General features: G+C 37.2%; 13 protein-coding genes and 2 long non-coding RNA genes across 28 annotated transcripts; 6 read left to right on the forward strand and 9 right to left on the reverse strand.

Annotated features, from left to right (window-relative positions):
• Nucleotides 1-1,197: 1,197 nt before the first annotated feature.
• LOC113109064 (gastrula zinc finger protein XlCGF8.2DB) lies at nt 1,198-3,750 on the reverse strand. Its single transcript, XM_026272594.1, has 2 exons — nt 3,451-3,750; nt 1,198-2,304 (listed from the first exon to the last, which is right to left on the reverse strand). Exon 2 carries the CDS (start codon nt 2,266-2,268, stop codon nt 1,309-1,311), a length of 960 nt encoding a protein of 319 aa, XP_026128379.1. The 5' UTR covers nt 2,269-2,304; nt 3,451-3,750; the 3' UTR covers nt 1,198-1,308.
• Nucleotides 3,751-9,810: 6,060 nt separating this feature from the next.
• LOC113108090 (sacsin-like) lies at nt 9,811-31,136 on the forward strand. Its single transcript, XM_026270907.1, has 7 exons — nt 9,811-9,845; nt 10,024-10,111; nt 16,064-16,175; nt 16,702-16,848; nt 18,102-19,536; nt 19,638-19,726; nt 19,816-31,136. Exons 1-7 carry the CDS (start codon nt 9,811-9,813, stop codon nt 30,654-30,656), a joined length of 12,747 nt encoding a protein of 4,248 aa, XP_026126692.1. The 3' UTR covers nt 30,657-31,136.
• A 1-nt stretch (nt 31,137) lies between these two features.
• Nucleotides 31,138-140,041, reverse strand: dip2a (disco-interacting protein 2 homolog A). Of its 6 annotated transcripts, none has more exons than XM_026272595.1 (39): nt 139,548-140,041; nt 72,879-72,950; nt 68,211-68,330; nt 66,722-66,841; nt 61,500-61,745; nt 58,855-58,986; nt 57,366-57,398; nt 54,580-54,699; nt 52,469-52,666; nt 51,700-51,791; nt 51,362-51,472; nt 49,887-50,010; nt 49,689-49,798; nt 49,420-49,522; nt 48,963-49,027; nt 48,726-48,819; nt 47,172-47,291; nt 46,944-47,058; nt 46,569-46,708; nt 46,275-46,411; nt 45,581-45,661; nt 45,333-45,460; nt 45,134-45,248; nt 44,734-44,941; nt 44,547-44,647; nt 42,272-42,352; nt 42,066-42,189; nt 41,849-41,970; nt 40,352-40,463; nt 40,152-40,261; nt 39,936-40,066; nt 39,681-39,849; nt 38,949-39,119; nt 37,210-37,271; nt 36,988-37,045; nt 34,848-34,922; nt 34,547-34,721; nt 34,180-34,303; nt 31,138-32,987 (listed from the first exon to the last, which is right to left on the reverse strand). In XM_026272595.1, the coding sequence occupies exons 1-39, from the start codon at nt 139,669-139,671 to the stop codon at nt 32,735-32,737; spliced, it is 4,776 nt and encodes a 1,591-aa protein (XP_026128380.1). In that variant the 5' UTR covers nt 139,672-140,041; the 3' UTR covers nt 31,138-32,734. The 6 variants fall into 6 exon arrangements, with proteins under 6 accessions (XP_026128380.1, XP_026128384.1, XP_026128382.1 ...); XM_026272599.1 differs by lacking the exon at nt 139,548-140,041 and adding an exon at nt 81,280-81,716; XM_026272597.1 differs by lacking the exon at nt 68,211-68,330.
• Nucleotides 140,042-140,194: 153 nt separating this feature from the next.
• On the reverse strand, nt 140,195-146,162 carry cflarb (CASP8 and FADD-like apoptosis regulator b). Of its 3 annotated transcripts, none has more exons than XM_026272603.1 (10): nt 146,108-146,162; nt 145,140-145,424; nt 144,947-145,052; nt 144,712-144,847; nt 144,269-144,330; nt 144,115-144,178; nt 143,626-143,678; nt 143,178-143,253; nt 142,141-142,657; nt 140,195-141,470 (listed from the first exon to the last, which is right to left on the reverse strand). In XM_026272603.1, the coding sequence occupies exons 2-10, from the start codon at nt 145,421-145,423 to the stop codon at nt 141,341-141,343; spliced, it is 1,428 nt and encodes a 475-aa protein (XP_026128388.1). In that variant the 5' UTR covers nt 145,424; nt 146,108-146,162; the 3' UTR covers nt 140,195-141,340. The 3 variants fall into 3 exon arrangements, with proteins under 3 accessions (XP_026128388.1, XP_026128386.1, XP_026128387.1); XM_026272601.1 differs by having other exon boundaries at nt 143,178-143,256; XM_026272602.1 differs by having other exon boundaries at nt 143,178-143,256; nt 145,140-145,440; nt 146,108-146,146.
• A 1,106-nt stretch (nt 146,163-147,268) lies between these two features.
• LOC113109071 (NADH dehydrogenase [ubiquinone] 1 beta subcomplex subunit 3-like) lies at nt 147,269-151,819 on the reverse strand. 3 transcript variants are annotated; one of them, XM_026272611.1, is made up of 4 exons: nt 151,734-151,819; nt 149,326-149,401; nt 148,727-148,859; nt 147,269-147,598 (listed from the first exon to the last, which is right to left on the reverse strand). In XM_026272611.1, the coding sequence occupies exons 1-4, from the start codon at nt 151,788-151,790 to the stop codon at nt 147,448-147,450; spliced, it is 417 nt and encodes a 138-aa protein (XP_026128396.1). In that variant the 5' UTR covers nt 151,791-151,819; the 3' UTR covers nt 147,269-147,447. The 3 variants fall into 3 exon arrangements, with proteins under 3 accessions (XP_026128396.1, XP_026128395.1, XP_026128397.1); XM_026272610.1 differs by having other exon boundaries at nt 148,727-148,862; XM_026272612.1 differs by lacking the exon at nt 151,734-151,819 and having other exon boundaries at nt 149,326-149,417.
• Nucleotides 149,611-153,479, forward strand: ybey (ybeY metalloendoribonuclease). 2 transcript variants are annotated; one of them, XM_026272608.1, is made up of 4 exons: nt 149,619-150,046; nt 152,198-152,329; nt 152,424-152,492; nt 153,307-153,479. In XM_026272608.1, the coding sequence occupies exons 1-4, from the start codon at nt 149,837-149,839 to the stop codon at nt 153,391-153,393; spliced, it is 498 nt and encodes a 165-aa protein (XP_026128393.1). In that variant the 5' UTR covers nt 149,619-149,836; the 3' UTR covers nt 153,394-153,479. The 2 variants fall into 2 exon arrangements, with proteins under 2 accessions (XP_026128394.1, XP_026128393.1); XM_026272609.1 differs by lacking the exon at nt 152,198-152,329 and having other exon boundaries at nt 149,611-150,046.
• Nucleotides 153,480-153,541: 62 nt separating this feature from the next.
• On the reverse strand, nt 153,542-164,886 carry LOC113109068 (ubiquitin carboxyl-terminal hydrolase 37-like). Its single transcript, XM_026272604.1, has 24 exons — nt 164,743-164,886; nt 163,622-163,867; nt 162,704-162,869; nt 162,525-162,619; nt 162,330-162,445; nt 162,094-162,171; nt 161,694-161,782; nt 161,520-161,613; nt 160,984-161,139; nt 160,562-160,693; nt 160,301-160,424; nt 159,555-159,760; nt 159,352-159,469; nt 158,790-158,869; nt 158,528-158,692; nt 158,409-158,456; nt 158,213-158,327; nt 157,117-157,333; nt 155,962-156,122; nt 155,341-155,401; nt 155,143-155,258; nt 154,998-155,067; nt 154,767-154,905; nt 153,542-154,687 (listed from the first exon to the last, which is right to left on the reverse strand). The coding sequence occupies exons 2-24, from the start codon at nt 163,793-163,795 to the stop codon at nt 154,606-154,608; spliced, it is 2,802 nt and encodes a 933-aa protein (XP_026128389.1). The 5' UTR covers nt 163,796-163,867; nt 164,743-164,886; the 3' UTR covers nt 153,542-154,605.
• A 79-nt stretch (nt 164,887-164,965) lies between these two features.
• LOC113109069 (insulin-induced gene 2 protein-like) lies at nt 164,966-171,344 on the forward strand. 2 transcript variants are annotated; one of them, XM_026272606.1, is made up of 6 exons: nt 164,966-165,226; nt 166,427-166,731; nt 166,857-166,981; nt 168,451-168,617; nt 168,805-168,904; nt 169,950-171,344. In XM_026272606.1, the coding sequence occupies exons 2-6, from the start codon at nt 166,485-166,487 to the stop codon at nt 169,989-169,991; spliced, it is 681 nt and encodes a 226-aa protein (XP_026128391.1). In that variant the 5' UTR covers nt 164,966-165,226; nt 166,427-166,484; the 3' UTR covers nt 169,992-171,344. The 2 variants fall into 2 exon arrangements, with proteins under 2 accessions (XP_026128391.1, XP_026128392.1); XM_026272607.1 differs by lacking the exon at nt 164,966-165,226 and adding an exon at nt 165,230-165,356.
• Nucleotides 171,345-182,532: 11,188 nt separating this feature from the next.
• LOC113109076 (uncharacterized) lies at nt 182,533-209,415 on the forward strand. The gene is made up of 3 exons (XR_003292841.1): nt 182,533-182,874; nt 198,819-198,868; nt 208,761-209,415. It is a non-coding gene; the product is annotated as an uncharacterized LOC113109076 (long non-coding RNA).
• LOC113109072 (uncharacterized) lies at nt 184,907-196,025 on the forward strand. Its single transcript, XM_026272613.1, has 10 exons — nt 184,907-185,904; nt 186,106-186,318; nt 186,419-186,557; nt 189,514-189,648; nt 189,732-190,285; nt 190,816-191,135; nt 191,255-191,436; nt 191,627-191,799; nt 191,987-192,201; nt 195,750-196,025. Exons 1-10 carry the CDS (start codon nt 185,615-185,617, stop codon nt 195,992-195,994), a joined length of 2,466 nt encoding a protein of 821 aa, XP_026128398.1. The 5' UTR covers nt 184,907-185,614; the 3' UTR covers nt 195,995-196,025.
• LOC113109073 (uncharacterized) lies at nt 196,014-197,988 on the reverse strand. The gene is made up of 2 exons (XM_026272615.1): nt 197,239-197,988; nt 196,014-197,023 (listed from the first exon to the last, which is right to left on the reverse strand). Exons 1-2 carry the CDS (start codon nt 197,973-197,975, stop codon nt 196,237-196,239), a joined length of 1,524 nt encoding a protein of 507 aa, XP_026128400.1. The 5' UTR covers nt 197,976-197,988; the 3' UTR covers nt 196,014-196,236.
• On the reverse strand, nt 200,528-206,218 carry en1a (engrailed homeobox 1a). Of its 2 annotated transcripts, none has more exons than XM_026272617.1 (2): nt 202,533-206,218; nt 200,528-201,322 (listed from the first exon to the last, which is right to left on the reverse strand). In XM_026272617.1, the coding sequence occupies exons 1-2, from the start codon at nt 202,945-202,947 to the stop codon at nt 201,009-201,011; spliced, it is 729 nt and encodes a 242-aa protein (XP_026128402.1). In that variant the 5' UTR covers nt 202,948-206,218; the 3' UTR covers nt 200,528-201,008. The 2 variants fall into 2 exon arrangements, with proteins under 2 accessions (XP_026128402.1, XP_026128401.1); XM_026272616.1 differs by having other exon boundaries at nt 200,528-201,334.
• Nucleotides 209,416-214,831: 5,416 nt separating the features above from the next.
• Nucleotides 214,832-220,526, reverse strand: LOC113109077 (macrophage receptor MARCO). Its single transcript, XM_026272619.1, has 17 exons — nt 220,351-220,526; nt 219,899-220,000; nt 219,073-219,182; nt 218,876-218,963; nt 218,678-218,731; nt 217,967-218,020; nt 217,697-217,795; nt 217,560-217,604; nt 217,321-217,401; nt 216,817-216,879; nt 216,302-216,397; nt 216,172-216,216; nt 216,033-216,086; nt 215,924-215,941; nt 215,762-215,809; nt 215,458-215,622; nt 214,832-215,351 (listed from the first exon to the last, which is right to left on the reverse strand). Exons 1-17 carry the CDS (start codon nt 220,466-220,468, stop codon nt 215,221-215,223), a joined length of 1,371 nt encoding a protein of 456 aa, XP_026128404.1. The 5' UTR covers nt 220,469-220,526; the 3' UTR covers nt 214,832-215,220.
• A 25,444-nt stretch (nt 220,527-245,970) lies between these two features.
• Nucleotides 245,971-248,329, forward strand: LOC113109394 (uncharacterized). Of its 2 annotated transcripts, none has more exons than XR_003292961.1 (5): nt 245,971-246,032; nt 246,964-247,072; nt 247,422-247,485; nt 247,836-248,020; nt 248,088-248,329. It is a non-coding gene; the product is annotated as an uncharacterized LOC113109394 (long non-coding RNA). The 2 variants fall into 2 exon arrangements; XR_003292960.1 differs by having other exon boundaries at nt 247,783-248,020; nt 248,088-248,328.
• A 9,117-nt stretch (nt 248,330-257,446) lies between these two features.
• LOC113109078 (complement C1q-like protein 2) lies at nt 257,447-260,334 on the reverse strand. Its single transcript, XM_026272620.1, has 2 exons — nt 259,489-260,334; nt 257,447-258,633 (listed from the first exon to the last, which is right to left on the reverse strand). Exons 1-2 carry the CDS (start codon nt 260,056-260,058, stop codon nt 258,454-258,456), a joined length of 750 nt encoding a protein of 249 aa, XP_026128405.1. The 5' UTR covers nt 260,059-260,334; the 3' UTR covers nt 257,447-258,453.
• Between the last annotated feature and the right edge of the window lie 28,024 nt (nt 260,335-288,358).

Here is a 288,358-nt window from a genome sequence, read left to right on the forward strand (position 1 = left end):
ATAAAATAATGTCCCAGGCCTGGTCCTCTCACGCCTCTCGGCCCCGCCCCACTCGCCACAACCACCTACTTGTAAAACAACATTTTGTTTGTTTGTTTGTTTTTTGTTGTTTTCCAGAACAAACTTGTGGAAAATAACAAAATAAATGCCATGCATTATATGCTCATGCCCTAAGATTAGACAACATGTTTAAAATTATGCCACTGAAAATGAAACAGGTCACAGTTCAAAAGTTTGAGTTAGTTTTTTTTGTATTCAACTGGCTAAAAAAAGTGTTTACATAAAACTGTGTGTAGAGTTGAAAATTAATTGTTTCTTCTATGTTTTCTCTGTCAAAAGAACCAGAAAACTGGTTGTGATTCTGTCACAGATAACACATTCTGCTTGGATATGATGACACCCAGGCAGATGCAGTCACAGATGCTGCCTTGTGTGGCTCTCTAACAGCATACACATAATAATAAACATCAAGTTCCACTGAAAAACGGAAACAACCACAGAAATCCATTTAAACAATATATATATATTTTTTTTATTTTAAATAAATGTTAAACATCTATTCTGTGCGAACAGTATAATCAAACATTTTTACTGCAGAATACATTGTGGATTATGATAACCCTGCATGGATTGTCCAAGCATCTATGTATTGTCGATTTATATGCAAGCATTTATATATTCTCTATATTTGTCAGTTGCATGTAGCTGATTGCACACCTATATTATTACTCTATTACTTAAACATAAATGTTATAAATTGTGCATTATGACATTATGAAATGATTTGTGCATAAGGCTTGGCCCGGTCTGAATGTTTTTCCACATTTTCTGTGCTGATATCTGCTGAATGGCTATTACATTCTTAGAAGCAAAAGCCTTTCATCACCGTGAAGTTTCTGAGGGTTCACATTTTGTGTTTGTCTCAATTCTCTTACAGTTTCAGATATAATATGTGTAGTAGTAAGTTTTAGTATTTTTGATGGGGTTTAACAACTAAAGAATTTGTTCCAAGTAAGGTAACTGTATGTAGTATAATGATGCATCCCCTGTATCTTCAAAGCTGATAAGATATAGATTTACACCACTTTTTGATAAGATATAAAAAAAAAATCATTAAATTAAGTTAAATGTAAAAAAATGTGCAAAGGCATGATTTTGTACAACTGTGCATGGTCTATAAGACTGTATTGCATGCATGCAGAGAATTATCTTTATTATTTTACAAAACTAAGAGCAGATGAAAGCGTATTTTATGTCATACATCACAAATACAGAAAGACATTACGTGAATGTTATACCTTTCAATTCTTAAGAGCTTTCGGCTGTACTCTTAATTTTGGCTCTTGTTTTGGAGCGTGTGTTGACTTCTGACGTCGAAGGCGTTGGGGACACAGCAGTATGCAGCTCAAATGGGGGATCGTCTTCCTCTTTTACTTCCCTGTCCTCACATCCGTCCATCTCTGTCTGATGTTTTCTGCAGTGTTTCTCAAAAGTGGACATCTTCACAAAGATTTTGTTGCACACCTTGCAATGGAAAAGCTGCTCTCCGTTTTGCAAGTGCAGTTTGAGCTGCAGATAGGAGGAATGAGCGAAGGCCCCCGAGCACACGCTACAACACAGCATCCCGCTGCCCTGGTGGCTTTTCTCGTGTTGTTTTAGCATGGACACAGACCTGAAGCCCTTGTTGCACGTGGCACAGGTGTATCTTCCCTCTCCCAGCTCCAGAGCCTGATGGTTAAGCAGGTGGGCTGACGTGCGGAAGGCCTTGCCACATTTCTCACACTTAAAAGGGCGCTCACCTGTGTGCAAGCGCAAGTGTATAATAAGTCCGGCCTTTTGCGTAAAAGCCCTTTCACACTGTGTGCATTTGAAGGGTTTTTCACCAGTGTGGAGCCTACGGTGGGTTTTCAGGTGTGAGGCACGGCCGAAGCACTTATTGCAATCTGGGCATTTGAAGGGTTTCTCGCCAGTGTGGATGGTCTTGTGGCGCATAAGCTGGGACGATTGCATGAACATTTTGGAACATACACTGCATTTGTACTTCCTCTCTCCGCTGTGCGAGCGCAGGTGCAAGGCAAGGTGAGCCGACGAGATGAAGGTCTTGGAGCAAAGCCGGCAGGTATGAGGCTTCTCCGCAGCATGGGAGCGTTTATGTAGAACCAGGCGAGAGGTGTGCAGCTGCTGGTGTCTGGTCAGCATGGATATCTGGGCAAAAGATTTGTCGCAAAGGCCACAAGGATGGGATCGAGGCTTGGAAGAGTGAGACATGTCGGATGACTCAGAGCTGAACAAAAGCCATCACACCTAATCCAAAAAAACATTAATAAAACTTATAGTTTAGTCTGATTATATGCTGTCAAAAAAAAAGTAATACAAAAAAAAAAACTGCATAGGAGAATTTTATTTTATGCCAAATAAATCTATTTTAGTAATTCAATATATCACTTGCTAATTCTTTATAATTATTTGTGCAATTGATTCAATTTCTAAAAGAAATATATTTTTACATCCATTTTTATTTTTCAGTGTACAATGAATGACTCAGCATTTATTACAGGTGCAATTAAAGGGCAATAATAATAAATAAATAAAACATAAAAATAAAAAATGCCTCGTGTATAACTAATTACAGCTAAATATGAACTGACAAATCCTTTCAATCGGCTCTTGGTTAAAGTAAGGACTTGTACAGTATAACATTTTTGAAAGCAGTATTTAAATATCAAATACATTATCATATGGCCTAGCTAGAAGATATTTACCAGAGCCTACACTTTATGCAGGGCTCTTAAAAGGGTGAAATGTATTTTTCCTGGCATTTGATGTCTCAGCTCAAGGTTGGGGAGTGTGTGTACTGTACTGTTGTAGTGATAATGGCTTAACATCCTCCAGAAATTATTCAACATTACTTTTTAGCCTAGGCCTCCTTATTTCAAAATTAGCCATGATGATTGTGTTTAAATTGATAAAGGAAGGGAGGGTATATTAGCTTATCAATCATTTAAATACTTGAATTGGCCAGTCTAGCTATAACTTAAAGTTGTGTCATACTCTATAACGCCTTGATTATATGTGTATGTTCATCTAGCAAAAACAAATCATTAATAACTTACAAAAACCTATTATATATTGTTAAGCACAGCCGGTTAAATTTATATTTTACACATCCCTTTCCTGGAAATAGTTTGAGGACGGCCACTATCATCAGACACCCCAAACATGCTCAAACAAAGCAAACAATCCCAGCTGAGGATGTTCTCGTCGCTGTCTAACTGGGCGTGGTGTACATGTTCCCCGTTGACTTCTTCACGAGAGACAAGCAGAATGACGCAAGGCTGAATTGAAAAGGGGATATATTTTTTTTTAGGATAGAACTGATTTGATAGACAGATTTCACTCCGTTCGTGATTATGCAACATCCAAGAGCAACTGCAAAAACATGCAACTTACCCGTTTCTGCACCTTTTCAGCCAAAAAACATAAGTGAAGCTTCTGTTAATATCTCTTAGTTCGCTACATTATTTACTCCATACGGTTCGCGTCAAATTGTCAATTTGGTTCTATAGTATACGCTCAGTCAGCACGGATGAACGGTCATTACTGCAGAATGGCGACATGTAATGCAAGAAGCATTTTCAGGTTTTTAGCGAAAATCACACGAACTGACAGCGATGTTATCATTGGTGCTGTAAACAAAGGAAAATCAGTTTCTGGCTTTGGTGGGAGCCATAGAGTAGCCTAAGCAGCCTGTCGTTCTATCAAAATAAAAGTTTGTCTAATGGCAAGAACATTACTTGGTTATATTTACTTATGTAATTATAATTGCCTTAATATATGCCAAACACGAATTTAAGAGAAAAAAATACCTTTATTTTTTACGATTTTTTTTTTTTTTGCCTCCATAAATACTAATAAATTAAAATGGAATGGCCTAAGAAATTAAAGGCTTTCATCCTTTCATCCTTTTTTTTTATATAATGAGTGACAGGTATGTAGGCCTATAAACTATTACTATTATTATTATTATTAAATATATCTAAATTAAGGACTACGCTCTCAATGTCAAATGCAGAAATTAATCCATGCAATTATGACCTTGAGGTTAGATTATTGTAATGCTTTATTGGGTGGTTGTTCTGCACAGCTGGTAAACAAACTACAGCTAGTCCAAAATGCAGCAGCTAGAGTTCTTACTAGAACCAGGAAGTCCATATTAGCCCGGTTCTGTCAACACTGCACTCCCTATCAAACATCGTCTAGATTTTAAAAGATTGCTTATTACTTATAAAGCCCTGGTTTAACACCTCAGTATTTGAATGAGCTCTTTTTACATTATAATCCTCCACGTCCGCTGATGGCGGATCAGCACCTAGAAAGGACCTCTACAGATGTAAAAAACAGCGGAGACCAGGACAACTAGAGCCCCAGATACAGATCCCCTTTAAAGACCCTGTCTTAGACGACCACCAGGACAAGACCACAGGAAACAGATGATTCTTCTGCACAAACTGACTTTGCTGCAACCTGGAAACTGCTGGTTTCATCTGGTCAGAGGAGAACTGGCCCCCCAACTGAGCCTGGTTTCTCCCAATGTTTTTTCTCCATTCAGAATTCAATGATGAACTGCCTTTAACTGTCACTTTGCATTGTTGACTCACTGTTTTCCTAATGAATGTTGTTCAGTTGCTTTGATGCACTCCTTTTGTGTAAAGCGCTATATAAATAAAGGTGACTTGACTTGACTATTATTATTTCTGTCATTGTGTGTACAAGTTATTTTTTTTCTATTCTAATCATTTAGATATCATCACCCTCCCTTGTCATATTGTTCTGCTCAGGTTTAATATTAACAAAAACAACAAAAGGTTATTCATATTATTTTTTATTATTAGCCTATTCATTTTATTTATTTATTTTAAACAGAGCCGAACTTGCGAATGACTGACACTGTTTTTTTTTTTTTTTTAACTTTGTTTGTTTTGCATTCATCTGCATACTTGTAATTGCAGTTCTGAGTACACTTCTGTGGCCAGTTTTATTACATCGGATATGGACAGTTAGTTCTTCAGGACCTGAAAGTGTCTGGAAAACAATCAGCTGAATTCTCTCTGGGGTTCAGGTCTGGTGAGTTTGCTGGCAAATTAAGCACACCAATACTATGGTCATTTAACCAACTTTTGGTGCTTTTGGCAGTTTGGGCAGGTGCCAAATCCTGCTGGAAAATTAAATCAACATCTTCAAAAAAACTGATCAGCAGAAGGAAGCATGAAGCGCTACAAAATTTATTGGTAAACGGGTGCAGTTACACTAGCAGACATTGCACCCCAAAACATTACAGACTGTGGAAACTTAACACTAGACTTCAGGTAACTTGGGCTATGAGCTTGGTTTCCAAATAAAATAAAAAAAAAATATATTCTCATCTGAAAAGAGGACTTTGGACCACTGGGCAACATTCCAGTTCTTCTTCTCCTTAGCCCAGGTAAGACACCTCAGGAGTGGCTTAACAAGAGGAATACGACAACTGTATCCAAAATTCCTTGAACCCTGCCTCAGTCCATTCCTTGTGAAGTTCACTCAAATTCTTGAATTGATTTTGCTTGACAATTCTCATAAGGCTGCTGTTCTCTCAGTTGGTTGTGCATCTTTTTCTTCACACTTTTTCCTTCCACTCAACTTTCTGTTAACATGCTTGGATACAGCACTCTGCGAGCAGCCAGCTTCTTTGGCAATGAATGTTTGTGGCTCTTTGTGAAGAGTGTCAATGATTGTTTTCTGGACAACTGTCAGATCAGCAGTCTTCCCCATGACTGTGTAGCCTAGTGAACCAAACTGAGAGACCATTTTGAAGGCTCAGGAAACATTTGCAGGTGTTTTGAATTTATAAGCTTATTGGCAGATCACCATATTCTAACTTGTTGATATTAGTGGGTTTTCTGTTAAATGTGAGCCAAAATCTAAAAAACTAAAATAACCAAAGACTTAAACTACTTCAGTATGTGTGCGTTGAATTCATTTAAAACCAGAGTTTCACAATTTGAGTTGAATTACTGAAATAAACTTTTTCACAACGATATAATTTATTGAGAAGCACCTGATTTTCTATTTAAATACATTCATGGTGTTGTTGCTATGGCACACCAAAGACAAGTGTCAATTTGCTGTTAAAAATGAAATGATTTAATCTGAAATTACCTATGTTGTTTTCTTTTTATATTAGCCCATTTAACAGAATTGTATGCCATGGCTCAAGAAGGTACCTACTGATATTCTAACTTTCAGAATTTTAAAACAATTATACTTTTTTTACATTTAAAATATATAAATTTATTTAAGAGACCCATGCTATTTTATAAAAATATCATTAGATATCATGCATTGATTATTTGATGGTTGTTTAAGTACCAAAAGGTGGCTCATTTGATAACACAAAGTGCCCTAAAGCCGCACGCATTATTTTTGGTTTGCATCATCCGAGTAAAAGACATTTGTTTCCTGGCAAGGTCATTAATTGAAATTCCAGTAAATGGGTAGGTTTCATCTTTGCAGAACAGGCTCCTAGAGGATTTGACACACAACAGAAACCTAGAGGATTTGTGTGCACTGGGAGGGTTTAACAGTCTCATCCTAACGGCTTTGCTTTCATTCTGCAGATGCGAGAGGAAGCATCATCATGACCACACACGGACCAATAAAGGTAGGATATATTTATAATATTTACTTTTGTAATATTATCCATTATTTAAGATCACAATTTAAAATATTCAGAGTTATTTTCTATTTCATCGCTTGAATGGCTTCACTAAACTTTTGGCTGCTGCAAGGTATAATGTGTTTTTGTTTCTATTTAATTGTATTATTTAATTTTATTTATTGATTCTTATTTATTTATTTGCACACAATAAGCTTTAGGTAACATACATATGCTTACATATAGCATATTACATAAATATATAACTATAAATGCCAGAACTGCAAATGAAGATATTCTGAAGAATCTTGGTGCAGAAAGTTGATGGCAGCCATTTACTTCCATATATGGGGGAAAGAACATATGTAATGTAACATTAAACAGAGAAAAACAGAAAAAAAGCTTTTTTAGCTAGAAACTCATAGCTAAATTTTAAACAATAAGACAAGAAGAAATATTGTCCCGGATCTGCAAGTGATGGTGTACACAGGGCACAGCAAGGAGAGTGAGATGTGAAACACAGTGCAAACAGTAGATGACACAATGACAGGCCTAACCATTCCTCAGTGACAATAGGCTTGAGGGCTATGGAAGAAGAGGAAGCACCAAGCAGGTTAATGGTGAGGAAGAAGAGAAAACCAGAAGCCTTGATTTCTCAGATGTACAGTAGCACCAGTCTTATTTCTAGGACGAAGGCTCACAGAGCCAGAGGTTAAATACTTAAGTACAGTATATCAGATAGATACACCAGCCTTGCTGCCAGCCAGTGAGAGTCAGTGCAGGAAACCTCAGGATACAGGGTGGGGCAGGAGTGAAGAACATGAACAAGACAATATGCAAGGTAACATAGCATGGCACAGAAGATAATATAATAAATGAAACAAGAGTTTACAGAAATAAAACTAATGAAAAATAAAACTCGGAATAAAAATAAATCAATTTAAACGAAAGAACAAACTTGAAGGGAATAGTGATACCTGATTCTTGAATGAATAATTATTTTGAGATGTTTCTCAGGAACATCATTCTGATTTTAAATGCAGGTTGTACAACACAAGGCAGGGAACAAATTAATTTAACTTTTTTTTCCGAGTTGTGAAGGAAGATGCAATGCTGAAATAGCGTGTCTGACTCAAAAATAACCAAATGAGCCAGTTCAACCAATTGTCAAAGTTTGCCAAGGATAACTAAGGAGTCTGATAACTGACTTGACAATTACATGCAAGCCTGAGGCATATACTGAACAATTACAGTTGTTTTTATGACTGTAAGTCATTCTCCTCGATTGCTATGGACGTTAGAAAAGTGTAGCCGATACCAATATTGTACCTGAATATCTTTTCAGGAGCATAGATGTCCATCCATCAGTTATGATCATTTGCATTAATCTCAGCCGCGAACATGAGGTGTGATTGGTCGCAAGCAAGAATGAGGAACAGCGCTTTTTTTTTCTTCTAATGAGCAACTGGCATGGTGCCCCCCTGGGATTCGATGCCCTATGAAAACAGCATACTCTGCGTATGCTAAAGGAACCGGCGGTACTGTACATGTAAACTTATTGTAAAACATTTTTTATTTTTTTTGCGCAATAACTTAATTGCTTATTCTGGACAGTACAAAATATAAAATAAAATGCTGCTTTTATATTCACTTTTGCTTTTTTACAATTATTCATATTTTCCTGATTCTGCAATGAGTATTTAAACTCATGAACTGTCGCTTAGCGCTAGAGACATGACACGGAGTAATGCGAGTTCCCTTTCAGTCAGTCACACTGAACGTCACGATGGTGACCGACGAATTGGGATATCTCTTCAATAGACCAATCTACTTTGATTGTGAACTAAATGAGCCAATGCACATTAGCATTCAATTATTGCATCCAGCTGCCACTGATCACAGCATGAGTATAATAAGGCAGCAGATACAATGCATACCAGCTTTTCACTTAGGAGCCAATTCTCCTGTGTGCCACAGCACTAAAAGAGCATTTCCCACAGAGCAAATTTCTCTGAAAGAGCTTCACAGGTGTGTCTTTTTAAAGACGTCCTTATAAGGATGCCATTTCACCCATTTGTTTCTGGGTGCAGTTGTTACCTGGAACAGGAGATGATCAGGAACGATGCCTTACGTGTCTGGGCATCAAGCACGCTGAGGTGGCCTTATCGGCACCAATGTAACGCATTAAAAACTTCATAATCTTGGGAAGAAGGAGGCAAGAACTGGCAGACAATCAAACTGAATCTTTAATCATCAAAATAAACACAAAACAAAATCAAACCACAAACTAAAATCCAGGCCTGGTTCTCTCTCTTCCGTCACTGTCGTCGCTCCTGTTTTATATCCTTCCATCTCCTCCGTGGGACTCGAGACCGGTGGGTCGAGCAGGTGTCACTCATTTCCAATCACTCCACCGGCCTCGCTTCGTTCCCATGGCTCTCGGCCCCACCCCACTCGTCACAACATTGCATTTTTTTTTCAGTTGGAGTATTAAGCTCACATCAATTAATTAGCCTTATCTCCACAGAAACACTCAAATAACACTTTGATGTTTTATTAACAAGATTCGGAAGGAGCGCATGAGATACTTAGCCTAATCAACACAGGTGTACCATATTCAAGTAATCAATCCCATAGTATAAATATCGCTGACTTACCTCTATCCATTGGAGGTTTATCAGCATCCCTCCTCCACCCCATCTCCTCACTTTAAGTTCACTTTATAAATAGACCGGGAGGTTCTAGGTTCGGGCTATTCCCGAGCTCGGAGCCCTTCCCCGGACAGCATGCCAAATAAGCAAACCATACCTCAGCTAATTGTATGTAAGCGTGAACTCGTGAATACCCTTATAATGTATTATAAATACAGGCTTCATGGAAAGTGTTACTAAAATGACTTCTTATGTTAAAAACAATGAAGTCCTTCTTATATTTAAAAAGTATCACAAAAGTAACACAATTAGTTACTTTTTTAGGGAGTAACACAATCTTGCAATGCATTACTTTTAAAAGTAACTTTCCCCAACACTGACAATGGAATAAGAATTGTTCAAAATAATGCTTTGTAAGTTATTATTATTACTATTTTTCACCACACAGGAGATTGTAAAAGAAAGACAATGAGTTCAGCATCAAGGCAAAATAAGAAAAAGAAGTAAGTTTTTCACTGAATGTTTTTATGTTTATGATTAAAAGTGAACTGTAAGTTAAGTATTTACGAGTTTATGAAAAAAAGCTAGTAATAAGGCTTATGTTTCACAAATAATCCCAAGCATACTAACACTTGTTTTTTGCATTTTGTGATAAACTTTTTTTTTTTTTTTTCAATGTAGAAATAAATTTGGTGCTACATCTCCACCATTTATTGACTACTTGAAGGAAATTTTGAGAAGGTACCCAGATGGTGGACAAATATTGAAGGTAGGTAAAAAAAAAAAAAATACCTGTACATATTGCATGAATAATTGACCTAAAAAACTTGATTAACAGGCGATCTGACCAATCAACCATCTTGTCTGGCACAAATTAGACAGGAGAGTAGATTAACTTTGGTGGACTTAAACTTGAAAAATTTTGTGTATTGACATCTTTTAGATAAGTTTTAATCTCATCAATGCTGTTTTTAAATGGTAAATGGACTGCATTTATATAGCGCTTTCAACAGACCCTATGGCCATCCAAAGCACTTTACAAGTTGCCTCACATTCACCCATTCACACACCAACGGTGACATGTCAGCCATGCAAGGCGCCATCCAGCTCGTAGGGAGCAGCTGGGATTAGGTGTCTTGCTCAAGTACACCTCAACACTTGGTCAGGTGGAGCCAGGGATTAAACCACCAACCTTCCGGATTGTAGACAACCTACATCAACCATTGAGGCACTGCTGCCCTTTCTGATAATTTGATCAAAAAAAAAAAAAAAAAAAAAAAAAACAGTAATATTGTTAAATATTATTGCAATTATATAGAATATAGAATATTAGTTTAAATTTAATTAAAAAATTGTATGAATAAAAACTGTTCTATTTAATTTTTTATTTATCAAAGAATCCTTAAAAATCACAGGTGCCAAACAATAATAGGCAGCAAATAAATCAACATATTATAATGTTCCCTTTCGAAACTACACTCATATTGGAAAAGCTATGCGAAAAAGTTTTTTTTCTCCTGAACCGAAGACTTTTTTCAATCAAGCAGTGAAACTGCATGGCCATTGGTCTGTCCAGTGCATTAAAAATGAAACAATGGCTCGGCAGCAGAGCTGCATGAGCCTATGGTGACAAAACCCGCAAAAGCACTCCAGAATGGACAAGGCATTCTAGCAACTTTGTTGCAAATGTCTCGCTACTAGTGTGGCTTGTGCAGGGAATCATGCACAATGCAGAAGAGCAATCGGTGCATCACCTGTCTGTGCATCCCCAACAAAAGCTCTCTCTCCCTGTAGCACTCAGATCTGCCGCAGAAGGGCAGTGAGCTGCAAGCTTACTGAGATAGAATGCTCATTCGAGCATGAGTCTTCTCCACTCCACTTGATCTTTTTAGGTAGATTAAAAGAGAATGCTGTCACTAATGACTATTATTACTGACAGCTTCAAATTGGACGTGTCTGGGACACGCCCACACTAAGGCAGCACGCACAGGGACTGACTCCTCTGCTATGAGAGCATTAAGTCTAGAGAATATTTTTTTTTAAAAAGCAATTTTCAGGGAAAACATATTTCCTCTTCTGAGTGTGGGGTCCCCATATGGCAACCTGCCTCTGAATTTAATCCAACCCCTTGTCACACTGGCTAAGGCTTGGCAGGTCATTCCTGTAGTGCCAAACTGGGTGTTGGGGACAATAAAACTCAAATATCCCGAGATTCAGCTGTGTGGTTCCCACCTCAGTTTAGAGCAAAGATGCAAATGTCCTGTGTTTAGAGGTGATGAATTTGCTGGCGATAGGAGCTGTAGAAACAGTTCCTCCAGCTCAGAGTGAGTCAGGCTTCCACAGACACTATTTTCTCGTCTCCAAAAAGGATGGTGGTCTCCGGCCGATGCTCGATGTCAGACACCTGAATCGTGCCCTCATGGAAAGATCATTCAGGATGACTACGCTGAAACAGATCCTTGCGCAGATTTGCTCTGGAGACTGGTTCTTTGCATCTGGCTGCATACTTTTTGGCCTACCGCACTTTTATGAAGTGCATAGAGATGGCTCTCTTCCCTCGGAGACAGATGGGAATCTGCATTCTCAACTACCTTGATGACTGGCTTGATCTGCCCCAGATGGAGGTAGAACTAGTATCATACGGGACCCTCCTCTTCAGCCATCTGGAGTGCCTGGGACTCAGGGTCAGAACTCTGGCCATACGGAGGCTGGCGACCTCCTTCAAACCCTCTCAAAACATTTCAGATAATTCTGGGTCTTTTAAGGAATCCGCTTAAGGGAGAAATATGAATAATGAATCATAACTAGGTATGAGTAATTATGAATATTTAGATCCACTGTAGGCATTTAGTTGACCTCTCAGTGTCAACTGTCTGTCAATTCTATGAACGTTAATTTCCTGGTTAAGGTATGCTACTCCTTGTAGCAAAAATCTGCATGATTAGGGACTTCAGTTATGAGCAAACAATGAACAACTTCGAGTGTGATACAAATAAGACTTTATTAACTATATAATCACTTAAACTAGTCTAACACACACACACACATACAGTGGGCATAAGAAAAAGGGTTCAAGCTTATGCAGTAAAGAGATGAGAAAAAAAGACATGAAGCTTTGATACCATTTGATATTCAGCAGATCTACAGCCTGAAGGAAACATCAGTTTTTTAGTTCAAACACACCTTTGAGGAACCAGGGTTACATACGTAACCTTAGACATTCCTCTTCAGGAACTCGAGCTGCGTCGAGAACGATTGGGGAATGAGAATGTCCACAGCGCCAGACTTTCAAATCTCTGCCTAGTGTGGAAGAGCACAGACAAAAATCGGGCACAACCCGTCCAATGGCCAAACTTCAGAAGGAATGAGTCTTGATCCCCAGGAGAGGGGAGATCAGAGGACTAGGAACTAGGACTAGGAAAGCATCCTGATCACCGCTTAACATAAGCTTCTTCTGGCCGGAGGCCTCAGCCACAGCGCACCATGGAGGAAACATGTAACCAGAGGGTTTCTGCCCACTGACTGGCCACCAAGAGGGGCGCGGTAGGCCATCATGGCCCCACGTAGACCTTCAGGGTGGAATGGGTCAACCCTGCCGAGAGCCTGCAGGAACTCCAGCACTGTATCAACAGGGCATTTATCTAGGTCGAGCTGGCGGTCTCCGCACCAAAGTCGTGGGGGAAGTCGTGGGGAAGTCGTGGCCTAATGGTTAGAGAGTCGGACTCCCAATCGAAGGGTTGTGGGTTCTAGTCTCGGGCCGGACGGAATTGTGGGTGGGGGGAGTGCATGTACAGTTCTCTCTCCACCTTCAATACCACGACTTAGGTGCCCTTGAGCAAGGCATCGAACCCCTAACTGCTCCCCGGGCGCCGCAGCATAAATGGCTGCCCACTGCTCCGGGTGTGTGCTCACAGTGTGTGTGTGTTCACTGCTCTGTGTGTGTGCATTTCGGATGGGTTAAATGCAGAGCACAAATTCTGAGTATGGGTCACCATACTTGGCTGAATGTCACTTCACTTCACTTCACTTCACCAAGAGGTGAAAAGCTTCCACTTCAAGGCATACAGTTTCCTCATTGAGGGAGCTCTGGATTGGAGATCGGACTTAACAACCTCGGTTGAGAGACCAGAAGCCAAGAGTTGTGCCTCCTCAGAGACCACAACTACAGCCTCTAAGCTTCATGCGGGGGCGCACCCTCCACCTGCGAGAGATCTCTCCTGACGGTAACCTCCCATGGAGTGCCGTCAAAAAGAGAAATCAGGCCGAGGCACTCTCGCGACTGCAGTGAGGATCAACTCGATCCAAACAGGTGACATATGGGCCTGCATCGTGGTCGAATCCCACACCACGCCCAAATAGGTGGTTCCCTGTACTGGAGAAAGCACACTTTTCTTGACGTTAAGTCTAAACCCCAGCTCTTTCATGTGAGCGAGAATGAAACCTCGATGCCGAACAGTCATCTGCTCTGTTTGAGCTAATATCAACCAATATCAACCAATCGTCAATGTGGTTGAGTCGTGAAAGTGTGGGGTGAGAGTGCAGGCCGCAAGATCGGTATTGGTAAGCTTTTGCCCCCCAAAAGCAAACCTCAGGAACTTCCGATGAAGAAGTATGGAGATAAGTGCATCTTTTTGATAGATCTTGACACACCAGTCCTCAGACTTGGCCTGTGCAAGCGTGTTGAACTTCAGTCCCCTGACTGATCGGTTCAAGAAGCACAGATCTAAAAAAGGACATAACACCTCATCCTTCCTCGGAACAGTGAAGTAGCGGCTGTAGGACCTGGACTCTGCAACCCAAGGAGGGACCACCTCAATGGCCTCCATCCTCAGAGAGAGTCTACTTCTGTTCCATTACCCGAGCCTGCTTGGGACCCACCAGAACTGGATTCTGTGGCCTCTCACTACAGTGTGCAGGACCCACTGTGACCTAAAGCGGCGCACCGGCAGGAGATGGCCGAACTGATGGCTCCCAGAAGGTTCCAAGCCTCTTAGCACCACAATGTTTCTGGGCAGTAACTGAGAGAAGTGCTCGCCGGAGATCGCTAAGCCCTGGAACACCGGCTGAGTTGGCAGAACGATCTCCTGAGAGCACTGAAGAGAGACGGGCACCGTGTAATGCGGTGTACACCACTCTTCTCCAGAGGGAGCTGGCTCTCAAAACGTCCTAGGCCTTAGACGTCAGGACATTATGATGAAGGCTATCCAGCGAAAACAATGGTCTGCAGAACTGCTTTCCACTAGAAGCCTTCGGCCTGGGAGCGCCACTCTGACTCTAGCGTCTGCCGAGTACAAAAGTGACACCCCCGGCATGAGGGGCTGGAATATGGTTGGGACTGCTCCGCCCAGCAGCCCCTGACCGCCTCAACCTCCTCAGAGGAAGAGAGGTAAACACATGTTCTCACACAAGAAATTACATCCCTAGAGCCCCTGTACATCTAACTTCACATAGTCAGATAAATATGTAATTTTGTTCCTCAGAATAAAAAGCGAGCTCTGCCTCAGAGGACAAAGAAACCGCAGAAGAAGCTCAAGAACAAGCTCTAGATCTAGTGAACACGGGTGGAGATAAGACGAGCCGTCTCCACCCCGTTCGCCAGATCATGTGAGATTCCCGTGATCGCGGTCGCCGCCGTGCCTCAGCAGCAGCACGGCCGCAACAACACTCCTCGGAGCGTGCCCAGCAAGAGAGCATGCAGCAGCAGCGAGCTGTCTGAGAGGGTGAAGAAACCGCGGCGCTGGTTTCCAAGCCTCGAGAACGACCAATAGATCTAGTGAACACGGACGGAGATAGGACGAGCCATCTCCAACCCATTTGCCAGATCATGTGCGATTCCCGCTATCGCGGTCGCCGCCGTGCCTCAGCAGCAGCGCGACAGCAACTGCAAGATCGCATGCACGGACACACTCCTCAGAGCGCACTAACTTAACAACAATAATAATAACAAATTATAAATAAATAAAGATCACATGACCACTATCAGTCCCCCCCTTCTGTGCCCAACCTGTCAGAGTTGAGTTGGTCCACAACAAGTACGTGAAAATGTGTAATTTTTTTAACAGCTACAGAAAATTAATCAAAATGGACAGACGTCAATTTAGTGGTTTTGCAAAAAGAAAGTTAAAGAAAGACAAGGAATGCTAGTCATTTAGCTACAATTTGCCCTCTCGCGGCTTTAGACTGTAATGTTTTCTCTTGGTTCTTGGTTCCAAATAAATGCGATTTATAGTCCAGTGCAACTTATATATGTTTTTTTCCTTTTCATGACGTATTTTTGGACTGATGGGACTTATAGTTAGGTGCGACTTATAGCCCCGAAAAATACGTTAGTTGGACAAGTTAATAAATTACATTTGAGAAATCACCTTAATGATGTCTGAAGGGGGCAGGGGCACCACACTGTCTTAATGTGGCCCTGCACTGATGAAGTCATATGTCAAGTCAATATTGATGCGCAAGCATCATTTTTATACTCTGTCATTATTGGTATTAAAATGCCGCCATACCAAAGCCTGGCACAAGCATAGCGTGGTTTTTAAGGCTCTTAGATCAGAATCTTCTCCTGGAATTCCTAAATCTAAAAGAACCGCCTGATCTGGTGATCAGTGATCTGTATAGGGGGATGATGTCACACCCTCAGGATCTGAGGTCTTGCATATGAAATTGGATTGGTGGGTTAAAGAGAAGAATCTTTAATAATAATTATTCTATAAAATATCAGGAGCTGATACAGAATGCAGAAGATGCCGGAGCTTCAAAAGTAGTGTTTATTCACGATGAGAGACATTATGGGACCCACAGCTTGTGGACTGAAGAGCTTGGAAAGTATCAAGGTATTTACAAACACTGGGAGGAGATTCAAGTCACACTAGACTCAAAATTATTTTATAGCCTGCAACAAAGGGTTTTAACGTGTAGGTCTATTCATGTGTTTGCATAACCATCCTTTGTTGTTGTATCATATGGCACAACTATGAAGATTTCTGGAGTTTTGCAGCTTATCTTCTGTTTTGTAAACGGGAAGCAGTTTTGAGTTCTGAAGTACTTTTTATTTAGACATTTTTCGCCATTAATGACTGATATCTGTGCTCTAACCCCTTTTGAAAAGCTCCAGTCTCCATGATTGTATCACAAGCTGTATCTCAGATATCCAGAACTAGGTCAAAATCAATGTTTAGTCCTAAAAAATAGGCTTCAAATAAGTGTAAATGTACACATGTATGGGAGACACGTTTAATTTTTTTGTCTGCTAGGACTAGTACTGAAATATTTTATTATTCTATTCAAAAGACTAAATTTTAAAGTTTTATATTTGTTAATTTTTTGTATGATCAGTCATTTGTAACTTTGATCTGGCAGGACCCACTCTCTATGCTTTCAATGATGCAGCCTTTACAGACGAAGACTGGGAGGGTATTCAGAGAGTTGGCAGAAGCATCAAACAGGATGACCCAACGAAAGTTGGAAGATTTGGGATCGGTTTTAACTCTGTTTATCATATTACAGGTAAAATATGTTACATTTCCAGACTGGATCATATTTTTTTGCATATTCTACTGGCTGCTATTTAGAAATCCTACAATATTGCTTGTTGATTTATGTAGTGTCAACATTTTAAATGTCAGTCAATGTCTTTTTAACTATATATCACATTATGCAATCTAAGATAATGATTAAACCAATTTTTTTTTTTTTTTTTTGTATCTTCAGCTTTGTGATGGTTAGCATACTAACAAATTAGCTTAACAGAATGATGTATAATATTTTAACAATGATTTTTCTTTTTGAATGCTGATATGCTGTTAAATTGTATTGTAGGGATCACAATAAAAATAAAACTATGTTACAGATTACAGTTAACGTTTTTGAAGGTCAGTCTACTGTTAATAGTAAAATGCGATATTGGACCTTTAATTGTGCATTGTCCCTTTTTTTCCATCAGCTAACACTCATCATCCAAGTTAATCATTAAATACGTAACTTTTTTATTTTACATTAGTACTAATAAAGAAAATGCAGCAGTCACAAGCGAGCAACAACCTCAACATTTCTTTCTCTTTTATTTCTCACTTCTTTCACCTCCAGGTTATTAGTGATACCTAGTAGCAGCATGTTAACATAACAGAACATTTTAAGATGCAACAGTAACTCTAAAAATAACACATTTAATAACAATTTTAAATTTAGTATTTAGCCAATCCCTAAACTGTTAACTGTTGCACTGATTTAGAGATAAAAACTAATGTAATATTGCCTTATTACATTTGCATTAACATAATGTTTTAGATGTGCTAAATTTAAATCTAAACTCAAAACTCATCTATTTAGTTGTGCATTTATTGAATGAGCACTGTGCGATGTCTGAACTGATTGCACTGTATTTTACGTATTCACTGTATTTAATGTAAAACCATTTTCTATTTTTAACTGTTTTAAATTTATTTTAAGTAAGTCATTTTTTAAATAATTTCCAAAGATTTAAAATAGCTTGTTTTATTTTTGTTCATGGTTATTTTACTTTCTTTTATGTAAAGCACTTTGAATTACCATTGTGTACGAAATGTGCTATATAAATAAACTTGCCTTGCCTTGCCTTATTGTATTGACTAGTATTGGTGTATTCCTAATTATAGTGTATTATAACAATCAACAATCTGGTTGCATTGACTTGATCAGCAGCAACATCAAATTTGACAAACAAAGGCACAACACTAGTGATGTTAACAATATATATAAAAAAAAATCTTTTTTTTTTTCAGACTTGCCATGTGTCTTCAGTTCTGAACACCTAGCCATTTTTGATCCACAAAAGATGATGTTTGGAGAGGATGAAGAAGGCTATCGATGGTCTTTGAATGACAAAGAGGACAGAGAGAGCCTTTTGAACTTGAGAGATCAGTTTCAGCCCTTTCAAAATATTGTCAGTCAAGTCAACAGTTGTTCCTGGGAGAAGGTCATCAGCGAGGAGCAATACTTCAAAGGAACACTCTTCCGTTTCCCTCTGCGTAATGAGGCTTCTGAGATCTCCGATAACCTATATGACTCCGCAAAAGTTACCCATCTATTTGACAGTTTCACTGCTGATGCAGACATCAGTCTCCTTTTCCTGAGAAATGTGTCATCGATTACTTTGCTGCATATTGATGCCAATGGCCTCTGCAACAATAGGCTGAAGCTGAAAGTTTCAGTGACAAATAACTTTATTACTGACCATTCTCATATCAAGCAGGAATTGTTTGACAGAAAAACATGTTTTAAAACTGTATCACAGATTTCCCAGCAAATGGAAGAAACAAAGTTCCAGTGGCTTGTGACAACTTGTATTCTGAAACAGGGATATTTACCAGGGATTGACTCTCTAGCTAATAAGCTGAGCTTCTACCCTCAAGCTGACATGGCGTTTCAATTAGATGAAGGCAGATCACTTTGCAATGGGCGGCTAAGTTGCTTTCTGCCACTTCCAAATAATGAACCAAACAAAACTGAACTTCCCATTCACATCAATGCTTGCTTTGGCCTGACAGACAATCGGAGGTTCATCAAGTGGCAAGAGGAGGATCAGAAGAATGATGAGTCTGCGATCTGGAATGAGCTGCTCACAAAAGAGTTTCTTCCACATGTATATCTCATGATGATTCTAGATGCTATTCAGTTATCAGTAGACTCAGCCCTGCCTTCCCACACTGTGTACAATCTTTGGCCTGACCTATCGAAGACTGTACATAAAGAGAGATGGCATGAAGTTGCAATAAATACTCTGAAAGGTCTATTTAAATACAAGATCTTTCACTCTGCTGATGATGAGCAAATCTGGGTATCTGTCTCAGATGCAGTTTTTCAAGGAAACAATATACAAAGTGACACAATGTCTGCAGTGTCAAAATTGTTGATTGCTGAAAGAGAAAACCTGGTCACAGTCCCAGAACATGTTTTGAAAGATGTTCAAGAAATCTTCCCTGAAAGTGACACCTTGACATGGGTGACTCCATCTTATGTTAGAGATGTCCTACACAGGAGGGAGGCTGAAAATCTCACTAAAGATGACAAATACGCTCTTCTTGAATTTGCTCTCAGTGATGAAAAGTACACAGAGTTACAAGGACTGAAGCTTCTGCCTTTCAGCGATGGAACCTTTACTTCATTTGGCAATGGAGTGCAGAACACTGTTCTGATTGACAATGAGAGGTTTCCAAGGTAAGGTTTTACATAATCTCTTTCCTACTTGCATTCCTTAGTGTCTTTATATTGTGTTGTTAAAGTAGTAATAATCTGTTTTCTTCTCCTTCTTTGTTTAGAACATTGCTGCCATTTTGTAAAGAATGGTTTTTACCCAACGATCTGAGCCATTTTTGCACTATGCAACTAAGGGAACTGGCAACAAGGAGTAAGAAAATTGTTTAATATATTTCATCAGGAATGCTTATAATAATGTAAAATTCATGTTTAAAATTAATGTGTGTGTGTGTGTTCCAGGCATATACAACATAATCGAATTGGATGCACAACATGTTGTTGCACTCATGAGGAAGCACTTACCAATGGACTGGAAAGTTATCCAAGGTCACGTGACATGGAAAACAGCCGAAGTTCATCATCCTCCAAAGAGCTGGCTGGTTGAATTCTGGAAGTTTCTAAGCACTGAATGGAATGACTTAAGCAGCTTTATTGACATGCCTTTGATACCAACAGAGCCACTGAGGAGTTCAGGCAATTCTGTATTGTTAGCAAGGTTGCAGAGTAAAACAACTTTGATCTTTCAGAGTACCACAGGGTCCAACTTGCCAGATAATGTTCAGAAAGTGTTAAGGATGGTGGGATGTACAGTCATAAAAAGAGATGAATGTCTTAGACATAATTGCATTGAAAGTTATGTTTTACCAGCTTCACCAAGAAATGTTCTACAAGTCTTTGTAAACTCAAACAGAGACCAGGTCATCAAAGCCATTGCCTCTGCTTCATCAAATGAAATAGATGAGTTGAACGTTTACCTCTCTTCCTTGGATTCTCTCTCAATTGCTGAACAGGACCTACTTTCCATGTTGCCTATCTTCAGAATGATGTCTGGGAAATATGTTGCTGTTAAATCAAAACAAGCAGTTTTTTCATCCACCACTCCAGCCATTCCAGATGATCTCCCAATACCTGACACAATTGTACAGTGTGCAAATGTACCTGATCGCAGACTTTTGACTCTACTGGAAATTAAAATTTTGGATTCAGCTGAGGTGGCTGTTCATTTGGTTGACTGCATTAGGACAGGCTCTTGCAAAAATGGTGAGGAACAGACAATAATAACCTGGATACTGAATAATGGTAGCATTCTATTCTCACACAGTGAGCAGCTGCTCACAAAAACAAAAAGTTTGAGTTTTATTGAGACAACTCAGGGAGAATGCAAACAAGCCTCAAATGTTTTTGATCCAAGAAACAAGACATTCCAGGACCTTTTCGAAACAGATTTCTTTCCCCCACCTATTTACACACAGACCCAGGAAATGTTTCAGAGTTTGCAACGTCTTGGCTTAAAGATGGACCAAAAAGAAATATCACCAACAAACATACTCCAAGTCATAAATCATATTGATAAGATTTGTGTTTGCTCACCAGATAAGGCATTCACAAAAGCGCATACACTTGTTCAAGTGCTGAATCAGAATGATTTATTTTCAAAATTTACCAATATGCAGATGGAAGAGCTAATGCAAAGGCAGTGGGTGCCCTGTGAAAATCCCACGTTTTTGAATGAAAGCATGTGCAGAAATCTAAATAGAGGTTTCTATAAGCCTCCTGAAGTAAGAGATTCAATGTATTCTTCAATTGTTGGATATGTAATGCCACTTACTGCTGAGCTGACAAGACATGTCTGTAACCATCTCGGACTTTATGACCCCCCTCCTGCTGAAAAAGTCCTGGAGAACCTCTCTGCACTGAGGTCAATGGTCAACGCAAATTCAGACTTTCAGTTTAAAACCGAGCTGCACAGTATCTATAAATTCATGCAGGACAACATGACAAGTTTCAGAGTTTTAATGGAAACAAAATGTTTCCCCTGGATCTGGAATAACAGTGAGTTTGTCTGCCCAGGAGATATAGTTTTAACCTATCCTCTTGGATTGGATCTAAGCCCTTACATCAAGAAAGTGCCTGAAGAGTTTTTGCAATATGAAAACCTGCTAACAAAATTTGGTTTGAAGCAAACAATGTCTGATGAGGAGATTGAAGACATACTTCATGACATAAAACACAGAATTGACTGCAGGTGTCCTCCTCATGGAGACTCGACAGAACTTAAAGTGACACTTGCCATTCTTGAATGGATGCGAAAAAATGAGAAACATTTAAAGGACGGCACACCTGTGCCTGTCATGGCACAAAACCAAAACTTTACTCTGAAATCTTTGTCCAAAACAGTCTTCTGTGACATCAGTGCTGAAGGACTTGAAGACCTGAAACAAGACAATGAGGAAATCTATGTAATTCATGAGGAAGTTCTTCTCCTCACTGCAAGATGGTTGAAAGTCCCATTCTTAAGTACTCACATCTTAAAACCACAGTCCATACAAGCAGAGCAAGAGTTCTTTGGTATAAAACAATATGGACAATCTGAACCAATAACTCAAAGAATTAAGAACATTCTTAAAGAGTATGATGAAGAAAGTGACATTTTTAAAGAACTCCTACAAAATGCTGAGGATGCTGGGGCAACTTCGTGTAAATTCCTTATTGACTTCCGAAAACACAGAGACCCCCCCGAAACCCTCTTTGATGATGGAATGGCCCTCTGCAATGGACCATGCCTTTGGATCTATAACAATGAGCTCTTTTCACAAGAAGACTGGGAAAACATTGTCAAAGTGGGGTCAGCATCAAAGGAAAACACAGTTAAGATGATTGGAAAGTTTGGTCTTGGATTTAATGCTGTTTACCATGTGAGTGATATTCCCTCAATTTTGAGTGGGGACAGCCTTCTCATACTTGATCCAAATGTCACCCATTTGAAAAAGCACATAATCAGCAAAGGAAACCCAGGAATTAAACTCAACCCATTCCAGGAGCGGCTGTACAAAAGGTTTCCTGGACAGTTTAAATCGTATAAAAGCATTTTTGATTGTGATCTCTCATTGCAAAACAGCAAGAAATCTTATAATGGCACCTTGATTAAATTACCATTTCGCACTCTGGAGGAGGCAAACAAGTCAGAAATAAGTTCAAAGGTATATGACGAAGAACGCATTCAGAGTTTGAAAAATAATTTGACTGAAAACTCAGAAACTCACCTACTATTTCTGAAGAGAATTAAATCTTTGTCCCTTCAAATTGTCCCTGAAATGGCATCGACTCCTCCACAGGATGATCAGATTCAGACTCCTCTCAAAATATCCAGAGAAGTCATTACTTCATTTGCTGTCTCTGACACATTTCCCCAAGAGTTCAAGAGCACTTTCAGAAATACTGATATCACATACAACAACATTATTGATGTCAACAGAGCACAAATTGTTAAAATAATTCAAGAGCACTCAGAGAGATCCCTCACACAGTACTGGCTTTTGCATTCATGTTTTGGAACACAGGATTCTTTGCAAATATTCCAGGAAAAAACTGATCAAGAGCATGTGTTTTCATTTCCAATTGGAGGTGTAGCTGTACCTTTGCATAGAGAGGCAAACACTAAAGCATGGTACCCTGATGAAAGCCTCATTGGCCAGGCTTTTTGTTTTCTTCCTCTCTCAATTGAGACCGGTCTGCCAGTCCATATAAATGGGAGTTTTGCAGTCACATCAAATAGGAAAGGCCTATGGGAAAAAGGAGTGAAGTCTGAGTGGAACAAAGCTTTGCTTAAAGATGCTGTAATTTCTGCTTACCTCACTACACTGCTTGAGCTGAAGAAAATGGCCCAAAATGGACATGTCCAGAACTATTTTTTCTACACATTCTGGCCTAACATAGAGAGAGTAAGCAAAACATTTTTACCCCTGGTTGAGGCTTTCTACTCAGCAGTTGCACTGATTGGCAATGGTAAATCTCTGGATCTTTTTAGCAATGGACATAATTGGTGTTCTATGGACAAGGCAAGATTTCTGAATCCAAAAATTGAGAAGAACCTAGCAGTTGGAGACATAGCCATGAAAGTGGTCTTGAGCTTGGGAGCTTCTTGTGTTGTTTCTCTCCCAAAAGGGGTAAGAGACAGTTTCTATTATTGTGGCTTTAAGGAAATGATCAAACAGAAAACAGTCAACTGGCCTGAGTTTTACAGCATTGTGTTAAAGAACTTGAGTGCTGTGGACACACATAACAGTAATTTGCTTGTTCTGAATGCCATTGACTTGAATGATCCTGATGTTGATGACCTGTTAAAAAGGTACCCTTGCATTCCAACACAGAAATGTCAGAAGCTTCAATATATCAAGCGTCTTGTGAATCCATCTGGCAAAGTGGCTTTTTTGTATGAACTTGAAGAGGGGCGCTTTCTTGAAGGAACTGCAGATAACTTTCTCTCACCAAAAAGGATTCAACGACTTTCCGATTTAGGAATGCTGAGTGACCTCCTCCCTTTAGAAGACACCATAGAAAAAGCAGGAAAGATATCTAATTTTTGGAAACAGGATAAATCTAAATTTCTTAAATGTCTTCAGCCTCTCATGCAGTCAGTGAAAGACTCCTCAGAAAATGTGAATTCTCCGCACTGGCTCACACTGTCTCAAATACCATTCCTTCCTGCCTTAGCTCCTTTAGTTCATCAAAACAAGATCAACACTGTTCTTAAAAAACCCTCTGAAGTGTACATGGACAGTTGTCGTAATTTAGTAAGCATGACAGAATTCACAGTTGATCATTCAAACCTTCAAATGCATGGTTGTGATTCAGTTCTTCAAAAACTGAGAGTACAAACAAGTCCATCAATTGAGACAGTGCTCCAGCAGCTGCTAAACGCACACCAACACTGCAATGCATTTGAAAAAATGGCGCTCTTCAACATTGCTCAATCTAGCTATGAATACCTCAACTCTTACTTGTTGGAACAAAAAGATCCCAATCCAATTATTGGCCATGCTAAATCATTTCCATTCATCTTCATTGAGGATCACTTTGTTAATGTTAAGGCAGTGGCCAGAAGTGAAGAATTTGAACAGAAACCATATCTCTATGTACTTCCAGTCATCTTCTCCAATTTTGAGAGGCTCTGGGACTGCATTGGTGTCAAAAAACAATTCACAGAAGAACAATTTGTTACTGCACTTGAGGAAATGAAGATTTTATATGGATCTCACCCTCTTTCCACTTCAGACCTCCATAATTGTGTTGCAATACTCATGAATGGGCTGTACAAAATCAAAAAAGAAAAGCTTACAGACTGTCTCATACCTGATGAGAGCGGTGTGTTGACATCTTCTAAAGAGCTGAGATTTAATGACAGCCCATGGATGCCTGTCTCGGCTGGTGTCAAGCTCTCCCATGAGCTGATACCTCGGCCTGTGGCCTGTCATTTTGGTGTAATGACAACAAGACACCATACTCTGAAGAATCATTTTGTCAGTGAGTTTTCCCTTCATGCCAAAGAGTTTGGACAAACTGAGAAACTAAGTGTCAGAATAAAACATTTAATTGATGCATATCCATCTAAAAAGGATATTCTGAAAGAGCTCATTCAAAATGCAGATGATGCAGAGGCAACAGAAATTCACTTTGTGTGGGACAAAAGAAAACATAGGACAGAAAAGATATTTGGAGAGAAATGGGAACTGGTTCAAGGACCGTCACTTTGTGTGTATAACAACAGAATATTTTCTGACGCTGATTTGCAAGGTATTCAGCAGCTGGGTGAAGGAGGCAAACATGGGACTTTAGGGAGAACTGGGACATATGGATTTGGCTTCAATTCAGTGTATCATCTCACAGATTGTCCATGTATCTTGACCAGTGACAAATGGCTCTGCATTTCTGATCCAAATTTAAAATATCTGGAAGGTGTAACAAAACAGTCCATGGGCTGCATGTTTTCAGTGGAAGATGAATTTAAAAAGTCTTTTGAAGATGTTTATCATACCTTTCTTCCAGAAATGTTTGATCTCAGTTTTGGAACCATGTTAAGGCTCCCTCTCAGGACAGAGCAAATGGCAGAAAAATCTGACATATCTAGACATACAGTTACAGATCATGACATGAAAGAACTTTACTATGCCTTGAAAGAAGATCCTGAAGGACTAATTCTCTTCTTGAAACACATCACAAAAATACAGTTTTCAGAGATTTCTGAAGATGGAAAACAACCTAAATATCCTTTCATTATCGAAAAGAAATACAAAGAGGAGAGCAGCATGATACACAAGGTAAACTTTCATAGACATGCTAAAGAATTCCTCATGTCAGGAACAGCAGAACCCTGCAAAACCATCTATGAAATGCAAATCTCATCTGGAAAAAAACAAAGCAAGTGGGTTATTGCAGAGTGCTTTGGCTTCTCAAACCAAATTCAGAGAAAAAACAAACACAGTTATTTCAAAGTTCCTCAAGCTGCTCTGAGTGCATGTTTGAGTAGCTCATTTAACTACAAATTTACTGGTAGGGCATTTTGTTCTTTGCCCTTACCTGGACAAACCGGTTTACCAGTTCATGTGAATGCAAATTTTGAAGTTGATTCTTCTAGAAGAGACTTATGGAAAGAGGATGGTGATAGTCTGAAAACTGAGTGGAACCAGTCGCTGAAAGTAAACATCATTTCACCACTTTATGCTGACCTCCTGTTACATCTCTGTTCACACATGAAGAAAGATACACCTACTGATCTTGTAGTCCTCAAGACAGAGCTTACGTCTTCTTGCCTTAAATACTTTCCATGCATTTCTCAAGAAGTAGACAATGTCTGGCATGAGATGATTCATGAGGTCTATAGATCAATCAACCATTGTGGCCTTCCTGTCATACCTACGGTGCACGCTGTTCCTGTTTTACAAGATACAGATATACAAAAATACACAGTTACCTGGAGCAGTGCAACTAAACCACATACAGAAAAATGTCCATATTTTACAACTGAAGACCATGATGGAATTTTCAACATTTTAGATGACACTGGAATGAATTTAATACCATACACTTCTAAAATTAATGAAATAAAAGTTAACTTCAAATTGGCTGGTGTGAATGTGGCAGAAATCAATGCTTCAACAGTGATTAAATTCTTGAAGCAAAGATCACTGAATGATCCTTCCCAGACAACTGGTAGTTTGCCTTTGCCTATCAACCAGACTTTGATCAAAAACAAAACAAGATGTTCAAAACTTTTGAACTTCTGCTTGACAAATGTCAGTGAGGAAAATGTCCATGTCATCAACGGATTGCCTCTTCTCCTCACACAAGATCAGATGTTAAGAGTCTTTGACACTAAATCCCCAAAGCTGATATCAAGATTTAGCAGTCTTTTCCAAGGACATCAGGAGATGTTTGCAGATGTTTCTGACGATGGAAATCATGACCAAATTATGTATGATGGAATGTTTATTAAGGGCTTAACAATTGATGTTGCAGCAACATATTTGAAACCACAACTTGAACAATTGCTCAGACAGTCATTACCTGATCAAAGATGCCAGCTCTACAAGGCAGATAAGGAGACAATCAAATGGCTGAAAACTTTATGGAGCTTCTTTAATGATGATGATGATGATGGTGATGATGATGATGAGCAAAATGAAAATCTGAATGTATTCAGTCAGATAAAAAAGCACTTTGAGGACAGTCCTATATTACCAGTAATCTGCCCCAGTCAGAATGACACATGTTTCTTAGAAACAATGAAGAACATATCAAAAGTAATTCAGTATAAAACTGGAAAAATAGAAACCATTCTCATAAAACTGGGGTTCATGGAAATATACTGTGCCTTTTTCACTCATCTCAGTTTTAAATTCCGTCACAGGTATATGAATCCAGAACTCCTGCAAACAGGAGACAGCAGTGGTGTTTTGGAGCAGGTTTATCATGTACCACATCCGCAGTTTAAGGAGCTGTCTAAAGATAATTGTGCAGATCTTCAGTGCTTCTTACAGTATGGTATCAGAGATTCCGATAACAAGAGTCAATATGTGTCAATGCTCAAATCTTTGCCCTTGTTTGAGTCAATATCTGGAAAACGGGAAAGGATTGATTCACACAGTAAGGTGTTCATTCTAAATTCTCAGCATCAGAATGATTTTCCAAATTTGTACCAGGTCGATGGATGTGACAGTCTCTTCCTCAAGCACAGCTGGGTGAATTTAGGACTGGCAGAACAGCTAGAATTTGAGATTCTGAATGATTTAGAGTTCTGTGTACGGTTCATTCTTCCTTCTGTGCACAAGATGAAAGCGGCCAAGCTTCTTGATTTCATGCGGTTGTTAATGGAACTTGGACCAGTGGATAACTGGATTGTCTCTGCATTGAGAGAGGTCAGATTTATCCGAGATATCCATGGTTCTCTTCAAGTGGCTTCATACTTTTATGATGACACTGTACACCTTTATAAAGCAATGCTTCCAAAAGAGAGATTTGTGCCCAAAACCTTTTGGGACAATTTCCAAGGAAAATATACTGAAGCATCTAAATTGTTAAATGACCTTGGATTGAAACATGAAGTGTCTGATAAGGAAATCATTGAGTTTGCAAAACAAATTGAATCTGAAAATGGAGACAACACTCCTTTAAAAGTTCTCAAGAAACGATCACAACTTCTGTTTAAGACTGTTTTGTCAAAGAGTTATAACACAAACTCTAATTTAATGAATAGAGTTGCTAACATTAAATTCATCTTCCCAGTGCAAATTCAGCAATCACTTTGTGATTATCACAAGCCCTTTGCTCAAGAGAGGCAGCTTGTTGCAATCAATGGATCACTCATTGACAGAGACCGTGATAACCAATATCTGATATGGACTTCTATGCCAATCATACCCTTAGAAAACTGCTCTACAAAACAAGTAATGAAAATGATGGATGCCGGAGCATTGGAGACTCCACCCCCTGGAAAATTGGCTGCTAATCTAAAAAACATCTGTAAATCTCAGTGCCACACAGATGTTCTGCTTAAAACAAGAACCAAGGTAATTATCAAATCATACGCATACCTGCAGTCAATACATTTTGATGTCTCTCTGTTCTCAGACCTTCCCTTTATCCTTGTGGAAAATGACACAACCCTTGTGAAAGCTTGCCAGGCAGTACTTTCACTGTCGGATGAGCATGAGTTTAGGCCTTACTTGTACAGCATTTCCTTAAATTATAATAAATTTAAAGACTTCTTCAAGAAGATTGGCATAGAGGAAAGGCCCACCATTGACCAGTATAGCACTGTTCTTCAAGAAATCTATTCAGATAGCTCTGACAAAGACAGCCTTCAGGCAAACCAGCAGAAAACTGTGAAACGTGTTGTACAACAGCTATTTTGCCTGCTGAAAGAGGAACAAAATAAATCTTTTTTTCACAACAACCCACTTTATCTTCCTTCAACAGATGGAAGACTATATGAATCCAACACTTTGTTTTTCAATGACACCGTCTTCCAGCCCACAAGACTTGAGGATCTTTTGGAAACCAAGCTGAAACTGCTAGAAAATTTTTACTTTTGTCATCTTGGAAATGATCACTATGAACATAAAACATTGTTGCAGCTCCTTCCAGAGCATGTCCACCCCAAACTTCTCTCAGATGCAATTTCTGAAAACCTGGAGGAAACAAGTGTCCAATATTGCGATTATGAAGGGGGGTGTGAATTCAGTGGCTTGTTTGACAAGCACTTGTCTTCTGCTCCGTTTCTTCATGGACTAGTCTGTCTCATCAGAGAAGAGGAAAAAGGTGGGGTTTCACATTCTGAAGCTGAAGAAAAGTGTGAAGAAATATTTTCTAAGATTCAAATCATCTGTTGTAAAACTCTTCAAACTGAGCTTCTGTTGAACCTTGTGCCACTAGAGGGTAGTAAGGCTGAAACAGATGTATATGTGAAAAAGCAGCAAAATGGATGCAGTTTCTACATAAAACACAATGATGACATGTCCCTCAAAGTAGTAAATGAAGTTAATATGTGTCTTTCTAAAGAAATCAATGCTCTTCTAAAGAACTGTTTGACCACCTCAAGCCTTCTAGTCCTTGGACAACTTTTGCTGTGTGACAACATGGAGGATGTTGAGAAAACATTAGCAAATCATGAGATTCACAACAGTGGCCACAAGGAGGATGAACATGGTAGCTTACCAAAACCTGGATGTTGTATACCTGAAGAATGGCATGACTGCCTTGACATGAACTTCTTCAACAACTTTGAAAGTGGAGAGTATGTTGGCTTCAGCAAGGACAATTCTGGTGAATATTTCTATGCCATTGTCATCGAGCGAATGGATGATCAAGCCAGACAATTTCCTACCAGTTATAAAATTCAAGTTGGCAGTGATGACTTCATTGAAGTAAGCTCTCTTGACCTTTACCAGTTTAAAAGGGAAAATAAGGTAACTGTACCAAAAGGGTCTACTTGCACAGATATTGAACATCTTTTGACATTTGGGCCTCCACCCAAAATAGTCTTTCCTGAAACATTGGAAGAGATCAAAAGAGAAATTGACCAAAGCTTAAACGAAATCTGGAAAATGTCAAGTGAGGACAAACAAAAAGCTCTCAAACGTCTCTACCTCTGCTGGCATCCAGACAAGAACCCAGACAATGAAGCACTTGCCACAGAGGCGTTTAAATACTTGCAAAACAGAATTGAGGAACTACAATGTGGGAAAACTGCACACAGCACATCCTTGAACTGGAGAGATTTCTATGACATGTGGAACACAGAGGCACAAAGTCACAGGAGGGGACGTGAGAGGTTCTATCAGAACTATTCTAGAAGGAGCTATAACTTTTATTCATACCACAGAGAAACTCCAAGGCCAAACAGAGGAGAGGCAAAACGCTGGTATGAACAAGCTCAATGTGATATCAAAGCAGCTCATAATGACACTAGAGAAGATAGTTCAGAGTGGTGTCTGTTTAAAGTGCATCAGGCTGTGGAAAAAGCCCTGATAGCAGCGATGTACAGGGGAAGTGGACACCAACCCAACAACTACACAATTACTAGCCTTGCTCAACAGGTGTCCAGTTTCAGTTCACAGCTGGGCTCTTTAATGAACACCGTGAGGCAACTGACTGACCTTGGTGTTGATGACAAAAAAACTCAATATCCAAAATATCACCAATTTCCTCACATTCCAAACAACCAATTTGACATCAACAATGCCAGAAGGGCACTGGATATTGCAAAAAAGCTTTTAGAAAAAATAGAAGAATACATATCTTGAAACATTTCAAATCTACTGTTCTGTAGAGGCGGTCATTAGGATCTTTCTGGGATCTGTTTAGCACAACTAACATACACACTGGAAATTCTTAAATCTCTGTAATCATGTTTTGATAATAGTGAATCTTGCTATTGGTTTGCTTAATATTATATGCAACATTTATATTACTCCATGCTGGATATTATTGTAGCAAATAGCAGAGCAAGGCATGAGCAATGGCATGGTCATGGGTTCAATTCCCAGGGATTGAATAAAATGAAATGTTTTTATCTTAAATGCAATGTAAGTTTCTTTGGATATACTGAATATTCTTGTAGCAAACCGCAGAGCATGCCATTAGCAATGGCATGGTCATGGGTTCAATTCCCAGGGTCTGAATGAAATAAAATTATTATCTTAAATACAATGTAAGTTTCTTTAGATTTTCTAAAACATTTCTGCAAAATGTGCATCACATTAGAAATACAAATGTCAATGTCCATCATGTATAAGCATGGGTTTTATTAAGAAATATAAACATAAGTCAAAAGCTGTTTCAACCAAATATTCATTAAATGACAAAACAGTCACACAACCATCCTGCAATACAGATGCTGTATGTGCTTTCCAATCTTTGCAGCAAAACCACTTCTTGAGTCTATTGCAATATAAAATATTACATGAATAGTGGCTCATGTTGTTCCCCTTACTGTTTGCGAAATTAAGCTTTGATTTGAACAACATCTGGTTTCCTTCATGCTACTGAAAAACAATGCCAAATGTATTTGTAGTTTTCTGGTGTCCCAGTAATAACTTATTACACAAATTCTGTACATAATTACAGCAGGCACACTGCCTGTCTTTTACGTAATGAACAAAATAAAAGAAAGCAAGCATTGTTAAAAGTTGTCTTTACAGTGCTGCCCAATGCAGTGTACAGTGCATCTAAAAAATACAAGCAGATATCACACTTTAACACAGTAATGAAAAGAAGAATAAAAGCCCTCACCTGCAGTGGTCATTTTTTCCTGAAATAACGATCTCATATGTTCGGTATGTTTTAATGAATTAATGGAAAAGGATACTTTCTTCTTTTTCTTTAGTAATATGGAGGAGACTTAAAATGTCACCTACACACATTCATCTTCAAGAATATAAGAGAATTAGTTTTGAACGGTGATGTCGTACTGTAAAAAAAAAAAAAAAAATGCTGTAATTAATGTACATTTGAGAAGAAATATTTTTTCAGATTGAGACTTGGTTACCTGAATAAGACTATCCATCTATTCACTGTAATTACCCTGATAACAAGCTCACACATAAATCAAATGATTTAATAAAGAATGGTGGGGAGTTAAATAAAAATAACAAACAGTCCAAAGGCATATGAAAAATATGTAAGGCCCATGTTGAAACACTAGCTGGGAAAGCATAAGCTTGAGAATTTATGGAGCAGCACATTCACAGCACACCTTCAGTACTGCTTTCTTGCAAAGAAAGACTTAGATATCCTTTTCTCCATCTTACATCCATCCTTATTGCCAGTTGGTATCCATATAAATTGATAAATCTCCATTTATCAAAGATTTGTGTGTTGATGTGTTGTGATTTTTTTTGTTTGTTTGTTTATTTACAGCCATAACAATGGCGATAGTAATGCATTGAAATGAAGTGCATTACACATTTTCACATGCTCTTGAAATGACAAAGACATAGAACTGCAATCTGGATCCTGTTTTGACATCAGGCACTCCTTTGCCCTTTTGGGCCAGTCCTCCTCACACACAGGAAACATTCAGCACGCATGTGTCATATGTGCAGGACAGGTGTGCTTGAATAAAAACTGAACTCATAATTGTGTCACACAAGAAAACAGGAGATGAAATCAAGTCATTTGCCCTGACCACTGAATCAGAGTTTTATTTGCAAGGCATTCTGACAGTTTGATATAAAAAAATAAACTGCATAGCTCCATCAAGGACTCTTCATGTTTGTGGAGGAAGAGGCAAGCCTGTCCGAACTTCCCCCTAACGTTTCCTTTGTAGATTTGCATATGCAGATATTCCTGGCATCTGGTTTATCCTCAATGTTCCACATTTTCACATGTTGTAGGCCACATATATAGGGTCCAGCTGGTCGGCGAGGAAGCCGTCCCGCAAGTGCATGCGCTGCTTCTCCCCTCTGGAGTTGATAGGAATGACTCCAGGGTCCACCACCACAACGACCCCCACGATGAGATAGTGCTCTTCCAGAACCACGTTGGTCACAAGGGCAACAAGATCCAGGGCTTCCTGTTCTGACCCCTCAAGCTCCACCACCACCACCAAGAGATTTGTCCATGTGAACACAGCACTGAGGAGAGAGTGAGGAGAAGAAAGATGTATGAAAAGCAGTTTACTGTATCTACACTGCAAAACATGGCTGTTTTTGTTCAACATGGGTATACACATGGTTTTATATATTTTTTAAATCAAATAAAGTGTGTAACAAAATTAAACTTAAAGTTAAATGAAACTTCGCCAACAGCATTCATGGCATACAGTTAATCATCACAGAGCTTTTGTTGACTAGTCCTGTTTGTCTTTTTAATGTTAGCTGACTACATGATAACAAGTAGGCATCCCTTGATCAAGAAGTGTACTTAACTGTATTTAATGTGCACTTGTAGTGTGCATTAAACAAATTTTAAAAAATTACATGCAGATAATATTATATTAATGAAAGAATAGGTCAGTGTACTTAAAAAGAGCAGACTTGCATGACCATTTCACACTGTAGTACACATTTAACTTTTTAATAATGTCAAATTATAAGTATTATATTGATGTGTTGACTAACATACTAAAGCACACGCAACATACTTTATATAGTTTTAACAGTAGTGTGTTATTCAGTATTACTACATGGCTCTGCGGAATATTTGATTCTGATTAGTCAATCGCGCCATCCAGCAGTATTGTTTATGTATGGGACAATGTACATCCAGCCGGTTGTTCTCGCAGAAAAAACCCTGACAGGGTGATCAGGACCCTGACGTGAAGCGGGGCCAGTTTGTTAGTTCTCTTATAATCCATTACAGAGTACAAAACAATTGTAGGAAAATGGCAGCAGCTGTGGATTGTATTGGATGTGACTATGTTAGAGAATGTTAGATTACCAATGTCCATTAATGTGTGTTTGACTGGCCAACAGTAATTATAGTCATCATATAGTTTTTTATGAATTTTCATGTGACAAAAATACCACAACTTGCGTTTCAGGAAATAAGGTAATCAACAGCATGTCACAGATCTTATCTTGTATTTAACTCGAAACTTCCAGTAATACCTTTGTAAATTTTGCTTCTCAGGAAAAACTGAGAAAAACTTACTAGTGTAAAACAATGTTTAAACATTTTCAAAGATAATTATTAAGAATAGTGAATTTTTAGCTATTGTCATGGATGCACTGAACAAATGAAAACTATCAAATGTTAAGTTGTTATAAACAGTAATATTATTCCATCAAAATCTACTTTAAAGTATAAGGAAATCATATTGCTTACCACTCTGCAATGCTCTTGTGTGACCTTATGACAGATGTTTCAATATCAATGGGATGGTAGCGCATTCCCCGCAGCTCTAGAGTCTCATCTAGAGAACCAACCACGTACAAGGCATCATGCCGCTCTAGAATAATGTGCAAAACATCACTTACTGGACAGCACAACTGATTTTTCCTTTTATCCTATCTGATATGAGTACACACCACAAAAACAATGTAAAAACACTACAACTAAATAAAGAAAATTCATATATTAGCTTATCAGGGTGTGTTGAAAGCTTTTATTGAACATGATTGTAAATCGAAAAGTCATCTCAGAAATATCTTGAAATGAGACACTAGTGTGTTTGTGTGTTTGGATACAGTACCTCCACTGGCATCTGTAAGTTCTGTGCGCCGCAGGAAGCCGAGATATCCAGTGCGAGCCCAAACCGTCTGGGTGTCACCGAAGCTCAGTCTGGTGCTGAAGTGGTCAGCATGCAATGCCTCTTCACCATAAACCGTATAGTATCCTGTGGCATTATGGGGGCTGCTCACCCAGATCTGTTACACATGATCACTTATCACTCCACATGATATAATATAACATAAAAGGTAAGACTACTTATTTTAGAGCTCAGATGTGGTTCTCTGTGGTTAATAGAACTTGCTTTAATATTTAAAACTCACTTCTCCCAGATGAGAATCTCCAAGAGGGCCTTTGGTCTCTGTGTTAGCAATTATAACTTTTACCCCAGGCAGAATCTGTGTTGAGAAAATTAAGTTGAGTTAAGTTTTTTTTTTTTTTTTTTAGTTTTTGAAAGAAGTATTTTAAGCTCAACAAGGCTGCATTTATATTACTGCAATTTACAGGAACTGTTTTCTGTTTTAATATCTTTGTAATTTATTCCTGTGATTAAAGCTGTATTTCCAGCATCAATACTCCTGTCATCAATGTCACATGATCCTGATATGTTGATTTGCTGCTCAGGAAACTTAATTATCATCAGTGTTGAAAACAATACCAAGACATTCATACTGTTAAAAAAAGATTTAAATTTCCAAATACAGGGTGTTCCTTTGACATTTCTATTCATGATTTTTTTTTTTTTTTTTTAATGTGGCAGGAAAAACTTTTCTATTAATAAACATAAAAAATAATTGAGCTCTAATAATAATAGATCACCAAATAGGATCATGATACAACTAATGGCTAGAGCAATGGCTGCTGTAAATTCAGCTTTGTATCACAGCAATAACACACACACACACACACACACACATGCAGGTGCTTGTCATGTAATTAGAATATAATCAAAAAGTTGATTTATTTCATTAATTCCATTCAAAAAGTGAAAGTTGTATATTATATTCATTCATTACACACAGACTGATATATTTCAACTGTTTATTTCTTTTAATTTTGAGGATTATAACTGACAACTAAGGAAAATCCCAAATTCAGAATCTCAGAAAATTTGAAAATAAATGAATACCAATACAAAGAAAGGATTTTTAGAAATCTTGGCTCCCTGAAACGTATGAACATGACAAGTATGAGCATGTACAGCACTCAATACTTAGTTGGGGCTCCTTTTGCCTGAATTACTGCAGCAATGCGGCGTGGCATGGAGTGGATCAATCTGTGGCACTGCTCAGGTGTTATGAGAGCCCAGGTGGCTCTGATAGTGGCCTTCAGCTCTTCTGCATTGTTGGGTCTGGCATATCACATCTTCCTCTTCACAATACCCCACAGATTTTCTATGGGGTTAAGGTCAGGCGAGTTTGCTGGCCAATTAAGAACAGGGATACCATGGTCCTTAAACCAGGCACTGGTAGCTTAGGCACTGGACCACTCAGCAGCAGTCCAGTCCTTTTTGAAGCGAGACGCTTCTGACGCTGTCTGTTGTTCAAGAGTGGCTTGACACCAGGAATGTGAAGCTGAAACCCATGTCTTGCATATGTCTGTGTGTAGTGGTTCTTGAAGCACTGACTCCAGCTGCAGTCCACTCTTTTTTGAATGGGTTTTGTTTCACAATCCTCTCCAGGGTGCGGCTATCCCTATTGCTTGTACACTTATTTCAACCACATATTTTCCTTCCCTTCGCCTCTCTATTAATGTGCTTGGACGCAGAGCTCTGTGAACAGCCAGCCTCTTTTGCAATGACCTTTTGTGTCTTGATATCCTTGTGTAAGGTGTCAATGGTCGTCTTTTGGACAACTGTCAAGTCAGCAGTCTTCTCCATGATTGTGTAGCCTACAGAACTAGACTGAGAGACCATTTAAAGACCTTTTGCAGGTGTTTTGAGTTAATTAGCTGATTAGAGTGTGGCACCAGGTGTCTTCAATATTGAACCTTTTCACAATATTCTAATTTTCTGAGATACTGAATTTGGGATTTTCCTTAGTTGTCAGCTATGATCATCAAAATTAAAAGAAATAATCATTTGAAATACTCTATATCAGTCTGTGTGTAATGAATGAATATAATATACATATTTCACTTTTTGAATGGAATTAGTGAAATAAACTTTTTGGTGATATTATAATTATATGACCAGCACATATGTGTGTGTATATATATATATGTGTGTGTGTGTGTGCTATTAATAATACAGAATATATATGTTATATATAATACAGAACATTTACAGGAAAATAATTTTCAATTGTAATAATACTTCACAATATTACTGTTTTAACTGTATGTTGCATCAGATAAATGCAGCCTTGATGAGAATAAACACTTTTATTTCAAAAACATCAATATTTTGTAATTATTCCATAATTCCATAAAAATGTTTTTTTTTCATTATTTATAACTTCTCACCTTCCCAGATTCCGTCAGTGGCAGACTGTGTGGTGATCCTCTCTCTACTAATCGGACCCTAAGCGAAAAACAACAACAAAAAACATGATTTATAACTGAACTTTTCAAATTAAAAGACCAAAATAATTTACTTATTAGCTGATAAAAAAACAGAATATGAATAGACATGAATTGACACTGATATATAAGCTTTAGGACAATCATAAGTGTTTGTTATAGCACCTGTCATGCCGCAGAGCCCTCATGTCCAGATAAACTGTGGTGGGATCCGGCCCAGAGGTGCCCTAGAAACAAAGAACAGCAGATCACTGGAAGTATGTAATATATCTGCCACCACAGCTTCAATGTTCATTCTACTGATCCACCTTCAGGCACTACACACATACTGTGTTACCATGTACCATGTGATATTATACGTCATGGCACATACGACCTTCTCAGAAAGATAATAAAAGTGAATACGGATTCTTAAAGGCAAACTGTTATTAACTATTTTTATTAATAGGCAGTGACATCTATAGGCCATTTCCATGTACTATCAAAGGCAGATCTTTTGTTTGTTCAACCAGTCTGCCATGGAAACATTGGCTCAAACAATTCTGTGAGTTTCTGTTTGTGAAACAAATGACAGATTGTGAATGCTTGGGGCATTTTTATTTTTATTTTTTTAGCAAAAGTTAGAAATGACATGCCACAGATGGAAGTAACAGAGAATTTGTCATATATTTCCTTTAAAGGGATAGTTCACCCCAAAATGGAAATCCTGTCTCAGCCAGATGTAAAACAAAGAGTAAACAAAGAGCTTTGATTCCCATTGACCTCCACTACAAAGAAATATAATGGAAGTCAATGGGAACCAAAACATTCTTCAAAATATCTTCTATTTTTCCCAAAAAGTCATACAGGTTTGGAATGAAACAAAGGCGATGACAGAATTTTCATCTTTGGGTGAACCATCAATTTAAGCTATTAGTTCTTGTAAAACATCTTACTCTTACTCTTTGATTGTGTCCTACTGTAAAGCATTATATGATGAAATGAGGCATTTCGACAGTTAAAATGACCTGCTCATGAATGTAACCCCTATACTGCAAACACAGCTCGTACATTAGCCAGTCTACTCTATATGCACAGCTACAAGCATTGCTTCAGCACAGCCTAGAGTAGATTTATATTAAGTGCAAGGCCAAGCACAAAAGCTGTGAAGAGCAGAGCAGGCATATGAATACATTCTGCCAGTAAATGAAAACTACATAGATAGATAGATAGATAGATAGATAGATAGATAGATAGATAGATAGATAGATAGATAGATAGATAGATAGATAGATAGATAGATAGATAGATAGATAGATAGATAGATAGATAGATAGATTTCACACACACATATATATATATACACACAAACAGAGACATATGAAAAGCAGATCCTTTACAAGCGTCCTAGAAGCCCCCTGCTAGCACCCCTGTGGTCCCCATCTGGGTCACAGTACCTGCTCAGCCAACTTGCCCAGCCTGTTGGGCTGACGAGAGGGCATGGAGCAGCAGACAAACACAGGCATACATTTAATACACAAACAGATACATACACATACAGACAGGCATCCAGGCCAGTGAACAGAACATAAGGGTACAAGAAATGATTTTTAAACAGTTACAACAGATAAAGGCCTATTCACACAAAGAGTGATGCGACAAAGTGACACCAAAAAAAAAAAAAAATTCTGATAGCCTTAGACAAAATGTTACATTCCATGAAACCGCTAATTTGTACCCATTGCTAAAATGTAACAATATATTTAGCTTTTGGTGTGAAGGGATTTATAGTGCATTATTCTTGTCATGATAAAAAAATAAATAAATCATGGAAATTTCACACTTAATGTGAATAGGTCTTTTAAAAGCACACATGAGAGTCCCTACCTAAACACAAACACAAAACACTTGAGTTCATCACTGACCTGAAGACAAATGGCCACATTGACCCTGCAGCCGAAGGTGGTGCTGACGGCCCGTGAGGAGAGCCCCAGGTCTTTGAAGATCTTCGAGAAGGACTGCGTAAGTGTGATGCGAGGACGTTCTTCAGCCACCACCATACAAGTCCGTACACACGACAGATTCACACTCCGTAACTACAGGTGTACAGATGGGGGTTAAACTCAGTGGAACCAATCAAATACAACTTTTGTCTTTAACGACTTTAAATAGAACTACTGTAAGCTCAATTGGATCCTAAAATATTCTGATACACAGAGATAGGACACACAACTTAGTCCGAGATAATGAAAAAAAGTAGACTACAGTTTGGTGTCGGTAGGATTTTGAAATATTTGTATAAGAAGTCAAAATGCTCACCAATGCTGCTTTTATTTGATCAAAAATGTAGTAAACACTTATACACTGTGAAATATAATTGCAATTTAAAATTGGAAACAGTTTATATTTTCACATATTTTAAAATGAAATGTATCCCTGTGATGCAAAGCTGAATTTACAGCATCATTGCTGATGTATTATCATTGCTGAACTGCTTAATATTTTTGTGGAAACTGATAAAAAACATTTTCTGAATTCTTTGATAAATAGAAAGGTTTACTTAGATTATATTACTTAAAAAATATATATATATATATTGAAATACGATATGCTACTTTATTTTTACTAAGGGTGTGTAATTACTGTGTATTACTGACCCGCAGAGCTTCAGTCTGGGAGCCCAGGGCTTTGGTACACATCTCCATCACTGAATATGAACAGAACGTCACTCGTACTTTAAACTGACTGACAGCAGAAAGCCACAGAGACGGATTGGTCTCCAGCTCCAGAGGAGGAACCAGAATAGACTGATGGCCTGAGTACACACTGCAAGCACAAACATGATTTACATTACTGTGCATCGCATAAATAAATATAGTATCACAGTATCCAATCTGTAAACAGGCTCTCACCTGCAGAGACACCAGAGGGCAAAGCCCAGGCCACAGTAGGGGTCCAGACAGATGGCGATCTGTCGAGAGGGGTACAGCTCACACTGCAGCTTAACAGAGCGACACAAGGCACTGGTGGCAGCATGGGACATCTGAGAGAAACACACAGTGTTAGAAATGTCAAACCAACATGAAATGAATGTGATATTGGCACTTGAATGGCAGGTTAGACAGCACCTTGACCCCAGCGAGGATCCCTGTGGTAGAAACACTGAAGTCCAGGTAGGCCAGCATCTCTGGGGTGGGAGGTTTGTAGATCTGAGGAATTCTCTTTCTTGGGAGATCATCTGAATGGAATCAATAAACCTAATTTATGGTTTCTTTTAACAAGGGATTGCAATAATACAATAGTAAAGTAGTGTAAATGATGTCTTTACCTGTGTCCAGTATCAATGGCCACGTTTTAATATCCACAGCGGCCGCTGCCTCTTTGGATTTCAGTAGTTTCATTATTGCTTGAGTTGTCAGAATACATACAGACTTACTGACCTGTCAAACACATGCAACAGGATAGACAAGTTACAGCAGGGAATACAAGATAGTGTTTAATCAATCAGATGCTGGCTTAAAGGTTTAGTTCATCCAAAAATTAAAATTATGTCATTAATAACTCACCCTCATGTCGTTCCAAACCCGTAAGACCTCAGTTTATCTTGGGAACACAGTTTAAGATATTTTAGATTTAGTCCGAGAGCTCTCAGTCCCTCCATTGAAGCTGTGTGTACGGTATACTGTCCATGTCCAGAAAGGTAAGAAAAACATCATCAAAGTAGTCCATGTGACATCAGAGGGTCAGTTAGAATTTTTTGAAGCATCGCAAATACATTTTGGTCCAAAAATAACATACAAAATTACCACTTTATTCTGCATTGTCTTCTCTTCTGGGTCTGTTGTGAGTGCTTTCACGACGCTGCTGACACGTTTTCTGGTGCGCCCAATTACAAAGATAACACGTCAGCAGCGTCACTGCAGTGTTGTGAACACGCTCACAACAGACCCGGAAGAGAAGACAACACTGAATAAAGTTGAAGTTTTTGCTATTTTGGACCAAAATGTATTTTTGATGCTTCAAAATATTCTAACTGACCCTCTGATGTCACATGGACTACTTTGATGATGTTTTTCTTACCTTTCTGGACATGGACAGTAGACCGTACACACAGTTTCAATGGAGGGACTGAGAGCTCTCAGACTAAATCTAAAATATGTGTTCCAAAAATAAACTGAGGTCTTACGGGTTTGGAACGACATGAGGGTGAGTTATTAATGACATAATTTTCACTTTTGGGTGAACTAACCCTTTAAGGCTAAAATAATACTTGTTAATACATATTAGTTCTTAATGCACACACCACACACACAATATATATATATATATATATATATATATATATATATATATATATATATATATACAATCTACAAATATAATCTAATTTAATTTATCTACAGTGGTCATATGTGGACATTATGTATGTATATGTATGTGGACATTATAATCGTCATTCATGAAAATAATCTTGTTATTTAAAAAAAAAAGTTCAACCACGCAAAAATGACTTCAGTGAGAAAAGCTTTAGAATTATTTGTTTGCATTGACACTTAATTTGTTATTAAGTAAAATACAATAAAACAACACCTTATGAGTAAGTTTCTCATAAGCATTTATTAATCTATGATAATGTTAATGTATAAACACAGCAAAAAAAAAAAAAAAAAAAAAACACTAATGAATATTAACAAAATGAACATAAAATTCTATAAAATACAATAATACAGACTTGTTCACCAGGGGGCGCTAGTGTTCCTGTTTCTTGGCTAGGGAAGCATGCCTATCGTAAACAGCATGTGCTGCACTCAGAGACTGAAGTTACCTCAACAATCATTTTAACGGTTGGCAGGGTTGTGGTTAAGTTCTGTGGGTGTGGAGGCCTGACGGTGACTGGAACGCAGCCGGCGTACAGACAGCCATAGAAAGTGGCAATCAGATCAACACCTGCAAAGTAGGAAGACAGAGAGGTCTTGAGCCCTACAAAACCTGAGATCTAAACACTCTTTATTAGACCTCATATAAGCGTCTTTCTCTCCTACCAGGAGGATAAACAAGTGCTACGTGATCTCCAGTGTTAAGTCGACCTCTTTCCATCAGCGCCACGGCCACACGTTCTGCCCGCTTGTGCAGCTGTACACAGGAGGCTGTGTTGGCCACAGTGCCCTGAAAAAATGATGATAGTGAATATACACAATCTGTCAATGAATACAGTGTTTCCTGGGCTGAGGGATAATGAGTTTTGTACCTTGGCGTTGAGCAGCAGAAACAGAGGGTGATCTGGTGTGGCCTGAGCCCTCCACTGCAGAACATCCTGCATGTACAGGAACTACGAGACGAGAGAGGACACATTCAGACAACAGTGATAAAGTGCACTTGATTCTATTGAAAGCGCGCTTGCAGTGTACTTCAAATATTAGATTAAGTTATTTGTACTTGCAGATAATGATGTGACATGTTGTCAAGTATGGTTACCCATACTCATAATTATTGCTCTGTATTTATCCTAAGTGTACACACAAAGCAGTGAACGCACACCCGGAGCAGTGGCCAGCCATTTATACTCGGGAGCAACTAGGGGTTCAGTGCCTTGCTCAAGGGCACTTCAGCCATGGGTATTGAGGGGGGAAGAGTGCGCTGTTCATTAACTCCCCACCACCTACAACTCCTGCCAGCAGCGAGACTCGAACCGGCAACCTTCTCTAACAATTAGGCCACAGCTGCCCCACATGAATGCTTTTCAGCCATACATGCCTTTTCAGCACATTCAACAGTACCTTTACCAAATTTCAGTGACTATAGAATTAATTATGAAATTAAATATAAAGATGTACTCAAAAATGAAAATTCTGTCATGAATGATTCACCCACATGTCGTTCCAAGCCTGTAAGACCTTCGTTCATCTTTGGAACACAAATTAAGATATTTTCGATGAATTCCGAGAGCTCTCTGTTCCTCTCACAGACAGCAAGAATTCTAATACAATCGAGGCTCTGAAACCTAGCAAGGACATCGGTAAAATAGTCCATGGGACATCAGTTGCTGGCTACACAGTAATTTTACGAAACTACGAGAATACTCTTGTGTGTAAAGAAAACAAAAATAACAATTTTAGTATCACATACTGTTTACAGTGTTTACGCTTTGATCAGAATGTAAACAAAGTATCCATGTACATTGTGGCATACATTGTTTATGTATGTGTTTAGTATGTTGCGCTAAAGGGTGACATGGAGGAAAGGAATTGTTGAATCATGTCGTTATTTTTGTTTTCTTTGCACACAAGAGTATTCTCATAGCTCCGTGAAATTGTGGTTGAACCACTGATGTCACATGAACTATTTTACCTATCTCCTTGCTAAGTTGAGCCTTGTAAGGATCCTTGCTGTCTATGGGAGGGTCAGAGAGCTCTCGGGTTTCATCAAAATATCTTAATTTGTGTTCCGAAGATGAACGAACGAAATGAGGATGAGTAATAAATGACAGAATTTTAATTTAACACAGACTACACAGGACTATGTCAAGTGCATGTGTGCATAGTGAGAGAACAATGCAGACAGCGAAAAGTTGTACAAAGTTGTTTATGCGGAGGTAGATAATAGAATGGGGTGTGCGTGATTCCTTTAAATTGTCCAGTGTGTGAATGAGTTCCCTACTGTATCCCTACAGTCCTCTGGAGTTGAGGAGTCTGATGGTTTGGGGGAAGAAGCTGTCACGCAATCTGACTGTGAGGGCCTGAATGCTTCTGTACCAGATGGCAGGAGGGTGAAACGTTTATGAAAGGGGTGTGTGGGATCGCCCGCAGTGCTGATGGCTTTACGAGTACAGCATGTGGTGTAAATGTTTGAGAAAGAGGGAGAGGGACCCCGATGATCTTCTCAGCTGTCCACACTATCCACTGCAGGGTCTTGCAATCTGCCAATGTGCAGTTACCAAACCAGACAATGATACAGCTGCTCAAGATGCTCTCAATAGTCCCTCTGTAGAAAGTGGTGAGGATGGGGAGTGGGAGACGTGCTTTCATCAGCCTTCGTAGGAAGTACATATGCTGCTGTGCTTTCTTTGCTAAAGTGTTGGAGTTGAGAGACCAGGTAAGGTTCTCTGTGAGATGAGCACCAGGGAATTTGGATCTCAATGGGGGAGCCGTCAATTTTCAGCAGGGAGTGGTTATTCTGTGCCCTCCTACAGTCAACAACCATCTCTTCTGTTTTGTCCACGTTCAGGGACAGGTTGTTGACTTTGCACCACACTGTTAGTAGGTGCACCTCCTCTCTGTATGCTGACTCATCTCCTTTGCTGAAGAGAACTACCACAGTCGTGTCATCAGCAAATTTAATGATGTGGTTTGAGCTGTGCATGGCTGCACAGTTGTGAGACAGCAGAGTGTACATTAATAGATGTGCTTAATCAAGATCAATCGTTTGACAGCATTAATTATTTCCATAATAAGTACTCTTTTAAAAAAAAAAGGGTGACCTCTGATCTCTGTGGTTTGAAAGAGTGAAATGGGGTTGATCTTCACCTGATCATTGTCCTCCAGCTGTGAAACATCTCTCCCACAGGCCTGTGCAATCCTCTTTCCTGCCACTAGGTTTCCGACTATCATGGAAGCAGGACCCACCTCTGACACAACAGAGACAACAGGCCATATGATGTGCAAAATGTGCATAAAATGAAAAACCACCACCCAACACTGGCGCAGGACTCACCTGTACCCGGCTGCTTCTGTCTAGGTTTGGGCAGGTTGGTGACACAGGTATGAGGACACATGAGGACGTTGCAGGGGTGCAGGGCTCCCTCCAGGAAGCGCTGTTTGGTCTCTGAGATGTGGATGCCGCCCAGAGGAGCTTTGGGTAGTGTGTTAGCGGGCACCAGAGCCAGACAGTACACTCCCACCTGATGGATGCTGTCGATAGCCTGAGAGTGAGACAGAAGGTGATCAAGAAAAATATGTATGAGTGTGTCTATGAGTGTTGTGTTTGTGCACAGTCGGACAAACCTACTACTAATTGTAAAAATGCATTCAGTTTTCTGTTAGGATTAGGTTAAGAATATTATTTTGCAGTGTCCTCATTTAGATAGCTATGATAAATGTGTGTGTGTGTTCACCTGCAGCACACGGCTCATCCACTGGAAGCTGTCCTCCTCCGAGGCGTCTGGTCTCTGTTCTGCCACCACAACAATGCGTTCATCATGCAGCACAGATAAAGAGAAAACCGCAATCCTGACAGAGAAAAGAGATGCAGCCTTCAGTCCGAGCAGAGATTCATACTCATCTCAAGTCAAGAGTAAATGACATTTGAGTTACCTTCCTCTGTACACAAACTTCATGGGCTCCACGGCCAGTGCTGTGGCCACCACATCATCTGCGTTATGTCTCCGTCCACTCACCACCATCAGTCCATCCATCTTTCCCACCACAAACACCAGATTGTCCTGTAATACAAGAAACAAAGCCAATCCCAGAAAGATGAACTCCACGTTTTGAATTAAAAGACACTCAAAAGTTATCCTGCTTCAATAGGAATGGTTTTGTTTTAAGGCATCTGGACCCACCGGCCCGATGAAGCCAAGGAGAGATGTGCGTGTGAAGGGTCTGTCACTGATGGGAGCTCCTGATGATGTGACTGGAATGGTCTGAAAACAAGACAACGAAAACATTTTAGTCGAGTTCACAATGCTGTCAAGTCCTGATTTTACTAACCTTTTTTTTTTTTTAGGTAAGCATCAACGACTTTTTAACAGGGTTATAACACATAACTCAAAGCTCTTGATGACTAGTGGTTTTATTTGTGAACTTTTAACCATTTTTTTATAAATTGTTCTCATTGGCTATTATTGTTACTTTTTTCTATATCTTATATAAAGTTATGCCACAGTCAGACAATATAATATAACTTGATCTTTACTGTTGTAGAGAAAATGCTCATGTCTTTCTAGAATCACTTAGTTGAATCATAGCGTCAGAAATTTCAGTAAAGTATAATAACAAGAATTGCAGATGTGAATGAATGTTTTAAACGAGTGAATAATTCAACGACTCGCTCAAAAAGATCCAAAATACGCCAACTGGTATGTGTCATCTACAGAATGGCCCACTGAATGTGAGTTTTTGACAGATATATTTAATTTTCAAAATTGATACCACTATGGCTGCACTTTTAATTCAATATAGAACCGAAATCGAATATCTATTGAACATTTTAAGACCAACACTATATGTTTAAAAATCATTGGAGATTTCATTTACCTCAAAGACATTCTTGGTCATGCCTGGCAGACCGTAGTAGGAGATTCCTGTACTGCTGGAGCTCACACAGATTTCTCCAACCTCATCCGTTCGACACAGGTATGGCGTGCCCTCTAACCGAATCACACACACCAGCGCTACACACACAGAGATGCATAGACAGCACATTAGTCCCCAAAGGAAATACAAAATTAAGAATAATAGAATGTTAAACATAAAGTGCCAAAAAAGTAAAGCATTCCTTCATCGCACTATTCATCCAATAAAAATCCGTGAGAGTAAAGCAGGTTTCACCTCCAGGCATGACCTGTCCCACATCCTGGACAGTGAGCACAGAGAGCTTCTCCTCTGTGTCTACTCGAATCACTCCATAACTCAGACCGCTCATGGACAGTACTGCCTTCCCCGGAGGAGGAACACCCATCTCTGGAGGCCTGAACACACACATACAGAGACATTCAACATGGATTTGTGCTCTGGAAAACGATACTGCTGTATGCAAATTCAAATGCAAAATACCATTATCATTTCTGAGATGCTAACTGAAATGCATTAGAGAAAAAGGTGAAATAAAATAGCAAGCAGTGTCTTGTGTAAACTGGGCAGAATGCATGCACTAGAACAGTAGTGGTTTTACAGTAGCAAGTTGCTGTAATGTCATCAGTGTACCTGCGGATGGCGACGGTCATAGCCTCAGAGGAACTTGCACACGGGCAGATCACCTCTGGCCGCAGCCCACGGGCCTGAAAGACGTTGAGGAAGGCATCGCAGGACGAAATAGACCCTGCATTTCAATATGCACAACACACACAATGTTCCAGCGACATTTCAGGCTGTGTTCCATACCACTTGGAATTACGCTTGTGCTCAGATTGTTCTGTTTAAGTGATCACTCACATGGGTTTGCTCCATCAGCGACGATGAGCATGCGGAGAGAACTGAGACTGATGTCTCTCTGATCCCGCTGGGCTAAAAGTGACCAGTGCATGTCCCTGGATTTCACCACGGCTACACGAGCTGTTTGAAACACACAGGACATATGAACATGCAAACAGTCACACAGCATTTAATCAGTGTAGTAACAGCTATGATGTGAAACAGGAGTTTACTGTTTATATGTGACCCTGGAGCACAAAAGCAGTCATAAGTAGCATGGGTATGTGTATATGTTCTTTTATGCCAAAAATCATTAAGATATTAAGTAAAGATCATGTTTCATGAATACATTTAGTAAATTTCCTGCATTAAATATATACAAGGTTAATTTTTGTTTAGTAATATTCATTGCTAAAGACTTCATTTAGACAACTTTAAAGCCAATTTTCTCAATATCTTGATTATTTTGCTCTCACAGATTCCAGGTGTTCGAATAGTTTTATCTGAGCCAAATGTCTGAGCCTATCTTAACAAACCATACATCAATGGAATGATTATTTATTTAGATTTCAGTTTATGTATAAATCAGTAAAAATAATAATAATAATAATAATAATAATAAAAAGACCCTTATGACTGGCTTTGAGATCCAGGGTCACATATAGAGACCACCTATTAACATTAAACCTACATGTCAGAGTCTTGTACCAGTAGCCTACTGTCTTTGTTAAATATTTTACTCTTTTGAAAGGTTTCCCTTAAAATTAACATTTGTTCACAATGCTCTGTTAGCAGATTATATAATATTTCTGAACAATTTTAATCCAGTAGACAGTATTTTAGAAATAAATTTTAACTTTAAAAAGTTTACAAACTCCTCTTTGTGTAGTTACATCATTTAACCCGTAGGTGGCAAAAGTGTCTTTTTTAAAATATTATGAGTAAATCTTCATAATTCATATAATCTGAAGAAATGTGGAGAATACAGTATTCTACTGTCCAAGAGTTTGAGATATTAAATATTTTTGAAAGACATCTCTTATGCTCATCAAGACTGCATTCGTTTACTGTAATCAACAATGCAGTAAAAACAGCACTGTTTTCTATTTTATTATATTTTAAAATGAAATGTATTCCTGTGATGGCAACACTATATTTTTAACATCATTACTCCAGTCTTCAGTTTCACAAGATCCTTCAGAAATCATTCTAATGTACAGATTCTACAGCATTTATTAAAAAAACAAATCTTGATGACAAATTACGTCCAAATGTATTCATTTCAAACCAGCAGCAAATTCTTTATTTATTTTAACAGGTTTCACAGGTTTAACTCACTTAAACCTCCTTTTTACTTTAGAATCCAAAAACTTTGGTATCAACTTTTAGAAGAGTCCATAAAGATTCTGTAATCTGAAGAAAAATACAGTTAATTGCAATGCTAAATATCTATTTTAAATGCACAGCAACTGCATCAAACATCAGTTGATTTGGTTTATCCACATGAAAGTGGCCGTAGTTCTGTGGCTTAAGATCATGACACACAGGCGGTCTGGCTTTAGGCAGTACACTCACCTTTATATGTGTGGACTTTCTGGATCCAGGAGAGAGGGTTGACCTTCATCAGCGAGTATGGGATGCTGATCACGTGCATTCGGTTCATCACACTCTGAACACACATCACCATGACAGCAGTTGCCAAGGACACAGGTTAAGAAAGCAAAAGACAGCTGGATGAGTGCGAGGTGATCTAACTCCTTATCCATGTGTGTGTGAGTGTACTGTGTGTGAACGTATCAAACCACGACTTACCGTGAGCACCCCGTGCCATAGACCAGCATCTCGCTTGAAGTCCAAAACATTTGTTATAATTTCACCTGTACAAGACAGTAAAATCACAGTAAACATTTAGTGGTGTATACTGCAAAAAACATTTACAATAATGGTGTGATGTATGTAAACAGCAGCAAGTAAACAACATAAATTATGCATGAATCATTTTAAAACTTTAGAATTTTTGTTGTTTAGACCTTAGTTGTGTAGATCTAACTGATAACAATTGCATTTGCACTAAATCTAGTATTAAAGGTGTATACAGAGGCAGAAGAAGAGGGTAACAGTGTCTTTACTGCAGGAGCTTGCTGGGGAAGTGTTAAGTGTTAAGGGTCTGTGAGAAATTATTTAGAGAGTGGAAGTAGGACACTATAGACCTGCAGAGGCCGGTCTCAGAAGAGCCTGTGTGTGATGTGTGTAAGTCACACACACTCACCCTCTGTGTAGCCACAGGCCTGTGTGAGCGCATGACAGTGAGCCAGCATGGCAGAGTGAGACACCGTGATGCCCATAGTGCTGCCCTCCTTACTGGTCTTATACTGTGTACAGACAGACAGATTCAGAGTTAGAGAGATGGACAGAGAGATGAATGGATGGTCAGACGATAGATAGATAGATAGATAGATAGATAGATAGATAGATAGATAGATAGATAGATAGATAGATAGATAGATAGATAGATAGATAGATAGATAGATAGATGACCTCTATGTATGCGATCTCATTGCAAGCATCTCTTATTGGAGGATGCCAGTCTTTAGGAGGCTTTGCAACATGCTTTCCATCAGTAACGAACCACAGCAGTCGTGGCCAGCCTGTAAAAACATATACACAATATACCCGAGGTGAAGAAACAGCACCATAAAATAAAGATGAAGTAAGTGGCTTGTACAGAACACCCACCCTTAAAAGTGACAACTTCTCCGGTCTGTGCTTTGGGCAGACCCTTCTGACAGGCATCAGTGGTCAGCGCCAGAGTGACCCCACAGCTGCCCAACAGAAACCCCACCTGCTGACTGCCTGCATCCTGATGAGAGGAGACACAGACAGTCATCAATACAACACCGATCTGCAGTCCACTCACTCCTTCTCTGTCTTAAATCAGACGGTCTGCGATAACAGTCTCAACAACACAACACTAAGTCAACATGCGTGTTTTTGTGACCTTCATTTTAAAAGGGTCTTATGAAATTGGTAAAAATGCATGCATTATTTGGTGTATTTGGTGAAATGCAATGTGTTTATGTGGTTTAAGGTTAAAAAAACACATTATTTTCCACATACTGTACATTATTGTCGCTCCTCTATGTCCCACTTTTCTGAAATGTGTTGATTTTCACAAAGCTCATCGTTCTGATAAGCGAAGTGTGCTCTGATTGGCCAGCTATCCAGTGCATTGTGATTGGCCGAATACCTAAAGCATGTGATGCAAATGTTATGCCCCTCACCATACTGTGATGCTGTGTCCCGGCACGACGAGACAAAACCAATAAAACCCATTATAAACGAGGCATTTATTGCATCCAGTGGGGACATAATTGCTGATTATAATGACTTATACTGTGTTTTTACACGTTGCGTTGGATATTGCACTGCGTAAACATAAAACTATGTCTGCGTTAATGATCGGAGAAACAACAAACAACAAGCGCTACTCTGCACTGCTCAAAACTCACATTTGATTAGACAGTGGCAAGTTCTTTACATATGTAAACGTACTTACAGACTAAGAGTCAGAAGCACAAGACTGTCCATGCAAAGTTGGAATTTCCAGACTTGTATGCGCTGCACACACTCGAATAATTGCATCGCACTGTTCCAGAACAGTGTTGTAAATACAGCTGAACCTCTTAACCTCTGAGCCCTGATTTGTAAGACCAAAAAAAGCAGTTTTCCTTTCACAATGAAACACACAGCTTCTCCACAACATGGCGGCATCAGCCGTTGTTTGTTGATTTTAGGGGGGCATGGACGAGTCTTAACTTTATAAAGAATATCTCTTTGGGTTTGAGACTTCAGTTTTTGCAACTTTAGAGATCTTATCTATGCATGAACAGCTTTTAACACTCCAAAGATAAAGGTAGATTTGAAATCACATCATATGACCCCTTTATTAAAGGATTAGCTATCTCCATCAGGAACATTATCTCTATTAGTCAAACCATACACGCGTCAAAGCAGCACAGAGACAACTTGTTATACCTTTCAATAGAAGACATTCAGGTCTTTTACAGAACTTTTTAAAAGCTTTTTTCAAGGATAACGCTGTGATGTGAGGAGATCAGGGTGTCATATTGTGTCTTTTCCTGTATGGGGCTCTAATGTGATTGAAATCTATAATAGTGTTGTTTGTGTGCTGGTGTAATGCTGATTAATACCTTTCGAGTGAGTGGCACTTCAATGGGCACAGGCACCAGCTCCGCCAGGAGGCATGCATAAAACGCCACCATAAACATCACAGGATCATTGTTAGGGAACACAAGAGCAACCTGCAGAGATACACAACAGATTTATTTACACCTCTAGCATTAATTCTGTTTACTGCTACTGCTAACTTCTTTTATTCTGGGCCTGTTACACTTGGTATTAACATTGTCCATCACTGGATATGTCAAGTTGTGTCAGAAATGGTATATTGGAATTTTCTTTCTCCTTTATAATACAAAATAACATAGAATTGTGCTTAAGTATACAAATTGGTATATTGGACACTCACTCTGTCTCCAGGTCGCAGTAGTGGTTCATTCCTGGTGCTCAGTTTGTTTAGCAGTGTATAGGCAAGTTTCTGACTCTGTGTCCACAACTTCCCTACAGAAACACGTTTACAAGAACAAGAAGCAGGCAGGGTTAACCTATCAGAAGCACCTGACACTGTTCAATTTTCTAAATCCTTCACCACTTGAATTAAGATGATAAAAAAAAATATTTTAAAGCACAGCCACCTCAAGATCAGACTCTGGCACCTCTTTTTACTGTGGGATCGTTCTGAGGCTACAGATTTTAAATACAGTTTAATAGCTACAGTATGATAGTGTTTCTGAAATCAAATCTTTGCATAGATATGACAGGAAACACTGGCATCACACAATGCTTTGGAAAAACCATTAATCCTAAACAAATAAAGGATATACATTAAACCACAACGACCTGTGTCCTATACTCCTGAAACATTGGTGTCTCGCATTTTTCAGCAGTCAATGCAATTTGGGAAATAAATCAATCAAATCTGTATGTGTGTGAAAATATTCAGATGTAACCCCCTTTATAATTGTTAACATTTTCATAAGTAACTGGAATTTATATTTTTTAAAAAAATCTCAGTAACTATAACAATTACATTAAATTTGTAATTAAAATATTTAATTCAATTACATGTAACTAGTTACTCCACAGAACTGATGATAACTGATGATGTAGTTCAGGAATCAGGAGCAGAAGAAAATAATATATTATTGTATTTAATTCAGTGTGAAGTTCCACCGTACCGTATGTTAGTGTGTAGATGGGTTTGCCGGCGTTGTCCAGTGCAGTGAGGCAGGGGCTTTTGGGTTGTGTGGTGCCCCAGCGCTGTAAAGAGGCCAGTAATGAAGGAGGCCAGTTAGTGACCACCCCCAGCGGATCCCCATTCAGGGGTCTCATCTCACCCCCCTCAGGCTTCGGCTGGTTTGGATCTGGATGCTGGACTGTAGATGACAGGAAATCATGTTTTTTAATACAATACTGACGTATTATATACCCTATTTGGTTTTCTTTATGCTAATATACATTTTACAGATTATATATAAATGTATACTTAGACATTTAGTCAGTTTAATAAAAAATCTATTATTTTCCACCTATGAAAATGTATTCTATTGTGTGCTTACTAAAATCACAACCAAGTTGAGTTTCCTTCCTATAAACAGTTGAAAACAGTTATTTATAAGCAGCTCACTGGGTTTTGGAGCAGAGTTTGTGTGAGAGTGATTTTAAATGTCACTGAGCATCTCAGGGTGACTTATGCATCCTGAGGATGAAATGTGACACGGCTTTAAATAGATTTGATTGATTTTGTGTGTCTGGAACAGGAAGAGAAAGAAAAGCAGAGGGACAGAAATAGAGAGAATATAAAGTGAAGATGCTGCTGCTAAGAGATTACCATAACCTTAAGAAATGATTGACTGAAGAGAGAGAAAAAGAAAAGAAGAGATAGATTCAGAGGGTTTCTCAAACTTTAATGACCTGTAAACTTGAGGATCACTGTTCTGTCACTGGACAGTGTATATAACAACAATAATAAAATAAGAGTTTATCTCCATAATGCAGAAACAAATAAAAGGCTGAACAATTTGAGTATGGCATACAATGTTATGTTTATATGCATAAATAAACAAAAAAATTATATATATAATATAAACAAAGGCATATAATAAAACAGACATTTGTTTCTGAGAAATTGACTTGAGTAATAATGTTTAAACCTTTCAATGATTTAACTGCTGTATAAAATCCTGACTTGAGACTGACCAATCAGAGAAGCCGCTGTTACCAAAGAAACAAGAGCAGGTCACTCCAAACTCTCAGTAAACAGGTCCACTTTCTCAATATTTATGTAATACGTGTGTGACAAATAAAGAACCTTAAAAGAACCTTAAAACAAAAGTTTCTTTCTTTATTATTATAATTTTTTTAATGCACTACCATTCAAAGTTTGGGGTTGGCAAAAATATTTTTATGTTTTTGAAAGAAGAAGATGTGAAAAGCACACACACACACACACACACACACAGACACACAAACACACATACACACATACACACACACACACATATATATATATATATATATATATGCAGTGCCGTGAAAAGATTTTGCCCCCTTCCTTGTTTTTTATTTTTTATTTTTTACAATTATTATTATTTGCATATTTGCCACACTTGAAAGATTCAGGTCATTAGACAAATTTGAATATTAAACAAAGATAATGCAAGTAAATACAAAATGCAGTTTTTAAATGATGATTTAGTTTATTAAGGGAAGAAATCTGTCCAAACCTGCCTGGCCTTTTGTGAAAAATTGTTGTTTTGTGTTTTTTTCCTGTCTCCTGGGTCAGTAACTTCTTCTAAAAAGCAGTTTTTGACTAAATAGCAAAAGGTCATGATTAATGATATTCAATCTAAGTGTAAAAGCTTAAGTTCCTCCTGAATACTGAAGATCTGAAGGAAATGCGATTGGTGTTTGTCCTCATTATCATGATGTGGTGGTTTCGATACAAAAGAGCTCTATTTTAAGTCTATTTTATTTTACTATTATTTTGTTCTTAGCATCTTAGCTGAAATCACTATCAGTAATAGTGGTGGGAATTCCCCAAGGTAAAGTGAGTTTGTATCTAGAAGTGGAACACACTCCTAGACAGGTGGAGCTGGGGGAGGTAGACGGTTTCAGAGAAACACACTGCAGGACTGGATGTACAGTGAACACTTAACCAGACTATTTAAATGTTCAGCAAGCAACTTAATAGCTGAGCAGAGACTAAACAGCCTTTAGTAAATTATGTGAAGTGAATGCTAGCAGAGCTTTATGGCAGAATGATATATTTCTAGATGCATGAACCTACCATCCAAAAGTTCCTCGAAATCATCAACAAAGAACTCTCGTAAAGGGGGTCTCTTTGGCCTTTTCAGAGTGTTTAGGAGCTGCTGAATCTTAGAGGACACTCGACTGTTGACTGGAACACCTTTAGACAGAAAGTGTCAGGAGAAGGTAGGACAGAGAAAAAGAGAGAAAGATGGAGAGGATGAGATAAAAAAGCAGAGAAAGGTCATTGTGAAAGGATGGTGGGGTTTCACACAACAGCCTGTCAGTCAGTGTAAGGCTGTATGCCCATGGGTTTGGTTAAGATGGTACTGAGCGTGCTCAGTAGAGACACCTGACCCAGAGCATCAAAGACTCCTGACTCTGATTGAGGCAGCTGGACTCATGCTGCCTAGCAACAAGCTTCTACCCATCAACCATTCATGAGCTTTCTTCTGAAAAAGTCCATCTGATCATGCTCTATATGCTTTAGATAGGGCTTTAGGATTACTGTAGTTTAAATAGATTGAAACTCAATTCACATGAAACACAGGGACTAAAGATGCAATGAATATGTTAATACATGTTAAACAATATCACAATATCACATGAGCACCAGGGTCACTCTACAAAGTGCTACAAACATGTCTGAGCAATTCCCCATGCCAAATACATATACTATATATAAGAAAACAAATATAAAAAATATCTAAATATCAAAACACTGATGGAGATTTAGGGCAGATTAAATAATAACACAAATAATCCAATTAAAATTGAGTACCAAAAGCCAATTAATATTTTAATGTCCTTATGAAGACATTTGTACAAAAAATAATGATGGTTTATTTACATTATTTTTTATAATAAATATTATTATTACAGTGATTTCTCGATGTTACTCTTGGTAGTTTTACCAATAGGGATGTAAAATGCATACATTGTTCAGTGTTAATAATTACATTTCTTGTTCAAAATACATTAACTGTGCTTGTTTGAAATGGTGATTGCTGATTGGATGGTAATTTTCAGCAATTCCCATTGCAGTATAAAGTGTTCTTTCATCCTACATAATTATGAATTTAGTAGAGTCACAGAAACACCACAAAATCACCAATGTGTAATGAAAAAAAAAACACTGACAAAAAAACTAAAGAACAATGAGGAACATTTCTCAGCTGGTTTTTAAATAAATTTTAGAAACACCCATCAAATGTTTCTATTGAGGTAAACATATACTTTCACATTACAGTTAGGAGAGAACAGAACCAAACATCAAGACACAACGATCATCTTCACATGATGAATCTATCTATTCTTTCATTTCTCTGTTAAACATCTGTCTGTGAATTCCACAGAGAGATGGCTGTGTCATTTATATAAGCATGACTGAGATGTTCTCTGACATTTCATTGTCAAGAGACACCTGAGCCTCAGCCGCTGTCAGTCTGCCCCTCATCTCTGTCTGCATCTCACACACACTCACAGACCGTGCTCAAGTACCCAGAATTCACTGCAGGACCCGAGAAAGCCAATTACTGTAACAGCTCCCCAAACACACACCTTCTTGCTATTTAGTTTAAGAACAAATGTTCTCATGTGAGGATAACCACAACATAACTACTGCTATCCTGCTTCATAAATGTCCATAAGCCATATTAACTTTATTAAACATAATAATCACACACTATCACCACCATGATAATGTGGCTAATGTACAACACTATTCAACCAAGCATTTATTCGCCAACAAAAATGTACTACTTTTGAATATGGTGCCAATTTGACATTTAAATGTAACTAAATGTTTTACTAAAAGTATGTTTTGTAAAGGGCATATATAAAAAAGTAACAAAAATCACAGAGCGTAGCATAATCTAGTTGTTAAAAGCAAGGACCATTCGTCTAATTATCTCTTCACATATTTACTTAAATACAAACTTTCTCTTGTGGAAAAGAAGTGCACTTAACTGCAGAGAATGTTCCATTTCAGGCCAAATGATATAAAACTTCTTATTATAATTTTATGTAACTTAAGTGTACTTATGTTTCTTAACATCCTTAAGTACACTTTGTAACAATGTCAAATGAAAGGGTTTTAAAGAACATTTGAATCATTCTGTATTATCTTCTGTCCTGCTTTAAAGTACACTTAATTTGACGAGTTTAATAACATACTAAAGCACATAAGTACTTAATTATAATTTTAACTCTAGTGTCTTCAGTATCAAATATTACATTCAAGGTTAATATATTTTGAAAAAAAAATATCTTCATCATTACAAAATGTGTAATTACTAATATCTTGGAATACATGACTACAAGTTTCAATATAAATAACATTTCAGTATTTTAAGTGTACAATAAATGCTCATCAGATATTCTTAAGCTATACTTAAGTGCATTTTATATAAATTGGAATTAACATGCAATAAAGCATCCAAAAACATTACACTCATTTCACACTTAAGTATGTTCTTTCTGTAACAAGTAACAACTTTTTCTTGAAAAGTATGCGAAAATGTACTTTCTCTTTCACAAAAGATCAACACAGACACATCCAAAAAATTCTTATTCCCAGATATTTCTAGACAATTGTTGTTTCTTCTCATAATGCAAAATCTATAAATAAACGCTGCGAAAATACCTTGAAAGAATAATTAAACGACATTAAAAAGACAAAGAGACACATTAGGAGGAAATACATTTCTTATGATAGTAATTTCCATGAGTTAAGCAGACAGTGTTTAACACAGAGGTCACAGCTGAGACACAGATGCACAGAGACACCAGGAGGAGGGGCAGATTGAAATAAACATGTATAAATACCATCCAAGGCCTCCCCATCTCCCTTGTCAGTGCCTGAAGAAGAGAAAACGTGAATAAACACGCACGTTCATGACAGCATGCTTCTTCTACAGAGATGAGATTCCTCAAATTGAGCATGGCAGACATAGTCTTTCGGTCTTCTTGCTTTTAGTGGTTAACCAAAACTAAACATCCATCCAAGAACTAATACACCAAAGCTGATGTACAGTTGTGATGTTCAGCTCTATGTCTTAAAGGGACATTACACCTAAAAAAAAAATGTTATACCCTCATCTTTATACCCTAATGTCATTCAAAACGTTTATGATTTTTCCCTTAGTGGAACATTAATGGACATACAGTGAAATTGTGACAAAAAAAAGCATACATCTCACTAAGCATATTTTGAGCATTATAAAGCCAAATGATAGCTAAACATGTTACCTTTCTCCTCAAATCGAAACTGACCCTTCTCAGTTTAAGTGGCACGTGAACCAATCATATTTTCATATTTACTAGTTAAAGCACAAAATAAACATGAATGACATTAGAAGGTGTTTTATTTCTACTATGGAAAGACGTCAATACACACCATTTAAAAGTTTGAGTCCACCAAAGTTAACCAACTCTCCTGCCTGATTTGTTTATCGGACAAAAAAGGTGGATTTGGATTTATGATTGGTGAGATCGCCTGTGCTTTTTATACAGGACACTTCCTGCTCAGGATTTTGATAAAGCACCCAAAGTAGTTTGACCAGTAAAATCCAGGTAACTTACATAATCGACCAATCATGGCGAGCGAGAAGATCTACAGAGAATTATCAAAGTGATGCAAATACGTGCACGTGTTCGTGCATTCGTTCGACTTGAAGCATTGCTGTCCACTGATCAATGTATGACACCAAGTACTGGATATTTTAGGCTATATAGAAATCCCAACAATGCTGTGTCCTGTAAAAATGGTTATGCTTCCACGCTTTTAAACCTGGTGTGTTCACAATACATACAAGAACTGCGAAAAATAAATTGGTGAAAACAAAACAGCAAACAAGTTTTATTTTTATTTTTTGTATTATCAACAAACTAGGGGTGAATGTGTGGAAGAGTAAATGAGACTGTTTTTAACAGTGACATGCAGGTGAGTAGATGACAGACTATTATTCTTTTAGTGAACTATTCCTACAAAAGAGCATGCTGATGACATGATACAGTCTGGCTTGGACAAGCAGAAACATACAAGAAACAGGCAAAACTATCCCTCCCATTCTTTCTTCAATAGATAAGATAAAAAAGAACCTGCATGTTGGATAAGTCAACATAATATTTATGTGTGCTAAATACTTTTAGCTTTGAATCTCAATCACTAAAAACAAATCAGTCAGCTTGATCTTCTGGACGCAGTGGTGTGTAGAGTTCTGTGGAGAAATGACATGATATTCCCTCTTTCTTACAGGAAAGAGACGTGTGAGACAGGAAGATGCTCTGCAGGCTGGAGCTTTAGGGGACTCACCATCGGCGGTCTCCATGACACTGGTGTGTGTGTATCCGCGTGGAAGCCCTCGCATTGATGCCACCTGTGGACGCTCCGCATGCACCGAGCGCTCCGACAGGCCTGTCACATCCGGGGGTGCACTGTGGTTGTCTGTCATGAGGTGCCAAAGGTCAAAGGTGAGTGGAGGTCAAAGTATAATAATGCATGATGGACTGTTCTGTGATCAAACCCATGATAAATTATGATATTGATCATATAGTTAAGAAGCTGCACAGGATTTGACTGTCATAATATCTCACTGGTCCAAAATTCAACTCTATATCTCTAAAATGATAAAAACATGGAATTAAACATCAAATATGTTCTGATTCCATGTGAACGTCCAAAAGAAGAGCTTTATAGTCTTTTATATAGAAGTGATTTCCACACTATTGACCAACAAGCTGTTTTGCATTTAATCTTCCCTCTTACAGCTGGGTTTGTCTGGCAGACTGCTTTAGAACAGTGGACCCACAGAGCGGCTATGAAACTGTGTGAAATCTGTGGATATTTACAGTGAGCACCCAGGGCCAGCTCGGAGGGCAGAAAGGCAAAAAAAAAGAGGGTGAAAGAAAGAGGAGGAGACGAGAGAAGGAGAGAGATAAGGGGAATGCAAATGTTTATAAGCAGAACTCTGTTAAGAGCAGAGCAGATGAGTAAAGTGAATGCGTTCTGCAGTTATGGTGTTACTCACTCTCATGCCGTTCAAAACTTGCATAAAATAAGAGTTTTTATTCAGTTCAAACAGTGACGATGGGCTGTCAAGATCAAACCCCAGCAAAAAAGCAGAATAAAAGTAGTCAATTTGACTCTGCAATCTTTCAAATTAGGCTTTCTTTCTTTTTTTTACAATGCTGGGATATAGCCCTGTGTTGAGTTAAAGCATGAACATAGTTATTTGGACTGCTTATATGACACTTTCATGGCGCCCTTTGTCATATACTGTATCGAGCTTGATCTCCATCTCCATTTGTTTCACTATGAAACAACCATCATAGCTTGAAATGATATGAGGGTGAGTACTACATGAGTTATTATTCCTTGAACAGGATTCATTAACAGCGAAGGTTGCCAAAAATGATTATTTTACAGCAGAACTGGAACCTGCTCAGATCTTTTGTTTGCCAGTCAAACTAACAAGGCCAATGCTGGCTTTATCTGCACAGACTGGCTCCAGGACCCTAAAGATATGCCAGTACAGCTGAAAAAAATAGTTTAAAAACCAACCATCCACCATGCAAGCATGCAGCCAGGGCATTAAAACCATGATTTTATCATCGCCGTGAGCAGCAGCAGAGCAGTAAAGCGCTCCTTGTGCTATAAACATTAGCAGTGTGTGAGCACGTCATGCACAAATGGGCAACCTTAGAGATGAAGGTAAGATCTGTTCTTTTGTTTTTAAGGCACTGAGCTGTAACAGAAACATTGCGAAGCCCGTTGATGATTTTGTGCTTAGGAGTAAGACAGGGTTATCAGAATCAGAGCTCCAGGACTGAGATCAGTACACAAATCCAGCCACCCAGCTATAAAGAGCAGCTTGATTTTTCAGTTTTTGGTTTTGGTGCTGGTCTACCCTGTTGGAAAAACAGCATATGCTTGTTAGGTATGTTTTGAAGAATGGCTGCTGGTTTGAGCTGGTCCTAAGCTACTAGCTCCTGCTCAAGACCAGCTTAGGACCAGAACTTGACCAGCTCAAACCAGCAGCCATGCTTCATAACATACTTAACCAGCATATACTGTTGTTTTCAACAGGGTAGCGAGTGGGCCCTCATAGAGTAGCCCAGCTGTCTAACAGCAAACTTCACTTGTTAAGTCCACTAGTGTTCAGAAGTTTGAGGTCGGGAAGATTTTTTAAAGTTTTTAATGCTCTCCAAAGCTGCATTTATTTAATCACAAATACAGAAACAGAAATATTGTGAAATATTATTACAGTTTAAAATAACTGTTATCTAAATGGATATATTTTGAAATGTTATTGTAGTAATGCAAAGCTGAATTTTCAGCATCATTACTCCAGTCTTCAGCGTCACATGCAAATCATCTTAATATACTTATTTGCTGCTCAAGAGACATTATTATCAATGTTGACAACTGTAATGTTGCTTACTATTTTTCTAGAAATGTGATACTGTGATATCTTTAAAGAAAAAACAAACAAAATCTTTCCTACCGCAAACTTTTAAACAGTAGTGTAGGCTGACCAAGGAAGAAATGCTGATTCATCTCATTTAAAGGAACAGTACGCCCAGAGATTAAAAGCCTCACATCTTTAAATCCTGTAAGACTTTCTCTTTTCAATTGAACATTAAAACGGAATAGAACAACACATTTTAGAACAATGTCTGAATTCTGCTGAATTCATATGACGGATCTGTGTCAGTAACAGACGAAAATTTAAGTCATTATTTAACTTTATCTCGCATCAAAAATATTGCATGGCTTTAGAAGACTTATAAGTCTTATGGACTTCAATTTTCATAGTGCTGTTTTGTCAGGCCTAGTCTCTATTCATTTCCACCTCTGAGTTTCTGAAGACATGTATCTAAAAACAGAGCGGCTGAAGTCTATGTGTATGTCTGTTCTGAGGATGTGAGGAGAGGTTAGTTGGAGTGGTGAGCACTGACCTAGCTGTGTGTGAGCCATGAGGTCGGCCAGTACGGTTGCGGCTGATGCAGAGGTGGTGTTTGTGGCGTGATGGGGTCTTCCTCCGGGGTGGGAGGAGGTGGAGGATGCAGACGATGAGGTGGAGGAGCCCTGGATGACTCTGTTAAACCAGTGCTCTACACTAGGATGTGCCTGATAAGGAGACGAGGAGGCGATCCGTCCCTGCCGGCGCAGTGAACCTTCGTCTTCTGATGCAGAGGAGGTGTCTGGGAGGACAAGAACAAGAGCACTAATGGTTGGGTGGAACCGTTTAATTCAATATGACAAAATGATAATGTTTTGTGATTTGTGAAACCTTTTGTGGAGCCATACTGGATAAAATAAACCTAAAAATGGTAGTTTGTCTTATGAGGAAATTAATTATCTAATGAAGCCAAGTATGTAGTTAGTAAGATGTTCTCTGCTGTCACTGTACTTTAATACAAGTTTGCATGTACTTTCAGGTGCAATTATAAGTCTGATAATATGGAAAATAATAACACACCTCTAATTTGAGGATTCATAGTTTCAGAAAATGTATTTTGTTTGCATTGAACTGGCATATATATTCAAAGAGTTTTCATGCTAATGACTGTATTACATTTGTTATAAATAACACAGATCAACATTCAGCAGCTCTTAAAAACATGAAAATACTGCTCTGGCAAAACTCATTATATCTTTTAAAGTTTGTTTTGAATATATATTATGCAGACCTTTGAACCTCTCACATTATAATTGATATGGAAACATGAAAAAAGGCATTGCATTGGAGACTCAGTTAGTTGGATAACATGTCAGAGTCTGATTATCACTTCATAGCCTTAAGACCTCAAACAATCAATACATTACATAACTAGTCATTACCACTGATCTAACACATCTAAAAAAAATGTGCCTTTCTTCATCTTGCACTCGGATATAACGATATGATACTAACATAGTTACAGTGGCCCCCAAAGAAAAAAAAAGTGTCATGAGTACTCAAACTTTTTTTCCCCAATGTCTTTTAATCAGCTGGTAGTGGATGCATGAAGTCAGTTCTCCTCAAATAAACACATTAACTATCATCATGATCAACTAAAATTGCATGGCCAATGTCAAATTTCTTTCCATCAACACTCTGAACAGTATCATTTCAGAGCTAAAAATCTTCATTTTATTTTTAAATAAAGCTTTAAAAATGCTTTATTTTGGAACCACTGTTATAAAAGAAAGATAAAAGCTATATTCAAAGCCTCCATCAAAAACTTCAGAAGGACTGATATATGATTGTTATGAAAGATAAAGCAGAAATCATTTGTTCTCAGTCCTGACTAAAATATCACTTTGATGAGAAATGCCGGGGGTTAAGCTGGAAAATACACATGATGTAATGCTCATGTGGTCAGAAACGAAGCATGTGAGGCCTGCAGTTATGGGAACACGCATGACTACATCATTCCCCCTATTATTAAAACATTATAAACGTAATGCCACAGAAAATAACAGATGTACGCCAATTAATGAAGAAAATATGTCATATAGCTAAACCATCTGCACTATTTCATCATTCTGCTGGGATTTAAAAACAACAATGAGAGAAAGAACCCAGTGAATTCATGATCAGCTAACTCTTTCAGAAAAGTAAACTGTAATGATCATTAGACTGCATTACCACTAATGCACTGGTGCTTGTCTAGTTAATTTACTATTTGATATACTTAATTTGAGACTGTTAATTCACAGTATTTATTTATTATTGTCCATAAGTCTTACTGTCAACAAGTCACTTAAGTGTAAATAATGTTTGTGACAATAACATGAGTTACATAATGAAGGGTATTTCCATTTCATACTATCATACTATCATGTACCCCTTTATTATGTAAATAAATGTTTAATATATCCCATAAAATAAAATATATATAAAAAAAACAACAACATCCATACACGTTAGAGTAAAATTGCACAACACATTTAAGGAGTTTATTGTATTTTTCACCAATAAACTGCTTAGACCAGGTGCGACGCCAGCCGATTTTGCAGGGCTTCAGCACCGAATGTTTTGAGTCAAGCCCCGAATGTAATGAGTGTCACTGAACAAATATGAAACTGGACAATAACCTATGTAAACCCCCGAAATCATAAGTTGCATTATTTAATTGCGCTTTGGCTTTGCATATACTGTATACAGCCTGTAAAAATAGACCTTAAAATAATGTAGCCTATAGAAAAAAAAAAAAAAAAAAAAAAAAAAACTCTTTAAGTGATCCCTGTATTTACATAAATTGGTCTGGGCTAAGCCCCGGATGTCCTTCAGTGTTGGAAACGCCCCTGGCTTAGACGTGCACTGAGAAAATAAGGGACAAATTAATGCGTAAAAAGACAAAAGAGCGAGAGATTGACTGACAAGAAGCCTGTAGGTGGTAGAAAATTCGTATAACATTAATTATGCAATTAATCACCTACAGGGAGCAATTACAATGGAGCGTGTCCAGCAAATTAGGAGACAGACACTGAGCAACAAACAGTCATGCATTAAATGTGAAAGGCATTAGCCTAATGTATCTCTTTAAAACAGGAGAATAATCTACTTACACTCAAGGGTGCCTGATACCTGTTATCATTAGAGCAAAACAGTCCTGAACCCTGAATAAATCCCTGAACTCCATTTAAACTAAAGCTTAGCATTACTTACATTGACTTACATTTTGAAACTGAAATGACTGATGATGCTGCCGATTTAGAGATCAAGGTGGACTATCATCAATAGTCAATAATTGTAAATTATCCAATATATGAAAATAGAAATCAGAATTTGTAAATGGTTATTATATTTCACAGTATTGTTATTTTACCTTTATTTTTGATCAAATAAATGCAATCTTTAAAAAAGTAAAAAAAAATATATATATATATATATATATATATATATATATATATATATATATATATATATATATATATACAGTATATGTATATATATATATATATTTATATATATATATATATATATATATATATATATATAATCTGACACAATTCTTGCTAAATCAAACCTCTTTATTCTTGCCCAGACTTAGGAATTTTGTTACGATGTGATCAGAAATGCTTTTAAAATGTATGCATGTCTAATAATTTATAAGCAGCTCGCAAAAGAATCTCATTAAAAACTAGGCTCATTATTGTGAGAACTATTGTAATTCTATTCTCACTTCATGTCCTCAGGCACTTGGAGAGTAACCTTGACACAGATGCAGAAAGAGCAAGATGGAAAGACAAAGAGACAGAGACAATAGGCATGAAATAGAGTCATGGGAGAACACAAGTGATTTAAGAGAGAAATTGAGAATGACAAGGAGGGAAAGGATGAGACCCAAATGAACTGGAATGAGGAGGTGTGCCAAGAAAAGACAGAATGAAGAAAGACCTCACTTTTAACAACTGCTGTACTGAAAACCTGACCTTTAAAACAGAAATAATTCTTCTAAACTTCTCTATCAGTCACTCCACCAGAAAAGAGTCTGAGGTCACGTCCAGAGGAGAAACCTGGCACAGTCTCACAGGACAGAACAGACCAGGAGCTAACAGGATAATGGATGCAAAACAGTATAAGATGACGGAAAACATCAAAAACGGCAAGGAAAGTGGGTCAGACAGCATTTTTCAAGCTTGTCAGATCCAGACAGAAGATAAATCAAATCAGTCACAATGTAATAAAGCTGATATATTGCTATAGAATACAGAGGTTTGCTAGGTTTAATGTCAGTGATACCAAACTCCACTGGTTCTTGCATGTTACATGACTGACTGCAAGAGGAAATGTTTGATTATATGCAGGTGATATGCAGCTGATAAGCTATTTAGAAGACGTACATAGCAAATTGGTCTGTAATCAAAACATAATGACTTCATTTTTCATTTTTAGGTGAACTAGTTCTTTAAAACTGACCGCAGTGTGTCAAGAATGAGGTAAGAGGGGATGGGGCATAGGGCAAGATGGGTATCTGACAGGCCAGATGGGTTATAAGATCATCTCCATCGGGGCACTTTATGTGTGTGTGTGCATTACTGCATTCAGGACCATTACCAATTCCCACAGGGGGGCGACCCTGAAACGGGCCTGTTATGCTGATCTGACTCCACCCTTGAACCTTTAATCCCACTGACCTTTCACTGACTTTATCATTCTGACCGAAGAAGGACAGAAGAGTGTATCAGGACACCAAGAATCAGAAACTTGTTAACACTAAAAAAACAAGGAGAGACAATAATGTAAGCCACATTTGAGGTCAGTGAACAAAATGAACATATGCATGTCCTGAATAATCTGTCCATTCACCACCTCAACACTTTCTGTTTTCTTTTTTTTTTCTGCGACTAAGCGCTTAATAAAATGTTGTCGACTTTTTGCCGCCTAAAGGGTAGTTGAGTTTAAGTGGGCAGCCCTAATCTGAATACATTACATCAGAAGGATTTGTTCATGCCAGCAGCACCAATGTAAAAATAAAAAGGCTGATAAACCTGTAAACTCCTTTTCCTATGAATAAAATGCGGTTAAAATAGGGCCAATAAGGTTTCTCCTCCTTAGAAAAATACACCAGTGATGTCACGTTTCCTATCAAATCATCATTCATTCATAAGAGATCATAATAATGTTTCAAACTGTGCTCAAATTTGCCTAAAATCTTTCTCTAAATCTAAAAAAAACTACTGATCTAAGCAGTCCACATTAATTTTAGAGCTCTATACCGTTACTGGCAACAAGTGTCCCATTGTGTCATCTTAATTCCTTCAAGGGAATGAGTTAATACTTAAAAGAAACTCAGTCACATGAGCTATGATGAAAAAACAAGATTATGTCAATCTCTTAATGTCAATTTTGTGATTGCTGACATTTGTGTATTAACTAAATGTGATAACTCATATAGCTAAATCGGTAGCCAGTGGGTCAATAAAGTTGGTGCTTTGTTAAATATCTCCATATGCAGGCATGTGGGAAGGTGGTCTGGGAACTGAGTGGTCAGAGGCTGTTCTCTTTGACTAAATAATGAGGCTATTATTCAGAAATTTATGCATTGTTCTCTCGAGGTTAAGAAGATCAAAACATCTTGATACTATAATGGACTGAAATGCACATTGACAACTGCTGTCAGCTGAAAAATAAAATTGCCCCCGTAAAGTTCCTAAATGTGTGTGCCTGGTATGTGTGTGTGTTTACCTGGGGGAGTGCATGCTTCCACTGAAGACTGCACTAGAACAGAGCGTCTCTTGGAGGGCATCGGCATCTTTCTTTCTTTATACTTTGCCAAGGCTGCTTGAACGGCTTCTGTGTGAAGGTCTGTGGGGACACAGATAGTGGCAACTTAAGACGAGCCAGACATCAGAGAATGAACATTTTCAAATCCCAGTTGTCTATATGATATGATGGAACTGATATCATAATAACAAGATAATAATAATAATATACTTCTCGCCAAGGTGCCTGCTTCCTTTATCCACATGATTTAATGATTCATTCACATTACTTTAATGTACATGCAAGTTAATTAGTAATAATTTAACATGCAATAGTGAAACTGACCCTAGAAATGCGCTTAAATGTCTTGAATGCGCACATGTAGTATACTTGCAGATAATTTAATATTAATGATTTAACATTTTCATGACTGTTTCTTAACACAAGTTTTAAATGTACTAAATTCCAGCTTCATTACAAATGTGAAATAATTAACTTTACATTACAACTATATTTAAATACATCCCATAAAAGATTCAGAAGAAATTACATTTAAATATATTGTAGTTTATCATACAGCAAATGCTTGTCAAAGGAAAAAGTAATTCTGAAGTTCACACAAGAATCAATTAGTGTCTGTTGTGCTTGTCCCTCGTGATTACAGAGCTTAAAGGAAAACGGGACCATTTTTCCATATTCCACTATGTTCTTCCCTCATCTTAGATGAGTTGATACGTACCTCTCCCGTCTCAATGCTTGCACTCAATTGCTGTAGCACGTGGCATCACTATGCTAGCGTTTAGCTTAGCACCATTAATTCCTTAGGATCCAAACAGGGATGAATTTTGAAGCTACCGAACACTTCCATGTTTTCCCTATTTAAAGACAGTTACATGAGTAGTTACACGAGTAAGCATGGTGACAGAAAATAAACAGTGGCGATTTCCTAAGCCGATAAAAACTATGACTATAATACATGGCGGAAGAGCACTTTGCAGCACTTTGACCTCGGCGCAGTAATATCATCACTCCTAAAAACACCTCCTCTCCCTCTAACTTCTGTCAATACAACCAACATGATGAGTTTTCAGGGGTGATGATATTACTGCACCAAGGTCGAAGTGCTGCGAAGTGCTCTTCCACCATACATTATAATTATCTTTTTTATCCGCTTAGAAAGTCAACAAGTTTTATTTCTGTCACCATACTTACTTGTGTAACTATTCATGTAACTGTCTTTAAATAGGGAAAACATGGTTTGGGAGCTTCTAAATTCATCCCTGATTATATCCTATGGTGTATAATGTATGGTGCTAAGCTAAATGCTAGCATAGTGGCGCCACGCGCTACAGAAATTGAGTGCATGCACTGAGATGGGAGAGGTACATGTCAACTCATATAAGTTGAGAGAAGAACATACTGGAATATGGAGAAACGGCGGCATTTTACTTTAACAGAGAAATGTTTCTACCTGATCTAAAGCATTCATCCCTTGAGTTTGCCACCCGGGGCTTGTTCTGTTTGGAGCCTGGAGGGGCCACCTGTGACGACGTTTGGATCCTATGTTCTATCTGCAGAGACGGATCTACACCTGCACACAAAACAGGCCAGAATATGATAATCTCAGTCAAATGCATTACTTCAGTTTCCATGCTTGGCATTTTACCCATTAGAAAGCTGACTGTGTTGTAGTGCAGTTATAACAAATGGACTGAAGCAGTCAGCATGGGGCAACTAGGCACGGAAGAAATTACACTACATTAAACACAGAATAAAGGTCACTAAACTGCAGTAAAACACTGTTACAACTATTGGGTTTGCAGAAATTGACTCTTACAGAGAGAAATTCTCTTTAAATAAATGATCGAAGTGACACTATTCAATTTCAACGCTATCCTCACATTGAGATAGCGACATAAATCTTCTCTTGACTTCAGACTTCTCTGCTGTCTGGGTAATACAACACCTTGAGATCAATGGGCCCTTTACACCACATCTGAGCTCCAAACAGAGCTCTCACGGTGAGCCAGTGCTGACGCAGAGTGTCTCATTCACAACACTTCATCAAACTTGACAGACATGAGATGAAGAGACACACAGATCTTACATCAACCTACAGGAGCAAAGTTAGTTCTGCTGTGACAGTCACAGGCGGTCGGAGTCATTTACAAAACAGGTTTCAGCTGAGACTGAAGTTTGCCATTGAGAAGATCACAACTTCTCGCCAATATGAGCTACTAATAATTTAAAGTATATATATATATATATATATATATATATATATATATATATATATATATATATATATATATATATCAGCCTATAATCACAGCCTATTGAGGATGGACTTCAATTGAGAATAAGTAATTGTAAATTATGTATCAGCCTTGAATTTAAGCCGTCTAATTAAATCTTAAATTGCAGTATGCACAATATCAGCATAGTTTTTGTGAATTTGGAGAAATCTCTTGCTTGTAGAAGGTTCAGACTGATGATTCATGCAGCGCTGCGGTTACATAAGAGTCATCACAGCTGTAGCTGCCGCAGCAAAAATGAGAAATCAAAGAGGCTTATGCTCTGATATCCGGTCTAGTCACCCTCCATCTATCACACCAGGAAGAGTCCAATGAATGCTACGGATATCTTAGGATTCATTTATAACAAACACAGGGACAGATGAAGGACATTTAAAAGAAAAAGCATAGACATGCCTCAGACCTAAGTGAATCGTTGTGACACGGGTGAACATCTATCAACAGTTAAGACAAGTAGTGACATTATCCTTTATCCTGGAAAGCCAATGTAAGCGACACAGGATTGTTTACCTCCTCCCAAACCGTTTGCCTAGCAACCACTTTATATTGACCTCTAACCCCCAAAATCCCTGAAAGAAACTTCGGCTGACTGTGTTGACATGGGGGAGCATTAATTAGGGCTCAATGAGGGCTAATGTCCCTAAACAACCAAACTGAGCTCAGGAAAGGTCACAAACTTAACCACAGAACATGATATATAAACACAGGCGTTGCCAACTGTAGGACTAGTTTAGGATTAGTAGAATATTCTGCACTGCATTATGCATTAATTCTGCTTTGGTAAAATGTTTTTTTTTTTTTGTAAACATTATTATTATTATTACTTTTTCCAAGCAAAGATGACTTCAATTGAATAAAACTAACAGTAAAGTAATTGCAAAGTTAGTGCAAAAGATTTCCATCTAAAAAAAAAAAAAAAGAATTGTGTTCTTTGTATTCATTAAACATTTCTGAAATAAACAGACTAGAGCAATGAAGCTGAAAATTCAGCTTTGCATCACAGGAATAAATTACATTTTAAAATATATATATTATTGTACATATTATACAAGCCTTATTGAGAGAGTTATTTCAAAACCAATGTAAAATATCATCTGCCCCGAATTTGGCCGATGGTGTATAAAAACATGACTTAACATGAGTTCCTTTACAGCATTTAAAACAGCAGTCCCACCAAAAAAAAACACAACTTAAACTGCTTTACAACTCAAATACCACACATTTGTGGATGTAAGGTTTACTAGTGCTTAAAACACACACACACACACACACACCCACACACACACACACACACACACACAACCTGCTCATTTCTGCTTTTAAACCCTCTGGATTGCTTTTCCCTCATAGACTTCCTTTGCAAACTGCTGCAAACATGACTATTATTCCTTTGAATATGTCTTATAAAAATGCCTTTTATTTCCTCTGTTATTAAGTGTACCGTAACTGCTTAAGGTCTTTCCAATAACTGCACAGTAACAGCATTATAACACAGTTTATAATAAGAGTCCTGCTGTTTCTATCAGTTTTGGGCCCTGTGAGGACTGAACAGGAGATGCTCACTCCATTTAGCTCTGGTTCTGGGAAACACTTTACCACAAAACCTCCAATCCTGCTTAACTCAACAAAAGCTTACGAACGGAAAAGTTGTATAAGGACAGTAAGACACAATCTGCAACATCAACTGAAATGAGGGACTTTGGTTCATAAGAGCTAAAATGCATGGTCTATCCATATACAATGTCCAGATAGCGTGTGATCTCAACAGTACGGCTTCACAAAAGCTCAACTATGTGCAAAGACAACAGAGCCATAAATGCTACAAGTAACTCTGTCCAGTTGCTAAGCAAAAAAAATGTCCCTCTACAGTTGGCTGATAACCAGCCAATCACATCCCTGCTTCCAAACGATTGTTACTAGTCAGATCTGGACGCAATGTTTCAGAAGATGCCACAATGTAACAATTAGAAGATTTTTAGGAAACGTGCAAGCCTTAATGAGGTCTCATTTAGACTCTTGATTGTAATGAGCTTTAATTGGTTACATAAAAAGATAGATTTGAGATTTGGTCAAATGAAGAACCGAACTGAGTAACAGAAACAGGCTTTGTTAATAACTGATCTTGCTTACATAACAAATAGCTTAGCTACTTAGATTTGTTCAGCACTAGTGCACGAGTACAAAACTGGTGATAGAACTTTCCAGCAAACTGTGTGGCGTTTTTTTCTTTGGTCTGAGGTAATCACGCTGAAGTTCAGCTAATTGCATTTATATTCTAAACTTAAACTATAATATATTTTAATTCAAATGCAATTAACATGCAACTAAGTGCACAGATATATAACATTCATTTCACACACTAAATGTATTCTTTTAAAGTATATCAGAAGTATACTGTGTGCTTCTTTTCACAGTGGTTTCTCAGTAGATCATTGGGGAAAGTGTGGTGGTCTGTCAGCCAGCTTAGAAAACGACAAAGACAAACCCCACAATGCAATCTCTGCTGTGAGGCTAATTTAAAATGAAGTCCTAATTTCCTGTTACAAAGCCAAACCAAAAATATAGAGCGGGGGCCCAGACAGACGTTCACTTTTCCACAAGCCACCGCAACTATCATAAAATATTTATGCAGAGCCATTCTAAAATTAAACATACACAAGGAATATAGATTGAGCTTGTCATCCAGCATCCAGTGAGGGAGGGAGAGCCCCGAGGGGGTTGTTAGGACACATGAGCAGTCTAACTACTGACCCTCACGTGTGAACAAAATCACCAGAAGAGATACCATTGATCGGGAGATGCAGGACCCTGGGCCCTCTTCCTGTGCTGCTGTTCTCTGGCTTTTCCCACCAGTACTGTTTTAAATTTCAACTACTGTAAAACTTAAACATTAAAAAATTAATAAAGCTGAAAAATAACATATAAGCCTATAATAAATCTTGGCTAACTTATAAAACATTTTTGCTGAAATACTTAAATTACTAAATAATAATAATAACAACAATATAAATATATTAAAATGAAATGATTATAGTAATATATAAAGTACCAGTATGATCATGATTTGTGCAATTTTTAGCAAGAGTTCACCCAAAAGATCATCCTGATTTATTCAGGATATATATTATTTATTCATTTGTTTTATTATTTTATTTTATTTTTTATTATGGCAGGTCACAGACTCCATAACATGATAGTTTTTGTTTTTTTATTATTGTATGCAAACATGAACTAGATTTTAGATCAATGTCAAAGTTTTTCATTGAAATAAAATAAAATAAAATAGTATATTCCTCACACAGAGCAACTGTATAACTACAGAACACTTGGAAACACAAGCAGTGTGAACATTCTGCAAAATATCTTGATTTGATTTTTTTTTTAGTTTTTAGTTTGAAGAATTTTAGTAAATGATGACATCAATAAAAGACATGAAAAGAACAAGAAACCATAAATAAATGTCACATCTATATTCTGCATTTAAAAGAGATATCATGCCGGGATATATGGGCTGTTGCTAGCCACCCTAAACCAAACAACAAAGACAGACACACCACATAATTGAGAGTTTAGACAGTTTGAACCCTGCACTTAGATTTGAGCTTTATAGCATGGATAACTGCTATTCCCCAGAGAGACACACACATTGTTTCCATTAGTTCTGTAACCGTGCATGTATTTCAGATCAGTCCAGACCGCAGTAAAATGTAGACCTCTCATGAAGGTCAAAGATTTTTACAGATTTTATAACCTAGACATGCACAGTCTGCTAAAAAAAAGTTAATTAAACGGTGGCTTTGCAGTTGATAAGGGGGGTTGTTTACCTTGTATCTGGGGTATGTAGGGCGCCAATAATTTCCCTCTTTTCTTTTCATAGCCTTTCTGTGTGATGTCACCTACAGAGAGAGAGAAAGAGAAAGGGATTGTGATGAATCATGTATTCTGTGTTTGAAAAGCTGGCATCACATTGCTCAGTGTCAGCCGATCACCCTGGCACAGCAGGGCACAGAGAAAGTTCACCAGCCCGCTGCCACGCTGGGCTCCGCAACTGCTGTTTAGTAAAAGCAATGCAATGCAAACTGGCAGCACACACACAATTTCCCAGTACGAAAAAAAAAAAAAAAAAAACACACAATATGCACTCTTACCTGAGCTTATAACCATCCTTTTATAAAAAAAATATATATATATAATAATAATAAAAAATTTAATTGTTTAAAACAATCCCAATGCAAAGACAATTCTGCACTGAAATAACTACCTTAAGGAGCCTAATCTAACCCTTTAAAGTTACTGTTGTTCATAGAGTTAAATATAATGCTGCTGAATAGAGTTGATTCAGCAATCTGAATATATTTATTGCAACATGCATCATGGTCTTTTTGGTGACAGACAGTGAAACAAAAGTCTGGACACATAAATGTCATTACATCAACAAAATAGACAAGTAATGAACTACTGTTCTAAAGTTTAAAGTCGGAAATTAATATTTTTATTCAGCAAGGATGCATTAAATAGAAGGTGACAGTAAAAGCTTTTACATTGTTACAAAATAATTATATTTCAAAGTATTTCTGTTCCTCTGAATTCCTGATTTCCTGACAAAATGCATCAGTTTCCACAAGAATATGAAGCAGCACATACATGGTAATAATATATATATATACTGTATATATATATATATATATATATATATATATATATATATATATATATATATATATATATATATATATATATATTTTTTTTTTTTTTTTTGTTTTGTTTTTTTGCAGCAAATCTGGATATCAGAATGATTTCTGAAAATTACATTTTAAAATACATAAAAAATTAAATACAATACTGTGACAATATTACTGTTTTTACTGAATAAATGTAGTCATGTTGTCTTGTTGCACATACAAAAAATTACAATGTAAAAAAAAAAAAAAGATCTTACCAAAATCAAACTTCTGAACGATAGTATAACATTCTAATATTATTCTAATATTATATTTTACTGTACCATGCTAGTCAGTTCTACCAGATGTTTAATAAATGACAAATTATTGCATTTTTACTCCAAACTTAATGAATAGATAGCGAATTATTATTTTACTGACACACTTGGTGCGATTTTCCTCCTGTTTATTCCACCAGCAGATATAGCTGACGGCAGACCACACAGGCCTAATCACAGGCTGTCTGAGACACATGCAATTTTATAAACTAATGGAGACCTTTCTGAACAGAATGCCACCACAATGGCACGGGCAGGCCTCCGTCTGCCACACTTCAGTTACTCTTCAATCACATGAAGAGGAAATATACACTGAAAATCCAACATATGAGAGATGTAAACATACAAAAGCCAAGTGTAAGGCTGAAAATTGTCCCATTTGTGACTGTCAGTTGAGTCTTTCCTAGACTAGATGGATGGAGTCTGTGTGATGGGGTCTGAGTATATAATATGTCTGACAGTTATTATTCCAAGCGCACAGGACTACTGAGATGAAGCCCATGATCACATCGATCAGACATTATAATGATAAAACAGACCAAATAAGCATGACATCAATGAACAACCCCAAGTGAACCAACAAATCAGGTCATGTTGACTGGTTTGTAGGAGTATGTGCTGTGACTGTGAGAAAATCAAAGTTGAGGATTGAAAATTAACACTGCTAAATGTGTCACATTGATCCTGCTTGGGAATGTTGAAATTTTGTTTTGCATCACCCTGCATCACCCTGCTTCCCTCCAAGATCCAAGCCTGTAAAGGAGCTTTTACTCCACCAACAAAAGCCATATTGATTCAGCGTGGAGGCCACGGCTCTGCTGACTGACACCACTAAAGAAAAGTGAGCCTCCCAAACTGGTGTCTCTGACACATTCCCCTCCCAGCGCCTTTCCCAGCCATCCAGAAAAGATGATAAAAGGGGGTGCTGGGAAAACTTACCACTCAAACAGCTGGGTCGCCAAACAACACAGCTAACCTGCAGTTCACAACAGCCACTAAACACTATCATTTTACCTCAAAGATATGCCAAATTTGATGCCAAAATCTGGAAACTAGGCTTGTCTTCGAGAAAGATGGATGATGGAATGACTGAGGTTTTTAGTGGGCGGGAGCAGAGGTGTGATCAGCAGACACTGTCTCCAGTGTGTACAGATGCCCCTGAGTCACCGTCAGGAGCTGAGAGGTCTACTGTCTCCAGAGCGAGATGTGGATCATGCAAACAATGCGCTACTGTATCAGGCAGCTGACCTGACGCATGCATTGTCTGCTCAAACACAGAGCGTGGTGCAACACACAATGGACGGCTATTCTCCTGCCTACACAACCTCTCTGAACTACCTCCTTCTGTTACAGGAGACCTCAGCTCATCCAGGCAACAGTGTTAGGCCACAGATTAGCAAAGATGGACTATATGTACAGAATGCAGTGGTGAAAAACAGAACATCTCACAATGCACTAATAGTAACATTAAAGCCGTTACCGATAATACTTTTTTTTTTTTTTGCATTTATCTGATAAATTTAAATGTTGTCAAAAAATATATATTTTTTAAAATCTTGATAATTAAAATTAATCCGCTCATAATGATATGCTCATATTTTTTTCCATGTTAAGGTCGATAACCGATAAATAGATATTAACATCATGTCTACACAAGTAATTTGTCTATATAAAAACTAAAAGCTAAAATCAGTTGATCAATACCAATAAGCAGATGTGTTTTTTTATGTCAAGGCCAATAAAAGATAAATGGCTTATAATAAAATCCTATGCTATTTTGTCCCATTAATTGGAAAATAACATACTAAAAAAAATCTACCAATACTGATAAGCCAAGTTTTTTTTTCATGCTAAGGCCAATAACCGATAAATGGCTGATATTAAAATTTTATACTATTTTATCTAAATAAGTGAAAAAAATAGAAATAAATAAAATCAATCACTATCTGATACTTATAAGCCGATATATATATATATATATATATATATATATATATATATATATATATATATATATATATATACAATATATATAGGTTTAGGTATAGGTTTTTCATGTTAAGGCCAATTACCAATAAATTGCAGCTATTAAAATTTGCCACTATTTAATGTAAACAAATAAAGAAAAAAATAATATAAAATCGATTATGTTAAATGCTAAGGGTTTAGTCATCATAACAGTATAATATAAAGTATGAAAATATATTCATTTCGAGAAGTTGAAATTATTCATGCTTTTAAAGAACGAAAGCGAAGGCTAGATAATGGCATAAGTAATATACATGTAAAAAAGGGGTTAGCAAATAAATAAATAAATAAAAATTATATAAAAAATGGCCACATTGACCAACAGAAAGCTGTTTGTTGAAAATGGCTTCTGTGCTAAATGTGCTTCATACACCGCTACACTATTGACAATGGATTCTGTTGCCAAAATTTTGCTAATCTGGCCACATCTTCACACTAGCCATTACTATCGGAAATTGTTTTTAAGTAATCAAAAAAGATATTAATAACAAAGATTCTGAGTAATGAGCACATCTGGCTAACGATCAGCCCCACAGCAGGAGCTTTGAGATTCGGTTGTGAATATTGTGTTTTAAATGATGCTCTAGTTCAGAGCGCTTGAAGATAAAAGTCAAAGGTCAATGAGCTCTCCCTGAGTGTGCGCTCAATAACAGGTGATGTTAGTATGGATGAGGATCAGGTGCTCATCCCTCCCACATCAAACCCTAAGAACCGGCCATTAGCTACTGATGGAGGGACAGTCAGGTGGCCACACAGACACTCTCCAGCTCATTTATATCTGCTGCACTGGGCTGTGTAAGTGAGGTGAGATTCTGACTTCAGAGATTTGACTTCCCCTGAGAAGAGGAGTGTGTTGTGCCTCATGACAATAACAATAGAATAAACTCGGGAGGCAGCAACTAATCATTTGTGTACGTAAAGAAGTGAAGGTGTACTAAAAAGTAAATAAGGTAAATTTTGAGTTAATGCTTATAAATATGTGGTGGCTCAGAAAAATGCGTATCACAGCTGGATTATTTCAGCCAATAGCAGGGCAGGATTATTTTTGCATTCCCTATGCTAATTATGTCTGGTAAACAGCAGAATTCTTCACAAAGTGTAGTCAATTTGGCCAAATATTTTGTGCCGGCCTAGTAATAGGGCTCAGATTTATATAGGGCACTTTTTTTCCCTATACCATCATCATTTTCATCATCATTACTGTGACTGCTGTCTATTGCCCATCACTCACTATTTTAAATTGTCCTCTCAGTCTTGTCTCTCCATCTCCATAAAGTTTTCACCACACACCAGACGTGTATTTATGTGCATTCCACTCACAGACTGACCCAGATTTCTGTCCTGAGGAATAATTTCTCATTCCGCTCGGAACGAGAAACTCTGGCGAGGAGCAGCACTCGCTGACGCTCATTTACAGGTGCCACTTCATCTTGCTCTGATGACACAGGGGCTTCTGAGCAGCTACAAAACTCCCAGCACTCCCCCCATCCTTCAGATGACTGGAATTGACTGATTGCTATTGAACAGCACTGCTTTCCTACCAGAAAGATTTGTGTCATAGGACAATAACTTCCTATTTCCAGTGGTTATAGTTCATTCAAATCAATTATGTTCACTATTGGTTTCAAATGATGTGGAAGCTCAGTCGACTCGATATCTTTTTCATACTTTCTGAAATACGGCTGAAATACACTACACATTTTTGCAATCTGGATGAGTCAAAGCCAGTTGCTGAAAGTCATAACCAGTCTGCAGATTTAGTTTTTCACAGAAAATTGCGAAGTGTATGATGGGCACAGACTAGTTTTTTAGTTGCAGACTATGATTCCATCAACTTTGAGGAAATCAAACATGATATTTTGTGCTGATTTTAGAAGATAGTTTGCTTTAATTTGTCATGTGTCTCCTGGTATGTTTGAGGAGCATGTTTTGTTTGAGTTTGTTGTGTTTGTAATGACTTGATAAGTGTGGAAGTGTGTGATCCTCAGTCATTTAGTCCACAATGTCCACAAAGTTTTTCTCTGTAGCTATTTACAAAGTTGGCAAGTGTGCGATGCCTAGTGTTTTAAAATCTGTTCAGATTTCAAAGTCTGTTTGAAACTGTAATTATTGTTGCCATTCATTTTTTTAAGCTAATACACTGTTAAAAAAGTGTATATATATATATATATATATATATATATATATATATATATATATATATATATATATTGTATGAAAGTTGTAAATAAGAACACTACATTTAAAGAAAATTATATAAAAAGTTAACTATCAATATTTCAAAAAGTAATAATTAATTATGACATTTACATGACCTTTCTGGTGAAAATTGTTTCTTCACCAAAATGTTTTCTTACATTTTTTTTTCAGTATTGCAAAGAAATTACATGCCTCAACTTTAAATGGCTGCATAAAAAAATAAAAAATAAATAAATAAAGTTCTAATGAGAAGATGCTCTTTTAAACGCATGAATTATCATTGTATGTTTAAGCTTCTGAGGAAATTCCAAAAGCTTTGTTTAATCCACAATAAGAATACGCTGCTTTCAAAGACGTGCACACACACACACAAACCACTGCAGGTGCACATATTTCAGACAGAGCTCTCACCAGACACACAAGTTACATCTCCTGATGGCTGTGTCTTCTGCAGCGCTGCCGGTGCAGCCCCTACCCCACCATCTGAAAGAGCCCAGGACCCCCGGGAACACATGGGAGGGGCCGGCCGATTAGGCAGCGTTTAGGCTTGGGCCATCACTATAGAAGCAGGGAGCTGCTCGAGTCTGCATTCAGTCTATTCCAATCACATACAGTCTGAGAGATGGTATCAGCGTGACAAATCATTCTCCACCGTAAAAAGAGAGAGAGAAAACCCAGGATCTGTTTGTCAGGCTCTTAAAAATGATGCAGTAAACTGATACAACAAAACCTCAATGTTGAAAAAGTGTTCTGGTTCAAAACAACTTAAGCTTTATCATTTTGACAGGTTTGTCAACAACAAAAAGTATCACATTTACATACTCTCATCATAAAATCTCATCATTCATTCATTTATTGATTGAACGATTGATTCATTCATTCATTCAAATTGTTCAAAAATGGCAAATATTATGTTCATAAAAATAAATGGATAGCAGTAACAATAAATGTGCACTAGAATATTTTTAAGTGGAGGAACTAAAGATAAATAGGACTCTTTAAAGAAATAAGTAAACCATTAAATAAGCTACTTGAACTTAAAAAAAATATATATATATATCTTTGTAAAAGAAATCTGAAATTATATGTGTAAAAACAATGTTTCTAATGCTAATTCATTTAGCAACGATTAAATAAGCGACTTACAAAAGAGGAACAAAAGCAATTCAGCAAGAAGCCAACTATAATTGTAATACACAAAAAATGCGGCATAAAAAAAACTTTTAATCTTAAAAAATCTTCAAAATCTAGTACATTTGACTTTTTATGTGTAAGAAAGAGAAGATGAGACACAAATCTCATGCTTGTGACATGTAAATAAATGTACTTCTTGTCCTTTAAACACAAGCACATTTGATATTTACCAGCAATATCTTTGTTAACAAAAAAACATCTGAAATAATGACACTAACAATGCTATTTAAATGAGCAAAGGCAAATAAATAAAGAGATACCCTTTTAATCTTGAAAAAGAAAAATCTCTTCAAGCTCTAGTCCATTTTTGTTTTTAAAATGAATGTGTGAGGAAGAGGAGATGAGAGACAAATCTCACTCTCTTTCTCACCACCATCCCCCAAAACTCCCTCTCTCTCACACACACACACACACACACACACACACACACACACACACACACACACACACACACACAGTCTTTAACAGGATCCAATGTCCACACAGTGGCAGCTTAAATCACAAAACCGCTGCATCTTCACAGTACAGCAGAATCCCCACAACCAGCATAACACGAGGTGAACACAATAGGTCAGTGGGAAAAGCCATCAAACAATGATTTCCAGACAATAATGAGCCACAGCTCTCTGCCAGCGCTGCCCGCTCTCCCTGCTGCCGTACATCACGCCTGTGCCAGCCTGGCATCCTCACTGAACACATGTCTTCTGATCGGCCACAGTGATTACTGCAGACCTTACACAAACTGATGCCATCAAACTTTCCTGACAGGAAACATATTTGTTCATGTAAACCCTGCAAGCATGGTAAAACCATGACTAATCACGAACTTGATTTAAAAAAAAAAAAAAAAAAAAAAAAGAAAAGCCCTGCATTCCTAAATCATGAAACTATTACATCATAAACATTCAGCCATTCATTTTTTTCAAGGACAGAATAATCACAAATGAGATCTCGGCGACCTCAGCTGTTTCTCCAAAACAGTAATGAGATTAAATGGAGCATAAATAGAGATTATATTACTTCTCAGACTTTTTCTAGTTAAAAAGACCCCTGTGATCTCACACGTGTCCTCTAGAGTTTCAAAAGAGATCTCAAGTGTGTCTCAAACTGTGCTCAATCAGTCTCAATATAACCTCAAACATTTCTCATCAGATATATACATGATTAAATGATCTGAGCTTTGTTCGAGATATTCAGCCTCAGTATTTTTACTTGTTACTTGAATGAAACACAAGTGAGTACACTCCTGTCTCAAAAACATGTTCCTCTGACGATGCAATTTACTCACACAATTATAGAAAACATGCCTACAATGAAAAAAACTAAAAGTTCAAAAATGGACTTGTCAAAAATATTTAACACCACTAAATCAGCCTAAATGCAAGTTTTTATAACAAAATGGGCTTTAAGTGTTAAATCAGATTAAATATATAAATATATAATAAAGACTGAAAGCTTCTCCAATGATCTTCCAGTAAACAAAAAAAAAAAAATAATAATAATACAATTAATAAAAAAAAAATATATATATCATTGGAAGATCATTGGAGTAGCTTTCAGTCTTTATTTTAAAAATTCACTTTTTTGTTCATTTACATTTATTCATTTAGCACATGCTCAGTAATCCAATAACTTGCAAATGAGGACAAGTATTTGTAATTACATGTGAACTTTGTAGACAATTTCTAACTGAAGTTTACCAGCAGTTTCAGTCTAGCATAGTTTCAGTGCAGTTCTTTAAAGGTAACAGTTGCAAGTCACCACTTTTTACAATGTGTCAGAGTTTCCCATCATCACCCACTTACCACTCGATCAGCACATCTCGCCAGCGCAGGTGTGAAAATCTCTTTTCGGGAGAGCCGTCCAACACTCTTACAGTCAGTCTGAAGCGCAGGGTTTTGTCGGCTCTGTCTCTGTCTGACAGCAGGGCAGCCAAACCACAGAGTGGAGTCAGCAGCAGAGACGGCGCACGTGCCCAAGCTCTGCAGAGGCTGCTCGCCGCTCACATGCTGTAACCAGAGTCCCGTCAACTTCACAGGCAAACCAGAAACAGGCGCAGAGCTCCACGCTGAGGTCACGCCGGGCCGGGTGACACTGAGCACTGAAGTCAGGCGCTTGAGGTTTGGAAATGCTCTTTGTTTCCTCTCAGAGTGAAATGTGGAAACCTTTGCTGTCTGTATCTCTCTCTCACACACATTTCCTCCGTCTGTCCTCCTTCCCCCCAAACCTCAGCCCTCTCTCTCCTCTTGTTCCTCTGTTACCCCTCCCCTCCTCTCATCCTGGGTCTGCACACAGAGCCGAGCCAGGCTGACGGATTAGAGCGTTAAAAACACTCCAACCCCCACCAAACATTACACACACACACACACACACACACACACACACACACACACACAGATAAAGCTTCTTCTGAGGATCTTTGCAGCACCTTGCTATCAGCAATGAAGAATCTTCTTCTTTTTTTCAATATAAGGTTCTAGAGTCATATGAACTAACGATCTTTAAGATACTAAACTAACTACTACTACTAACTATCAACTTTTTACAGAAGTTATCAATCTAAGTTAATGTTAATTTATAGATATTTTACTGATCATTGTTAATTCGTGTTTGTTTACAACATATTAACTAATGTAAGCAAATTTATTGAAAGCAAACTTTTTTTAATGTACTATGATATTTACAAATTAACATTAATAAATTACAGCAAAATTAATAACTGCTGTAAAAGTATTTACAATTTTTAAATCTGTGATATTAATGTTTTAAACGAATGCTAACAAATGTAACCTTATTGTAAAGTGTTACCATACAGTTTTTGACTCAAATGTGTGTTGTTATTTATTCTTTTCTTATTATATTATCTTTACTTTTAATATGTTTTTGTCATCTTGTTTCCCCTCGGCAAAAGCACATTGAAAAGCTACCTTTAAAGGCACTATATAAAAATTCTAATTATTATTGCTTTATAATCTTGCTGATTTGGACATCGTCCAATTTGTCGAGATATGCATCAAGAATGGCATCACTGATGTGCCATATTTAAGTACATGTGAATGCAAATGACATTAACAGCTTCAGTAATTACAGCAAATAATGACTTGCAATAAGTGACACATGATTTCTTTCTTGTCATTTCTGGAGCCCTATTCATTGCACGGATAAGAACATGAACACTCTTTAAAACATCTCCTTTTGTGCTCCCTGAAAGAACATCACAGGGTTTGAAATGACATAACAGACCTTTATATTTTGATCTGTTTTTCATTTAAAACAGCAGTATACAGCTTTTTGAAGAAGACCTAGAGTAAAAAAGTTCTTTACGAGATTAAAAAGCTTCTACAATACTTCCCAACAGACTATAAAACACTTTATTTCTAGCTGAATCCATTATGTACATATAAGCAAACACACACTCAGCTACATAACACGCAGATAACACAAGACACACCTGTCATATCAAAAAGCCGTCCAGGACACAGGAGCTGCATTCATTGAGTTTGCAGCCCGTGTCAACGCCCTTGTTAGTGAGGAATCCCAGAGCCGAGGAGACTATTGACCCTTCTGTGACATTGTGTGATCTTGTTAGGGAGAGAAAGAGAGCAGTGTTCTCCTATCTGTTTTGGCGGGCAACCACCACCCAACGGAGGAGGATACCAGAGATACACAGGACACAAGCTAAATGAGACATGCCATGTTTTTCAAAGAAAATATATCACAACAAGCTCAAGATGCTGTCCGTTCCGTTCTATTAGCCACTGTACTAAATATATACAATGAAAACTCAAGCTAACATTTGACCCACTAGTTGAATTCTCACCTCTAAGTCTTATTTCTTGAGATCTTTCTAGATGAGTCACAGAGCAAGGGCCCTTTGAGATGGTTCTTTGTGGCCAAACATAATCATTAAGTCTTAAGTCTGTAAACACACAATACCAGATTTCCGTCTAATCTTCTCAGTCAAAGCGTGAAACACAAGTGCTAGATCCTTTCTAAAGCGGGCGCACTGTCTAATTGCACACATACACAAATACACACCCTGAAGCATAAACACAGTGTAGGCGCCAACGGCTAATCAGCTTTAACAAGCTTCAGCGAGAAGAATCAAGCCGTAGACGGGATCTGCAGATGGTGCATCATATGGATCATTTCCATGCTGAGGTGTTCACAGTCGCTCAGAATGCAGCTTATAAGCAATGACATGTTCTTGTAAAAAATTGCAACCATACAAATTAAATTCAATAATGCATTTTCATTAGATATAATGGCATATACCGATGAAAAAAAAAAAAAAAAATCAATGCAAAGACAGTGTGCGTTGTCTGAATTATGATTTATAAATTGTCTCTTTTCTAACGGGTCAGTTACAATATTTGCAAAACATGGCTTGAATCAGATTCACTCATTATAGACTCGTTACTGAGTTGATGTGATGTATATTTGTTTGGAGTCAGTAAGATTATTGATATTATTTTAAAGAAATAGCTAGGATGCATTAAATTAATCAAAACTAACAGTAAAGACATTTACAATGTTACAAAAGAGTTCAACTTCAAATAACTGGTGATGACCTTTTGAACTTTGTGTTCAAAGAATCCAATCAAAGATTAAAAAAAAAATAAGCATCACGGTTTCCACTAAAATATTAAGTGGCAGCATTTTCACTATTGATAATAAGGATTCCGTACAGATCATGTAACACTGAGGACTGAAGAGTAATGATGCTGCAAATTCAGCTCTTCATCAGATGAATAAATTACATTTTAAAACATATTAAAAAGGAAAACGGTAATTGTACTGTAAATTGCAACATTATTTCACAATATTACTGTTTTAATGCAAACCGCACAATTTTCAACTGCAGTGTTTACATTCCAATAAGAGTTTTACTGTTGTTTATTTATTTATTATTGGTTACATTTCATATTGGTTATCATATAGAATAGCATCCAGATGTAAGGTTGGATTTACTGTAAGGGAACAATTGAACAGGACTGTAAATATTGATATATAAATTGCACAAACACAATTTATGCTGAATACTTGAGAACACCCTTATAAATCTTAAATCACCATCGTCATAATCTCTATAGTAAAATTACCCTTCATCACAGTTGTAAAAGGTGAACAATCTGCGCTTAGTGAACTGAAGTTAAATGATTCTGTAATTTGACAGCTAAAAATGTCATTATAAGATATTTGCATTAAGACAGGTGCAGCTTTACAGTGCAGAACACACAGATGAAAGTATATAACACCAATCACATTCGATTATAATGTCACTCCAGTGAAAACAGGAAGTGTGTTTGACTCCTGAGGGAACGATGTGGGACTATCAGCCACCAGACTCTTTAATGAATAGCTGAACATCAATTAGAGAACATTAAGCGCCATATACACAGAGGAGGGCGAGAGAAGGAATTCACACAAAAGGAAGCCGATGGTTTACTCGGAAAGGGAGAGATAAAGAGAAAGAAAAGAAAGAAGGAGAACAGACCTTCTCACCCAGGATCATTTATCCTCACCGCTTCACAACACGTCTGCACCCTTTGACTCTATCCACGGAGACATCGACATTTACACGAGATGCAATCAGCAATACAAACGGGTCGTCTCCCATGCACGACAAACACACAGTTCTGTGAATAAGACGCTGATTATGCTCTGCATATGAATTCCAGCTATTCCAGATGGATTCCCTCACGGTGAAAATCTGTAAAAAATATGCAAATTGAGGCGAGTGATATAAAGGAAATTTGGGGGTGAGAGACAGGAAGGTAAGAACACGAGAGGAGAAAACAGCCAAAAGGAAGGAGAGATGGAAAGGGAGAGGGATTTAGGGATTGTAAGATGAAAAGAGGAAAAGAAAGGGGGGGAAAGGGAGGCAGGAAGAGAGGGAGGGATTTCACCCCCCACCTCTCATTAACTTCCTCTCTGTCTTTCTCTCGTTTGCTAGACGAATAATTAGGGCGTTTACACTGAAGGGGAGAGGGGTGCTGGGATCGCCTTCACACTGGGGAACACGGAAGAGGAGCAGCCATCCAACACACACAGGCCAGAAACACCCATCGGCTGCTTTTCCAGAATAAAAACGGACATTTTAAAAACGTTTTAACTATTGCAAGTGATAACGATTATTTCTTTGCAGAATATCAAAGCCAGATAAGACTTTGGCAGAGCCACACAATTACAAACTGTCTTTCTGGAAATACATACTTTCTGCACACAATTCAGCTCAGTTTGCAGCTGAAACGACCACTAGTGGCAGGAAAACACCAACATTTATTCCTTTTTATACTTAATGATTATAAAATATTTACTAAGACTTATTTTTGTGCAGTACCTTATAAAAAAGTATGTTAAAAACTCAAAACCTTTTCACCATATGGTTTGTAAACTATTATCTTGATGCTTGCATTACATAAACAGCTCTGTATACTTAGCTTTTCTGATGTAGTAAACTTGCTCAGTAGCTCACCTGATACCAGTATTATGAAACAAGAATCATAATAAACAAGCTTCAAGACTTGTAGAAGCAAGCTAAAACTCCTTCAGAAAATACTTTTTATTTGTATTTCACTCTTGCTTGTGTTAATGTGACATTTAAAAGTCATTAATATATGCATTTTAAGATTAAACACACACACACACACACACACACACACACACACACACACATATATATATATATATATATATATATATATATATATATATATATATATAATCATTTCTAATCTTGCACCAAACAGAGTATCATCCAGTAAAATGGCTTTGTTAAGAGAAGCCGATAGGATCCATGACTGGCAAAATCTGTGCACACTGACTTCATAAAAATTGCATAAAGCTGGCCAATGAGATTAGAGCTTGTCAGATCAAGCTCCTGCCATTTGTGTGTGTAATGAGCATCAGACTGAGCTAAAGTGGGCATGTTGTCTGGAGCTGAGACTAGAAATAAACTGTTATTCCATCATAACAACAAATGACAAAAACAGAGTGAATTAAACACAGACTAGCCTGAGGCCTGTTGAATTAAATACAGTTTACACCATACCTAACACACACACACACATGCCTGACAGGCTCAAAACGCTCAGGAGACTCAGCGGATTACTGTATAGAGTGCTGATAAACCCATTTACAGACATACATGCTAAAATGCCTTTCAGGCAATAAAAGACAAAAGACTTACATGACTTGTTGCTCTTGAACAGTCAAGTACACATAAAGATATGTCAAAAATATGTTAAACTATGATAGGTCATGTCGATGACGAGTGAAGGTGGCACAGCAGCTACAGCAGCTAAGTGTTAGCATGTGTTCATATGCAAGATGAGTGCTTTGTATTGTCTCGATGTGTCTGTGTCGTATTTTACCGGTTACAAAGGCATTAAAACCCTAAAACTGAAAATAAATGGACCAAGCGGCTCTATGAAAGTGAATTATCATATGAATAGCCACTATTGCTCTGTCTGAATGGGTGATTAGGGTGGGACTCTCTCATAAGGCCTGAGTAGCGTTTGCAGCCCAGCGCTGAAATTAAACACCAAACATCTCCAGAGGACACCATGCAAATCCATTTAATAGCTGCGGACACACACACTGTGTCAATATAGAGCTGACACGAAAGATGCAGACCATGTGACACTGTCTGTGTGTGTTTGGGAGAGAGAGAGAGAGAGAGAGCACAGTTATTACATAGATTAAACCAGTACAATATAGATGCTTGACCCTATTTAGGGGGCATTAGCTCATATTCAGATAAGCGGCTGAGCTGACCTCTACAATTATGAATATGAATAGAAGTGACTGCAGAAAGACAAAGGTGAGTGATATGTAATATTAGAAAGAGCGAATGATATGTACAGGTGAGTTGAAATGCAGGATAACTCAGGTGCAAACATGTACGCAGGTGTGTATGACTGATTCCACAGAACACACACACACACACACACACACACACACACACACATGCAGCTGCTCTGCTGTGTGACAGGCTGGGCTCACCAGGATTGGGTCAGGAAGACCACCAGCCTGCACCCCACTACCATCTGTCTGAACAACACACACAGGAACTGCCCACACTGAGAGAGGCTACACACACATTTACAAAACTGTAAAATATACACATACAGTAGATCCTAATGAGACAGTGATTCTCACCAATAAATTGTAATAAAAGATGGACGGTGCATCTGTATTTCCTTCCACTGTAGAAAAGTGAAGCGAAGATCTCCCAGAAATGACCACTGTCATCTTACAATGGAAGTAAAAGTACAAGTCTTTAGGCATCAAGGTCCCGCCCAAACTTCATCAGAACCAATCACAAGCACACAATCATGATGCCACACCCCGTTTTTTAATCATTAAATAACTCAAATTAACTTAAACCAAACTTACTATAAAAAATGACCAGTTGAAAACATCAACCTAATAAAAACTAGCTAAAATGACAGAACCTGTCTTTGGAAAAAAATATCACAACTTACATAAATAACTGTTTTGTAAGAATATTAATAGTAATTTATTTCTGTAATGCAGATCTGAATTTTCAGCATCATTGCTCCAGTCTTCAGTGTCACATGATCCTTCAGAAATCATTCTAATATGATTTAATGCACAAATAAATAAATAAATATCAATGCTAAATTGATTTTCTTCACTTTAAACAGAGGGAGTGTTAGTGGACGTGAACTGCTGTGACCTCAGCATCTGCCTCAGAGGGAATATGATCCACAAACACACTCAACAGCCCTCACCCCTCTCTCACTCCAGCTCTTCATCTGCTCCTCACAATCCCTCTTTTTCTCCACACTGTCTTTTCCGCTCCCAAATTCTTTAATGTGTTTGCAGTGTAGAGTGGGTCAGAGGAAACTACTGTGTGTGTGTGTGTGTGTGTGTGGCTGAAGAAGACAATAGCACCAGTGAGCAATGACTGCAGGAAGAACTGATTCATCCCTCTGCCAAATTACACAGAGAAAAAGTTTAGTAGCTGCAGATTTGAAGTATCTTTTCTCACATATGTTCTGTTCCGAAACCTAATGAATTTCCCATCTAAGCAGCATTTACAGAACATGAAGCTTGTTCCAGAAAGTAGCCAACTTAATCATGCTGCCTCCTATGAGAGCTCATTTTGGCTAAATGATAACGTAGTGCCACATGTATCCTGGTGGAGAATGTAATCTCATAATGCAGCGGTGTTCTAATATTCTGATGCCACGGACTCCAAATACAAAGATTCCTTTGAGAGGTAACTTTTCCTAAAATATGAATCCAGCTATATATTTTCATATATAAATACCTTATAATACTAAAAAAGAAGGGGGGAAAAGTGTAATAATACCATGGAAAAAGATACTGTGAAAAAAGTAATAATGATGTGGAAAAAAGTTTACATCTCATCAAGTTCACATGATCTTTTTGAATCTTATCTGTCAATAGAACAAAATAATTTGTGCTTAATCTGATGATTCCAACAACAGACAATTCCATACATGTATTTTATGAGTGTTTGGAGTTTAAGAGATGCCTTCTGTCTTACTGGTAGTTTATTGTTTCCCTTTTATTTATTTGGTTGGTTTTCTTTTTAGATTTCTATTTCATTCTTTATTAGTATACAACTGTAAGTTTGTTTGTTTGCATAAAACATAGAATATGTGCAATTAAAAACAACATAAATTAATTAACATAAGAACATAAATTATATATTATTTAAAATTATAGTTATTTTGTATTTATTTTTCCACAGACCCCTTTGCAGCCCTGGATGCTAGGTTGAAATATCAAGATTTCGCATGCAAAAGTTTCTAGTAGGAACTTCCTTTTTACTGCAAATAATACTTTAGAGAATCCACAAACTATTTTGGAATCAATTTTTGAAACAGGATTCCTGTGAGCATCATTTGTGTGCTGAGCAGAAATGTTGCACATGTAGAGCGTCCCAAATCAGTCAGTCTTGAGGTTTCATCCCTGTTAGGTGTCATCTCACAAACAGAGACCTAATCTATCAAAAACACCCTAGACACAATGAGTTGATTGTGTGGTATTAACATCTCTCCCTGTATTATCCACAATCCTCCACTCCTCCTCTTCACTGCTGGATGGAGGGAGCCGTGATGAAGCTACAGCAGATGGACTGTCTCTCCCCAACACCTTTCCTCCGGCTACTGAGCGCGCTCTGAGGCCTATCAATAATTCAGAGCCCTCGTGAAGTGGCGGGAGGCTTGGAGGTCCCTCAGCGGCTATCATAGTAAGAGTGATGATATTATAAGCGAGGGCTTGCTTAAACTTTAACACATCAGAGTCTTGGTCTTCAACTATAAAGTGCACATATGCCTGCTCTTAGACAGAGGAGACCACAGCTCAACTTACTTGAGATATATGCATATAGGCCTCAAAAGAGTGTGGATCACACTTAAAACAAACCCTTGCCTTCCTGCTTTAGTACTGGTATGCAGTATTGCACTTTCAGTACTGAGACATGCAACAAAGAAACACTTCAAACTGTAACATTTAATCTTGAACAATATAGTAATGTATCAACTCTTAAATAAAAAGGTTTCATAACATGAGGGGGTCTTTCAATTTTGGAACATTTCAGTTAATAGTTATTAAAATAATGTATCCTTGTTACCAGCTAATGTACCTGAAATATTTCCAAATGAACTGATATGAAATCGAGCTGAGAATCAAAGTGAATTAGAATATCTCCATCAATGCCCAGCCTGACTCTCTGTGTTACATGATTATTTCAGTAAGTGGTATCCAGTTATCATACTTTATTAAATAGGAATTATATGTTAAATGCAATTATTTGACATTTATTTTACAATTAAATGCATTTATTTTTTATTTTTTAAACATAATGTTCCTGTAGCTCAATTGGTAGAGCATTGGTTGGGGGTTCAATTCCCCGGGAACACATTAGGTAAAAACTGATAGCCTGAATGCACTGTAAGTCACTTTGGATAAAAGTGTCTGCTAAATGCATGAATTCAATTTAATATAATTTTTATAGGTAAACAAAACAAATATTAAGTTGGAAGAAATATTTTTTATATTAAAAAGTTACATCAAAATATATCACAAAATTAAATGTATCACTTTAATTACATTGCTGTTCCAAATTTTAGGGTCACCAGTTTATTTATTTATGAAATGAATAAAAAAAATTCAGCAAGCACAATTATTAAGCAGCACAATGTTTAAAGTTCAACATTTTTCAACATTTCAACATTTTTAACATAGATAATATCACAAAACATTTCTTGAGCAGCAAATCATCATATCAGAATGATTTCTGAAGGATCACGTGACACTGAAGACTGGAGGAATGATGCTGTAAGTCAGATTTGCATCACAGGAATAAATGTCATTTTAAAATATCTTAAAATAGAAAGCATTTATTTATTTATTTATTTATTTTAGCGAATAAATGAAGCCTTGGCGAGATAAGAGACTTCTTTCAAGAACATTATAAAAAAAAAAAAAATCAGTGGAAGGTCAAGTAAAGGTCATTGGACGTTACCCAGTGCAGTGTGATCCAGTTGCATACTGCACAATTCATTAAATGTACTAGCCAGTAAAAAGTAATCCATTGATGTCAAACATACAGAAAATCTGCATACTCTGTGCATTACACATACTGCTTACCTCTAAGTATGCCATTCCAAACATACTCTGCCTTTTTGGGTTGTAAAAGCAAAGGCATTTCTGTTAACAATTAGTAGGAAGTCAAGTTACCAGTCTTATGCGCTAGACTAATGTGTGTGCGCGTGTGTGTGTGTGTGTGTGTGTGTGTGTGTGTGTGTGTGTGTGTGTGGTAGCTCATTAAGGACTGATCCATCTTGTCACAGAGCTGTTTCATAAACCTTGATACCCTGCTGAGACAGACTAGTCTTTGCTGCTAATGACTCAACACACACACACACACACCTAAACCGCTATCACACACATGCTGAAGTGGGAGGTCTGCCCCATGTGTCCCAAGTGTATGTCAGCTACCAGCTTTTTCTGAAGGGGTGTTTGTTTGAAAACCCAAGCCATCCTCTAACCTGAAAATGAGTCAGCCACACAACATTTGTACAACACATTACCCTCAACCACGCCATGAAACCTCGTAGAGTTAATAACATCATCAATAGGTGGCACCAGAGTGCCACAGAGCCAAGGACACACCACGCCTCTCCCTGTCGTCTTCCTGCTCTGTCTTTCCTTCTGTCCTCTTCTCCACCCTTTGTGCTGTGACTCACTCATTCACAAACACACCTGAATGAGCCGAGACCAAAACATGTTCGATGGTTAACCTGAAACAGCCTGTAGTTTACAGTATGAGACTGGTCAAAGATTCGTTCTGAGGCAGAGACATTTAACACAGAGACATTATACCTAATAATGACACAAATGGTTTGTGCTGACATCACAAACTGATAACATTGTTATATGCAGGCACCCTTATCGGCATCTTATTACAAAAGACAACATGTGGGTATGTAGTTGGATTAGGATGGTTGATTTAGGTAGTTTAAAATTCCCTGTGAAACAAGTACACTTGATCATACTTTTTTTTTTTTTTTTAAGTGCTTATTATGGAAATAAAATAATATGTACTATATATAATAATATTTTATAATATATAAAAATATGTTTTCAGACACTTAATTGCATGCTAATTGCAATTAAATGAAAATGTAATATTATAGCTTGTGTTTATGTTAAATTCAGTTAGCTAATCTGTAGACATGGGACACACTGTAAATAGGACTTATAAATAGGACAATAACATCGTTATTGTCTTTGAAGTATGATTTAAGTATGGTGTGCATATATATATATATATATACACACACACACACACACACAATGAAAATAATGAAAATGTTACATTTACCCATTAAGTATATTTATAATAATATAAATATACACATGCAAATTACATGTAAATATATTCAATATATATGATGTGTGCATCTTTATACATACATAATGTACCCAGTATATATATATATATATATATATATATATATATATATATAGATTTGAAATGATAAAGTTTAAATTTAGCACACTTAAAATATTTTAACTTTAAATGTCATAGCAAATAACACAACAGTTAAAATGGTAACCAAGTAGTTTAAGTGCTTAAGTATGCTAGTCAACACATCAAAATAAGTGAAAAAAAATAATAGTATTGATTTAAAATGTACTTTAAAGTAAAACTCTTACTTTGAGATTATAACAAAGTGCAATAAAAAGTTCTTAAGAAAGTCATGAAACGGTACTCTTTTTAAGTACAGTTAAGTAATCTTTATAATAATATATATTTTTGTAGTACACTGCATCTCAGACTAACATACACACAAACAAACAAACAAAAAAAACTGTTACAGTCCTCTCAAACCAAATTAGTAGATTTGCATGATTTGGATTTGGATGATTCAGCATGCAGTTGTCATTAGTCAGGGCATTACATTCATATTGCAAATTGCTCCCAGGCAAAAGAAAATGCAAGTGAAATCTACATAATGTACCATGGATACCTCCTTGTGTCAGGTACACAGAGTTCAAGTTATGAACCGTAACTGTGTTCTATTTTAACACCTGTGTCTTAGAATAACAGCTGTCACTTTAAGAACTCAGAGAGTGAATGGAATCTACGAAGTACGAATGTCTTTACGTTAATGTGCTGTCAGAGTCTCCTGTATGTCTCATACCAATCACATTGCCTTTTAGAGCCACAACGCAAAAGATAACAATTAAAGACAAAGTGCAGTCACATTTACTGTTTTTTAACAGATGTTCATGGCCAAAAAACAGCTATTATACAACTTCAGAAGATGTATAAACTACTTTTATGATGGAAGATAAAAACATCCAAACTTTTCACTGTCTGCTTTTGTTTGTGTGTAAAAGAGCAGCTTCGACATTCTGCGAAACATCTCCTTTTGTGTTCCACAGAAGAAAGAGTAAATGATGGCAGTTTTGGATGAACTATACCCAAAATCACAAACATTTACAAAGCTTAGTCGCGGTAAAACCGTTTGACGCTGATGTGGAAATGTTTCCATGAACGTGTACCTGAGGGAGCCTGACCTGCTCAGATCCGGCCCACTGCAGGCCCCTCAGAGGTGTGACATCACTCTTGGCTGGGAAAGGAATGTGAAGGTCACTCCACTCCACTGGACAAGAGCATAAAACAAGAGCTGACTGAGGAACTGCACAAGTGTGTGTGTGTGTGTGTGTTTAACCTCAGCAGATGGAGATAACCTTGAGACAGCTTCAACAGATACACCATATCAACAACATGATAGAAACTCCCTAGTCAGTCACAGAGCATAAATTACTTGACACTAAAACCTTTAGATGTTCCTAGTCCACCACAGCTTCAACATTAGTTTTTAAATTGAACAATGATTTTAAGGTTTACTTTTGTTCAGCTGTCAATAATGTAACAGGACTAAGTTAAAAGCTGCGTTGAAAATGTACACAAAGCAAGAGATGAAAGCTCATTTCTCTTTGATAAACTGATGTCATATTTAAAAAAAAAGTGATTTAGGACACGCTCGCTAATGCAACTAGCATGACGTTGTATGCATAAGAAAACATGAGCAGTCAGTCACTCAAGCATGATGTGTGATTGCAAAGCGGAAAAGAAATGTTGTTCAGGGAGAAGAGTCTCATTTGTAAATTGCTGTACAGAGTTCAAGTCTTGCTGTGTAGTCACTCGACTTCCTCCAGCTGTTCTCTGCTATGACAATTGACTTTGACTCTCTGAAGTATTGCGGGGAAAAAAACAGGCTGGCTAAAAACAGCACAGAGGATGGAAGTCAGGAGTGAGTGGAGCGTTGAAAGGAAAGCCTCTTGAGACATCTTTTTTCTCTTAGTTTTTGCTTACCTTCTGCATGGTGAGAAGGAAATGGAACAGGGTTTGTAAACAGAAGCGTGGGAAGCCAAAGCCACTGTTATGGAATGGAATCTTAAAGGCATCCCTGGGTACATAACATAAATGATGTCCTTACTAAAAATCTGTAGTGGAAAAACACATTAAAGATTGATGTTATTGTAAAAAAAATCACTTAGTTGTATACATATTTTGGACTATGGGGGGGGGGGGGGGCATTATTCTGATGACATTAAATGGTTGCACTCAGTGAGCTACTGCCGCTACCTGTTCCTGTTTTTACCACAACACAAGTCGGCATAGACAAATCAGAGAATAAAATTCTGATATGATGACTACAGCTACTTAAAGAGCTTACAGATGGTGATGGATATAAGTATAGGCTTAAACTAAATGGCGTACCATGGATTTTTCCACAAAAGGAGTCTAAACGCAGCGGATCTCAAGAGAAATCTGCGCTGAGAAACTCATCCAGCGGCCGCAGCATCATGATTAGCGTCGACATGTTTACATTCTAACAGGATGGCATGGTGTTTCTTGTTTCTTGCCTTTTGTAAGCTGTTTCAGTAGCTGTGGTCCACTAAAAACCTCAAAGGCATCGGGGCTGAAGTGGAGGGAAAAAAAGCGGGTCTTTAGGAAGTTTTATTCGTCCACATGCATCTTCCCATTCTTTTCTTTCCCTCTTCTTATCGCTAGGAAGTCTTATATTGCTTCTCTTGTTGCCCTCCGACTGAAAATTACAACCAAAATCCACAAAATGTGGTATCATATCAGTATTTAATTTTCTTGAGCTGTGTATTCTGAGTTGTGTCGGGGTACAGAGCACCAGAAACTCACCGAGTGCAACCATTTGACGTCTTCAACGCAGAATGTACTGTGCACATAAAATGATGGTGCCCCGTATAGTGTAAAAACGATGTCAGTTTTTTTTTAATAGCACACGTTTCGAGGGTTTTCTATTACATATTTCAATAAGAGACATAATTTATGTTATATAAAGCTATACGTGTCTTAATACCCAGGGATCCCTTTAAGGTGTACTCTAGAATGATTCTACTTTCGATTGTGCTTCCTTAATTTCATTAGCAATTCTCAATATATTTGAAGTATGCCTAAGTAACCTCTTTTTTACAAGGGTATGTTTTGTCATATGAAAAAACTGAGTAATGATTTGTGATCGAGTCAGATGTTAAATCGCTTGGACTGATTCAGTGAGCAGATTAGCTCTTCTGCGCTTCATTTCAACCAGTTCATTAAAAGATCCAGCTCATAAGATTTATGTATTTGTGAATCAGCCAACACGGATAACAGAACCAAAATATGTCTATTCATTTCTTTATATAGTCTTTCTGGCTTAGAACTCGTAATTCCAACACAAACGCATAACACAGTCATGATTTCATTTGCGTTAGTGCTATAGATTCACCAGTGCAAGGCAATCCTGTCAAACTATTTTAGTACAGTGTTACATACGGTGTTGAAGAACTGCTAATAGAACCAAATGTCTTGGATCACTCACTTAGTTCCATTTTCTTTCCCGGAATCTTCAGTTCTCGGTGTTCTACTTGGAATGTTCTGAAAACGTGAGTTTTTCAACTCGCATCTGTCAAACATGTCGACTTGATGCATTCATTTTCTACAAATTGAGTAAAGTGTTTTCTAACCTGCCAATACTCTTCTTTTCCCTCGCGCTCCTGTGAGCCCACCTGTCCTTGTCGAGGTTCCAGAAGATGTCAGAATGCTTTTGAAGGGCTCTAAGTCAGCCTGAGGAGTCCGGAGGGAGACGGCGCTCTTTGAACGATCAAGCCCATCTAAGACGAGGATCTCAAGGGTCAGGCTGAAGGGGGCAGTGGAGATGAATCATGTCCAGGGGTCTCTCACGCCACACGCATTGTTCCAGAGAGGCCCGGCATCTGGATCCCGCAGGATTTTTATAGTGTTTCATAGCATCTGCGTCTCTATTTTGGGCCCCTTCCCCCTTTTTCTGATGGGTCTCAATGGTGACTGTCTCCACTAACACACACACGGGACGTTTAGTATGAGGGGTCGGGTGTGAAATGGTGCAGGATTGATGACTCATATCAAATCGGAGATGAAACACAGCTCGCAAATCTCGACTGTGGTGCACTGACAGCATCTGCAAAGATGGCTTTGATTAAAGAGACCACTCCCATTGGCTAACTATTACTAGAAAACATTGGCCGAAGCGTAATAAACCAACTACAAAGACTGAAAGGGCAGAGGAGGGGGCAGACAATGAGAGATTGATGGAAAGCAAACTCCTCTGAGCCCCTCTAGTTACCAAGCATTTCCTTCTCCATTGTCTGGAATGCTGGCATCCACCACAGGAAGTGGGTTCTTTGTTTCCTATCTCCTTCCTGCTGACCCGCGACTGCTGCGGGCCGTGCGGCGTGAAGAGCTCAGAGGGAAGAGGAAGGCAGCCGTGAACTGTTTGTGTGGAGACAGGAAGCTGATTCTGAGAAACACAGAAGGTCTTTGGCAAGCGCTACACCTCACACACACGTGACGGAGACACACAGCGCCTCATACAGATGGACGGGATGTGAACAAGATGTAATTAGTCTCTTTAGTATACACCGAGGGGTCAAGGTTTGGCTGGCTAGCATGGCCCAGTTAAAAACAAAGTCTTTTACATTACTACAAAAAACGTTTCTATTGCTGATCTTTTGAATTTTTATTTATCGATGGAATAAAAAGGATTTCCAAAATATAAGGTAGCACAATTGTTTTCAACAATGATAATAATTAGACATGTTTTCTGAGAAGCAAAACATCATATTAGAATGATTTCTGAAGGATCATGTATAACTACATATGAAGAGTCATGATGCTGAAAGTTCAGCTTGGCATCACGGGAATAAATTACATTTTAAAATGTATTCAAATAGAAAGCAGTTATTTTAAATGGCAATATTTCAAAATATTTTATGCAGATTTCAAAACACTGTAGAACCTGAAGGACACTTAACTTATGAATAGTAGTGTACACCACAGATATATAATTATATTAAAGTGGATCTTCTACCAGTTTTCAAGGGCCTCTTAAATTGTGAAATAGATTTTTTTTTCTTCCTGTCTGATGCCATTTCCATCACAGTTCAGCATAATCTGTACTTTCTCCAGGTATTATATACCATACACACACACACACACACACACACACTGTCAATGTAGAAACAAATAGTAGTTTGTGTAGATTTACTTTGGCCTAGACAACTATCATGATTTATACGGCTTATGTAAGAAATAAACCTACACACGGCATGTTTATTAATCTTGACTTAATTACAAAGCAAAGAAATTCAACAACTGCTATGCAGCTATTAACATCCCATCAAGAATGATTCAACACTGCAATATGAAACACTTTAAAACAATTTGATGAGCCAAGCAAGTAGCAATACATTTGGAGGAAACAAAATCTATTGACAGCATCTTGTGGTAAATTGTCAACTACCATACGCAATTCTATTGACTCATCTTTCAGGGCGTAAAAACAAACGAATAATTGCAATAATACAGTACTTGCATGAATGAGTGATTTTCAGATGTATCATCTAAATTGTCCTTTTATCAACCACTGCTTTCTGCTAATGGATTTTCTCTTCGCAGATAGCTGTCACACAATCTTCTGGTTTCTTTGTGCATATTGCAGGTTTGCTGGTCACGGGTTACAAATACCTATTTCTAAAACCTTGTTTTACTTAAAAATCCACTCCAGCTGTTCTTGCCAGCGAATGCTTTTGGCACAGGGCCCAGAAGCCCTTAGGTAAGAGCCCACTTTCTGCGGTGTAGCTTCAGTATGTAGGTTATCACACCAACATCCCTGCTCAGCGCTGAGCTAACAGTTGAGGTTATGTTAACACCGTCAGCCCCAGCTTACATCCCAGGCTACAGCAGGACATACAGGTGTAGACTGTAAGGGTCATGAGCTCCTGAAAGTGTGCAGTGCTGGAACTAGCTCTTCAGGACAGACAGGCTTCAGTGGGAACAGACGCTAATGGGAAGAATGGAGAAACAAAAAAGCGAGGGACAATTATAAGGAAAGGAGTTATAAATGACCGGGAAAGTATAATCTTGTATATTTTTTAATTGAATAACCAATGCTTTTTAGTGCATTTCAGGTAAATATTCTGGAAGATAAAAACAAATGTGTTATATAAAGACAAATACAGTGTACATGCAATTTGAAATTGTATAATGCATCAGCCACCCAGTTTTTTTTTAAGTATTGCTTCTGGCCGGTGAAAATCCCATACTGATCCATTAATTCTGAACGAGCTGTTTTTGCAGCTGTTTTCATTAATGTATTGAGTGGACTTGAGGAGAAGCTTTGTGGAAAACTACATACATGACTACATCAAGCTTTTCTTCTTGATCTCATCTTCCAGTATTTTCTCTCAGCTTGAGAGCAGCACACACCTCTTTGAAGACTAAACATTCCTTCATCAGCTAATCAGCCTTAATTACACACACTTAAGCCCTTTGTGTGGTTTTTCTTAAGCAGTGTGTGCTGGGCAGTCATGTGGAACGGGGTCCAGGAGGGGTCCGCATACGTTCGACTGCTCTTTGCGTGTGGGTATATTATAGCATCTGTGCTGATTAATACTCTGACAGCTGCCTGTTCTGATACTAATGATGTGTGTTAATCATGTTACTAATCTCACCATTAAACAGAAAGACATGAGGACCTCTGAGGCTTCATGCATGAAGACCTCACACAAGGCCTTAAAAAAAAGACACAGAATGACGACCATCAGACCATGAGCATTACGCTTCAGTGTAACTGAATTATTTAACATTAAAACATTATTTGTTCTCAAAATCAGATGTGTTATATTCCTACTTCATATCAATTGTTTCTGACTATGCATGTAGCATTTGGTTTGCATGTGTAGCCTATAGTCTTCTGTTATTAAACTTGTCATAATTCACTGTCCCGCATGTTTTTCCAAGCCTGGATGATTTTCAGTCTTCCGTGAAACATAAAAAAAGATTTGTAAGAATAATGTGGACCAAACAACCTCATTGTTCTTAAAAAGAATGTCATAACGGTTTGGAATGACGTGAGTAAATGATGACATCATTTTCATTTTCGACTGAGCCATCTCTTTTAAAATGCATTTATACTGTTACATAAATGTTCACATTGAAGTTAGGCATGAAAATGTCTACCCTAGTTTACCAAATTGGAAGTACTACTGTATTTTGTTGGCAATTTTCCAAATAGAAATTTCTAAATTCCTTTCTGCTTTCCATTGTTACTTAAAAGATAGCATTGACTTTACTTTAACAATTTTCATTCAGATAATTTCATTAAAAAATACAAATAAATGGTATCACTCCAAATTCAATGGGATATTTTAAAATAGAAATACAGTTTGTTTTTGTTTTTTTTTGTTTTTTTAACTCCAATAATCTTTTTTGTAAAAAGTTATTTTGACAAAAGTAAAATATAGATGAGAATTTTATATATATATATATATATATATATATATATATATATATATATATATATATATATATATATATATATATATATATATATAATTTTTAAAATCACATGCATGAAATGTGTGCAATAATGGGCCAGGGTAAGGGTTAAGTATCAAACAATACATTTTTAAAAACAAAAACAAAAACAACATTTGCAAACATGTTTTTCAAATATTATTTTATATAAATATTTTTTGACTAATGAGTTGAAAAAGGTACAAAGCACAAGTGCAACGGTTAAGAAGGGTCTCCCGCATATTTATATACAATACAATAATTATGGAAAAACATCATAATAAACTGAAAAAAACCCTAATACCAGAAATATTTATTAACAATGTAAAGAGACTTGTATATTATAATTGGCTGAACTGGCTAAAATTGGCTCCACCTCCACATGACCTGAAAACACACCCACTGACTGTTTAAACAACATCCCGGTCACCTTTGACCTCAAAACAGCACACCTCTCTGGCTCTGACATCTGAGTAGTGTATCAACTTACACAAAGCAAAGGATCCATGATAAAGCAAAAGGACAAACTATAAGACATTAAAAATACTCCTGTATGAGAACACTTGAGTTTAAATCAAACAGATATGACGAAACCTACAAACTGACACCATATGATGACTGATGACTGCACACACCTGCACGCTCTAACCAAATACTGCAAACAAAGCATGATTTCACCCTCAATAAACCAACCATTCTGGATTTGCTTATATAAACCTAAGACGACATGCACGATGACATCAAATTAGAGCTCTATGTGTAGTTAAAACAACTTTAACAAACATTTCCTTCCGTCTAAAGTGCGTTTGTATGTGTTTCCAGCTCCTAAAAACAGGTCTAGCCTGTTATTACAGTCACGTTTTGTGATTAAACTCCCTGCAGTCATGTGAACGCTGCTAATTCTGTTCTATTGAAACTGCAGGCAAATCCTCTTCATTCACGCTCAGATTCCTGTCAACACACGTACACACACCTCCTGCTGTGTCGAGGCATTCACGTCGTCTAGTTTAGGTAGGCAAAAACACAGGCTACAAAATGTCTGCAGCATGTGTTTGGTTAAAGTCTTCGCCTGTCTGAGAACACGCAGGTGGTGCTGGGAAATCGCTCAACATTTGTTTTTGTTTTTTACATAATAGGCTCAGATGGTTTTGAAAAACTGTTCTCAAGCACACCTAGCACACAAACCAGAAGCTTTCCAAGTCCTGGGATCACAAAAGTGGGATATTAATAAAGGGGGTTTCTTAAAATACAAGCACTTTTAGGTCCCAAGGGTTGATTGGTATTACTGTACAAGGATTTCAAATGTTTCAAATCTTTTTGTTCCATTCCAATCATGCCTTAATGATTTATTTTGTTTTATAGTGTCAGATGTTATTGTTGTACTCTTTTCCCAGACTGAGACTTTCGATTGTAAACTATTGTATAAAAATCTGTAAAAACCTGAATTATTCCATGAATCATGCATAATACTATGATGATTTTATGAACAGAGCATGAAATAAACTATATCAAAATACTGTGTGCGAATTATTTACGAGATGTGGTGTCTTTTCCAACTAGAACCAACAGTTTTACCCTTTTTTTTATATAAACGATTGACACGCAATATAAGATGCAATATGTGAATAAATCATGGAAATATCAGGGTAAATAGTGAAAATATGATTCAACTGTGTGTGATTATGATACCAAAAGAATACCACTGTTGTTATTGTTGGACTAAAAAAAAATAAAAAAAATGAAATCAAATATAATCTATGATTTTTTTTAAGCTTAGATTAAAACTTAAAGGAAAATTTGAAACTGTCTGAAATATGTTTACAATGAGGTACTAAAGTTACTGAAATAAGTTACATAAACAAAGAAAGAAATTCAAATAGAAATTTAAAAAAAATATATATTACAATAGTATATAAGTAAATAATACTAAAATATCACTGCTCAATATACAACAGAAATTCTAGAAATGACATTACAATTCGCCTGTGACACTTTTAGACAATGCAAGTATAAATTTGCAGTGTTCGATTTGTTTTAGAAAGTTTATTTTCTACAAGTCAGAGTCAAAAGAGCTTAAAGATATTTAGTTCAGTAAACAGCTTCAGGCCATTTCTCTGACTCACGTGCAGGTGTTGTGTGATACGTCTCTTAGAACGATCAGTGACCCTGGCACTGTGACACATGGTGTTTCTTAAAGAGCAACAGTGTGGAAAAATGTAAATGTAAGAGGATTTTCACTGCTAGTGACTGACCAAAGTTGTCTTTTTTGACAGCGGATGCAGATATATTGGAAAGCAGGGGAGGGTAATAGTCGACATAAAGCCGCTATGATTTATTACTATTATTATTATGAATAATAATAATATTTAAGAAATTTGAAACCATTTGAAAATAAATTAAAAAGTAAATGTGTAAAAAATATTTGATCAAATATTTAAAACAAATATAATCAAAAAGAAAGTAAACACTGTAACAACAGGGCACTCCGTATTCTGGGAAGTTTGTGTGCACTGGGAATCATACTTTTCAAATAAAGCCAGGGTAACCCTCATTTTACAAACAGCACACATGAATATGACATTGGGCAAATGCATTAAGTGCAGCGAAATACTAATAGGCCTAAAATAAAATCAATCGTTATAATATTTTTTATATACATTAATTCCTTTTTTCAACTGTTCTATCGGATTATTAAACAGACTTGTATCCATATTAGACAGAACTGTTAACAACTACGACGAATATTTGAAAAATGTCAAATATCGGCTGATATATCGGCCTTGGCGATATATCGGTCGACCCAAAATTTTCAGTAAATGCTTCAAACCAGATGCACAATGTCAGTTTGTTCATTTTGATACCAGCTGACCTTATATGACCTTGAGGTGCTTTGAAAGCCCAGGTTTGTTAGCTCCAAAATGTACTGCGCTATTTCAAAAAAGTGTATATGTTTTCATTATCCTTGAAAGGTAAGAAAATTTCGTCTGCAAGACCATTTCGTGGTTTCTAAAAATGTCTTCAGCAAATGTTCACTGCATGACTACCTCCAGAAAAAGGCCAGGACACGAGATGCACCATCTTCCTTTCAGTGCCTTTTAATATCTGCAAATCGCTGTGTATTTTCTGCAGGGTTGAAAGGGAGAGTCCATGCAATTTCAAAAAGGAAGTCAGTGATTGAGAGATGGGGTAAACTGAGCCCTCGCAGTCTCAACAATAGACTGGATGAGTCAACAAACATGTACTTCATACAGAGGACAACTGGACATGGGCTTAGGTCTGACTCTCGGTTCTCTCTTTCTGTCCACTGTGAGAAAGCTGTTCATGTGGTATACTGGAGATACTTTTACGACCGTTAAATTGAAATTAGATGAAATAGATAACTAACGAAAGATCTCAACAGAATGAAAAACACAATATATAGAATATAACCACAATAGCAGAACTATGAAATTACCTTAATTAAATTAAAGATGTACTTAAGTTCTACTGAAGTGGGTCAATAAAGCACTCTATTGTTCAACTCAGATGCTATTAATTGTCCGTAAGGGGCAGGTTTAGGGGTAGTATTGGTGTATAAGAATGAGGCTATAGAATACACAGTTTGTACAGTATAAAAACCATTCACCTATGAAATGACCCCATAAAACATGGAAAACAAGTGTGTGTGTGTGTGTGTGTGTGTGTTTATTTGGCTGTAGAGAGCAAATATTAAGTCTCACAGGTGTGGACAGCTTTTAAGATATCCGTTAGATCTGTCTCTGCTTTCAAAAAGTAAAAGTTACCTTAAAACACAAGTGAGAGAGATTAATGCAAAAAAAGAAAAAAAAAAAATCCATACGATAATAAAGCACTCTAAAGAACGTACAGACAAATGTACTACACAAATACACAGGGAGTACTAAACCTTCTCATGATCACACAAACATGACACACTCTGTCTTACACCTCACACCCACGCAAACACAGCCACTACAAGTGACACCGAAAAATGTACACAAACACACACCCTTCGACCAAACACAGCACCAGCCCTCAAACACACATCAAACCAGATCCAGGAAAAAACTATTCTCGCCCAAGTACACACACACACACAATTAATAAAAAATAAATAATTCATTTATATTTTTGGAGTGCCTGTCCCCAATGCATACAGAATAAATCTAAATGATGATTACATATTCAGTCACACTTTGTTTTAAGGTCCAATTCTCATTATTAACAAACCATTAATTAACTACGACTTCTGCTGCCAAATATACATTACCAAATATGATTGATTTGTTATTGTTATTATTACTATTATTATTAATATTAAGATAGTGGTTAATTTGACACGATCTCATGTCCAGTCTGTTAAATTGAGGTCATTATCAGGTTGAAGGTGGTTTAGATGGAATTTGGAATTTTTTTGTGACGGGCAAAACATTGCACTTGATCAAAGACTACACCCCGCAAAGACTACAGCAAATGGCAAGCGAACACATATCCACTCTACACCTGCGCTGGAGGAAATAACTCTCCTTACCAGAAGGTGGCAGTAGTCTGGGAAACTATATCGCTATGACTGAAGACATTAGGCAAAACTCAGGTCTCCAGCTCCATTCTGAAGTGCACATCTAATGGACACTTTACTATCCCATGAAGCCACAGAACAGGATTTGTGAATGGCAATGGGAGTAAAGTGACGCAACTGACATGACAATGACAACATGAAAGGTGCGGAGCACACCGTTGGCCTGTAAAGTATCAGCTGGCAAACAATCTACTGTCTACCAGCTCTAATGTTCCCAGTTCCACCTTAATCTGGTATGATCTGGTTTTTCCAGCAGGAAACAAAGTGAAAGAGAGACACAAAGAGGAGAGCAGCTTATTACTGGCCTGCTGTGACCCAGTTCAAACCTCTTTTATTCATCTCATGACTGTCCTGCTCTGTTTTGGAGGAGTGTTATGGCTGGATCCAGACAGAGCGGGCATTGAGCAGCAGACAGTATCAGAGCCAGGATGCCCTGTGCCCAGCCGGACGGACCCACACCGGCCCTCTTCTTCAAGAGCCGCTCTCAGCATGCAGCCTCTGAAGCTCCATTATTCCTGTCTGCTTCGCCTCGCTCTTTCTCAATGCCTCTGTCTAAACCTAGTGTACCCCATCCTCCAGCCATTTAGCAAACTACTCCAGGCTACAAACTACTCAGCTAAGCCTTTAGAGATAGTGCTTAGCTAGACTACAGTCTTCATTGTGCTTTACTTTCCAAATTAAGTCCCATTAATAAGACTTATTTTCCAAAACCACTTCTATATTGCTGTTACGTCAACCACAAAGCATTTGCATTTTTCATTCCCATTCTGGTCTGAATCCTGTTAGATTCGTTGTGGAGAGAGGGGAACTAAAACAGTGTCTGTCAATGTTGTTTTGGTTACTGGTATTTTACATTTTACAGTATTTCTGAATGTAATAATAAAATATTACTTATACACTGATGCAATTTTTTTCTCTCTCTCAATAATGCCATTTTACCCTGTGTGATTTACAGTGCAACTTATTTTCCAGAATAAACAGTAGATTGCTGCAGTGAAGCTACTTTAAAATGTATTTTAGAGTCAGATTTAAAAATCCTTAAAGTTCCCCCAAAATTGTATTTTTAGTAGTTAATCTCATAGCAAAAGTAGAATGCATTTTTATGAGTAAATATAGTTGGAATTTGATTGACTTTTATAAGTTGACTGATTCAAACCACAAATCAATTTAGACCATACACATTTTTTTTTTTTTTTTTTTTTATGAAAGTAATCAACTGAAAAGAGGGATTTGTTTAGAAACTGTCCATCACTACTACAGTAATTCAAACCAGTCCACAGAGAATACCAAACACTTGACTTAAAGGAAAATACAACGCTGTAGCTGTAGCCAAAATAGGTTTTTACCACACCTGCCAATGGTAGGTGAAACGAGCACATTTACCAGTCATAAATATATTTTTAGGATTATTCTAAACAGATGAAAGATGATTTTTCTGTTTGCATTTATTTCGCTCTCTCACTCTTTTTTTTGTGTGCATATTTTGCAGCACAGTTCATGGTGTCACTTATTGCTGTACATGCAAGATGAGTCAGTCTCCATCTTTCAGTAAAACTGGACCTGTCACAAAACACATTGCACATACTTGTTTCTTTTATTTTTTTTGAGGAATGTTCCACCTGCTGCCACATGGAGCGGTGAATGGGAAAAATCCTGATAAATCATTAAAAGATCCACATGTACTGACAGATGTGTTCAGTAGAAGACGGTCAGATGATCATTCTTACAAATCACCTTACATTACAAATTATGTTAACTTCCAGCTAGTGAGCCGAAGCCACTCACTTAGACAGCAGTTATGCTCTACTCACATTTTGCACTTGCCAGATGTTTTATAACTATATTTCAGCATTTCTTTTTGTTACAGAAAACAGCTTTAAAATAAGTCTCCTATGCTCACAACCGCTGTGTTAATTTGATCACAAATGCAGTAAATGCAGTAATATTGTGAAATATTATTACAATAAAAAAACTATTTTAATGTACTATTTTAAAATGTGGTTATTCCTGTGATCAAAGCTGAATTTTCAGCATCATTACTCCAGTCCTTCACAAATCATTCTAATATGCTGCTTTGGTGTTTAAGAAACATTTCTCATTATTAGAAATGTTGAAAACAGTTGTTGGAACAGTTGATGCATTCATTTCAGGATTCTTGATGAATAAAAAAAAAATATTTTGTAAAATTATAAATGTTTTAGTGACATGTAATGAATCATTGCTTAATTAAAGATTAACTTCTTCTTTTTTTTACATTTGAAAGATAGTATACATAAAACTGCTTCAATACTTGCAGTGACGCAACTATCCTACACACAGACACACACACACACACTTTGGCACTCGATCTTCCCACATTTCTACATCCCTTTTTCTCTTTTCATGCCTACCATCTCTCACCCCCTTTCTTTTTCCGATAAACACAATCCCTCTTTTTCTGCACCTGCACACCCGGTTGAGGGCTCACACAGGAAACAGTGCTGGGAATCTGACCGAAGAAAAGAGGCGTCAGTACAATGAGGGCATTACTCACAGAGTGTGAACTTATTCATGCAAGATTCATACACACCACTGTGCCAACATACACATGCAAACACACACAAACGTGCCAACACACACACACACACACAAATATGCACATAAACACACTTCCTCCACAGCTGCTATCTCTTGACCGGTCCTCCGATCTGGAAGACCCAGAATCCCCCTCTGCTCAGTGGAGAGTGGCACTTTGTTTCCACTGAAACTCAAGCCTACATTTTTCTAATCTCGTATCATGCTCAGCCAGCAAACATGTTTTGACCATTTATGGTGACAGAAGGGAAGCTCACACCGTCGAGCAACGCATATATTTCACGCTACATCACCGTCATACGGTTGCCAGCGCTGATGCTAATGTTGAGAGAGGTCAGGAGACTGCAGAAATGACATCAGCTCCAAGACATTCACAAGATCCCTGAGCTGCCAAAACACTTGCTTTATTATGACGAAAATCTACATGAATGGACTCTCTGTGCCAGAAATCTACAATCAATTTTAATACTTGCTCTTTAACTTGATCCATCTGTCAAAAGTTAAACGAATGTTTCCTTAGCTATGACTAAGAAAACTAAACGAAGCTGATCTTTTTGCTTGGTAAAGCAGACCTTTGACTATCAACAAATTCTGGTCCACGCTGCAGGTCATTTAGTAAATCAACCAAATCTGGTTTTTGTTCTTAGTATGAATAACATTTTAACAATTTGAAAAAACTTTTTTCACTATAAAGAACTTTTTGTGCAGTTTTAAAGTTACAATGAATGTTAAAGTTCCTTCATTGAACCATCAATGTCAGTAAAGAACCTTTATTTAAAGAGTTTAGGTGCCATGCTGACCACAAAAAAAAAAATAAAAAATAATGCAGACACGCTTTTCCACACTGCAACTTAATGAATCGTAATGTGTATCTTGATGTATATGGTGAAGTTAGTAACACCCAGGGACTTTATTGTTAAGAGTTTACTTATGGTGTTCCAAATACAAATAAACATATTTTATTGAAACCTGAGAGATTTCTGTCCTTAAACTGAAAGTATATTCCTCAGAAAATGTAATGAAAAAGTTATTAAAAAAAGACATTGTGTGTCTTCGGAGAACTTAGACTAAACTGCTTTACGATATCTTTATGAACTTGAATCTATCAGGTTTCATTAAAATTTAAATGAACAGCATGCACAATTAAATATCTAATACAACTCTGATAAATACAAGAAAGCTCTAATATTGTCTGATACTGTGGTTTTGATCTACGGTGAATCTCTAGTGTAAAACACATTAGAATGAGCGTGTGAGGATGAAGATAAAGTGAAAGAATAAGGACAGGCTCTTGAACTCAGAGATTCAGGATAAAAACAACTGCGTATTTGAGAAAACTGATAACTGTGGACTAAGAGGTTTCCATAATAGTCCATACTATCTTCAGCCTCTACTTCCTCTCATCGGTTTGTATATCACTATCTTACACAGGCATGTTTGTGAATGACACCTCTCCTACAACCTTTCCGTGCTGGCCCACGATAACGCTCAACAGATAATACAGCGCAGGAGGTCTTATGGATGTTAGATGTCAGTGGGTGTGCCCTAAGTCTAGTAAGTAAGTAAGAGGAGATATACTGAGTTAGCTAAGAAAACAGGCTATATAAGGAGAGGAGCGGCTGCCAGAGAAAAGAAACTAAAGAAACAGAAGGAAAAAAAGAAGAAGGAAATGGCTGCAAGCCAAAGGTTTGCTGATAATGAATAGGCCACCCCATCAATCTCCCTGGCCCTAAAAACACACCACGAGCAACCCACAGCACTGTATAGCTCTCCACTCTGTGTGTATCAGGGGTTGATATGTTTGTAAGAGGGTGTGTGAAGGGACGTTTCTTTTAGTGTATTTTGGCGGGCTCTGTGCAGGCATTAAGCTGCTCTAAAAAAACACACAGGGCTACAACAACCAATAATAATCTAAAATAAAAGTATTGCATGAAAAATATTCAAGAGTCACTTTACTTCACAGTAGTGAATGACACTTTTCTATGGGCATCTGAAGTATATACACATAGCTGATTCGGGAAAAGCGTGTTACCCAAGTTGTCCTTACAGTACAATGTTTAATATTTGCAGCTTGACCTGTAAGGTGCTTTGACAGATGCATGTGTTGTTTAAAGCATTAAAGACGCCTTTTTTTTTCCATAGAGCATATAACTTGATTATATATTAAATGTTGAATTAATTATAAGTAAATGTTGCAGAACCTGATTTAACCAAGTGAGACATGTTCCTGGGACAACATCTTTGCTGACCCTGGAACAACATTGTGATTAACCAATCAATATTTGAAGAACCAGTTTATAGATTTTGTGAAGTTTACACTTACAATCACTGTTAGGTGCTTGTACATCAGTGTCATTCATCTAACATTTCCTCTGATTTTAAGGATCACTCATGGTTAAGGTTAGGTTTAGGTCAATATGTTGACCCTGGAACACATCTAACTCAGCAATATCAGGACGTGCGTAAACGTTAGTCATTTCATTTTTATATGCATAATTTCATAATGACTTAAGTGCACAATAATTCTAACTAAAATAAAAATTTCAATGAAATATTTGGTGTTTGACAGTTAATGTAGGTTCACAAGAAAGTTTAGATATTTTTACTAAAGTACAAGAGAAAAATCCTGACGAAGAAAATGATTTTTGCAGTGTTGGTAACATCAAAAGCAAGAGACAGGCTTGGAAAAAGACAGCCGTATCCTTTGGGCTTTTAGACTAATAGTAGCACCAGAAGCAGAGACAGAAAGCAGAGAGAAGGACTGCTGAACTGTGACTGAGAGAGGTGCAGCCCCTCGCCTCTCATTAAACAACAAACACACACCTTCATCATCTCTGAAGTACAGACAGACAGAGAAGAGAATAACAGAGACCAAAAGGGGAAAAACACAAAGCAAACCATGCTGCTGGAAAATCCAGCTGGTTTGACAAGGTCTCTATCTGGTCAAAGATGCTAGTCCAAACTGATCCAGGCTCATCTAGATGGTCAATCAGCAGGACGGACAGTAATCGGTCAACCTTGTTATAGCTGCTACTCCACCTCAGTTGATGGGAACCTAGTCTCAAATAACCAGGATTTCAGTTAACTTTGTGGTTTATTCTAGCCAAGAACCACACTAAGCCATTACACTATGTCCAGGTTAACGGGTTGCAAGCGTACCTACTCAGACACAGTACAGGATTTCAGACGCAGCTAGTCATGTGTTTAGCTCCTGAATGAATCAGCCTATCTTAACGAACACTTGAATGAATGATTCAATGTCTCAGTAATACAGACAGTCACTTGCCAATACCTACTGGTGCCAACCATGTTACCATCAGTAAGAATTGCGACTGGCCACAAAAAACCTTCCATACTCTTTTTTTTTTTTTTTTGGTAAATTTATAAATTTGATAAATGGCAAATGCTGGATGGAAACATCAAGATTGGTATAAATTCTAAAAATGTGCATTAAAAGTTACCCTAATCATTTCATAGCACATTTACCAAATATATTCTGCATAGTTTGTTAAAAAAAGTCTTTTGTTATTACATTTTGTCTCACAATTTATAATTAAATGTATTATTGCAGGGAAAAAATAAATATCCACAGGCTTCCCCAGTTAGAACAACTTTCCTTTTATTATTGAAACTTCCATGAAGCTGACAGTATTGCTCTTTTATGCACATGGGATGGAAATGGTGCTTTATTCACAAAAGTTTTATGAGATTTTCTACATTAATCATAAGTTAATCGGATTGGTGGAATGAAACTAACTATTATATAAACTAATGTAACATCAAATGCTCAGTGAACAGACTGTTGGTGGTTGAGCTGGGTCTAATGGAGACCTGGTTGAGCTGGTTAACTTTAAAGCAGCTCGACCTGTTGACCAAGCAATGAATGGTTTGGAAAGCATTGATCAATGTTTCACTGAGGCACCTAAAGATGAATAGCAGCTTTGAAGTGTGAGTTTAAAGAACATTTCATATCAGATTCACAGAGACAACCAGACCTATAGGATGAAAGAAAACGACGTAATGCTGCTCGAACCTCCTTTCCATTCCTCCTCTCTTTCATTGCCTCATTACTCTTTCTTTTGTGATGTCAGCGCTTGGTCTGTCAGATAAGATGAACGCCTCCTCCTCCAGCAGATATTCGGGGTGACCTCGCTACAGTCCAGCATCTATGTCTGCATGTATCACGCATTTCAACAGACTCTGACTCACACATCCATCTTACAGTCAGGCAAAGGTTTGTCTGGATCAAAGACGCATAATAAATCCATTATAAGTTATCTAAGGCAGCTGAGGGAGTCTCGTACCCTTCCCTCTACTCCCCCAGGTCTGGATTTGTCACGTAACCTCCGAGTGTAACCTTCCTTAATGAGTCGATTCTCACCGCCAGCTGCACAGAGAGCATATGCTTCACACTTTAGCTCAGCTTTCACAACTACTTGGAGCAACTTAACCAAACTGGTATATAATCTTAATATATATATATATATATATATAAATAACTTATTCAACCTGTCTTAAGTTGCTGGGGTATATTTGTAGCAATAGTCAATACTACATTGTATGGGTCAAAATGACAGATTTTTCTTTTATGCCAAAATCATTAGGATATTACGTAAAGATCATGTTCCATGAAGATATTTTTTTTTTATTATTTCCTACAGTAAATATATAAAAACATATTTTTTAATTAGTAATATGCATTGCTTCTGACTTCACTTGGACAACTTTAAAGGTGATATTATCAATAATTGTTGTGAATCATTATTTTGCACCCTCAGATTCCAGATTTTAGAATAGTTGTATTTTGGTCAAATATTGTCCTATCCTAACAAACCATGCATCAATGAAAATAGATGTATGTATGTATAAATCTCAGTTCCAAAAAATTGACCCTGGTTTTGTCCAGGGTCACATTATTACGATAAATTAAAGTCATCTACAACATTTCATCTTAAATCCTGTTTGAGTTAGAAATACTTCACACATAACAGGCCATGAATTCACAATGATGTTTATTTTTATATACAGTATATTAAACTGTTCTTTATAGGAATTTGTGGATTCCTAAACATAAATACATTAAAGTAACCACATGTTCAATATTGGAGTGAGGGTGTATAATAGTTTAAGGAACAACTATAAAAGCACTATAATCTGAATGGTACATGAATGTGCACAAACGCAGGTTCTGACAAAGCTTTCTGAGCGTGAGAGGAAATACCAGAGAGACATACGGCCCCTGATCACAGGGACTGCTGACTGACACGTCCTTCTGTATAGAGACCGATAACACTGTTTATACTGGTTACCTCAGCAAACACAAAAACACACTCACACACTCCGTCCCTGAAGCTCACTGAGGCCAGAGAGAACGTCTCATTAGCAAACTCATATCCTCACTTAAACCAATGCTTTAAGACAGACAGATGCAAGACTACAGGAACAGACGTGTTCCTCAGAGGAGCAACAGAACCTAATCCTTGGCACATATGGAGGGGTTAACGGCCTGTTTCCATGGATACTGCCAATTCCACATCCTTTCTATATGATGTTCCTCAGCTTATTAACTACAATCATTCAAAACTTCAATTAAAGCATTTGGAATAATAGCGAATGATTCATGTTTGCTCTTGAGAGGCTAAATATTTCAGATTTTTGCACTAAAGAAAAACAGTGGTGAAAAACAGGTGTCTAAGGATTTGTATGCAAAGGATAAAAGTTTAGTTTAATGACAATTTAAGGAGGGCTTAATATTTTTCAGAGCGATTAAACGTTCTTAACTAATGTATCTGCAATCTAACAGAATAATACACTTAAGCAACCATAGTAGATTAATATATACATTCATATCTAATCATATATACTGTAGTATATATTGATTAAGGATGCACTACTGCACTAAAATGCTTTTTTTTTATTATTATTCAAACAAATAACTTTCCAATCAAAAATATGTATAATTGTTTATGATAAGTGAAAAATAAGCAACACGAGATTTGTTTCCTGAGCAGCAAATTAGGATATTAACATAATTTCTGAAGGATCATGTGAAACTGAAAATTCAACAGATTATATTAGATTATATTTTAAAATAGAAAACAGCAACTTTAAATTGTAATAATATTTCACAATATTATGGTTTCTACTGTATTTTTAATCAAATAAATACAGTCTTGGAGAGCATATAAGAGACGTCTTTCAAAACATGAACAAAAATGACATGATATATCTGACTGAATAAGAAATGAATGAAGTCACCTACACAGTAATTTTATGAGCAAAATATGGTATTTTTGAACTGCTCTTTACTTTTTTAAGTTCTGTTTCTAGAGGCAGTTTTAACGTATCAGGCTGTGCAGTGATTTAATTTTAATCTTGGCCACATAAAAATGATTGACGGGCTGGATTTTGACCTGAGGAAAACCTGAGTATGAGTACCGGTATGTATTTCCATATATGTCAGATTTACAGTAGGTTTTATATTAAAGAAGTGACCCATGTCATGATAAAGAAGCTTGTAAAAAGAGATATGGGTCAGTATGAAACAGATACGACTATAGTATTAAAATGACAGACAGAAAGTGTATGTCTATATAGCTAACAGTATTCCATACATCCATTTCTGTTTAGATACTGTTGGATTGTGTGTGTGCGAGCTGTTTCTTTGCACACGCTGTGTGAGGTCACTGAGTTCATACGGTTAAACACGATGACTGCAGCGCACAGCTCATGAGTCTTACTCGTTCTCTTTTTTCTATTATCAACAGGATCTAATGTTCAAGCATTACAATTCTCTTCGATCCCACACATAAACTTGAATCTTCAGACATCTTGCCACTGCTGTTTTCCATAAAACGTAATGCTTATTCCTACTACTGTTGTGTATTCAGCCACCACACATGGTGAACCATCTTCTTCACGCCAGGATGCCAGCTGCTCGCTGCCCAATCTGTGCCCAGCAATCAACAGCCACATAAAGAGACACGTGGCCACACAAACCGCAAGCATGCAGCATAAACTTTAGTTTTCTGGCTCATGGGAAGCGGGAAACCTCATTGTTAAAAAGCACCTAGCAGCTCAAATATCTTACTGCAGGCCAAAAATCAAGAAAAGTTCAGCCAGATATGAAAATTCTGTCATTCATTTCTCAACATCATGTTTTTAACATCATTTTTGTTTTAACACACTCTTACACACATTTTATGTTACACAACAATAATTCACAGCCTGTTAAGCTTCAGAAAGTACAAAAACACTCTGAAAGGATCATAACAGAAGCCAAGTCTCTCAAGCCATGCAGTTATTTTATGTGAGAAACAGATCAAAATGTAAGACTTCGCCATATTTTGTTCTGCTTTCATGTGACTTACTGTGCTCATATAAACTACAGTTATGGTGTTCGTCTCTTTGTTTCTCTTTCTAAGTTTCAGAGACATGACCACTATTAAATTCTGCCAAACTAGCTTCAATTGACCTATATTTGCAGAAGGCTTTCTTTAGTACACAGAATAACATTAAAATATCAATATTATACCATATTAGTGTATCAGAATTATAAAAAAAAAATATTAATTCCTATGTATTTATATTAATTATATATTGATTTATATATACAGTGTATATATATTAATTTATAATATTTATACTTTAAACACAGTTTTGTGGCATTTAGTACATGGACATTATCTTTGAGGTCATCAAGTGTTCTCCTAAATATAACAAAATACACTTTTCACAGACAGATACATTTCAACTGTAGTCTTTGTCTTCCAGTGTCATTGATGTTAACTAATCTAAAACTGACATAATTTAAAGCTAAATAAAAATATTTAACAAACACTAAATAGAAAGACAAAATCTAATAAAAGCAACAAAAACATTGCTAAACTTTACAAAAATACTAAACTTATTAATTAAAATTAAAATTAAAATTGAAACCAGAAAATGCAAGAATACATGTTCAATTCAAAATATGAATAAATACTATAATAGATTGTTTTTTAAATTATCCAATCAATTGCTCACTAGAATGACAATGTCCTCTCGCAGCACCATTAGCAATCGCAAGTAGCTATTTAAAAATGAATGAACTCTTTAATACCTCCTGCCCAACTTCCTGTCTCAACAGGAAATACATCAGCACAGAAAAGCAAAGTGTGCTTCGTGTTATCTTTAATTGTGAACACTCTAGATTCTTCATTCATCATATATGTTTCATCTGATGTAACTCTCACAGCTCTCTTCAATCAGCGCTTCAGTGTGATAATTCATGTCCTCTTCCTCATTTAGAGAGCACCAGAGGCAGAAGCCTCATCAGTTTTCACACAGACAGGATTTAGCACTGCTTGCTGTCGCCTTCAGACAGCACCAATTACACAGAGAGGTCTGCCTGTGTGACTCCTCTCATCTCAGATGAGCTTATAGAAGCCTCATACATCCATCAACTCACAGAGCATCCTCTGCTCACAGAGCAAACATTCACCCAACCTTTACTGAGAGGAATCATAGCATTACAATACTTGATGAAAGAAAGAAAGAAAGAAAGAAAAAAAGAAAGAAAGAAAGAAGCTGAAGTAAGTGTCTTCTATGAAAGAATGAACTATTTAACCATTTTTAAATGACGGTAATTTACAGTAATTGATCAAGTGTAAAACATTTGAATAGTAGGCCTATCGGATAGATTTATAAATATATGTAAAGTTTCGGGAGACTGGCTTCATGACATCAAGCACAATGCTTCGGGGCAGGGGGTAACTACTAATCTCTGCGACTTCTCTGATTGGCGAAGGTCCTCACTAGGAATCATGTTCTGTCTTGGAAGGATTATAAATTATCACTAAATCAAAACAAGTAGGATTTTTTTCTTTACAATCTGGACTGTTGCATTCTATTGAATTTGAATCTGGCAAGCTGCTACATTACTTTAAAATTAGTAGCGATTAATCGCATTTAAAATAAACGTTTTTGTGTACATAATATATTTACGTGTGCTATGTATATTTATTATGTATATATAAATACACACAAGCATGTATATATTTTTTATATATATTAAATTGTATAAATATAAATATATACATGTATGTATATAAATTCTAGGTATACACAATACACACACATATATTATGTTCAAAAAACTTTTATTTTGTAAGTGTTTAATCATTGCCCAGCACTATTTAAAACATTAAATCAGTCTAGAACATAAGCTAGAACTATAAAACTTTCTGGAAGAATTGTTTATTGGGGTTATTATTCATATTCTACATTTTTAAATTATTGATGTTTTAACCCAATCTCATGGGAAAATGTTACTATTTAAAAAAAAAAAATTGTATGAATTTATATGTATTTATGTGATATGATGAAACTAATGAATATCAGAAGAAAAAAAATTGATAATGAAGGTCAACCCTAAACTAACTGTCAGTGGACTGTAAGCAAATCATTTGAAAAAATACAAATAAGATTGCACAAATTCATATGAATTGGCGTTTTAATTTTAGCTTATATTATTATAAATATTATACTGTTAGTTAATTGCTAAATATTTTAAATATATATATGCATGCATAAATAATATGGGAAGAGTCATTCATTTGCAAAGCTGAGGAGCTCTTTTGATTGACAGATCTCTTCAGAATTATGGGTATTGTAGTTCCTCACAAAACATTCCATAATCAAACATGATTTGACACAATTCAACTTGATATATCATCTCTTGATAGTATATTTATGACACAGCCCACATCTTCAGCTCTGATTTTAAGCTGTTTCAAGTTATGACCTGAGTAAGGAACTTGAGAGGCGAGGAGATGAAGGAGGTAAGATTAGGAGAACCGCATGTGACCAGCACTTCTCAACACCGCGTTAAACAGTTCACAGGTCTCCACACTACTCAAGGAGTCATGGTTCTCTTCATTTATCTGAGGCCTACACTGAAGGGAGCAAAAATGTCAACGACACACTGCGGACACGAGAAATGTCAATGTAAATGGATATCTCTGTGCTGACTTTACAGCGAGCACACGAAAGAGTGCGAAAAAATGCAGGTGAATGGCTCAGGGGCTTCCCTCTTCTGTCAGGGTCTCCTGGAGTTGACTCACGAGCCATAATGAAAATTGTCAGCACCATGACAAGCCAACGTCTAAAGGCACAAGAGCTGACATAGTATTGTAGCTCAGGCACATAGTAATATTTCATAACAGGTACATGTTAAACCCCTTATTTTGAATTCCCAGCATTCTTACTAAACCTTCAAAGTCCTCCAAACTAGGGGTGGGCGATATGGAAAAAAAATATCATATCATATCATTTTTTTAAATTATTTTTTTATATCACGATTCAAATTTTTTCACAACTCTTTGTCAAGTTGGTTTTACTATTTTACAAGCTGTCTGAGCATTACATCCAAAAGTATTTCCCTATTATAAAGACAAAAGCTTAAAAAAAAAAAAAGAATGGCAGATATTTAGACCAAAGAGGGTGAAGATAAAAATCTTTGTTCTTATTCTTTAACAAAGATAAAAGAATGACAAAGATACACATTACAACTACATAGAATATACAAATAAACAAACAGTGCTTTACTTTCAGGTACAATAGGTGTATTTAGCAGGAGCATTCAAGAAATGAATAGAAAAAAAAATAAACATATATAAAATAAAACACTATATAAACTGATTCCTATTTTTCAGTCAAGAGCAGTGAGTGATTTTTCTCTTTGTGTTTTGTTCTTTAATTAATGTTAAAGGAATAATTCATTCAAAAATAAAAATTATGTCAGCTGTCTGTCGATTCTGTCATAGTGTTTTATTTTTATACCACCATTTACAAACTCAGACCTGGTTTTAAACCTAAATTGAGTTTCTGAATGAGTTTCTTTCTTCTTCTGAACATAAATGCTGTTTTGAGGAACAGTTGCTGGTCCACAGTGACTTCCAGAGTATTTTTTGCTTCTGTCAAATTCAACGTTGACCTGAAACTTTTGGTTACCAACATTCTTCAAAATATCTTCTTTTGTGTTCAGCACAAGAAAGAAGTTAATACAGGTTTGGGACAACGTCACCGTGAGTAAATAATGACAGAAATGAAATTTTAGCTGAAGTGAAAATGAAATTTTAAGGCTATACCTTGACAGTAATGACAGTAGGCTGCAAGTTTAATAGGCCTACTGTCCCTTTAAGACCTGCACACATCTAATATACAGACACGTTTACGTTCTTCTCTCAACTGTTTACTTGCATTTTAGACATAACTAACTTGAATCTACATGTAAACTTTTGTGTTTTGCAGTATTAGCGCAAAAGATAACTTAGTTCAATAATCCGGCGCTGTTTGACAGGCTTTAGCGTACGCACTTCAGGTGTATGCAGCGCTCAGAAAAAGCACAGGTCAGACCAGCGCACGAAGGAAACATTTAAAAGCACATGCAAATAATGAGAGAGTAGCTCTACCGCAGAATTAACACTCCTGTGAATGCATGTGTTGAACAGTATATGATGGAGGCGCCAGAAACGCAGCTGCTAGAATGGAGCACGATACTAAGATATTTCTTCAAAAGCAGATCGTGGAGACATTTTTATCGTCCAAGATAAAAAAATCGTCATATCGCACACTCCTACTCGAAACATGCATGAACCCTAGTGCAGGCATTAAATGAGTATGTAGTGGGAACGTTGCTGCAATCTATGGCTGACAGCATCCAGATCTATTCATGAATGCTATCTATGTGTGTGTGTGTGTGTGTGTGTGTGTGTGTGTGTGTGTGTGTGTGTGTGTGTGTGTGTGTGTGTGTGTGTGTGTGTGTGTGTGTGTGTGTGTGACAAATGAAACTGGAGAGAAAACCAGCAGCAGGAATTGGATTTGGATCCAGGCTTCATTCCACTCAAAAGTGACATGAGGTGATTCACAGCATCCCGGAGTGATGAAGGAAGAGTCATGCCTTCTTTCCTGATTATTTCTCCTTCCATCACTCACTCAAGTCCCTAAAATATGTCTTACACGTCAACGACCCGCTCTTGTTATCTCTCTGTTTCAACTCTCAGTGCTCTTCTCTTTACAATTGATCAGGGACCATAAAAAAAATCTATTTCTATCATTAATCACTCACCTGTGTCAAGATCTTTGTTCATCTTTGGAACACAAATTAAGATATTTTTGAAGCATAACGTAGTAAGGACACTGGTAAAATAAACCATGTGACATCAGTGGTTCAAGCGTAATTTTAACTATTTTTTGAGTGCAAAGAAAACAAAAATAACTTCAATTCAACTTCAAATTCAACAATTATTTTCCCTCAAGTCAAGTCGGCTGCCATTATCGAGAGTACCACGACAAAAAGTATTCTCGTAGCTTTGTAGCATTTTAGGATAGATACTGATAGGTGATAGGTAAGATATTTAGGATCCCTTGTAATGGGACGTCTTCAGACTTACTAGAAACTTCCAGACAGGTGTGTTGGGGCAGGTTAGAGCTGAACTCTGCAAGACGTTGGCCCTCCAGAAGCAGGATTTTACACCCCTGTCCTAAGGGTGTGTGCTCTTATGTCTGATGATTGACTTCAGAGGAAAATCCTGTGTTTTGTCAAAACCGACATTAGCATGAGTTCACAGACACACCTCTCCTAATGGTGCACAGTTTTTGCTAAACCAGCTCATGAAAAGATTATTGTCTGGTTTAAACTTTAATTTGCTCTCTTGTCTTACAGGGTGTTCTCTCTGCTGTGTGTGTGTGTGTGTGTGTGTGTGTGTGTGTGTGTGTGTGTGTGTGTGTGTGTGTGTGAGAAATCATAATTTTGGAATGATTTCTGAAGGATCATTCGCCACTGAATACTGAAAATGCAACTTTGCATCACAGGAATATATATATAGAGAACAACAGTTCTTTTAAACTGTAATAATATTTCACAATTTGACTATATTTTTTATTAAATAAATGCAACCTTGTTGAACATAAGAGACATTACATTAAATAATCTTAAGTATTACCAAACCTCTTAACTCTAGGTATAATAAAATATTGTTTAAATGAACTGGGGCATAAATCAACCTCAATGCCAAAACCTGAGAGTGTAAATGTGAACTCGGCTTGTTTATCCACGTGTTCTGGGCATTCCAGCCCACTGAGGTGTGTTTGGCTCAAGAACCAATGAGTTTTATTTCTGCCTGAGCTCCATAAATTTCATCTTTACCATAAAATAACAGCAAACGTTCTGTTGCTCTTGAATTACAAGGAACCTTTAGGGCTTTTTCCAATTCCGAGCATTCCAGCTACGCCCAGCGGTGAAAGTGAACCACGGATCACACTACACTTTAACTGCATTAACAGCTAGATGAAATCTAATAGGGGTTCCTTATTGTCCAATTCTCTCAGTAACACAATCAGAGAGGCTTACAACATCACATTACTGATGACGATTCATGTCGTCTTTAAAAAATGTCATTGCCTCATAAGCTTCAGTTATTATTAAAACAAATATTAATCATGCAGAGAGATGATTTTAAATTTCCTTCAAAATATGCCTTTTTCCAAAAAAAAGAAATCCATTTCCAAGCTGTTATGCAGATAAAATAGAGCATTGTCATTGCAACAAGAGGAGTTTGTGTTAAACCAACACTTTGACTGTTTAAACAGCATTTTTTTTTCACCGAGCTTGGCACTACAGTTCACCTCAAACTGACAGAATACTCTTTACAAAAATAAATTGCCTAATATTTTGCTGAGGCAGCTGGGTTTGGTCTGTTTTTCTACTTAAGCAGACTGTGGACAAGAAGAAAGCAAAGCCTGAACTTTTCTCAATAAACAAGCACAGGCCGAGAGAGGAAATCAGAACACTTTAAATAACAGACTCAGATATAAAGCATTATGGGAGGGAGGGTCAGTGAGCACATACAGTGGCAAAATGAGTGACTGAATCCATAGGACTGAGTCACATAGCTTCTCCAAGAGTCTCTCGGGGCCTCTGAGGGCCGCAGGCAACATGCTGACCCTGATAATGGTCAACGGTCAGCGCAGCGGTAAAAATCAAGTGCATGTTTATTTATTTATTTAGTTATCTTTCCTCGTCTGGTATATGAATTGCTGTCACCGTTAAGATTAAGTGTGATGTGTGTTCTGTTCCGCTGGGAAAGCAAGATGACTGGAAGAGGCTTCCTGATCAATACACAATTACAGAGAGCTGCAGTGGACGGCAACTTTGTGAAGAGCGGTCACACATACACACACAAACACACGTGACATGAATGTGTCTGCTCAGGCCTCGGGCTCGTTTCGCGCTTATCGGCTGACATATACATCAGGACGACAGATCACATCAATACACACATACAGTGGTCAGAAGAAGATCAGGGAGTCAAAACTAACCAAGAGCAGAGTCATTGCACTCTGTCACTTCCTGTATCACTAAACAACTCTGACTACAGATATATACTAGCTCCTGACACATGCCACAGAGATCTAACAGAGTAAGACTCTATCCATACTGGAGGAACAGTGGGAGAGAAGTGACTCTAACATCCACCCTGCTGAAAAGATCTGCTTCGTTTCTGTTCAAACTGAAGCTAGTGAAGCTAGCGTCCAGCAACCTCTTACAGTTAAAGATGGTAAAGAAGTTCTGCAGGTTAAGCTAGTTGTGCAGTCTGGTGAGGACAAAGCATCCAAATACAATAGCTCTAGTTGTGTTTACCAAGCTTCTTTGCTTCTTCAGCTGCCATCTAAAGGTGCAGTCACATTTACCATTGTTTAGTGAGCTCTTTTTCATTAGGAACCTGTGTGATTGGGAATTATGCTGTGGGCAAAAGATTTCCCCACACTGACTTCACAACTGGTTCAAGTTAATCACACAAATTTGCCCCACTGACCAACTGGTTTTCATCTAAAAGTGATTTATGTGTAAGCAGTGGTTCATACATCGCTACACTCTTGACAATAGACAATAGACCTTTATTTGTCTAAGTTTCCCTAATGTGACCTCACCTTAAGACAGCAATGGAACCTTAAAATTGACTGAACTGAAACTGAACTCATGTGAAGTGCACAAAAACTTAACTCACAAATCCAAAGTTCTGGCATGAAACTCTAGATGGTGCAGTCTGACAGGTCTAAATCAAACTGACATAATGGCATCATTATCACATGGTGCAGCTGAATGTTTTTTTTTTTTTGTATCAGCAGCCAATGAGCTCACTGCTCAGCTTTCAAAAACTTGGCTAGTGCTTGTTGTAGCAGTGGCAGCATGCTTTAGAAACCCTCCACCTTCCCCAGCTCCACCTGTATAGATCTGCTACTATACTAAGGTGATTTGTATATGCTATGTGGGGGATATTCATGTTACATGTGCTACAGCAGTATTTTTTACAAGCTCACAGCAACATCTTGTGGATATATTGGCAGCAGAAGCGTAGCAGATCTATTCCATCAACTCCAAACACATTAAAATTGACATATACATTACCATGCCACTTTCCCCAGAATTTGGCTTTAGCATGTTGCTAAGCTAACAATTACTTTCACTAAGAATAATTAAATATTCACACAAAAATATTGGGTAAAACTGCCCACTTTTAAATAAAATAGTTTATACGGTCACCAAATATTGAACAATTTTTGAGCATCTGCCTAGATTTTGCAGTGTGTTCCACTCCATTTAACAAGGAACATTTTAATTTAAATATTATTTTAGTATGTTTTTATTTATAAGTTATATATATATATATATTAATGTCCTTGTTATGGTTATAAATCAGGAAAAACAAACAAACAGATGGTGAAGGTTTTCATGCTGATATGTGCACGCTCCAGTATTAGCGTGAGGTTATTTTGTGGAGACGTGTGTCTCTTGGGTCGGTGAGGACTATCTCTGAGGGGTTGGACTGGGACTATAAATCGTTATAAATCAGAGAGATGCTACCTGGTTTCTTCAGAAACCGTGTTCTTTACAAAAACCTTCCTCTGAGACTTCTTTAGACTGCAGAGAGTAACAGCTGTGGGAGCTGTACGAACACACCACTCTGTCGGCCCCTACCCTGAGCTTTCAGATCTGAGGGTGAGATAGCCCCTACACGGTAAATACCTGGGGATGAATAACTAAGCAGATGTGTACATTTCCCAGAATGCATTAGGGCAAATTGGTGGTGCAGGGAGGCCGTTCACGGGCCGTTTCCTCTATTGCAGCAGCTGTTCCTGTGAGAGAGAAAAGGAGAGGAGGGCTGCGGAGGTGAGCCTGTCCTCCTGTACACTGTGTGACCCTGCGTTTTGGCTGCAGGCCCATCAGGCACACTTTCCAGAGCTCTGGGCTCCCCTCAGAGAAACACGCAGCACAACAAATCTTCTCTGGCTCAGCCGGAGACCGCCATCCGTGAAAGGTGGAGCAGCTGGAGGGCTCTGACAGGACCGCAGAGCTGACTGCTTCTAGAACTGTCTCTGATATACAGCATTGAGGAACGCTGCAAAAACGCAGTATATGGATTTAACTTGGAAAAGCTTGCACTAACCTCTAGAGAACTCAGCAGATAGATAGATAGATAGATAGATAGATAGATAGATAGATAGATAGATAGATAGATAGATAGATAGATAGATAGATAGATAGATAGATAGATAGATAGATAGATAGATAGATAGATAGATAGATAGATAGATAGATAGATAGATAGATAGATAGATAGATAGGACTAAAGGCAGAAGTCCAAATACAGTCATATCATCTACACACATGACTGGAACATCGAGTGTGAGGTGTGGAGAGATATCAGTCTTCACTTTATCAGGCTCAATAAGCCAGACTAAACCGTCTCCGACCACAACAGTCCACATTCTCACCACAGCCGGGAGAGGACGAGATACTGACGGAGGAGAGGGCAGAGATAGAGAGACTGATAAACCCTGAAACTACTGACCACATAAAGGACACGGTCTTCAGTTGTTGTCATTCAGTCTGAGAGGGGTTTTTGCCACTTATTATTAAAGAGACAGTAGAAGGCAGGAAATTGTGGGGCTGGGAGAGGAAACGGGATCAGAAGCTATGTCCCATGTGAGCCCCAAAGTACAGTTCAGTGTTTTAGAGTAGTAAAAACCTCTGCCAGATGGATGTGGCACAGTAATGGACGTCTGGGATGAACGCACTGCAGGCCTTAGACTCTCTGATGGGTGAATCTGGAGTCTGACAGCAGGTGAAACTTCACAGCAGGTGGCAAGGAAATATGTTCACTGATTTAAAAAGGACTGTTTGTCTCTTCCTGCGGTTGTACACAAATCAGGCCTCTTGTGGATCAGTGAGAGACACGTAAAAGGTAAGAAAGAGCAAAGAACTCAAATAATAGAGAATTTAAGTTAATGTTAATGGTTATTCTGAAAAATAAAAATACTCAAACACCTCTCCCCAACAAGCAGCACAAATAATAGATGTAGCACAAATTGTGTTGATTTAATATTCATCTTTAAAAAAAAATTATGTGCAAGACATTGACACAATGTCTCTCGTTCACCGTGGAAATCAGCCATATTTTGGGAAATCGTTCTTTCCCAGTATCCCATATCTGGAGCAGAAAATAAGCTATGTTTCCATCCAAAGAATTGAATTAAACTTATGCACAAAACTGGAATATTGCATAAAACATTTGCGAATAAAGCACCGTTTACATTCAACGAGTCAAAGAAAACCAAACTGACACTACCTGATAAACTGGCACTGAATAAAACTAGGAGAATATAATGATTTTCATATGTAATTACTTTCGCTTCAGAGAGAGCAGACGTAACACAATAAATGCAGTAATTGCTTTCAGAGGTGGATGCCTGCTGTTTGGGAATGCAGTCAAGACAATAATTGTACAGAAATACTTTGACAACAGACTTTTCTCGAGCATTTCAGAATGACCTTAACAACATATAGATGCCGTGAACAAAATCGATCTGCTGTTAGTCAAGTTATCCCGTCTCACAGCGCAAAGTCTTTTCCGATGTGCATGGAGGAATTTATTTGGTTAAGTATTTCCATCATAGTTTATGCTCCTTTTTTATTATTTAAAAAGTTTATGCTACTCTAATGTTTGCATATGTTTTTTTATGCACATTTTTTGAATTTATGTGCATCTTGGCATTTCTATCCAGCAATTTTAATGCGATATTCCAAAATGTTTATGAAAACGATTATTAAACTTTTGAGTCCATGTTGTCTTAAAATGCTCTTACTGCCATAATAAATAAAATATTCACATTCATTAAGCTAACTGGCTTTGGCTGCAGTTACTTTAGCAAGCATTTGGCTCATCATCTAACACAAACTTGTATCTCTCCTCTCCTCTTTTTTCTTTTCTCATCCCTTCATTCATTATCCCAACACCCAGGGATTTCAGATCCTTCAACACAGTCTGGATCTCCATCCTGAGGACAGCAAATTTGTTTTATAAAGCAATAAAAGCCTCTGGCTCCACTCTCTCCAGGGAAGATGAAGAACATTCAATATTTCTCTCTGGTATGTGCAATGCTTTTGCCAAGCGGAGTTTTTCTGTTCTGCACGCTGGCCTCAAACTCAAACAGCTCTAAGGTCACGGCTCTGCTTTCATCCTCCTTCCTTCAAGCGCTGTTAAAGAGGGACACTGCAGGAAGAAAACTCGGAGTCGCTCTTTGAAAAGTTCACAGCTAGATAAGCTTCTGCTCTCGTGCCGTGCTAATAAGAGAGGACTTTGGCCAGCTTCTCTAAGGAGCTGATTGGACAGGACACATTCCATGCATTTTCAGCCTATTTGTTTAGCGTGAGCCCTCCAGCCCAGTCCAACCCCTCAGAGATAGACCTCACCGACCCAAGAGACACACGTCTCCACAAAATAACCTCACGCTAATACTGGAGCATGCACACATCTGCATGAAAACCTTCACCGTTTGTTTGCTTGGTTTTTCATATAGCATCTTCACTGAAATGATACAAAAAATAGTTCCCCAACCAAAAATGTTTTAAGAATTCTTTAAGAATTACCTTGCATTAGTTTTACCCCAAAATGTAAAAAACTAAATAAGAAACAATATTTTGCAAAATAATAAAGTCTATTTGTAGAATAATGTAAACAAATTTAAGCATTAAAGTTGTAGACGTAGATGAAGTAGATGTAGATGAACGAATACAAAATAAAACTAGCTCATCAAGGTAGTTCCCGTTTTTGACCTACATCATTTTTTTATATGCTTTCTATCCATTTCAGCTGAAATCAGACATGTATGGCTAAAAATATGTTTTTCATGGGGGTTTGGAGTCTGTTTATACATATTAGAGCCTGAGTCAACTCTATACATGGAAAGAATTTGTCTTAAAGGAATTCTGGGCATGTAAATTGAGGCGTCCCGGATCACACAACACTAATTTACCTTTGCATTGTGCTGGAAAGAGCAATTCAAAGCATTTCCTGTGCCTAATCAGGCCTCCTTATAACAGATCCTGTGCCTGGAAATGCAAGCTGCTTTAAAATCATTAATCAAAATGAGAATGTTGTGATTTCCAGGCAAACATCTGAGGACACACGCAAATTTGCACACCGTGCACTCAGATATGAGACGAGAGTGAGACCTCAGAAATAGTCCCACTTCTGAATTTAGACACGAGTCCAGCCGTGTTGGTCCTCTAGTGTGATAATGGATTTTCTTTGTGGGCAGTGAAAAGTGGTCGGACACAAAGGCTCCCTGTGCCTGCAGAGTGCTGGCCATTCACCCAGAAAATTTCTCACATGGGGACATTTTTCATGCATCCCAGTGGTTCAGCTCGGGATTAGACTCACACAGCTATTATAAAGAAACAGGTCAATTTTAGCCCTCTGTTCCACTTTGACCCATCTTTACTGAGATGAAGGAAAACGGATCAATCATGCATATGTCCATAACATAGACTTCCAAAGTCTTTGGACACATTGATGAGTGAAAGTCTCGGAGGATCTGCCACGTTGACCTTTGACACGAAGTCACAAGGGCATTCCTCAATTACACATAATATTTACCCATAAACTGTGAAAGGAGCGCAAAGCCAAATATCTCCACGGTTCATTTGGTTACAGTCATGTGTCGCTGTTCACAACAAACGTTTTCTCTCAAAAATCCAGGCTCATTCCTGAAAATACATACAGGCTACATTGTCCTCAATAAACGATGTCAGGTGATTGTCTTTATTTGACTGGATCAGATCATGTGTTATATATTAGTACAAGCCGCACTAGAGCTTGGACACTGGCTTGGGAAGGTGTCCTTGACTGCTGTCCAGAAAAAACATGGGCTTTAGTCTGAGAAGGGCCGCCCGATGGCCCAATCATGCATGGATGAATCTGACAGAAGTTACGAAACGCTACTGAGGAGAGACACTGCTAACGAAATGATGACTTGGACTGGATCATGATGGTTGGCTGATTGACTGGTCGTTTAATTGGGACAACTGATCGACTTGTCGACCCATCCGTAGTCATCACGGTGTTGATGTGAGATTACCTAGGACTTGTTCTCACAAGGCAAACCTGAGAAAGTGGAGATGTTAGCAAACTCTTATCTTAGATGTTGGATTTGTTAAATCTGACTTGGTATCTGTTGCTCTTCTTGTTTCTCTCAGCGGGGTTTACAGAGTCCCAGTTCTTAGCTCCACACTGGTTTAGGATGTGATTGGTGTTCTGTGGGCCAATCAGAGTTCACCGTGTGGTTTCAGTACCCAGCTGAGGGGCTAAAGCAGACAGATGGAGGCAGTGGAGGGATTCTGGACAGTGGACAATCACTGGTGTCTGCCTCTGCTGAGATCAAACACAGTAAACACAGTAGCAGCACCCAACAATACCTGTGCTTCCTTTCACATGCTCTCTCTGTGCCTCGGAGAAACAACATTTATTCAGAGCTTTACTATCACCAGGTGACCTTAAAAATGAAAACACACCTGGAACATTTAAAAGAGTGAATCTCACGAAACCTATGGACAACATTTCATCCTGAAATCAAAATAAAGAATTTATAAATTATATTTTGGTGAAAGAAAATAAAGTTTATTATATTAACTAAAGAGCTTTTCTTTATTATTTTATGAGTGCATCCTAATTGCAATGCAATGCAAAAAATAAAAAAGGTTTTATACAAATATAATACAGTACAAATAATGTCTTTTCTTTTTCTGGAGGTAAAAAAATGACCTGGACGTGTTTTCATGAGATTCACCCTAAAAGACTCTTAAATCTTTGGGTGTGAAGCTTAGATGAAAAGCCGCCCATCCTTATTTTGCACATATTTTCTCTCTTTGCATTTGGATCTTGGCAAAAACAATGAGTTGAACATGTTTTATGGAGTCTTGGGATCAAAGGAATTGATTATTTAAACACTTGTTCAATCTCACCCTAGACTCCTGTGATTTGACAGCAGCAGTTAGCTGAAAAACAGCACAGGATCCTGGGAGTGAAATTAAAATGTGCACTAGCAATCTGCTCGTGGGCATTCAATCACATGGCCAGGACTCCTGCCAGCCATAAATCAATCCACTACAAAACACACCGCCTCAGTCCTTCTTCAAGAGCTCCGAAAGCACTAAATACCTCCTGAGAGAGCACCTGTGTGATAAAAACACAAGCAAGCCAGAGAATATTTGTTAAAGAGTTAAAGCGATGACTGATCATTAATATACAGCAAGCAGTGGCACACACACACTAACTCTGTTCCAAAAATTATGGTATTCAATACTGAACAATGTTCAATGAAAGTACCACCAATCTAGCAATTTGTGCAAAGGTTTTGACATCGCTTGTACCATGCAACATTTTTTAAACATTTCATGGAAATGTATAGATTAAAATGAAAATAAAATGTTACATAGTTTCTGTTTTTGTAGAGTGTATATGTGAACATTTGAGAAATCTTAAAGATTTTGCATTCAAGTTTGTTAAATTTTGAAAATGCATTTTCACCAGGTCGACCAATATAAAGCTGTTTATGTTGAATTTGAATACAAAGCATTGCTTCATGCATCACTACACTAATAATGATGGACAACAGAGCTTCTTTCCCACTAAAGCTCACCTAAGTTCCACTAATGTGTTCCCACTTTATTAGTGTTCATTTGAGTTAATTGCGTGAAAAAGACTTTGTGTGCCGCCTATAGCAACATGCTAATATAAAATCAAAGCAAAATTTGAACAAAATCAGGGCCGAACAAAGTATGCTTGGAGTCCGTTTTGGAATTTTAAACAACCTATCAAAGCAGATTTCTCATTATTAAGCACCTTCAAACTACATTGGTCCGTGGTTATGATGTAATATCTAGGTGTGGCTCTGGGGCTCCGCCCTTTCTTTTTTCTACTTTTAACCCCTTAGCTAACAACAAAAAGGAACTTTGCAAGTATATCGGAGCATAAGACTACAGGTAAGGATTGTGAGCATCTGTTGTGTGCTTCACTTATTTCATTTAGCGACCCAGCTCAATTTTGGATCAGACATATGGATGATGTGAAAGGATGTTATGTAGCTGCAAATGATGTGAAAAAATCTATTTTGGTAACTGTCCAAACAAAAGGTTTTTAGAAATAGATCAGTGCCCCTATAAAAATGCTGAGTGACTCCATTAGTCCGAGCTGTAGACAGTGCTAACAGAAACATGGTTAAATAAAACATGACTAGCCCCAAAAAGCAAAAAGAACAGTGCGTGCAATAGGTTGAAATGTGATGTGGTGGGCTTATTATAAGTTGAATGAACTCAAAGCAGCAATAACATATAGTGCAGTTCATTAATAAGTGATATTTAATCTAATAGCATGAAACGAAAGAAGTCATGCAAAAAATAAACATCAGTGAAAGAAACCCATTTGTGACCTAGTATGGCATACGGCGGGACGCTTGAGCCTTCGAAAGAGAAGAGACTCATTTCAACAAACAGAACATGGGACATAAAACAACAAACCCAGAGACAAATACAAATACACACATGCTCTTTCTCGCACACACACCTATATACAACAGCACAGTGTGCGGCATAACACTCTGAAGTCTTGCCATGCTTTCAGGCACAAGCTTAAAAAATTTATGACCCCCTCAGAAAATCTATTCTCCACAGCCGCAGGCAAAAAGCCTTGTGTATCTCGCATGGGTTCTTGGCTAAAACCAGCACATCAGAGTTTATATAGCTGGGATACTGTTTGGGTGTGAGTCAGCAGCCAAGGACGAGCTTTCTTTTCCCTACGGCGGCCAGCACATGGTGGAAGTTTAGAAAAATAAAGGAAACAATTTCATGCTAGTCAATCATACAAACACTTGAATTCTGTACTTGAGCATTGGAGGTTTATTAAAAGTGATTATCAATCATTTTCTTTTATTAAAGAGATGGGTGTCAAAGTTAAATGTTCACTCATTAAAAACATAATAATGCATCAATGTGTCAGAGTTTCTTCCTACAATGCATGATAAAACTTGTGTCATACATACTTAGGCAGGGGAAATTATATTTTGCTTATTATTAATAATCATTATTAATAATCATTACACCTGCTATAAAAAAAGGTGCCATTTCCCTAAATATTGTCTTCCAAGCATCATATATATTGCTATTGAGTAGAAATATCCACATTTACAATATGTTACAACTGTTAACAAGTAGTAGCTAAAACTTATAATAACCAATGTATTTCTACAGTATTCATTTTAATCTTAGTTAATAACTATACATTTGTTCTTTGTTTGCGCACTGCTAAATGTGAACAGATTATATTTTAAATTACAACGTTTGATTGTAGAAATGAATTAGAAAATGCTGAACTGAGTATTAAGATTAATACAGGTTGAAGATGTATTTTTAATTGTACATTTACTGAAAAAAAGAAATGGTGTAGGATTTATTTGAAACTGTTTAAGCTCATAAATGGATAGTAAATTTCACAGAAACACATTAGATTAAACATTACATTTGGAAGTAGAAAGACAAAACAAGCTTTAATAATGAATTCTTTTTTTTCACAGAGTAAAATGTAAAAAAAAAAAGAATGTATAATATATATATATATATATATATATATATATATATATATATATATATATATTATATGCAAAACAACTGTCACTAATAGAAAATGGCTACAAAATGAATGGTTTCTTGTTTCTCAAAACATGTTCCTGTAATCTGTGTGGCCCTTTACTAGAAATGCATTTCTTTTTATGTACCTTCCAGAAATGGCACGTTGTGAGGGTTACGCTGGAGTGGGTGTGTCTCTGAAGATCCAGCCCACCCGTGTGCTATGATTACACGCTGAGGAAATGTTGAGTCATGTGAGGCGGTTCACAGTCCGAGATTGACCTGACCTTTTCATCCCGATCCAGTAATCAGACCAGAATACAGGAAAGAAAGTTCCCCTCAAGTGTGCTCCCAACCTTAAAGAGTCCACGAAATCAAACCAAACCAAACTGAAGGAACTAAATTTAACTTCCACCAAGTGCAATATTGTGTTGAGTATTTGATTGTCTTTTATCTAGATTTACTTCCCACAGAAACAGCAGGCAACATGCTCTCTGAAGTTGGAAATAAAAGTAAATTTGACAATAAAATATATAATACACACTTTCTACTTCAAACGTCCTTCAAACGTTCGTTGTCACTGTTTGCGAAATGTACTAACAAATTTAGAGTGAAAACAGTTTCAAAGTAAATCGTACAGCAGATTTTATTCAACATGTTTGTATGTGTTCTCTTGTCTCACCAAGCACCGCTGCCTGAACCCAAGACATGTCTTAATTCAACCTCACAATCTGCCCGAGGAAACCTCCAGACAAACTCTTACTTCTGTCTTGGCCTTACACTAATGAAAGCTCCATCAAAAGACCACAGAAAGCCCCTGAAACACAGAAACCCTGGAGGGAGACACATCCAGAGCTGGTGCTTGAATGAAGAGTCAGGGCTGTACAGTCTTATCACAGTCCCACACTTCTTTCTCAGCGCTGTGTTCCTGGAAGAAACCCACTGAATATAAAACACAACAGCTGGACAAACTGAACATGGTCAGACCACAAATATGGCAACAAGATGGGAATATGACTTTGACGTTGTTGACCAGGGACAATGAAACACTAACAAGCACTCAAACCAGCAATAACAAACAGTTATATATAGACTAGGGGTGAAATGTTTCCTGCAAAGAAAGAAATAAATGTTCCACCATCCACATTTGGTACATGTTTGTACCATGCATGGAGGCATTCTGTCTGAGGTATTTCCTGCAGTAACAGAATCTCTCTCTCTCTCTCTCTCTCTCTCTCTCTCTCTCTCTCTCTCTAAATCAATTATTTGTGATTTGTGTTGTTAACCTAAACAAAAACTATATGTGTAATGAAAGAATTTGAAACACTTTAGATTAGGGAACACTTTCCCTCAATAAACCCCTCATTTGCTGATTATTGATATTAAGTAAGGTAGTTGTTGTAGTGGTTATGTACGGCCCTAGTCCGAATTGAGTGGAAAATAGGGTTGTGCAGATAGACGATAGTATTGTGTATCGACGATAGTCAAAGATATCGACATAAGCAGATTTCTCTGTCGATCATCAAGACGATATTAGGCTCATTCTCATATTAATGTATTAGATTATAATGATAATAACTATTATTATTATTTTTATGAGGCAGCCTATTATAATTAGGCTATCAAACTGCCCAGCTATTTCACTTTAGCATCGCATTTGGCACACGCGCGCAATAGAGGATTAGAGCCTGCAGTCGCTGAAGTTGTACCGCTTTGACTCAAATAACTCGTTAAATCCATGAAATGAAAGAGATAGAAAATGAGGAGTTGGTGTCCCACACATTTAACGGCTGCTACACGGCAACACGCTCATCTCATACACGACAGATTAACTCTTCCTTACAGTTACAAATAAAATAATAAGAACAAGGCGACAGAGCGAACTTATCATCCATAGTGGTTATCATGTAGTCCTTCTCTTAAAGACTGATAACTTAACTTATAACACTCACTATGTTCTGATGAAGTAGAAGGACCAAGTGAGATTCGCTATGAATGATAAGTTCACTCTGCCGCCTGTTTTGAATACTTTATATTTACCGTGTTCATTTATGTCCAATATTAGTGTTAAACTGTTGGACGTCTTTGGAATCTACTATTGATTTTCACCGTTGGCATTTAGACGGATAACTTCCGTGCGCAGAAGCTGCAAATTTGTCCCTGGATGTGTCCGATATGACCATTGCGTCCGACTATATATGAACTATCTGTTTTAAATACAGTATTTTTATAATTAACGTTGGTTAAATCAGTCAGTATGTTTGAAAGTATATATTTTTTCAATTATTGGTGATTCCATAGTCTCTCGCGAGCACCTGCGTGGTTTAAAACACCAAATAGTTATGCTATAACAAGAACGAAGAGTTTCTCTCTTGCTCCACCCATACACGATAATATCGTGTATCATCGATCTCATGGGCTGATGATATGACAATTTGAAAAATTGATTTTTTAATGGAATTATTTAAATAAATCAACTTTTTGATGATATTCTAATAGTAATTTCATAGGGCTTTAAAAATATTTTTTATTTCTGTTCAATAAATTCCTGTTAAATTGTTAAAGGTTTCATGGTTTCAAATAATAAGACGTGCTTTTTGATTATTTTTCTTATTATTATTGAACCATAAAAACAGAGTCTTGGAAATTAAAAAAAATAATAATAATAATTAACTAAGTGCTATGTAGATTAAGTCTAAGTAGACTAAGTAGTCTATTTACACTAACAGCATGTGATTGGGCAAACATCAGTTCCAGTGGAGTAGATGGTAAGGCATGTGCGTTTTAATGCAATCAACCTGAGTTCGAACCTGCCTTTGCCAAAAAAAAAAAAAATTCTCCCTTTTCAAATTTTTTATTACATCATAAAGGCATTTATTTTCAATAAATATTTAAGGAAATTATAGAAAAGTTGAAAATAAAGTATCAGGTAGGGTTAGGGTAGGTGTAGGGTGGGCTTTATTGTCCCAATAAGGGGGCATCCATTTAATAATTTGAATAAAAATGATAATTTACACAATATGTTATTACAATATCGCCTACTGTATATAATGTATACTATAACACTGAGGTGCAGATAATTGCCACTATTTGCAATAAGTAGTATAAATACCATCAAATACTGCTATTTTAACATAGTGTAAATAGAATTGATAGTTATTTGCACTTAGTGTAAATAGCCGCTTCCAAAAATAAAATGGATTTCGTAGGGCCCTAGGTATGTGGAATGGGAGTTATGGGATCTAGAATATGCTCATGTATTAACATGTGCTTTATAAGTACTAATAAACAGCAAATAAGCTAGCAACAAGCATGCTAAACCAACTAATTAACAGCGAAGCGTTCCGTAATCTAAATGTTAATAAACTATCTCTAAAGGGTAAGAAAGAACAGCACAAATTCAGCCTCAAATGAATCTAATTGGTGCATCCTAATAGTGACGTACAAACCCAAACCAATACTGACCACAAGCATTCAAACCATTACACCAGACGCCTCTCATTCTGCAGAAAACACCACATGCCTGCAGTCGCCTGACTGACCACATGAGAAGAAAGAACTAGCAATGGACAAACTTAGCGATGCTGAGTTCCATCTAGTTGAAGTCATTTTGCGTTGAATTCTTCACATGACTTGACATATGACTGTTGTTAGGCTAGACTACATCCTCTCCTTCACTTTCAGACATTGAGCAATACATACAGATGTTTTGCTATAATGTGTTTTTGAGGCATTGCTACAAACCAGAGGGGTGAGCTATGAGGCAAAGTGGAGATATGAAAAAATGAGAGAGGGAATGAATTATCTGGACGAGCAGAGCCTCGCCGCAGGAGTTAATGTACACTATTTGTCTTCCTGCACTCATTTACGCCCCATCTCTCCAGTGCTGATCCATATCGAGGTCAACAGCTCGGCATGTCTGCATGGCTCCCCGATCAAAGTCTTACGCCTGTGCACCTTTCCCATGAAAACCTTATGAGAATGTCAGGACATGCTATGTAACTTCTCATTGATGAGATGAGTCCCTCCCACAATTAGATCTGCTCAAATCTGAGTTGAAGCTGATGAACCACATGCTAAATGTCTGGATTTCCTGACAAAGGTGTCTTGAAATCACACTTTTCTCTGTGACAGCCCTGTACTGTGAAAAAAAAAAAGTGTCAGGGAAGTCTGTGAAGTATATCGGGAACGATGCTTAAATTGGACAAACAAGGGTTTGTTTTAGAAGTGGAAAGGAGGTACTGAAATTGATATCTCATTTAGCAATACCCACAAAATATTCTCAGATATCAGTGCATTTAATTGAAGGAGGAGCCAAACATGGACTCCAGCTACTGGTCTACAGGATATCACTATAGTGTGTAACAGCATGTTTTTTTTTTTCATGTTTTTTTTTTTTTAGTTAGAAGCTATAAGCCAAAGCAATCAGCTATGAGGTGAATCACAACATTAAAAACTAAAAAAAAAAAAAAAGGCAAACAAATTGTTTAGAAATTACAAAAATACAAAGATATGTGACTGTGTACTTAAAGGATTAGTTCACCCAAAATTTAAATTTCTGTCATGAATTACTCACCCTCATGTCAAAACACAAATTAAGATATTTTTGAAGGAATCCGAGAGCTCTCTGATCCTCCCATAGACAGCAATGCAACTGAAATGTTCCCTGGTTCAGAAACACAGTAAGTTCATGGAAATTCAGTGGCTCAAATTCAGTTTTGCGAAGCTACGAGAATACTACGAAAAAAAAAAAATCATAACTTATTTAACAACCGGGTTACATCTTCCAACATTTTGGAGAGTACCCAAGAACGGGAAAGCATGCAACATAGTCAGCGTTGTTTACATTGGAAGAGGAAAGCATGTGCATGAACTTTAATGGTCCCCTGAAGTGCCTTGAAACACACAGTGTTATTCTATGTGGTGACGTAATTTCAACTGAAACAGGAAGAGAGGGCAGGACATAGAGCATCCCCGCCCCCCTTTTAAAATAGCCAATAGCATTTTGTTTATATCTGGTCGGGCCAGAGCCGTTGAGCTCGGTAAAGCCACGATTGACAGCCACTGTCTAATAGATTACCCCCTAGATTCAATATGAAACTCTTAGTAAAACAAAATAGTGGTGAGCATAAAAATGCTGAGGCTGTGTAGTTTTAATATATGCCCACTCGTGCATATGATCCTCTCCGTGCGATCGCATCTCTGAACCGGAGCCAAAGTCTGGATCAGACAATGTGTGCTGCTGTGGTTTCAGTGAAACAACATGAAACCAGACCTTATTTGCACCAGTCTAAAGTTTATTTACACTGTATCATTGCCTATTACTTACATTGTGCACTACAAGCCATTCACCGTACAGGAAATACTACGTTGTGACTGATCTTAACCCGCTCTTCAGTGTCTATTTATAGTGTAGGGGGCGGGCTCTTCAGATTCTAGAGAGCATTTGATTGGGCAGAAGATTTGATGAGAAGGTAAAGTACAATGTGACATCTTGTATCTTGAAACAATGTGAATGCTTATATCTTTTAATTGCGAATTTTGTCACTGTTTTGGAGCACACTGCCTTATAAATAACCTAACACCCAAAGAACTTTAATTTTGATTTCATGGGGACTTTAAAGAGTTATTCTATAGGTAACAATATTGGAAAGAAGCGTATATTATTAAATGTCTAGTCTCATACCCTATTATAACAAATAGAACAACATAGCACTGACACCCTGTGCATTACTATACAAATAGCTAACCCACAATTCAACAGATGACTTGGACTGATTTAAACAATTGTTCTACTCAAGCCACTATCACACAGACTACATCCCATTACTGCCAATACACTGCAAAACATTTCAGTTAAACAAGCGAATGATTTACACTGAAGTTATTCATATGCCTGTCTATTACACTCAGCTCAGGAACATCAAGCCTCCCTTAAGACCTACACATCTATTATGGCTGAACTTAGCTAACAATGTGGTGTGATTAAACATGACTCCTTCATCCACCTGCACGATCATCCAAAATCATTAGCAGGACTACATCAATGGATTTTAAAACCTCAAAAAGACTAGAGAAAGAGCCTCAGGGCTGTTTTCTCAGAGCCAGGGTCCTGAACCGCACTGCAGTTTGAAGTGTGATTCTCCATTAACATCTCTGATCATCTTTAGCCAAGAATAACAATAAAGCAGCGTCCTTGGAAAGAAAAAAAATCCCTCAACCTAAGGTCACTGTTCTTTCTCAATGTTGAGAACAATTTATACCACATGACCTTTGAACCTCTGGTGCAGTACACAAATTCAACCTTTTTAAATTCAGAATCAACCTCAATTTCAAGGAAATTAACTGAAATCAGAAAACATCAATTCACTTTTAAATTCCTATTAAGAAGCACGCTGCATAACATGATTCTGAGGGTCTTTTAGAGTTGGGCCTGGTGATGTCAGCAATGAAAGGATAAAGGAAAACAATGTCTATCAGACAGTGTGCAGGACAGGAAGTTATGCACATGCAAACAGGAAGCAGACAGGGGTTCGGCTGTTTTCTGCAATCCTGTTGTGTTTGTGTTGTTCACCTCTTGTTAACCAAGCAAAAATCTAACGGTACATAAGGAAATGTAGACTTAGACTAAATGGAGATTTCAGCGGTGACACAGTATGTCAGCAGTATACTGCTAGTTTGGATTTACTGTCTCCTTTTAAAAGATCACAACAGTGAAACTTCCCTCAGCCTGCTAAGAAACTAGGTCTGGTGCTACCTTCCCAGAGACAATCAAATGAAATCTAGGTCAGCACTGCATACATTTTTTTAATGAATAAAAAGTTTAAAAGAACAGCTTTTTTGTATCAGTGTTAGTCTTTACAGTCACTTTTTGTACGTGAAGAAAACAAAAATAACGACTTTATTAACAATTTGTCTCCTCTGTGTCTCTCCTCATCACCGTACAGCGCCATTCTGGAGAATATGAGCTGAACGCAGGCAGCGAGATAGTGTAGGCTCTTCTGTATCAGCGGCACCACAAGAATAGGTTTTCTATGTGTTTTACACTTTGTTGTGAAAGAAAACAGTGCATCCTTGTGTTGCGGCTGAAACAGAAGAACGTACGCTGCCTGCATTCTGCCCATAATCTCAAAAATAGTGCTACGGTGATGCAGAGAGACACAGAGGAGACGACTTGCTGAATAAAGTCATTATTTTTGTTTTCTTCATGTACAAAAATATTCTTGTTGCTTCATTGCGTTACGGTTGAACCACTGATGGCAGATGGACTATTCTGACGATGTCTTTAATAATTGTCTGGACCTTGACAGTGTATTTTACTTGGCAGTCAAAGGGACGGTTACAAGCCTCCCGATTTTCATCCAAAATATCTTAAATTGTGTTCTGAAGACAAACTAAGCTTTTACGGGTTTGGAACAACATGGGGGTAAGTGATTAATGACAACATTTTCATTTTGGGGTGGAGTATCCCTTTAAAAAAACAGCCCTGTAATTGTGAATTTCATTAAAATAACAGTCATCAAATCATAAACTAATTTTCATTCCCCTCCCTCACTGAAGTGCTGGAAGATCTCAAGAAAACAGCACATGGTTGGTCTAATTAGTTCAGTTTGAACTCTTCCTGCTGTGCATTTACACAGAAGACATGCTCCAGTTTAAAAGGTTCCACTACCACTGCAGTTCAGCACATCTTATATTAGCCTATATGATAAAGGTTTTTTTTCTTTTTAATAATCAATCTCTTGTAGGAGTTGTTAGAAAAAGTAATCAGAATGGATCTGTGACTTTGTCTCCATGTCAGGTTTTAATATGGTAGAGACAATATATTGATACAAATTCTTAATATGTGAGGACCTACAAGTTTAATCAATATTCTTATCAGCAAACGATCTGTTAGGGAAGATTTGCAGCACAGACATGACATGCAAAGCAGGCTGTTGTTCTTGTCAGAAATTTCCATTTAGCCAGATAGCATAGTGAGAATACTGAGCAGTTTGCTTGGAACAAATAGTCCAGATGTATTGCATACAGTTTTCTACAACCTGAAAATCATAATTGTATGAATCTAAAAGTATTGCATTCATTCCTGAGCCTTCAAACACACACATCACGACCAATATGATTATTCCTAAACTGTTTCTGTTGTTTGCCAAAAGTAACAGCAGTTTTATTAGGCTACATGTGATTTTGTGTATTTGTTGTCCTTTATATTGCATTGCTTTTATCGGGTCTGAAGCACTGCTGACACCACAGTGAACCTGCTTTGCATCTGTCATCATCTTCATCACCGCTATTATAGGTACAGAAGGGTTGCCGTAAAAACATACCGATGACAGATCAGATATTTTAGAGCGCATGTGGACAGGTGTGTATTTAAGGGTATGTCAACAGCATGCGTCCATAATAACGCATGAACCCTTTTCATATGAAATCTGATGCAACCCTGATCTCTAAAACGTGGCATGGAGATGGAAGAGCAGCGACTCACCCTCGGAGAGCTCCAGCTCGAGCTCCGCCAGCTTCTCGCGCACCTCCGCCGGGAGAGTCATCGCGATCGCCGGCGACGGGTCCAGCATCATCATCAGTAATCCGGTGGAACTGCGCTCTGCCATAATGATCCAGCTGGGTCCGACTCAGACAGCTCCAGGTCCTCACCGGCCAGAGGGCTTGTTGTGGCTCAGATCAGCTGCTGGAAAGAGAGGGGCGGGTGGGTGCTGCTGCTGGTCGCTTATCGCATGCAGATGTGAGAAGTATCGGGGCGGTTGCATATAGGCTGCCGTTTGCTTACAGCCCAGCCGCTCGGACCGCTGATAAAATGGAAGATCCACGCCCTTCTTCAAGCCGGATTAAACGCTGGATGGTCGTGCATGACTGAAGAAAGCTTCGTAAAACAAAGGGAAACTCGTCCAACTCTGTTCTTCAGAGCGCCACCTTCGCCATTGCAGCAGAGCAGCTGGGAACAGCGCGAGAACAGATTCAGCGCTTCAGTGTCTCACACACACACACACAAACACACACACACCAGTGACATGCACTGGCAGTGCGCTGCACTTGCTATACTAACACTTAATCAGCCGTTTCTCTTTATAATAAAGTATTTTGCCTTTTGTATGTTTATTGAAGTACATCTCTTTCAGATTCTAAGCTTTCTATCAGATAAATAATGTATATCTATTTATAGCATGGGCCAAATGTTAATAAATATGCACTGTGACACTTGAAGCTAAAGGTAAACATTGCGCTATACCCTTAAGAAGTAACAGGGTTTATGGTAACAGGGTTGACAGTAACAGGAGGAGTGGTTTAATTCATCATTGTGTCAAGTCAACATTGTGCTCAAGGTCATGACACATGGGTTTTATTAGAAAGAACAAGCTGATTATACAAATAACCACTTTTCATTAATCAGCTCCTGACAAAACCAAGGTAACGGGGTTGAACGTCAAATCAAAAAACATGAGAAAAAACTACTTGGCTTTGAGGAGGCTGTTTCTTAATGTTTTTTGTTGTTGTTGTTGTTGTTGTTGTTGTTATTGTTGTTTTTTAAGGAAATAATGTCAGTCATGACAGTAACAGGGTTGATTTTCTTTCTTTTAAAATGCACATGTTTGCTAGTTAAGCAAGAAGTTGTAAACATACAAAAAAAAAAAGTCAAATAAAGTTACCGGATTTTTGATTTAACGCTTTAGTAAAGCCTGGTATTTATTCGATGCTGAGTCATTCTTTACACTTCAAGAAGTTTACAAATAGCACCAATTTCATTAAATGCCAAACATAAACACATCATGACAATAAACATGCATATAAAATATAATGATAAACAGAATTGAATAATAAACCTGCATTTCAATACATTGAATCCTAGCTCTCTCTATGAGTTATAATGTAATGTTGATGCATGAAACAGTTTTCTGTGACTACACTTTGGCTTTCTGGAGCTATCAGTATTCAAATAGTTTAATATTGTTTGGGACTTTTGTTAAAACTTTCTTTTGCCAGTTTATTCAATTAAATTACATACATGATTGGTTTTATTAAGGGCAATCGGTTCATATGTTTTAAAGGCAAGTTTAACACGTGGTGTCAACACTGGACAACACTGCCGACATGTGGACAATATAGGAAACTACAACAACAAAACCTGAGACTTATTTACTGAAATACTGCAAATCATAATTGATACAATTCATAGAGACATCATTATGATGATCATCTACTCGAAAAGCAGATGTTCTTGAACAGTCATCTACCTTCACTTAAACGTAAGGGTTCGTGACAGAATCAAGACAAATAGACTGTCTTCCTGAGAGTGTGTCTCAGATTTAAAAAGTACGAGGATTCTGGAGATTTGTGATTGTGTTCATATACTGCACGATTCACCGCCATGTGCAAGTCTACCAAATGAGTCCTCCTGAAAAGAATAAAAATACAATTAGAGATACTTACATAACGCCCAGAGATACAATCAATCCATGAATCCCTTCGTCCAAAACAGCCGATAGAGATATAGAAATATGCAATCTAATTTATGCAGTATACTATATGATAACAGTAAAATCTTTGGAATAACTGTATTATTATTCAGTTAGTATTGTGAAATATTATTACAATTTAAAATAATTATTTTCTGTTTGAATATACTGTAAAATGTAATTTATTCCTGTGATGCAGCGCTGAATATTCAGCATCATTACTCCAGTCTTCAGTGTCACATGATTCTTCAGAAATCATTCTGATATACAGATTTACTGCTCAAGAAACATGTCTTATTATTAACAGATGTGCCACTTAATATTTTGGTGGAAACTGTGATGGATTTTTCGGGATTCCATGATGAAATAAGTTCAAAAGAACAGGATTTATTTAAAACAAAAACTTTCTGTAACATTGAAAATGATAAATGTTTCTTGAGCATCGACACAGCATATCAGAGTGATTTCTGAAGGATCACATGACACTGACGACTGCAGTAATGATGCTGAAAATTCAGCGCTGCATCACAGGAATAAATGTCATTTTAAAAACACATCTTAATCATTCCAATATTTGTAATTCTAAATATTTCGAAGCGTTAGTCTTACCTTTTCTGTCCCTGAGTTAATGAAGCTCTCAAGGCTCTCAGGTACACAGACCGATGGTTTGGCACCTCCAGCTGTTGTCCTTTAGTCCAGCAGTGACTCCAGAAGATGTCCGCGTCCACCGGGACGGTCCTCTTGCAGCATAAGAGCCCAGGTGCGTCTGTCTCCAGCTCTCCAGCCTCCTCATCTCCACAGCCCATACACCCAGCACAGCTCTGAGCCTCTGACTCTTCATAGCTCTGGATGAAGAAGAGTTTAGGCTTGCCTGCCAGGCCCGGGCAGGAGTCTGAGGTGAAGAGGCGTCTGACAGTGTCCAGGTTCAGTCCTGGACCGTGAGAGTCAGTGGCCAGCAGATCTGATGAGCGGCTTCGGCTGATGACGCAGCAGACGAACGCAGACGCTCGATAGTGACCCTGCTGATGAGCCACTTCCCTCAGAGCGGACTGCACGTCTCTCACACTCAGCAGCTTGTGCGTGACCACACAGAAGTGTAAGGCCTTAAATATCTGCTCCAGCTCATCTGCAAGGAAAAGAGAAGCCATTACTAGAGGGTAATGTGATTTATTTCACAACTAAGTGCTACTAACCACCAAACAGACATATACATTCAACTGACTTACAATTTCAAGCTCAGTTTACAAAATTACAAATAAACTCTGCTTTAATAAGAGTTATAGCAATGCATTGCAATTAGTAAATAGAAATGGCTCATTCTCATTCAACTACACATGCAATTAATAGTTTTATTCATCGAGGATGCATTTATTTGATCAAAAGTAACAGTAAAGGCATTGTTACATAAGATTTATATTTCAATTAAACATAGCTGTTCTTTTGAAACGTCTATTCATCAGATAATCCTGAAAAGAATGATGGTTTCTACAAAAATAGTAAGCAGCACAACAGTTTTCAACACTAATAATAATAATAAGCAGCTAATTATCATGTGCCACAAAAGACTGGAGTGATAATGATGCTGAAAATACAGTATACATTACAGGAATAAATGTGTAAAGTACATGAGATGAGTGATTTCTCACCTGCTTCAGTGCCGACACAGTCTATGATTAAACACACTCCTCTGCGATCTCTCTGCATGCTGTACACTTCCTCCAGCTGCTGTAGATCAAACAGATCATATCAACACTGATCTCTTACTGTGGTTTGACCACATTCATCACTTGATAACAATCTTCCACACTGGCATTCTCACCCACAGTAACAGTTTCACTCATATTTGGAGTCGGCACCCATAACACGTTACTAGGAAATGTTGTTATTACTTAAAATAATAAATAATAAACCAAATAACACCCTAAAGGTAATGAAACTGTAACTGGATGAAATGAAACCTTTTGTTTTAAATAAAACGTTTCATAATGAACTAGCTGAGCATCAGTTCTCCTTGCATTGAACCATTTCAGATTCATTCGAAAATTCATGATATGCATTTCATTAAATATGTATTTATTTATTTATTTAAATTACCTGACAATAAGAGCTAGTGCCAAGTAGTTTCTTCTTCACTGCGGTCGGTTTTTCTAAAAACACAAATACAAATAATTAATAAAAACAAGAAAAGACAAAAGATAAAACAACATTTAGATGGATACATAAATAGATATACATATTTAGACAATTACACAGCACATAGTGCACTGTTACACACCTGATTAAATACACATATTTAGGATATTTTTCAGAGGGGTCACAAATATAACACCAGTCTCTTTCTGAAAATCTGAATGAATAATATTGCTTTGAACTTTTCTCAACAATTTATTTTTCTACAGTGTAGTGAAAATATTAAGATTATCACGATTTTTGGTCGCATTCGCATAAAATATTTTTTTGTTTTGATGACTCTAATACTGAAAGCTTTTTCTCGTTTTGATGACTCTAATTGGATGATACTAATAACGGAAATTGTGGGAGATTTATTTTCCCTCACTCTGTCTCATTTTTGAATGAACTCACCACAGAGTTTGGAAACTGGCCAGATGTTACGGGAAGCTGATGAGACACTGAATGAACTGCTCGGCTGTGAATGAAGCAAACATTCAAACTTAAGTAAAGATTATGGAAATATGAAACATCTGAAGTGAAACAGAGCAACCAAATACAATCTCACCGATGGCGCTGTGCAGAACGTCAGTCTGTCCGGAGGTGAAGATCCTTGTTTGGTCATTAGCGCTGCAAAAGCGGTTTTCAGTTATTTAAAAAAAAAAAGAAAACGAAAGGTTCATTTCCTTAAAGTGATGACACAACAGAAAGTACTACCAAAAAAGGCTAAGTAGGAAAGAGGAACTGAATCTTTCACAGGGGCAGTAACTTTCCAAAGGGACCTGCTATGTACTTTTAAATGACTAAAAATGCCCCCTTTAGGGGTGAATATGATGCTAAGGCTACATCCCAGTGACAGCTTTGTATGTTATTTTTCTGAGATTGTATCATGTTAATGACATACTGTAGCCTAAACCCCTCTGAATGAGGGAACAGGTCTAATACTTAATGTGTATTATATGGTTGCATCTACAAAAACATCAATAACAACATGAAGCTGGCAGTTCTTACCCGTCTGCTGGTAGTGACTGATCTTTTTCGCTAGATCGGCCCTGTGGATGGACCTCAGGCAGTGTTCGATCAAGTCCATCTTCTCACTGGAGAGCTGGTCGAGTTTCTCCAGCTCCACCACAATGTCTAAGAAACTCTGCGAGTGCATGTTCCAAAAAAAAAAAACTCATTTCAGCCCCAGACATGAAACATTTGTGTTCGACACATGAAGAACAGAGCTTCCGGTTCATCGTACCTGGACATTTTCCAGTTTGTGCTTTGGTAAAGTGCCTCGGAGTAAGAATGCCAAGGACTTTAGGTTTTCTGTGTCCATGTCCTCACTAACATCAGCCATCAGCACTCTGCAAACACAACGTCCAGGTTAAAACCTTCTCTTAAAAACCCCACACTGTGCATACATTGCGATTCGCTCATAGAGGGGGCATTACCTGTATTCGGACACAGAATGGCTGTTTTTCAGCAGCCCCTCAACCGTGCTCTTGTTGGTGCTCAGCACTTCTCGCAGCAGATCATAGCGTTTTATCTTCAGAATGAGCTCCATGAGAAACACGTAATCCATCCTCATCTGGCACAGCACAGATTGTAACATGCCTCTGGGGTCTGCAGAGAACTTGTCCGTGTCGAGAGCACCGCACAGGTAAGAGATGCGCTTGCATTCATCAGTGCTGAGCTCATCAGTGATCTGACTGATGGTGTGATACAGGCTCGACATTCTGCTCCAGACAAAAACTGCCATTATTAAAAAGAAGAACCACTCTTAAATGGGGAATTTAGTTCATTTACAAACGTTTAGGGTTTTAGAGTAGGCAGGATTCATTTCTTGTCTTAAATGTATTTCTTGTAATGTGTTATGGTGAGTCAGGTCATTACTTTCACAATTATAAAGCATTTGAAAATGTACAAGCCAAAGCATAACAGCAGGATCTGACTCAGTGCGGGTGAATGCTGGGGTATTTCGTTTATGTATATTCACATGATACCCATCTACATCATACTACGATATTCGTCTATCACAATAATAATAATAATAATGATAATAATAATAGTCTAATAAACAGCGAGCGTTTCTGCCAAAATAGCATTACGTTACATATTACCTATCATTTATTGTATTAAATAAATATCGTATCTTCTGGTTAAAATTATTTAAGACTTTATATCATCATTTATTTTTGAAGCTATGTTAACAATATCTTTAGGCGCATTTATAGCGTATATGGTTATAACGTATAGTTACAAATGACACCACTATATGGTTATGATTCCTGAACTATGATAAGCTTCAGTGCGGTAAAGTTTTGTGAGCACTCTTAAAAAAAACTGCTACGTGTTTTATGTGGAGATTAAGTAAATAACTCTTTATTCTCGAATAAAAAGACAGAACTGTAAGCCTTACCTCAAGAGATCTGTCCTTCTGACTGAATGAGAGATATAGTGGTAATTCTCAGAGATTCCAGTGATGCAATTTACTCGGAAAGGAAAGAGGAACGAAAAAGTGGGCGGGGAATGCACGTCATGTTTACATTGGGTCTTTTTTTAAATAGTATCTTTTGTTGATAGCCTTTTTATGACATAAATTGTGGAGAGAGAGAGAGAGAGAGAGAGAGAGAGAGAGAACAAACTGTACATATCTTCATATTCTAATTTCGCTTGGCCTAGATGATAATTTAAACAGCAGCACATCAATGTTTTAAAATATCTGACAACAGTTGAACGCAACTGTAATACACTTGCATTTAGTTCCAATAAAACGTTATATTTGTTGACATTTACACGCTAAACTTCACATCACATAAAACTGCAACCAAAAACTTACTGGATATGAAAAACTGGAAAACTATGTCTATTAAGATTAAGTGTTTAATAAGCTAAAATGATTGATGACCAAAATGATTAATGAGCTGTTAAAATGTAGCATTTTACACACACATTTCCCCATTCAATTAAATATTAACCTTCCAATCTAATTACCAGCATGTGTGCAATGCCACAATCCTTTTGATTCATACCTCAGTGCACAACAAAGCAAAAAATACATACATACTAATATATATATATATATATATATATATATGTGTGTGTGTGTGTGTGTGTGTGTGTGTGTGTGTACTTGTTTTTCTATTCTTAAACCTGAATACACACAGACTCATGGGGACACGTGTCACGGTGGGGACCTAAATTGAGGTCCCCACGGGTAAACAAGCTAATAAATTACACAGAATGAAGTTTTTTGAAAATCTAAAAATGCAGAAAGTTTCCTGTGAGGGTTAGGTTTAGGGGTAGGGCGATAGAAAATACGGTCTGTACAGTATAAAAACCATTACACCTATGGAGAGTCCCGTGTGTGTGTGTGTAAGTAAGCACACAGCAGTACATTATTGAGGACATCAAGGACATCATAGTCAGAACATTATCTTAGATTTGCAACCATGTTAACCCTTTTCATATTCAGAAAATGTTGCATGCATATCACTGGCATATATACTTTTATAAAGAATAGCATTTGACTTTGATGACGCAATATCTAATGAACAAACGACAAACATATTCAGCCCAATTCAATTAAGTTATATTTATTTTACATACTAGTCATGGGAATCATAACGATGAATGAACACAGGTATTAGGAAGCCTTTCATGGGCTAATGTCTTCATGGATAGACAACAACAGGCTGAACACCTGCAGCAAACACAGAGTCCGGCGGCGACTGGTTCAGCTGAGCTTTAGCCACGCTATTAGTGCTCAGACTTCTTCGGAGGGAAGAAAGCATACTCCACTGCCAGTGCCACTGCAAACGCTGCGAATCCTGTCTTAAATCCACGGAGGAGAACATTTCGGAAGGTAACTGGGACACCAAAGCTGCCCGTATATCTCCACGCCTCATTCCTGCAATAACACAAATTGTCATCCTTTAGTCCTTCATTTTTTAGCTTTCATAATGTCATGTTTTAGAAAAATAAACTACCGCTGAAGCCAAATGTACAGAAATGTTTTACATATGAAACATTTTTATCTATATTTTTTTAAGTACTTGGCAGAATGTACTGAAACGATGGCTTGGAAGTCACAATAAGAGAGTCACTTTTAAATTTAATAAAAAAATAATAATAATGGGGGGGGGGGACTAATACATTTAGTATTAATAAATTTTTCAATTTAGTACATTTAAATTAAAACTTGTCCAATTTTCTCAGGCCATACAAGATGTAGAAGAGTTTGTTTCTTCATTTGAACAGATGTGGAGAAATGTAGCATTTTATCACTTGCTCACCAATGGACCCTTTGCAGTGAACGGGTGCCGTCAGAATGAGAGTCCAAACGGATGATAAAAACAATCACAATAATCCACACCACTCGAGTCCATCAGTTAATGTTATGTGACGTGAAAAAGGTGCAGGTTTGAAAAAAACCAAAAAAAAAACCATCCTAATACTTTTAAAATACTTTTATCCATAATATTGTTTTCTCTATTCAAAAAGGGTCTTGTCTGATCAAGCACCAGTTACAAGAGAAAACAGTCAAAAACTGTTCTACTCAAATACACCAGTTAAGGACAACAAAGGACAGACTTCTTCACTGAAGAAAAGTGTTATTACGGATTATTTACTGATGGATGAATTTGTTTCTTATAAACGTGGAGCTTTTCAACTCCAAACATTGGAGTCAAGTGGATTATTGCTTGGAATGTTTCTGATTCATCAGCTGTTCAGAGACCCTCATTCTGACGGCACCCATTCACTGCAGCGGACCCCTTGTTGATAAAGTGATGGAATGCTATTCTTCCAAATCTGTTCTGATGAAAACACAAACTTATCTACATCACGGATGGCCCAAAAGAGGAGTAGACTTTCAGCTAACTGTCATTGTTGAGTGATCTATTCCTTTAACTTGTTTATATAATTCTTATCACAATACATAGGGCCGATACAGATACAGTACTAATGTCATGTGCATGCTACAGAGAGCTCCAGGCAAACAACGCAGGAGTAAATATCTAAAAGAGTCTGATGTTACCGAGCCCAGGGGTCCCGGAGTCCTCTCCGAGCGAGTCTCTGCTGGGTGGCTTCCAGCGGCGTTCCTTCCCACTTCCACACTTTGTAGTCCGGCATGGACAGCTTGCCATGTCCGTGATCCCCACCCATGACTACTGCTGAAGAAATCTCACAGTTATTCATGCATCACGCACAGAATTGTGTAGCTAGTGTCTCTTTCACTGGGTCAAGTTAAAATATCTTGACTCAACTGAATCCTTCTACTAAAGAGCTGAAGGATGAGTCTGTTCAAGAGAGAGAAACACAAACCGTTTGGTTAATGTACAGGCCAAAGCTTTAAGGGCAGTTAAATGCAAATTTTGAGATTGCAACGGGTCAGTTTAGTTGCACTTCAATGGTTTCGTTTCATGAATTAGCGGTTCAGTCCTGTTAAACAATAACTGAATAAAAGTAAACAGTGAAGTCTTCATGGTAAACACAAAAACAACACAAGCGAACCAGCAGTTTATGACAACTGCAAATCAGTAGCAAATAAATCCTGCCTCCAGCTTAAACTAACGTTAAATTAGACGAAAACCAGTGTACACATTTTGTAAATGTGTTAAATAGCAACATAATTACCTTTTCTATTATAGCAAAGTGACCTCCAGCACGAACGCGCAATCAATCCCGGAAGTTCAGTTAACGATACGGCTTCCTGTGAGGAGAGCTAACGTCACTGCGCATTCGAAATAAATACCAAATTATATGAAACAGGTAAACATGCTCTAAAAATGCAATTAAAGGTTATTAAAACAATATGTTATTTAATCTTTCAGATTTTGATCAAATAAAAGACAGAACTTTTATTTTGACACTTTTCCCCAACTTCCCGTCCACATGTATGAATGAACAGTTTGGCGCATGCGCACTTTCAGTTTCAAAATTACCGGTCAGGGCAAACTCGGGAACATAAAACTTTTATTTATTTATCGTTATATGTTCACTGAAATCTTAATATGAATAGAGATTTCGGTCCTTTTTGTGAGCAACGCGTTTACACACTTCTATTTGAGACGCTCACCTTGTGAAAAAACCGGTTGGGTTTTGTAGGTTATAACTTGTATTTATTCTATTTAATTGTACTCTCGCTATGGGTGTAGTTCTACGGAATCTTCAGAGCGTGGTTCCTCTGAGACGCGCCAGACTGCGCAGAGATGTGGAGGTCCTGAGACACATCTTCGGGGTCCAGAGGTTTGACCTGGGCATCATCTGTGTGGACAACCGCAGGATTCAACACATCAACAACCTTTACAGAAAAAACAACCAGCCCACAGACGTGCTGTCGTTCCCCTTCTACGAGGTACAAGCGCTCTCAAGGTTGATTTCATGTACACTTTCTTCTCATCGACAAGAGGAAGTACTTGGCCTAATTTTGGACTATGTTCTTGTACAGGTGCTGGTAATATGATTAGAATATAATCAAAAAGTTGATTTATTTCAGTAATTCCATTCAAAAAGTTAAACTTATATAATATTAATTCATTACACACAGACTAATATTTCAAATGTTTATTTCTTTTAAATTTGGATGATTATAACTGACAACTAAGGAAAATCCCAAATTCAGGATCTCAGAAAATTTAAATATTACTTAAGACCAATTCAAAAAAAGGATTTTTAGAAATCTTGGCCAAATAAAACGTATGAAAATGAAAAGTATGAGCATGTACAGCACTCAGGGGAAGTCGTGGCCTAATGGTTAGAGCATTGGTCTCAAACTCAATTCCTGGAGGGCCACAGCTCTGCACAGTTTTGCTCCAACACTAATCAAACACACCTGGTCCAGCTAGTCAAGGTCTTCAGGATTTCTAGAAACTTCCAAGCAGGTGGGATTTAGAGCTGGTTGGAGCTAAACTCTGCAGAGCTGTGGCCCTCCAGGAATTGAGTTTGAGACCACTGGGTTAGAGGGTTGGACTCCCAATTGAAGGGTTGTGAGTTCTAGTCTAGGGCCGGACGGAATTGTGGGTGGGGGGAGTGCATGTACAGTTCTCTCTCTACCTTCAATACCACGACTTAGGTGCCCTTGAGCAAGGCATCGAACCCCCAACTGCTCCCCGGGCGCCGCAGTATAAATGGCTGCCCACTGCTCCGGGTGTGTGTGTGTGTGTGTGTGTTCAATACTTAGTTGTGGCTCCTTTTGCCTGAATTACTGCAGCAATGCGGCGTGGCATTGAGTCGATCAGTCGGTGGCACTGCTCAGGTGTTGTGACAGTGTTGGGTCTGGCATATCACATCTTCCTCTTCACAATACCCCACAGATTGTCTATGGGGTTAAGGTCAGGCGAGTTTGCTGGCCAATTAAGAACAGGCATACCATGGTCCATAAACCAGGTACTGGAAGCTTTGGCACTGTGTGCAGGTGCTAAGTTCGGTTTGAAAATGAAATCTGCATCTCCATAAAGTTGGTCAGCAGCAGGAAACATGAAGTGCTCTAAAACTTCCTGGTATACGGCTGTGTTGACCTTGGACCTCAGAAAACACAGTGGACCAACACCAGCAGATGACATGGCACCCCAAACCATCACTGACTGTGGAAACTTTACACTGGACCTCAAGCAACGTGGATTGTGTGCCTTTCCTCTCTTGCTCCAGAATCTGGGACCCTAAATTCCAGGGGAAATGCAAAAATTTACTTTCATCAGAGAACATAACTTTGGACCACTCTGCAGCGGTCCAGTCCTTTTTGTCTTTAGCCCAGGTGAGACGCTTCTGATGCCGTCTGTTGCTCAAGAGTGGCTTGACTCAAGGAATGTGAAGCTGAAACCCATGTCTTACATACGTCTGTGTGTAGTGGTTCTTGAAGCACTGACTCCAACTGCAGTCCCCTCTTTGTGAATCTCCCCCACATTTTTGAATGGGTTTTGTTTCACAATCCTCTCCAGGGTTCGGTTATCCCTATCGCTTGTACACTTTTTTCTACCACATCTTTTCCTTCCCTTCGCCTCTCTATTAATGTGCTTGGACACAGAGCTCTGTGAACAGCCAACCTTTTTTGCAATGATCTTTAGTGTCTTGTCCTCCTTGTGTAAGGTGTCAATGGTCATCTTTTGGACAACTGTCAAGTCAGCAGTCTTCCCCGTGATTGTGTAGCCTACAGAACTAGACTGAGAGACCATTTAAAGACCTTTTGCAGGTGTTTTGAGCTGATTAGACTGTGGCACCGGGTGTCTTCAATATTGAACCTTTTCACAATATTCTAATTTTCTGAGAAACTGAAGCATTTGAAATATATGTGTGTAATGAATGAATATAATATACAAGTTTCACTTTTTGAATGGAATTAGTGAAATAAACTTTTTGATGATATTCTAACTATATGACCAGCACCTGTAAATAAACATTTGCCAATGACAGGTGGCTAAAGCCTGTCAGTTGTTGGTAGCAGTGGAAAGTAACCCATTTCTGAGCAGCTAAAGGAACATAATGGCTAAAGTGCGTTTCATTTCCAAAGGATTTGAGGCCTGGCAAAATCCCATGTGCCCTCCAAAGAGATGAGTATAACTTAGGCGACATCTTCTTGGGTGTAGAGTATGTAAAGCACCGGTGTAAAGAAACTTCCCAGGATCTTCATGAAGCACTTACAGTAAGAGATATGTGTAGTCTGAGCACATTTATATCTGCAGCCTGGCAGGATGTTATGAAGGTTTGTTAACATGGTTTTCTGTGGCGTTTCGCAGGTGGTGACTGCTCATGGGATCTGTCACTTACTGGGATACAGACATGAAACCGAAGAGGAGTGGATTGAGGTGGGACAGGTTTCAGGAGAGGAGTGGCTGAAGCTGGTCTTTGATGGTTTATAGAAATATACAAGCTGCTTGTAGGAACAAAACCAAAAGAGAAAACTATCAAGTAGTGATTCTCAACTTTATATTCAGTAGTATTCCCTTTACACTGGGTGGTGGATTTATTAAAATAGCCATGTTGGATTTCAGTGTATTAATAAATATTTGCATATCAGTCATGCCGATGCCTTAGACATTATAGCAACAATAGCCACTGTGTGGCCCCCAAACTACACAAATGGTTTTATATCACAAAACACCACCAAATATGTAATCTTGAGACTCACCTTTGAAATATTTATTTTGTCAAAATAAATATATTTTGTTTGTAAAATCCCATAATAGATTGTAAGATCACTTGCCAATCCTTAAGGAGACCACTTAAAGATTTTAAAGTATCACTCCATTTAAACTAAATGTCTGATTTCAAAATGGTTTTCACAGTATTAGTTTTGAGATTTTAAGTGACTATGATTTATGATTACATATGAAATACTATGGAAATATACATTCATGAAAATTTGCCTTCTACCTCCATTAGTTGACAATTGCCTATTTTTTTTTATTGTGTGCACTATTTACCCAAAAACTATTAAAAAGCAAATCTAATTGCATTTTAGTAAGATGTCCAAAATTAGCAAAAATATCCAAACCTAAGGTTTTAAAGTCACTACTTTGTGTCAAAAAAAAAAAAGCATTGTGTACTAGCTGGACTTTTGAGTCAAATGTTTTTCTTCCCCCATTCTCCTTGCCTATTAATGGTTTTCTTTTTTGACAGATGCAGCAGAAAGAAAGTTACATTCTCAGCGAGTTCAACAGGCTAACAGGCAGCCACCTCGAGCCACTCACTAAGAGATGCACATAGGACATGTGACGCTCCTGAAATAAAGGAGGAAAACATTCACTACCAAGTAGTTCTGAATCTGGAATCAAAACCAATGAAACACGGTTGATTTTTTTTCCTAAATAAATTTTATTAAAAATATTTAAGGAAGTCAAAGACTGAATACTAAGCAATTAAGTAGAGCTTATACCACTGTTTCAGAGAACACCATACATACATGAACCTCCTCAGATGATCAGAACAAAACATGAATAAAGTGGTTGCCAAAGACATGAAAATGAGAACGACAGTACAGTACAAATCAGATAGTGAACAAGATCTAAAATAAATAATCTGACGTGTGAAGCACTCTCATCGGATGCTTCCTATATTCAGTAAAGGTGTGTGAACATTTTTCATGTGTCTTTCACAATGGCTGTGCGACTTCAAACTGTAAAGCTCTAGAGAGAAGGAAAACTATTGTTTTATTAGGTCTGTAGGTGTGGAGAGGCATAAAGAATCTTGAAGGGAGATCTTTAAAAAAGACAAGCTACATCAATTCCACCGAGCTTGTTAGATTTACGTTTATAAAAGAAGAATAAAACAACCAACAGTCATCAGTAAAGACCTGAATATAAATCAGTATTATCCCAAGTCTCTCTTCATCGCTATAGGTCATATAAAAGCCAAATGGCCAAGCAAATATTGCACCACATTTTCAGCTGCATATCAAACGAGACGGACACCCCATATTCCACCCAAACATATACAAGGATACATTTTATATGCAATAGGTGGAAAAGGCAATCTAAAATTTGGGGAAAAATAAATTAAAATGTATAGAGGACAAGTTCTCAATATTTCTTAATGCACAAGTTTACCAGAGGGTTTTTTCATTAAGGCAAAACAAAATATTTTAAAAGAAAAAGGCGACAAAAAAAATTTTATAAAGAGCAACTTCAACTCAAAATGTTTTCTATATTTATTTTCTTTGCGTTTCCCCATAAACATTTGTACCTACGAGTTTCTAGAACATTTACCCATCTAGCTGCAAGTCTACATCTGAAACGGCAACAGTATTTCACAGGGAGCAATGGGAAAAGTGAAAGAGAGATAGAAAAAGTGCCCAAAGTAGATGCGTGCGTGTGTGTGGACGGTCTTCAGTAGTACTGATGAAGGGTGTCACGTTTACCCCTGGCTCAGTTCAGCTGTTCATCAGCAGGAGGATACACCCCTATGGGATGTTAAGAGCGTTTATAGCGGCTGCAGCACGGTGCGACCGGCATCACTGTTCCCTCCTGCCTTCTCCAGCTCAGACAGCTCCTCAAACACATCTCTGAACACACAGACGTCTCGTCAGATCACAACAATACCAGGGAGTCTCATTCACATGGACTTCTTGTATTTCTACTTACTTGTGCATGTAGAAAAAGATGTATCCGCTCCGGTCACGGTCTCTCTGAACTGTGGACTCCTGTGTGCGGGAGACGTCCAGATCATTGTATGTGAGCCAGGACTGTTTCCTCATGTCATAAACATCACTAATGTAATGCCCTATAGGAGGAAAGAGACGAAGAGCACCTGATGAAACTTACTGCACTTGGTCCACAATGGAAATCAACATGAAGCTAAAAAGGCGTCAGTACCTGATGACGAGCTGCTGCCGATGTGACTGACCACACTGATGAGTCTGAAGGAGTTCGGGAGCTCTCCAGTCTGGGGAACAATTCATTACACCATCAGTAAAACCAATGCCACTCTCTTAAAGCGCACCGAGGGTCTCCGACTCACCTCTGCGTTCTTCTTGAGCTCTTCAGTTTCAGCCTCACTGTACTCCATATCCAGACCATCCTCGTTCCCAGAGTCGTCATCGGAGCACAGCAGCTCCGGCAGAGAGTTATTAAACTCTACAGCACACACAAACATTCACATTAATAAAGATAATGTGAGACAGAACACAACACAATGTTCTGTGTCTGTCATACTGACCTTGCAGGCTGAGCTCAGTGGCCCTCTTCAGATCGTCATCTTCCCTCATCTCTCTCGCCTCCTGTGCAATTAACAGATAATATTCACTGAACAACAGTCATTATCATCATCAGTTAAACTGTGCTGACGTCAAGGATCAACAACACTGGAAAAGCTTTTGGCACAGTAAAACTTAAGTCTTTTTTTTTTGTTGTTGTTTGTATTACTTCAGATATCTCCTCTATTTTAGATTTATCACCATTTTAAAACGGTCCTTAATGTTTTAGATTCAAAACAAACAATTATGTTGCTTTGATTGTGTGGTGAAATATGACCTGTATATGTTACTGTGTTTCAGTGAGATTGACCCCCATCCCCCCAGGATTTTTTTTTAGCTGTAATAAGTTCAATTATAATTATTTGCCAAATTATGTGATGCATAATGATCTCTTTGTTTGTCTGTGTTTCAGTTTATCAGCAAATAAACGCACAAATGCAAATTGAGGGAGAATTTAAACCAATTATAAAAAAAAAAAAAAAAAGATTAAGAGCTGTTAAAATCAATTTCCACAATACAAGTATTCTTATGATTACAATCTTAATAAATTCATAGAATGCAGAATTTAGAGCTGGGTTCCTCACATGTTCCTGCAGGCTCTGTGCGAGGGCCTGCTGCAGCTCCTGTTCCTCTCGCTCCTGATCTAAACTGTACTGCTGCACCCAGTCCAGCTCTCCCTGCACTCCTTCAGGCGTCTGGTTCTCCTTGTTCTCATCCATGGTCAGATCTAGAGACTCCAGGGCGTCTAGACACAAACCAAACACAACTCTAGACCTTGTGGGCCGGGAACAGAGATGCACCTATTGCAATGTTCTTCACCGATTCAAACTTCGGATTTGTTTCTAAGTGTGATCTGTCGATACCGATTTTTGCCGGTTCCTATTTTTTATTATATGATATTGTATAATATTGACAGCATATATAAACAAAAATCTACTTTTCTTCAATGCGAAGTTTATTTTCATAAAGAAAAAAAAAAAAAAGTAGAGTGACCATAATAAAATAAGAACAAAAAAAGAAAATAATAATTGCAAACAACAGTACAAATAAATGCAATAGAAAAAAGAGAGCCATGAAACTTGGTTTTATTCAGGTAAGAAATACTACAGAAATTAAATTAAATGATCAAATTAGTCTTCATTGTAAAAATGTAATACAAATTAATGCTTACCCTTAAAGTTAAAAAACATTTTCAGTCAGGAGCAGAAAGAGGTTTTCTTTGTCTTTTGTTCTTTTATTAACATGACAGACATCAGCAGGAATATTGGGCAGCGGTCCCTTTAAGAGTTAATCTACGGACCCAATATACTGTTACACAACACATGTTCTCTTTCTCAACTATTTAACGTTTCAAAACTGGGCACAAGATGGGTATTTTGAAAATGTTGTATCTATTTGAACATTTTAGCACAGTTAGCCACTATTTGTGGCTCACAAGCTGTTTGAGATGCGGCTTGTGCACTCTGCTAATAGATCAGTGATGGTTCTCACGCCTTTGGTGCAAGCACAAAACCTGCGGGAAAGACTAATTATAATAATAATAATAATAATGTGCAATACAAGCACTATTTAACTGGAGCGAATGAGACGTGTGTGTCGTGGGAGAGTAGACAGCGAGACTGTGTGGCTAACTTGACGTTATTGCATGTGCCTCTGATAACAAAATGGATCAGCTTGAAATCAGAAAGTGAGATCTCTAGCTGGGAATATAAACATGACATCTAGTTAACACTCGTCACCTGCAGGCTGTTTCTCTGCATCCAGAAGCTCCAAATGAGGAGTCAGGTCCTGGCCGTCTGCATCTCCAAACCCTGTGTCTGGGCTGCTGGTCGGCACGTCATCAGGGCATCCGGACAAACTAGTGTTGCGAGGACTCGACTCTAGCACAGCTGCTAGCATCTCATCATCGTTGACTGCATTCAACTCAGAGTGCTCCACCTGTGCATTGTGCTGCACCTGAGAACAAAAGGGAGGTTAGATGTCAGGTGCAAACTGGTCACATACGTTTCCTTTAACCCACTTTTAAGAAAGATCATTTCTATTCAAAGAATCCTAAAAAAAATACTAAGTTGCACAACCATTTAACAAGTTTGAGCACTAAATCAGCATCCTAGAATGATTTCTGAAGGATCATGTGACACTGAAGACTGATGTATTGATGCAGAATATACAGCATTAGTTTTTAATATATATATTTTTTGTAAATTGTGATAATCTCAAAATTGTTCAGTTTCTGTCCGTTTTCCATTAAACAAACGCAGTCTTGGTGAGCAGAGGAGACTTTTCTGAATCAAATCAACCCCAAACTTTTGAACGAGTGCAAATATTTGTTAAAATCCTGCCATTTAAAACAGAGACCTATAATTTGTTGAATGTTTGAAATTCTAGGATGTCAGTTCAACACCTTACACAATCTACACTCTTTACAACTGCCAATGTAATTGTACTATTATATAAGCTATTATATATTTTTTAATTTCAAATTCATTTTCAGTTTAGGTTTTAGGTCAGTTATTGTCTACTTTTTAATGGGTTAGGGTTAGATAATAATAAGGGTTAGATTAAATATTACCCTTTAAATGTAATTCATTTTATTTTCAGTGCTTTCATTTAAGTGCATCAGCTTAAATTAGAAATGACACAAGTTCAGGTATTATCTAATATATTTTATTTCAAATAACAAAAATGGTTTTAGTGTGTTTAAGATAGTAACCCTGATTGTGACATGACACCTTTGTAGACTGTAGCGTGCTGTAACCAAAATAACCATTTTGATCCACAAATGCCACGTGGACAGATTCAAACAATCCATGAAGAATACAAAGCTGTTCTCACCTCTTCAGTCCGGTCATCTTCTGAATGTTTGCGACCCACTTTTCTGACGAGCTCCTCCTCACTATCCGAGTCACACAACATGCTGCCAGAGCTCTCCGGCTTTTGAGAAGCTTTCCTATAAACCATCAGTTTAAAACACATCAGTATGCATCAACACTAAATACTCCCAGCATGCACATCAGAGGGCTGCTCTCACCGTAGTGTTGAAGAGTTGACCGACTGGGATATCTTCAGCGTCCTGGAGCTGAAATAAAATCAGCCATTAGTGAGTATGAAGGGTGCTACACTAAGTGACAGTGCAAGAGTGAGTCTTACACGGCGGTCTGTGCGCTCCAGCCGAGGCTCAGAGGGGGGCGTGTGGCGTCTGTGCAGTGTGAGAGCAGCGTCAGATATTTGGGGATCAGCACTTGTTGGCCCAGCTTGCTGTTTAAAGACAGCTGACTGTTGTAGCTGTAGCGTTTGAGGTGAAGAATCAGCACTCTGCAGAGAGACAGCGAGAGATCGAGTCATTTAAAGGTTTTGAATTGACCACAAATGAGTCCAAACAACAACCTGAAGTGTGTCTGTTCATCCCAACCTGGGAAGCCTGCTAAATTTGTGAGAGACGGTTGCTGCTTTTCCACTGCATTTTTCACAGGAATACTCAATCTCCTCCATCTAGAAACACAAAGCCAACAGGGAATGAAAAGTGGAGTACCATACAGTAAAACATTTTGGTAATGAGTATTATCACTGATTAAGAGTCACAAGGATTTAGCAAAAAGAAAAACTCAATAGTGACAAAAAAGGGTTTGCTCACAAATGTTCAGCACAAAAATCTTTTTAGTATGGGGTTTGTCTGTTCAGATCAAGGTGTAAAAAATATTTGAATGAATAGATGCCATACAGGTTGAACAAAAACAAAACTGACAGTAGATTGCTTCACTACTTTTCGTTTTTTCAAAAACGGGTCAAACAGTGTCTACATGTTTTCAAACAGTCATTCAGATTTTTGTATTTGTTATTGACTACATGCAAATATTCATGTTCAACAAATGCATTAACAGCCATGTATCAAACTCAAATGTTTAGCACTGAACATGTATTTAGGTGTGAACAGGATCATTCCCATTGCTACAGCTGGAGTGATGGTGTCGTACCCTGAAGAAGAGATCTAGCGAGTCCTGTATGGATCTCAGAGGGAGTGTTTTTCTCCTGCGGGGCAGGTCGATGGACAGGTCATTGAACTGCTCTCGTTTCGTCACCACCTCTCCACAGCTGTTCACCAGAGCGAGAGAGGACTGGGTCAGTACGTCAGGCAGCATGTGACTATGATGATATCTACATGGCATCTTTTATTCACCTTTTACATGTTATGGTGTGCTGCACTTCAAACTCCATGTTGACTGTAACGGGGCAGGTGTAAATGCGTGAGGTGTCCACCTCCTCTGCTAACCGAGGGCTCGGAGGCTCCTCTCCGGCCGAGGGCTCGTTCTTCCAGCTTTTGTTGATCTTCTCCACATCCTCCTTCAGCTGGTCCAGACACTGGCTCAGGAACTCATGGGCATCCTGGGCACAAACAGCTGATTGGCACTAGCATCATGTGAACAATGTGTCAAGAAGGCTTATTCACACCAAGAACAACAACGGTAAAGACAATTATAACTATATTAGCATCCATACCAACAGAGAATAAACTATTAAACTACTGTTTACTATTAGGGCTGGGTATTGATTCAGGTGTCTGATTCGATTGCAATTCACAAGCTCTCTATTAAATTCTACTTTTTTTTAATCCATTAATTGAAAATAGTTTTAATACAAATGCTCTTTATATTTCTAGAAAAAAAGAACAGTAAAGGGTCTACAAATTGTGAATTTATAATATATATATATATATATATATATATATATATATATATATATATATATAGTATAGGGTCCTTTTTAAAAGAATAATTGGGCCATATAAAATGTTCTTAATTTTTCTGGTAATCAGATGAAGGCATAAAACAATTACATTTATTCAAAAAAAAAAAAAAAAAAAAAAAAAAAACACACTGGTGTCAACGGGCTTTAAATCAGAAATAAAAATGTCACATGTCTTACATTCTGCATGTAACCAGAGAATCGCTCAGCTGTTGAAGAAATAGCGTTCTTCACACGTCGCAAAAGATCCTTCTTCACTTCTGGAGGGGAAATGTCTTTCTTAGCCAGCAGATGAGCAAAACGCCTTCACATGGAAACAACAACAAAACATCAACAGGCTTGTGACTGGATAATTATGACGTTTCAAATTTCTAATGAATGTTTAGAATAGTTCAAAAAGTACCTAGTTTTGAGGGAAAGAATACAACCGCATGACCATACCTCAGAAGGGCATTGATGGGGACCCTCTTCCACGGTATGCCCTGCTTTAACAGGTCATTTGAAAATGAGGGCAGGCTGAAAAGTGACTGGAGTATGGCGTTCATGTAACAGGTGTTCCCAAGATTGGAGAATCTAATGGAGAATCAAGTAAGAGGCATGTGATCAGCAAAGGACAACAATAGTGTCATTCAATATGGCAAAATAATACTGAATGTACTGTACAACTTATTTAAACTATATATAAAAATACATACATTTTAAATAACTAATAGTTGCAAAAATCATAATTTTGATTTAATGCATTGTAAAATAAATGAAACTTATGTTTTATGCATTCATTTGATAACCACCATTTGAAATTGGTATCATATAAAAATAGAAGAAGAAAAAAGTATATATATATATCAGCGAGCTACACTCACCCTTGTAGTGGAGGCTGCGGCTGAGCCAGCGCGGATGGTCTTGGTTTGTTCCAGCCACCGTAGTCCAAAACTGGGCGCACCTTTTTAAAGGGAGTTGAGTGATTGGGTAACATTAGACTTCTTTTAGCAGAGGGACACTGGCCTGTACTGCTGGACCTGTCAAGCAAAAAAATATCAAAACATACATGTGATTTAGTAACCGCTAAATCTGATGAATTCAGCACAGGATTCAAAAAATTATTATACTTGTTTATGATATTTGGTAAAATAATTACCTCATAAGAAGTAATTTGTTTGTGAACTGGACTACACTAGTCACACTGTATGTCTGTGCAGAAACTGAAGACAATGCTATAGTTGTGCCAGCATTATTTACCATTACAGAGTCATTTGTTTATCACATTCAGATTACATTATTGCTGTGAAGTTGTACATTCAGCAGCAGCAGCACCGCCACAGAGCATTGCAAGAAACACAGGTTTAGAAAGCACCACCTTATGACAACGAGTAACCACACCATGTCAGAGGCTCTTTACCTGTCCAAAACTGAATGAATCTGGGAGTAATCTTTAGTTCCTGTTCTGCTCCCATAGAAGGACGTTGGCTGGAGAGGGGCAGGCGTGTGTGGAGCTGAGCAAATAAAGTAATAAGCATGTGTCATAAAGAAAAGGGAAGCCACTACAGTAGATGAAATGTGAATAGACACTAACCATTTGCTCTGTTCTCCTCCGACTGCTTGAGTTTCTCTTTGCAGCTGAGCAGAAACTTTCTGGACGAGTCTGTGATGGCCTTATTGTTGCTAAAAACAGGCAATATTAGAGAAAGTTTCTTTGCATTTTAGTACACTCAATTAAAAACTTTGGGATTGGTAGGATTTTAAATGTTTGCGAAGGCTGCAAAAACTGCATCAAATATTTTGCCTAATATTTCTGTGAAAATATTTAAATGTGTTCAAGAGTCTTTTATGAATACAGAATTTATTAACAATTAATTTACTGTATCTGTTTATTAGTTTAATGTACTCTTTCTAAACAGGACTTCATTTCTTTCAGAATGGGGAAAATCCCACTGACCCCAAACTTTTGAACAGCAGCATGAAGTCTTGTTTACCTGGAAGAGTCGTTCTCTTTGGGGTAGTCCTCGGTCATATCTCCATCAGAGTTCATCAGCCTCTTCCTCTTCTCACTCCTACAGGACAAAAACTTTAGTTGTGTTCAGGGCCATCTTTATTAAATACCAGTCATTAATTTAATTAAACCTAAGATAACATGCAAACAAACAACATAACTGAGCAAAAAGTGCACACGCTTTCTAGAGACACTGAGCCCAAATCTACATGTGCACACCTGTTGTCAGAGAGCCCATTGCGGCCAGGTGTGGACGTTGCCCGGCTGGGACTCCCGAGAGGCTTTCGGGGTGTGCTGTCCTCTCTGCTGTCCAGACTTGGACGTCTTGGAGTGCTCTGAAAGAAACGGCAGCTCAATCATATATTATTTAGAAAAGAACCCATAAGTATTTCAGTGCTTGTGATGCTGTGCTACCTGTTTTTCTGATGGAGAGAGGCCAGAGTCAATCTGTGCGGTGCGATTCCCAAGAACTAAGCCAAAACTAGCACTCCCCTGGTTTGTCTTTAAAACTAAAGAAAAACAAAACTTAACACGACTTAAAAAAGAATGGACAGGGAGATGAAAACTACAAACACAAGTCAAACGAAACATACCTGCTGGTTTTCCAAGCCTCACCATTTCAAGGTAGTCCTTCATTTTTTTAGCAACCAACAAGGACAGTTTGTCCATCATTACAACACTGGAGTCTTTCAGAGTCAAAGTCATACGGTTGGGGCCACGCGTTTGATACCATGAAACCTGCTTTACATTGTGATTCAGCTGCAACAAAATAAACAAGTCTAAATAGCATTCAACCAAACACATCTGATGTCCATGTTTTAAAATTACAATCTGTGTCTCTGTTTCTTAACCCTATAAACATCCATCATATTTCATACACATTTCTATGGGTTTAAATTAACAACATGATCAAGCTTTGCTGAAAAATTCAAATGTATGCACACAATCTACAACATGCCTTCAGTCATCTGATTAATAGGTTATACTTCAACAAATAAAAAGCCTTTTACTATATTTGTGAAAATAGTCACCTGATTCATCTTTAATTATGAAGGTAAAATGTGTTTTATACTGTAGGTAATATTTCAAAATGAACATTTGCTCGAACTCAAAATTAGATTTACCTGATTATCCTTTTTTTTTTTTTTTTTTTTTTTTAAGAATAGTGTTCAAATGTGAGGATTAAATATGAGCCATCATTACTTGTTCATCATACAGACTTTAATATGACATACAGACTGACAAGGGAAATGTATAAGCATTTAATGCAAGTAATCTGCTATACTGTTTTAAAGATTTTATTGGATTTACATGATCGATCAGAATTTTGTTGTTTGGCCATATAAATATCAGCAACTGCACCAAATTGCATTTATTTGTTTCTCTTTTGAAGCTTCACATTCTCACTATATCATACTTTATGGAACAGAAAAGTCTGCATGCATTAAATGTGATACTCAAACAGCATAATTTGTATTTACAATTATCATATGTCAAAGACAGATCAGTACCTGAAACATCCTCGGAGTACCGCCACTGTTGAACTTGACTAGCAGGTTTATTTTGTTGTCTCTCTCGTGGATTTCAAAGACCCCCTCTTTCCATTTGGTGGTCCCCAGCTCGCCACATCGGATGCGGATGCGGACAGCGCCCCCGCTGGTCATCCTGGGCACTGCGACGGACATGAGTGCGAGAAACCCCGGCTCTGGACACAGCTGAAGACGAACAGATGCGGACAGAGGTCTGCAACAAAAGCCCTGACAAAAGACGAGAGACAATGTCAGACGGGAAACAGCTTGAGACGAGCCAATGCATATGCACACTTTAAAATACAACTGAAAGCTGAAACTATTAAACAACGGCTTTAATGAGAAAACACAGCCCACGAGTTGGAAATGAAACAGACTCACGAAAATAATAAACCACAGAGAGTCAAAATCACGCATGTGAACTCACAACGCGTAAATGTAATTTAACAATCTCTCTATAATAATGTCCTGGTCGTTTGAAACCATCAACGACAACTAACAAAACACAAATAAGCACCGGTGTAAAATCTACATCTGACAGTTAATATCGATCTGGCATTCAGATCTTCGCAAACACTCCACTTAACATAAAACTACGTTAAATCGTTAAGTCAAATCACAAAATTGTTGCTTTAAAAACATTGATCTTAAGTATGACACACTTCTGATATTTTAAAGATAACTAAGTGGTGCGTTAAAACGATGCCCGATGCTCTCCTTTATAAAAGCTCGTCATACAGAGCAGAGTCCCGGATGTTTCGATGGGTTCCAGTGAGTAAAGATGAAAGTAAACAAACACATCAGGTTTGTTCACAACAAACATTACGCGCGCTTTAAATGAACCGACTTGACTAGCTTCCCTAGAGACCGCACACACTCGCGTCCCCGCCTTAAAACAAACGAACTCTCGTGTAATTCGCAGAAACGCGTCTTTATTCTGCAGGATCCTCACACTCCGCTGTGAAATAATTACACACACACCATCCACACGCAGCTAATTAACTAGCATTAACAGCCCAGGCCGTGTGACAGGCTCGGCTCCGCTAACTGACCATTCCGAAAAAACGTGTGCAAATTCTACTCATTAACCGCATCTCGTTTACCTGCGGGAGGGAAATTCATCGAAGAAAGTGCTGAAGGATGAAAGTATCCGCTCAATGCTGCGCGCTGTCAGTGTGTGAGTTTTGCCGGCTTTGATGTTACCTGCGCTCGCGCCCCACGAGCAGCAGATGATGGCGGGAACGTGAACATTTAGAGCGGAAATGGGAGGTGAGAAGAGGCGCGTGAACTCGCGCGAGATTGCGCGTGATTTCAGAGGTTAGGCGTCGACGTTGAGTGCCGTGAACACTGACAGTGTGTTCACTTTTATTAGAAATACTGAATCAAATATATTTTTGATTAGCAACATAAACTTATTCAGAATGATCCAAACATTTCCAAACCACGTTCTTTATTACGTCACCAGCGCCGCCTCTGATTGGCTGCTGATGTAGAGGCGGAAGTACAGCATTATCCACACAGAGAGCTCTTTTCCCTTCGCTTCGGACTTTAACATCTCTGTTCAGAGCCAGAGAAACGCTTAAAACGGTTAGTAATTTGTGACATTTTATTAGACCTCTTTTACAGTGGACTTAATAAGTTAGGATAAGTTACGATATTTTGTCCTCTCTGGGTCACAAGTAAACTGTTTTGAGAGTCTGTTTACACTGTAAACGAGGTGAGTGCTGATGTGGCCTTTGATCAGTGTCCTCTTCCAGCGAACATGTTTTATCAAAAAGTTCATTTACAGTACTCGAATTATAGATTAAATACAACACATCTTTTAATTGAGGGTTACAGTTCACACAAACAAAAACAAAGTGCTATTTCAGTCAAATGACTATTGTTCAGTTTGTGTATTTCATAAGTGTAACATTTGACGCAGGGCCACAAAACAACTATAAAAGGGGTGAGATTTATATTGCAAAAAAAAAAAAAAATAATAGTTATCAAATATAAAGAAAGTCTTTTGATGAACCATTTTTAGTTGCAGGGGGTTGTTTTATCAGATAACACAGTTGAAATTAAATATTTTCCTAATTGTAATAAAAAAGAGGTATGTAGAAGTAGAAACAATTTAATATAGATAATGCTGCCTTAAAATTTTATTTTTTTATTAATAATTTTGAACTCAAGACCCACTCACTTCAAAACCGACATGACAAAAACTGCAAAGTTGAGTAAACTGAAACATAAGGTGCACAAAATATTTGTACAAGATTATAACGTTTTTTCCCTTAATGTATAAAATAGGATTTTTCTTTTTAAATGTTTTGAAAAATATAGAATTATCATTAATTGAAATGAAATGTGCTATAAATTCTAGAATAAATTATACGTCAAATGCACACAAAGTCCAAAGAATTATATTCACAGTTTCTTGACTATTTATTATCAGCTCAATGTCATTTCCAGTGCAAAAAATGTATATGTTTATCTCTGGTTCTATAAATGCTGACAACCAAAAACTTGATCCAAAAAAAGTATGCGTTTAAAAAAAATCCCTCCTACATTTTGTTTAAGAAAACATTAATCTTGTTACAGCGTGACTTTAAGAAAAACAGAAACACTAAAACAGTGTTAATCTATTACACTGAACAGCTCGACAGAAATGACTTTGTTAGAAAAGTTCAAGAAGAAGAAGATTAATAATTATATATGATTATATAATTATTTATCATTTTTGTCTATATAATTAATATTATCTGGGTTTGAGACTTCACCGTTATCATTACCTTCTCCTTGCAGGTGTGTGATGTCAGCTGACAGCAGCAGATGTAGCTGACGTCCTTCTGTGACCGCGGTCATGGCGGAGGTTTCGTCGCTGAGCGGTGGAGCTCTGATGCACCGTGGGCCCTACATCAGCGTGATCACCAACCGGACCATGAACCTGCTGATCCGTGCTGCCATGCTCTTCATGGTGGGCGTGTTCCTAGCGCTCGTGCTGAACCTGCTCCAGGTGCAGCGTAACGTCACTCTCTTCCCTCCAGACGTCATCAGCAGTGTTTTCTCATCCGCCTGGTGGGTTCCTCCCTGCTGTGGAACAGCCGCAGGTACACAAACACACACCTCTTATCACCCTTGTCTGAACTGCTTCTGTCATAGCAGAGGATTCTCACACAAGTGAGTGTTGTTGTCAGTCTCAAGCCTGATTAAATGCCACTCTTCTTTGTTTCAGCGTTGATCGGTTTGCTGTATCCCTGTATGGATCGTCGTCTGGGGGAGCCGCATCAGCTCAAGAGAGAGTGGTCTAATGTGATGCGCTGTGTGGCCGTCTTTGTGGGCATTAATCACGCCAGTGCTGTATCCTTCTCCTCACATTGCTTCTTCTACTTGACCTTTTCTAACAAATTCATTTCTGTCAAGCTGTTCAGCTGCAATAGATTAACACCGTTTTAGTCTTTCTGTTTATCTTAAAGTCACGCTGTAACAAGATGAATGTTTTCTTAAAAATGTAGGAAGGAGACTTGGTTGTATTGATCTGAATGCTTGCCTGTGATTGATAAGACCGATAAGATGCATTTAGGAAATATAATGTTTTTTTTACCATTTTTTTTTTTTATGCATACATTATATTTTTGCATTTACAGAACCAGAGATAAAAAAAGAAATAAAAAAATAAATTCTGCACAGGAAATGACATTGAGCTGATAAATGTGGCCGTTTTCTAGAGTTGCTGAAGTGATGACTTGTTTTTGTAAGTCAACCCATAAAATATCATTAGCCTTGGTTCATTCGACAAAAACCAGTAGTGCAGGAAAGAAACTCTTTGACCAACAAATGTTTATCATTCACACATTTTGTTCATCATTATGATCTTTACCAATTGAATCAACTTTTATACATTTTTAATCCTAAATACAATCCCCAGAAGTAAAAAGATAAATGCAGTGTTTTAAACGCACAACACCACGGTTTCATGACTTGTCCAGTGTCTCACAATCTCATGTCACCACCAGTAAGCGTCTGGCACTTCTTTCAGTCTTTAAGAAAAGCCTTTGAAAGTGTCAGTTAGTATGAAGACCCGTTTCCGCTACTCAATAAAAAATATAAAAAGGTTATTGTGACTTTTTATCTCACAATTCTGACACAAACTCACATTTGCAAGTTAAAAAGTCATAATTGTGTGATATAAACTTGCAATTCTGACTTTTTTTTTCTCGCAATCCTGAATTTTTTTTTCTCAGAACTGTGATACAAACTCACAATTTTGAGTTCTAAAGGCAGAATTGCAAGTTTATATCTCGCAGTTCTGACTTTATTTCTCCCCAAATGCGAGTTTATATCACTCAATTCAGAAGTCTTGTGAGATAAAAAAAAGTCACAATTACCATTTTAATTTTTTCTTCAGTGGCAGAAATGTGCTTCCATAAGTTCGAGTAGTTTGCAAGAGGGCAATGATAAACAATGAGGTTGTGACACTGGACCAGTGAGTAGTTTATCTGTTCAGTTTGACTCTAGTCACATTTAGCAACTTGTTAGCAACCACCTTTTGCAAAACGTAAATGTTAAAAACACACACACACACACACAATTAGGAATTCCTGGTGTGTTTTCTGTTTTCTGTGAACATGAACAACAGACCTTACTTCAGGCTTTCAAACAAACACTTGTTCAAAAACCCATTGAATTCAGGAGACTGGAACCAGAATTGCTTGAATGTTTGTTTCTGGGTTTTGGCCTACAATAATACATCATCCCTGCAGTACACTACTGTACAAAATATAGATTTCTCTTCTCCGACTGGTTATCTTTAACACTGGTACCATCAGAAGGTGGACTTTGCGAATAATGTGCAGCTGTCGTTGACGCTGGGCGCCCTGTCTGTCGGCCTGTGGTGGACGTTCGATCGTTCACGCAGTGGTTTTGGGCTGGGGGTCATCATTGCACTACTTGCTACCCTTGCCACCCAGCTGCTGGTTTACAACGGAGTCTTTCAGTGAGTCTCAACACACTCTGTCACAAGTCTGCACAATATGGTCAGTTGGAAGCATCACCAAATGACAAAAGTAGTTTTAAGGCCCGTTCACCCCAATGTCGATAGCTATTAGATCTACTGCTCACACTTGCATCATTAACAGCCTGTTTTGTTTGGTACTTCACTGTCCACGTGTAAATGTGTGCAGATATACCTCCCCTGACTTCCTGTACATTCGGTCCTGGCTGCCATGTATCTTCTTCGCCGGGGTCATAACCGTGGGGAATATTGGACGACAGCTAGCTCTGGTAAACTAGTTACTCAAACATAATCACACAAATAAGCTCCAAACCTCAGTGGACTGTGAACTGATTTAACAGTTTTTGAAAGAAATTAATATATCTATTCAGCAAGGTTTCGTTAAAAGTGACAGTAAAGACATTTATGTATGTATGTATGTATATATTTAATATTATTTTTTATTAGCCATATTAGCCCCACCCGGCCCGGTTTAAGCCCTGGCTCGCACTGGCCCGACAGAGGAAATGCGGCTAATAAATATTTTAACTCCTACTCCGTAAAAGGAACACTGCTGTAAAAAGCACCTTATTTGTTTAAAGTGTTTGCAAATCAAATGTTATTACACTTTTGTTCATATAGCAGTAGGCCTACTTTTAAATGAAAAAAAGTGCACTATAAACTACTTTTTTTATGCATTATTAGTTTTGTGCATAACAATGCAATTAATTGTGATTAATCGCAGACAATAATGCGATTAAAAAATGCAATCGTTGCCCAGTACTAAATTATTATTTTTTTTAATTATTCCATTGAGTAAGTATTTAACCCTTATCTGGGATAGTTGAAATGTATTGCTTGTAGATGTAACTTCACTTCATGTGATTTTTAACCTGTGGCAAATTCAATTGAATGGGTATGATTTGGAAGAGCAAACACATCTTAATAAAAGCTCTAAAAGATGAAAATGCATATTAGAACAAAAACCTAGCTCTGGGGTCAAAAGAACTGCCTGTATATCTCAGAAACAGGTTTGCATCAAGCCACACATCTGTGGAAGAGTTCAGAAACAAATTCGGCTGCATTGAAAGTTTACTGAAGCATGTAGTCTCCATTATCATTAATGGAAGATGTTTGAAACAACTAGAAATCTTCCCAGAGCTGGCCTCAGAGCCAAACTGATGGATAAGGGCCTTGTCTAGACTGGTGACCAAGAATAACTGTGTAATCAAGTGTGTATCTCAATTTTGGAAGATCTTAAAATTGAGATGTGTAGTTATGTTGCCTTTCAAACACTATTTATTGCATTCATTTGTGTTCTTTTATTTGCTGCAGTACGAGTACAAAGTCAGTCAAGAAAAGCCCCACCAGGATTAAGGAGGAATCCTCCGCACACAAGGAAAAATCCAGGATTCTGTGTTTGAGGACGGACAGTGTTATGGTTTATACCTCCAGACCTGTTTTCTGCCTCCTCAGACGCTCAGGATCTCGTAGTGTGTGTAACAGTAAGATATGATGCTGTTTACACACTCTCATACTGTCTTCGGCAGCGCTGAGATGCTAGCAGCTGCTGTGAAGTGCCAAACTGAATCTGACTGATCAAACCGAAGGACTGGAGGCAAAGCCTGGTGTGTAAAAAAATATTTACATGCATTTCATGCACAGACACAAAACTCAATAGCAAGACGTTTTCTAAATGTTGTGGCCTGTTGTGGTCTCTATCCTCTGTGACGGGTGGAGGAGAGTCCTCTGGACAAAGCACCATCATCTGATCTCATTCACCATACAGAAAAATCACTGCTCTTTAGAAGTAAGGAGAGTAATATAGAGTATTATGAATCTGCTATGTATCAGTTCACTTCTGCTGTGTCTCAGATCCACCACTAGTGGGCGTCAGAGGATAACTGACCCGTCACCCGGTGTTTGTAGATGCAGTGCTAAACACAAAAGACAAAGCTAACAGACTAACCAGTGTGCTGTGTTCATTAGTTGGGAGGGGAACTTCTGTTCAACAAGGTGTTGGTTACTGCTTGAATGTTTTATTGTATTGCATTCCTTGTTATAGCAGGACTCCGTTTCCCAAAAGCATGGTAAGCTTAAGTTGATCATAGCTCCATTGGTTTGAAGGGGTCTATGATGTACTTAAGCTTACCATGCTTTTGGGAAACGCAGCCCTGATCATTCCTTGCTAGACCCGAAGAGCTCATCAGTTTTGACTGAGTGAAGCATTCCTTAGCTCCAAAAAAATCTCTTAGTTTCAGAATAAAATTACAATGCTTCTTAATGACATTCCATTGATCATTACCAAAGCCTTAAAATAACCTTAAGATAACGCATAGATTGGAGCTCAAAGTAAAGAGGCAAACCACCATCTGTGCACTCATTTTGAAAAAATCAAGGGAGGTTTTTTTATTCTTACTATTTTTTTTTTTATCTTGGCTCTTTATTGGGAGGATATTTTTATGAAATACTGAGTAGAATCCAAAATAAGTGGAGATCAGTGTGTTTTAAGTGTTACAATGAGACTTGACAACTTAAACAATCGTAGACTTGCAAGAGTAATTGTACAATTTGTATGTGACCGTCTGAAAGCGAGCATGCTGGGATGTTTTCTCATGCATGGGTGTTTACTTGATGCACGGTTTGTATTTAACCACATTTACTGTATTTTGAAGTTACATGTTTGTTATAGTTACATCTGCATTATTAAATATACTTTCTTTGAGTTTATTTTCTTTGGTTTCTATTATAACTATATACTACATGTATATGTATTTTTGAGGCTTTTGTACATTCATTGAAATTCATTCAGTTAGTAAACAACAAAAAAAGTATAATTTAATGCAATTAGTGCATATACAGTGCATAGTCAGTGTTTGGTACTCATTCATTACATTACAGATTTTAGGTGATGTAATCAGACTACTTTTAGATTACTTTTAACCTAACTCGTTTATTACATTGATGTTAACAGGATAATCTTGGTAGGTTGGTCTTATTTGTATTTGAAAATTAAGACGATTACCCCTCGGCAACTGCTAGTTGCTCAAACTAGTTCTTAAGAGACAGTCTTAACATGCAGGCTAGGTTTATGCAGCTTGGCCCTGGTTTCAATACGTTTTGTATAGTATTTTCTTTACTTGGAAAACTATGTCTAAAAAGGGTATTATTTTATTTAATTGAGACAATGTAAACAATGGGGATTTTTGAAAAACAAGATGAAGAGCATTAAACATTACATTAAGGTTTCTAAACAGGTTTTGAAGGAATGTTTAATAACTTAAATAAGAAAAAAAAAGAAAGAAAAAATGAAAATTAAATTAAATAACAACAATCAAACCACTTACTAAAAAGAAAAAAATATGTGTATACCTGCATGTCTTGTGACAAATAACCAGTCTCAGAGGAACGTGAACATGCAAAAGTATTACTTCATTACTAACTTATTACCTTCAAATCTGAAGAGTACTTCAAGTAAACATATAAGGTAAAGGTTTGGGAATGCCTGCATGCAAATAAAAATAAAATAAAATGAATTTGCACATTTAATGCATTCCAAAGACAGCAATACATGTTTAAATAATCCACTGATAATAAAAATAAAAATGTATAAGCTCATCAGTAGTTAATGCAATGCTGAAATATTGAGAAAAAAATCTTAAAATGTAATTTTGTTTTTTGTTGTTTTTGTTTTTATTGGAAATATCTGAATTTTACAAGTTTAAATAATCTAAGGTATTTGAGAAAAAAAAAAAAAAAACTTTATCCAGGCTGGGCCAAGCCTAATGGTACCTGTCTTGCCAAATACTATTATTACACAAAAGAGAGTACAAAAGAAGGATTTGCGCAGCATAAATAATTATACTGGCCTCAGAGATCAGATTTTTGTGACATCAAAGTACAAATGAATAACAGTTGTAATTACTGTAGTTAAAGGAGTGGTAATTGTTGGGTTCTGTGTCAGTTCTGCTCAATGCCTGCTGTGACAGACATGTTCGCCATTGAGGATGGTTTCTGTTGTTGTTGTTGTTGTTGTTGGTTTCAGTTGAAAACTGCTGATGTCCAAATGATTTATGGGGGTTCTGAGAATGTGTTAAACAGAGCTCAGTGTCCTGTACGCTTTTATTGATGATTAATGAGTTTCTTCCCACAACACTGGAACCTGAAATGACCAACATTGTGGAGAGAGCGTCTAATGGTCCCCATAAGGAAAATGGCTTAAGATCTGTATTTTATACAAGTTTATATACTGTAAAACGTTGGGGGAAAGAAAATATCATTGACTTAAGGCAATGGAAAGCCTTCAACATGACAACAAAACAAGTGCATGTGCGTGTGTGTGTGTGTGTGTGTGTGTGTGTGTGTAGTAGATTTAGAGGGTGATGTCCAGCACGGCTGGCTTCTCCATATCTCAGTAACACTGACTGCTGTAATCACAGTTATGGGCTGTGTGTGTTTAATCGATTTGACTGTATCAGTCTGTGTGTGTGTGTGTGTGGTCCCATGTAACTGCTCAAAGCCTAAACCACCAGTCAGCACTAACTCCCCAAGGACAGTTCTGGTAAAAAAAAAATATGACTTGTATGTCATACACACACACACACTGCCTCGTTCTGTAAAGGTTAATGCAGAAGATCTGCTTTGTGCACTAGTAAATCCATTCTGCTCAGTTCCAGAGAGTGTGAAGGAAGTGTGAAGCAGCGCTTTCACCCACTGATCTCACACAGCTGCTTGCCATTCATCTCTCCTCTTGACTCCTGACTCCTTCAGTCTGGCTTTTTATTTTATGTTTTCACCAGCTAGAAGAATGTATCGAACTGAATGATGAATGGAAGGATTATTTTCTGCTACAAGGAGGCATTCACCATATGTTTGGATATCTGTCCATGAATTTTCTATAAATGCTTTGAGAATAATTAACAACAAGAAACCTAAGATATGTCAGCTAAAATTATGAGCTACTACCATATAACGGAGTGGAGTATAATTTTATCTCACTATGGGATGAATTTTAAATGTATACCTCTGTATAAACACAAAACTTAAAGGGAAAGTTCACCCAAAAATGAAAATGTTGTTTCAAACCCATAAGACGTTCGATATCTTTATAACACAAATGAAAACATTTCTAATAATTGCTTAATTTTCAAATCATTAAAAACGTCCTTGCAACCAAAACTCTGTTGCATCAAAGTAAATGAGCAGTTTAATCCAAGTTTTCTGAAGAGACATGATCATGATGAAGAGATTAAATATCAATTACATAAATGAGCTCATGAGAAAACAAACCTTCACTGGTTCTTGTGCATCAACCAAACATGGCTGTCCTTCCACGTTTACCATATTTGATGAGCTGTATGTGCTGATCAGTGTTTATTTTACAGTTTATTTTTCAATGATTTATAAAATTCAGAATCATATACAGAATTTAGAATGCTGTAATTTTTTTAATGCATACATTATTATTCTTAAAGTAGTAAATAAAACTGATTTTTGGAGCATATTTTACAAGAAAATACCATTTCCGTTTCTCTATTTAAAAAAAAAAAAAAATGTTTATTGTGTAACTTGCTGTTCCTTAATAACTGTAATTAATTCACTAGCAATTGAAAATTATTTCTACACCTATTTATTTCAGTGTGGTATAATATATATTTATAAAGTTTAGTAAACAAAATGACATGGACTGGATTATGGACCAGCTGGCAGAAATAAACAGAACTAAACCAGAATAAACACATACTAAACACCTGAAAAAAAAGCCTAAACATACATGATCCACACATACATTGACTAGCCGTCATTCCTCATACTTTAACAAAACCGTTCTCGAACTGATTTTGAATGTAGGCTATGTGTGTTCTGCTCTTGATCTCCTCCAGCCACAGATCTGTGCTCCTCTCCAGTCTCTGAGCACTGAAGGCTGTTTAGACACATCACACATTTGTACGGCAGGATTGTTTTCCTCTCGGGTGCACATCTGACTCCTGAGTGTGAAAGTGTGCTGTTAAATGAACACTGTATGAGAGCAGCAGGTGCGTGGAGACTGACAGGAGGCCTTGTTCTCCTCGCCACGCGACTGATCACAGAAGGGGGTGAATCTGAGGTGAAGATCTCTGACACAGTCCTGCGCGGGAGACGGGCTGCAGGGGCTCTGAAGTGGAAACAAGCAGACATGAACGACACAGGCTTGCTCATTATGAAGGATCTGAACAGCCATGACAAGTTCAGAAAACGTAATGCATCGCTAGTTGAATCACTCGACCCCTGTGAAGTGAAGAAAATGAAGTGCAGTGAAAATGAAAGTGAAAATGAAAATGAAGTGCACTTCATACTATGTACAGTGGGGCTCGAAAGTTTGGGCACCCCTTGCAGCATCTGTGAAAATATGAGTAATTTTCAAAAAATAAGAGAGATCATACTAAATGCATGTTATATTTTATTTAGTACTGTCCTGAGTAAGATATTGTGCATAAAAGATATTAACATTTAGTCCACAAGACAAAAACATTGCTGAAATTATTAAAATAACCCCACTCAAAAGTTTGGGAACCCTTGTTTCTTAATACTGTGTTCTGTTACCTGATGATCCTCGACTGTCTTTCTGTTTTGTGATGGTTGTGCATGAGTCCCTTGTTTGTTCTGAACAGTTAAACTGAGCAGCGTTCTTCAGAAAAATCTTTAAGGTCCTGCAGATTCTTCAGTTTTCCAGCATCTTTGCATATTTGAACCCTTTCCAGCAGTGACTTTATGATTTTGAGATACACCTTATCACACTGAGGACATTTGAGGCACTCAAACACAACTATTTAAAAAGATTCAAACATTCACTGATGCTCCAGAAGGAAACAAGATGCATTAAGAGCTGGGGGTGAAAACTTTTGAACACGATGAAGATGGCCAAATTTGTCTTATTTTGTTGAAATATAATTGTTTTCCATTTAGTTCTGCCCTTCATAAGCAACAGAAGATACTTGTATGTTTCCCGGGACACAAATTAAGTACAATTTACCTTGATCTTCAAATTCCAAAAGTTTTCACCTCAAATGTCCTCAGTGTGATAAGATGCATCTCAAAATCATAAAGTCACTGCTGGAAAGGGTTCAAATATGCAAAGATGCTGGAAAACTGAAGAATCTGCAGGACCTTAAAGATTTTTCTGAAGAACGCTGCTCAGTTTAACTGTTCAGAACAAACAAGGGACTCATGCACAACCATCACAAAACAGAAAGACAGTCGAGGATCATCAGGTAACAGAACACAGTATTAAGAAACAAGGGTTCCCAAACTTTTGAGTGGGGTTATTTTAATAATTTCAGCAATGTTTTTGTCTTGTGGACTAAATGTTAATATCTTTTATGTACAATATCTTACTCAGGACAGTACTAAATAAAAAAAATAACATGCATTTAGTATGATCTCTCTTATTTTTTGAAAATTACTCATATTTTCACAGATTCTGCAAGGGGTGCCCAAACATTCGATCCCCACTATATATATATATATATATATATATATAATACATAAGTATAACAGAAATAATACGCTTTAAATTAACATGTTTAAATGTATTATAATTTAAATTAATATTAAGTGCTATAAGTTGAACATTACTGTAATTTTTGACCCTCTTAAGTACACCTTTACAGTCTTCCATTGTCTTTGATATAGTTAATGGGAAGTCGTGGCCTAATGGTTGGAGGGTTGGACTCCCAATCGAAGGGTTGTGGGTTCTAGTCTCGGGCCGGATGGAATTGTGGGTGGGGGGAGTGCATGAACAGATCTCTCTCCACCTTCAATACCACGACTTAGGTGCCCTTGAGCAAGGCATCGAACCCCCAACTGCTCCCCGGGCGAAGCAGCATAAATGGCTGCCCACTGCTCCGGGTGTGTGCTCACAGTGTGTGTGTGTGTGTGTGTTCACTGCTCTGTGTGTGTGCATTTCGGATGGGTTAAATGCAGAGCACAAATTCTGAGTATGGGTCACCATACTTGGCTGAATGTCACGTCACTTCACTTCACTTAAGGCAATGGTGAATGACAAGCATTTGTGGTAAATTAAAATATATTTTGATGATTTTTCTGAAACTTCTTTTTCCAAATGTAAAATAAAAAATATCATCTCTGTAAGTATACTCAAGTTCCCTTTTATTTCATATTATATATTGCCAGCAAGTACATTTTTAATATATTTTTTTCATATTTGAAGTATATTACATGTGCACATTCAGCACAATTAAGCACACTTTTTTTAAACATTGGTAATGTGATACAAGTGAAACAGCTTTAGTAGACATATTTATAAAAAAAAAAAAAACATGCATATTACTTTAGAATATTAGCATAGATATTGATATCATATTGGCTGTTTTTTAGTACTTCATGCACACTTCATTAACACTAGAGAGCTACGATCGACAAGAATTGACATTCAAACTTATTTAATTTAAACGTGCTAGTTGTCTTTTGCACACACACACACACACACACACACACACACACACACACACACACTGTATCAGGTCAAAGGTGAGCTCTGTATCTGATTTGCTCCAGATACAATTAGAATGTGTGAAAGAGTCAGCTCCTGAATTCACACACACATGAACACATGATCACACTTCATCTTTGTGTCCTCATTTGAGCCTGCTTAGTTCAAGTTTAAAGCAAAGACTTAAATCCAACCACAAATCATCAAGTCATCTTCTGGGCTTTATTGCTTGTCTGGATGCTCCACCTGTGACATGCACAGACACAAACACACCACACCGAACATTCGCTCAGGGCTGTCCTGACTCGGAGACTACAATAAATCATTTGAATATATGGCAAGCTTTTTTGTTTGTTTGTTTTTTAGAGGCAAGCTGGCTACTGCTATTTGCAGCTCTGAGATCTCATTGGTTCACAGTAAGTGCTATTGTTCGGAATTTCTGCCGGAAATTAAACACATATGCAAAATTCCTATTTTTAATATTATACTGTGATATTTCACACTTCTGTGTGATAAGTTATCATTCTGACGTCATAAACAAAATAATAATAATAATAATAATAATAATAAAACACTTCAAGAAAACTCTGTTTATTCAATAAATTGATTTAGACAGGTGTTATAACTGTATTTTTGTGTACATATTTTTTGGTGACACTTTACATAAGGTTTCACTAATTAATATAATATTAGTTATTAATATTTGTGTTTATTCATCGTTGTTCACGTTCTGACTGTTTGTCGTGAGTTAGCTCAGATCCATTAGATAATGTTAACAGATTCAGCTTTTTATTTTAATAATGCACTCGTACAAGTTGAAATTAAGACCGATAAATGCTAAAAGTATTTTTATTGTTTCATCGTTTAATTTGAACTAACACAGTTATATAACGTTAACAAATAAAACCTTATTGTATGCTGTTATTTTGTACAGTGATTTATTTGTCCAGAAAAAAAAAAAAAAAAAAAAAAAACATTGGTCATGGCACAAAAATATGAATATTCTTAGATTAGATTATAGTAGATTATTAGTGTTGCGTTATGTATTTATTTATTGATTTAATCTTTTAATTTTTATTTATTTATTAATTTTTTTGGCTCCAAGACTTATTATTTTTTATTTTAACTGATCTTTATCCCAAAACATTTTCGAAAGTGGAATATGAGTTTTGTAATTATAATGTGTGGCACGTTAGAAGGCAGATTGAAGTGCTCACGCATGAGCACAGAGGATTGTGGGTGCTGTAAATGTTGGACCGGATGAGGGCGGGACTCCAGGTGTAACTGTGCCTGTGGTGAAGATGTCATCACTGCTGCACTATTTCCTCCCGCACAAATATGCGTTACGTTAACGTGAGTTTTGTTCACTCATGTGTATATTTTCCTCAAACCTGTATATCTCATCCCTGCAGTAATGGCATTACACAAGGACCACCAGTGTACAGTAGATACAGTAGATGTCTCTGTTGTGATAGGAGAATAGGAGATCCTTCATCACTGCAGGCCAAGAGCAGGTGCCTGCTGGGTCAAGGTGCAAGGGTCAGGACCTCAGTGTGAGTCCGGTCAAATAACTGGTTTTAAACGGTGTGGCAGCCACCTGTCCAAAGGTCAAAGGTCAGGGGTAGCCAGGCCACCAGCAGGAGCTGACCAACCACACAGAGACTGTGGGAAACAGAGCAGACACACAACCTAAATGCAGTCACACACTGCTGTCACATTACATTGTACACGACCCAACTTTGACTAACTTGCTTAGCACCTTACTTGCCCACACACACTTATTTTGTGCAATAGATACTCCACATTTTTTGATCAATTTGCGTTTTTACATTTGGGGAGAAATGTCACAACATATTGTATACAAACTTAAATGGTACAAAGAAATATGCTGAACATGTCAGAATTTGTCCTCAGGATCCGCAGTTGTGTTTAATGAGATACTGTGCATGCGGTGCTGGTGGAGAATGTGCATGTGTGTGGTTTCTCCTGCTGTTCTTGTTGAGCATGAGCGATCAGAGTCTCACCCACAGCGTATCTGACACAACGTGGCAAGACCTCTGCATGTTTAGGAAGTGAAAAATCCCTCTTCTCTTTCTTAACCTCTGCAGGAGGGAGTGAGAGAGAGAAAGAGAGAGTAAGAGAAACCTTATTGAAGAGGACACAGAGCGAGACGTCTAGACTGGCAGTCTGAACACTGGGGAACCTCCTTTTGTCCCCCGAGAATTTCTCTGTGCATCCCTAGCATGTCTGTCTCTGTACATGCATGTGGGTTTGCTTGGCTTTAGCTGAAATCAGTTAGGAAAAAAATTAAAATGCAAAGTGCTTTTTCGAGAGGGCAAGGATTAGGTTTGAGTTCAGAATATTCTATAACAATTATAATTTCCTTTTTGTTATTTACTTTGTACAAAAGCACACATACTCTCATGGAATACATTTCACCAAGCGATTACAATATTGAATTGAAGAAATTGTATTGTTAGTTTTGTGCGTTTTAGAGCCCCCTATGGTTAAATAAATGGAATTTGCTGTTGTAAATATAGTAAGTATATCTTTTTTTATTCATTTTTTTATTTATATATATATATATATATATATATATATATATATATATATATATATATATATATATATATATATATATAAATCACTGTCATAATTACAGTAGATAGCTGTACTGTTGCTGCTGTAAAGCAATCTGTCCTATGCGCTGAGGTTGCAAAAAAACAAAACAACAACAAAAACAAAAAACCTATTTATTTCACATTTAAACCTTTTTCCTTTGCAATTGTGGGAATCTGAGGGAACAATTTCAGAATTGTGAGATATAAAAGAATCGTAAGACATAAATTATAACTTTTTTCTAGCATTTTTGAGTTTATATTGAGTTTTTTTTTTTACAGAACTACAGGTTTTTATCTCGTAATATTGAGTTTATATCTTACAATTCCAAGTTACAATTACCTTTTTTTTTTTTATCCGGTGGCAGAATTGGGCTTTTAGAAAACATATTTGGGGGGACTGTAAGAAACAGATGCATAAACTAAACTTCCATACGGTTGCTTTAAGGTTATGAATAATACCAGCGATCATTTATTGTTTAACATTAGTGCAGAGTTGCTCTGTGCATCTGTTTCGGAGCTGTGTGTCTTTAAGCATATATGTTGTCTGTGTCAGGTGTCTAGAGCAGGTGGGGGGTGGGGAGGGAGTGTGAGGACCCTATTTTAAACAGATACTAGACTATTTCCTTATAAACCTTTCACCTTTAACCCTATTTAGGTCGTATTGCTCAAAGCAACTGTGCGGTCACTGCCACCCACAGAAGCTTCATGCTAACACATTAACATGCTAACACAGCTACTGCAGACACATGTACTTCTGCTGCTGAGCTTCGTGGAATCAGATTCCCACAGCAGAGGAGCTAAACAGATAAACCAGTCCAGATGCTCCTTAATACATTTCAGCTGACAATCTTCCTATCAAACCCACAGCTGCATGGAAAACGGCACATTCTTTATTTTAACATAATAACTGATATCATAATATAATGCACTGATTTAATGAGGACATTTTAAATAGTAGGGTTTAAATATTTCAACCCAAGTTCAGTTACATCAAGACTATTGCTTTAAATGTTGTAAAAGAATGTTTTATTTTATTTAGTTGCATGTCAAGGAACCACATTTCTAACAGTCCCAATTTACTGATGGTGGTTACCTCTTTTGATTTTATTTTGGGTGTGCATCTGTGTTTCATTTATTTGGATGAGTATAATTTGCAGAACTTATGGCCATCTCATTAGCATATGAAAGCAGACATGCTGGTGTGTGTGTGTGTGTGTGCGCGCGCAGCAGATGGACTCAGACAAGTTGACTTCTGACCCTGTTGTTGTAATGAGGGCTGAGAGACTGGTGTAACACTGTGTTCACCTCAAAGCACACAGATCTGGAGTGAGAGGTTAATTAATTCATTTCAACTCATAATTATCCCATTAACCTCTGTAATGCTGCTGAACATCGATTCATTTCCTCATTACCTTAATCATTTACTATGGCCAGCTAATCATTGCAATCTGAGTATGATGGATTATTATCATTTAATCGTACACACACACACACACAAAAAAAAACTGAAATTCTCATTCACACTAATAAACTAATGACATGCCAACACAGATGGTCTATCTATCCATCTATCTATCTATCTATCTATCTATCTATCTATCTATCTATCTATCTATCTATCTATCTATCTATCTATCTATCTATCTATCTATATATCTTCTTAGTGGTGCTAGCAATGCCTCTCTATTGTTATCTTTCCTTCTTCTTCTCGTGTGGACAATACTTTTACACATAACTCATCCCATAACCCATGAATCAGGTATCAAATTAATGTCAGGTTTTTGGTCGTGGCTCAAACAAAGCCTTGTTGCTATTTATGATATTTGGTAGATATATAATTTTCTTCTGTGCGTTCCTCACTTTTGTGAACTGAAGAATCGGACTCCTGGATTGCTCCGATTCACTAAAACGCAGGAGATTCGATCTCTGAACCCGAGTGTGTGAGCGACTGATGGCGTGACAGGTGACTTATTTAATATATTATTGGCTATTGTAAATGATAATCATATATGGGTGATAACTGTCAGTTATTTATGAACTAAATCAGCTGTGATGGGGCAAGCTAGTATAAGCCCATAAAACAGATGCTACGAAATGAATTATACATTTGAATCATTCTGATTCATCCCAAAGATGTTGATTCATCCACATGTACACATTTGTCCATACTTTAGGTTACTATAAAAAAATGCAAATGATGCCCAAATTATATAAAATGTGTATGTTTCGATAGTATTCTTCTCAAAATGTGTTCCTGTGGCTCAATTGGTAGAGCATTGCACTATCAACCAGAAGGTTGTGGGTTCGATTCCCTGGGAACACGATGGGTAAAAATTGATTAAAGCCTTAATGCACTGTAAGTCGCGTCTGCTAAATGCATTAATTTAATTTAAAATGCTAACACATTTATCTATTGATGTCTGCAAAATACTGTACACACATTTTGTTTTTACCTAATTATATATATATAATATCTTGTTATTTTCACTTGTTTGAGCACTTTGTCTTTGTCAGTAAATAAATATTGTAGTATACTGAAGTTATTTAAGGCACATTTTGGTACAGAATAATTAAATGTTTGTATTCAGGTCAATGCATATTTAATGTCTGCACCCATTATTGACTAGTGCTGGCTAGAATAAATTATAAACATTGTTCAGTCTTTTTTCAGTACATAACAAAATCAAGTATTTTTACTCATACTTTTACTGAAGAAATATTTGATCAAGGTTTATCTGAACGTCTACAAGATGTGCTAGATTTGTGTTCTTCGCCCGTCATTAGGCCTGTACCTTCTGAAGAATAATGAACCATGGAGCGATAGATAATCTGAGGAGGATCTGCTCGGAGTGTATTCATCATTCACTTTAAAATGAAGCTCAGCGACTGTTTCCTTGACAACAGCCCTGCGTGTACAGCTCTCCTCGTTCTGAGAGCCAATGAGGCGACTGATTCCATAATGTTCTTTTACTCTCCGGTCTCCTGATCCTTTTAGCACCAATCAAAAGGTCAGAGAGCTTGTGCGCCCCTTTTCCTGATCTCTCCTACACATAAATCAGCTGATGACAGTAAAACAATGACAAATGGAGTGTGTGGGTCTCAGTAAAGCCATTTCAGCCGTGCTTGCGGAGAAGACTTGTGTTGTCAGGTGATTTTAAAAGCTTGGTATTATAGTTCGCTTCTTATTGATCATGAATGGTATAGATAACAGATAATAATGTAGGTTATGTTCAGGTTAAACGTGCTTATCTCAATCACCATTTAAAAAATGTGTTTGCATGTGTGTGTGTGTGTGTGTGTTAGTGATAGCCTTAGGCTAGTATACTCTGTTCAGTGTCACTGAGTCACTTATTACCTGTTCTCTGTCATATGTATATACTGCTTTCTCTATTTTCCTCTATTTCCACAGGAATAACCTGTCAGTGTGGCTGCGTTCACGAACATTATAATGAGTGTGTATGCTTGTATTATGGATGATGCCTGTCATGTTGCTCGGTTAGTTATACTGTTTGACCACTGACTGTCTGATAGCATCTGAACTGTCACAGTCAATCCCAGTCCGAGATTTATTACCTCTATCCGGAGCATATCTTGTCTGCACTTGGCTGGCTCATCCTCGTCTGACTGTGTGTTTTGCGTGTCTGTGTGATTTGAGGCCATATGTCCGCTCTCACTCTGTCCGGTCGGAGAAATAATAATAATAGGTAGCTTCTGACATCCTGCAGACATGCACACACTGCAATTTAAACCTCGTCTGCTCTGTATCAGTGGTGGATGTCAAAGAAGGAATTTTACCGTATTCTTTACAGATGGGATGTGTGTTAAGGTGAGGGGTGGAGTCCATGTGCTCAATGCAGCCGAGACGTGATTTTTAAATCGCACAGTAGACTACAACTAAATGAATCGATCAATTAACCTCACACATGCAAACAAGCATGCAACAAACTCTTGCTTCACACAAACAAGTGGCTCTGTCTCAGATGCATGCAAAACTATATCGCACACATGCTACTGTGGTAAATTCATTCATCGTAGACTTTTTCTTTTTTATTGCACATGCAACATGTGTCCTGGTGCACACTGAGAATAGTTTACAAGTTAAAGTATCAGAGCAAAGTACAAATATCACCCGTGACTGTTAAATGTTAGATGCAATAGCTCTGTTGCACTTGTGGATGCGATTGTCTGAAGAAAATGTGAGTCGGTGTGATATTGGCCAGTTCTAAGCAATTGCCTGCAGGTCAAAGGCGGTTATCTGATGGTCAGTGTTATCTTCTGCCAGTATTTTGGCTTTTTGGATGTGTAGATATGTTCAGTGAATGCTATGGTGTGTAATTATCCCCTACAAAGCTGTCCGGTGCTGTGTTATAATACTATCACATCAGACTCTGAGTCCGCCAGTAATGAAACCCTTCAGTAATAAGCAAATGATACTCCATTTTCATTTAGTCATTCAGTTTTGACAAGTCCCCCTATGATCAGTCTCTAAGTACTTCCTGTATTTTAAACTCATTCCCTCCTGGCATGTTGCAAACTCTCTTCTGGTTTCTCAGTATTTCAACTTTGCATAACCTTTTCATAACTTAGACAACAAGAATCCACTGAATATAAAGTAATATTTTTAAATTTGACACTTCACAGCAGATCTGTGATATTGTTTGATTATGAAGTCCAATACAGCTGTTCATTCAGATTTTTTTTTTTTTTTTTTTGTCATCGATATTTATTAGCGGCATGTTTTAAGATACATTTACTAGTTTTGGATGCTTTAACCCCTTCTCATCACATATCACGTTTATGTCAATATAATTAATCTGTTATTTCAATAAAAGGGATCTGTGTCTAATGTAGCTGCCAAGAAGTGGTGAAAATTCCAGATGAGACAAACAAGCCCTGTGGCACCCAGAGTGAATGGAGCAACACCAGTGATTTCCTTCTGTGTTAACATCAGAGTTAACAATATTTGAAGATGTCAGCATGCAACACCTAGACTATATTCATAAAAATAAAATAAAAAATTGTATATGTATGTATGTATGTATGTATGTATGTATGTATGTATGTATGTATGTATGTATGTATGTATGTATGTATGTATCTATCTCAATATGAGGCGCCGTGTAGGATTTAAATCAAACTTCGCTTATCAATACATACATAAAACACGTGCATATACACCTATAAATTACTCACATATACATGCATACTACTAGATGTTCAAAGATACATATATAAAATACACGTGTACAATAATATGAAATCGATACCAATACATATAATGTTAGCAACGTATGCATACACACTTGTGAATAAGTTGCATATACATATAAACTTGACGCGTGCATACACCTACAAACACTCGCATATACATATAAAATTGATCCGTGCATATATACCTATTAAACACTCGCACATACATATAAACTCGCTGCATACAAACACACCTGCACATTCTCGCATATACATATAAACTTTGGTCCATGCATATACACCTACAAACGCTCGCACATACATATAAACTCGATGCATACTCACCAATACATTCTGGCATATACATAAACTTTGGTCCATGCATATACACCTACAAACGCTCGCACATACATATAAACTCGATGCACGCACACACATCCATAAAACACTCGCGCATACATACAAAATAAAATTCACTAATGAATATAGTTCATACAAGAAAGAGGTATGATTTAATTGTGAACATACATATATTTGCAAGTGATTTCATATGTGGATGTGCGTGAACTTTTCAGTGTAAACGGAAGGCATTTCAGTATAAACGGAAGGCATTTCAGTATAAACGGAAGGCATTTCAGTGTAAAAGGAAGTAGTTTGAGCGTAAACGGAAGGAACCTGTAATTGCCGCATTTACCATCATGGACAGAGATCGTACAACTGAAGCAATTAACATTTTGCGAAATGTTCTTGCTTCGCCTACTATTATTAGATCAATTGCTAATTCAGTTGAATCCAGTGTGTCGCCATCTGCTCAAATGCAGTCAGAAACAGAATCTGAATTGCGCACTTTGTTTCGGCCTTCGACGTCTGGTATACAAAGCATAAATAACAGGCAAACGATGCCAACATCATCCGGAGGCGAAGTTCAAGGACCACGATATCAGACTCGCCAGCAGTATGGCAATTGGCAGTCTCGATGTAGAAAAAGGTAAGAAAAAAGTCTGCAATGGTATTGGGGAGGGGGAGAGTACAATTTTCTGCCTCTATAGTTAAAAAAGTATAAAATGTCTTCCCTACAAAAGTCCCAGTCCCACTAGTGAGCTTGGCCATTTTCAAATAAGGATGTCAAATAATTTATGATAAATGCTGTTAATTGAAGCTTTATGTTAAGCTGTGTTTGTTTTTACAGGCCAAAGACACAGTACCATCGTACTTTTAATAAAGATGTTATACTGTTGACCTCCCCTGACGATAATGCAGTAGTAAAGCAAAAGAATAAACAGCACTTGCATGAGATTGGACACATATTAAATGCATTTGAATTTGACAAATCATGGGACAGCATGACGGTTTTGAGAAAAATCAAAGAAGCCTTCAAAGAAAAAGTGCCACCAGATGTAAGGTAAACAGGTTAAAGTTGTTTTTTTTATTATTGTAAATGTTGTACTGTGTGATGTATTATTTGACAGTGTATTAATACCACTGGTTTTCATTGTGTGCAGTTTGGAAATACTTATGGGATGTGGCAACAAGCTCATTACACCCATGTTAAGTAAAGGTCAAGAACTGAATGGCAGCTTGATTTTAAAGGTGTTCAGGTTGAAGGCCTTATATGTAAAACCCTCAAGACCACTACTCTTGGTAAGACTGGTGTGTTTTTTTTCTTTTCCATATGGGCTTCCTTATAGGGTATAGTGTTGTTTCATGCCAGGTACAGTTGTGTTTATAAGTTTAGTTTGCAGAATGTGCAAAATGTTAATAATTGAAACAAAACGAGAGATCATGAAAATTGCTTGTTTTTTTATTTACTGATGTCCCGAATTAGCTATTTCACATAACAGGTGTTTACATATACTCCACAAGATAAAATAATAACTAAATTTATAAATATTACCCCATTTAAAAAAGTTTACATACCCTTCAGTCTTAATACTGTGTATAATTTCCTGGATGATCAATGACTGTTTTTGTATTTTGTGATACAAAATTAAATTGACAATTCAACTCAACTGAGCAGTTCAACTGCCGGCTGTTCTTCATAAAATCCCCCAGCTTCTGCACATTCTTTGGTTTTCCAGCCTCTTCTGCATATTTGAACCCTTTCCAAAAGTGACTGTATGGTTTTGAGATCCATATTTTCACACTGGGGACTACTGACTTAGTACTGGACTTCAGAAGCTACATAAACACTTGCATGTTTCCCAGAAGACACCTGAAGATGCAAAGTGAATGCAAAGTGTTTCCTTCTGGAGCATCAGTACATGTTTTCAACTTTTGTAGTAGTTCTGTATGAGTCCCTCAGTTGTCCTCATTGTTAAAATATGGATCTCAAAATTACACAGTGACTGCTGGAAAGGGTTCAAATATGCAGAAGATGCTGGGAAACCAAATATTGTGCTGGAGCTGGAGGATTTTTCTGAAGAACAGCCGGAAGTTAAAATGCTTAAAGGGTTAGTTCACCCAATAATCAAAATTATGTCATTAATAACTCACCCTCATGTCTTTCCAAACCCGTGAGACCTCCGTTTATCTTCGGAACACAGTTTAAGATATTATAGATTTAGTCTGAGAGCTCTCAGTCCCTCCATTGAAACTGTGGGCACGGTCTATTGTTTATGTCCAGAAAGGTAAGAAAAACATCATCAAAAGCTGCGTTTCCACCGCAGGAACTTTGCCCTGGAACTAGGGATTTTGGCCTGGTACTCTGTGTGTTTCCACCGCAGGAACAAGGAACTAAATAAAGTTCAGGGTAAAAATATGCCCCTCAGAAAGTCCCTGCTGGTGAGGTAGTACTTTTTCAAAGTTCTGGAACTTTCAGGGGAAGGACTTGGGGGCTAAACATCCTGATTGGTTGAGTTCACACCTCATTGGTTGAGTTCAACCACCATTTATTCGGAACAACATTTTCAAAATATGACTGTTATTGTGTCATGAAATGTAATTTTAAAAGTATTTCAGGCGAGAAATGTAGTTGTTTAAAACTAAAATCTGTGGTTTATTTATAAAGACAGGTCCTATTTAAAAAAGCGTTTCACCGATCTCGGAGACTGTGAGCTCCACGCGATCAGCCTTGTCTTGTCCTTCTGATGTGTGCTTCTGGCTCTGTCTCTTTAGTGGTTAAACATAAAATATAATTAAGTTTTGGGTAAATCTAACAGGTAATCTTTGCTCTGTATTAATTTTATCTATATGTTAAAATGAAAATAAAAATAAAAAAGTTATATTTATATAATATTTTGTTTCATTGTAATGGCTGTATATACACACATCACTGAACTAAGAACATTTCTGCAACTGTTATTATGTTTGAATAAAAACGAAAGGAGGCAGTGGTATTTGATGTAATATTTCGTTTTATTTTTAAATATACAGAGGAAAATTGCAGTAGCCATGGTCAGTTGACTGATGTTATCAAGTACGCTGCTGTTTGCAGAATTACCAGAACTGCGTCGTCGCGGACATCAAACTCTCGAGTCGAATGCGCGAAGTCTGAACTAACGAGGATCCAAAATCAGCACACTTTGTATAGAGAAATGCGTGCAGATCTACGACACCAGTCTATTTGCCTAATCTTCCCGGTACTTTAGACCGTGGTGCAAACGCAGAGAGCAGCAGGTCTGAGGGGCCAAATAGTTCCTGGGGAAGAAAGTTCCTGGTTCCAAATGTTCGGGGTAATTTCGGTGGAAACGTGGCAAAAGTAGTCCATGTGACATCAGAGGGTCATTTAGAATTTTTTGAAGCATCAAAAATACATTCTGGTACAAAACTAGCAAAAACTATGACTTTATTCAGCATTGTCTTCTCTTCAGTGTCTGAGAGAGTTCAAAACAAAGCAGTTTGTCATCTCCGGTTCGCGAACAAATCACTCGATGTAACCGGATCTGATTTCACATGGACTACTTTGATGATGTTTTGATGATGTTCTTAGCTTTCTGGACATGGACAGTATACCATACACCCAGCTTCAATGGAGGGACTGAGAGCTCTCAGACTAAATCTATAATATCTTAAACTGTGTTCCGAAGATAAACGGAGGTCTCACGGGTTTGGAATAACATGAGGGTGAGTTATTAATGACATAATTTTGATTATTGGGTGAACTAACCCTTTTAAGACCAACAAAGAGATAAATGAACAGCTATCACAAAATTTAAAAACAGTCGTGGATCATCCAGGAAATGACACACAGTATTAAGATTGAAGTGCATGTAAACATTTATGAATGGGGTCATTTTTTAATAAATTCAGTTATTATTTTATCTTGTAGAGTATATGTAAACATCTGTTATGTGAATTAGCTTATTTTGGACAGTACTAAATAAAAAATAACATGCAATTTTCATGATCCCTCTTGCTTTGTTTGAATTATTAACATTTTGCACATTCTCCAAGGGGTATGCAAACTTATGAGCACAACTGTAGTCTAAATGTATCTTATGCAGTGTTAACTTGTTTTTATACTCAATGATTTATTTTTAGCTTTCCTTTTTCCTTTTTTAGTCACTGTTAAAAACTCTTGTGAAGTGGCAACAATACTACAAACTATGCAAAATACATTGCTTGACAAGAAATCTCATGTGCTGTATTGTTTTCCAAGGCTGAAACAGACAGCTCTGATGACAGCTGCTTTGAGGTTGACATGCCTGGTGAAAGGGTCTACCAGTCTGAGGGTGCTGTTCCTGAAGAGAATGTGACCACTGACTTGAATGATCAGTCTTCCACACAAAACATGGCGAGTGCCGCTTTTGACTTGGTTCAGTTCTTTTCGAGCACTTTTGGTCTTTGTCTAATGTACATTACTTAATTTCTTCTCAGATTTCAGTTCACAGCATTACTTTTCAGTCCTCCACCAGAGATCAATCCCCCACAAGGGCTCAATTCTCCCCCAGTTTCATCCGTGATCAGTCCTCAGCCAGTTCCATTGGTGTGCAGTCCTCCACCAGAGTTCAATCCCCCACAAGAGCTCAATTCTCCACCAGTTCCATCGGTGCTCAATCCTCAGCCAGTTCCATTGGTGTGCAGTCCTCCACCAGAGTTCAATCCCCCACAAGAGCTCAATTCTCCACCAGTTCCATCGGTGCTCAATCCTCAGCCAGTTCCATTGGTGTGCAGTCCTCCACCAGAGTTCAATCCCCCACAAGAGCTCAATTCTCCACCAGTTCCATCGGTGCACAGTCCTCTGCCAGTGGCCAGCCTTACACAAGACAGAACTCACCAGCTCATTGTTGGCACAATGACCAGTCCTTCAGATCTGCTTCCTGGGATGGTGATTATAATACCTACCTTTCTCTCATTCGGGCAGCATCTGAAGATGAGGAAGAGGATGAAGATCTTTCCTGTGCCATAATGGCAAGCATTGAGGACCAGATGTGAGTATTATTCAGTTATTAAGTCTGATTCTAAATTAAAATCCAAATTTTTATTTTCAAATTTTTTGACATGTATCAAACCATTACACTACAAAGTACACACTTTCCTTTAGGTGTATTTTCCTATTATTATTGATATTTCAGTTCAGTTGTGATAGGATTCTCAATCATTTAAATTGTTTGATACTTCTTAAATGTTGTTTACTGAATCATTCCAGTAGTTGCATTGTTACTAAACAGACAATTCAGTCATTGTCTTCCAAATCTAGAAAATGTTTATAATTGTAGAATTTGATTAGAAAAACATAACCTTTTTAAAAACTACAAATAGTTTTACCAGTCTATGGAAAAACATGCCAACTCCCTAAGTTCATGCATAGTTTGCACCTTTTTTTAATCAGTCTGGTTCAATAGTGATTGGAATAAACATTCTCTACCATGCAGTCCTTTTGTGTAACATGATATAATGATGTTATTGTATGTTTTTGAATTATAATGACATTTAAATAATAAAACCTGTACTTCTTCAGAATCCCCCCTGATGTGGAAATCCCCATCAAGCAAATATTGGAAGAACTTGCAACAAAAATAAACTGGAATCAAACCTGCAAGTTTAATATAAACCGTGCATCTGTGCTGGATGGTGCTGTACGGGGATTTACAAGACTCTCATACAATCCAAATAACAGAATGGTGATCAAATTTTCTGATGATAAAGGAAAGTATGAAGAGGCTATTGATCTGGGTGGTCCAAGGCGAGAATTTTTACGGCTGCTACTAGTGGCACTAATGCAGTCATCAATGTTTGAGGGAAAAGAGGACAGTCTCAACTTGGCTCTTGATTCCCAAGGTATACATTATATTTATGCTGTTTGTTGTACATATCTGAGAACTTTTATTCTACATTGCATAATTTTAAGAATCTTTGAAGTCTGTTGTATTGACTTGTGTTCTCTAATTTTATGTCAGCCATCAGGGAGGACAGGTATTTCATAGCAGGGAGAGCAGTTGCAGTCAGCCTTGTACATGGAGGACCTGCACCGGGTTGTTTGTCTAAGACCCTATTTGACAGTTTAGTTCAGGGGCCAGACATGTGCATACCTGTCTTGGACGATGTAGCTGACTTTGAGCTTTATAATAAAATCAAAAAGGTTTGCTTAAAACTGCAGTATACATGTTTCATTTACTTGTACAGTAGCATCATGCTTTCTCAGATTTACTTAAAAATGTGTTCCTTTATAAAATCCATAGCTTCGTATAACAATATTTTTTATAGAAAACTTTCTCTTAAATATTTATAGATTAAATTTGAAATGCAAATGCCCCTTTTTCACAATACAGGTTTCTGAAGCCACAACTCTTGAAGAGCTACAACACTCAACTGTGCCCATTATGGACTACATTGCCAACGCAGGTTGTCTTAGGCCATTAAGAAGCATTGCTGACAGGGACAGGCTGGTTGAAGACTTACTGATGTTTCAGGTGGTGAATCGTGTTCGTGGACCATTTGAAAGGTTTGTTAGGACTTCAGAAATATACAGTCCATTGGATGAATATTTTGAATCAAACAAATGTATTTAAAATAAAATACAATTAGAAAATGCAATTATTTCATTATTATCTTAATAAAATTAATTAATGCAATTTTGTTATTTCAAATCTCTCTTTAATTATGAATCATGCTAAATCATCTTATTATAGGTTCAGGGATGGATTAAAAACTCTTGGAGTCCTTGCAAAAGTCCAAAAACACCCAGAAGCTTTTAGATCTGTGTTATGTCACCAACCAAATCAACTGACAGCAGATATAATGGATGACCTGTTTGAAATACAGTGGTCAGAGAATGGGAGCAACAAACGAGCGAATGAGAACAGAGTTATTGCTTTCTGGAGGGACTACCTGCAGGATATGGAAGGTAACCTTTTTAATAAACACATTTCACTTTTAATAAGTTACAGACAATGATTAGTAGAACTGGAGCATTTCTTTGCTTTCTCATTCAAATATATTTGAAGTGCATCATAATTTAAATCAGCTCATTGATTTGAAGCAGTAAATTATAAATTTTTCTGCAATATAAAGAGAAATCTCAATATATGTTCATTTACTGTACATGTACTCAATACTTGGTAGGGGTTCCTTTTGCTTTAATTACTTCCTCAGTTCAGCGTGGCGTGGAGGTGATCAGTTTGTGGCACTGCTGAGGTGGTCTGGAAGCTCAGTTTTCTTTGACAGTTGCCTTCAGCTCAACTGCATTGTTTGGTCTCTTGTTTCTCATCGTCCTTTTGACAATAGCCCATAGATTCTCTCTGGGGTTCAGGTCTGGTGACCAACACCATGGTCATTTAACCAACTTTTGGTGCTTTTGGCAGTGTGGGCAGGTGCCAAATCCTGCTGGAAAATGAAATCCGCATCTTCAAAAAGCTGGTCAGCAGAAGGAAGCATGAAGTGCTCCAAGATTCCTTGGTTAACAGGTGCAGTGACTTTGGTTTTCAAAAAACACATTGAACCAACACCAGCAGATGACATTACACCCCAAATCATCACAGACTGTGGAAACTTAACACTGGACTTCAAGCTGCTTTGGCTATGAGCTTCTCCACCCTTCCTCCAAACTCTAGGACCTTGGTTTCCTAATGCAATACAGAACTTGCTCTCATCTGAAAAGAGGACTTTGTACCAATGACAACAGTCCAGTTCTTCTTCTCCTTAGCACGGGTTAGACACCTCTGATGTTGTTTGAGGTTCATGAGTGGCTTAACAAGAGGAATACGACAACTGTAGCCAAATTCCTTGATACGTCTGTGTGTGGTGAGTCTTGATGCCTTGATCCCAGCCTCAGTCCATTCCTTGTGAAGTTCACTCAAATTATTTAATCGATTTTCGATTGGTTCTTTCGGTTGGTTGTGCATCCTTTTTTTCCCACACTTTTTCCTTCTACTCAACTTTCTGTTAACATGCTTGGATACAGTACTCTGTGAACAGCCAGCTTCTTTAGCAATGAATGTTTGTGGCTTACCCTCCTTGTGAAGGATGTCAATGATTGTCTTCTGGACAGTCAGATCAGCACTCTTCACCATGATTTTGAAGCCTAGTGAACCAAACTGAGAGACCATTTTGAAGGGTCAGGAAACCTTTGCAGGTGTTTTGAGTTGATTAGCTGATTGGAACGTCACCATATTCTAATTTGTTGAGATGTGAATTGGTGGGTTTTCATTAGAGATGTTCCGATACCCTTTTTCTCTTCCCGATACCGATTCCGATACCTGGGCTCAGGGTATCGGCCGATACCGAGTACTGATCCGATACCTGGGTGTATATCTGTATATACAGCTGTATATACTACTAGCCCTGTGTAAATTGCTAGAATTTTTTTATGGTGTGCTTCAGACAGATCCCTCAATAAAACATGAACAAATACATGGTGAACTACTGTATTTATTACAGTATTTTTATTATCTAACATGAATTTGACAGTATTATTTATTTTCTTATGCAAAAAAGAACTTCAAATGCAGCCAAAAATCTAACACCGCAAACTAAAAAAGGTATTTAAGTTTTACAATATAACTGTATAAAAAAAACTGCAACAAATAAGTCTAGGAATATAAAAAAAGATCTATTAATCAGATAATCTCTAACAAGTAAAAAACAAGCAACCATCTAGGCATAATTATTATTATTATAGAGATGTATTATTATTACTGTAGGCTACAACAGTAGCTTTATATATTGTCAATTTACTCATGTAAACCAAACATTTATTTTAATGGGCTGCCATGAAGATCTTTGAGTGTCTGTGTTTATGATATGACAGTATTCTCAAATGAAACGGTAAATTCTCATGAAGTGACGGTTTATGCGTTCGTGTCCTCATGACACACAGCAGAGACTACAAAACAGCGAGCTCTCGCGCATCTGTGCCAGTCACCCACAGAGATGTAGATTTTGCGGGAGTAATATTTAAATAGTATTTTGCAGTTTAATATTCACAGACACTAGTATATATTCGGCTACTGTCTGGAGCCCTGCGTTTTGACTTACACGGAAGCGACTGAACGCAGCTGCCGGTACTGAATATACTTGAGAGTCTGTAACTACCGGTACTACAGAGACATACTGCTAACCACTGATCTATAATATAGAAGCGGCTTCACTGTCTTTTGGCAGTTTAGAATGTGATGAGTGATCCAGTCATATATAGATAAGGGCTGCTAACGCGTTTTCATTTCTTCTTCGCTGCTCTAAACAGGGGTTGCTTGTGGCAACACAGCACAACTTCCTGTGTTTTCAATGCATTTTGAGCAGCGAAGAAGAACCGTGCAGCGGTTAGGCAAAGCTTGCGGTCATAACTAGGTCTTTTTTAAGAAAATGGTATCGGATCGGTATATGGGTTCATGTACTCGCCGATGCCGATGCCAGAATTTGTTGTGGTATCGGAGATATTTCCGATACTAGTATCGGAATCGGAACAACTCTAGTTTTCATAAATGTGAGCCAAAAATCATCACAATTAAAAGAACCAAAGACTTAAACTACTTCAGTCTGTGTGCATTGAATTTAATACACAAGTTTCACAATTTGAGTTGAAAAACTGAAATAAATGAACTTTTCCATGACGTTCAAATTTGAGATGGACCTGTATGAAGTAGAGATTTATCTTTTCACACTATAATAATAAAAATAATTCCTTACATTTATATAGCGCTTTTCTAGACACTCAAAGCGCCTACATAGTCAGGGGGTATCTCCTCATCCACCACCAGTGTGTAGCATCAACCTGGATGATGCGACGGCAGCCATAGTGCGCCAGAACGCCCACCACACACCAGCTGACTGGTGGAGAGGAGACAGAGTGATGAAGCCAATCAGTAGATATGGGGATTGTTAGGAGGCCATGATGGTCAGAGGCCAATGGGCGAATTGGGCCAGGATGCCGAGGTCACACCTCTACTCTTTTTCGAAAGACATCCTGGGATTTTTAATGACCACAGAGAGTCAGGACCTCGGTTTAACGTCTCATCCGAAGGACACTAAGGATAGTTGAGAGATTTTATACACGTCAGTTACTAAAGTTTCAAATATTAAGTGATGCAAATATCAACAAGAAAGCAACACAATACATTAAGAGCCAGGTCAAGGACAAACATGAGATTCATGACCAACTGTCACAAAAGTGTTGATTGTCAAGGTAACATCAAAGAGTAAGGAACGAGTGTATCTTAACTTTTTGGGGTGTCTTTGTAAATATGGCTATTATTGTGTTCTATAAATTATATGTAAACATCTGTTATGTGCAATAGTTGGTCAGGGCATTACTACTTAATAGAAAAAAAAATAATGTTCCTCCTTTTAAAAAATAAGGGGTATCTGTCATAACACTGCATCAGTTTTGTGTTTTAATTTTTTAGATCTGAATGCACTGTATAATTGTTGATATTTTGCTTTTTTCTATTTACTCAGAGGAGGGGTCACAAAGGCTTGGAGCAGTCTTAGCATTTGCTACAGGATCTGATCAGGTCCCACCAATTGGATTTCATCCTCCGCCTTCTATTGCCTTTCACCATGACACAGAAACTCCACAAAGATTTCCAGTAGCAAATACATGCATCAACTGCCTTCGACTGCCATTATATAGCACATATGGTGCTTTTAAAAGCAACATGGAATTTGCCATTAATAATACCCAGGGATTTGGCAAGGAGTAAGTGACAAAATTGATTGATGTTAAAGTTATGAAGTGTTCTTATTGAGGCATTTATTTTATTCTAATGACAACACTTTATTAAATAATGTTCAAGCAATATTAGAATCAAGCAGTACTTGTTTAAACCTTTACTAGAATTTAAAAATGTTCAACTGTTGGATATTTTACAAGCATTTCCATAATGCAATGTTTGTTAACACTTGTTTATGAGTTCGAAGTCAGAACAATAGCAATAAAGCACTTTTACTGTGTTCTATCCTGTTGTCTTTCCAATAATTGTACAAGTGCCAAAAACAGATCGATTCCATGATTACCATCATTTTGTAATGGGTTAAATGTTTCCAGAATGTTTGCCAAGGTAGAGTCATTTGGGCAGTAAATGTTTTCAGGAACTATTACATTATTCCTGGTCTGTAGTTCAGGTTCTGGTCTGTTTTCATTGATGTCAACATGTTCTTCATTGTTCAAAACGCCAGATATAGCTGTGTTGTTTATTCCAATATGACTCACAATACCTCTGTGCCATAACTGCAGAGGAGTTTGTCCTCTTTCAGTTGACAGTCCGTGGTTATTCCACATGTCCCTAAATTCCCTAACTGCCCTCTGGATCCGAGGTAAGTAAATAAAATGCAAACAAAATACATGAAGCTCACACAGAGAGTCTAGTATACATTGTTCCTCCATGAAAGTGAACAAGTCTGAATAATAATATGAAACCACTCTGTTCAGCTCTGCCCATAAACGTTCGATCCGTTGATTATGCACACTGCGACCCGTAATGACACTTCCTCTATTTAATCCTCTTCTATTTAACATGTAACGTGCAACCTCAATGTTTTCCATGCCATGGTCGCATCTAACCCTTGATGGCAATCCAAAGTTTTGAACCCCTTCTTGAAACAAAGACAGAACACTTGATGCTCTATTATTGTTCAGACAGTCGAGGTAAATAATGGTGCGGCTAAATCCATCAACACACCCGTGGAAAACCAGCCTCCATCTGACCAGTTTATGGTTTCCGTCTATATGCCTGTTAAGAGAGAGAATTAATTAGTGGCTTATATTTGCTAAGTGTTTAATGGTTTTATAATGTCACGTGGAATAGGAAAATTAAACCATCGTTTAATAGTGTTGCACATTATTTTGCGGGATGATTTATATTACAACAAATAACATTTAATTCTTTAACATTAGTTAATTTTAAGGGATATTTTAATACATTTGACAAATAACTGTTGGACATACCAGAGCTGGTTAGGAGTTTGCACAGAATAAATTCTTCTTCTGACGGCCCGTCGGCGCCTGAGTGACCTTCCAATAGGATCTAGCTCATGTAAACATTGTCTCACCCTCCAACGCTGGATGCGGATGGAGCGAGACCGGAGACTGCCCAGAATGTAGGTCTCGCCAGCATTTGGGGTTCTTTGCAAAATCTGTCTGACAAGAGTGTTCAACTCATAGTTAGACAGTTCTGCAAACTCCAGAGGTCTGATTTCAAGACGCTGCCTGTGCTGGAACAAAGTGCGGCGGTCTATTCCTAATAAGGATGCGATTCCCTGCCAGTTAAACCCAAGCCGCAGACAATGACACAGTTGCTCATACGAAATGTCGTATCTCGGACGACCTCTGTGGCCTGTGATATATGTAGGTGGTGGGACTGGTCCTAGTCCAGCTCCAGCAGGTCTTCCAATATCAAGCGGATGTGTGATTTGGTGCAGTGTGCGGTACAGCGTCTCGAGAATAACGATGCATTCTCTGGTTTCGGCATTTTGATCATAACGAACCACGGACAAAAGACTGTTAATTGTTCTAGCATGGTTATCTAAGTCTCGATAAAGTGTCTCTCTCGGCTCTTGCTGTATACGCGTTAGGCACTGTAATACGCTATTAAAGAAATCGACTATATCGTCTTCATTGCAACTTGCACCCGCAAATAAAGCACTAACAAACGTCACGGCTATTAAGGTCACTCTGAAAAACATGTCGAGCGGGATAAAGAAGACATAATATTAGACTTCCGTTTGCACTGAAATGCCTTCCGTTTACACTGAAAAGTTCACGCACATCCACATACGAAATCACTTGCAAATATATGTATGTTCACAATTAAATCATACCTCTTTCTTGTATGAACTATATTCATTAGTGAATTTTATTTTGTATGTATGCGCGAGTGTTTTATGGATGTGTGTGCGTGCATCGAGTTTATATGTATGTGCGAGCGTTTGTAGGTGTATATGCATGGACCAAAGTTTATGTATATGCCAGAATGTATTGGTGAGTATGCATCGAGTTTATATGTATGTGCGAGCGTTTGTAGGTGTATATGCATGGACCAAAGTTTATATGTATATGCGAGAATGTGCAGGTGTGTTTGTATGCAGCGAGTTTATATGTATGTGCGAGTGTTTAATAGGTATATATGCACGGATCAATTTTATATGTATATGCGAGTGTTTGTAGATGTATGCACGCGTCAAGTTTATATGTATATGCAACTTATTCACAAGTGTGTATGCATACGTTGCTAACATTATATGTATTGGTATCGATTTCATATTATTGTACACGTGTATTTTATATATGTATCTTTGAACATCTAGTAGTATGCATGTATATGTGAGTAATTTATAGGTGTATATGCACGTGTTTTATGTATGTATTGATAAGCGAAGTTTGATTTAAATCCTACACGGCGCCTCATAGTTTACTTTCCCCCCCACTACACTAAGCTATATGAAAAAAATGTAAAATGTAGGCTAGCAGTGAAAAAGAAGAAAAAAAAATTATTAGGATGCATAATAATTTTTTTTATATATATTTAGGAGGCCCATTCCACGAAGCAGTAAATCAAGAAACCTAAACTGGAGTGCTGGTAAACAATATTTTTTGGAATTTTGGAACAGAGTACTAACATACACACACACACACACACACACACACACACACACACACACACACACACACACACACACACACACACACACACACACACACACACTTATATATATATATATATATATATATATATATATATATATATATATATATATATATATATATATATATATATATTTTATATATAAAAACCTGCATAAAGAACTGAGAAAGTAACATGCATTCCTACTGTTTCCTATTCGTAGGCTACTATACCGCGGTTTATTAGTCCCCAATTTTTATTTTGTAATTTTAATTTGATGTTGTCTATTAATCTAGAGGCAATGTGAGCATTTAAGCAATGATTGATGGCGGCGAATTTGCTAATCGTATATTCGCTTACCAAATGCTCTGCAAAATTGATTTTCTAGCAGAGCATCGAGTTATGGAATCCGAAGATTGCTGTAAAAGCCTAAACAACTTTCTTTATTATTATTATTATTATTATTATTATTATTATTATTATTATTATTATTATTAATAATAATAATTTATTATTATTATTTTGGCGATTTCTAAGCCTTAAACCGGCAGACATTCTTTTAAAACGTCCACACGAGTTAGGCATGAGCCTGTTTTAAATCATATTTTGAAGGCTATTTCTACTGTGGTTTTTAAGAACTTGATAAAAACGTCGATTTACACACAGGCCAAGATCTCAATCAAGTGTAGCTCGCTTCTGAACTTGACAGTGGTTAATTCCTGCGCTCCGCGAGTCTGCCCAGGCGCGCCTCGCGCTCAGGACCATACAGCGAAGGTGTGAGAAAACCACGAACCCAACAACACACGCTGCAGGTCCAATGAAGATGCCATGTGACGCATCAAAATGTTGCCCCGGGCAGAGAGCTTCAGAAAACAAACAGTGATTCCCATCAGGATAAGATGTTCACGATTCTCTGCCGTCCTTGGTTTGATTAATCGGTTACAAAAAAGCCACGGCATGCCCAAAACACACCACCGAAACAGTCACTCAAACTGCTCTCAAATTCTGAAAGCCTCAGCTAAACAGAGATGGGCGGCGAAAACATGAAACAACTAGGCTTACATTTCCTTAGTAAAATAGGCAGCTAATTTTGTTAAACCTTAGAGCTATGCTCTTCTTATTATTGTCATTATATAGGCCTGTTCTTCCAGCTAACAAAATAACTTTGCACCATGATTTTATCTTCCAACATAGGTCTGTGTAAATGTCTTTATCATCATCTGTTAGTAATTAGGCTTCAGCTCAGTATAGGACTATATTAAATAGGACTAGCCTATTGTAAATAAAACGTAGGCCTAATTATTTTTTGGATAGCCTTAATATAAAATACATCAGACTACTGGTGAAATCATTACGCTTATCAGTGTATGACAATGTTAATGCATTTTTTATTTTACATACATAACAGATAAACAGTAAAAAAGGCTAGCTGAGAGTCGTTTTATTGTGAGAAGCTTGGGAAACGAATTTGACGACGCAGGTTTGATGACTTCGGAGATCCGTTTCTGATTCACGGTGCAAGACAAAAAATAAAAAAAATAAATACATAAATAAAAAAATAAAAAAATAAAAATGCAGCTGTAGGGCAAAATACGGAGAAAATTAGACGCCACGTTTTGCATGTACAAAAGAGGTTTATTTGAATACAGTATTAAATATAAAAGTCTCCCATCTATATCCTAAATCCCATCATCAAAGAAAATGTTATCTACTTTAATCGAATAACATCTTTGGCACGAAGAAATATGGCTTTTAACAGCACACAAAAAAAAACAAAAAAAAAGAAGAAGAAGAAGAAGAAGAAGAAGAAGAAAAAACGGCATTTAGATAAAATGTAAAGTGTCTACTTTGACTGGTAATAGATTTAAAACAACAAACCAGCGCGATCCATTAGATTTTAATAGCATCCTCAAATCTTAATGAGGCCTGGTTCCTCATATGTGTATTGTAAAAAAACAGCCGATTGTCCAAACAGGCTGATAAAGTAGCTATAATATCCTTTTATAACGTCTGGTCAAGTAATGTGAGTTTTTGTCTTCCACACTTATCTCACTCCCCGGTTCTCCCCTGTCCTCTCTCTCTGTTTCTGTCTTTGCTAGTTTTCGTCTTCTTCTTGAACGGTGGTGGTGGAATGGTTGTACAGTCCGTGCGCCATTAGCTGCATTGCCAGGCCGTTCTTGAATCCGGTGGCTTTCTTGATCTTAGCTCGTTTGTTCTGGAACCAGATTTTAATCTGCGACTCGTTGAGCTTGAGGTCGCGCGCCAGGGCCTGCCTCCGCTGCTCCGTGATGTAGCGGCTCGCCTGGAACTCTGCCTTCAGTCTCTGGAGCTGCTCAGCTGTGAACGCCGTTCTGGGTCGTTTATCCTCGCTCTCGTTTTTCTTCTTTTTCAATTTCCGGGTCCTTGGGCCTTGTGTGGAGACAACAATGAGACGAATCCATGAATATCAACCATCTCATTAAATGCCAAAGCCATTTTGCACTATACACACAAAAGGGCAGTGGCGTGAGTATTGAGTTTTGTTGTCTGTGATCACTAGAATAAATAAGCATCAAAATTCTTAGAACTTTTAAAATAATATTTTTTTTTTATAAATGTATGTTACCTTTTAAGAACAGACCTGGACTACAGAACTAACTATGCTGACCCTGTCCAATAAATAAATACATATAAATATAAAATATAAGCTACGCGAATTGTTGCTTCAGTTTGTTGGAAAATAATAATTAAACTTCTACACATAAAAGTAGGCCATTACAACACATGAACAGAGGAACAGTTCAGCATTTGAACTGGCCTACATTGTTGTTATGTTGCAATAAATAAATACATAAATAATAATAATACAATAAAAAATAAATACATAAATTAAATTCGTTTTGACGTCTAGTGCTCCTGAATGTATTTATTTATTTCAAATTTGAACGGTGAATTGAGAAAACCAAGGGGGATCACATTTACGACATTAAAATAAATCGACATACGCTATAAGAAAAATTAGATATTGTAGCCTAAATAATAATAAGAATAATAATAATAATTTGTTACTACAATAAACTTAAAATCACAGCCTCAAAGCAAAAATGCGAGATATGTCACACTCAACAGATTTTATTTAGATATTGTTTTCTGTTTTATTAAAACGGATAATTTTATCCATTTCAACTTAAAAATATTTACTGGGCAATATTAGTTATTATGTAATTATCTTGTAAACACTGAACGTTTATTATTAGGCTAAACGACGTTTATTTATTAATATAGGTATAGGTTAGAAAATGTAAATCTTAATTCCTTGGAAACCATCGGAGAGTGTTATGTCTGGATCGTGCATGCTATAAAACGAAACAAATAAAGATAGGATAAAATAAGAACATTTATGAAATATTTTATGTTTCATAACTTGGTAGATTTGTCTGGATGATGAACACGAGGCATTATTTTTTCAATGATTATGGAGTGTGTCAGCTGGAAGATTTCTACGATATTCATAAGTTAATTTTCCTGCTTTTGTTTCATGCAAAAAAAAAAAAAACACACATATGGCGTTAACACAATGAAGAGTATTATTTTTGTTATTAGTATTATAAAGTGCATTATATTATACCAGGTGCCTTACCAGATGAAGGTCGATCAGAGTATCTCGTGCAGTAAACCCAGGCGGGCCACAGAAGCTGGTGAGTGTCCTTACTGGGCGAGGAGGTTTCACCTGAGCTATTCAGAGCAACGGGTGACGCCGAGACGAGCCCAGATTTCGCTGCTTCCCCTCTGTCGGTCTTGGAATGCCTTCTGCTGGCTGGAGACGAGACGGTGGACGAGGCAGAAGATGAAACACTGTCGGCACTGCAGCTGGAATCCGGACAAAGAGTGCCAGGGACAGTTGGACAATGCTCCCGTCTGCAGCCGAAGTCCGGTCTGAGGATGTTGTCGATGAAAAAGTTGGTGGTTGTGTGCGCGTGGTGCGCAGCCTGCAGCGGGAGCAGAGGTGGAGAGGGCAGGCTGTCATCTTCGCTCTGACCCCGCTGCTCTTCCATAACAGCTCCCCTCTTTGATATTCGCTCCAGTGGTTGGATTGTAACCTGTTCCGTTCCAAATATAGACTAACGAAACACTGGACAATGTTATCTAGGGATCCATGACAACGCGCTAATTTCCCGCGAAAGTGAGTGCATTTTAAGTCAACTTGTTGACATTTAGTGGAGAGATAACGCTTTCGTGCTGTCACTTTGGATAGGACTGACAGCGCACGGTGCGCGGCTTCCCCTACACCCTCCGCATTGCCAGACCTCAGTTTGACACCTCTTATTCTGGGACTCTGCTCGTGCACAACCACTCTTAGTGGCCACTAACCGGAAACACATCAGATCACATAGATGAGAGGGGAGCCTATCCATGACAAAGGAGCTCTTTGCCACGTGTGTCAGCGTCCAATTCCGTTCCGCGCCTGTGCGCACAGATATCCAACGACACAGAGTGCTCTTGCTCTGGTAGCTGAAATCTGCCTCCACGCTTAAAATGAAACAGAAATATTCGAATAAATTCAGCTGTGTACAGACTATGAGAAGAAATAGTTAAAAACATTAATAAGACAATAAATAGAAATGGAAAACCTATCACAAAACAATTTGCGAAAATATAGAACTGGCCTACTTCATATTTAAAGCCAAATGCGTTTTCTGCATATAATTTTCTCCAAATGCCTTAATTTAGCCTAAATTAAAAAAAGAAATAAATTCTGATGAAACAATAATTACCACTTCTATGTTGCTGTAACCTATAGGGTATTTAAATATAGGCTACTAATTGAATCTCTAATTTAAATTTAAACTATATGCTTGTTCTTAATTTTATAAATAGGCTACTAATATGTTGCCTACTAAAACTAGTGCGTAGGCTACGTCACTGTGTAAATAATAGCCTACGTTAGTATTTAATTTAGATCTCATTCAGGACGAGTGAAGCCAGACTGGCATAGGCTATATAGCCTCGTTCTCAATATTTGGGTGCTTTAAACACTTATCGCGAGAATTATCTGTTTGCACTTAATTAATTTATAATTAGGGCTATTGCTGGCTCATTCTGGAGAGCGCGCTATTGTGAGGCGGCAAATGGCTGAATGCTCCACTATCGCTCTCGCAAGACGCGCCTTAAGAGCTCCTTTAAAAATATAATTTATAGGTTTTAATTAGCGTGCATTCACCGCGATCAGTTGGGCGTTCATCATACAGCACAGCTAAAAGCGCCTGCCACAAAGCACGCGAGAAGCGCTTCATCAAACCAGCTCTGAACGTCCTGATGAGGCTTGGCTTACCAAAAGCTCTATTTGCATAAACGCCTTAATTGACAGCTAAATGTTCTGTGATTAATTCTACCGCTCACGTGGCACAGCTTTAGTAAAAAATATGATGAATGTATTTTTTCATAGTTAAGCAAAATGTAAACGACCCCTGCTTAATTCACTGAATAGCTCCTTATAGGTTGTGCTCTGCGTTTAGTGTCAATTTATTTATTTATGTAATTTACAGTTTAACAAACTATAATTATAACCAGGCCATATCCCAAAATATCATGTATCTTTGAGAAATTGTAAATAGGAAAATCCTTATCCTTAATTTGTGGTATCTTAAACATAAGCTATAACTATAAATCTTTCTGAATGTCAGTGGGTATTTATTTAAAGTAAATAGAATTAAAAATTCAGGCTGAATAAGCCTATATGGGACCTGTTGTGACCTGCAAAATGCGATGAGACAGTAACAAAGCATGTAATCTTTATTTTTTGCTTGGTTAACATGCTTCGTATATAGGCCGAGGCCTTCTTCAGAGTTCTTGCCATTCCGTTTAGACATTTGGAACATGGAAAGGTGTGTAAAAGTAGACAGCGAGTAACGATCACAGATATTGTTACCGTGTTAAAGTGGGAGGCCCCTTGGGGTCCACACACTGCAGTGGGGCAGAGCACATGCGTTTAGTCATGTGTGAAGAATGTGCGTCTCATGCTCACAGAACAGATGTGGACCGTTCAGAGGTGTTCATATAATGTTCTGTTCTATTCCATAACGACTTTGACCTACGTTTCCACAGTTATAGTAAGGAATAGGCTTAAGTTAATAAATTAGGCCACTAAACGCCTGACTTGTTGTGCCATCATATCCCAAGACTGAAAAAAACACAGTGTCATAATCTCTTTATGAAAGTTCAGAGCATTAAAGACAACTAGTTTAAAACATTTGGTGTTATTAACTTTTACTTTTTTAAAAAGTGTTATTGTAACAATAGCTACTTATCTATTAGTGTATCTACTGTGACATATAGGCTACCCGCACTATCATGTCTGAGATATTATACAATTGGATACATTTGAACAGACCTAAAACATCCCTCATGCAACATGTTCAGAGTCTCCTGGTTGTAAGACTAGTTTTAGCAGACCATCAGCAGAATATATAATGGCATCACTTTGAACAAAAAATGATGATCTGTTTGCTGGTCTTGCATACAAGGTTGACCTCGATGACTATGACTAAAGAGTGTGGAGAGTGTGGAGGATCTGAAGCTGTATTCTGCGTCCTCTCGTGGCCAGTTCGAATACTGACGCCAGTTCTGAAGTGAATCAGAGCTCGCGAGGTAATGCGTGATTCTGATTTCACTGTTTCAAACACAAGAAGGCATGATGTGTAAATGCATTTTGATCATTGCAAATTCATTTACTGTATTCTATGTGATAATAAAAAAGGATGGTAAAAAAAAAAAACACTTTAAATGTTGCTACATCATATTTTAGACCTATTCACTATAATGTAAACAATTTTACAAGAAAACATGCGACTGTTAGTGATTTCTAAATAAGCGCGTAAATGATTGGCGTTAACAAAGTGCATTTAGTCAATGATTCTCTCTTTAAGCTGTTTTCTTCCGCTGTCTAAACACTTTCCCCTGCTGCATTAAAGTAAGTCCAGGGAAAAACATGACCCCACAATCAACGACCAGCGGATGATAGCACTGAAGCGCTTATTTAACTTGATTAACCAAGCTGGACCGTAATTAATATGTTATTTCCTTCACCGACTAAAGCATAAACATATATCATATATATCTCATATATCTCTACACCAACAGAGGGCAGTCAAAGACCTGATTGTGTTCATCTGTAGACGTCCATATAAAAGTTTTATCCTGTTCACCAAGACGATTATAGCAAGAACTTTCCCTAAACCAAGAACTAACTATTAACTCAATTTCACGTGAGTAGCCCATATTGCGACTGATTTTAAATCTTCAATTTTTTTAAATAACATAACAAAGTAGGCCTACTATTTTTCTTAAATAATAATAATAATAATAATAATAATAATAATAATAATTATTATTATTATTATTATTATTATTATTATTTTATAAAAAGTAAAAAAAAAAAAAAAAAAAAAAAAAAAAAAAAAAGAGAAAAAATTGAATACAGTCAAAAGATTATGTCCATTAAGCACAGCCTAAGATTAATAAAATTATTTTTAGGCCATATTGACTTTCTCTCTGGGGTGATTTGACATACCGACACTTGTGAATTTGAGTCACTCATTCCATTGTACCTAAGATTTTTTACATACTTTGCACTATATTCTAGTACTCAGCTAAACATGTTGTAAGGATTTTACCCTTGGATTAATTCCAATTTAAATTATCAAATCATACACACTTGAATGCATGTTGTGATTAAACATTTCACTGTTGAATTTACACAATGAGACATTTAAAAACACCATAGTTCATCCTAATAATGAAATGGAAAGGAAGTCAGATTAAATAAATAAGTATAATTCAGGGTTCAGGAAGCAGAAAGGGAAATGAAACTAGTCAATTAAATGGGTGGAAGTTAACAACTTTTTGAAATTAGCATTAGTTCTGCAGTAACTCATAATGCAGAACAAAGACAAAAATTCTAACAAAGAGGTCATGGGTCTCTTCAGGAAAAATGATTACTTGCATAATTAAATTTATAACTGTTTATTAGATACTGAGAGTGAAACTCTGAAATGATGCCAGCACTGCCCAAATGAGACCTTCCACAAAATAACGTGTTATAGAGTAAAACATGACATTTTAGAAAATGGGTTCATATCCTAATACTTTTTAGCTACAAGGTTAAAAAAAAGGGTTAAATCAGCAATGTAACAAACACACTGATACATAGTCCTGTTTAAATATGCACGTCCTGATTTTGCCAAGTTCTATGTGTTCCTAGGTCAACATATTTTGTTGACCCTGGAACAACATTTTACTCCAAAAATATATTCTTAACCATATCCATACACCTAAACCTAACCTTAACCATGAGTAATCCCTTAAATCCGAGGAAATGATAGATGAATGACACTGATGTACAAGCACCAAACACTGATTTTAAGCATAAACTTCACAAAATCTATAAACTGGTTCTTCAAATCTGATTGGATAATTACAATGTTGTTCCAGGGTCAACAACGATGTTGTCCCAGGAACTTGTCTCACTTGGTAAAATCAGGTTAGGCTTTAAATATGGCAATAATAATAGAGTAATATAAAAAGCTCTTGGATTTTAATTGGCTAATAGAAACATACAGCAGTACACAACTTAATAATATCTGACCACCAGTTCGCAAAACAGTATATCACTGCATAACACCCATAGAGTACACATTGTATTGTTGTTTGCGATATGAAGCATCATATTGTCTCACATCTTGCTCAGGACAAAACAGACTTTAATAGGATGTGCCTGCTAAGACACAGAGGTTACTCTCAGAGTTTTTGATGTCAGTTTTTGCATTAACGTACAAGTGAGGCTGTACGAATTCGTACAAATTAGTCACCTCGTAAAAATGTACGAACTGGTCATGAGATAGCGTTGGAGTTTCAAATCCCTTCATCACTCGAATTGACATTATAATAATTTACTTTGAAAGCACAGCCACCACAAAATCAGACTTCAGCAATTTTTGAGATTGTTCTGAGGTTAAATATTGATTCAATATGTTCCCAGGAAAGGTTTGAGAGACACTTTTCTAGTTGGCTGATAATAGTTTAGTGTTATCTACAATCTTGAAACCCTTACAGACACTAAGACCTGGTCTGCATGTGTCAGACAAGGGATGTGGTTGGGAAGCACTGCACTTGTGTACTAGAGAGTGTGACTACTAGGCATAGTTTATACATAGAAGTTAGATAAATTAGAAAAGTCGTAACAATCTGTCAAAAGACACAAAGTCTGTACCAAGTTTGGTTGTTGTAGCATAAAAGCTGGAAAAAAAAAAGTATTTTGAAGAAATAATAGATTTATATTCATAGTTTTAATGATACATCACACATTGGTGTGGCCGCCATTCATGAATTGCAATTCCATCAATCTGCTGTATGCTGTGCTCTGGGCTCTGATAGCAAATCACAATAATTCATTTAACAAGAGATTTTATTTTTTATTAAATATTTCCCACAAGCTTGCATTTTTTTACATTTTAATATTTAAGTTTCCATATTCTTGTTTCTATGAATGTAACTGAATGTAATTACTTCAATGATGTTAGAGTGAAGAGGATTTGTTTGTACTAGTATAATTCTATAAAAGAACATTCTTTTCAAATAATCTCAGTTAACTAAATATATGTAAGATAGTTGCAGGGATTTTTTACCATGGCAATGCACTGCAATCAAATTTACAGTTGCAATATAAGCGGGCTTACACGTTCAAGTGCTCACCTCTTATGACAACAAAACAGAATCACAGTTTTGTTGCTACTTTAGTTGCTTCTTCGCAGGAATAAATAAACATTTATCTTAAATGTGGCACAAATGTCTTTTAACTTATGTTTTGTAGTACCCAAGAGAAGTGTCATCTCAGAAATGGCAGACGTTCCTCCTCAGACACCTGTGAACAGAGCAGTGCTTGGAGTCAAATCCTGAATCCTAAATGAAGAGACAAACTGACCAACAGGAAGCTATGGATCTTTTGAAAGTGTATTTTTCAAGCATTTAAAAATATAGTTAACCCAGATTTCTGTCATCATTTACATTTTTGCATCAATCCACTCTCATTTTTCTTTCAAACCCCTGACCTTTGTTTTTCCGCAGAATTCAGAAGAAGATACTTTGAAGAATGCTGGTAATCAAAACCAACAGGTTTGTCACATGAAGACGACATAAACGGAGTAAAAGATATTCATATTTGGGGAAAACTGTCTCTTTAGTATGATACACACTTTAAATATCAAACATACTGGACACAGTCACTTAATGTGCTAGAATTAAATGAGTAAATAATAATAAGTAAATAGTCTTTCAAACAACTTGCTTTAAAAAAAAAAAAATTAATTATTTCCAAGACTTTGCCATTAACCAGTGTGTTTTTCAAAATACATTATACATATTTAATGGTTTAACCTTTATTTTATCACATGTTACAGTCCTAGTGTACATATAAATGCCTCATTTATTCAAGTAGATGCTTGGGTAATTTTTCAAAATGTATTAAATATTTTATCAATGATTATTATATAACTTGTTTGGCTATTTAAATAAATTGTTTTGTAAAAACCATCTTGGTCAAGCTAGTTATTTAATAGACCTTAAAATTGCTTTCATAATGAGATGTTTACAGATTTGTTAAGTCATGTTTTTTATGTATTACAATCTATATAAATGAAAGTAAAAGTTTGTTTAGGTAACCTTATAAATTTAAAATGAAATATTAATGAGCTGTACAGTAGATATAGAATTTAAAGTCTGGCGAGTCCGGCTTGGATGCAGCACTGTCAGTAAGTTACAGCTGTTGCTTCTGGTCCGGATGATTCAGCCTAGAATCTGAAAGTGAGTACACAGGCATCCAGGCCAGGTGTTTCAGATGGATATTTGTTGGTGAAGTGTTATTTTGGTTAATCATCAGCAAGGAGAAGTTATGCAAAGTCCTAAAGATGGTGGCCCGACAAAAAAAAAAAAAAAAAAAATCCCCTGACTAAAGAACAGAAACTGCTATTTGTTAATAACTGGAATCTTTTCTGGGAGCGTCCTCGACTGTTTCGCGCTGATGGATTACACCCCAGCAGAGTCGGAGCGGAGCTTCTCTCTGACAACATCTCCAGGACTTCGCTCCATGTGACTAGCAAGACAATTCTCAGATAACTATTATGATGAGTTTTGTTCCACCCGTTTAAATGATAAAAGTACTTGCGCTGTAAAAACGATTAAGACTGTGTCTGTTCCCCGAATAGTGAGGTCAAAATATAAATATAATGTAGGATCTAGAAAAAATCTTATCGTAATTAAACCAGAAAAATGTAAAGTAAATTAACAAAAACAATTTTTAAAGTTGGGGCTCATAAATATTAAATCACTCACACCAAAAGCAGTTATTGTAAATTAAATGATCACAGATAATAGTTTTGATTTACTCTGCTTGACTGAAACCTGGCTAAAACCAAATGATTATTTTGGTCTAAATGAGTCTACTCCACCAAACTACTGTTATAAGCATGAGCCCCGTCAGACTGGCCGTGGCGGGGGTGTTGCAACAATATATAGTGATATTCTCAATGTTACCCAGAAAACAGGATACAGGTTTAACTCTTTTGAAATACTTCTGCTAAATGTTACTCTGTCAGACATGCAAAAGAAATCTAATGTATCTCTTGCTCTGGCTACTGTGTATAGACCACCAGGGCCGTATACAGAATTCCTAAAAGAATTTGCAGATTTCCTCTCAGACCTTCTAGTTACAGCTGATAAGGCGCTAATCATGGGAGATTTTAATATTCATGTTGATAATGCAAATGATTCTTTAGGACTTGTGTTTACTGACCTAATAAACTCCTTTGGAGTGAAGCAAAATGTCACCGGGCCCACTCATCGTTTTAATCATACACTAGATTTAATTATATCTCATGCAATCGATCTTACTGCTATAGATATTGTATCTCAAAGTCATGATATTACAGACCATTTCCTTGTATCGTGCATGCTGCGTATAACTGATATTAACTATATGTCTCAGCGTCACCGTCTGGGCAGAACTATTGTTCCAGCCACTAAAGAAAGATTCGCAATTAACCTACCTGATCTATCTCAACTGCTCTGTGTACCCAAAAATACACATGAATTAGACGAAATTACTGACAACATGGGCACTATTTTCTCTAATACATTAGAAGCTGTTGCCCCGATCAAATTGAAAAAGGTTAGAGAAAAACGTACTGTACCATGGTATAACAGTAATACTCACTCTCAAGAAAGTAACTCGTAGTCTTGAACGCAAATGGAGAAAAACTAATTTGGAAGTTTTTAGAATTGCATGGAAAAACAGTATGCCCAGCTATAGACAGGCTCTAAAAACTGCTAGGGCAGAGCATATACACAAACTCATAGAAAATAACCAAAACAATCCAAGGTTTTTATTTAGCACAGTGGCTAAGTTAACAAATTACCAGACGCCACCTGATTCAAATATTCCACCAACGTTAAATAGTAATGACTTTATGAATTTCTTCACTGATAAAATAGATAACATTAGAAATACAATAGCGAATGTAGATTCTACAGCGTCTAACACTTCAGTTTCATCCATCACACCCAAAGATAAACTGCAGTGCTTTACAAATATAGGACAGGAAGAGCTAAATAAACTTATCACTGTATCTAAACCAACAACATGTTTATTAGATCCTGCACCCACTAAATTACTGAAAGAGCTGTTACCTGTAGCCGAAGAACCGCTTCTCAATATCATTAACTCGTCATTATCTTTAGGTCACGTCCCAAAACCATTCAAGCTGGCAGTTATCAAGCCTCTTATTAAGAAACCAAAACTAGATCCTAGTGTACTGGTAAAATATAGGCCTATTTCAAATCTTCCATTTATGTCAAAATTTTTTGAAAATGTCTGCTCAATTGAGCACCTTCCTGCATAAAAATGATCTGTATGAAGAATTTCAGTCAGGTTTTAGGCCCCACCATAGCACAGAAACTGCACTTGTTAAAATTACAAGTGACCTGCTCCTTGCGTCAGATCAAGGCTGCATCTCATTTCTAGTCTTACTTGATCTTAGTGCTGCGTTCGACACCATAGATCATGACATACTCATAGATCGATTACAAAACTATACAGTTATTCAAGGGCAGGCTCTAAGATGGTTTAGATCCTACCTGTACGATCGCTACCATTTTGTTTACTTAAATGGGGAGTCATCGCATTTATCATCAGTAAAATATGGAGTGCCACAAGGATCCGTCCTAGGTCCCCTTCTATTTTCAATATACATGTTGCCCCTTGGTTATATTATTAGAAAATACGAAATTAGCTTCCACTGTTATGCTGATGATACTCAGCTATATATATCAACAAGACCAGACGAAACTTCCCAATTATCTAGGCGAACAGAGTGTGTTAAAATGTAAAAGATTGGATGACAAATAATTTTCTCCAATTAAATTCGGATAAGACAGAGATATTAATTATTGGACCAAAAAACACTACACAGAATCTTGTAGATTACAATCTGCAACTAGACGGATGTACTGTTACTTCCTCTACCGTCAGAAATCTGGGTGTTATATTAGATAGCAATTTGTCTTTTGAAAATCACGTTTCCAATGTTACAAAAACTGCATTCTTCCATCTTAGAAACATTGCCAAGCTACGAAACATGTTATCTGTTTCTGATGCAGAAAAGTTAGTTCATGCATTCATGACCTCTAGACTGGACTATTGTAATGCACTTCTAGGGGGTTGTCCTGCTTCGTCAATAAACAAGCTACAGGTAGTCCAAAATGCAGCAGCTAGAGTCCTTACGAGGTCAAGAAAATATGATCATATTACCCCAATTTTACAGTCTCTGCACTGGCTGCCTATTAAGTTCCGTATCAGTTACAAATTATCATTACTTACCTATAAGGCCCTAAATGGTTTAGCTCCTGTGTACCTAACTAGCCTTCTACCACGCTACAACCCATCACGCACCCTAAGGTCACAAAACGCTGGACTTTTGGTAGTTCCTAGGATAGCAAAGTCCACTAAAGGAGGTAGAGCTTTCTCACATTTGGCTCCCAAACTCTGGAATAGCCTTCCTGATAATGTTCGGGGTTCAGACACACTCTCTCTGTTTAAATCTAGATTAAAAACACATCTCTTTCTCCAAGCGTACGAATAATGTATCTTTTAAATTGTAAATGTAGTTGCATCTGATTAAAGGTGCATTTTTATTCATTAGCTTGGGTTAAACTAATTTTACTTTGTTGGATCAGCAGCTATGCTAATGATGTCTCTATTTTGTTTCTATGTTTCGCCATGGGATTTACATCCCGTGGTAACTAGGATTTACACAAGCTCCAGTCTGGATCCAGAACACCTGAGAAGAGATGATGCTGACCCTCAGAGGACCTCAGATGATGCCAACCCTGAATCAACAAACAGAACTAACAATTATTGCTAAATGTGTGACTGCATCATATAATAACTTAATTAATAATATTGATAGTTCATCGTCTAGCTGACTACGTCTTGTATTATTATTATTATTTTTATTTTTTCTAAAATCCTGTCAAATGTGCACAAACTACTAGCTACTACTAAATATTATAGAAACATAATTTTCTGTAAAGTTGCTTTGTAACGATTTGTATTGTAAGTCCATAGCGATATACAAATAAACTTGAATTGAATTGAATTGAACTGAAACCACACACTCAGAAAAAAAAGGTACAAAAGCTGTTACTGGGGTGGTACATTTTAAAAAGGCACAACCTTGTACCTAAAGAGTCCATATTGGTACATTAAAGATACATGTAATAACCTAAATTGTACATATCAGTACTTCAAAGGTACAAAAGTGTCCCTTTTGAAAAGGTTAGATTTTGTACCTTTTTTTCTGAGAGTGCATGAATAGCTAACTTAACAGAAACAGGGCATAAATGCTCAGATCTGGTGGATTAGGAAATTCTGAACATTCTGGTCAGCAGGTTTTTATCAAGCACTGTCTCTATGCTGCCTCTCTGTTTACAGCACAATGATTATCCACACCCACATATAAACATGCATCTGCAACTTTTACAGAAACCTCAGCAGTTATACTTCCTTATTTACTCTCTCTCTCTCTCTCTCTCTCTCTCTCTCTCTCAAAAACAAAAAAAAAACAAAAACCTTCCTAAGTAAATAAAATGCTTTCTTATGTTGCACAAGTTTTAAGGTTCAATGAACGTTTTCAGGATTCTAAAGTTTTTGTTAAACCTTTGTGTTTATTGACCCCACTTGTTGCACAGAAAACAAATTTTACTCCGTAGCCACATTATCATTTGTAAAAACAAACATAAAATATATTTTAGAAGTCCACACAGTGGAGTCTATGGTTCTTAGGCTCATATTGTAGGTGCATATCTGTCAACATGTATTTTTTTTTTTTTTTTTTTATTTTATTTTTTTTTTTTGCAAATGGCTAGAATAGCAATTATTGTCTGTAAGTGATACATTTGGGTTTTGATCAGATCTCAGATTCGGGTTCAATTAAAAAAAAAAGCCTTGAGTGAGAGTCTCCCAGTTAAGCTAATAAGCATCTCACTCCCAGTGGACCGGAGCTCTTTATAAATGCTAACATATCTGTTCCTCTCTCATTATTAGTACCATCACTTACTGCATCATTTATTTATTAGTGTGGCCTCTCACCCCTTCAAAAGACCTCACACCCAAGCCCACCCTTCCTTTACCCAGGGTCCGACAGCTAATGAGGGAAGTGAAGGGAAGGACTGGAGAGACGAGGTCCCTGGAGAGGAGAACAGGATCAGAGACACCCTCTGAATGATAATTGTTGATTAGTGTCTCTTGGATCCAAAATGCAAGATTTAAAGAAGGTACGTGAGAGAGCCATAGATTGTTGACTGTACAGAAACCAAGACATGACACATTTTAAATTAAAAATTAAGCTCTTTATTTTGCTGTGTGTAAGTTTTGAGTTAGGAGAGTTTTAGGATAGCACAATTTGCATGAATGAGTTTGTTGTGGTGTTTATACATTCATATTGTATATAGGCTAAAAAATATTTGCACATATAAATCCCACTCTGATGTTGCTGCCTTGACACCATGCACACTTTTCAAGCATAACATTGACAAAAAGAAGTTTGGTCTCATGATACAACTCTTTCAAACATTAGTGCAATATAGATGATTTGATGACTGCAATATGTGTGAGGAGAACTGACTTTTTACATCCACTAAAAAATCACATAAACACCAGCTGAAAAAAAGTCAAGGAGCAAAAATTAGTTCTTGGTGTGAGAAGTTTTCTTTCTTTTTATTCAGGCACAGCTAACTCCCACATCTTCGCCGTGGTTACAGTTGTTAACTCCCATTCCTGCATGTGGACAGTCAAAAATGCTCCTCTCATTTCCGGTACATCTCACCTCGTCCAACCAGATGCGACCAGTTCCTGCAGCAGATACACAGTAGACCATTGTGAGAGTATTTTGGAAACCATAGCCTGTAAACCCCCGAACCATTAACCAAAACCTCTTAACCATAGATGGATATATCACCTGCACCGGCTGTGAACACCTGAGTGGCCCTCTGGAAACCCAACATCTTACACACCACCAAACCATCCGCAGTGTCAAAGCTGTCATCACACACCGTTCCCCAGACATTTTCATGAAACACTTCGATTCTTCCTCGGCTGGAAGTTCCCACTAAACGAACCACCGCTAATGACAAATACACATATGTGAGACAAAGTTATTCAAATAGAACCTCCAAAAACAATACAATAATCTTTTATTTGAATTATTTGATTGAATAAACTCTACACACAGTAGTATGCATAAGTATTTAAAGAATAATTACCAGGGGGGGCACCCCGGGGTCCTACATCACCCTTCTCTCCCTTAAGACCTGTTTATGACCATAATACATTTAGATACAATTAATTTACCCACAAACAGTTTAATAATCACACAGATGCTGTGCATGATATTACAGATGTGCCCAAAATGCACAAAACCATACCTTGAGGTCCCCTTAGGCCTAAAAGATAGACAAAAGGATAAGATTAAGTAAATTCAAGAAACAAACAGAGTTGATTTCTTATCAATAATAATATTTTTAACAAACTCACCCGAATCACCTTTACTGCCCTTTTCTCCAGTTGGACCTCGGGGTCCAGGGACACCTATATGTAACATCAAACTCTGATGACAGCTATATGATATAAACTCAGTTTTTATCCCCAGTTTATGTGTTTGTTTTTAGATTACCTGACAATCCTTGACTTCCCTTTTGTCCCTGTTGTCCTGGGCGCCCTGAAAACAATTATTTGCCCATAAAAAATGGCATAATGCCATGTATCACTCTTATGTGCATGTGTCCTTAGGACTTCTACAATACCTGGAAGGCCAACACCAGTGTCTCCCTTTGGTCCAGGTGAACCTTTTTCTCCAGGCGGTCCTTGCAGACCAGTAGGTCCCGTCAGACCACGAGACCCTAAAGATCAACCAAAAACAGGTAAGGGCACAAATGAATCAGGGATGATCAGATTTCAGAAATTGAAGATACACCACTCTGCCTCAAAACAAAGATACTATGATGATACAATGTATACTTGTGAGGAAAAACTGATCTCTGGAAGTAAATACTATCTGTAAAACAATAGGAAATTATTATCAATGAAAATAATAATAATTGAAATTGGATTACAAAGTCTACACATATATTCTACTGATTATGTGTGTCTTCTATGTAATGGATTCCGGAGTGAAGCTGCTATGCAGTTATATGAATGATTATACCATATTTTATGGCAATAGTCCTTAGACTGGCTATGTTAATAACCTCAGACATATAGGCCTGTTTGACACATTGGAAAATGTAATCAATCTGGGTAATAATCTGGGCTTTCTTACCACTAGAACCTGAAGATCCCTTATCTCCTCTTTCACCTTTGGCACCTGGGTCTCCTTTAAGACCTGAGGAAGATAGATTTTAGTGTATAAATGATTGAGATTATGGATGAAAATATTCAACTACAATGTGTCAAACAGTGTCAAACATAGAACACAAGACTTGCATTTACCAGGGTTTATTATTAGTGGTATTTATCAAGGCAAGCATCAATATTAGTTTTGTTCAGACTAAATAGATTAAGACTTCTTGAGGAGCGGTGTGTCTATACTTTTTTAAGGGATTAAACATACACTTTTCCTGATGGACAAGAAGATGGACAAAAAAATAAAATAAAAAAAATAAAATCAGGTCTTATTATCAGAATGTCAAAATATGGTTGGTTATTTTGACTTAGGACAATAATTAACCTCGCAATGTCCAAGGTCAGCTAACCTTGCTTTGACATGCTTAGTAGTTATAAAATTAGCTCCTCTAGACAAGCTATCAAATATTTTAGATGATACCTGGTGGTCCACGAAGCCCTGGTGTTCCTTGGATACCCGGATTTCCATCTGCACCTCGACGACCGTCAGTCCCAGGCAAACCTTGTGTGCACAGAGAAAATATCAGACAGGGTTTCATTAAAGAAATACTTAAACTCTCACAGCATGGAAAAATGTGCAAGGCATTTCCACAACACATATTTTGTGTTTTATTGTGGTATGAATTATTCAGATGGTCTTTGATCATCATAAAGAAGCACCTATTATTCCTCTCGCTCCTGTATCCCCCTTCAATCCCGGAATACCTGAAGAAAGAATTAACAGTCATAGAGAGTTGTGGATCTCCTATACTGTTCCAAATGGGGTGAGAGTTGTGTGAAAGTGAGAAGGTGATTACCAGGTGGACCTGTCATGCCAGCCGGGCCCCTTTCACCTGCTAGTCCCTGGTCTCCTCTCTGTCCTTTTAAACCTGGCGCTCCTGCCTCACCTACCGGACCTGAAAGAGAAAATTCATATTTCAATTAACATTGTTTTGGTTTGCACCATTTTCCTTGTGTGCAGCAAAGCAGTGTATGCTTTAGCAATTATTTGCCAAGACAATGCTACACCCACACAAATTCACACTAATATGACTAAAATTCATACTAATATAAAAAAACTAACTAACCTTTTGAACCAGTGTCTCCTTTCTGTCCAGGTATCCCTGGTATTCCAGGAGGACCTGATAAAGAACACAACTGGAGTATAAATACTAACATAAAAAATAAGCCAAAAAAGCTATTCACACACGTGTTGGGATAAAGGGTCTAAGACACCAAAGGTCAAATTGCAGCTTTAGTTTAGTGAATATGTCTCTTTTGACCAGCAGGGAGAGCTGAAAACACATAGATTGTGAAGGAATGGGGGAAGTGATTGATTCTATTCTAGTCACTGAGGTCTGCTTCTCCTGCTTGGCATTTCTTATCCCTTTAAACTGGGAACAGGTTTTTAGTGATTTGGGATGCCTCACAGATGTTTGGTGTCCTTCTGGGAATAACGAAGTAATGTGGAACACAATTAATAATGTAATGGAGAAGAAAAACTGAGAATAATTGTGTGGGTAAACCTCCCTCCTCTGCCCTTGAAGGACATGTTTACGATTAGTGCTCTCTTCACAACGCTATTTTGAATCCTGTTTACCGTGGTGTGAGCAGGACCTGTTACATTGGTGCCATGACCCGGAAGCCTCATGCAGAGAATTACTGGACAAATTCATCATGAGCATCACACTTATTAACTATTATTATAGCATTCTTCTAATGTTACTATCGTTAAATGAGAGTGAAAGAGAAGTTGGGGGTTACTGATTGACAATATTTTCAAGGCATGGAAAAGTTACCTTGTAATCCAGGTCTGCCAGGTGGACCAGATGGACCAGGCGGACAAACCATGGCTTTAAATTACAAAGAAAAATAGTGATCTCAAGGGATAAGATTTGCATAAGGGGATACAAAATACAGTTTGTACAGTATGAAAATCATTATGTCTATAAAATATCCCCATAAAACTTGGAAACCCAATGTGTGATTGTGTGTACCTCTTTGTGTACTAATGTTGAGCTGGTTTAGTTGAGTCCTTAGTTCCTCTAGAGTCCCATCATTCCCACACAGATCGGAGAGGCACTCCTGTTTAAAACACACACAAAGAACCTTCAGTTCTCTCAAAATATGCCTTTCTCTGCATATATGTGTGCATGTGTTTTTATCACAGACATGAATGCATGTGTGTATGTACCTGATCTGAACTGGAGCTGCCCAGTTTGAATCCCTCAGCAGACATGAGTTCCTCTGTTTTTGCATCAGCTGATTTACAGTGAAGGTGAACCCAAGCCTCCAGAGTGAAGACTATACACAATACATAACATATGCTGAAGCAGATTTAATAATGGAACAACAGAAATCAAGCAGAATCACTGTGTTAGTCATAAAAAATAAGCTAATATATATATATATATATATATATATATATATATATATATATATATATATATATATATATATATATATATATATATATATATATATATTAGCAATATATATATATTATATATATATTGTATTATATAACAAAATATCTTATATATGTTTACTTAATGTCTTTTTAATCAGCTGGTGTTTTGTGAGTTTTCATTTATTTTTTATTTATTTTGTGTTTTAGTGCATGTATGAAGTTCACATAAAGGTCCTATCAAAGGAAGCACAGGTGCAGAGAAATCTTCTTTTGTCTTCAGCAGCTAAAGGAAACTTATACATGTTTGGAACAACTTGAGGGGTGAATCAATCATGACGGAATAAATCATTTCCATTCTCTTAATTATCAAAATGATCCAGTAATGTTTCACATCCTCAAAATGTCACAATATGTATTGCAGTTTCTCTATACTTTAATTATTTCTAATGTAAAACTTGCTTGTAAAGTTTACCTTTATTAATTTTCTTTTAAATAAGTGCCACTTGGTTTGATAATTTGTATGTATGGATATATATATATATATATATATATATATATATATATATATATATAGCTTTTTAAATGTGACTTTATTTCTGGTACATCTCACCTTTATAGGTCAGAAAAGAATTCATTCCAATCAGCATCAGGAAAAACAGTACAAGAACAGGAAAGCAGTAACGTTTTTTCGCTGGTTTCTTAGTTTTTGGCTCTATAACAAACAGACAGTACAAACACTAATATTACAATACAGAACTAATACACTTACAAAAAAGTTTAAGGTTTAAGTTACTCAGATCAGCAGACTGATATACAGCATTGCGATGGATGACAGTCAATATTAGGAAATAACTGCAGACTGCAGAATTTCACAAATGATCAGATTGAAAAATTCCAGAAAGCTATGTATTGAGTTACACAATTTGTTATTTCATTTAGTAATTTTTAAAGCAGAGATTTGATTTTTTTTTCTTTCTTTTTTTTAAGGAATTTGTGTATTAGACTTGTGTTTTGATTAAACCTTTAAAATATTTTAATATGTATAATGCCATTTTGTCTTACCACTGTGCTGAAAGTCGTAGCGTTCTGCCTCATAGAGCTTCATGGTGTTGTCATAAAGAGGGTTTGCGTGGCTGAATACAGAGGCCTTTCCTTCAAGTGCATCCACGTTAGTCTCCATCAGTCACTCTGTCACACTCTGACCTGTACACAGTCAGGGTGACAGCTTAAAAAAACAAACCAAAGAAAAGGGAAAAAAAATTTGCTGGCTCATCAGAACATCAGTCATCTGACAAAAGAGATTGAGAGGAAATTGTTTACATGAACTAGTAAAAAGGAAGTTAGAGCTATAGTGGCAGGAGTAAGCATAAATTGCCAATATTAGAGACCATATGTGACCCTGGTGCACAAAACCAGTCATAAATAGCAGCATTGGCATATTTGTAGCAATAGCCAACAGTATATTGTATGAGTCTAAATGATCGTTTCTTCTTTTATGCCAAAAAAAAAAAAAAAAAAAAAATGAGGATATTAAATAAAGATCATGTTCCATGAAGATATTTTGTAGATTTCCTACCATAAATGAAACAAAGTAGTATGCATTGTTAAGAACTTAATTTGGACAACTTTAAAAGCAATTTACTCAATATTTTTATTTATCCATTTATTTATAAAATTATTTGTATTTATTTTTTTCACTCTCAGATTCCAGATTTTTCAAAAAGTTGTATCTCTGGCAAATATAGTCCTATCCTAACAAACCAAACATAATGTTTATTATGATTGATCAATTCTAATAAAAAAATAAAAGTGAAAAATAAATCACTTATGACTGGTTTAGAGGGTCACATACAGTATCACTCCTCTATTTCATTTTCTTTAGCTTTTGTCATGTAAATTATATTTCACTTATTTTACATTTTTTGTATTTTTGGCTGTTTATATATTACTTTTGATACTATAATTTGGTACCCACTGGGATTTTTGAAAGTGATCTACAAATTAATTTGAGTTAATTTGAGAAAGTGGGCGGTGGGAAAGTTTATGGCTATGGTCTATGGCTATAGAAGTCGGTCTACTGAAAGCCAATTAAACGTTTGTGCACATGACAAGGTTGTGTATTAAAAGCTTGAGTATGTGTATTTGTCCTTCCATTAAAGGGTTAGTTCACCCAAAAATTATTATGTCATTAATAACTCACCCTCATGTCGTTCCAAACCTGTGAGACCTCTGTTTATCTTTGGAACACAGTTTAAGATATTTTAGATTTAGTCCGAGAGCTCTCAGTCCCTCCATTGAAACTGCGTGTACGGTCTACTGTCCATGTCCAAAACATCAAAGTAGTCCATGTGACAGCAGAGGGTCAGTTAGAGTTTTTTGAAGCATCGAAAACACATTTAGGTCCAAAAATAGCAAAAGTTACGATAGTTACGATAGTTACGATAGTTACGAAGTTACGATTACGATAAAATACTGCAGTTTAGTGATATCCGGTTCACGAACGAATCACTCGATGTAACCAGATCTTCTTGAACCAGTTCACCAAATCGAACTGAATCGTTTTAAACGGTTAGCATAAGCATTAATCCACAAATGACTTAAAGCTGCAGTAGGTAACTTTTGTAAATATATATTTTTTTCATGTTTGTTAAACCTGTCATTATGTCCTGACAGTAGAATATGAGACAGATAATCTGTGAAAAAAATCAAGCTCCTCTGTCTCCTCCCAGTGTCCTATTGCCATTTGCAGTTACGGACCGCTCCCGGTAAGAAATCAACAAATCAGAGCTGCTGTCCATAACTTTGTTTGTGTTCAAAATGTAGAAAAATTTATATAATAAGCGAGTACACCATGAATCCATTTTCCAAACCGTGTTTTTAGCTTGTCCTGAATCACTAGGGTGCACCTATAATAAGTGTTTATATTTGGACTATTTTAGATTGCTTCGGGGTACCGCAGCGGAGTAACCCAGTGCCTTTGTGATTCTTCATAGACATAAACAGAGAGAAGTGGTTCCGGCTACAATGTTCTTCCGCAAGATGCAAGCAGTTCTGTTTATTAACCACTAGAGCGTCAAAAGTTCCCTACTGCAACTTTAAGCTGTTAACATTTTTAATGTGTCTGACACTCCCTCTGAGTTCAAACAAACCAATATCCCGGAGTAATTAATTTACTCAAACAGTACACTGACTGAACTGCTGTGAAGAGAGAACTGAAGTTGAATACCGAGCCGAGCCAGATAACGAACAATAGACTGACTCATTCTCGAGTCAAGAACCGGTTGCATCAGTTTTCGGATCACCAGTAGTTCTATCGGACAGTTCGATTCAATAAACCGGTTGAAGAAACGGTAACCGATTCTTTTGCGCTTGACGTAATGGCGTCATTGGCGATGATTGCCCTTGATTCAAGCCTTCGGTTTACCCGCGATCTTAACACTAGCACAGAATCAGTTCAGAATAAATCACCAAAAGAATCAGTTCAGTTCATACGCTCTGTGTGTCGGTTTGCTTCACGCTGAATCACACATGTGCAGTATCATCAGCTCCTCGGTTCACGAATCGGACGCGTCTGACAGAAACGGTTCTTGACTCGTGAATGAGTCAGTCTGTTGTTCGTTATCTGGCTCTGCTAGGTGTTTATCTTCAGTTCTCTCTTCACAGCAGTTCAGTCAGTGTACTGTTTGAGTACACTGTAAAAAGTTTAACTATTATTTACTCAATTTTTTTGGTGAAACATTTTTACACTCAAAAAAATTGAGTAAATTTTAAAGCTGTGAAATCAATGAAATATACTGTTTAAATTGAGTAATTGTCAGTAAAAAAATTAAGTAAATCTGAGTAACTGAATTACTTTATATGAGAAATAAAATTAATTGGATATAATCAAAATTATAAAACACCACAACTGTAATTCTACGTAAAATAAACAAAAAATATTGAGTATATATAATTGAAATATTGGATGAAATTTTACCAAAAAAAATGTGCTACGTTTACTACATGTAAAAGTGAATTTAACTTAATATTGGACTATAAATTATCAAAATGCAGCATTCACTTTTTTTTTTTTTTACACCATTTACCCTTTATAATTAATATAATAAAACCAAATAAAGAAAGAAACACATTTTTTATTGAAAATTTATTTGTCAATTAAACATAAGACAAAGTCTAAAATCAACCTTTGAAACATTGTATCCATTTTAATATTCCAGTAGATTGCAAAAATTAAAAACTGTAAAGTAGCCATAAGGGAAATGATTAAACCTTATGAAACATTTCATCCATCTTAGTATTCAAGTAGATTACATGTAAAATACGATAGCCGTAAGAGAAATGACATCTTTGTTCCTGGTGCATACCAGCCATTTGCAGTCACACTCAACATTAAACCATAAAAAAATATAAAAGCAACACTTACATCAATATTAAAGGGATAGTTCACCCAAAAAGATGATGTTGTCATAATGTACTCGCCCCCCCGGGTTGTCCCAAATCTGTACGAATTTCTTTCTTCTGTTGAACACAAAATATATTTTAATGAATGTTGGTTAACAGATAGTTGAAAGTTGCCATTGACTTCCATGATAGAAAAAAAAAAAAAAAAAAGGTATACTATGCAAAGTCAATGGCAACCTTTAACTGCGTTAACCAACACTCTTTAATACTTGGCTGAATGTCACGTCACTTCACTTAAAATATCTTTTGTGTTCAACAGAAGAAAGAAACTCGTACAGGTTTGGGACAAATTGAGGGAGAGTAAATTATGACAACATCATCTTTTGGGGTGAACTATGTCTTCAACAGAATTAATCAGATAACAGAAACACTTCCATCAGGAATACCCATTCTGTGGGATGACCATGAACCACTACTATGCAAGAAGATCATTTTTTAACCTCTGAACATCAACAGAGTTTTGGAGGATCCAGCTCAAGAAACAGTTTTTGGAACAACTCAAGTGAGTACAGGGTCCTTCTCAAAATATTAGCATATTGTGATGAAGTTCATTATTTTCCGTAATGTAATGATAAAAATTTAACTTTCATATATTCTAGATTCATTGCACACCAACTGAAATATTTCAGGTCTTTTATTGTTTTAATACTGATGATTTTGGCATACAGCTCATGAAAACCCAAAATTCCGATCTCAAAAAATTAGCATATCATGAAAAGGTTCTCTAAACGAGCTATTAACCTAATCATCTGAATCAACTAATTAACTCTAAACACCTGCAAAAGATTCCTGAGGCTTTTAAAAACTCCCAGCCTGGTTCATTACTCAAAACCGCAATCATGGGTAAGACTGCCGACCTGACTGCTGTCCAGAAGGCCATCATTGACACCCTCAAGCGAGAGGGTAAGACACAGAGAGAAATTTCTGAACGAATAGGCTGTTCCCAGAGTGCTGTATCAAGGCACCTCAGTGGGAAGTCTGTGGGAAGGAAAAAGTGTGGCAAAAAACGCTTCACAACGAGAAGAGGTGACTGGACCCCGAGGAAGATTGTGGACTGAGTCTGGAGTAGAAACATCCAGAGCCACCGTGCACAGGCATGTGCAGGAAATGGGCTACAGAGAAGCAGCACTGGACTGTTGATCAGTGGTCCAAAGTACTTTTTTCGGATGAAAGCTAATTTTGCATGTCATTTGGAAATCAAGGTGCCAGAGTCTGGAGGAAGACTGGGGAGAAGGAAATGCCAAAATGCCTGAAGTCCAGTATCAAGTACCCACAGTCAGTGATGGTCTGGGGTGCCATGTCAGCTGCTGGTGTTGGTCCACTGTGTTTTATCAAGGGCAGGGTCAATGCAGCTAGTTATCAGGAGATTTGGGAGCACTTCATGTTTCCATCTGTTGAAAAGCTTTATGGAAATGAAGATTTCGCTTTTCAGCACGACCTGGCACCTGCTCACACTGGTAAATGGTTTACTGACCATGGTATTACTGTGCTCAATTGGCCTACCAACTCTCCTGACCTGAACCCCATAGAGAATCTGTGGGATATTGTGAAGAGAAAGTTAAGAGACGCAAGACAAAACACTCTGGATGAGCTTAAGGCCGCTATCAAAGCAGCGCCACAGGCTGATTGCCTCCATGCCACGCCGCATTGAAGCAGTCATTTCTGCAAAAGGATTCCCCACCAAGTATTGAGTGCATAACTGAACAATTATTTGAAGGTTGACTTTTTTGTATTAAAAACACTTTTCTTTTATTGGTCAGATGAAATAAGCTATTTTTTTTTAGATAGGAATGTATGGTTTTCATGAGCTGTATGCCAAAAGCATCAGTATTTAAACAATAAAAGACCTGAAATATTTCAGTTGGTGTGCAATGAATCTAAAATATATGAAAGTTTAATTTTTATCATTACATTATGGAAAATAATGAACTTTATCACAATATGCTAATTTTTGGAGAAGGACCTGTATTTGTGGGTCTTGGGATATCTCAAATCCAATGTGACTCCTGAAAGATGGCAGCAGGCTCTGCTGAGATTCCCAAGATTACGTCGCTGACTGCCCCATTATTGCTCCGAAGGATGTAGATTTTTATGACCTCCTCTGCCAAATCTGCTTGTATGAAGACGGGTAGATCAGCTGAACCCTACAGGCAAATTTTAAAGATAACTGGTTAGAGCTAACATTCAAAACTGAATGTTACAAGAAAGTGACAAATACACAAAACAAATAGCACCTGAAGAAGCAAACATTCTGTAGGACCATATGATAGGTAAAATCTCAAACAAAGTTTACGAGGGGGAGGAGTTGCAAAAATTAACAGCATTCTTCTTAACAAGAGGACAGGTTAATTTTCTACATAGGGACATTTATTTTTAACAATAAACCTAAAAGAAAAACGAAGAGAGACCAACTGCGAGCTTCTATGCTGTAAATCAATGCTATAGGCTTTTATTGAGGTCTGCATTATTTCAACCAATTTCTTTATAAACATGTTTAATATTTAAGTAAAATGACTAATGGTTTTGAAACAAAAAAGCTTGTTTAATTGCACTACTTGAAAAAAATATGCATTGCATTAACCCTCACACTCAACCCTTAACCCTAAATAATTCTGTGGCTTAGTAAATATTACAGTAATATTTAATTTTATTAACTTAATAAAATCTCTGAATATAGTTCACTTGATTATACAAAAGATGGCTTTCCTGTAGCTCAAACAGTAGAGCGTCGGCGCTAGCAAAAATTGATTAAATTGTAAATGTGTACCTTGAAATGCAATGTAAGTTACTTTGGATAAAAGTGTCTGCCAAATGCATAAATGTAAACATTAATGGACTAAAAATACAACAGTTTATTTTATCTAAAATGTACAGTTATATTTTATTTTTTCCACTAAAACAATTTAGTATTAGACTAACAAATTGTTTATTTATAATACACATAATATATTTGTGAAATTTCTATCAATTTATTTAAGGATGGAAAATTAAACTGATCTGTTTCAGGGAACAAAAATATTACAAATAATTTCAAATCAAAATGAATATATTTAAACACACTCTTAAGAAATTTAGAAAGTTTACTCAATTAAAACAACGTACCCCTCCCCCAGCCTCCGCTGTCCTTCAATACCCACCAGGTCTGGATTTGTTACATTAAAAAGCTTACGGTTTTCAAACTTTTGACCGATATTGTATGTGATCTAGGTTTCAGTGCACTAGAATGATTTTACAATGGAGCAGGCCTTAAACTGTCCGACTCCCTATAGTGGGAGCTGATTAAAACGCACCAGTCTATGTTATGTCCACGCCATTTTAAATACTTTTGCATGGCGTATTTGTAGTGGTGATTTAAGAGCTCATACTTGAGTTCGTGTAGTAATTATGACGTTTTACAACAACGTGACAGCTTTTTACAAGAAAGAATGTTGTCATTTGAAAGTTCATAAATGATGTGTTCCCTTTTGACAAGCCACTGACCCCAATGGGGAACCTGTACAAAATCGTTTTCCTTTGGGCATGTATAGTTATAGTTGCTGGACCACGGTACACTTATCGTTAGACTTTCAAAAGGCGGTTGAAATAAACGGTGATCCAAATAGTACGAACGTTAACCCACTCCAAAAAAAAAAAAAAAAACTAACATACATATGGCTGCCCCACTAACTAACTTCGAAAACTACACTGTTATGTACACGTACACACGGTCAATGTTTAATCAACTTTTGAAAACATTTTTGCAAATATACATAGTTATAAAAGGACTACGTTACTTACAGGAAATTCGAGTAATGCTGTTCACGTCGTTGCTGAGAAAAGCAGTCTTTCAGTGACAGGTGCCTCTTGTTTGAGCCGCGAAACTTGTTAAACTTCTTAAGATAACGACAAAATACAAACACAATTGTTAGGAAATCCTTAATAATTAACTTCTGAATTAAACATTACAAACATAATTAGTATTAGCTGGCTAAATTACATAACGTACCACGATTATGAGAGGAGTGCGGGTCTTGCCGTTGCTGAGGAAAGCCGTCCTTCAGGTGACTTCGATTAAGCTACGAAACTTGTTGAATATGACGTAAAATAAAAAGACAATTGTTAGAAAATGCTTAATAGTTATTAACTTTTTAATAAAGTGTTACAAACGTAAGTAGGATTAGCTGACTAACGTTACTTACCAGGAGCTGTGAGGTATGGCTAGTCGACGTCGCTGCTGAGGAAAGCAGATTTTTTTTTCCTGCGGAGCTGCACACGTGATCACTTTAGCCGCGAAATTTACTCAATTTATTTAAACTGTCATTTATTAAGCTGGAACTTTATTTAGGAAAATTGGTTGGAAATACTTAATAATTTTAGTTTCTAAAACAGATCAGTACAAGTAAATAATTATCAAATATTTCTATTAGAATTCACCAGAAATATTGAAGGTATATTAAAAATATAATTAGTTAGTTAAATACTTATTTATTTTCATTACATAAACTTAAATAATATATGTAAATTTTAGAGAAATTATTTGTTGGATTTTTAATTATTCTTTTTAATCTGACCCACTCAAAATATCACTTAAATGATTTCAAAAGATTTTATTAAGTTAATATAGCTCTTTATTTTTGTGAAATTTACTAAGCCACTGAATTATTTTTTACAGTGTACATGAATTACTCCGGGATATTGGTTTGTTTGAACTCAGAGGGAGTGTCAGCAACATTAAAAAAAGTTAACAGCTTTAGTCATTTGTGTATTAATGCGCATTGGAGACGTGAACCGTTTAAAACGATTCAGTTCAATTTGGTGAACTGGTTCAAAAAGATCCGGTTACATCGAATGATTCGTTCGCGAACAGGATATCACAAACTGCTTTGTTTTGAACTCTCTTACAACAGACACGGAAGAGAAGACAATGCTGAATAAAGTCATAGTTTTTTCTATTTTTGGACCAAAATGTATTTTCAATGCTTCAAAAAATTCTAACTGACACTCTGATGTCCCATGGACTACTTCGATTATGTTTTTCTTACCTTTCTGGACATGGACAGTAGACCGTACACACAGCTTCAATGGAGGGACTGAGAGCTCTCGGACTAAATGTAAAATATCTTAAACTGTGTTCCAAAGATAAACAGAGGTCTCACGGGTTTGGAACGACATGAGGGTGAGTTATTAATGACATAATTTAGATTTTTGGGTGAACTAACCCTTTAAGAATGACAAACTGTAACTTGGTGGGAAAAATGGTTTGGTGATATGCCCATCTGTTTAAACCGAAAGCTTTAAACAGAAGTGCAATGCCTTCCCTGACCTCGGATCAGCTCTAAACAGCCCTTTCTGCTCACACTTAACCTGCACTGACACTATGACCTTGTTTACTGTACTCCGTGTGTTCCAGTGTTTTGTTTATTTGTTTGTTTGATGACCACACCACTCAGTTGCTGATGTATGTGTTTTAGGGTGATTGGTGACTTTTAGTGACCCTGCCAGTATGTATCAGAAGCAAGTGAGTGTGCATATAAAACTTTCTCTGTCTCTTATCCTCTGTGTCCTCTCTACACAGTGGCTCTTACTGTAAAATATATAAATAGGTAAAAAATGTACATCTTATTTCCAGTTTGTGTCTGTGCATGGTGGGTTGAGGTTTTAAAATCCCATCATGTCTATATAATCTGATCGGTCTCAATAATAAAATACTATTTAACTTATTCCCTTTCAGTCAAAACATCTTCCTTATTTCATTTGCCATGTTAAGGTAAATTTGAGCATTTAGCATTTTAAGGCATTTGTATGTATGCATTTGACCTTTATAGATAGATGTGGGTATTTTTATATTTTATATGGACTTTATAAAATTTTATATTTTTACAACTATAAATAAGTAAATAAATAAATGCTCAGACCTGCAGTTTCAGGCATATCAGTAGATATAAGTATACACTGAAAAATTTTATAAAAGCACAAACCTTTTTTATTTGTATGTATATTGTTTTAGAGTTTTTGGTCAAATTAGATAGTTTAGAAAAAGAATAAATGAACGAACTAATTAAAATAATTTTTTTTTACTTGAAATCCATAACAACATTAATGAAATCTGTCTGTTATTTTTGTCAAGTCTTATTTTGGACATACATTTGTAAACACTATTATAGAAAGCATCATATTCAACATAAAAAATTAGCATCACACACTAACCAAATAGAAGCTATGCATTTTTTTCTGAGTATTAGGATTATTTTTTCATTATTTGGGAACATCATTGTTTAGGAATTGTTAGCAAATATGCATTTATTGGGTAAATAAACCACACACCTGGAGAAAATAATGATTGCCTAGAAGATTAAAATTTCAATCATGTTAAAATACACAATCTGCTTTTCTCAGAGCAGGAGTCCTTCAACAGTGTCCTCCACATCACAAACAAGACGCAGAACCTTCGCTACGCCTGAATGGTGATCTGCAGTCTTTTAGCTGCCACTGTGATGACGGAAGGAAAAAAACCCAAATCAAGTTAATAAGCATAAAAAAGCACTGCTGATATAACAAAACCATCCAGGAAGTTCTGTAGGATGCGTAACTCATTGGTCTTAGGTGAGGAAACAGTGGAATTTCTCTTCCTCATTGAGCACAGAGGAGGTAACTGGAGAATGAGTGGCGACACTATGGGTTATTTTCAATTATGACCCCTAGAGGACAACCAATATCTACTTCTGCTTTCTCGGTTAAAACCTGTTTCAGTATGGAGTGTGGTGAACACATTTTCACCACACAGTTGCTGACACATTTCTGGGTTACTGTAATTCTTATGTTTGGTCATATATTAGGAATTGTCTTGCATTTCAATTCTACTTGAACTTGAATACAGTTTAACCTTTAGTGTTTTGTTTTTCACTTCACATGAGTTTTTTTTTTTTTACTTTTATAGAGGAAGAGTCAGTGTGTCATGGAAGGAGTTTATTGTTGAAAGTATTAAGAATGGAAACCAATATTAAAGCAAATGTGCCTTGTTTAATTATTCTCTTAGACTAAGCTGAAGGTTTAGTTAAAGTTTTATTTTAGTTTAGTTTTTATTCCTTTTTATATGTACATAATTTGTGTGTGTGTGTGTGCGCGTGTGTGTGTGTGTGTGTGTGTGTGTGTGTGTGCGTGTGCTCTTGTTTTTGTGACATATCAGGACACAACTCTGTATAATGACATGGGTATGACACAGTTATTACAAGGAGAGGGTGACTTATAACCCATGTCCCCATTTTTCAAAACGCTGAAACTTTTACTTTTGAGAAAGTAAAAATGCACAAAGTTTCCTGTGAGGGTTAGGGTTAGGTGTAGGGTTGATGTAGGGCCATAGAATATACAGTTTCTACATTATCAAAACCATTACGCCTAAGGGATGAACCCACTTTTCACAAAAACAAACATTTGTGTGTGTGTGTGTGTGTGTGTGTGTGTGTGTGTGTGTGTGTGTGTGTATATATATATATATATATATATATATATATATATATATATATATATATATAATTTTACTTCAGTTAATGTTATTAAATTTGAAGGAATGAAAGCATTTTATTATTTTATTTATTTGTAATTGTTTTTAATGGTTTTATTTTTAGTTAATGACAGTAATTTGATCTTGAACATCACTTCATCTGCTTTTAAATATTTTAAGCGCCTTGTTTTCTCAATACGAATTAATTAAGTTAACGCTTTACACTCCCAGCCCTAATATCCAGCCTATAACATGGAATTTTAAGATGTGTGAAAACCCTGTGAAGTCCATGTTTCTGGCCGTTATTGGGAAACTGGAACATGCCCTGAGAGCGAGAGAAAAAGCTTATTTCTGTTGGGCAGAAACATTAGAATGACCTGTTTCCCTCACGGACAACAAATCAAACATTATCAGGGGAGAGTGTGGCTGGAACTCTAAAAAGCCAAAAGAATGAGTGTTTTTCTGTCTCCCTGTGTTTTCTCTTTTTAAGTGTAGAGACAACGTGTCTAGCAAACCATTTTGTTTTGTCTCTTCAGATCAAGCTGTTCAGGTGTCAGGCCAATGGTTATCATGGCAAAAGACAGCATGTGGCATTGTTTTATTGGCTGTGACAGGAGCGGAATGTAGTGTCGCTCCCAGACAGCAGCCAGCCTTCAATCAAAGCTATAAAACACACCTTCCTCTGTCACACACCGCTATCAAACACACTCTGTCTCTGGCTCACTCTCATTCCTCGAGCGGTTATTGCATGTGATTTAACGGTTATGGAGGGACTGGAGAAAAGAGAAAATGTAGGATAAAGGAAGGAATGTATCATAATTGTGTCCACTTCCTTCTGCTCTAAGATCTTAGCAGCTTCCTGCTGACCGAACAGCTCAGATAAATCTGATCACTCTTTACACACACCTGCAGCAAATGACTTTGCATGTGTAGGTTATGTGTGTGCTTTCACAGAGCCGACTGGTGTCTCTGTCTTTACATTCTGCTTAGCTAGGATTCGCTTCCTCACTCTGACCTTGTCCTCTGTCAAGTTCTCCTGCTGATCATCTTAAACACAATGGCACACCAGGTGTGATTAATAATGAAGAAAGAGAGCGGAGAGAGAGAGATCCCACAGGAACACAGAGAGGAGGAGACTTAGAAATAGTTTCAAATGCTGAAACAATGAGAGGGCGAGAGTTTTAGGGTGCGAGGTATTTGTGCATGGAGGATTGCACTCGTCTTTGAAGAGTGAAAGCACAGGTGTCCTCAAGTGAAACTGCAGGATAACTTCTCTTGGGTCATTTTCCAGACTTGACATAGTGGATCCAACTTGAAAGGCTCTTGAGGGACTTCTCACAATCCTAATGAATGTCCTCAGTGTGACTCTGCAGAACATAGCTCTTGAGGAAACCAGCAGGACACTTGTGGGGAAAAAAAAAATAATAATAATTTTTGCATACTGTTAAAATGAAATTATATGACAAATTCATATGTTTTTCCATGATTTGTAAATAATTTATCCAATTTCATGAATTAGAATAAAAAAAAAAAATAGTTCAAATGACAATTTGAATATACTTAAAACTATAAAGCAGCAACTGAAGTTGAAGTAGGTGGAAGTTTTTACTTAAAAATTAATTAATATTTTTTATTGAAAAAAAGAAGAAAAAATAAAATATGACGAGAAAATATCCAGAGACAATACACTTAAGCATCCAAAAATTAGATTACATGGGTAAAGATAGTATTACACAAAGGCTAAGACTGACTTTTCTACATATTATCAAATACAAAACCACAATATATATTCACTATTCAATATTTGGTGATTTTTTTTTTTTTTTATTCTTTCCAATGCAATATAATGTGACAGATCTTCCAACCAGTGATCAGTGCATGGACCCTCTATGTTCTTCCAGTTAAATGCTACTAAACATCTTGGAAGAACTAGACACATGTCAATCATTTTAGTATGATAACCCGATAATGACAAATGAAAATACAGGAAACAAACCCAAAGCACATATTTCAGTGTTCAATTTATTTAAGAGATAATTGAGAAAATTACCATCATCACTTTTAGCCAGAATGTCTTAATCACATTATAACACAAGTCTGCATTCTGGACTCTAACACACATCTGACTCCATTCTCAATCTGAAAGGCCATATTGCAAATCTGTCCCCCAAGCAACTCTCTTGGATTCAGGTGATTTTTTTTTTTAGCTATTAACAAATTTGCAATAAAACATTGATATTTGGTTTGTACTAAGATCCTCATGAAACATGACCTTTTCTAGTTCTGTTGGTAAAGGTCTAGATAGTGAATAATTAATGTTTATCAATGATATAACTTCCGCATTGTAAGCATTTAAAAAAGGTTCATTGGCATTCCACATTTTTCTTAGACCTTTGAAGGACCTCAATGTATTTCCCTAAAATAAATCCCCAGTCTTACCTTTTAATGCCCACTGTTTAAAACCAAAGTCATTTTTTCCCCGGTCTGAACTCCGTTTCCCCAAACAGGAAAAGTAAGAAAGACTCTGAGCATCATTCCACAGGTAACACTTTATTGTAAAGGCAGATTCTCACTATTTACTAGTTGTTTATCTGGCTGTTTATTAGTACTTATTTATTAATGCCTTTTTCTGCATGACCATATTTTATACCATATACCTAAACTGAAATACTTCCTACTTAAGTAATGACAGGCAGAAAATGTAGAGTTTATTGAAGGAAAACTCTGAATTACTGTAATAGTGAATATGTGTTCCCTATTCTAAAGTATGCTAAGTATGCTTATTTTCATATAAGAGTACTTTATGTAAGTGTCATATAATACACTTTTAATCAAATAAAATAAGTGTGCTTGCTTAGCCCAAGCATCTTTTGAAGAGTGAATGGTCAGTTGTAGACTCTATGTTGGACTATGTTAGGCTATACTGTAAAAAATGTTTTAGACTAGGTCATGCCTTTTCTTAGTTTTATTATAAAACTCCCTCATGATATGCTTTTGGAACCAAACTAAACATGAAATCGGTGGAAGAATCTCCATATTCACCAGATGCACCACAATCAAGTCACATATTGGTTGACATTATTCTGTCAGTAGAATAAAAAATAAAATAAAAGGCTGTGGTGGTAGTAAAGTTCTATTTTTATATGTTAATATTAGTTATATTTTTTAGTTGTTTCATTTATTGTAAAATTTTGTTAAAAAAAAAGTTTTATAAACATATATATTTTATATAACTCATATCTGTAAAAAGTCACCGTTATAGTTTATTGTCAACATTTAAATACATTTCTATAAATATAGCTTTTCATAATAACAGAAACAGAGATGTATAACCGCATGAGGCTTTTAGTGGCATGTGGTGGTGAATCACACAGTGAATATTAGCAAAGATTTATTCTGTTTAAAGAATGTGGTCTGTGGGTAAAATGCTGATTTGGTCAGTTTGGTCACATTTCCCCTCATTCTCAATAATTCTAGTAAGAATTTCTCTAAAATAAATGAGCAGGGCATGCTGACATTCACATTTTCTTCTTAGTTTCTGTTTCTTCTAAAATCAGCTAATTCTACATGATTCACAGTTTCATGTGTTTGACACTGTATGGACGTTTGAAGCATTGTGTAATGTGCAGTGAATGGTTAAGAATGAATACAATTTTTCATTTATATTGCATTTCATTCATGTTAAAAATGTGATGTACCAAACAGGTTGTAGAAAACAACGGTGCAACTTTCATGGTTTGCTTTATGTAACAAAAATATTAGTTTTGATACTGTGTATAAAGAGGTGACAGAAAAGGGTGCTAAAGCTGTGACATTAAAACCCGGAAGGCTAATTTACCATGTGGTTTTATTATGTGGTTTTGCAATTCATGAGTAAAAAAGATCTGTGGTAAGTATAAATTAGTGATAATTGGAGGTTTTTCTCTACAATGTAAATTAAACAAAAATCTCAAGGGAACCCAAGGTGTTTTAATAAAGCAATACGTCCCAAGAAGCCACAGTGAGTAGAACAACAAAGAGCAAAGTGTAACTATTGTTCACAATATAATAGTTTTAGTTTGTTTAGGCTACTTCTGTGTTATGTTTCAGACATGTCTGATTCTGATATACAAACTTCATCGATTCACCGTAGGTTGAGTTACAGTAAAGGAAGGTTTTTACTGTTCCTCATGAAGCTGCACTCACTGCTGCCACCTATGGGTGTGTGCTAGTGTTATGACAGGATCCTGCATCACCTGTGCCTGAGGGACTCATGAGAGCTGAACTTCTATATGAACTCATGGTATGTATTGGGTTGAGGCCAATCCTGGATCAGTTGAATCCCACTGTCCCAGAAAGCCATAAGAAGATACTTGCTTAGTAAAAAGAAGCACACATTTTATCAGCCAGGTGATGTTTTTCACTAATACTGGTGGTGCTAAACATGCTCGTTCCTCTTCTTTGAGAAAAACAAGATGTTCCAAGGCTCTTTATCATGTCCCAGATTATGTCACTAATATTATTTTGAAAGAGAGATGAGGCACATTAGTCCATTCAGGTATCACAAAGTACTCATAGATGCCATTTGGGGTATTAAAAGTGGTCTTTTATTCCATTCATCGCACTTTCAAACCCAAATATATTTGTAGGCATTATGAAAATGTATCTTGGAAAACAATGGACTTACATATATATTCAATACAATGATGACCTATGCAGGGACAGAAGAAATATGTTAAGGCAGCTTTGTGACACTTGTTGGTGCATTTTTAGATTTGGTATGTCTAGTTCAGATGATTAAGGTTTTTTAGGGTTTCTTTACCTTGTCCCTCAAGTTCTACTTTCCTGCAGTTTACAATAGTGATTACAGCACAGTTTCAAAAAGGTTTTAGAGAAGGGTAATCAGTGTATCTAGTGCCATCTGAAGGCAACAGATTGTATTAGATTAAAACCAGGATATTCAGGAGGAATTTTGTTTTGTTGCATATTTTGGGTTTGTACAAAATCAGTGTTTTTTAATGTTTGTATTGCTTATTTGTGAAGCTGACTGAATTGAGTCGATTCTCAATCAAGTTCATGTGCACAGCAGCCTACTGTAAATCCATCACAATGTAAATGTAGTTGGTGGATCTCATTTAATCACATCAATCAAAACACAAAAGATTCATTAACAGCTTATGCCTTCACTGAAGTACAAAACCGATTCCAAAAGAGTTGGGATACTTTACAAATTGTGAGTAAAAAAGGAATGGAATAATTTACAAATCTCATAAACGTATATTTTATTCACAATATGATACAGATAACACATCAAATCTTGAAAGTGAGACGTTTTGAGATGGCATGCCAAATATTGGCTCATTTTGGATTTCATGAGAGCTACACATTCCAAAAAAGTTGGGACAGGTAGCAATAAGAGGCCGAAAAAGTTAAATTAACATATAAGGAACAACTGGCTGACCAATTTCTAACTTATTAGGTCAATAGGCAACAGGATTGGGTATAAAAAGAGCCTCTCAGAGTGGCAGTGTCTCTCAGAAGTCAAGATGGGCAGAGGATCACCAATTCCCCCAATGCTGTGGGGCACAAAATAGTGGAGCAATATCAGAAAGGAGTTTCTCAGAGAAAAATTGCGAAGAGTTTGAAGTTATCATCATCTACGGTGCATAATATCATCCAAAGATTCAGAGAATCTGGAACAATCTCTGTGCATAAGGGTCAAGGCCGGAAAACCATACTGGATGCCCGTGATCTTCAGGCCCTTAGACGGCACTGCATCACATACAGGAATAATACTGTAGCATTCCTGTTGGTGAACACAATCCAGCGTGCCATTCGCTGTTGCCGGCTAAAACTCTATAGGTAAAAAAAGAAGCCATATCTAAACATGATCCAGAAGCGCAGGTGTTTTCTCTGGGCCAAGGCTCATTTAAAATGGACAGTGGCAAAGTGGAAAACTGTTCTGTGGTCAGACGAATCCAAGTTGTTATCAGCGCTCAGTTCAGAAGCCTGCATTTCTGATGGTATATGGTTGCATGAGTGTGTGTGGCATGGGCAGCTTACACATCTGGAAAGGCACCATCAATGCTGAACGGTATATCCACTAAAACAACATATGCTCCCATCCAGACATCGTCTCTTTCAGGGAAGACCTTGCATTTTCCAACATGACAATGCCAGACCACATACTGCATCAATTACATCATCATGGCTGCGTAGAAGAAGGATCCAGGTACTGAAATGACCAGCCTGCAGTCCAGATCTTTCACCCATAGAAAACATTTGGTGCATCATAAAGAGGAAGATGCAACAAAGAAGACCTAAGACAGTTGAGCAACTAGAAGCCTGTATTAGATTCCTATTTCTAAACTTGAGCAGCTTGTCTCCTCAGTCCCCAGACGTTTGTTGACTGTTATAAAAATAAAAGGTGATGCCACACAGTGGTAAACATGGCCTTGTCCCAACTTTTTTGAGATGTGTTGATGCCATGAAATTTAAAATCAACTTATTTTTCCCTGAAAATGATACATTTTCTCAGTTTAAACATTTGATATGACATTTATGTTGTATTCTGATCAAAATATTGAAATTTGAAACTTCCACATCATTGCATTCTGTTTATACTCACAATTTGTAGAGTATCCCAACTTTTTTGGGAATAATTAATGGGTTTGGTATACGGCATGAGGATGAGTAAATGATGACAGATTTAAACTGTTTTCAGAGGGTAATTGTTTCTCATGTGGATGTCTGTAATAACTCTGCATGTCTCCTCAGTGATGAACTCATGTGTTCAGGTTTAAATATCCTGCTTAAAAGTGTGAAAATTGACATGCTTTGGTTTAAATGGTTTTCTGTCATAAAAAAAAAAAAAGGGGCAACCATTTGACATAGATACTTGATCGATTAATAAAGAATAGGTTGTGCATGATTGTGTATAATACATATTTATGTATAATTAAATAATAAATAAATAAATCATAATAAAAAAAAATGATTGCATACCTGAAAAAAAATATTCTATTGCATTGCTGAGAAAATAAATTACAATGAAAATGTAATAATAATAATAATAATAATAATAATAATAATAATAATAATAATAATAATAATAATAAAGAAATAAAAGAAAAAAAAATGTTGAATGTTTTAATGTTGAATGGTTTTGTAGTGTGAATAGTTTTACTGTTTTTCTTCTACCAGCTATAGCTAATGAAGTCATGCAAGATTCTATTAATAAGATATTATGTTTATCAAGTTAGAGGATTTAATAGTTTAAATGGAAGCCACTCATTCACAGGTGACCTCTTATCTGTACGTGACATAACAATCTGTGAACACAATTTGCCAGGCAATGAAGCAGAGCAGCTGCATACTTACTAAAGCTACTTTTAATGCCCAGTGTGAAAGTGTCTGCTGCCGCACACACACAGACACACACACACACACACACACACACACACACACACACACACACACACACACACACACACACACACACACACACACACACACACACACACACACACACACACACACACACACACAGTCACTCTTAGGTCTTGTGTGTAAAATTACCATAATGATTATTGAGCTTAAGAGAGGTCAGCTGTAAGTGGCCTTTAGCTAATGAGTGTGACAGAGGCATTAAGGGACAGACAGATCTGCTGCACACACACATATATAGAGGGAAACATATGTGTGTGTGTGTGTTTTAGAGAGGGGGGTCTGTAAGGTTCAACTCTAAGTCCATGTATAATTCATTCAGCTCTTTCTTTACCTTGATTGACAGCATGGCCCTCAAACCCCTCTTCCACAAACCCACACATTCACACACACAATACTTTACGCAGCACACCGTCGCTGAGACAGAGGATCGGCCTCCTCCTATCACCAGGGCAGGACCGGGTTCATGACAGGTGTAATTGGCCAATAGGGGCAGGACAACAGGGCTGATGGCTGCGCATAATGAAATGCACCTGACATTCATGGTATCTCTGCACTGCAGCGGTAAATCCAGTGCACCGTTTCTCCTTCAATGAGGCTGGACTTCCTTCAGCGTTACAGAAAGATCATGAAATGCACTTAACTACTGAATGTGCACATGTAGTGTACTCAAAATCTTACTGTATATATAAACCTGCTCACAATTTATTTTAAGTTCAAATTCTTACTACGACTTTTACCCTAAATAAACCCCTAATTTGCTATTAATAGTTGTTAAGTTTAGGTATTGGGATAGGATTAGGGATGTATAATATGGTCATGCAGAATATGCTTTGAATGTACTAATAAACACCCATTATGTTATTAAAAAGGCATGCTAATAGTTAATAGTGAGAACTGGTGCCTATACTAAAGGGTTACTAAAAATCTGTACTTGCAAATAATAAAATATTAATTAAATAAAAGGCCACGTAAGTGTACTTAAGAGAGGACATTCTTAACACACTCTTAACACACTTAAGTACACTTTGTAATGATGCTGAATTTAAGTACATTTTAAATGTTTTAATAATCTTTTGTTGTTCTTTGAAGCAGTACATTTATTTTGATGTGTCGACTAACATATTAAAGCACATGTAAAGTACTTGAATATAATTTTAACTAGTGTTATATTTGATGAAATGTATAGATATTTAAAATGTACTAAATTGCAACTACATAATTAAAAGTGTGTAATTACAAATACATTTATAGACATGACAAGTTTCAATAGAAATTACATTAAAGTTTATTTTAGTTTACTATTCATGCTTGTCAGTACTTTCAGCAGTATATTTTTAAGTTATTACAAAGAACTTAAAGTAGACATACTTAAGCCCTTGAATGGTTCAAAAACACTCTTTAAGTTCAACTAATTTCATTTAAATTGAAACTGTAATAAATGTTATTTTCCTAACTGTAACTAACATGCATTTCAGAATCTGAAACCATTACACTGAATTTGCACTTAAATGTTATTTCCATATAATGAGTCAATTGTGATAAAGTGTACTTCTTTTACTTCTTCACCAATGCCAGTGACATTAAATGCAAAACATGCCTCTGCTCCTCTTAATGGTGTCCTCACCTGAATCCACACATCAGGCCATTGAAAAGAATGTATTATTAAATTACTCAGCATGCCATAGTAATAAAGTATTTAATTGTATAACAGCATATACTGTATATTTGTTTTGGATACTAATAAAAAGCTTGAAATAGAATTGTTTTTGATGTCATTACTGATGTCACCCGTGAAGGGTTTGAGACTGTGTGTTCTTGTAGTGCCATCAGCCAATCAGTGTATCATGATGTCATTGTCCTGTGGCTGCAGGGTTATTAGTCACATGGCGTTTATGGGTCAGGTGGTCGGCTCAAATTGTGTTCAGTGCCTGTGAGCAAAAACAAAAATCACTTCTTAGTCTTATACACATTTTCCATTTCAGTCTATATTCTTTTGTAGATACAGGCAACCCTTGAGACCTTTAGGAAAAGCATTGTAGATGCAAGGATGGATGAAGGAATAACACACACACACACACACACACACACACACATTTTATATCAGTATATCTCTAATCTATTCTGTCATCTGGGCTCTACAGTGTTGCCCCATAAAAGAAGAGATATGTTTAGGAAAGTCTATAATAAAGCGCTTATATGTCTAAACTTTGTAAGTCACAGTGAGAGGACAGTGTGTACAAGTGTGTGTGTCACCGACAGCCTGTGCTCAGGGAGATGCAGCTGGTTCCAGAGTCACTGTCTGTGCATCTGCAGGCCACATTTATTTTTAACCTTCTTTTCTCATACAAACACACACACTTACTCATATTGTTTGCTCAGAATTCATTTGTAATATATCTCATTGCCAAATTAGCATTCCCTTTAGCATATTTTTAAAAAGAGAACTTATTTTATATTTTATTTTTGTTATTTATATTTTTTTACATGTAATATAGAATAAGACACCACAGTTAAAATTATAATCAAGCACTTGTGCTTTAGTATGTTAATCAGCACATCAAAATAAATGTACTTCTTTAAAGCGCAATACAAACAGTAATAAAACATTATTTAAATTGAACATTGCAATAAAACTTTTAATTTTAAGTAATTACAAACAGCAGTTTGTAAAAACGCACTAAAGTGAGTTAAGAACCATAGTCTATCTTTAAGTGAACTAAAGTGGCCTTTAATTTCATTCATATTATCAGCAAATACAGTTTTTCAATAGACTTTTAAGATTTGAAGTACACAAGCACATTTATTTTTCACAAGGCATTTTTCAACTTTAGTCATCATTTATTTCTCAGTTCCCTTAGATCTGGCCTCAAGTCAGTTCCTCATAATATTAGCATTTAATATGCATTTAATTAATTCACTGTTTCTATCCAGCTCTGTATTCATGTTAACACGTTAAACATGAATAAAGAATATTCCAGCTAGACATTGTCTTGTCTGCTTTAGATTTAGCAGCACGTGTAGGATTTTTGGTTTTTGATACTTTAAAAAGAGATAGCGTGTCATAGGCCTGGATAAAAATTACATAAAAAAAAAAAAAAACTGACAGCTAAAATGACTCCTTTAACAGATTTTTGGCAATAAACATCAGTTGCAGTGGGACTTTAAAATCTGGAAACACATCTTTAAACTAAATTTCTGACATGCAGCTAGCAAGGGAGTAAGATTTAAAAAGAGAGAATGAGAGTTGGCTTGAGGATGGCCTGGGCTTCAGTGATGATGTTTAAGGATGATGGGAAATTCCTGAGGTTACACACACACACACACTTACTCATCGCATGAAGTGTGAAGTTAGGAGTCCAGTGAGAGCCCTGGGGGTCGCTGCTCTTGATGACAGATCACCCAGAACTCTATAACAGCTCATTATGTAAAAGCCTCATGAATAGAGATGTGACAGGCAGGCCGCAGCCGCGAAGATCGAGGCTGAAAAGGACAGAAGATGGGCGCCTCAGCACCTCAGATTTATTTCAGCATTATCAGCCATAATTCAGTCGCCATGATGAGCTGCCCAGGGCTGAAACGCCTCACGCCGGACAGCAGAGAGAGAGGAAAACGCACACAAATCACATGATGTATGATTATAACAGAACAAAGCACAAGATGTGTGGTATTAAATACAGAGAGAGTGACAGGGATGGAAAAAAAGCTGGATTTTTCGGTCCAAAGATGTAATTACCATAGAGATTGTACCCTCATTATTCATATAATGAGTTAAATATCTGCCAGTTTCTCAGATCAGTGGTCCACAAACGGTTACAATACAGTTTTTATTTTTATTTTCTATTTATTTATTGCTTACACAGTAAAAGTTGTTGCACTCAGTGAAAAGATTCCCTTATATACCACATATTCAGACCAAGTCTATGAAGCTGCATGCACATTGACTGCTTTAGACTCTGTTTGCAATTATAAAACATAATTTTTGCAAAACGCTAAAGAAAAAACGAAGCGGCAGATTTAACGATGAAAGAATGGAAAGATTAGGTTTGTAGCATGGAAGCAGCGAAACATATAATATTTTACTACTTTTTATAATAAAAATGTTAAACAACCAAGACTGATATCCTGCTATGCTTCTTTTCCCCAAATTTCACTATACATATCAAAAATGTAGTAAATCTTAACATACTGTCATGAGACAAGAACTTTTTAAATTTTCAATATATCAGTCATTCAAATCGTGAATATGCCCATATTTTTTTATATTATTTGCTTACAACCATGTCTTAAGTAAGGAGCCCCGGACATGACATGCAGGAAAAAACATAAGTCCAAATCTTTTGTACGATTTACTAATTCTTTCCCTCAATGTACTAAAAGGTGAACACGATTACTATTGTGTTCACTCAATTTATAAATTGTGCGCACAATTTACTAATTTGTTTCCTCGATTCGCTAAATTGTGCGCACAATTTAGCAACTCGAGGGAACACAATAGTAAAGCAAGGGAACGCAATGGTAATTGTGTGCACATTTTAGTACATTTAGGGAACTAATTTGTATGTTAGTATAGACTAATGTTAAAGCAATCATGCCATTTTACCTTGTTTCTGCAAATCTTTGAACTCCTTTAATGTGACTCATATCAGATCACTCAGCACTGAAAATGCAGCACTGTACCAGGTGAGCTATCGAGCAAGTCTACTTTTGTCCGTTTGTAGCTGGTTTTGTGACGAAACATTACAATGTTTTACTTTGAAAATCATGCATGATGATAAAAGTATTTTGAGCTCAATAACATTTGATCAGTTCATGCATTCCCCATGGGAAACAAACCCACGACCTTGGTGTTGCTAACACCATGCTCTATTATTTGAGCTACAGGAATGCCCTTATTTTTATATATAGTATTGCATAATTCAATATATACTGTGCAGTATGTAAATAGTGCATCTATCATTTTTCCAAACAGCTTGCCCTGTGTAGGCTAGTGGACCTACGTAGTGTACTACTGTTTCATAATTAACTTGACACTCTTCACATGAGCTCTCATTCACACTCTCACAGTATACATGCTCACATTCACATAATCAGATGCTTACAAACAGCTGCACACCTACAACAAAGCATGCTGACACATATCCATTCATACACACACACACCCGAGCTTAAGAGAGCTCAAACACTGGGCAGCAACTGCTCATAAAAATTACATGAGACGATTTAAGATGGTAAATGTCAGCAGGAACTAAAGAAACACTCAGAAAACTCTCTCACTGACACACACATCGCACACTGAGTTTAAGATAACCTTAAATGGCAGAAAGTCTCTTACGTACTCTGGGCTTTTGTGTCTGTTGTGCTTGTTGACAGTTCTGCAGATGAGGACGAAGATGGTCTTGTTGACTGACAGCTGTCATGTCTTAGCAGATAAAAGTCCTCAGATCAGTTTCACATAATTATTCAACACTACAGACCACATCAGCTAATTAGAGGATGTGTGTGTGTTTAAAATCTTAGAAATAAAGTCCCATTAATGGCCAGGGGGTTGTGGGAATTGATCATCTAAAGTCTGAAGCCATTAACTGTCTGAGCAACACACTCTCATGATATAACACACTTGCATCAACATTATTCTTGTCCTTTTTGACCCACAAGATCAAAGATTCATATGAAGACGCTATGAGTAACAACTGGCGAAGCTCCACAAATTACTCTAGGAGACGTGAAAAAAAAGCATGTTTTCCAGAAAAGTCACTTCCATGTTTTGCATTTCTTCAAATATATGTGGATATCCAAATATTGCATGAGGTTTTAAAGAAAACCTCTGGAATGAGGAGGTATGTGTGCAGTTGTGATTGCTTATTATAGCTACTGAACTGCCAAAATCATGATGACAACACCAACAGCTAATGTGTGAATCCTGTTCTCAGAATACACATACACTCACAAATGAACAAGAATGCAGACTAATGCACACATGCATGTAATGTACATGCATGAAAGCCAGTATATTCTCCACGCAACAAGTCCTCCAACTCATACGACCGTATGGGTCGTTTGTCACTATCCATAAATACGACCCACACGAGCGTTCTCTAAATTAGCGCCCCTATTGGCAACAGGAGGTATGATAAATGAACTTTCGCCTAAATGCATTGTGGGTTTATTTTAACATGTTTGCTATTTGCGTTTTGAATTGTTTGATTTAAACTCTCCCAGATGTTCGTGGATTTTGATGATATGGATTTTAGATGACTTCGAGACATGTACAGGTAAGGTTTTCTCCCGTCTCATAAAGTAGTCGATCGTTTATGAATAATATGAGTTTTTATTTTCAAATCGATACTGGACACTGTATGTCCTATTAAACCAGTTTGACGTTCAAATCATTTAATCGAAATCTGCAGCTTTATAAAGATAGTTTTCATTGTGATATTCGTTTGAAATTCGCCTGTGGTGGAAAGAGGTCATGTAAAAGTCGCGCATTTACCATGTTTTTACCATAGTAACATGTCGCTGAACCATGTCACGTGTTATAAAACCTCAGTAACCACAGCTCAATGTATCTCCCGTCATAACTGTAGTTTTACTTTGGTATTTGTAGTATAAACACGTTACCATGCTTTTCACCACAGTAACTGTGCTTATTGTGTACTCTTTAGTTAAGTAACACATTTGCCATGCCTTTAATACCTTTTTGTAATGTAATTGTGATTCAGTGTTTTTTTTCTTTTCAGTTTTGCAGTTTCTTCATATCACATACATCTCCAGCTCCTACAACAACATTCAGTGTCCAGCAGCTCTTTATGATGCTCTCTCTCTCTCTCTCTCTCTCTCTCTTTCTCTCTCACTCTCTCTCTCTCTCTCTCTCTCTCTCATTTTCCTTTCCTATTTTTCTGAACTGTAATTCATAAATAAGTCACACATATTTTTCTTTCTTTCTCTTGTTCATCATGGCATATTTTCACAGCTCAGAATCAGATTTTGATCAGTTCTTGTATTAACAGGGAACTTGTACTCGAAGCTCAACTTGAAGAAGTTTCCAGTGAAGATGAAGTCCTTCAAAGGTTCGACACAGGTAATGTTGAAGATATGTAGTTATAACTGATTTACTTTAATTAATTTATCCTTACTTTATGTTAATAACCTTCCTTATAGTCCTTCCTTTCAAATATTTTGTTCACAGATCATTTCTAACACACTGTCTAAACATGTATGTATTAAAACAACAACAACAACTTGTTACTTTTTCTTTATTCCAGCTGAAAAGGAAGACCATGGGCCTGTCAAACCTTGTTTGTGGAGAGGGATGAATTTGACCATCTTGTGTGTTTACGGAGAAGACCAAAAGCTGCTAAGGCAGATATTTCCAGAGGTACGTCTGTGTTGATCTGAGCACCTCGACAGAACTTTACTGCAGTTACATTTTGCACCGAATTTTATGTTTTTTACTTTTTTAAATACCTCACGACCCCATCAGTACAAACCCTGTGCTATGTCAAAGTATTAATAATTCAAACAATTTCAGCAAATTCATATGATATTGTACAAGCGTACTCTCCAGCTTTTCCTCCTGCTGTCATTGACCATCGCCTCAGCTCTCATGCAGACTGTGTCCATTTTAAGTAGTCAGAGCGTTATATCCTAAAGTTTATATTGAGTCCACTGTATTCTTTATTAGCACCGTCTTAACCCGTTCTAACAGTACATGATATCTGTCCGCACCTCACAGTCTGCCTTTATTTCCATGTTGATTTTAATTGAACACGTCTGTTTAAAAGCAAGTCAGGAAATGCTGTGTAACTTGTCATGTGACACATCAGATCTTCAGTTAATTTGGCCAAATTAGATCATTTAAGGCTGTTCACACCAAGAATAGTAACTACAATAACTATTTTAGCATCCACACCAACATCAACCAATGATAAAGTTATGTTTATTAATATACACACTGCAGCGACGTTGATGTCTGCCACTTTAAATGATCAAGCTTTTGAAATGTGCATTTTGATTGGCTGTTTAATGTTCATCAGCTGGAAAATATATTCCACTGATGTTGTTCCTCTGTGTCATTAAGTATGGACTCATCCTTGGTATGAAGAGGTCTTTAAACTGCTTACAACAATCCTGCTGCATGTTATAGTGTAGAAAATAATTGAGAATAATATAGCTTGAAGATACAGCTTTCTTCCCTCTCATTTTGTTAAACTCAAACGCAAGATTTTGCCTTTCTTTGCTTGTTTGTCTTCATCTTAGTCCTTTACTCTCTCCACTCACTCACACATTCTCTCTTGCTCTGTTGTAAGGTACAAACAGAGCGGATGGTTGCATGATGGCCTCTTTCAGGTTTGTCAACTGAATGTCTACTAGTGTGGCTCAGCAAGTTCCTGTCATGATCAGCCCTCTCCAAGAAAGGTTTGTAGAAAATTGTAATCAATATTCATTTAATCCTCTAACCTGAATCTTTTGGTGAATTTACTTAATTATATCTGTCTTAATTCATATGTAATAAGCAATAGTAATTAAACATGGGGTTAATAGACATATTTTTGTTTTACAGCTGAAGAGCAAAAACACAAAGAACATCAGTCTTGTTGGGGATGAGGAATGAACATGGCTCTATTGTGCCCAAACAGAAAAGAGTGAAAAGGTGCTCATCCCCATTGATGTGTCTGTATTCAAGCAATGCATTAGTACAGCATATGATGTTGATCTCTATTCAAGTCAGCAATTATCATTTTTCACATATACATCTTTTTATAAGTCCTAGAATGAACAAATCATCAGGGCATCATTTCTGGAATTTGGGCAGAAAATGACTGAATATGGTGAGTACTGACACCTGCACCTGTATTCACCAAAACTATTTTTCTTATGGACTTACAGTTTTTGAAGGAGGATGAAGTCAGTTGATGGAGAAATGAAGAACGAGATGTGTTGTATATGAAGACTTCAGATGCAAAAGCCTTTAAGTTCTGTATGAAATGTTCTTCTAAGAAGAATTTTAGAAGAAAACTTCAGGTGGAACTTAGATGCCTTTGCATCTGAAGTCTTCATATGTACTATGAGTTTTCAATACATAACTGATTTGTTATGACTGTTTTTATTATTTTCTACTTGTACAGAAAGACTGCAGTAGAAGGAAAGCTGGTACTGAGAACATTTGTCTTCACTCCAGACTAAAGAGAAGCGGGTCTGAGGCCAGAGATGGAGGAGTCAATGGTCACCAAATGCAGCGCTGCAGCCTGAAACTGTGAAGACTGAATTCCCAAACAGCTGTGTGACTGCACAGATGTTACGGCCATAAAAGAAACTTCACAACTGAGAGCCCATACCTCCAACAACCTTCAACAGGAATCAATGGTATGTCCATTACAACAATTCTAAATAATAATAATATATAATTGACACAATGATTTTGTCTCTCCAGGACATCTACGCAAGGTTTTTCTTTTGTTGAGGACCGTCAGAGACTCCAGCCACACGAGCCATGGATTTCTCTCAACATCACCATCAGACAGACATTATCACAGAACCAGCACCAGCAGACTGCAAAACAAGTTCCTTCAACAGGCAATCAGACTGAACTGAACTCGTACCAGTAACACCACACACACACACACACACACACACATACACACACCAGCAGCCTCATACTGTGTGCACTGCACTCTATCAGCTACACTGACTGGACTCTGACTCACTATTATTCTGCAACCTGATATTCTGTTTGCACTAATTCATACTGTACTGAAAGTGAAAGTGACGTGACATACAGTCAAGTATGGTGACCCATACTCAGAATTTGTGCTCTGCATTTAACCCATCCGAAGTGCACACACACAGAGCAGTGAACACACACACACTGTGAACACACACCCGGAGCAGTGGGCAGAGGTATATCTACAGTATACAGTGATTGTTGTTAATTGTTTTCATTTTGTTCTCTCTGTATAGTATAGTATTGCACTATATTTTCTACCTGTATTGAGCTCTTATGTATACGGTTTATATTTTTGATACTGTATATGTGTTGCAAATATATTCAGTACTTGTCATGCTGCAGTTTGCAGAAAAGCATTTTACCACCTGTATACTTGCATTCATGGTATTGTGATAATAAAATGATTTGATTTGAATTGGTCACATGACTTGTTCATCAGTTGTATTGTTGTGCTGGATAACAATTGCAAATTGTTTATGACATTGAAGAAGATCATGATAGAGACATGGATTTGAAGAAAACCAGGAGAGCTCTGATGATGAGAAGGAAACTGGATGTGATTCTTTGGTGCTCAAGACATTTCACCATGCCTTCATCTGGGTTTCTTCATCTGATTAAAATAAAATGGTTTTAATGTAACCCATTTTTATTTCACTTGAATATAATTTGTCTTAATATGCTTCTTTATCTGTCTTTATGCTGCATCCTAGTAAAATATTGCGTATGGTGTTGGATAATCAAGTATGGTGAATATTCTGTACTAGAGATGGTTTTTTGGTAGATACACCATTTAATTTTGTAAACAACACATATAATCACCATGGTTGTTTTGATGAAGACATGAACATTTAGTAATATTAATGAAATTCAGTTAGATGAAGAGCTGCATTAGAAGAGACTGCATGGACTTCATGCACAACTGAAGGTGATGAATCAAGGAAAGATCAACATGAATCCTGTTCTGTATTATAATGAAGATGTTCATGCACATTACTGATGTCTAGCTCCTGAGCAGGACAAAGATGAGACATTCTTTACAGAGATTTATGAATTAGGTATTTTATATTATGATTCTTTAAATTGCATGAATTGTATGGAACCATAAACTGCACACTGTCACACATTGTCTTACTGAATGACACATTGGCCTTGTCTGATGAAATGTCAGAATATGTATTTGTTGTCTTTGTTTACTATTAGCACTGTATTATTGCTCTTGATCTTATGAAATAAATTGAGCTCTTTCCAAATGGGCACTTATGTTGATTTTCTGGTGTCTTAATTCTAAGATAACTATGACTTCCAACTTACATAATGGTATGCTTTTGAAAAGACAACCTACAAAATGTGTCTCAACAGTTTGTTGCCAATGATGAGAATAGAGCTGTGCATTTTTTTCCTGCCCTTCCATCCCCAGGGGCCCAGTAGAGTCCCCTTGAAGAGCAAAACAATTAACATTCCAAATGGCTGTAAATCAAAATCTGATTATAGTTTCAAAAAGAAAATTGGTAGGACAACTCATTATGCTATGTTTACTAAATAATGTTTGGCACAGCTTTCAAACATTCATAGAAAAGTGCTATACATGTGTTTATAAAAGTACTCTTAGTAAAATAAAAAATGTCAGCCTGCCTCTCACATATGTCATATAACTTTGCACAATAAACATGCTTAGATATCCCTTTGTTTAAAAAAAGAAGTATTTTTCACAATTTCATTATTAAACATTTTAAACTACATTGCCCATAAGCCTTAGCCATTCTATCGATGGAAAGTGAAAGTCATGGCGCTGTTTTTTGTAGTTCAATTAAGTTATGTTCAGGTTTAAGGTTAGGATCTCGGTAAAGAGGTAATTTCACAAAATATAGCAATGCACCATTGTTAACTGAAGGTACTATTGACGTAATAATTACAGCAAAATTTACTTTGCAACATTAAACGTTTTTTAATTTGGGCTAAAAGAAAGTCCAGTCACAGCGAGTCCTCGAGTGCCAAGTGGATTTCAAAGCCAATGAAAATCCAGTTGAGCAGAAGCGACACCCTTACTTGTCCATATACGGCCATTCATGACAGGCTTTTCCGGGTTCTTGTGGTGAATTTATTTTCACCCACTAAATATAAAACTAAAATGACGGATTTGCATTGTGGGGTAAACCTGATTCAGCAATAGATTTGTTGATTACAGTTATTTATTTTCAAACAAGGGCCTCATATTTGCGATTATACACATTCTTTACCCTAATATTAATGTACAATATTTAAGCTCAACATTTTTGCATATACTGTATGAAAAAATAATATTATATTTATATATTTATAGTGTATTAAATGTATACATTTAATCACTTGTGTGTTTTTTGGAGATGTATTTACAATCTTGCAATTTTTAGCTCTACCAGTTAAACTACAGAAAAAAAGGAAAATAATAATAAAAATAAATAAATAAATACAATTTAAAAAACACAGGGATAATTTTTTTTTAGTAATTTCCATATCAGTGTTTATTGATATGTCAAACTTTTCAGACAAACAATGCAAATAACACCATTCTTTCTCTCTAGTTTGTCACTATGAAGAAATAAAAACAAAAAAATAATATATTATTGTGAAATATAACAACTTTTAAAAATTACTGATTGATAAAGTAACTAATAGGTACAGACAGAATTATGTAATAGAAAATCCCTTTAAAACTAAATTGGCTAATATAAAAATATATATATAAAATAAAAAAAATGAATAAATAAATAAAAATTGTCAATTTGTTTGCAGAGAAGTTTATAAAATGCCAAATAATATTTTTACAAACCAGGAGTTGCAAGGCACCAGCTGAAATCATATTCTTTTCTTTCATTTAAAAGTGATTAACTAATTAGAAAAATATTGTTAAGACTAATATTTCACATGATTACCTCTTAATCTCCTGTAATCACTGATCGCTTCTGTTGTGAACATATGCAAGACAAACTAAAACTGTTATTAATAATTATATTTTATAAATCATTTTCAGCTGGAAAATGAATTTCTATCATTAAATGACCTTAAAGGTCACACACACACACACACATATATATATATATATATATATATATATATATATATGGCATATAGAATACAGTAGGTGGGATGGTGATAGTGACAGGAGTGTTCACAGTAAAGATGGGAGTGTTGACTAGAGGAGAAATAATACAAGTAGACGTGCTAACGACTGAGAGCAGATGTGCCACACAAGAAAGAGTGATGTGGATGCTTTTGGAAGGGCTGCTATTGTGGAGAGCTGATGGAGAAGGACTCAGTAATCTGTCAGAAATCCTGCAAGACAGGAAAAAATTGAATTTATAACATGATGAATAATTAAAACATTGACAACAAATGAAAGTGACGTGACATACAGCCAAGTATGGTGACCCATACTTAGAATTCTTGTTCTGCATTTAACCCATCCAAAGTGCACACACACAGCAGTGAACACACACACACGGAGCAGTGGGGATCATTTATGTTACGGTGCCCGGTGAGCAGTTGGGGGCAGCGCAAAAAAAGTCGTATTGCCGGGCCGAGACTCAAACCCACAACTTTATGGTTAAGAGTCAAACTTTCTAAGCACTAAGCCACGACTTCCCCCTAGCAACGGGCTAGTGGTTAAAGACAACATAACTGCAGCGTGTATAATAATAAACAGAACTTTATAATTTGTTGGTAGCGATGCTAAAATAGTCATTATAGTTATTGTTCTTGTTGTAAACACCTTTAAATGATCTAATTTGGTCAAATAAATTAAAGACCTGGGGCCGGTTGCATAAACTGCTTAAACTAATCTTTAAAAAAGTTAGCCATATAATTTGATTTACTCTAGACTTGTCATAATTGTTTAAAGTCAGTTACAAAAACATAGATTGGTCCAATTTTACTAAGAAATATTATTATCTCTTGGTTAACTGCTAGTTGGTCACAGTCTTAACATAATAGCTATGTTTACGCAACCGGCCCCTTTTGTGTCACATGACAAGTTACACAGCATTTCCTGACACAGTCTGCATGAGAGCTGAGGCGATGGTCAATGACAGCAGGAGGAAAAGCTGGAGAGTACGCTTGTACAATATCATATGAATTTGCTGAAATTGTTTGAATTATTAATACTTTGACATAGCACAGGGTTTGTACTGATGGGGTCGTGAGGTATTTAAAAAAGTAAAAAACATAAAATTCGGTGCAAAATGTAACTGCAGTAAAGTTCTGTCGAGGTGCTCAGATCAACACAGACGTACCTCTGGAAATATCTGCCTTAGCAGCTTTTGGTCTTCTCCGTAAACACACAAGATGGTCAAATTCATCCCTCTCCACAAACAAGGTTTGACAGGCCCATGGTCTTCCTTTTCAGCTGGAATAAAGAAAAAGTAACAAGTTGTTGTTGTTGTTTTAATACATACATGTTTAGACAGTGTGTTAGAAATGATCTGTGAACAAAATATTTGAAAGGAAGGACTATAAGGAAGGTTATTAACATAAAGTAAGGATAAATTAATTAAAGTAAATCAGTTATAACTACATATCTTCAACATTACCTGTGTCGAACCTTTGAAGGACTTCATCTTCACTGGAAACTTCTTCAAGTTGAGCTTCGAGTACAAGTTCCCTGTTAATACAAGAACTGATCAAAATCTGATTCTGAGCTGTGAAAATATGCCATGATGAACAAGAGAAAGAAAGAAAAATATGTGTGACTTATTTATGAATTACAGTTCAGAAAAATAGGAAACGAAAATGAGAGAGAGAGAGAGAGAGAGAGAGAGAGAGAGAGAGAGAGAGAGAGAGAGAGAGAGAGAGAGAGAGCATCATAAAGAGCTGCTGGACACTGAATGTTGTTGTAGGAGCTGGAGATGTATGTGATATGAAGAAACTGCAAAACTGAAAAAAAAAAAAACACTGAATCACAATTACATTACAAAAAGGTATTAAAGGCATGGCATTGTGGTTAATGATTTTTAACTACAAATACCACAGTAAAACAGTTATCATGGTAAAAAAAAAAAATATGGTAAGTGTTGTGGTCACTGGTCATTTCAGATTCGTTGCGATTGCCACACATTCGTTCACTGGCATTCACAACATATTTGTAAAGAAAACGTCAAACTGCACTTACTTTGACATTAATTGCAGACAATCAGAACAGTACCTTAAAAAATAAACCATAAAATAAAATTGTTTACAAACCTGGACAACAACGCATGGTAAGATGTTGGGTCACGCCTCCTTTTTTTGGGTGGTAACGATGGTAACGACAGTCAAAGGTCATTTGATGACGACACACCCGACAAACGAGACTGTCGTAATACGGCCGCTAGAGGGCGCTTGATTTTAAAACGTAATAATAGGTCGTAATATGCTGCTTGCACAAACGACCTATGTGGTCGTTTTTAAGAGGAGGACAGTCTCTCTCCACGCATATATTTAAATTGTACACTCATACTATATTCCTTTGCACTTCAAAAATGTGTCATATTTCCTTGATCCTAATGTATTTGAGAACAGCTCAAGGGTTGTGTGTGTGTTTGTGTCTCTCTTTAGTATGCATTAGAGCCAACTGCTTGCCCTTTAACCTCTGATAGGCTGAGGCATGCTGAGCATTAGAGAGAGAGGTATAATGAATGATGGACAGTATGCGTATGTGTGTTAGACTTCATTGCAAGTGTCTTCTGCTTAGGGGACAACAAATATCTTAAAATATAATAATATAATTTATAATAATATACTAAACATACAGCAGATAAAGTTTTTTTTTAAAGGGGGGGTGAAATGCTATTTCATGCATACTGAGTTTTTTACACTGTTAAAGAGTTGGATTCCCATGCTAAACATGGACAAAGTTTCAAAAAATAAGTTGTACGTTTGAAGGAGTATTTCTGTTCCAAAAATACTCCTTCCGGTTTGTCACAAGTTTGGAAAGTTTTTTTCGAGTATGGCTCTGTGTGACGTTAGATGGAGTGGAATTTCCTTATATGGGTCTTAAGGGCACTTCTGCTGGAAGAGCGCACGCTCCCGTATAGCAGAGCACTGAGAGCACAACAGACGTTCACTGATCAGAGCGAGAGCGTCGCGAAATGTCACAAAAGAAGTGTGTTTTTGGTTGCCAGGGCAAGACAACCCTGCACAGATTACCAAAGAAAAAACAGCATTAAGGGACCAGTGGATGGAGTTTATTTTTACAGAGCATCAACGGAGTTGTGCAAGTGTTTTTGTTTGTTCCCTGCATTTCGAAGATGCTTGTTTTACAAACAAGGCCCAGTTTGACGCCGGATTTGCACATCGTTTATTTCTTAAGGATGATGCAGTCCCAACGAAAAAGGCTCACGATCGTGTGTTGGAACCGCAGGCGGTGAGTAAAACTGCTTAAAATATCTCTGTGTTATTAACTTAGCTATCAGCGTGTAAGCACATCAAGTAAACAACATGCGATGTTGTCATCAAACTGCACTTTCCACATGTACAGCTTAAAAAAAAAGAAAAAAATACAACAAAGTGGAACTTAGTCATTTTCCAAAACCGCTGAGCAAATATATACAGTTTCAGTACATACCACAGAGACTGATTGCTGCTGCTGCTCTTGTTCAATTTCAGCCTCTGGGTCTGATTCTGGATCATAAATATGCGCTGAATCTGACTGTTAGCCATGGTTTGTTTTGGTTGGTTTTGTCCTCATGGTGTCACAGCTTCCACATGCTCTCAACTCAAAAGCCTACTCGCTCGTGATTCTTTAGCTCCGCCCACACGTCACGCCTCCAGACACTCGTGTTTTTCCGGGAAAAATCAGTTCAGACCATCTTTCTCTTATGAATATAATAAAACTAAAGACTTTTTGGAGTTATGAAGGATGCAGTACTACTTTATAGGTACTCAAGATTAACAGGATATTGAGTGAAAATCAGCATTTCACCCCCCCTTTAATACCTTTAAAAATGTGCTATGGCTTTTACTGTAGTATTCTGAAGTACCATATCTCTGGAAATATTATTTTGGTGGATATATTACATATTTTTACTGTAATGTAACTGGGTCTAGGATTGATGGAATATGATAGATTTATTAATTAAAAAAAATCTTTAAATGTTAAATGTGATTTGACTGCCATAATAAGAACCTATTTAACCGGTGGTCTACCTTCATAAACCTCAAAAGGGAAATATAAAATAAGGTTACTGAATGCAAGAACTATGGATAATTTCCATATGAACAGTTATATCATACTGTGTATTGATAGTGGATAGTATAGTGTAAAATATTAATACTATTATTAGTATTTATAGTATTATGCAATACTATATGTTTTTTTTCTTCTTAAATTTGACTGTTCTTAGAAATTAAACATTATAAACTCATTTTAACCCCAAAGGCATTTTAACAGCTCAAACAACTTGCTTAACATTAAAGAATCAGGATAACACTTTATAAAACTGATTATGAACATTATAACATGCTTCTGTAAGCCTTCACGAAAATAAAAAGCTGAATAAATAAAAAATAAATAAATGCAACCAATTTAAATGTGTACACACTGTAGATACAACTTGTTAATTTGTATTTGTTTTATTGTAATTTCTGACAATTGGTTGTTGCCGGAGTCAGGCTGTTATAATACAGACCAGATACTAATCACATATCTGAGAACTGCATCAATAATATATCTGCTGGGCTTAAATAATAACAACAATAATAATAATAAAAACATTAAGGAAAAACCAGGAGGTTTTCCTTTTATTTGTATTTTTACTACACTATTCATCTCTGGGACACCAATAAAAACAATAAGGTGTATCTTAAAAGAACATGAGGGCTAAACGATTGGACTCTTCTAAGCAACTTCTGGCGATGTTTAACAGGGATGTGTGATTGTGTATGAGACTCAGTGTGAGGATGAGCGGTTAAACTGGATGTAGCCGCACAGTGTGTCAGCAGCGTGTTTGTCCGTGAGGTCTAATGATGAAATAAAGTTGCTGTGACGGAGATGCTTTGAATGATGTCATGTAATTACTGGAGTGTATGTGTGTGTGTTTGCTCCCGCTGACTCCCTGAAAGCCTTCCAATGCAAAACAGTGTGACAAGCCTGTTAGCCAGCTGCTCCAGTGTATATGTGTATCTCTGCGTGTGTGTGCATGTGTGTGCTGTTATATTTTAAAGAGCATCCGAGGCGCTGAGAGAAATGAGCAGGAGGAGAGTGAGAAGGAGAGGGAAAAGTGATGTGAGCCTCCTGGCTTAGTTTTCTTTCACTCTGTAACTACCAGCTGTGCTTCCTCAGACGATCACAAGGATCAGATCACACTTACACACACACACACACGTGGACTAATAAAAGCTCATCAAGGCCGATGTTCTTCCAGAACTTCTCTCCGAACTGTCACTCAGTGTTATACTGTATGACATATAACACAGATGGGTGGTCGGTCAAATAATCCAAGACAAACCCAGAATAATTCAGGTGTTCTCCGGATTCATTTGAATTCATGGGCTGTGTGAACAATCATAAAATTTGGCTCTTTTCTTAAAGCCTGTAAATCTTTAGGGTTTAGAGGGGCGGGCACACAGAGATGTGTTTTCCACAAATCAGACTAGGCAAATAAATCAAACCAGATTAGTAGAGTCCTAGAAAGACAAGCACCAGGGCGTTTAATTGCTGTAAGTGGGTGTTGGGTAAACATGTATGAAAGATTAGTCTGATATTCAAACCTATGGCTATTTCTAAACTAAAAAAACATGTTTATATTTTATATTACTGTTCTTCTTCATGCTGGATCTTGATGGCAGAGTGTAATCAGGCATTCATGAAGGCTCTTTATATTTAAGCCAAGCATTGGATGGATTAACATACACTTTGTTGTTGTTGGAGGATGTTTATTCCCCTTCTATCTATTTTAATCAGAATGTAAAACATCTGAATGTACAGTCACCAATTACCAATCCAAAAGCACACCGTATAAACTTTGTTTTTTTCTGAATAGTGTGAGTTGTTGGAAATGTGACCATTTTAATACAGATAAGTTAATTTGGTTGATCGCACTAGACATCTTTTTCTCTTTCAGAATTCTCTCCCTCTCTCTTTTGCGGTTGTGATGTTTGGCATGCTTATTGTATTAGGTGTGTTATCACTGAAGGTCTCAGGAGAACCTGTGTGAGGTCAAACGTCAAGTCCCAGAGCTCATTAAAATGCACACACGCACACACAGGCTTGTAATTTAAATGCAAACTGAAAACCCACTGTAATTCTTTATTGCTCAGCCATACGATTAAAATAAAAACATTTGTAGTTGAGCTTAAATTGGGGGTTTAAATGGATAATTCAGCCAAATACATGTATGTATAAAAATATGCCTTCATTGACTCGCCTTAATTCCAAACCTGATGACTTCTTTCTATTGTCGATCACAAGTGAAGATATTCTGAAGAATGCTGTGGGTCAATTTTGGACCCCATTGACTTTCATTGTTTTGGAAAGAGAAAACGCTGGGACATTTTGCAGAATATCTCTTTTTGGATTACACAGAAGAAAGAAAGTCATACAGGTTTGGAACAACATGAGTTGCAAATGATGAGAGAAGGTTCATTTTTGGTGAACTACAGTATGCCAAGGAGCTGAAATGCTGAACCGTGCTTGTCGAGATCTAGACCAAATTGCTTGTCCGTATCTACATGAAGCCAATTTAAGCTAACAGCAGAAACTGTATTACATTAGGGGCCACTAGGGGCTCATAAATGCAGGAAATTAGTTTCATTTGAGCAAAAATCACTCAGAGGACAATTACAGATATGCTAGTAATCTATCGATAATTGTTGTATCCTCATCACCATCCTGTGCGTAATTAACGCATTCTTTAATAGAGTATAACAGCCAAACACAAGACATCATTAAACAAAAAGGGACAAATTCAGACAACATATTCTCACACTGGCTCTGAGTTCAGATGACCCTTATATTTCCACCGACACTACAGACAGGAATGACAATGGAGTGCCGAGAGAGTGTGCCGCTCGGAGAGAGGAGATTCATCAACACTCAGCTCGAGACGAGGCAGGTGGCAGTTCAGTCTGGATACAGAATGAAACCCGAAAATGTACTGTATTTGTTGTTGTTTCCTCCGTGCGCCTTTCCGCCGTCGAGTTTGACATAAATCTCGTCTCCGGAGTCCAGGTGCAGCACGGCGCTGTTGCTCGCGTAGTCGTAGTTCTGATCGGCGTCTTGCGCGATGGCGCTCGCCCGAACCTGTTCAAATAAACTCAGAATGTCATTCAGTGCCAGAACCTACAGACTGCAATTTAGAAATAAAACATGTCTTAAAAATGAATGGATCTAAACTGATAAGAAACTTTTAATATTGTATTAATATTTGTGAATAAAGATCAAACTTTTACTTGCTTGTCATTCTTTTTAATGAAATAATTAAGAAAGGCAAGACTTGCAGTAATGAATAATATTTGTTTTTTAGTACTGTTACTAGATGAGACATGCATGCACGCCACAGTCTTGCTATTAATGCACAATATGCCTATGCGTTTGACTGCGCTTTATCTCGCAATGCAAATCGTATTTTGTCGTACTATGAATAGTGTATTGTTGAAGTGATTGTTATAGCCTACCAAACCGCCCAGAAAACCAGTGAGATGCATTTTTTTGCCTTTTTTTTTTTCAAATCAAAGAACACAGCCAAGAAGGTCGTTTTGTCAGTTTAGACTACTTTTAAGCGTTTGATAGCATCAGGAGCCTGGAAAGTTCAGGACAAAATCTTGCACGCACCTTAATGCACTTAGCCAATTATGTCTGTCTGATGAGGAAATTTAGAATAAAGCGATTATCAATGACCACACAACTACTTTAATGATGCACCGTACGAATTAGCAATATATATTTAGCTTTTACTTACAAAGCAACACAGCGCGCTGTGTCTAATGTTTGTGCTGAAAGCTGTTTAAAAAAACGGTTGAAATGTATCTGTTCTTTGAGTCCCTTTATCTTTTTTTTTTTTTTTTCTTGACCCCACTTTGGGTGACTCAAGTCTCAATTAGCATTAATTCGCACCATGCGTTTGCAGTTTTGCTCCTGTAAACGTAGTGGAAATACCTGTCCGTTTTTACAGAGGTCTGCCCACATGCTCGTCCCGTCCCCTCCGCGCATCAGCACATGGTAGGTGAAGTAGTAAATCCCCGACACCTGGCACGTAAACTTGCCGGTAGTGGGATCATAGTGATTTCCAACATTTGTCACAACATCATCAAACCGGAGCACTTCGTAGCCCTCATGAGGGTTCTTGAGACCCACATAAAACGCGATCTTGATGTTCCCCAACGCTGGAACAATGTCTCCTGTCTCGGTCCTCGCCGTTCCCGAAGTGATACCGGTAAATCCAGGTTTGCCGGAGTCTCCAGGCGGACCCCTTGGACCAGGTGGACCCGGTTCGCCAGGTGGACCCCTGGGTCCCGGTTTGCCCGGACGGCCTGGTTCCCCTCTAGTCCCTTGAGCGAAAGATGGTTGGATGACACTGAGATCCTGCATCACCTCCAGCGCCGTGGCACTCGGTTTGGGGTTGTACGGATCACAGATCATCCGACAAGTGCCCATCATTTCGTAGTGCGCTGAAACCACCGAGGTCTGGACCAGAAGCGGAACTGCGATGACCAGCGCCACGATCATGACGATGCCCACGACCGCCCCAATTATTCGCTTGCTTTGGAGCACCCGGGAAGCTCGCGCTGAAAAGTCCGGCTCGTTTTTGGTGGAAATGGTGACAAGCGAACTTGAAACTATGGCAAGGGAGAAAGAAAACACTCTCTTTCCTTTAAATGTATATACAATTACACACGATCCCCACCAACACAGAATTGTGCCGTACCTCCTTCTCGTGACCTCTGGCAGAATAGCACTGTCTGTGCCAGATTTGTCAGAGAAACTATTGGCTCTGGCACGCGCGCCGGAGCGCGAGGCGGAGCGGTGAATGTTGCGCGCAGAGAGAGAAGGTGCGCGGACTGACGTAGCAACGCGGCTGAACGATGCTGCGATGATAATATCTCCTCTAAAGCTATAAATAATTATAGAGAACGACCCGAGCGTAACAAAACATATGTTCTCTTTCAGCAGAATTCTTTTAAACTCCTTTTTCTCTCCACAGACTTGTAATTGTGTTAATTGGCATTCATAACAAGTTTTAGTTGAGCTATGTTTCAGATCTGTGCAAATTTTAGAATGGAGAATGCGTTAATGCTTCATGTTCATCACTCTTTCCATGCTGATGGTGTATGGGCACCATCAGTTAGGCAGAATAACAGAGGTGGAGACAGCACCAACCTCTTAGCACATGCCAACATGTTGTGAAAACACTGCAGAAACACTTTTCTTTTCTTTTTTCTTTTTTTGCACTATGGACACTGGTATTTATGTAAATACATGCTAACTTTAAATGGCAACATCTAAATTAACTGGATTAAATAGTAAGTCAAACTTACTATGAACTATCACTGAAAAAAAACGAAAAACATTAATTAATGCCAGCCAAAATAATTTTATGGATTATATGAATAGTTATTTGAAGTAAAAATCAATCTGATCACTTTTTACTCTGTACTATGATAAATATGGTAATCACTCAGTGCCATGGTATAAACCAAAACATCATGGCACTATAGTTGTTTTGGATAGGAATTAATGTAATTCTTGCTACAAAGCTTCCTTACAATAACCTAACTGCATAACACTGAATACAATAATAAAAAAATAAATAAATAAATCCAATCATTTTACACTGCTTGTATTGTTGACAATTAGCTGATAAATGTGACACTGGTTTCTGTGCGACTTACCCTTTAAGTGGACTGTCAATGTAATAAGTATAGTATACATTTCTCTGGAAGATAATGAAATGGCAGCTTGCTATTTACTTTTTTACCAAAAATAAATCTGATCTTGAACATGATATTTAGCATTCCCTATATGCAACTATTAAAATAGATAACAAATGGAAATGGGGGAGGGGAATCTAATTTGTTTTTGACCCACATGGAATACAGGCATAATAATACAAAATCTGTTTTAATATAAAAAGTAACTAAATATGAAAGCAGTTAGTTCACAATAGCAAAGACTGACAAGCCTGTAATGTCAAAGACCACTTCAATATATAATATAATATAATATAATATAATATAATATAATATAATATAATATAATATAATATAATATAATATAATATATTTGTTTATGTAATTTTTATGTATTTGAGTTTTTTCCTGGAAAATGTTATTTATGCATATGTACGCCTCTCTCCATATGGTGATTGTACCATCCCATGAAGGTGGTAAATGTGTACCATGCATCCTAAATTAGTAAATAACTGTTGTAGTGATTCTCGTTTTGAGATAGAATGATAATTCCGTCAGGGGTACAGAATGACCTTGAGTAGGTTGATCTGTGCTTCACAGGTGCATTATCAGAAGAGAGTAAACAGAGGCAGCGGTGAGGGCGGATTCAGAAGGCAGTGAGCTGTTCTATCTAGCAGATTATTGTGGGAGTGAGTGTTTTACTTCAGGCCTTATCTTAAACTTGGGCCCCCTTCATGGGTTCTCCCTGTAAAAACATGTGAGATGTGACATGTAAGAGCGAGAGTCAGATCGCTATTCTATTTTAGCTATGCTGTTTGCTCCCCTGTTTTTATTTATTTATGTGGAAAAGTTCACGTGTGTGGATGAATCTGTGTGCCAGCTTATTCATGGCTGTGTGTGTCATTGTGAGTGTGTCTTTGTGTTTAAACTTATCTGCTCACTGGGCTGTTAGACATGGGTCTGACTGCTGTGACTCAGGCTTGCGTGTGTGACAGAGAACACAACCATGAATAAACTGACACACATTCCCTCTCTCTTCACTCACACACACTGCCATGAATATATCAGCCCTTGCACACATAAATAAACCTGTGTTCTCTCTCACACACGCGCACACACAAACGCACACACACACACACACACACACACACTTAGATACCAACAGACATATCTGTTCTTTTACCAATCACTCATTGTGTTAATAGAAGCAGCAGCCAAAAATGCAAACTGAAACAATATGTGGAAGACAGTAGCGTGGGGTAAGATGAGCCATCTCCTTTAAAGACTAAAATAAAATTCAGTAGAACTATTAAAACAGCTGCAAGATAATACATGTATGATTGTATCTTTAAAGTTACCAATTCTAATTTATTGATTTAAGTGGCAAACATCTTGATGAGTTATATTGTTGATCATTACATTAACTTAATATTGTGTGTAATCTAAACTACACTGCTTACATGAGTAGTGACTCCACTAATACTAGAGTGACAAGTAATATTTTACTTCACTTACGTTCAATAAAATTACTTGCTAAATACATTGCATTGCTTGCTGTTCATCTTAACAGAAATAGATCAAATTAATTGGTTCCAGGGCCACCATCCAACTTTATGAAGATTTATGTTTATAAGTTCCTCTTACTCAAATGTGCTCAATTGGTTGAACGTGATTTCATTAGAAGTTGCCCAAACTCCAAAAGATTAATGCAAACCTTTCTGTTTTTATAGTGTATACAGGTTCTTCTCAAAAATTATCACATTGTGATAAACGTTCATTATTTTCCATAATGAAATGAAAAAAATTAAACTTTCATATATTTTAGATTCATTGCACACAAACTGAAATATTTCAGGTCTTTTATTGTTTTAATACTGATGATTTTGGCATACAGCTCATGAAAACCCAAATATAAAAAAATTAGCATATTTCATCCGACCAATAAAAGAAAAGTGTTTTTAATACAAAAAAGTCAACCTTCAAATAATTATGTTCAGTTATGCACTCAATACTTGGTCGGGAATCCTTTTGCAGAAATGACTGCTTCAATGCGGCGTGGCATGGAGGCAATCAGCCTGTGGCACTGCTGAGGTTCTCTATGGGGTTCAGGTCAGGAGAGTTGGCAGGCCAATAGAGCACAGTAATACCATGGTCAGTAAACCATTTACCAGTGGTTTTGGCACTGTGAGCAGGTGGCAGGTCGTGCTGGAAAACGAAATCTTCATCTCCATAAAGTTTTTCAGCAGATGGAAGCATGAAGTTCTCCAAAATCACCTGATAACTAGATGCATTGACCCTGCCCTTGATAAAACACAGTGGACCAACACCAGCAGCTGACATGGCATTTTGGCATTTCCTTCTCCCCAGTCTTCCTCCAGACTCTGGCACCTTGATTTCCGAATGAAATGCACAATTTGCTTTCATCGGAAAAAAAAGTACTTTGGACCACTGAGCAACAGTCCAGTGCTGCTTCTCTGAAGCCCATTTCCTGGAATCGGTCCTTCTCCACAATCTTCCTCAGGGTCCGGTCACCTCTTCTCGTTGTGCAGCGTTTTTTGCCACACTTTTTCATTCCCACAGACTTCCCACTGAGGTGCCTTGATACAGCACTCTGGGAACAGCCTATTCGTTCTGAAATTTATTTTTGTGTCTTACCCTCTTGCTTGAGGGTTTCAATGATGGCCTTCTGGACAGCAGTCAGGTCGGCAGTCTTACCCATGATTGCGGTTTTGAGTAATGAACCAAGCTGGGAGTTTTTAAAAGCCTCAGGAATCTTTTGCAGGTGTTTAGAGTTAATTAGTTGATTCAGATGATTAGGTTAACAGCTCGTTTAGAGAACCTTTTCATGATATGCTAATTTTTTGAGATAGGAATTTTGGGTTTTCATGAGCTGTATGCCAAAATCATCAGTATTAAAACAATAAAAGACCTGAAATATTTAAGTTGGTGTGCAATGAATTTAAAATATATGAAAGTTAAATTTTTATCATTACAATATGGAAAATAATGAACTGTTATCACAATATGCTATTTTTTTAGAAGGACCTGTATAAGCAAATTTTTTGTTGTATGGCCAAACATTCAGAAAGTTCCATACCATTTCTAATGGCTTCCAAAAAAAAAAAAAAAAAAAAAGAAAACACACACACACACAATACATAACATAACTGCTCAAATAGTATTTTGCATGTCAGTTTCATTTGGAGCCAAAGCAAATTTGTACCAATAATATAATAAACGTTTGCAGTAAGAGTAGTGAGGAGTCAGAAGGTAGTAGTGAAAGTGCAGTAGTAGGAAAGTCTGTGTTGTGTGTGCTTCATATGTTTTATAACCCAGAAAAAAAGAACACATCATGTCATCACATCACTTGATTTGACCTTAAATATAGAAGAATATTAGAATATGTGCAAACCTGAGTGTTTTATAGCTGTAGATCGCTCTTTCTGTGATGCAGGGCTGTAGTGAATCAACACTGACTCCACCTCTGCCACAAATAGACCTAATTCTGTCAGAAATACTTGTGCATGTTTGGCCTGTTGCCATATGTGTGTTGTTTGCAGATGAGAGAGTTAGTCTCTGTTTTCATGATGCTGCCTGCTCTATATGGTCCCAATCAGTAAGAAATGAAGAGAGTAATAGACACGGGGAAAGAATGATATGGGAAAAGTGTGCATGCGTGTGATAGTTTTGTTTTGTTTAATCTTTTATTTACTCTGTGGAGACATATTTTCCTTCACTGCAGTTACGTTCATCCTTTAAATAAATAATTCACCTACATAAAAATGAGCATTTGCTGAAAATTCACTCAACCTTAGGCCATCTAAGATGTACTGTATATGAATTTGCTTGTTCATTAGAACAGATGTGGAGAAATGTAGCATTACACCACTTGCTCACCAATGGATGCACTGCAGTGAATGGGTGCCATCAAAGTGAGAGTCCAGCTGATAAAAACACCACAACAATGATGTAATAGCAAATTTCTTCTCAAATTTTTATCTCTCTGGATGAAGAAACAAACTCATCTACCTCTTGTATATTTCCTGACGGTAAGCAATTTTTCAGCAAACTGAAATACTGAAACAAACAATTTCAGCAAAATGAAAATGAATTCCTTTAATTTCTGCCTGCTCTCACTGAAAATTATTGAAGAGTATGTGTGTGTGACAAACTTTCCCCACAAAGATGGCAGTATTCAAAAAATGTTGGTCCCCATGAGGAAAACAGTTTAAAAATCATATGAAATTAAGATTTTTGTAAATCTAAACATAGCAGTATTGTGTGATGGGTAGGCTAAAGGGGCAACGAAAATACAGTTTTTACAGTATAAAAATTACACACATAAACCATGGAAACCCAGCGTGTTTATGCACATTTAATGTGAACAACAATATGTAAAAATATCTGTTTTGGGAATAAGTGGCAATTACTATGATGCTAATTACTGCCACCTGCTGTCAATCACCCACCAATGCATCAGAAACTCACATTTTCTGTTCATGTTTTATATATATATTGTGTAAAAGACAGAATTTAATCCTACCTTTTGCCTATTCTGTGTGAAGAATGCATTACTATATACTATGTAGTGTTTAGATTTAGTATACAGCTTACCTACTTTTCCAGTTCAAAGTCGTAGATTGAAAATTGTGAAACAATATTCTCTTTTATATACATAGTCAACAAAACCCACATCACATGCTTACTTACACACACACACACACACACACACACACACACACACGCACACACACACACACACACACACACACACACACACACACACACACACACACTCAAAATGTCAGTGTGCCGTTAGCAGTGAATGTCTCCTGCTCTGGCCCAAAGTGCTACTGCAGTGAACCCTGTATACATGAACACCCCATGTAACCCCAACACCCGTGAGGTCATACACACTTAAAATGCTAGCTTTGCCCTTTATACAGACACACATAAATACACACATAATCATGCATACATACACACCCACATATACAGTGAAGGGGTCAAGTCTGGGTCACGCAGTGAAGACTATGACTTGTATTCCTGTAATGTGTGTAATGTCGTCTGATATGTAAATGTATCAAGTAAGGTAGAAATAAGTGAACCATCAACAGACATATACGGGCATCCTTTCTTATCAGTGATGCAATTTATTATCAGCTATGCAGGTTCTGGTAATTGCTATAACAACTTGATTACATTTTAGTTTAAGACTGTGGCTGCATCATCGGCATCTTGCACAAGAAAGTGTTGTTCAATTTTGAGTTAGCTGGAAAATCATTCTAATATCTTAGAGTAAGTACACAGTATTTATGGGGCGCCGTTTGTAAAGCGGCTCATGCTGAAAATAACAGCAACATTTTGTCACATTTAGCTTCAAACAATGTAAAAAAAAAACGGTCACTTTTTAGACATTTACAACAATATTTGTCAACTTAGAGATATTTTAAATAGTTAAATATAAATATTAAATGTTAAACCTAAATGTTAAATGTTAAATCTAAATCTAAATGTTAAATCTAAGTGTTAAATCTAAATCTAAATATACATATAAAATCTAAATGTTAAATCTAAATTTAAATCTAACTTTAAATCTAAATGGTAAATCTAAATATAAATATAAATGTCAAATCTAAATGTTAAATATTAATCTAAATGTTAAATCTAAATGTTAAATCTAAATATTAAATTAAATATAAATGTTAAATTTAAATATTGAATTAAATCTAAACATTTAAATCTAAATGTTGAATCTAAATCTTTCAGGTGAAACTAAATATTTAGCTAATATGCAAATTCAAAATGACGGAAGTGCCAAAAAAAGAAAAAAAAGCTTGATGAGGTCAGTGTGTGTGCATCGTGTCAAATAAGTAACGAATAAAAACCAATCTCATCCGAGGAAACTGACTCTTGGACATGGATTATCGTTATAATGACTACTGTATTTTCCGGACTATAAGTCACACTTTTTTTCATAGTTTGGCTGGTCCCGAGACTTATAGTCAGGTGCGACTTATTAATCAAAATTAATTTGACATGAACCGAGAGAAATGAACCAAGAGAAAACATTACCGTCTACAGCCGCGAGAGGGCACTCTATGCTTCTCCTGTAGCCTACCACTGAGCCGTATAGAGCGCCCTCTCGCGGCTGTAGACGGTAATGTTTTCTCTTGGTTCTTGGGTCTAAATTAATGCGTCTTATAGTCCAGTGCGACTTTTAAATGTTTTTTTTTCCTCATCATGACGTATTTTTGGACTGATGCGACTTATACTCAGGTGTGACTTATAGTCAGAAAAATATGGTACCTAAAATAATAATCATGTTTGGAGAAACTGTATTTGAAGAGTAGACTAGTGTCACTTTTATTAAAATTGTGGGACTTATGATGACCTGTAGCCATAATAGCCAGCCATGAAGGGTCTCATTTTGACTGAATGTTATGTCCTCACCATAGACTACATCACTCACCATGTCATCACTCTGTCAGGTCCGCATGCTTAAACGCCAACAAGAACCTATTTCCCCATCCGCCCCTGACCAGGTACGGTAACTATTGACGCTACTGCCATTCAAAATGTCCAACGAATTGGCATTAGCCGAGAGCATAGGCTCTTGCTGGCTCTTAAGCATGAAAACATTTTCATAAAAGTGACACTAGCCTACTCTTCAAATGCAGTTTATCCAAACGTGTTTATTATTTTAGGTAGTCATTATCATGATAATCCATGTCCAAGAGTCAATTTCCTCGGATGAGATGGTTTTTATTTGTTACTTATTTGACATGATGCTAAAGAGGGTTTTCACGGTCGCGTCATCAATCCGGAAGTCGGCCATGTTGGAGGCACTGAACATAAACAATGCCACTGAATGGACTCGCAAATTTGGCTGATTATTGCTGCAAAAAAAAATGGTCGAGTATTGGTCTGTACTAATCGGTCGCATAGGATAAACACATTTCGAGTTCTGTCAAAAGTTACAGAGAATAGAGCAACAAAGTGATAAAAGATGGCGTTTGTGGTTGAGAGAGGTACAGTTATAGCACATGTGTAAATGAAGTGTCAACTATGGCTTAAATGTTGACATAGTTAACTATGGATACATTCACACTGTTAGTCCAAATACGATTATCTTTGTATCCGATTGGAATCTGATCTAAAATAATGATGTCCACACTGTATATCGCAACTGTTCATATCTGATTTGTGTGTCCATGCAGCTCTTTGGCAATACGGGTATGATGGAGGTGTTTACATTTGCGATAGATATGTTGTTTTATTTAAATTTTACAACGTGGAAATGTATAGCTGACACGCTGGACTACTGCATCTTAAGCTGCAGGACTGTTGGAGGCTGGTATGTAACATTACAGCTTTTTTTCCGCACTGCGCTGGTTTAAAAAATAACAAGTGCCAGCTCGTCCGGCACTCTGCAACAACAAAGCCTTGTTTCGGCAGTGACTTTAAGCATGTTCCCTATAACATAATTATTCTATAATACCATGTATTCAACAGCTGCTCAGGTCCACATTTTAAGCCTGCTGGAGCACATGAAGCAGCATCAGGACCAGCTGGTGTCCAAGGTCAATCACCTGAGCAGCAGGTTGCTCAAGAGCACTGTTGGGAACGTTACTTTAAAAAAGTAATTAGTTATAGTTACTCACTACTTGTTCCAAAAAAAAAAAAAAAAATTGCTACATGTCAAAGAATTTGTAATTTTTTTTTTTTTCAGTTTTCACAAGTCAGTTGAAATTAGTAGAACAGACAGGTACATAACTTTCAAAATGTATTGCACGTCAACAGACAGCAAGAGTTTTATCCTGCACTTCAAGTATTATATTTGTAAGAAAAGTGTTTTTGGCCACTAGCTTTGTAGATGCGTGTCACACATTACATGTACACATTACATGCACGTTCTTGCCTTTGACCACCATGAATTTGAAGTAGTGCTTATATCTTCACCTTGAAAATGGCAACTTTTCATCGGATTGCTCCTGACTTGCCATCTCTGCTGCGAATCTCTCATGCTGGCGCCTGTGCTGGCATGTGTGTAAAAACACTGGCCCAATCGCTTACCTCGTCATTAACCCACCTGCTCTCTCGCTGTGTGAGCCAGGGGTCTGTTCGGATTGCATAGTTGATTAAATGAATGCATAGTAACGCACCGCATTTAACGCTCAGTAACGTTAACGGCGTTGTAACGACGGGAAAAGTAATTAGTTAGATTACCGCGTTACTGAAAAATAACGTCGTTACCTAACGCCGTTCTTTTAAACGCCGTTATTTCAAACACTGCTCAAGAGCCAGAGTGTCCTAAATGCATTTAGCTGCCCATCGAATCACTGGAAGTGGTGGATGAGCTTTTTGTAAAAATTAATTTACACATGTGCATGTGGTTGATGAGCTGATGCTGTAACTGTAACTCTCTAAACCACAAACGCCTTCTTTAATCACTTTTTTTGCTCTCTTCTCTGTAACTTCAGAACTCGAAATGTTTTTAACCAATGCGACCGATTAGTACAGACCAAAACTCAGTACAGACCAAAATTTTTTTAGCAGCAATAATTGGTCAAATTTGCAAGTCCGTTCAGTGGCATTGTTTACGTTCTGTGCCTCCAAAATGGGTGACTTCCGGATTGATGAAGCATAGTGAAAACCCTCCTTAAACACACACTGACCTCATCGAGCTTTTATTTTGCCACTTCCGGTTATTGGCATTTTGTATTTGCATATTATCTAAATATTTAGTTTCACCCAAAACATTTAGGTTCAACATTTAGATTTAACATTTAGATTTAGATTTAACATTTATATTTTACATTTAGATTTAGATTGAACATTTAGATTTAGATTTAACATTTAGATTTTACATTTACATTTAGATTTTACATTTAGATTTTACATTTAGATTTAACATTTAGGTTTAACATTTAATATTTAGATTTAACTATTTAAAATATCTCTAAGTTGAAAAAATATTGTTGTAAATGTGCTAAAAAGTAGCCGTCAAAAACTCATACCAGTTTTTTAAACATTGTTTGAAGAAAAATGTGACAAAATGTTGCTGTTATTTTCAGCGTGAGCTGCTTTACAAACGACACCCTATACAGTATAGTGTATAATACTTGTACTTTTATTAAGCCTATGGTAATATTATTTGTTGTTGAGAGTGTCAAAATAAAGGTTCTTTGTTATTGGCACTCTGTTTTCTCATCAAGTAGGCCTAAGGTACTGTGAAAATAAAAATGCTAACAATTGTTTATAACATTCTGTGAATACATATAACTACTCTTGCCTTCTCACATAGGAAGGGGATGCAGGTCTAATTCATTTTTTTATCTCCATCCGGAATCTTAAAGAGTAAGCGTGCTTTCACTATTTTACAGATGATACCTTCATTTGATTTGAATGTAGTTTCTGTAAATCATGCTATTTTTTATTTTATTTTAGATGTGAGAATAACACTTTAACCAGTGGTTGCATTTCCTAAGCTCATGAGACATGAGAAATTCCTGAAAGAAAGGAATACAAAAAGACAATGGGAGAGAAATGTGTGAGAAACATGTTAGATCTCTTTACTGTCTTGCAAGGCTTCATTATTTTTATTGCAATGGGGTTTTTCACCTTTGGTCAGGACAGTATAGGAAACAGTTCCTCTTTATGATCATTCTGGTAGCACATGAAGGCAGTATTAATGAAAACAGGCAGAGGCAATGGTAGCTTTAGCAACATTAGCCTTACAGAGAACCAAGAAGATCTTTTGGAAAACAAAATATGATGTGTGGTACTTACTTTGTCTGTAGTCTGGATGTTTGCACACGATTGGTATCGATCCCTCTTTCAGAAGCATTCTTTTCACAACTCCAGCGCTGAACTGACCTCGCGTTTGTGAGGCAGGCTGGTGTTAGCACAAACATATACGACTTTTCATACTCTTTATGGTTTATTTTGATTCTAAAACAATAAATAGGTGGATTTTTACCACACACTGCGGCCATACAACTGTGTTCAAACACCTTATAAAAGTGATTTTTGCATTCTATGGCACCTAAATATTTCAGAAGGTTACTAGTTTAAATGTTTACATTTATCTTCAATTTCAAGAATTGAACACAATTAAGACACTGTCTACATAAAACAACTTCAAATATGACAATGCATTTATTGTCTTTGATTGAAATGCTGAAGATAAATGGCATTGGAGCTTACCAGAGGGAAGAAAAATAAAATAAAAAAGAGATTATTTAAAATATTTCTCCTAGACAGAAATGAGGTAACCTTAAGATTGAATGGAAACTTGCTTGAGTCTCCTGCTTCTCAAGCGTGTCTCCTGGGACAAGAGAGATATTCTCACACTCTCACAATGGGCTTCTTTAAAGCTTTAGTAGCCATGATTCCCAATCATTTGCATTGCTTTTTTCACATAGTGCCAGGCAGGTCTGGACAGAATTTTTCCCTTAATAAATAAAATAATTATTTCAGGTTGTCTTTGTGTAAGGTTCGTCAGGTTGTATCTACGCGGCAGTTTTTTAAACATAATACTAATGTTTTTTTTCACTAACCACTAATAAATGTTGCTTTCTCAAAAACACAATCATGTACATACATGCTGCTCATATATTATTATAGCCCAGTTTGCGCTGAATACAGTGTTTTCACACTTTAGCCATTTATATGCTCATAAACAACTGAAAAAAGCACAAATTTCAGAGCATGTCAAAACTTTCCAGGCCCCCATGACAATGTCGGACACCAGAGGGTTAACATACAAACATTGAAAATGGTTAGTATGAAATCATCATACCCTTTTGAAAAAGAAGTGTGCTTAATTGTATTGAATTAGTAAAAACTTGTATGTTGAACTAGGAACTTACCATCATGTTGAATTCATACAGACATGACAATACATAAATAAATCCAGAAATAAAAAGTTTGTATCAAATCCAAAACACTTTCATTAGCTTCTGCTTCAGCATTAAAGGATACTGTGTGTTGACATTTATTATTATTATTATTTTTATTTTTTGGGGGCTTTCTATACAGATATTTTCTTGGAAAATCTTACTGACAATCGGGGCATGTGACTTCTACATTAGAATTCAAATTCAACTCCATAAAGCCTACTGCAAGTTATATTTTATACACAATTAATTAGGAAACTTAGGCTTACTTGGTTATCCATATATCTTTTTTTTTATTTATTTTATTTTATTTTTTAAGAAAAAAAAATCTTATTTAATGAATATCAAATATGATCCATCAGGCTTTTGGGAAATGTCTATTCATCATCTCTCAATCATCATTACATGTTTTTACCCCACAGAAGGCATTTAAAATCATATTATTGGAAGGCATATTATTGGAAGATACAGAATGACAACTGATATTTCTACGCATTTTATATTAATAGTTTGCTATAATAGATATCTCATGAACTTACATTACAAGCTATCATAATTTCATCTTACTTTTGTGCATATAAATATCTGCAGCTGAACCAAATTCCACATTTTGGCTCATTTGAGCCTCTGAATAAAACTGAATTATTTTTAGTATGAAACCCATATTCTCACTATATCACAGTGATTCATAAAATATATTAGATTTTGTATAATAAATTTGGTCAAAAGGTTTAATAAAGTGTATTATTTTGTACGTCAGGCTTTACAGCGTTAAAACATAAGGGGCTAGATTTACTAAATGGCATATTAGAGTGAGAGCACAATCCCATAAAAGCGCCAGAGGGAGTGGAAAATTCTGCGGATAATCCGGTCTGAAAGGGAAACCCCTACAAATGCATGAAACCAGAAAAGCTGCCAAAATAACTGTCCACATTCATTTTTCACTGCATGTCTTTAGCAAATCCTGTGCACTTTTCCAAGTAAAATAAATGTAAATTAGTCTGGCCAGATGACAAATGTGTTTCCAATAATTAGCCATTCATATGATGTGTGTGTTCATTCATAACTGCTAATTTATTGAAGTTCTTGTAGGTTTATTTTGTTTTTATCTTTTCTATGTGATAATCTGCAGTGGTTGGAACTTGCACTTGGTGTAAAGCACTACCAAGGGTCATGGGCCAGGTTGAAGTGGAGCTGGGGGGAAGGAACTGCTCCCAAACTGTCGAACTGACAGCAACATGACAGTAGGGGGTGCAGTTCTTTCTGGAGGCAGGCGTCACCCTTGGCAGAACCTCCGAGTCTGTACTTGAACTGAGCTCAGTCTTTTAAGAGAAATAATAAGATAATCAAGAAATGTTAATGTCACTTTACATGTTTATTAAATAAAATTAATTATATGATTTTTTTAATTATTATTCAATCTTGCATTGAATTTTCTTGTCTTAAATAATGCTGGACACATACAGGACAGCAAGAGAAGTAGTGTTTCACACAGTTCAGATGTTTTGTGCTCTCGTTTGATAAGTTCACTTTGACTCCAAGTCATGTCTCATATGCGCTGTCTGCTGTTTATCTATGTAATGAAGCTTGAAGGACACATGTCCATGTTAGTTATGTCATCATACTGTAAGCATACTCAAAGTTTCATAATGGTCACAAACATTCCCTGTGTCCACTGCAGGAGATCTCAACAACAGTTTTTATACTGCCATTTATAGGAGTTGGAATGATGTCGTACTGTATGGGAGTTTACGTTTTTTTTTTTTTTTTTTTTTACATTTTCATTTCTGTGAATAAAAAAAGTGATGGACACAAAATGAATTAGAGTTTTTGCTGTGTACACTTATTGATCCTTATTACAGATCCTTTAACCCTGAACAAAATGCTTTAATTTTTGTAACAATTTCAATTCAGACTAAAGAGAAATCACTTTTTTAATTTGGTTGTCTAAATATGTCCAAATGAAATATATCAATTTGCTTTCATTTTCAACTGGTGGCTTTGGTCATACATAAAATATCCCCTGGCCTACACTGACGTTTTCTTTCGTTCAGTCATTCTTTTTTATTTTTATTTATTATTTTTTTTCACTGTCTCTCTGAACTACAGATGTCCTGAGGCAAGGTGGAGCATGTCTCCGCACCAAAACACATGAGTTGACTTTGCCTTTCAGGAGAGAGAGAGAGAGAGACAGAAACACCCAAAGGAAGGTCAGCTGTGGGGATGTAAATTGTGCTTATGTACATTTGCCTTTCAAACACAGTATTTGTGTTTGACACACAGAGAGAGAGAGGCAAAGTGAAATCTTTATTATTTTACATGATGATATATGCCGTCATTGACTCCAAACATTCATATTTGTTTTGAAAATAAACATTCTACGATTCATATTTATTTGTTCTTCATTCTTCATAGATTTTTAGTTTTGTAACTATTTAAAATTTGTGTAAGTTATTTGTTCTTTTATATTAGGACATAGCATGGTGTATTTTTTATAAGTTATGTTAATAAAAGTTCTATGCTCTACGTTGTATTTTGTTGTTGCTTGAATTGAATTAAAGCAGTTGATGCAGAATTGCCCCTAAAAGTGAAAGTAAAATGTGCACGTTGCTTTTACAAGCTATTTAAGCAAAGGAAAGTGAGGGAAAGAGGAAAAACTCAAACAAAGATTCATACGACCCCCCAACATAGTGATATTGGTATTACCGGTGTTGTCACACGACGATTAATCGGTGGAAAAATTTCCTCACCGTAACAACCCTACTGTCAGTATAAGAGAAAAACTTTAGTACTCCTCATTAGTTTCTTTGTCTGAAAGAGATGTGACCAGGCAGTCTGAAGCATGGCAATGAGATTCAGTGTTTCATTCCCCTTCCCAGGGAACCATGGTTAAATTCATAACCCGTTCAAATGGAACAATATTCCAAATGATGACACTTTGGGGAACAATTACCCACTATGCTATGCTGAGGGATAATTTACTGCCACAGAAACACATCAGACCTGCATGGTACGGTTCGGTATGGTTCACTTTTGGGAAATTTCCACTGGGTGAACTAGCTTGTTCCTTGTACTTTTTTTAGTACCACCTCGGTTGAGGTTCTAAGTGGACCATACCTTTACCAAAACGTGAATTGTAAGCTCTGCTGATCATGGATTTGCCAGAGAGAATTGTCGCTACCTGCGTCATTGAACTTGAAACACAAACACAACAGAACAGATAGATTTAAATCAGCACAGCCAGCCAACGATCGAACGCAAGTGTTTTGAACGGAATGAAAACATTTTTTTCTTTTTTAGGAGTCATGGCAGTATAGGCGGTGCAATTATAACGACGTGAATAATCCCGCCCACTCTAAATCGATACTAAACTGCAGTGGAAATGCAAACTGTGCCGAGCCGTAATGTACCATACTTAGGTGTGCTGATCCGAGTCGTACCATGCAGTGGAAAAGCACAAAAAGTTGCCTAAGGCCACTACCCAAGCCTCACACCCAGTACAAGGACAGTCCCTTCTTTCCTTATTTACAGGGCTGAGCAATAGAACCCAACCCAAGGGCTGGACTCAAGAGTCTGGTACAGTTAAGGTCCATACATATTTGGACACTAACACAATTTTCATAATTGTATGGTACCAGATCAGAATTAAAATGAAACAATCTAGATAAAATTGAAGTGCAGATGTCAACCATTTTAAACCATTTTTATACACAGACATGCATGGGTTAAAGGCAAGGGAATCATTTAAGATTTTAAAGGGAATTTGAACAGAATTACTGTTTCACGGCTGATCACTGAGACGCCCTACGATTCACTGAATGAGCCGTTTAACATCAAATCTGCGCTGGATATTAATCCCCAATATATATTGAAAACACTATCAATTAGCACAGTAACAAGATCGGCAGTTTAAGACATTAACTTGTAAGCACAAAACACAAGATACTTCTCTTTTCAATATGAATAAGGCTTTATTAGATAAATCTAAAACATATAAACTAAACTAACACATAAACGCACGCACTCACACATTCACACAAGTTGCAGGAAGATCGAAAGTTAGGGAAAGATGAGTTTAAGAGAATAGAAATATGGAATCCCAAGTTTACAGCAATACGTTAAATTGCATAGACATGAGCAACCATTAATCACGTAATTAACCCTCGCATTGAGTTCCTCAATGAGGTTAAAATTATATTAGATACACCAGTAAAGGTCTGATTCATTTATAAGTCTTTTTGAGTTCATTCTGGTCCATATACATGTTCAAAAAGCATTTTCTTTGCCATTCTCATGACAAAGAGTTGTTCTATGAAGACAGAGGTTTAAAGCCCCTCCCCCATTAGGAATTTCAGTCTGGTTCTGCTAGGTGGGGGGAAGTCAATGGAAGTGTTTAACTCATGGGTTTCCATGTGATGTCCAGCGTTGCATTTCAATTGCGAACAACAAATTTGACACCAAATTTCTCTTCTTCGAATTGAAATTGTAAATAATTGTTCTAGTGGTGTTAATGTTGAAAGCTGTTGTGTGAACAAGTTGGTGGGTCATCTTGCTTGGTTCTTGTGGCACTAGAACTGATTTATGTCTTCCCAAGGAATTCGGCTCGTGTTTCAACATCGCTTTGATAGACTCTCTAATTTGTCTGGTTCGACTCATTTCTGTTACAACTCACAGGTATTTGGTACCACCCAGCCTGACTGGGGTTAGCTTGCGGTACGTCCGGGACCCGTATAATCGTCCCCACCTCTATAAAGGGAGACCTGTCCACAAAATGGTCACAGATTATTAACAAAAAAACGCTGGGACGTAACACCCCCACCACTAGGATTACAGACCATAGTTCGATATGGCTTCTGTGTCACCATCCCCAACATACACATCACCTAAGTTGCCATCCCAACAGATCTGGACAGAGCATCGGCTACAATGTTGTCGGTGCCTTTGATGTGCTGGATTTGGAGATTAAAATCTTGAAGCTTGAGAGCCCAGCGTAGTAAACGCTGATTAGATGAAGACATGTTGGACAAAAAAGTTAGAGGATTATGGTCTGTATACACAATTACAGGTAGAGCACTACTCCCAACATAAACCTCAAAATGTTGTAAGGCCCACAATAAAGCCAAAGCTTCATTTTTGATTGTGCTGTAGGATAACTGACCCTTTAAGAACTTTAAGCGGGAGAAATAAGACACCGGATGTTCAATGCTTTGAGCATCTTCTTGAATAAGGACAACTCCCGCACCGACGTGACTTGCATCCACCTGCAGTTTGAATGGCAGTTCGAAGTTGGGGGCAGCTAACACAGGGGCATTACTCAACAGGTCTTTAGCAGCTTCAAATGCTCGATCACAATTTCTGCTCCACCTAAACATTCTCATTGTGCTCAGGAGGTCTGTGAGGGGAGCAACTACAGAGGAAAAGTTCCTGCAAAAACCTCTGTAATAACCTGACATTCCCAGAAATCTGTGAATCTCGCGCTTGTTGTTGGGTTTAGGGAACTTAAGAATAGCTTCTACTTTAGCTTCAACAGGTTTCACCAAACCATGTCCTACCTTTTTACAGAGGTAGGTTATTGTAGCTTTCCCTATCTCACACTTAGACAGGTTCAAGGTTAGCAAAGCACGTTTTAACCTTTCAAAGACCATTTCCAGGGTTTCAATATGGTCATCCCATGATTCATTATAGACTACGATGTCGTCAAGGTATGAATCACAATTTGGTACATCACCCAACACAATTCTCATCAACCTTTGAAAGGTGGCTGGAGCATTTCTCATTCCAAAGGCAAGGACAGAATATTCCAGGAAGTGATCTGGAGTAACAAATAAAGAGATTTCTGCAGCACGGGTGGTTAGTGGCACTTGCCACTAAGCATTTTCTTACCACAGATTATTAACAAAAAAACCCTGGGACGTAACAGGGATCCTACATGTTGATTCGGTTGATTCCTCACGTACAGTGTGAGCAGTCAAATCGCAACTCGACGATCGGACCGTACAGTGAGCGTATAAAAATCGTAAGCTTTGACTTTACATTGCTTGCAATTTACTTGTACAGTGTGAGTTGGTACCTTGCCGAAGACTCAATCGCACAGAAATTGCACAGTGTATGCCCGCCTTAACACTGCACTGCACACCCAATTTAAGTCTTGGAGTCTCTACTTATGAGCTGATGATCTTAATCAGGTGTGTTTGATTAAGGTGACATGGAAACCATGCAGTGTTGGGGGGCCTCCAGGAACATGGTTGGGAACCACTGCTCTCTAGGGGACATAGTTGAGGTTTTCACATTTCACATCACATTGCTTTCATATGCAATTTTACCACATTCCTATTTCCTATGTACATCATTCTGGTAGCATGTGAATGCAGCATCAGTGAAAACAGGCATAGCTTTAGCCTTACAGAGTGCCAAGAAGTTCTTTCAGAAAGGCAGAAAAACATGTCACTTTGTCTTGGAGCGATCACACACAACGCATTGGTATTGATCCCTAAACATAAAGGTGGCATTTTTTTCTGGGATATTTCCTTTCAAAATTAAATTGAATCACAGTGTCCTCAGCAGCTCCAATGGAGGGAATCTTTGGAGACTCCTACAGTATATTTGTGCATCCCAAAACACAACACTTGTAATGGCTCTTTAGTGCTGACATTTTATATCTCCAGCATCTAACGTTACAGCAAGAAAAAAGTAACGGCGGACTGCTGCTTCTCACTCCGGTCTGTGTCTGTGCTAATAGGGCAGAGAGCATCACAAACGGGCAGGACTTTTTTCCTGTCAGTGACGTCGTTTGGAGAGACTGTTATAACTTATTGGGATTATAAAAAAATGAGTCGGTGGATTTTTACTATTATAGGCTGGTTGTTTTCATAAACTGCAGCCACACAACTGTGTTCAAACCATAGACTGGATAAAAACATGGACACAGTGTCTGTGATGTGACCCATAGACCCATAGACCCAAGTGCAAAGTGTGCAGAGCGAGCCATCGCCATCTTGGCAGCGCATCACCCCACGACTCTCCCGGATAATCAAAAATGGGCAAAAAGGCGGGAGCTGGTTGCTGAAGCCACGCCCACCTTGCTTGATGGCAGTGTCAGCAGTGGCATTCCACCTGTCAATCAAGTGGCCTTGCCCTTAATTTTGCAGAACTTTAAGGCTTAATATAATTTAAACGGATGAGTCATAAAAAAAAATCACCCCCTCAGAGCTGTCACAAAGGGCAAAATTAGCTTTATATACCAAAATAATTGTTTAATCAGGCTGTTAACATGTTTTTTAACTGTTAAGTTGGGCATTTTAACATGGAGAGTCTATGGGACTGACTTTCTTTTGCAGCTAGCCTCAAGAGGCCAGTCGATGAATGCAGTTTTAGTCACTTCCTTGTTGGCTGTAGATAGCGAGCGAGAGGTTGCTGCTCAGTTCAAACACCTCATAAAAGTGATTTTTACATAATAGGTCCCCTTTAAAAAGGAACAGATTTCTGAGACCGGGACATCTCAAAGTTCAGTGGTCAAAACATAATTGAAATCTCACTTGTTATGATCTATAAATTAAAACAAAATACAGGACACAGTATGTTTTTGTATGTTTTTATTATTATTATTATTGTTGTTTTTATTATTATTGTTGTGGGTTCCACATTTTATTATTATTTATAATTATTATGATATATTTTCAGGTTAAACTAACTGGTTTTAACACAATTGACTAAAAATCACATTATGACAAATAGTAAACAGTAACCATTGCAAAAATGAAACCGATCAAATTGTATATATATATATTTTTTTTTACAAAAACACATTTCAAAAATAAAACAAACAAAACAATGTAATTAGGCATATTATTTTGCATTTAAGAAATTTTGTCTGTGCATGTGTGTTTGTTTATGCTATATTATGGAGACCAAATGTCCCCACAAAGATAGTAAAACCTGAAATTTTTGACAAAAACAATTAATAAAAAGATGTTTATCTGAAAGTCTAACAATGCGATCAGGTTTTCTGTAAGTGGAAGGTTTAGGGTTAGGGATGGGTTAGGGGATAGAAAATATATTTTGGTCAATTGGATTGCTCTGGTAACTGGCAGGATATGTATGGTCAGGCTTCTTTTGCAGTGTATTTGCAGGGTTTTGAAAGTCCTGTGAAATGGGTTTTATTAATTAATTTATTATTATTATTATTGTCTGTATTTATAATAATTATAATATTATGTAATTATAATAAATCTATAATTAATTTTTATTTAATCTGTATTATCTATATATTTACAGATAATCACATATTACTGTAGTTATGCTAGATTCACATATACTACTGGGTGGGGGGCTTTTACGAGATGTTTTCTAAAGTCAAAAGACACAAACATAAAAATATGTTAAATAAGATTAAATTTGAGGCATATAAAACTACTTATATATATATATAAAACTATTATATGCAGTTTCTGGAAAAATACAAATCTAAAGATCCATAAACCTAAGCACAGTCCATGGTGATTATGTCCTTTCTGTGGAGTTGGGCTTGTGAGATGAACAGGTGGCATACCATTTACTGCCTGTGGTACTGTCTAAGCAGAACAAAAGAAGTTGAGCTTCTCTTCACAATTTCTGTGTGTCAAATTCCTTGTTTGCTTGTCCAGGGCTCCACAACGAAGGTCTCTGGCAGGACACTGGGGCAGTCCAGTCTTAGCCCAAGCTGTGTAGTCAAGATCATCTCCATTGACCCAGAACCAGTCCCCTGCTAGAAAGCGCAGACCAGTCCACACATATTCTGTTTCTGCCTGTGTGATTTTCCCTAAAGCAGAATCCATCACGTTAAGTGAACTCAGACTTGCTAGATCACTGTTTTGTTTTTGGCAGTATTCTAGAGCTCCTTCCCAGGTCTCTTTCCCCAGAACCAGAACAAACTCTGATATGTTCATACAGAAGAAGTCATGCTTATCATCACATTTTTTGTCATGTAGTTTCTTATGGTTTTTGTGTAGCAAAGCACAGCCATCAGCTTTATCTGGCTGCTTATCATCCCAGATAATTTGAGTTGCATTTTCACCTCCTGACCACTTCCAGACTCCTGATTCTGTGTAGAGTCCAACCCAGGCATCAGAAGTTTGACTAAGTGCATCTTCCAAAAACTGCTGTTCCTCATTCTGATTGGTGAAGGTGGAGAGGTCATGAAAGTAAGTTTTGCAGTAGTTATTCGCAGAATCCCATGTCTTATCATCCTTCACAAAGAAATGTTGTTTAATGAGACCTGAAGAGAGTCCATAGATCTCCATGATTAGGAGAAGAGCGAGTGTCGTTTTCATCTTTTTCCACTGAAGATGTTCTGTGATTTTTCAGTGATCAGTTAAAGTTGAGGACAGAACTGTGCATGATGACGCTGACTCTCTCTTAAACTGACCTCCAAACAATAACAAATGAGTGTGATGATGTGACCAATCACAGCACACCTTTACAGACAAACAAAACAGGTGCATTTAACCAATCAAAGGTAAGAAACTGTGGGCAGGTAAATATGGAATTAAACATTTTTGCATATGCCCCCAGTTGGTTTCATGTAGTTCAGTAGTCCCAAATTTAATTTTGATCTGAACAATATACAAATAATATTTTTTATTAGTCTCCTAACTTTATCAAACAAAAGAAAAGCAAAGCTGGAATTTCTCTTATTCTTTTTCAAATGGGTTTATGGGATCTCTTAATCTCTGTTGCACAGAAATGCAAATCAGATCTAGTAATGCATATCTTGGATAATATCCAAACAAACTGACAAGCATTTGCCTTTAGGCTTGGTCATAGCTAATGAGGTGAAAGGAGCGAATATAGGCACACAGGTGCAGGTAAGTTTGACACAGGATCCAACATAATGAATTAAATTGATTGTATGTCCCAATAAAAAATCACTCTGTTTCATATGATACCATTCCAAGTAGCTATTTAAAAAGAATGGAAAGGGTAAATTCCAGGAGTGCCTAGTCCTGGAGATCTACCTTCCTGCAAAGTCCGGCTCCAACCCTGAACATCACAGCTGTCACGATTGGGACAGGAAAACACAGTGATAGATCCAAATGCAGATATTTCTTTATTTAGGGGTAATCCAAATCATAAACAGTCCAGGCAAGGTTCAAAACCAAAGTAGCAATCCAAACAACATAAACCGACACAAACACACGGGGAATAACGAGAACTAGAAATTTGACGTGAACACTACAAGGACTCCTTGACACACACTAAGACAGACAGGGTATAAATACACAGGGAAATGACAAACGCTAATGGGGAATAGGCTGAGTGCAATGATTAAAGGTTGGATCCCACTCTGTCAACCGAGCAGCTCTGGGATTCTCTGATCACTGTTTGGTTCATCTTCTACCAGCCTACAGGCAGAAACTCAAATCGGCTAAGCCTGTAGAAAAAACTGTAAAGAGATGGACTGCTGAAGCAGAGCAAGATTTACAGGCCTGCTTCAAACTTACTGATTGGAGTGTTTTTGAGGCTGCAGCTACTGATCTGGATGAGCTTGCTGACACCATGACATCCTACAACAGTTTCTGTGAGGACATGTGTGTTCCCACCAAGAAAAACAACAAACCTTGGTTCAGTGCAAATCTCGAACAGCTTCGCCAGGCCAAAGAGGACGCCTACAGGAGTGGGGCCAGATACACACTGAATATGGAGATAAGAGTGGCAAAGTTAAACTACTCTGAAAAGCTAAAATAAAACAGCCTTCAAATAACGACTCTACGTCAGTGTGGAATGGCCTGAAAGCCATCTCCAGTTATAAGTCCCCATCCCCTAGCACTGAGACCAATCAATACCTGGCTGAAGACCTGAACAAGTTTTACTGCAGGTTTGAAAAGCAAAAGCTTGGTCTGACAAACCCATACCCACTCTGACTATCTCACAGCACAGCCATCAACACCCTCACCCTCCCACCCCACTATTGTTTCTCAGCCTGTACTCAAGATCTGTGAAGAGGATGTATGCAAAGTCTTCAGGAAGCAGAAGATAAGGAAAGCCAAAGGCCCAGACAATGTCTCTATCATCTATCATAGATGTCAGCTATCATCCATATTCACATTGATCTTTAACAGATCCCTGGAGTTCTGTGAAGTCCCCTCCTGCTTTAAATGCTCCACAATCATCCCCTTACCAAAGAAACCCAAAATCACAGGACTTAATGACTACAGACCTGTTGCTTTAACATCTGTGGTCATGAAGTCTTTTGAGAGACTGGTGTTGGCCTACTTGAGGGCATTACTGGACCCTTGCTGGACGCCCTGCAGTTTCCTTACCAAGCAAATAGGTCTGTGGATGATGCAGTCAATATGGGATTGCACTACATCCTCCAACATCTGGACAAACCAGGGACTTATGCAAGGATCTTGTTTGTGGACTTCAGGATACTTCCGGACACCCTTTAGAATAAACTCACACAGCTCTCTGTACCCAGCTCCATCTGTCAGTGGATCATTAGCTTCCTGACAGACAGGCAACAGCTAGTCAGGCTTGAAAACTCACATCCAACACCTGCACCATCAGCACTGGAGCTCCCCAGGGCTGTGATCTCTCTCCACTGCTCTTCTCCCTCTACACAAGTGACTGCACATCTAAAAACTCCTCTGTCAAGCTCCTGAAGTTTGCAGATGACACCACAGTCAATGGCCTCATTCAGGACGGTGACGAGTCTGCTTACAGACAAAAGGATGAGCAGCTGGCTGTCTAGTGCAGTCTCAGCAACCTGGAGCTGAACACACTCAAAACTGTGGAGATGATCGTGGACCTTAGGAGAAACCCCCCTCCTCTCCCCATCACTCACCATCATGGACAGCACTGTGGCTGCAGTGGAGTCATTCAGTTTCCTGGGAACCACCACCTATCAGGACCTGAAGTGATGAATAATGCATTTAGCTGTAACTACTTATAGTTAGCAGAATGACTAAAGTGGACTATAAAAATAAAGTGTAAACAACTTTTGAAATTTCTTGGGTAGAAAAAAAGGAAAACAATTCAGAATTTTGTATGAGTTATCAACCTGTGTGCTAAAGAAGATACTTAAACTTAAAAAATGATAACCTCATATTGTATTTTTTTACTATCCAGTGAACCGAGCAATCACAGTGCACATATAAAAAAAAAATCATTTGAAGAAGTATTAAATAGAAAATGCTACTACATATCAGTTATTTACCATGCAACCATTTTGTATGTATTACTTAGTTTTAGAAGATAAAGTGCAGATTTGGTTTTCAAGTGAACTGTGAGAGAATGTAAATGTGTATTTGCAGTCGTGAGCCTTACAAACATGCATCACAGTTGACATAACAACCAAATATTAAACAAAGTTACAAAATTACACATCATACAAAACAGCAATACTCTCACGCAAAACACCAATACTCTGTGTAGCCCCTAATAGCACTGAAATTGTGGCTGAATGTTTTATCAGTGAAAATAATCTGTACTGTTATTATTTACTATTATGGACTTTTCTTTGATAACCTTGGAGGCTTGTGTTTAAGTGGCTTCATTTCTAGTGAGTCTAAAGACCTTGTTTAGCTGGTTCAGGTGTGTTTAAATTAGGCTTGGAGCTTGGTTCAGGAGAGTGGTCCTCTAAGAACAGTAGTGGACAACCCTGGCCTTAGAATTACTGTATGCTTCAATACCCAACACCACTTATTCTACTCAAGGTGAATTTGTGGAGGTCACACTACAAAGTCACAGATATAATATTTACATGAAATGTAAATTGAGTGGTTGGGTCGATGTGCCATTGTTTCTTTTCTATGTTTTATAGAGCAGATTTCTTATTGATCTTGGATCCCAATAAGGAGAAAATGACCATATAAAGCTTTGTGCTGTGCTGCTTATATTTATTAATCTACATTCGCAAAACTTTCCAGTTCCGGTTTTCAATCAAATCAAATGTTTTATATTCTCCAGATCTCATAAGAAAAGGTTTACATCACACCTTCCAATTTCATTTGAAGTGAGCTCAATCGGGTAAATTAAAATGTTTACATGAAGGCTTTTCCAACGTATTTGGTTGCATGTAAACAAATCTATTAACTGCAGCAAGCAACATGATACAAACAAATTGAAGGCAAAACAGAATATAGCCATCAATCAGGCTCTACAGAGACATGGGCAGCACCTGTGTCATTCTGTTTAAAGAAGCTTATAGGTTTTGCCTAATGTCACCTTATCACTTTTTTTATTCAGGTGGAAAAGTGGGTTTGTTGTTTTGTTGACATATTTCTCCGAAACCAGGTCACTATTCCCATAACAGCTGAGCTGAACACTTTGTAATTGTCCTAAACAGATTTCATTCTGTACGTTTTCATTAATTTCATACAAAATACAAAGCATGCAAATAATCCCACATGGTCTTTTATTGTTTTAATACTGATGATTTTGGCATACAGCTCATGAAAAATCTCAAAAAAATTGCATATTTAATCCGACCAATAAAAAAAAGTGTTTTTACTACAAAAAAAGTCAACCTTCAAATAATTATGTTCAGTTATGCACTCAATACTTGGTCGGGAATCCTTTTGCAGAAATGACTGCTTCAATGCGGCATGGCATGGAGGCAATCAGCCTGTGGCACTGCTGAGGTGTTATGGAGGCCCAGGATGCTTCGATAGCGGCCTTAAGCTCATCCAGAGTGTTGGGTCTTGTGTCTCTCAGCTTTCTCTTCACAATATCCCACAGAATCTCTAGGGTTCAGGTCAGGAGAGTTGGCAGGCCAATTGAGCACAGTAATACCATGGTCAGTAAACCATTTACCAGTGGTTTTGTCACTGTGAGCAGGCGCCAGGTCGTGCTTTAAAAAACGAAATCTTCATCTCCATAAAGCTTTTCAGCAGATGAAAGCATGAAGTGCTCCAAAATCTCCTGATAGCTAGCTGCATTGACCCTGCCCTTAATAAAACACAGTGGACCAACACCAGCAGCTTGCATGGCACCCCAGACCATCACTGACTGTGGGTACTTGACACTGGACTTCAGGCATTTTGGCATTTCCTTCTCCCCAGTTATCCTCCAGACTCTGGCACCTTGATTTCCGAATGACATGCAAAATTTGCTTTCATCTGAAAAAAGTACTTTGGACCACTGAGCAACAGTCCAGTGCTGCTTCTCTGAAGCCCATTTCCTGCACACGCCTGTGCACGGTGGCTCTGGATGTTTCTACTCCAGACTCAGTCCACTGCTTCCGCAGGTCCCCCAAGGTCTGGAATCGGTCCTTCTCCACAATCTTCCTCAGGGTCCGGTCACCTCTTTTCGTTGTGCAGCGTTTTTTGCCACACTTTTTCTTTCCCACTGAGGTGCTTTGATACAGCACTCTGGGAACAGCCTATTCGTTCAGAAATTTCTTTCTGTGTCTTACCCTCTCGCTTGAGGGTGTCAATGATGGTCTTCTGGACAGCAGTCAGGTCGGCAGTCTTACCCATGATTGCGGTTTTGAGTAATGAACCAGGCTTTTAAAAGCCTCAGGAATCTTTTGCAGGTGTTTAGAGTTAATTAGTTGATTCAGATGATTAGGTTAATAGCTCGTTTAGACAACCTTTTCATGATATGCTAATTTATTGAGATAGGAATTTTGGGTTTTCATGAGCTGTATGCCAAAATCATCAGTATTAAAACAATAAAAGACCTGAAAAATGAGTTGGTGTGCAATGAATCTAAAATATATGACAGTTTAATTTGTATCATTACATTATGAAAAATAATGAACTTTTATCACAATATGCTATTTTTTTAGAAGGACCTGTACTTGTACTAGTTTTCACATAACGTCTAAACATTTTACTAGTTTACTTTAAAAGTAGACTTTTTCCAAAGACTTTTTCCAAACTATAATTCCTGACTAAATGTATAATCAAGTGAAACATTATGAAGTTTCATTAACAATATACAATACTATACAATTCAAAAGCTTGATGTAAATAATATAAATGTAACAAATAAATGTAACTGTAATAAATTTAATAATGCTGTTCTTTCAATTTATCCCCCATAATAAACCTGAAAAAAATATTTTCAGCTCTTTTCAACATAAACAATAATTATATTAATAATAATGATGATAATAATAACAATAAATGTTTTTTTTTTTTTTTTTTTTTTTGTAGAAAATCAGATTGTTAAGATACAGATTTTCATTTTGTATAAATTGTATCTTAATTTTGATCAATGTTTTAAAAATCAATCAGCCGTATTTTATAAATTAGAAGCAAATATATAACAGACAATGTAATGAGGCCCGGCATGATCACTTGCATGTGAACTGGAGGGCGCCGAAACTCAGCTTGTGCCTCACAGATTTGAGAAATATAGGCTAAATATGAAATCTCTAGGCTACTTTTAAACGAAAATATTAAAACTAAATAGGCTACTATCTGATTATGTAATCCATATGAAAATGTGCATTTCTCTCTGGCATGGCGAGTCCTCATCGTCAACTTCATCTTTGCAGCAACACAGAAAACACCAGTTCATTGCTAAACAATTAAATGTCTCCTTGCATATTTTCGAATCAGGCCATTCTGGCTTGAGCCAGATCCCACGGAATGAGCGAACGGAGCGTAAGATATGGAGAAATGCTCTCTCCGCTCACAAGCTCTGATCGGAACAAACCCGAGCCTCACTGTCTGCGGAACAGAAACATCAAAATAAACATAGCCACACTATACTATTTTAGAACAAATTATGAGCTTATTGACGATTTTTTTTTTTATAATTCTTGACAAAATGTGAATATATTAAGATTTTTTTTTTGTTTTTGTTTTTTGGCCTAGTTCTTATGTCTATGGCCCAATGACGATATGATTAGCATTTACTACATTTAAAAAATGCGGGTCAGGAAGTGGGTACAATATTTTCTTTTCCTTTTGTTGCGGTCTGAGTTGCGTTCTGGTTAGTTGAAAATGTCGGTCAGGTGCGGGTTATCAATACATTGACCCTCGCATCACTGATGCACATAATGCCGCATATATGCACATATATGCCACATATAGGCAAAATGAGGTGCATATATGTGCATATACAGGAAATTTCCTGTATTGCTTCTTCATATCCACATATAAGCCCTATACATACAAGATATGTCTTCTACATAGCTAATGGCAGGATCTGGTCATTTTGTAGCTCATATTCCATTTTTAACTGTCATACATGATCAGTGGTGGACAGTAACGGAGTAGCTTTACTTCG

This window comes from Carassius auratus, chromosome 9 (assembly GCF_003368295.1).
Source record: "Carassius auratus strain Wakin chromosome 9, ASM336829v1, whole genome shotgun sequence".
NCBI classification, from domain to species: domain Eukaryota; kingdom Metazoa; phylum Chordata; class Actinopteri; order Cypriniformes; family Cyprinidae; genus Carassius; species Carassius auratus.

Excerpts from the sequence above, each read along its gene's own strand:
- LOC113109069 (XM_026272606.1), top strand. The coding sequence starts at position 166,485 with ATGGCGGAGGTTTCGTCGCTGAGCGGTGGAGCTCTGATGCACCGTGGG. Across the intron at positions 166,732-166,856 it reads CTGCTGTGGAACAGCCGCAG|CGTTGATCGGTTTGCTGTAT; the intron begins GTACACAAACAC and ends TCTTTGTTTCAG. Across the intron at positions 168,618-168,804 it reads GTTTACAACGGAGTCTTTCA|ATATACCTCCCCTGACTTCC; the intron begins GTGAGTCTCAAC and ends AAATGTGTGCAG.
- LOC113109072 (XM_026272613.1), top strand. The coding sequence starts at position 185,615 with ATGGACAGAGATCGTACAACTGAAGCAATTAACATTTTGCGAAATGTT. Across the intron at positions 190,286-190,815 it reads GCAAGCATTGAGGACCAGAT|AATCCCCCCTGATGTGGAAA; the intron begins GTGAGTATTATT and ends GTACTTCTTCAG. Across the intron at positions 191,800-191,986 it reads GTTCGTGGACCATTTGAAAG|GTTCAGGGATGGATTAAAAA; the intron begins GTTTGTTAGGAC and ends ATCTTATTATAG.
- LOC113109064 (XM_026272594.1), bottom strand. The coding sequence starts at position 2,268 with ATGTCTCACTCTTCCAAGCCTCGATCCCATCCTTGTGGCCTTTGCGAC.
- cflarb (XM_026272601.1), bottom strand. The coding sequence starts at position 145,423 with ATGTCGAGCCTGTATCACACCATCAGTCAGATCACTGATGAGCTCAGC. Across the intron at positions 144,179-144,268 it reads CGTTCTGCACAGCGCCATCG|CCGAGCAGTTCATTCAGTGT; the intron begins GTGAGATTGTAT and ends CTTCATTCACAG. Across the intron at positions 141,471-142,140 it reads TTAACTCAGGGACAGAAAAG|GAGGACTCATTTGGTAGACT; the intron begins GTAAGACTAACG and ends TATTCTTTTCAG.
- LOC113109068 (XM_026272604.1), bottom strand. The coding sequence starts at position 163,795 with ATGTCCGTCGCAGTGCCCAGGATGACCAGCGGGGGCGCTGTCCGCATC. Across the intron at positions 161,614-161,693 it reads GGAGGAGAACAGAGCAAATG|CTCCACACACGCCTGCCCCT; the intron begins GTTAGTGTCTAT and ends TTATTTGCTCAG. Across the intron at positions 159,761-160,300 it reads TCTCTGGTTACATGCAGAAT|GATGCCCATGAGTTCCTGAG; the intron begins GTAAGACATGTG and ends GTTTGTGCCCAG.
- dip2a (XM_026272595.1), bottom strand. The coding sequence starts at position 139,671 with ATGGCAGAGCGCAGTTCCACCGGATTACTGATGATGATGCTGGACCCG. Across the intron at positions 49,523-49,688 it reads ATGAGATCGCATACATAGAG|TATAAGACCAGTAAGGAGGG; the intron begins GTCATCTATCTA and ends GTCTGTACACAG. Across the intron at positions 40,067-40,151 it reads GGATCCTCGCTGGGGTCAAG|ATGTCCCATGCTGCCACCAG; the intron begins GTGCTGTCTAAC and ends TGTTTCTCTCAG.
- ybey (XM_026272608.1), top strand. The coding sequence starts at position 149,837 with ATGGGTGTAGTTCTACGGAATCTTCAGAGCGTGGTTCCTCTGAGACGC. Across the intron at positions 150,047-152,197 it reads TGTCGTTCCCCTTCTACGAG|GATTTGAGGCCTGGCAAAAT; the intron begins GTACAAGCGCTC and ends TCATTTCCAAAG. Across the intron at positions 152,330-152,423 it reads ATCTTCATGAAGCACTTACA|GTGGTGACTGCTCATGGGAT; the intron begins GTAAGAGATATG and ends GGCGTTTCGCAG.
- LOC113109073 (XM_026272615.1), bottom strand. The coding sequence starts at position 197,975 with ATGTTTTTCAGAGTGACCTTAATAGCCGTGACGTTTGTTAGTGCTTTA. Across the intron at positions 197,024-197,238 it reads CAAACTCCTAACCAGCTCTG|GCATATAGACGGAAACCATA; the intron begins GTATGTCCAACA and ends CTCTCTTAACAG.
- en1a (XM_026272616.1), bottom strand. The coding sequence starts at position 202,947 with ATGGAAGAGCAGCGGGGTCAGAGCGAAGATGACAGCCTGCCCTCTCCA. Across the intron at positions 201,335-202,532 it reads CTCTGATCGACCTTCATCTG|TCTCCACACAAGGCCCAAGG; the intron begins GTAAGGCACCTG and ends GTCTCATTGTTG.
- LOC113109071 (XM_026272610.1), bottom strand. The coding sequence starts at position 151,790 with ATGACCATTGACACCTTACACAAGGAGGACAAGACACTAAAGATCATT. Across the intron at positions 149,402-151,733 it reads TAAAGATCATTGCAAAAAAG|GAAGCCGTATCGTTAACTGA; the intron begins GTTGGCTGTTCA and ends CTCTCCTCACAG. Across the intron at positions 147,599-148,726 it reads CTCCGGGACCCCTGGGCTCG|GAATGAGGCGTGGAGATATA; the intron begins GTAACATCAGAC and ends GTGTTATTGCAG.
- LOC113109077 (XM_026272619.1), bottom strand. The coding sequence starts at position 220,468 with ATGGAGACTAACGTGGATGCACTTGAAGGAAAGGCCTCTGTATTCAGC. Across the intron at positions 218,732-218,875 it reads CAACATTAGTACACAAAGAG|CCATGGTTTGTCCGCCTGGT; the intron begins GTACACACAATC and ends TGTAATTTAAAG. Across the intron at positions 218,021-218,677 it reads TGGCAGACCTGGATTACAAG|GTCCTCCTGGAATACCAGGG; the intron begins GTAACTTTTCCA and ends GTTCTTTATCAG.
- LOC113108090 (XM_026270907.1), top strand. The coding sequence starts at position 9,811 with ATGAGTTCAGCATCAAGGCAAAATAAGAAAAAGAA. Across the intron at positions 10,112-16,063 it reads ATGGTGGACAAATATTGAAG|GAGCTGATACAGAATGCAGA; the intron begins GTAGGTAAAAAA and ends ATAAAATATCAG. Across the intron at positions 16,849-18,101 it reads CTCTGTTTATCATATTACAG|ACTTGCCATGTGTCTTCAGT; the intron begins GTAAAATATGTT and ends TTTTTTTTTCAG.
- LOC113109078 (XM_026272620.1), bottom strand. The coding sequence starts at position 260,058 with ATGATCGTGGCGCTGGTCATCGCAGTTCCGCTTCTGGTCCAGACCTCG. Across the intron at positions 258,634-259,488 it reads ACCTCTGTAAAAACGGACAG|GTTCGGGCGAGCGCCATCGC; the intron begins GTATTTCCACTA and ends TTATTTGAACAG.